General features: G+C 47.2%; 3 protein-coding genes, 2 long non-coding RNA genes and 1 pseudogene across 21 annotated transcripts; 2 read left to right on the top strand and 4 right to left on the bottom strand.

The window, feature by feature from the left end:
* Positions 1–41,353: 41,353 nt before the first annotated feature.
* On the bottom strand, positions 41,354–41,673 carry LOC112660378 (cytochrome c-like; annotated as a pseudogene).
* Positions 41,674–73,005: 31,332 nt separating this feature from the next.
* Positions 73,006–79,874, bottom strand: LOC118353924 (uncharacterized). The gene is made up of 4 exons (XR_004813608.2): positions 79,661–79,874; positions 79,182–79,389; positions 73,953–74,033; positions 73,006–73,693 (listed from the first exon to the last, which is right to left on the bottom strand). It is a non-coding gene; the product is annotated as an uncharacterized LOC118353924 (long non-coding RNA).
* Positions 79,875–81,966: 2,092 nt separating this feature from the next.
* LOC112660145 (uncharacterized) lies at positions 81,967–101,581 on the bottom strand. 4 transcript variants are annotated; one of them, XR_007404622.1, is made up of 5 exons: positions 101,441–101,581; positions 100,837–100,970; positions 100,332–100,544; positions 89,892–89,993; positions 81,967–89,807 (listed from the first exon to the last, which is right to left on the bottom strand). It is a non-coding gene; the product is annotated as an uncharacterized LOC112660145 (long non-coding RNA). The 4 variants fall into 4 exon arrangements; XR_003136725.3 differs by lacking the exon at positions 89,892–89,993; XR_004813606.2 differs by lacking the exon at positions 89,892–89,993 and having other exon boundaries at positions 100,837–100,920; positions 101,441–101,577.
* On the top strand, positions 101,361–135,461 carry GRHL3 (grainyhead like transcription factor 3). 4 transcript variants are annotated; one of them, XM_035713090.2, is made up of 17 exons: positions 104,092–104,301; positions 104,412–104,642; positions 113,314–113,500; positions 116,086–116,147; positions 117,583–117,922; positions 118,177–118,250; positions 118,718–118,871; positions 119,045–119,156; positions 120,587–120,681; positions 122,750–122,908; positions 123,868–123,946; positions 124,069–124,202; positions 125,747–125,781; positions 126,945–127,033; positions 127,897–127,982; positions 130,432–130,496; positions 134,520–135,461. In XM_035713090.2, exons 2-17 carry the CDS (start codon positions 104,608–104,610, stop codon positions 134,632–134,634), a joined length of 1,821 nt encoding a protein of 606 aa, XP_035568983.1. In that variant the 5' UTR covers positions 104,092–104,301; positions 104,412–104,607; the 3' UTR covers positions 134,635–135,461. The 4 variants fall into 4 exon arrangements, with proteins under 4 accessions (XP_025303329.1, XP_035568983.1, XP_025303327.1 ...); XM_025447542.3 differs by having other exon boundaries at positions 104,092–104,310; XM_025447544.3 differs by lacking the exons at positions 104,092–104,301; positions 104,412–104,642 and adding an exon at positions 101,361–101,616.
* A 2,409-nt stretch (positions 135,462–137,870) lies between these two features.
* Positions 137,871–188,863, bottom strand: STPG1 (sperm tail PG-rich repeat containing 1). Of its 9 annotated transcripts, XM_025447668.3 has the most exons (11): positions 188,602–188,860; positions 188,364–188,507; positions 185,232–185,337; positions 183,034–183,174; positions 174,671–174,789; positions 164,186–164,287; positions 159,686–159,856; positions 155,259–155,367; positions 150,805–150,970; positions 142,520–142,710; positions 137,871–140,370 (listed from the first exon to the last, which is right to left on the bottom strand). In XM_025447668.3, exons 4-11 carry the CDS (start codon positions 183,104–183,106, stop codon positions 140,294–140,296), a joined length of 1,008 nt encoding a protein of 335 aa, XP_025303453.1. In that variant the 5' UTR covers positions 183,107–183,174; positions 185,232–185,337; positions 188,364–188,507; positions 188,602–188,860; the 3' UTR covers positions 137,871–140,293. The 9 variants fall into 9 exon arrangements, with proteins under 9 accessions (XP_025303453.1, XP_025303459.1, XP_025303450.1 ...); XM_025447674.3 differs by lacking the exon at positions 183,034–183,174 and having other exon boundaries at positions 188,602–188,863; XM_025447665.3 differs by lacking the exons at positions 188,364–188,507; positions 188,602–188,860 and adding an exon at positions 187,693–187,757.
* A 277-nt stretch (positions 188,864–189,140) lies between these two features.
* NIPAL3 (NIPA like domain containing 3) lies at positions 189,141–243,020 on the top strand. Of its 3 annotated transcripts, none has more exons than XM_025447148.3 (13): positions 189,141–189,300; positions 192,769–193,097; positions 214,586–214,654; positions 216,328–216,499; positions 219,394–219,453; positions 221,751–221,896; positions 225,523–225,619; positions 228,049–228,184; positions 230,046–230,134; positions 232,231–232,294; positions 234,232–234,326; positions 237,936–238,010; positions 238,831–238,968. In XM_025447148.3, exons 2-12 carry the CDS (start codon positions 193,005–193,007, stop codon positions 237,959–237,961), a joined length of 1,047 nt encoding a protein of 348 aa, XP_025302933.1. In that variant the 5' UTR covers positions 189,141–189,300; positions 192,769–193,004; the 3' UTR covers positions 237,962–238,010; positions 238,831–238,968. The 3 variants fall into 3 exon arrangements, with proteins under 3 accessions (XP_025302933.1, XP_025302934.1, XP_025302931.1); XM_025447149.3 differs by lacking the exon at positions 237,936–238,010 and adding an exon at positions 235,499–235,530; XM_025447146.3 differs by lacking the exon at positions 237,936–238,010 and having other exon boundaries at positions 238,831–243,020.
* Positions 243,021–256,935: the final 13,915 nt, after the last annotated feature.

Genomic DNA, 256,935 nt, shown 5'->3' with positions numbered 1-256,935 from the left:
TCATCTTGCTTGTGGGCCAGAAAATCTCAGCCAGTGACCACAACCTAGTGGGACACAGGTCTTCAATGTGCGGCTTCAGTTTCTTTTCACTCTCTCAAATACTGATAATAAGGCCATTTGGGAATAAAATGGGTCTACTTCTACTGAGATCTCTTTATCTAAAACAGCATTCACTAGCATTAACACTTATTTGAATCCTTGTAACTCAGCAGGTACTACAGTTTACATATATTGTAGTATTTGATCCTCACCACAACCCCACGAGGGGAGTGTGTTAGTATCTCTTTTAACAGATGAAACTCTGGGAGGTTACACTGCTTACCCAAGGTCACACAGCCAGTTAGTGACATGGCTGGGATTTGGACCTTGGTCTGGCTGTCCTCAGAGCCTGTGGGTTTGAACTTCTGCTATTGCTCCTCTAGATGGTTAAGGGTAGACAAAAATAAAATTCTGCAATCTTGATCATTTCCTGATTTGCAAAGATCACAGCACTAGACTCTCACAAGCGCTGGCATGTCAGCTTCCTCCTTGTATTAGATTATTGGGTAGAAGCAGTGGTGGGAAGGTAGAGCTTGGGAAATTTTTAACAACTGGGTCTTGGTGGGTGGGAGGAAGCCCTGCTTGGTAGCACTTGTGGAGGTGTGAATGCCTCCACGGCCCGGCCTCAATTTCATTATGAGGTCACTGAGCACAGAATTGTGAGGAAATGCACCCAATGGTTCTTCTGTGTCTACGTAAGCCTGCCTTTCCACAGGGTGGGAGAACTATTACCGAGCTGCTCCGGGTTTAGAACAAAGCACATCCAGGGATGCCTGGGTGGCTCAGTGGTTGAGTGTCTGCCTTCAGCTCAGGTCATGATCCCAGGGTCCTGGGATCAAGTCCCACATTGGGCTCCCTGCAGGAAGCCTGCTTCTCCCTCTGCCTGTGTCTCTGCCTCTCTTTGTGTCTCTCATGAATAAATAAATAAAATCTTAAAAAAAAAACAAACAGAAAAGAACAGAACAGAGCACATCCCAAACCCTAAGTGGCATATGGGGCTTATCACAGCATGAGGCTCAAGAGCTATTACACATGGTCAAGGTTCACAAGGTAGCCTCCACCTCTCCTTTGAGCCTCTCCTCCAGTTCTCCAGGCCCCAGCCTCACACACAGTCTTACTGGTTTCTCCCTTTCTCTCTCCCTCCCTCTCTCCCTCCCTCCCTCTCTCCTTCCTTCTTTCCCTTCCTCCCTCCTTCTCTCCCTTCCTCCCTCTCTCTCCTTCCTTCCTTATCTTCCTCCCTCCCTTCCTCCTTCTCTCCTTCCTTCCTTCTCTCCCTCCCTACCTTCCTCTCTTCCTCCCTCCCTCTCCCTCTCTGTCTCTCCCTTTCCCTTCCTCCCTCCCTCTCCCTCTCCCCCATCCCTCTCTCTTTCCAGCCCTTTGTCTTCCTGCATTTTTCTTCCCCGTCTTCTAGTCAACTTCTCTTCCTGCTTCCATCTCAGCTCCTACGTCACTCTCTCAGGGTGCTGTCCCCACCTCCTGACTTTGTTCCCAATCCCCATATGTGTCTCCTTCAGAGACTTCATCGTCATTTCATAGAAATCATTCTTGTGCCTGTAATAATCCCTCTGTCCCTGAATCCTCAGCCCCAGGGCCTGGCACATGATAGTAAAAGCAACAGACTTTCAACATGTGAAACTGTTGTTTCAACAGTGAAACAGTTCTGTAGGCCCCAGACAACCCAGCCTCCCTCCTGGCTCTTAGCTGGCACTGCTAGGCACTAAGTGTTTACTAAGCTGAACTTGACTCATACTTAAAAGACCTCAGGATCTCTTCTGAAAGTATGACTTCACAGTCGTGCCTCCCTCCACAGGTGAGATTTTATAATCTCGCCTCTTCCACTGACCTGGAGAGCACCGTGTAGAAGACCACACTGTAGGAGGATTCACAGTCTCTCCCTCTCCTGCCTCATCCAGCACGACTGGATCGATAAATGCTGGAGAAGGCAGGAGAGGAGGGAAAAAGTTAAGAACCTACTGGAGCTTAGACATTTGGAGAAGAAAGGAGCAAGTTTAAGAGCCAGCTGCTGCAAACATGAGACGTATGAAACTTTGGAGTGGTGGAGAAAATGGATTTTGGAATTTTTTGCTCTGTGTTAGGACTGGAATCTCTTGCGGCATTTTTTCCTCCAAAAGAATAAATATTTTAAATGTCTTTAAACTACTGGGGTTTTTGCTGTTGTTGTTGTTTGTTTGTCTTAAAGTAATTACCACCCCCAACAGAGTGTTGGAGGGGAGCTTGAACTCAGGCCCTGGAATCAAAAGTTGCATGCTTTACCCAATGGAGCCAGCCAGGTGTCCCCTATTGTTTTGAGTGTTGCTTTTCTTATTGTTGTTTTCATGCAATGCTGGGGGGAGGCAGGCTCCAACACTGGAGGGTTCATTTTATGTTTTATATTTTATTTTATTTTAAGACTCCTATCAGTGTCAAGGACAGAAATCTGAAATCGGCTTATGCAAAAAAAAAAGCAATTCTACGAGCTCATCAGACTGGAAAATTCAAGGATGAGGGTGGCTATGGGATGGCTCTAGCAGGAAAAGAGTCTGATTGGCCTGACTTGGATCACATGCCATTCCCAGAACAATCAGTGTGGCCAGGAAGGATGGGACACTCTAGTTGGCCAGTCTGGGTAGTATGCCCTCCCTTGGGGTGGTAAGCGTGAGTAGAGCACCCCAATTGACAGCTCCTCCCACCAAGTGCCACCGAGGAAGGGTGGCTCTCTAAAAGTGATACAGCAGGGACAAAGAGAGAGTCTACTACAGCGGGTTAGATGTGAGGAGACCTTAGCAATCAGCATGCCAACTTCCTGCTCTTACTATCCTTTGGAGCTACGAATGCTATTCCTGAGCAATTTCAGTTAGGAACATCTCCCTTCCATTGACCTGCTTCCTTGTAATTTCCTCCAATCATCCAGCTCTTCATTTTGGGGCCACGCAGAATAATACAAAACCTTCCTCTCCATGTCAACCTTCCAGATGTTAAGTTTTCTGGATTCTTCTGACCAGGTGGTATGAGACTCAGTCTCATACCGATCACCAGTTTCCTGGAGATAAAAACACCAGCCTTGAAATCAGGAGGCCTGGGCTCCAGCCCTCACTCAGCCTTTAATGCAGAATAGTGGCCGCCCTGGGAGGAATTGAACACTGTTCCCATTTTGCAGATAAGGATACTGTAGCCCCCCAAATTCATGTATTGAAACTCTAACCCTCCAAACAATAGTATTCTGAGGTAGAGCCTTTGGGTGGGAATAAGGTCATGAGAGTAGGGCCCACATGAATGGGATTAGTGCCCTTATAAGAAGAAACAGAAGAGATTCTTTTTTTTTTTTCCCCCTCCGACCTGTAGGGATACAAGAAGAAGACATCCGCCACCTTTAAACTAGGAAGACTGCTCTCAGCAGGAACAGAATCAGCTGACACCTTGATCTTGGCCTTCCCAACTTCCAGAACTGTGAGAAATAAATGTTTAGGCAGCTCAGTCTATGGTAGTCTATCATAGCAGCCCAAACTAAGACAGATACTGAAGTCAAGAGAGGTTAAGAGCCATGCCCAAGGTCACACAACTGGAAACGAGGAAGGTGGAATTTGCATCCAGGAGGACATCATTCCAAAGCTTCCATTCTTTATCACTTACTTTATGGCCTCAAGCAAGTTACCTCATTTCTTTGTGTCCCAGTTTTCTCCTTCACAATTTGGGAACTTTGGTGTGTATTAGAATCACCACAGATCACTAGGGCTCATCCCCTGTGTACTTGGATGCAGTGTTTTTGGGGTGGGATCTGAGGCTTTGCATTTTAACAACTTCCCAGGCGCTGCTGGTCTGGGTCTTACACTTTGAGAACCACTGTAGTAATGGATTCCAGCTCTAACATACCATGATGGGGCGGGGGGGGGGGGGGGATTTTACCTTTCCATTTAATTGAGTTGAGGTTCCTATTAAATGGGGTGTGCGTGTATGAAAGAGACAGAGCACTTGCGTGTGAGTAAGCAGACAGCAGACATTGTGCTTCACAATCATGTTAATTCAAGGAAATTTCAAGAAGTAGGTAAAATAAGTGGGGATGATGAAGAGTAGATGCCTAGTTAGATTAGAAGGGAAGCAGAAGGAACAGGCTCAGAATCCTACAAGTTTTATAATTATAATAATTCCACTTATTGAACACCTTCTATGTGCTAACTGCTTTCCATACATTATCTCATCCAATTCTTATGGCCAGTCTGTAAGGTAAGTATCAACACTGAAGCTTTGCCAGTGAGAAACTAGGTTCAGAGAAGTTAGGAAATGGGAACGATGGGAATGTAATAGGGTACAGCTGCTGCAGGAAAGGTTGAGGCTTCTCAAAAAGTTTAAACCTCGAGTTACCGTACGAATCAGCGATGCCACTGCTAGGTATAGCCTCAAGAGAATGGAAAACATTCCACTTAAAAACTGTGCATGAATGTTCATAACAGCATTATTCGTAATAGCCTCCAAAGTGGAAGTGACCCCACTGTCTGTCAACTCAGGAGAGGATAAAGAAAATGTGGCATGATGCTAAGTGAAAGAAGCCACACAAAAGGCCACCTATTGCATCATTGGGAAGTCCAGAATGTGCAGCTCCACAGAGACATGGAAACAGAGTCCTGGTTGCCAGGCGCTGGGGGAAGTGGGGGTGCTTGGGGGAGTGACTGTTGGTATGGGCTTTCCTTTCCTTGGGATGAGAATGTTCTGGGACTAGATGGTGGCGATGGTGGCATGACTTGACGACTACATTAAACACTGTACACTCCAAAAGGGTGAAATCTGTGCTAGGTGGGGTATAGCTCAATTAAAGAGAGGGGGCTGCAGGGGGACCTGGGTGGCACAGTGGTTGTGTCTGCTTTCAGCTCAGGTCGTGATCCCGGGGTCCTAGGATCCAGTCCGCATGGGGCTCCCCGCAGGGAGCTTGCTTCTCCCTCTGCCTCTCTCTCTGTGTCTCTCATGAATAAATAAAATCTTTTTTTTTTTCTTTTTAAAGAGAAGGGTTTGCTAAGCTATAGACAGAGGGGTGCAGCTGGGAGCTGAACCTAGGGGCACGTGGCCTATGATTACCGCCTTGGCACCCCCTCACCTGGGCAAGGCCCCTCCCTCCTCCGCGTGGGCTCGGCCCCCCCCTGCGGCTCCCTGGGGCCTGATGGGGGCAGGACCCGGTGGGGCGCGGGGAGGCGGCAGGCCGGGGCTGGGGTGCGGGCCAGAACCCCTTCTCCCTTTCCCGTAAGAGCAGCGGGGCCCTTTCCAAACCTGCCCAGTCTGCTCCTTCCAGGCCTGGGAAGGCCCCCGGGCGCTTGACAGCGGCTCCCAGGTGTGCTGACCGCCGGGCGTGCACCGACGGCACCTGCCCGGACCCAGCCTGCGCCCCAGGGCCCGCCTGCTCCTTCTGGGAAAGCGGGGGCGGCTGCGAGGAAGCCTGCCCCCCCCCCCCAGCTACGCACCTCTGCTCCCGGAGCCACAACTCTCCTGTCTCAGTGGGGTCTCCTTCCTGCCACTGACCTTGAGGGCGGGGTGGGGGGGTGGGGGGGTGTCCTGCCTCCCTTCCTTCCCTCCCTCCTTTGGGTCTTTCTCTTCTGTTTCTTTTTATCATTTTTTAATTTATTTTTTAATTTTTTTTCTGTTTCTTTTTAATAATGAATTTTTGACAGCACAAGCAATAGATGAATACACCTTCCTCTTCACACGTTAAAGGAGCACAGGTTCACTATTTCCCCATCTCCCCCCCCCCCACCCCCCGCTAAGTCACGCCCAAACCCTAGGTCACTGGTCTGATCAGTATGGGGGGGATCTGCCAAGTGTTATTCTTGGGACCCATTGAAAACAGATGACAGGGATCCCTGGGTGGCTCAGCGGTTTGGCACCTGTCTTCGGCCCAGGGCGTGATCCTGGAGACCTGGGATCGAGTCCCACTCAGGCTCCCTGCATGGGGCCTGCTTCTCCCTCTGCCTATGTCTTCTGCCTTTCTCTCTCTCTATGTCTATCATGAATAAATAAATAAATAAATAAATAAAAAGAAAACAGATGATACTGTGGGGTTTTATATACATTGTTTCATACTCTATCATCCTGCAACTTGCTTCTGGCATTGTTCCCTCCACAAAACTCCGTGGAGAACTTTCCACATTGTACTCATTGTACATGGAGACTCTTCCCCCGCTCCTCCACTCAAACTATTCCACAGGTCAGATGTGTCATATTTTATTTAATGCTTCTCCAGTTGATAGATATTCAGAATGTTTTTGACTTTTCAAGATGACAAAACGCCTCAATGCTCACCAGTGTGAACCACTCAGTCTACACTCAGGGGTAGATAATCCTGAGGTGTGGATCTGCTAGGTCATAGGATGCATTTAAAAATTTAACAAGTACTCAAGTTGCTCTGTACAGTGGCTAACCCCATCAAACTCCTACCAGGAGCATACACGAACATATACTTTACCCAACGTCCTTATCAACCTTTCCATCTTATCAGACTTAAAATTTGTTGCCAGTTAGTGTTTTCTCAATGCTAATTTGCATTTCTGTGGGAGTTTCCTGAAAGTTCCAGCTTCCTGGTGCATGGAAAGAACTCAGGGATTGGGGGTTGACGGTCTGAACAACAGACACACCCATCTGCTCTGTGACCGTGGGCATTATCTAGTCACTTCTCTGGTCCTGGGCACACTCATATATGTGATCTCTCTGCAGCTTATATTCCTCTCTGCCTGAGAACCTTGGTCATCAACTTTTTCTTGGCTACTCTCTGAGATCTAAGTTTTCTTGGTTCCCAGGGAATCCTTTTTGTCCCTTCCATCACCACCCCTCCCTCACTAGGACTCTGACATGCTTGAGTAAGGCACTATCTCCAGAAGCTTCCCACTGGAATGCACATGTTCCCAGCAGTGGACAAATCTTCAGCTTGCCCATTGCTCACTGAATAGTGTTCTGGAGGGAACATTCTGACAAGCTCTTAGCAGGCAACAGAGTCAGGACACCAGGTGGAAAGGGCTTTATTTATGTATTTTTTTCCTTTATAAGATTTTACTTTAGAAAAGCGAAATGTGTGTGCAGAAAATTCAAAAAGCATAAAGAAAGTTAAAAGGGGCTCAGTAGGTTAAACATCTGCCTTTGGCTGAGGTCCTGATCTCAGGGTTCTGGGATTGAGCCCCACATCGTGCCCCATATCGGCAGCGAGCCTGCTTCCCCCCTCTCTCTTCCTCCTCCACAGCCTACCCCACATGTGCGTGCTGTCTCAAATAAATAAATAAAAATAAATCCTAATCCTAATCCTACTCTCCAGAGAGACTCATTGCTGCCATGTGTGTCTATCTTCAATAGATGTGTACGTGGAGAGCATTTTTATATGCATTTTTGTACTAATTTTTCATTTAGCAGTATGTAATGAGCATATCATCTAAAACCTTTTTTTAAATCTAATTTTTTTTCCTTTTTTAATAACTGCTTTCAGAAAAGCTGTAACAATTTGGGTTTCCATGAGGTGTGGATGGGTAAACTTTGGAAGGAGTAGGATGGCCCTCACCCACCTGGACACACACTTTTGCCTTTAAGTGGACGAAGACCTCTGCTGGGAGAGAACAAGGTCAGAGAGCTCCCAGGCACCTCCTTTCACCTACAAAGCCTGTCTGTCCCTCCACCCAAAGTCTTTCTTAGATAATCAACTGCATTTCCTAAGAATGAACCCCAGGGGGCACCACACACCAAAGAAAAGTGATCAAAACTGAGCCTTTGCATTGGACCGAGACACTTCTGCGGCTAGTCCAAGGCAGAGAGAGACCATCTCTCTTGGGCTCCATGAAATCCTCCCTACCTGACCTCCTGCAACCACTGGGTAGTGTGTGTGTGTGTGTGTGTGTGTGTGTGTGTATGTGTGTAAAAACTCTCAGATGTGCCCATAGGAAACTCTGGGAGTTAGAGGAGTCAAGGAGCATATAACATCAGGGTAAGGGCTGGATTGCAGCTTCCCTGGTGTGCGTCTTTAGGCCAATTACATCACTGTTCTGGGCCTCAATGTTTCTCATCTGTCAAATGGGAGTGAGAATTTCCTGCCCTTTTTTACTGTGTGTGTAACATATGCAAAGGCATTTTGAAAATCAACACTCTGCCCAAATCTAAGGACTCTGCTGGCAGTGTGGAGACCAAATGCAGAGGGTAAGGACACATGTAGCAAGGCTGGGTAGGTGTCAGTCCAGGGTAGATCATAGCGGTGGCAGCTGTGAAGGTGATGAGCAGTAGCTGGATTCTGGACATATTTTGACGGTAGAATCAATGAGATTTGTTGGAACATTTGATGTGGGATATGGAGGTAAGAGGGTCCAGGATGATACTGAGGCTTCTGAGTGAGCGAGTTAAGACATAGGTTAGAGGACTGGGCCTCGATCCCTTTCTTGGGGAACCATAAAACTCACACTAGCCAGTAGGTTGAACTAGTTCAGAGACAAAGACATGCCTGATGCACACGCCCCCACATCCCTGCTGGCGCCCCCGGGGGACGTCATTAATGCATCGTGGCACCAAGAATCCTTCTCCACAGGGGTCGAGGCAGCCACTACCAAGTCAGTGGATGTGACAGAAAGATGAAAGACCTCCATCATCCTGGGACTTGACAGGAGGCCCAGGAAGACAGTGAAAACCACGGGCTTTTGTGTCAGAGAGACCTGGGCTGGAAAGCTAACCTTGCTACAAACTAATCTGAGACCTCCGAAAAGACAATGTATCCTTCCTGCTTTGGTCTCATCATCTGACAAATGGGGTTAATAATGGTTCCTATCCTATGGGGTCATTGGGGAGATTAAATGGGATAATCCAGGAAAATTACTTAGTACTGTGTCTGGGGCACAGGAAGCTCTTAAGAAAAGCAGCAGCACTTCTCCCTCTGCCTGTGTCTCTGCCTCTCTCTGTGATTCTCATGAATAAATAAATCTTAAAAAAAATAAATAAAAGCAGCAGCAGCAGCAGCAGTAATAGCTGTTGAATGGTGTTATTCCAGCTTGAACATTCCAGAACACAGCTAGCTCCCTTACTTGCGGTTTCTGACGTGCAGCACAGAGGTGCTGTAATGCAGGGGCTTTCCAGCAGGAGGCACTGTTGACGTTTACACCTCTATTACAGAGATTCAGGGACTGGGGAGCAATTTTGGCCAGAGTAGCGACCTCCAGGGTCTGTCCTGGAGGCTGCCTAGACCCTTTTTTCTCGTGGTACAATAAACGGAGCTCCTGGCTGCCCCCAAACTGCAGTGTCTGAGCTTCCTTCACTGGGCCTGGCCCCATCTTCCCGGACACTGTTCTTGGCCTCCACCTGCAAACCCAAGCGCAGCCACTGACCCTGGCCTTCCAGGCGCCAGGCCTCCCCCTGTCCAGCCTTCCAGCTGCTACGGATGTCCCCGGAGTGACCAGGCCTGTGAGTGCCTTCCGGGCACTTTGCATGTTGTGCCCATTTGGAGTTTGGGTCTTGCATCCACCCTCCCCGTTCCGCTCTGTAAGACCCTTGTCCCGAGTCCTCGTCTTCAGAACAGGAGGGAGACGGCGGTGGGTTCTGCTAACTCCGTGATGCCGAAGGTGCATGTTCCAGAACACACCCCAGCTCAGGTCACGGGCAAGCTAAAGGGGAAACCAGAACCTGGGTGTCCCCAGCCTCAGGCAGGGGTGAGTCACTCGCCACCCAGACCGCATTCATTGTCAGACTCAGGCATTCATTTGGCATGTGTTGAGCACCTGTGATTTGCCAGGCACCGTGCCAGGGCCGGGCCAGACCGAAGTGGAGGAAGGCCCTGCGGTGGCCCCCGGAGGGCGAGGCGGCGCTCAGATGGGGCATAACAGTGCCCAGCGAAGGTGCCCTGATGGGGGGAGAGGTGCTGGTCGGGGGGGGGGGTAGTCTCTCCATGCCTGTGGTAACCCTCGAAACCACAGCCTCACTGAAGCAGGTCCCTTTCTTGAAGGGTCCACCTTGGGTCCATCTTTCCCCATGCCCAGTGGCCAACAGGGACTCCGCCTCAGCCTCCACATCGCTCTCTTGGCTAAATATCACCTCTTGCCTGCCTCCCCTGCGCCCCCTACACAAACACAAACACACACACACACACACACACACACACACACACACACACGACTCTACACACGAGAGAGCATGCACCCACATACATGCACTTGGATACACACACAACTGCTCAGAATGAGGTGACGTCACGTGAAAGCCCTGGAAGAGGGCCAGGCAGCTGAGAAGCAGCCTCTGAACAACCTCTTTTCCTTCCTCATCCGGCTGTACCCCCTTCCACCCCCTCCCCCACTTCATGCCCCTTCTTGGTCTGGCATCAGAGGCCTAGAGAACATCTGTCCCCAGCCTTTATCACTTTCCACTGCTTTGTACACAGGAGATGCCAGGACTTATCACTTGATAAACTATGGTGTGCCTTGGCCACCCTCCCTCCCTCTGTCCTGGATAAGAAATCTGCGATCTTTGGCACGTATTTGTTCCACAGAAAGCTACCAGTAGGTCATCAGCCGTCACGGTGAACAAATGAGAAAAGAAAACAAAACTCAGGCTGCTTCTTGGGGCTCTGGTGCCCCAAACCACAATGACACACCTGGTGGTTTTCAGGGGAAGGCAGTTTGGGGTGAGCCCACACACTGGCCGGGGAATGTCACATGAGTCAGGTGAGGTGGGTAGTGTTTATTATATAGGTTGATAAAAATAACCTTTTTTCCTGCACCCCAAAAAACAATACACATTAGCTGTACAAAAAAATTAGGAACTAGAAATGTTAGCTATAACAAAGAAAAGGCAAATGTGTACCTGTCACCCCACCACCTAGAGGTACTGGGAATGACCTGGGAAGTTGCCCATAGGCCACACACCTTTCTTTTTTTCTTTTATAGAATGAGTTCATACTGTATATATGCATATGTGTGTCTATATATAACATATATAAATGTATATAGATGTGTGTATGTATATAGAACCTGTCCATTTTTTAAAAAGATTTTATTTATTCATGAGAGACATAGAGAGAGGCAGAGACATAGGCAGAGGGAGAAGCAGGCTTTCTGCGGGCTGCCTGATGCGGGACTTGATCCCAGAACCCTGGGATCACGACCTGAGCCAGAGGCAGATGCTCAACCACTGAGCCACCTAACTGTCCCCCTTTCCCACCCCAGAGCCACCTCCTCCGGGGCCTGGCTTCATCCTTCTGAGGCGGGCAGTAGTCGCCAACGCTCGCAGGGCTGCATGCCAGGCTGTTCCAAGCAGTTCACCCAACAAGGGAGGGGCTATTGCCATCTCTCTTTCTGGGTGAGGACACCGAGGCGCAGAGCGCTAAAGTCACTTGTCTGATGTCACTCCATCGGTCGGGGGCAGAGTCGTCATGCAAACCCTGACTCTTTCAGCCCAGAGTCTGTGTCCTGTAGTTTCTGGGGCTTCCTGACCCCTGGCAAGAAGTCTGCTTCAAATCCTGACTCAATAAACACGCAGGTGTCAATATTTAACCAGGATCAGAGTTACACCAGCCAAAGACATACCTGTGCTCTATGACATAGTCTCTAATATGATTTCTTCTAGCTGATTTTGGAAAATTTCTGGCTGCAGCTACTACATCGCTTTCGAGACTCGTAATAGCTTATGACCTGCAGTTGGATGATCATTGTGGCTGTCGTTTCTTCCCTGCCCCAGGGAAGCCCTTTCTAAGGTGTGCACAGTGTCTCCGTTGAATCCTAGGAAGTAGCCAGCACAGGCGCTGCGACCCCATTGCAGAGGGGAGAAAACTGAAGACCAGGGGGTGAGGGCTGGGGCAGGTCCTGCGGGGGTCCCCCAGAGAGCCCTGGGATTTCCCATCTAGAGACGGGCTGAGGACAGACCCAGGTACAACTGGCCTTGTGTGGAAGAAGCTCCAGGCTACAAGGTGCTTTTACTGAGCACCACTCTTTGTGGGCTGTCCCATGCCTCACAGCATACAAGTTTAGGTCAGACTTCACAGGCAGTAGGGAGTTAGGAGCCCTCTTGTTGTAGATAAGGCAGCTGAGGCTCAGAGAGGTCGGGTGACTTGGCCAGGGCCCCCCAGCCTCTAAGAAGCCCTGTCTGGTTTGGGTCTGCATTGTGTTCCCAGAACCAAGCTCAGAGCCTGAAACATAACAGGGGCTCAGTACACGCGTGGGCCTGGCGGACCCCAAAGCCCTCTCCCTCTGCCGTTGCTCTGTGATTTCCTCATTCGCCCCCTCCCTGGGAAGCACGGTCCTGGGGCTGGGCAGGCTCCAGGGTAGTTTGGGGCTTGCTCGGGTTCTGCCTCGGCAAGGGTCCCTGGGGTGGGTACTCTGCTGAGTTTCGGTTCCAGGTCCCTGCACGCTAGCTGGGCCCTGCCCTGTCAGCTGAGAGGGAGGGAGGGAGGGATCTAGACCGCTCCCCTGGGCTGGGGTGGAGGAGCCTGGCCGGCGCCTATGCTCACAGGGCCTCTCCCACCCCTTGCCACTCCTGGCTCGGGCCTCTGGTGGGGCCCGAGATCTCCGGTCCTACCTCCAGCCTGAGTCGAGTTCTCACTCCTGGGGCTCCCTCCACCCAGGGAGCAGGCACCTGCTGGAGAAGCGGTGGGGGGCCGGCGGGGTGGGGGGAGAGGGCTGAGCCTCAGGGCTGAGATCACACTTCCCCTGGTGGAAAAGAACAGACTCAGAGCCTTACACCCTCGGTTCTTTTTGGAATGTGCATTGCCCCAGAGAAAGGAGGTGAGGTCCCTGGAGTCTTAATACTAACCCTTCCTTCCTTGAGCAGAAAAGGATCTGACCCCCAGCAGGAAGCCCAAAGCTGACTCAGGAGATGGTTCTGGACCTGGGAGGGGAGGAGGGGAAGGATGAAGGGCTAGAAGCCAGGGCAGAGAGCCAACAGCTGGCTTTGACAAGGCACCGCATGGTTTGGAAAGTGCCAAGTGTCCCAGGGGTGTGGCATTTTCACCTCCACCCTCCTCCCTGCCCATCTGGGCCCCACCCCTCCTAAAGAGCTGCTGACTCAACACTCCCTTCCTCCAGGAAGCCTTCCTGGATTGATTTTATCCTGCATTGCCTGGCATCACTTTGCATCCTCTGTGAGGGAAGGAGGTAAGAGACTGAGACCCAGCTTGGTGTAAACTCACACTCCAGTCATGAGCCTCCACATCACGGAAGTGAGCTTGCACATTGCAGGAGGCCCCAGCTGTCGCTTGTTTTCTATCTCATGCTCAGATGTTGGGTCCCTCTTTGGAAATGGCCGTCAGCAGGAATTTGCAGATGAAACACACACACACACACACACACACACACACACACACACACACACAACTACTTGATCATTTTATCTTGTTTTTTGCCAGGAACAGTAAACGTTTCTAAAGTGAATTCTGGTGGATGCCTAATAATGTTAACCCACCCACCCAACTCTCCCACCAGAACAAGGGAGTCCTGTGGTCAAATAGATCTGGGACTGTGGGGACAGGGGGTGCCAATTTCTGTTGGGCAAGCCTTCTCAGATCTTTAACAGTCTGTGCACATTATGAATCCCTGAGCACCCAAGGTTTTCCAAATTTACTTGACCTCCCAACTTTTTTTTACAGTGAGACATCTCATGGGCCTAGACTGCTACTGAGTACCCTTTAGGAAATGCTGGGACACAGAATATTCTAGAAAGGGCAGACCCAGCGTAGCAATCACTTGTAGCAATAGCACAGTGTACTTCCATGGTCTGAGGGCTAAAGGTCTGTGCTAGACCTTTCTGTGGATCTCAGCACATTCTCAAAACAATTGGTGATTGTATGATTCTGGAAGGAAGGAGGGAAGAGTATCTAGGTCATTTGGTGTGTTAATTCGTGATAACCTCCCAAGCCATGGGCTTATATTACCTGGAGTGATGTTCAAAATATTTATCAGCCCCTCAACCCACGTGGCGCAGGCATTGACCAATATGCAGGCATACCTTGCTTTATAGCCCTTTACTTTATTGCACCTTGTAGATACTGCATTTTTTTCTTCTTTTCTTTTCTTTTTTCTTCTCTTTTCCAAATTGAAGGTTTGTGGCAACCGTGCATCAAGCAAGTCTATTTATCGTTGCTATTTTCCTGACAGCTTTTGCTCACTTTGTGCCTCTGTGTCATATTTTGGTGATTCTCACAATATTGCAAACTTTTTCATTGTTATTTGTTATGGTAATACATGCTCAGTCATTTCAACTCTTTGAGCATCAGATGATGATTAACATTGTTTAGCAATAAGATATTTTTAAAATATTTATTTATTTATTTATGATAGACAGAGAGAGAGAGAGAGAGAGAGAGACACAGGAGGAGGGAGAAGCAGGCTCCATGCAGGAAGCCCAACGTGGGACTCAATCCCAGGACTCCAGGATCGCACCCTGGGCCAAAGGCAGGTGCTAAACCGCTGAGCCACCCAGGGATCCCCGCAATAAGATATTTTTAAAAGACATGTACATTGTTGTTATAGATATAATACTATTGCACACCTAGTAGACTACAGTATAGTATAAACATAATTTTTTAATTTTTAATTTATTTATGATAGTCACACAGAGAGAGAGAGAGAGGCAGAGGGAGAAGCAGGCTCCATGCACCGGGAGCCCGATGTGGGATTCGATCCCGGATCTCCAGGATCGCGTCCTGGGCCAAAGGCAGGCGCTAAACCGCTGCGCCACCCAGGGATCCCATAACCATAATTTTTATATGCACTTGGGAAGCCCCGAATTCCCTCGACTTGCTTTCTTGTGGTGGCTGGAACAGGACCCGCAGTATCGCTGAGGGGTGCCTGTGTTGGAGATCAAGATGTAGTGAGATATGCAAAAAAAAAAAAAAAAAAAAAAAAAAAAAAAAAGATGTAGTGAGATGCCCTGGTGAACTGTGCATGAGTCCTTTACTCAGTGAACCGTGGGGAGACCTAGAAGACTGGAGGGTAGGAGACAAGATCTCTTGGGTGTTGAGGTGAGAGGCTTCTGGGGGGCTTAGGACAGCAGCTTGCTTACCAACCAGACTGGAAATGTCCCGCTATTTTGACAGCTTTGTGGATTTGCTCGCGCTGAGTGTAGGCCCTGACTGGACCACAGTAAACACCCTTCCTGTTTACCGGGAAGAAGCAGAACGCTGGTCACTGCCCAGGATCACATTGTGGTTTTATTTGCAAATTGAGAAACAGACCCGGGTAAAGATCAGATCACGGACTTTGAAGTCAGGCAGTTCTGAGTGTGAATCCCAACTCAGGCTCTTCCTTGCCGCCTGTCTTTTGCTCTCTTGAAATCTCAGTTTCTTCATCTGTAAAATGGGCATAACCATGCAGTTCGCCTCATAGGGATGTTATGAGGATCAGATGAGAAAATGCCTGTCAAGCACAGCCCCTGGCCTCTGTATGGGAAGCGCCCCACAAATGGAAGCCCCCATCAATCAGAGCAGTGGGGTTTATTATCAGCAAGACTATGGGATATTTTAGCCTTCTTTTGAGGAAGACAATACAGGTTTAGGGCTTCCTATGCTCAAAATCCATCTTTTTTTTTCTGGACATTGTTGGATATTAATTAGAAGAGTGAAACTGGGAACATATCATGGGAAATATAAACGGGAATAGTTTCAAGTTGCCCACCGATGGATTTCTGCAACGTGTCCCTCTGAGCAGGTGTCTCAGGACTCGTACCGGGAGAGCCCTGGAAGTACAGTCAGGCAATCAGAATTGAGCAACACGTTGTTCCCGGACAGGTCATCCAATCTAACTCAGCCGAGCTCTACCTATCAACCAATCAGAACTCAGTAATTACCCATTCCCTAGCGGCTCTTGATCAGATCAGTATCCAGATCTTCAGCGTCACCCAGTGAGGACCCAGAAATGCCCTGATCCCGGGTGGATTGTTCAGTAAGAACGTGGATCTGTCTCGGGCTGGCCAGTCGCACCTACAGGCTGTTGGTCTGATCTCCACAGAGCTGAGTTACTATGGTGAATTAAGAGAGCTCTGTAAAAACTTAGAGGTCTTATAAAATGGTAAATCATAATCAAACTTAAAATTGATACTAAAATTATTTATGTTGTTTATAACAAATACTGTTTCTTTTATTATTTTGTTAATAAAAACGTTTTAAATGGCTACGCTCGCTGTTGGAAGGCCTCTGGGAAGGACATGCAAGGAATAATAAATTGGAAACATGATTTCAAATGACAAAAGCAGGCAATGCTCCTCATGGATGACTTAGCCGAGGCCCTCACCAGCCAGGAGCTGCTTCTGTCGCCTGGGTGGCTTTGGCCAGTACCTTCTCAGTGAGAATGGCCTTGGTCACTGCTGAGCGAGCTGGCTGCCCACTGCCCACCAGTCAGTGCAGGTGAGGCCTGCGTCTCCAATTCAGAACAGCACCGCCTCAAAGCCAATCACCTGGAAATGGGGGCTGGGCTGCCCAGAGTTGCCCCCAGTTGTCCGAGCAAGCGGTTGGGGGTGATTCCCAGAGGAGTGGTATGCACAGCATGCTCCTGGCTGATGGACCCAGCATGCTTATCACTGCCCAGATAAGGCCTGGTTAGTTACTGACCAGAGAATGAAGGTGACTGATTCCTTGGCATGAACTGCTGCCTCTCAACAGTCCAGGGGTCCTTGCAGTCTGGAGGCCAGTTCCTTGGCCCACCCCACAAAGAGAGCATCCACCACTACAGCAAAAGGGAGTTGTTCAGACCTTGGGATGGAAACTCTGGGGCGGCCCCCAGCACCTGCCCATCTCAGTTGGCTTGAGGGGTGATCCAGCTGCAGAGGCAGAGAGTTGAGGGCTTGGGCAGTGAACAGGGGCATCAAGTATGCCCGAGCCCTTGGCTGTGCTTGCAAGGCTCCCTGGGCAACTCTCTCTCCCTCTTTGACCTTGGTCAGATGAAGGTGCTAGAAGATGTGATTGCCAAGGTCCCTCAGACTGCTTCTCAGCCCTGTCCTCACTGTCTGGCACTGCCCGGGTCCTTCCTCTGCCCCTCTCCCAACAGTCTCTCCCTCAACCAGACAGATGTCTGCCCTGACTCCTGAACACAGCAGGTGCAAGTTCCCATCTCAGCTCCATCTGTTTTTGCTAGGACGTGTGCAGTAGTCTCTCAACTGTCTTCCTGCATTCACCCTGCTACTCTCCGATTTTTCTTCTTATGATAGCCAGAGGTGCCTTTTCAAAATATAAATCTCATTATCATATTACCCCCCACCTCCCCCTCAAAACCCCTTTGGGGTCACACTGCCCTCAGGATAGAGACAAAATCCTTCCCACGCTCTACAGGGCCCTGCAGGATCTGGCCTCTGTCTACCCTGCCTGCTGCTTCTGTGCATGTTCTGTCCTCAATCTCTGCAGCCACATCAATTCTCTTTGGGTCCCCTGCATTCCCTGTGTTCTTTCTCACCACAGGACTTTTGCGCAAACTGTATCCTCTCCCTGGAATGCCCTTTCCAGCCCTCATTCCACCCCTTCACCTAGTTGACTCCTGCGTATTCTTCATCTCTCAACTCAAATGATACTTCCTCAGGGAAGCCCTCCCTGATCCACCTCCTGACTAGGCTCTCAGAGGATGTCACTTATGTGATTATCCTTCTCCTTGGGGGCAAGGGCCACTCCCCCTGGCATCCCCCAGACCCCAGCACGATGTCTGGCTCTCAGACACTCAGTAAAGGTTTGTTGAATTTTTGTATTTAACACATACTTGTTCATAAAACGTTGGCCCATATAATGTGTTCTCATTTAACCTCCCTATGACCTTGCAAAGTAAGCAGGGTGTGGAGTATCACAATCTTTTTATAGAGGAGGGCACTGAAGCTTTGAGGAACAGGCTGCTTTGTCTAAGATTACTGAGCAAGGAAATGGCCAGGGTGTAGGATTGGAACCCAGCTCTCCCACCGACACTTCTCACACCTGGCCTCGTTCTCCTGGGACCCCAACCCTTCCTTTATTACCTGCAGAACATTACATTTTTATCATTTGTTCTTTTGCATCCACTGCTAAATCTTCCATCTGGCCTTTTATGGTTCTGGAAATAAGGGTCATGGGCAAGGTGAGAGGTAGACAGGGCCTTGCAGGTGCGGGTCAGGTGCCTCGTTTACACAGGCAAGAACCAGGGTACAGAGCGCTGCCCCACAAAGCATCCTCATTCACCGAGTGAACACCATGCCCTGAGCACCGGCCATGTGTCAGCCACTGTTCTCAGTGCTGATGGAATAAGACAGACTCGGTCCTCCTTGATCTCCAGTTTCCAACATTCTAGAGGAGAAAGAATAAATAAATACGAAAATTTCAGAATATGGTATGTTTTATAAAGAAAAAGAATTTTTGGGATGCCTGGGTGGCTCAGTGGTTGAGCGTCTGCCTTTGACTTGGGTCATGATCCTGGGGTTCTGGGATTGAGTCCCACATCAGGCTCCCCACAGGGAGCCTGCTTCTCCCTCTGCCTGTGTCTCTGCTTCTTTCTGTGTCTCTCATGAATAAATAAATAAAATCTTAAAAAGAAAAGAAAAGAAAAAGAATGTTTAAGGGAGAAGGCATAAGGAGTGATTGTCCGTGGTGGTCATAGAGGGCCTCTCTGAGGAGATGACATCTGAACAGAGACCTGATGGGAAGGAGAGAGTAACAGGAGGTTCTGGGTGAGGAGAACATTCCAGAAAGAAGAGACCGTTAATGCAGAAGGCCCAGAGGGCAGGCCCAAGCGCCTAGTGCCCAGAGAGCAAGTGTGATGGTGCAGAAGGAGAGGTGAGCCGGGACCAGCCACATGGGATCTTGAGGTCATGGTGAGAGTGGTGACTTTTAGTTCTCGTGCGATGGGAAGCCAGCGGGAAGATCTGAGCAGGGGAGTCCTGGAATCTGATGCACATTTGTAAAATGCCACTCTGTCCACCGGGTGCAGAGGGACTGTGGGAGGGTGGACAGGATGACCGGCTAGAAGTGACTGGTCATGTGGGTCAGGCTGTGGGGCGGTGAGAAGTGACCAGATGGGGTGGATCTTCACAGCAGACCCCCAGGCGGTGCGGATGAATAGGATGTGGGGCATGAGGGACAGAGGAAGCCAGGGTGACTCCTGGAGCAAGATTCGTTCATTCATTGAGGAGAGAGAGAGAAAGAGAGAGAGTGCCAGTGTGCACAAGGTCGCGGGAGGGGGAGCAGAGGAAGAGGGAGAGAGAATCTTTTTTTTTTTTTAAGATTTTATTTATTTATTTCAGACAGAGAGAGAGAGAGCACACATGAGCGGGGGCTAGGATGGTGGGGAAGGGACAGACGGAGACACAGACTCCCCACTCAGTGGGGAGCCCAATATGGGACTCGATCCCAGGACCCTGAGATCATGACCTGAACTGAAGGCAGGTACTTAACTGACTGAGCCACCCAGGCGCCTCTGGAGAGAGAGAATCTTAAGCAGGCTCCATGTCCCTACGGGGCTCCATGTGGGGCTCGATCTCACAACCCTGAGATCATGACCTGAGCCCAAATCAAGGGTCCGACACTGAACCCCTTGAGCCACCCAGGTGCCCTGGATTTGAGCAACTTTTATTAGGCTGGGGAGCCTGGGAGGGAGAGAGTTGGGGGGGGGTGATGATCAGAGTTAAGTATGGGGACATACTACGGTTTGAGATGTCGAGAGGCCCCAGTGGCCCAATGGAGTGGGCAGGTGCGTTTGTGAAGCCTGGGGTCGGGGGTCATGAGCATAGGATGGGACCAGGGAGGCCACCTGCCTCCTGACTCCAGTGCTCTTTCCGCCATCTGTCTGTCTGTCCCGCCCTCTCTGGCTGCCGGGGCTCTCCCGTGGGAGCAGGCCGCAGAGGCGGGCCTCTGGGGTGACGCACAGCCCTGCCCTCCGTGGTCCCCCCTGCCCTGGCCCCGTTCCCTCGGCAAACAGCCCCAGGCCTCCTAGGCCGCTGTATTTCAGAAAAGCGTTCCAGTTTGGCAAAGCAAATAGAGCCGAGGAGAAAGGCAACACCTTGCATAATAGCACCAGGCCCCCAAAGGAGATTTTCTTGGCCCTGCCTTTAACTTTCCCAACTGGCCGCAAGCCAAGAATGTGTCCCATAGTTTCTTCCTTGGTCCCTCCCCACCGCCCACCCCATCCCCGGTGTCTGCAGTTCCCAGAGTCCTAATCTCCCATCGCAGGGGTGGGAGACCTCAGAGATGGCCCGGGGGTGCACAGCTGGCCTGGGCCATCCTCCTCCCTCCCGCCCAGCCCTGGGCTTCGGGCGGAATGGTGGGAAAGAGTGCGCCATCTGGAGCAGAACCGCAGGCATGAGAGTCCTAGCTTGGCAGCTGTGTGACCTCAGGCAAGTTCCGTCCCTCTCTGTGCCTGAGTCTCCCAGGATGATGACAGTATACCGGCAGGTCTGGGGTGAGGAGTGAATGAGCGGTTAATATGTGTAAGGCTTGGAAGGGTGCCTGGACATAGTACGTGCTCAGTAAGTGATGCTGATTATTATGATCAGCTGATTCCTGGGCTTGGTCAAGATAAAGAACACAGGCCCCAGAGTTCAGGTACCAGCTCCATGACTTGTCACTTAACCCCTGGGTGCCTCACCTCTCTGTAGCAGAACCGTGCTCACAACTTGTCAGGCTCCTGGAGGCGCTGTGGGTGCAGCCCTCACCAGCGCCTGGCACAGGGGCCTGCGTGCCCGGTGGATGCTGACTGGTGGGAAAGCAGTGCGCTTCCTTCCCTGGGCTTCCAGAGCTCGGCCCAGGCCTCTGACCTCCACGGGCCAGGCTGCGATTCACTCGCTGGCAGACATCCCGACGATGCTTGAAGTTCCGCCACGAAGGCCTTGCTTTCTGGAGGTGACACTTTGCCATCGTTAGAGCACAGCTCGCGCAGGAAGGGGTCACAGTTTGGTCTCCTGTCATGTGAAGACCTCAGTGTGAAGATGTTTGTGAGCTGTTTTCCTGAGAGGGTTACGGGAAGGGAAAGCATGCTCTCCATCACGCCTCTCCTCTGGGCTCAGACCCACAGGCCCTCCTGTCATCTGCTGGCCCGGCCCAAGCCACCTCTCACCGCACCTGTCCTGCACGACCCTAGGCCCACCAGGACGTCTTGGGCTTTCTGACCCCAGTGCCTTTGCTCATTCTAGTCCCATCACCGAAATCACATCCTGTTCCCTGTCCCTGTTCACACTGCTCCTCGCCTCTCTCAGATGGTCTCTATCAGGGTTTCTGAGCCTCGGCACCTCTGACATGGGGGTACAGATGGTTCTCTGTCGTGGAGATTGCCCTGCACGTTATAGGATAAACATCCTACATCAGCCTCCCTGGCTTCTGCTCACTAGAAGCTGGTTGCATCTCTCCAGCTGTGACAGCCAAAAATGCCTCTAGACATTGCCAACTGTCCCCCAGGGTGCGGTGGGGTTGAGAACCACTGGTGTACAATATAAGCAAGGAGTTTGGGGTTGGCTGGGCCTTGGCTTCCTACCCTGGCTCTGTTCCTGCTAACTGTGGGAGTGGGCGAGAGCTGCGTGAGCCTCGGAGTGCTCAGCTGCAAAGTGGGCGCGAGGAAGCCTGTCCTGCAGATGACATTTTATTTTATTTTATTTATTTTATTTTATATTTTATTTTATTTTATTTTATTTTATTTTATTTTATTTATTTTTTATTTTTTTTGCAGATGACATTTTAAAACAATCCCATAATAGGTGTCTGGAAAATTGAAGCTAAAATCCAAGTGGCTACCATGCCATTTGACTTGGGCTCCATTCCTTCTCCCAGCCTCCTCATTTCAGGGAACGGCGCCCCTGTCCCTCTACCCAGTTCAGTCGGGCCCCAAACTCTGGAGTCATCTTTGATCTTGACACCCCACATTGCCCATCGGCAGATGCTGTCAGTACCTCCCAAACCGCCCTAGTGTACCCTTCTCTCCACGTCCACTCGTGTGCCCCCTGTAGCAGCCTCCCCCCTGGCCTCCCCGTCTCACCCCTCCTGGTCTAATTTGTGGTCCACACAGCAGCCCTAGGGGTCTCCTTACAACAAACTCAGTCAACCTGGAGTCAGTCACCGACTGACCTCTGACCTCTACATCGGCTGACCTCTACAGCCCTGCCACCCTGGCCCTGCCTGGCCGCCCCCCGCCTGCCCAGCAGGTACTGTCCACACTGGCCTCTTCCTCAGCTGGAACTGTGACCACGCTGACATGGGCAGAGGCCCTGCCCGGCCCCCCGGGGCCTCCACGCTCACCCGGCTGGTGTCCCCACACTAGTCACATGCCTGCTTCCGTGCGGTCCTGGGGGGGCTGACCTGACCCCTCCCCTGCCACGGCCTCCCCCCCCACCCCGGTTACTCTCTTGATCCCTTTATCCCACTTTATTCTCTTCGTGGCCTTTATCATGATCGAAACTCTGCTCTTTATTTATTTACAATCTTGCCTCTTCACTATCTTCCCCAACCAGAATGGTCAGCTTCTGGGGAGAGGGGACCTGTCCTGCAGGCCACTGCATCCTCAGGACCACCGACAGGCATCCAGTAAATGCTCTGTGATGACAGGTATCCAGCCGCAAAGCATCATCCATCCTTAAAACACAGTTCACGCATCATCTTGCCCCCCCACCCCCGCCCCTAATGGAAGCTCTACTTCCTTCCTCTGGGCCTCCAGAGCTTCTGTATCTCTCTCCAGGGAACAGGGCCCATCTTCCTAGCTCAGCAGTGAGCTCCCCGAGAGCAGGGACCAAGTGCTTATTCCTGCACCCTGCGCAGAGCTTGGCACAGACAAGCTTCTGTATAGATACAGATAAGGACGGTGGGTGCCTAAGGTGGGCTGGGAAGGACTCTGTGGTTTGCTGATGGGTTCAGAAGCCTGGCAGACAAGTTGCATGTCTTGCAGTTGCAAGACAAGTTGCAAGTTGCAGACAAGCTGCTACAGCAGCTTAGGGATGCTGCAAATTCCTTGACGTTCCTCTTGCAGAGAGAGAGGGTCTAAGGCCCCTTGAACTTGGTGGGCTCATGACTGCTTTGACCAACAGAATATAGCAGAAGTCTGGGTCGGGCCTGGAGAGACTGTAGCTTCTACTTGCTGTCCCGTGGAGTCTCGAGCTGCCATGGGGGCAGCTCTTACGACCTTGGCTGGTGAATTCTGGTGCGCAGGCCCCAAGACTGCGTGGAGAGGGAACACCACCCAGCCGAGCCCAGCCTCACCGCCGCCCCCACGGAACCGCCAGGAATGTGGGTGAAGCTTCAAAGGAACCCAACTGCTCCTGAACCAAACAACCTCAGTCATGCCATCTAGAGCCAAATTGTTGCCCTGCTGACCCCTGCCTGAATGCCTAGCCCACAGAAGCATGAGATATAATGAAATGTTTGTTTTAAGTCACCAACTTTGTAATAGGTTATCAGGACATATGTCAACTCAGTTGGAGGCAGCTGCACAGGCAAGAGTGAAGCTGTGACTGGTGGGGAAAAAGGTTCTGTGATCCATTAGTGATGTCTGCCGTGAGTATAGGAGGGAAGATGGGGCGCTACCTGTGGCCGCACTTTTCATATTCCCGGTGGATTGTGCCAAATACAGTAGGACATGATTTTATTTCATCCTCGAAGGTAGAGCTTATCATCTCCATTTTACAAGTGAGGAAACTGAGGATCAGAGAGATTTATAAAGCTTGCTCAAGGTTACTCAGCTCACAGGGGGAAGAGTAGGTAAGTTCTGTGGCTCCAAAATCTGCACTTTTCCCACTAAATGAGGCAAGAACACAAAATTCTCCTCGGACACAGGTTTTCAAACCTCCCCCTGTCCTGATTGATTGCTGACCCCTTGCCTTGCCTTCTGTTGTTTTTGCCAGCCCTCAGACCCCACAGCCAGCCTTTACTCCAGGGCTGGAGACAGCTGGCGCTGAGCCAGCCTCACCAGGGCCCAGAACTGCTGGGTTTCCCCTCCTGTCATGGGAGGCTGGCGCTTAGGTATCTCTCAAGGGTGGAACCAGGCAGGTTTATAAAGGGCTTAACAAAATACCCGTTTCACAGCTCCAGGAGCCGGGCAAAGCCGAGTGCTCCATGCAAGGTTCTTCGAGAGCAATCGGGCCAAACTTTCTTGGGGGGGAGTTGGAAGCCCTGGTTGGGGAGGGGGAGGAGGCCCCACTCAACCCCTTCCTGGAGGTGTGATCTTGAACAAGTGACTTAGTTTTTTTTCGTCTGTCAAGTGAGGAGTGTTCGACCTCCCTTGCATGGTAACTTTGAAAATGAAAGGATTTAATGTTAGCGAATTTCTAGAACAATGGTTAGCACACATGGGTGTTTATTAAATATTTCTTGATGAATTAACGAAATGTCGGATAACTCTTCACTACGTTGAGGTCCATACCCCGGTCTGGACGCCTGGGTCTCTACTCAGTGTGCCTGGCCGGAAGTAGGTGCCTAACATGTATTTACTGAACAAATTCTTCTGAGTCCAACCTAAGGTAGTCATTTCCAGGCACCATAAAAAATGATATAATACATTCCAGAGCAGACAAAATTTATTCAGGTGACGATAGCACTTCTGCTCTTCAGACCCCATATCAGGCAGCCTAATCTGTGAACCAGGAAGCAAGGAAAATAAAAAAAGACCTCTGGACATGCAGAACAGGCAATGTAAAGTTCATGCACCAATACCTATGACTTTTCTCCTGGAGGTACCCTCTGATTCTCATGCTTAACCCAGTTTGCTCTCGATTTACAAATAAATCCAACAAGCATCACACGGTGGCTTTAAAGCCCGCCCCAAACTAGAAGAAGCTGGAGATAAAGAAGCCCCCAGAGATGGAGAAGTGCTCAGGCAGGAGTGATTCCAGTGGGAAATCGGGCTTCACATCCGTAAAAGAGGAATGATAACAAAATTCAGTAAAACTCCATGGTCATGCAAAGTCTAGTAAACCAGGATTGGCAATTGGGTCCTGGTGCCCTAGGAGTTATGACCAGAGCTCTGCAGGCTGCTCTAACTTCACAGCACACAATCTTGCGTTATACGTGATTGGAATTTTGGGGCTCCACCCCCACGGTCGTGGCAGGTTTTCATGCCGCAACAGTGCTCACTTACTGAGGACTTCAGGTATGCCAGGTGTTTTCTGTGCACTTCCTCACTTGAGAGATGGGTGTGATCATCCCCTTATTAGACAGCAGGGCTTCTCAACTTGGGTACTGTTGACATTTGGGGACAGATATTTTTTCTTTCTTGTGCATTGTAGGATGTGAACAATATCCCCGGCCCCTAACCGCTAGATGCCTGGAACAATCCGCCCCCCCCCCCTCCGCCCCAGTTGTGATGACCAAAAATGTCTCCAGACAATGCCAAATGCCCCTGGGGCTGAATCACCCCCGGTTGAGAACCTCTGTTAGAGACATAGAAACCGAGGCTCAGAGACAGTGAAGGTTGCCCAAGGTCACACAACTTGGGGATGCTAAGCTGGGATTTGCACCAAAGTCCACAAGGCACCATAGCATAAGCTCTGAGCTCCTAAGATGATGTCCAAGTTACCCCACAGAGACTGTTGTGAGGCTCAGATGGGAATATATTCTGGAATAAAGATTACAACTTGCTGTTCTTTTTTTTTTTTAAAGATTTTATTATTTATTCATGAGAATACACAGAGAGGAGACAGAGAGAGAGGCAGGGGCACAGGCGGAGGGAGAAGCAGGCTCCATGCAGAGAGCCCGACGTGGGACGGACTCGATCCAGGGTCTCCAGGGTCACGCCCTGGGATGAAGGCAGGTGCTAAACCGTTGAGCCACCCGGGCTGCCCACAACTTGCTGTTCTTAAGCCATTAGTGACCAAGCTGGACCCCTTGGGGATGACTTTTGTTCTTGGGAACAAATTCTCCTGAACTGTACCCTGACCCTTTCCCCTCTGCCCTTCCTTGAGGATTTCTCCTCAATTTCCTCTCCACAAGATGGAGTTAGCAAGGAAAGGCCATATCTGGGACGTTGTACTTCATTTTTGATAGGCTCTTGGTTTCTTTAAAGAGTCATTTCCTAGGAAGACATAATGCTGCCCCTCCTCGCCCCCCCGTCTGGGTTGATAGGGTTATTACCTGAGCTGGTTGCCTTGTTGAGGGCACAGGTCAAGGATGGCGGTAAGGTTGGATGGAACCCAACAGCCCAAGTGAATTTGGTGGGGCACTGTGTTGAGAAGGATTCTGAGATCATATCTGGGCTTAGTGGGGAAGGGGATTGTGCTGGTTAGTGGGCAAAAAGGAGTAGGGGTGTACCGAGCCATTTCTGTCTCTGCCTTAGGGTTAGAGGGAGCTGATTCTCCCAGGAATGTCCTGGGAGACAGGTCATTGGGAAGACAGGCTATAGAAGGCCGGCCTTCAACAAAGGGATGGAGCATCTGTATCCTGGGCCTCATTCCCTGTATCCGGCTGTGCTTGAGTCTGGACATTGCAGATGGAAGGTTCTCTTTGGGGGGTAGAGAGAGCACCTCATGCACACAGAGGTAGGTAGACAGGGAGCTGGGTATTTATCTATCTTATGATAGACAGGGATATATCCAGGGAGCTCACTGGATCCAGCGCTGAGAGTGTCTGTGTGCACCACACAGAACCTAGCTGCATGACACCGTCTGTGCTTCTTTCCCTTGTATCCTTCCTGGCCTTAATAGCATCTTGTTTAAAGGGTCTCAGCTTTGCAGTGGGGAATGAAGGTAAAAACCAAGGCCACACTTGAAGTGGACTACCAAAGGGTGCACTGTGCCCCTCTTCCCAGGACAGCAGGGATCAGTGAGAGGCCCCCCCAAAAGAAGGTGTATCTTGAAGGACAGGGTTTGGAGCTGACCCACTCTGCTGCCCACCTTGGAAGCTGTGGCTTTGGGTGACAGATTCCTTATAAAACACTGCCTGCCCTCCCCAAGCTGAGGGGCCGGTTCAGATCTTGAGTTGGAGGGATCTGGGAAGAATCTGAAACCATTCCACCAGTATCCAAAAGGATGGCTGCATACAGAGTGTCACAACCTGTAGGCGAACACATAACTGCTCATGGGTACAGGGATCACAGGCCCTGGCTTTTCACAGCGGCTGCTTTCAAATAGTCAGATCTTTTTTTTTTTTTTTTCTTTTTTAAATTTTTATTTATTTATGATAGTTACAGAGAGAGAAAGAGAGAGGCAGAGACATAGGCAGAGGGAGAAGCAGGCTCCATGCACCGGAAGCCCGATGTGGGATTCGATCCCGGGTCTCCAGGATTGCGCCCTGGGCCAAAGGCAGGCGCCAAACCGCTGCGCCACCCAGGGATCCCAATAGTCAGATCTTTTATTCCAAACTATGACATGATAAATGTTTCAAAACAGTGGAAAGCATGAACCTTTCTGGATGTGAATCAATTCATTCAATAAATAGTTATTGAGCACATCTGTGTGACTGGTACAGTATTAGAACAGACGCAAATCCCCGCCCTTGTGTAGGTAACACTCTGGTGAGAGGGACAGACAATGAGGAGCAAGAACGTAAAGTGGAAGACATGTTGCACAGATTAGTGTTACGGAGGAAAAGTGAAGAAGAAAAGGTGAAGGGGGAAGTCAAATTTTAAATAGGATGGCCTGTGGAGATGAGAAGGTGATTGTTGAGTACAATACTGAAGGAGCCGAGGCTGCCAGCCCTAGACTATGAGGGAAGAGCATTTCAGGCCAAGAAAACAGCAGATGCAAAGGCCCTGAGGTGGGGTGTGCCCATCTATCATGAGGACTATGTAGCACCCGGAGCAGTGTCAGTGAGGGGAGAGTGGGAGGAGGGGGACACCCAGAGGTGACAGGCCCAAGCCATGCAGGGTCTACAGGACATGGTATTGAATTCAGATTTTCCTCTCACTACAGAGGCCATGTCACACAATGTTAATGACAGTTTTCTTGGGGAGTAGAATTTTGAGTAATTTGTCTTTACTTTTTGTTATACGTTCGTGTGTTTGTTAATAGCACAAATACATATTGTTTTAGAATAAGAAAAAGGGGGCGCATCTGCCTTTGGCTTGGATTGTGATCCTGGAGTCCCAGGATCAAGTCCTGCATCAGGCTCCCTCCCTGAATGGAGCCTGCTTCTCCCTCGGCCTATGTCTCTGCTTCTCTATTGTGTGTCTCTCATAAATGAATAAATAAGTAAAAATCTTAAAAAAAATAGAATAAGAAAAAGGCCATGAATCTTTTTAGTTTTAAAAATGTATGTGTTTTTGCTGAGTTTTGCACCTCTCCTCCCTCTTACATTTTCAGGCAATTCGTAAGCACTTTGCAAAATTGGGTTTGTCTTTTGGAAGATTTTTTTCCTAGAACTAAAAAGTGCCTGAAATCTTTTATGGGATGAAATGGGTCAAACAAATCATTGTATTGAAAACACAAAGTAGAATACATTTATAAAGTGGAGAATATGTTTGTTTTCTTCCACCCCAGTCATCGTAGACATCGCGAGTGCAAGGAACACCGAACAGGGTGCAGGGTGCTGGCGACAGCACGGTGCAGCATGAAGGGCACTGCTGGAAGCCGACTGCCAGGTGCCATTGCCCCTGCCCACTCTGTCCCTCTGCAAGGTCTCTTAACCACCTGGGCTCTGTTTTCTCATCTATAAAGGGGAAGGGGAACCTGGGTGCCTCAGTCGGTTAAGGGTCTGCCTTCGGCTCAAGTTATGGTCTCAGGGTCCTGGGATAGAGCCCTGCATAGGGCTTTCTGCTCAGTGAGGAGCCTGCTTCTCCCTTTTCTGTTCCCCCTGCTTGTGCTTTCTCTCTTTCTGGCAAATAAATAAACAAAACCTTCAAAAAATAAATAAAAAGGGAAGAGTAATTATGCCAGTGTTGGGTGCAAGAAACAAGCCACTCAAGGTATGTTAAACAAGAGAGATTTAACACAGGAAATTAGAAGCTTACAGAATTGCTAGAAGGTAAGAAGCTCTAGGCTGGGCCTCTGGGAACCTTATCCAGAAGTGACGCACCAGGGAGCTACTATGACTCTGAGGTCATGCTCAAGACATCCCTACCTGCCCATCATGGCTCAGGAAGGCAGATTCAGAAGCCACTGCAACTGCCTCTTGGCACCTGTTTAAAGGACACCAGAATCCGCTGCAGAAAAATGTCATATGTCCCCACCTTTGCTGGTCAGCAGAACGACTAGAAAGGAGAAGAGAGTTCTATCTCTCCTCCACCTGCAGACATCTCACTGGAGCATCTAATTGGTCGAATGACTCATAGCCAGAACCCTAGGTGCAAGGGGGTCTGGGAAATGTAGTTTTTCACTTCCTAACCTTCTCACCTAGTTGGTCTGGGTCCTCTGGGAGCGGATGCTGGGACAGAGCTACACACGCAGAGACCTCGCTAGGGGAACTGCCTGAGTGAGAGAAAGTGGGCAGGGAGCCAGGCAAGACTGGGAGGTTGCAAAGCTAGGCTGACTCCAGGTGAATGGGAGGTGGAGAGGAGGTTGGTGGAGCATCTAAGGAAGTTTTGGCAAAGCCCCCCTAGAAGCAGAGTTGATCGACAAAGGACTCCTTGTCTCCCAAGGATAGAGTCTGTGTTGGTGTCCCAATCCTTCCTGGAGCCATCCCCTGAAGGTGGATTTCAAAGCTCTGCTGTGGGGACCCTTGGGCAATAATACCCCTTGTCGTAGGAAGCTTGCTTTCTCCTTTTCTTTTCTTTTTTTTCTTTTTTTCTTTTCTTTTCTTCTTTTTTTTCTTTTCTTTCTTTCTTTTTCAGATTTTATTTATTTATTTGAGAGAGAGGAAGCACAAACAGGAAAGGGGGCAGGGAAGGACAGAGGGAGAAGCAGACTCCCTGCTCAATCCCAGGACCCTGAGATCACGACCTGAGCTGAAGGCAGATGCTTAACCACCTGAGCCACCCAGGTGCCCTCGTAGGAAATATTCTCACGCCTGCCTCAGGAGGGTGGAATGGAGGTGCAGTGAATCAGTCCACGGAACCTACCCTGATAACAATATCTGCTTCCTAGGATCATTTGAGGGTTGTATGAGAGGATATAAGCAGAGCACTTAAAATAGAACATTACCTCTGTAGTGCAAGTGCTCAGCAAGCGCTGGAGATCCACAAACAGGGAGGCCCCTTCTGGCCCTCAAGGGCCCCTCTGCCCTCTGAGGGAGACTGCACTGATTGTCCTGGAAGTGAATAATTTCAGGAGGGTGTGCTGCAAGCCTAGAGGGGGCATGCTGGCTGGGTGTCCTCCTCAACAGGGAACCGCATCGCGACACAGGGCCCAGGCTCTATCCTGGCAGTGCTGATCCGGCTGGTGGAAGGTGGGAACTGGGCATCATACATAGGATTTAACAAGAGGCCTGTGTTTCTAAGATCACAGCTGTAGGTGTCCAGGGCAGGAGCGCTTAGGCTGGGTAGAGGGAGGGGAAGAAAGAGTTTGAGGAAGAGATGGAGCCGGAATGGGGTCTTGAAGAACCAATACAGGTTCAAAGTGAAGGAGTGGGTCAGGCCGGGTGGCTCAGTGGTTTAGCGCCGCCTTCAGTGCAGGGCGTGATCCTGGAGACCCGGGATCGAGTCCCATGTCAGGCTCCCTGCATGGAGCCTGCTTCTCCCTCTGCCTGTGTCTCTGCCTGTGTCTCTGCCTCTCTCTCTCTGTCTCTCATGAATAAATAAATAAAATCTTTAAAAAGCAAAACAAAACAAAAAAACAAAGTGAAGGAGCAGAGGACATGCCAGGTGGAGGGAGCAACGCATAAACAAACGCCGAGCAGCTTCTGGAAGAATCTTGGTGTGGTCAGGTCAAGGATTTTTTTTTTCTTTTCTTTTATCAAACATGTCCTAACGGCCAGGCTCGGTGCTAAGGGTTTAGCATGCTTTACATCACTGAGCCCTCACAGCAACCTATGAGGTCAGTACTATCGCCACTCCCATTTTGTAGAGGGGGTGACTGAGGCTCAGAGAGGCTGAGTGACTTCCCCCAAGGAAACCAAGGTTGGAATCCATTTGTGTCCAGAGCCCTTGCTGTTGATGCTCCTGGGAGAAGAGGCAGAAGGAACAGGTAGGGATCTTTAAGGGACGTGTGTGCACATAGAGCATTGCATCGAGGAACACAGACTTCGGTGTCGTCAGAAGTGGGTTCAAATCCACTGCTGCTGGCTGTGTGGCTTTGGGCAAGTTAGTTAGCTGCTCTGTGCCTTGTTTCCTTCATCTGTAAAGTGAGCTTCCCTTCTGGATGCTTTGGGGCAGGTGCGAATCCTGGAGGCACCTGACTTTGTGGTCATTCTTGAAGGATCACCACGTGGCGACCCCTCCCCCCCCACCATCTGGTCCACAAACAGCAACTTAAGTAACTCAGGAGAGGCCTCCTGAGCTGAGGAGAGGGACAAAGCCATCTCACAGAGCCCGCTGATACAGGCTGGGGCCACAACTTTATAGCTGCTCAGTCCCACAATGTTAGGACCAACACTGAAATGTGGTGTGTACTTATTCCTTGGGTGGTGGAATAATTGGGGGATCTTTCTCACTCCTTGTGTTTTTGCACGCTTTCCACCCTATGTGCTGATTTCTACTTTTTGAAAAAAAATAAAATAAATGCTACTTAAAAGGGAAAACGTAGCTCCCTCCTCGTGGGGGTGTTAACTCACATCTCAGCGAGGGGGCTGCGCATCGCTGCCCTCACTCTGTGGGAAGAGGCCTTCAAGACCGACTTGGGCAGGCCCCGCCTCTGTCCTTATCAGCAAGCCCGTGATGGCTTGTGTGTCACTAGGGCCGCGGTTCTCAAACTTCTTAGGCTCCAGACCACTGGACATTCTTAAGTACTATTGAGAGTTTTTGTAGGTTACATCTGTTGCTAATTTTCACGTTAGAAATGACACCTGAGAAATTTTAGTAATAATTCATTTAATAATTCATGCAAAGGGGGAGTTCTCAGTCGGGGGCAATTTTGCCTTCCAGGGGACACTTGGCAATGTCTGGAGACATTTTTGTTCAACACAGCTCGGGGTTAGGGAGTGCTGCTGGCGACTAGCGAGCAGAGGCCCCGGTGCTGCCAGTGTCCTTCATGCACAGAACCGCCCCCACAACAGAAATACCAGGACCAAAATGGCAATAGCGCCAGGGCTGAGAAACCCTGATTTAAAGTAAGGATAATAGGGGTACCCGTGTGGCTCAGTCGGCTAAGCATCTGCCTTCAGCTCAGGTCATGATCCCGGGGTCCTGGGATTGAGCCCCATATGGGCTCCCATCTCAGCAGGGAGTCTGGTTTTCCCTCTCCACACCCCCTGTCTCCCTCCTGCTCGTGCTCTCTCTCAAATTAATAAATAAAATCCTGAAAAAAATTAAAATAAATAAAATGTATAAAAAATAAAAATAAAGTAAGGATAATAAACTCATTTGATGCTGACATGAAAACATATTTTTATAAGAAATCATATTTTCCAGGGGTGCCTGAGTGGCTCAGGGGGTTGAGCGGCCGACTCTTGGTTTGGACTCAGGTCATGATCTCAGGGTCATGAGATCAAGTCCTGCTTCAGGCTCTGCACTCCGCGGGGAGTCAGCTGGAGATCCTCTCCCTCCACTCCTCCTCCCTCTCGTTCTCTCTCTCTGTGTCTCCCTCACTCTCTCTATAATATAATAAATAAAATTAAAATCTTTTTTTAATGAAAGAAATAGTGTTTCCCAAATTAAAAAAAAAAATGTAATGAGAAGAGTGGCGTTGTTTTCAGATTTTTGCAGACCAGTGTCTGTTTTCTTGTGTCCACTCCTGCGTCCCAACTGTTGCAACATCACATGTCCTGTACCTTCAGGAAAGCTCCAGAGAGTGAGTTTTGTCAGAAAATGAGAATGAAAAAGACAAAGAACGTCTCAATATTATCAGGAAAAGTGTTTTGACCTGTGGACCCCACAAAGTGTCTCTGGGACCCCAGGGAATCCACCTTTGGAGGACGGCTGCTGTAGGAAGACCCTCCCAGACTATTTCCAGAAACAACCGCTGTGAACACATCCGGCCCACCGTCCCTGTGGGAGGGCAGTTGGGAGTGGGGATTTTGGAGGGGGGAACTGGTGAGAAGCCAAATGTGTGCGGTGCCGAGCACAGCCCCCTCCCCTCACTGCTTCTGTCAGCCCCCAGACAAACATGATGATTTCTAAGGACAGTTCTCACGTTTCACCTCCCGTGAGAAAACAACAGGCCAGACAAGTGGGAATAAAAGGAATGAGGAGGAAGGGTGCGGGAGGTGGGCTCCGCTGGCTGTTCTGAGAGTGCCGAAGGGGTGCCCTGGTGGCCCTGGGGTCCCAGGCCCTGGGTGTGTGTGCCCGGCCTACGCCTTGGCCGTGCCCGTGAGCCGCAAGCAAGGTGGCCTGCCTGGCCTCTGAGTCACCCACCTGAGTTTCACAGGGCGAGATAGGCTAATTTCTGGCAAGGAGACAGGGAGCCCCAGCCTTTGAGGCCCAGGAGGGGTGAGCCAGGGTGTCACCTCTTCTCTCGGAAGGAGCAGAATCCAGGTCAGGAAGCCAGCCACTCAGGAGGCCTGGCTCCCTGGTCCCCCTCTGGGCGAGCCCTTCATTGTTCCCACACCCCAGAGGAGCCCGTGGAGGGTTCCAGCCGCCACTCCATGGGGCCTGAGGAACAGGAGCATTTATGGAGCACCTGCTGTGTGCAGCAGGCTCTGAGCTAATCCCTTGCAGTGCATTTTGCATTTAACCCTGGCCACAACCTGTGCTGTGGAGATTGTTATGAACCCCCCCACCCTTTATCCGTGAGGACAACAAGGCCCGAGGAGGAAATCACTTATCCGTGGTCCAGGGAGTCTAGAACTGGGGTTCGATCTCGGTTTGTGGGGATCCACAGCCCAGACTCATAAGCTTTCTCCTATAAATGGTTTTGCTAAGAGTCAGGCATTTACTAATGTACCAGATACAGGGGCCCACTCTGAGCGCTGTGTTAGATGCCCGAGATAGAGACCATAAAACCCGCTCCCTGCCTTCCTCCCTGCTCTCTGTGTGGTGGGAAGGTTTGGGGCGGGGGTCAGGGGAATTGGGGGTCGGGGTGCAGGAGGTCAAGCTGCTCTCAGAAATGGATAGTCGCACGCTGAGTATGGTTTAATGCTGGGCATGAACCTTGGAGCTGCACATAAAGTGCCTTGCTGGAATTTTACAATCCTGTGAACCTCGGGATGAATCCTTTCACTAAAGACCTTGCACAATTCCACACCCACACGTTACAAGACCAGTCCTGACAAAGGGGTCTCGTGTTTTCCTTTACCTGCCAAAGCCCACCGCCGTGTGGCTGCAGCGTGCAGAAGTTACCATTCACTTGCTTGGCCTTCCTGAAATGACATGCGTTTGGATGACTATTTCACTGGGGTGGGGGGTGGTGGTGGTGGTGGTGTATGTTCTTTCTTATTAATATGTCTATCACATAAGATAGAAAGATTTTTTTAAAGATTTTATTTGTTTATTCATGAGACACACACACACACACAGAGAGAGAAGCAGAGACACAGGCAGAGGGAGAAAGAGGCTCCAGGAGGGGAGCCTGATATGGGACTCGATCCCAGGACCCTAGGATCACGACCTGAGCCAAAGGCAGATGGTCAACCACTGAGCCACCCAGGTGGCCCTGTCACAGAACCTCTTATTGGCCCTGAGCAGTGAAAGCACCAGCTTGGGTTAAGAATTGGAGCTCAGACAGCCTGGCGCCCAAACTCCCAGATCCTCACCAGGCTTCTCTGATGCCAGGAAAATCCCTGAATCTGGGAAGGCCCCCTCCCCCCTTCAGCCTGTCTGAGCCTGGCCTAGTCTAACCCTTACATGGCTGGCTCTTTCAACCTTTTCTCTCCCCCATCCTTCCCCCCCCCCCCCCCGGGGGAGCGCAGGGAAGGAGAGAGAGTAAAGTGTCCAGAGTGTGTGTTTAAGATTTTCCCAAGTGACTCAGGGGCTGGGCCCCAAAAGAAAGTCAGCCCGGCTGGCCGGCATGCCTGGGCAAGCCCCTTGCCCTGGTTCCCCTCTTTCCCCAAACAAGGGGATGAGTGTGGGGCCACTTGGGCAGAGAGGGGCTGGAAGGGGGTGAGAGGGTGCCAATTACAGGAGTAGAATAAAAAAATCTTTTTTTTTAATTAAAAAATTTTATTTATTTACTCATGAGTGACACAGAGAGGCAGAGATACAGGCAGAGGGAGAAGCAGGCTCCCTGTGGGGAGCCCCATGTGGGACTCGATTCCAGGACCCTGGGATCATGCCCTGAGCCAAAGGCAGAAGCTCAACCACTGAGCCATCCAGGTGCCCAGAATAAAAAGATCTTAAAACCAATCACCAGGAGGGAAATGATTTCTTGCTTCAAAATAACTTCAAATAGGTGGGACGCCTGGGTGGCTCAGCGGTTGGGTGCCTGCCTTCGGCCCAGGTTGTGATCCTGGAGTCCCGGGACCGAGTCCCGCATCGGGCTCCCTGTATGGGGCCTGCTTCTCTCTATGTCTCTGCCTCTCTCTCTGTGTCTCTCATGAATAAATAAATAAAATCTTAAAAAAAAAAAAAAAAGCTTCAAATAGGAACTCCTGATAAAGCCAAAGAAGAGAGTGTAAAATCCACAATCCCATCACTCAGGCATAAACACTGTTCATATTTTGGGTGTGGTTCCCTCCAGGGCTTTGTGTATGCACCCCTCTATATACATATTTATATTTATAATAATAAATGTATTCATAACAACATTTTATTATTGCCAAAATAATGTGTCTTCACTGTAGAACATTTAGAGAGTAGAAATGAAGAAGGTAAAAACTGATGATCTAAAAAAAAAAAAAAAAACTGATGATCTTAGTTAATATGACTTTCTAGGTTTTTCTGTTTTCTTGTGAATTATCTTTTAACGAATATACTAATACAAATCAGCATGCCGCTCCTGCCTGCTAGAGTTTTCAGCATGAGGCACACTCACTGAAATCTTTTCTCCAAAGAAACAGAACTTAAAGTCAATGGATTTTAATCATTTTTACATAGCAGACCCTCTTGAGAATCTGGTAAGAGCTATGGATACACAAAAATAGACACACACAAAAATGCACATGTAAATGTTTTCCTAAAAAGTTGGGGTGGGGGGCGTCCACAGACTACCTGTAGCCTGTACATAGGATCCATGGGCCCCCCAGTCTCAAACCTCCCCCACCCCCCGACCCCTGTTCCTGAATCAGCAAGTGAAGAAGGGCTCTGATTCCAGAACCCAGAAGTCACACCCAGCTCCCCCCACCTCCTTGTGTTTTTCGCCTGAGTATTTTTATGGGGGGTCGTTCAGTGTAGTTGGCAGTTTAGGAGGGGGGTTCCGCTGGTTTAGTATTTCATTCCTTGAAAAAGACTTCAATGTTCTTTTTTTCTTTTTTCTAGATTTTATTTTTTTATTCATGAGCGACACACAGAGAGAGGCAGAGACATAGGCAGAGGGAGAAGCAGGTTCCATGCAGGGAGCCCCATGTGGGACTTGATCCCAGGACCTCAGGATCATGCTCTGGGCCAAAGACAGACGCTCAACCACTGAGCCATCCAGGTGCCCCAACACTTCAATGTTCTTATTTCAGTCTGTTTCTAAATACTTAAGTTTATTTTGTAATTTCTAACATACAGAAAAGTTAGTGAGGATAATACAAGGAACTATTATACACTCTTTTGTTTTATTACAAAAATAATGCATGCCAATGGTAACACGTCAAATGAAACTGAAATGTGCGGAAAAAAAAGTTAATAGACTTCCATTTCCTCTCCCAACACAGAACATAAGCCTTCTCTAAGCCCCTGGGAACATATATATGTACATACGTATGTATGTATTTACATGAATACATTCCTTCTGCTTAAAAAAGGAACCCTTGTTTTATATATACTGAATAGTTTCTATGTCTGGGATTTATGTTTTCTGTTAATTAGAACTAAATACAGGAGCTCCTGTAGGTAGGTAGGCTGTGGGTAGAGCATGTGACTCTTGATCTTGGGGTTGTGGGTTTGAGCTGCATGTTGCATATAGAGATTATTTAAAAAAAAAAAAAAGACATTAAATACAGCTTTTCGGGGCTGGCTTACTGACTTCCAGCCATCAATAGGGAAAATGTTCAGAAAAACATGAGGGAAAATGAAAATAGAAGCAAAAACTCAAGGGGATGATTGAGCAGCTTCCAAGGAGTGTGTGTGGGGACCTCGTGGTCATCTGAAGCACAGCCTTCCACAATTCGCTCCCTTCATTTAAAATTCTTTCTGACATCCTCTAGGTCGGCTTCATTCTTGTTAAAACTCCATACTTTTTCATTACATTGTTTGGCAGTACTTTCTTCACCCCTTGCTCTGTAAAAAAAACTAGGTTTCTGACTTGCTGCAGCGGACAATCATCCTGATATGACAGTCATCCTTACACTACTGGGCTGTGTCTAGACCATATAAAACTTCTACTGGGCTATGTCTAGACCATATAAAACTTCCATGCAAATCAGCAAAAGGTGCCCCTCCAGGAGACATGGGCCTGTAACAAGGCACTCACTTCACTTGGCAAGTAGAGTGTGTGCTGGATTCCAGCTCCACATAACCCTCAGCCTCATGTCCTTGTGGTGTGAACAACCTGCACCTCTACTTACAGTAGTCTCACTTTACACGCTATTTTTTTCCCTCGTATGGGATGGATCTCTGAAAGTAAGACTCCTCGGACAAAGGGCACGTGTGCGTTTTAAAAAAAAATTTATTTATTTATTCATGAAAGACAGAGAGAAAGAGAGAGAGAGAGAGCAGAGACACAGACAGAGGGAGAAGTAGACTCCATACAGGGGACCCGATGTGGGACTCCATCCCGGGACCCCAGGATCACGCCCTGGGCCTAAAGCAGGAGCTAAACCACTAAGCCACCCAGGGACTCCCCACATGTGCATTTTCAACTGTAAAAGATTCTGCTAGATTCACGTATATGTGCACGTGCATATGTGCTTACAAAATGGGTATCATATTATATTTATTATATCATATTTACATGAACTGTATAACATAGTTCAGGCCTAACATACTTTGCCTTTTCTATCAATACCAATTCTATATTTGCACCCTGATTTCTTAAACACCTTTTGAGGTATAACTGACATACAATAAACTATACCTCTTCTTTTTTTGGCAGTAGAAAAGGTTTTATTAGAAAATTCTCACCCTGGGGTGCCTGGGTGGCTCAGTCGATTGGGTGTCCGACTCTTGGTTTCAACTCAGGTCATATGCATGGTAGTGGGAGTTGGGCTCTGCACTCCGTGGGGAGTCTGCTTGGAGATTTGGGGATCCTCGTCTCCCTCTGCCCTTTCCCCCACTCCTGCACACGTTCTCTCTCTCTCTTTCCCTCTAAAATAAATAAATAAATCTTAAAAATAGAAAATTCTTACCCTGAACCGGTGAAGCATAAATTATACCTATTTAAAATGTACAGTTTCTTACAAATATCGCTTCTTTATGCTATATAACTGAAACTAATACATTACAGGTCAATTATATCTCATAAAAAAACAGATAAACCCATAAATAGACCAATAAGAAAAGTAAAGCTTCATCAGTTTGACATATGAATACACTGTTGAAACCGTAACCAAAATCAAGACAATGAACATATCCATCACCCCCAAAAGCCCCTTTGAAATCTCTCCCTCCCGCCCGTTTTGGCACACTCCCCAATCCCCAGGCAACCACTGCTTTGCATTCTTCACTATAGATTAGTTTATATTTCCCACAATTGTAAAAAAATTGAATTACACAGTGTGTATTCTCTTTTGTCTAACTTCTTTAACTCAGCAAAATTATTTTGGGATTCATCCATGTTGTCGCATATATCAATAGCTCATTTTTTTTGTGTGGCTAAGTGGGTGTTCCATTTCATGGATGTATCACACTGAATAGTTTATCCACTCACCTGTTAATGGACATTTGGATTGTTTCACATATGGGGCTATGACAAATAATACTGGTGTGATAATTCATGCACAAATCTTAGTACGGATATAGGTTTTCATTTTTCTTGGGAAAAAAACCTAAGAGAAGAATGGCTAGATTATTGGGCTGGTGTATGTTCAACTTTTAAAGGAAATGCCAAATCATTTTTTTCTTTATTTTTTCTTTTTTTTAAAGATTATTTATTATTTATTTATTCATGAGAGACAGAGAGAGGCAGAAACATAGGCAGAGGGAGAAGCAGGCTCCCTGCAGGGAACCTGATGTGCGACTTGATCCCAGGACCCCGGGATCACGCCCTGAGCCAAAGGCAGATGCTCAACCACTGAGCCATCCAAGTGCCTGCCAAACTGTTTTCTAAAGCTATTGTACTATTTCACACTCCTACCAACAGGAATTCCAGTTATTCCATGTGCTCATCAACACAATATAGCTGGTCTTTTGAATTTTTACAATTTTATATGGGACATTTTTTTGTGCTTACTTTCCATCTGTGCACCTTATTTGGTGAAGTGTCTGTTCAAATCTTTTGCCCATTTGCAGACTGGGTTGGCTATTTTCTTATTATCGAGTTTTGAGAGTTTATAAATTCTGGACAAAGAGCTCTTTATCAGATGCCTGATGTGCAAAACATTTTATTGCTTGCATTTAATTTTTTAAATATTTTATGATTTTTGTTTTTATTGACTTTGATTATGTTTCATTTATTTTATTATTTTTAATGCTCTAAATTTGCTGTTATTTGCAAACACTTTATTTTGTTGCTTGTCTTTTCATTCTCTTAGTGGTGGTTTTTGGAGAGCAAGTCTTTAATATTAATGAAAGCCAATTAATCAATTTTTTCCTTTATGGTTTGGGGTTTTTTATCTAAAAAAACCTTTTTTTTAAAAAGATTTTATTTTTATTATTTTTATTTATTCATTAGAGACACAGAGAGAGATAGAGAAGCAGAGACACAGGCAGAGGGAGAAGCAGCTTCCATGCAGGGAGCCTGATGTGGGACTCGATCCCGGGTCTCCAGGATCAGGCCCTGGGCTGCAGGCGGCGCTAAACCGCTGAGCCACCTGGGCTGCCCTATAAAAACCTTTCACTGATCTAAGACCACAGAAGTTTTTTCCTAATGTTATCTTCAAGAATTCTTATAGTTTTGGTGTGCCTGGGTGGCTCAGTAGGTTAAGCATCTTGATTTTGTCTCAGGTCATAATCTTGGAGTCAGGAGATTGAGTCCCGAGTTGGCCTTCATGCTCAGAATGAAATCTGCTTGGGATTCTCTCTTTCCTTCTCCTTCTGCCCTTCCTTTCCTCAGATAAATAAATAAATCTTAAAATAAAAAAGAAGTCTTACAGTTTTAAGTTTTATATTTGGATCTCTGATCCAGTATGAGTTAATTTTTATTTTGATGTATGATTTTATTTTTAATTATCTTAAGCCTTATGACATAATTTACAAATTTATGCTGATAAATCTCCTCTAATCCTCTAACCAGTTGCCAGAAGCACCATTACCAATCATATATATAGGTAATTCTACAGTTGTAGTTTCGAATAGCTGTTCAGAAGACAATCCTGAATTATAAATTAGTCTTAGTAAAGAATTCACAAGCCAAGTTTACTACCATATCTTGCCACGTTGAATTTATATTATTTTACTTTTTAAAAGATTTTATTTATTTATTTATTTATTTATTTATTTATTTATTTATTTATTTATTTATTTATTTATTTATGAGAGACACACAGAGAGAGGCAGAGACACAGGCAGAGGGAGAAGCAGGCTCCCTGCAGGGAGCCCAATGCGGGACTTGATCCCAGGACCCTGGGACCATGACCCGAGCCAAAGGCAGATGCTTAACCATGAGCCACCCAGGTGCCCCTCACGTTGAATTTTAAAAGCATCTGAACTTATAGATCATCTACAAAATGTGGAAAGTGCTAAATATTCTTTATTTAATACTATACACAAACCACATTAGAGTGACTTTCATGAAGCAAAAAGCAATATTTTAGATGCAGGGAACGTTCATTAAATTGGCATAATTAAGACTATGAAGAGAAAGTGGATATTGCCAACTTATGGTCAGCCCTTGGCGTTAACAGGCAAATGAACATAACGTGTGAAACACAGCTGAGTCTTGCTGTTCTCTGCCACGCTGAAGGGATTTCCTCAGTTGAAATATAGCAATATAACCAGTTATATAAATCTAAATATAAAATCAATCTCCTACAGGTTTAGAGATGGCGTTTACCATCTCTGGGAAAAGCTGAACGTTACTAATCAATTCCAATCATATCTTCAGAAAAGGAAAACAGTGAGAACACTTGCTGAACCAGAATAATTCCTAGCAAAGCTCAGAAAGCTGATCACCTGCATTTAGCCACAAGCCAATCTCATTTAAATCAGGACTGTCCGAAAGAAATATTCTATCAGCCATTCATGATCTGAATTCTGGTGTAGAGATCAATTTAAATACGGTACATACTTAAAGTCATGAGACATTTTTGTTTTGTAATAAGTAAGGCCGTGGCCAACTATTGCTCCTTGGTTGCCTTTTTGAGATAAGCTATCAAGTCTGCCCTGTCCCCTGTCTTCTTAGTGCCAGCAAAGATCACTTTTGTTCCAGGGATGCACTTCTTGGGATTCTCCAAATACCCCACCAGTGTCTCCTCTCTCCAGTGATGCCTTTGTTCTTGTTGGGATCCGTGTAAGAAAATCCAGCTGCCTGCCCTGTCTTTCGCCCAAATAGACCATGGAGATTGGGCCCAGTCTTGGGCTCACCAACCTTTGCCATGGTATGGCACTGGGCGGACTTCTGAACAAAAACCATCTTGCCCTTCTCAGCATCACTCATTTTTTTAAAAAAAAATTAAGGATTTTATTTATTTATTCATGAGAGACAGAGAGAGAGGCAGAAACATAGGCAGAGGGAGAAGCAGGCTCCCTGTAGGGAGCCTGACGCAGGACGTGATCCCAGGACCCTGGGACCACGACCTGAGCCAAAGGCAGATGCTCAACCACTGAGCCACCCAGGTGCCCCTACACCACTCATTTTTAAATTGCTCTTCCATTGAGTGTGAAACAAAGGTGGCAGCTCACAAGGAAGACGTGCCCTCTCTCCAATAGGAGTTAATTTTTATTCACATGGTATGAGGTATGGATGGAAGGTTTTGGGTTTTCTTTGTTTTTATTACCTCTGGATATCCACTTGCACATAGATTTTAATAAAAAATAACCACTTCCCAGCAAATTTCTTTCCCCCTTCCTGAAGACATGTTGTACCGTAGATGTTTCAGTTCCTGCAGTGCTGTCTCCACTGTGGGCACTTTGAGTGTTTGTTGAATGACTAAATGAGTCTCTCCTACCTCAAGGAATCTTAGAATGTCAGAGCTGGGACTGATCCCAGATTATCTGGTCAGACAAGTCTCCTTACCCCCATTTTATGGGGAGGGATACTCAGCTTAGGGACAAGGAGTATCTGCCCAAAGCAAATAGGTGAGAGAACTGAAGCTTAAATGCAGGGCTCCTAATTCTTCATCCAGAGCACTTTCTATAACACCGTGCTGGCTCCTGTCCTCAAGACTGTTTACCAGCCAAAGGCCTAGATCTGTGACAACATTTTGTGAAAGCCCTGGCTGGGTGAGTGCATTATCCTTAGGAGGGGCCACCATGTGCTGAGTGCCTGCTGTATGCAGGCATTTGCATGTGCATCTCATTTAATGCTCACAATAGCATATGAGTTCATTATGGTCGCCACACTTTAGATCGGGAAACGGAGGCCCAGAGACCTTAAGCAACACAGGCTCAGGAGGCAGGGGGGCTCTAGTTTCATATTGTCAAACTCCAAAGCTTCCTTTTCCATCACATATTCCTCTGGCCCTGCTCTTATCCAGGGGTCTCTGCAGAGGCATGATGGCAGGTCAGTTCAGAACCAGAACCAAACTGGAGCTGGACAGCCTGGCCTCAACCCCCACCTTGGACAAGTCAGCTCTCCTTTATGTGCTTCAGTCTCCTTCTGTCTAAAATGGGAATCGTGCTATTAACCATAGCTGGCAGACAGAGCTGTGATATTAAAAGAGTTGACATGCGGACCAACCCTCAGAACAGTGGCTCCTCAAGGAGTCTCGGTGGTCATCCCCCTGGGGAAAAGCAACCAAGACAAGAGGCCAGGAGGCTGCCCTCCTGGCCCCGGCTCCACAAAGAAGGACGATGCCCTGGCCTGACCCCTTGGACCCTCTGCAGGACCTTCAAAAGGTGTGGAAAAATTACACATGAACCATCATGAAACTGTAGCTTCAGGTTTACAAGGGATCTCAGAGGCTATTGTCCACTCTTTCTCACTCCCTTCCCTCTTCTCCATTCAGGGGAGGCCAGACCAAACTATATGTAAACACAGGCTTCAGAGCCCATGGTCATGGGTTGGGATCTGGCCTCTTCTGGCAGTTTTGCAGATGAATCATGTTTTCTCTCACTCACCTCTGGGCCTTTGCACATACTGTTCTCTCTGCCTAAGCCCTCTTTCTCAACCTTTTGTCAGACCAATGCCTCCTCCTTTCTTGGGACTTAGCTTAGAAATCACTTCTTCTGGGGAGTTTTTTCTGATCAGTGCCTACCTTATTTTGCCCTGAGCTAAAGACTTTTAAAATCTTTTTTGGGTTTTATCCAGCACACATATGTCATGTTGTCTTCAAATAATCCGGTTGTTTTTGGTCTGTCTCCCCCATTAGCCTGGGAGCTACTCAAGTGCAGAGATCATGGCTTCTTTGTTATGTAGTTTTAGACAATTTATTTAACTTCTCCAAGCCTCAGTTTCTTTACTGGTTTGTTGTGAGATTAAATCAGATAACCAAACAAAATTCATATAGAGTCCCTTATTTAATACTTGGTACACAGTAGGTGTTCAAGAGATGCTTTAGATGATGATCATGATGACAACTGCATTTGTCAAGACTTGCTACAATCAATAAACTCTAGAAATTTCAGAGGTTTAAAATGATAAGTTATTCTTCTTCTGGGAATATACCCAAAAGAATCAAAAGCAGGAACTCTAACAGGTATTTGTACACCAGTGTTTATAGCAGTGTTATTGACAATAGCCAAAAAGTAGAAACAACTCAAATGTCCGCTGACAGATGAATAAACAACATGTGGTTTATACATATGATGGGATATTATTCCGTCTTAAAAAGGAAGGAAATTCTGATACCAGCTACAACTTGAATGAACTTGAAAGCATTGTGCTAAGCGAAATAACCCAGATACTAAACCACAAATATCGTATGATTCCATTTATGTGAAGTACCTAGAGCGGTCAAATTCATAGAGTCAGAAAGTAGAATGGTGGTGCTAGGGGCTGGGGGAGTGGGAATGACCAGTTCTTATTTAAGGGGAATAGAGTTTTAGTTTCACAAGATGAAAAGAGTTCTGGAGATGGATGGTGGTTGCACAGCAGCGTGAATATACTTAATGCCACTAAATTGTATACTTAAGGGACGTCTCGGGGGCTCAGTGGTTGAGTGTCTGCCTTTGGCTCAGGGCGTGATCCTGGGATCTGGGATCAAGTCCCACAATTGGCTCCTCGTGAAGAGACTGCTTCTCCCTATGTCTCTGCCTCTCCCTTTCTCTGTGTCTTTCATGAATAAATAAATAAAGTCTTAAAAAAATAAATTGCGTACTTAAAAATAGTTAAGGGGCACCTGGATGGCTATTGGTCGATTGTCTGACTCTTAGCTTTGGCTCAGGTCATGATCTCAGGGTTGTAAGATCGAGCCCCACATCAGGCTCCACGCTCAGTGGGGAATTTGCTTGAGATTCTCTCTCTTCCTCTCCCTCTGCTCCTCCCCCTACTCACACATTCAAATAAATAAATACATATTTTTAAAAATAGTTAAAATGTAAGTTATGTGCTGTGCTTATTTTACCTTAATAATTAAAAAAAGAATGTTAAAAAAAATAAATATTTTCTCTTCATTTCTGTTATGGTCAATGAGGATGCTCCTATTTGGGGTTTCTCCTCCAAATGTAGTGATTTGGGGATCTGGGCTCTTTCCATCTTGTGCCTCCATCGTCTTCAGCATGTGGATCCCAGTGTCACCCTAAAATAGAGGTTGAAAACTATACCCCGTGAACCAAATCCAGTTGGCAGTATGTTTTATATAGCCTTAAACCTAAGAATTGATTTCCATTTCCAAAGCATTGTGAAAAAGGGGAGGGAGGAAGAGGGGGAGAAGGGGGTAGAAGACAGTATGCAACAGAGATTGTATATGTTCTATAAAGCCTAAAATATTTATTTGGCCCTTTCCCATAAAAACTTCCCAACCTTTGCCTTAGAAACATTTCCTATTCCAGACAACGTGGTACACATCACTTCTGCCCATATTCTATTGGCTAGAACTGTGACATGGCCATACCTGACTGCAAGGGAGTCTGGGAAATGTAGTCCAGCTGTGTGGTCAGAAAGAAAAGGAAATGAACTTGGTGGTCATCCCACAATCCCTGCTACAGTGATGATGATAGTGATGATGATAGTGATGATGGTGATGAAGAGCATTGAGGATGTCTCTCCAACTGTTCCATTCTTCCCCAAGAGCAGCAATCATACGGTCAGGGAAGTCTGCCTCAACCTAGTTTAGTCCAAGACATTCTTGGTGATCCCATCTCTGGTGTCTAGTTCAGAAATCCAGGCTTAAGCCAAGTACAGAATGGCATTCCTCTGGCAACACTTATTGGTTCAGGGATGGGGAAGGGATCCAAGTGAGGCCGAAAGGAAGAACTTTTGTTTGATGGTTGGTAAGAGGATCTCTCTCCTCCTCTAGCTGTGGCCAGAGGAAGTACGACATCCAGAAGGCAGTCATCCTTCAATAACTACAAGAAGAGCCTTAGGTGGAGTCAGCTTTGTACATCACAGAGCAGGGACGAACAGGACCCAGAAGACATCGTGGGCTGCTAAAGAACCAGCCTGATGATTGGTTATGAGGCCCATAAAAATCCCTCCTTGTTCAAGCCACTTGGAGGCATGGTTTCTGTTGCTTCCAGCCTAAAGCACCTTAGCTGAGCAGCTGGCTTCTAGAACAATCCTGCCAAATAGGCAGCCATAGTCTACAGGAGGCCCCCATCCTGGAGTCCCCCCTATGGATTGCTGCTGAGCTCTTCCATATGTGAAGCCCGAATTTACCTTGCTGCAACTTCCACCTGTTATCCAAGAGCCTCAGGATTAAAGGAGCCAGGAGTCTCCATTTAGGGAAAAACTTTTGATTTTAGTATTCACAGAGCTTCACTTGGGAGATTTCCCCTACAATCTGTACTTTAATGTACCGAACATTTTTCTCTAAGTTGGATGTTAAACAATTCACTTAAAAAACATATTGTTATTCTTAGCAATAGTATCCATGAACTTTTGGGTGGAGATTGCTCTTTATGATTTTTTTTTCTGAAACATCTTAAAATAAATGCATATGTATGCAATTTTTAACATAGAAAATACGAATCTGCATGCTAATTAAAAGCATTTTCTAAATCCCACTTTGGGAAACTCATCTCTCACGGATCTGAGTGGGTATGTTTTATGTCTCCAATAGGACTGGGACCCCTTGAGGGCAGGAGGCATGACTTCTATAATTCACTTATGCCTCAGAACAATTCTCCCCACTTACAGATGCAGAAACTGAGGCCTCAGAATGATGAAGGAACTTGCCTAAGTCCGCATGGAGAGATCCAGGGGTGAGTTTGCATTTTGAAAGAGAGTGATTCTTTGAGCAAGCCCTTAGGGACCTTGCTCAGTGCCCCTCCCTTTCCTTCCTCAGGAAACTGAGACCCAGACAGGAGAACTGACTTGTCCAAGGTACCAGGGAACCAAGCCTAGAGGTGATGGTCTAAGGCTGTGTCCGTGATGCCACACTGCTCATCGCAGACCCTCTTGGTTGGTCCAGAAGACAGCTGTGATCACATCACCTGATGTGTCATCTGAGGATCTCAAAGCACCAACTAACTAGTACTATAGCCCAGGGTGACTGAAATGGTCACAGGGCCTTGCATCTCTGTGACTGGCAAGTTCCTGCAGTTCAGCTCTCTGATTTGCTAAAGACAAGTGGAGTTATATGAACCCGATGGCCCTTTGGAAGCACCAAGGTGATCTTTCTGGTGTGGGCATAGAATATAGACTGGGGTAGCAGCGTAATGCTAAATGTTTAACAACCAGCTGTCCAGGGAGAACAGAGAAAAGCTCTAATTTCTAACATTTGCTGATTTCTCTGTTGCAAAGCCCCCCTTGGTTTCAAGCTGCCGATCTGACATCACAAAATGCAGAGTTGGGACGAGATGTGCACACTGGCTCTTGAGAGCTGGTACAAGCTGGCTTGAACACACCACTGGATCAGATGAACACGGTGGTCAAGCACATTCACTGCACACTCACTGACGAGCCTGGTGGGTCTGGGTAGGCACCAGGGCAGGGCCACCTTTGCCTCAGCCCATGCATGTCTCCTGATGCCCAGCATCAGGGATCTAAAGGGAGACTGGATAGTGATGTTGTATGTCGGTCACTGTCGACAGCGATGAATCAGAAATGGAGCTAGCCCTTGAGGAGCACAAAGGAAAATGGCAGAGATGATTACTTTGGGGTTAGTATTGAGATAAAGGCAACCACAAAATGTAGAGCAAGGCCCAAAACCATCTCCTCGCTGGGGCTTTAAAACATATCTCTTATTAGGGCACCTGGGTAGCTCAGTCCATTAAGTGTTCCACCCTTGATCTCAGCCCAGGTCTTATCCTGGGTATGGAGCCTACTTTCTATCAATCAATCAATCAATCAATCAATCAATCAATCTTTTACTGATGAGAATATGGTGACAAACAACAACCAGAAGGTGAGTGCCAACCAGTGATGAAATTTGATCCTAAATTGTGGAAGGGCTAGAGGCCTCCCCTGCTCCTAAATTGTCTGAGGGAGAATGGGGGGAGGAAGGAGTTAAGAAACATGAAGAATTAAGGACTGGAAACATTTACATGTCCCTCGATACTGACCCCCTCTTAATGATAGGCCATAGAGGGCAGGGGTCAGCCTCTCTCTTCCTCAATCACTGAAACAGCTCACCTCTTCTGGTGAAAGGTCAGCTCCAGATCAAGGCCTGCAAGAAGGTCAGGGCACATTCAGCAACAGCATCATAAACCTGACAGATGTCAGGGTGAGAAGGGAAACTGGCTTCAGGGATTCCCCTGAGCCTTCTCTGTGTCACCTAAGACCACCAGTGAGCAGTTGGGTATGAGGTTGAGTAAATGCCCATGTACATACAGTCTGCTTCATCATCTCTCCTATCATGTGAGCATCGTAGGCCACTGGGGAATGGGATGATGTCTGGGAAAGTGAAGAGTCTATAGTTCCAGTCCTGATGTTGTGGCTGCTTTAGTTTGTGCTGTGTTGATTTGTTGAGCATGGAATTATCCACTGGAAAATTAATAGTAACCATTCTCATTCAAACCTTACAACCCCAGGAGGTAGGTGGGGGAAGGCCACAGAGTTAGGAAACTAAAGAACAGAATTTGAGACCAAGTGGATTGACTCTAAGTGCTTACTCCCCTGCTTCCTGCTCAGAAAGAGAAAGAGAGAGAGAGAGATTGTCCCCAACACTTAGTGGTGGCCAGAATGGCATTACCCTATGGAGCCATCTGCTGCTTCCTTCTTGCTCCAGAGTTCCAATGCTACTCCATAAAGCCTTCCCAGAGCACCAGAGCACCCTGTCTTCATCTCTCTTGAGGCATAGATCCTTTCCACTTTGTATTATATTTCTACAAATGTCTCTTTCTCTCTCCAAAGAAGCAGATGCTCTTTGTAGACACGGGCCTCATCAGCATCATCTTGATGTTCCTCCTGGTGTTTAAGCCATGGTGTCCACCAATATAGTCCTGTCTAGGCTTCTAATTTATGAGCAAAGGAAGTCATTCCAGGCTCAGAGCCATAAAGTGGCTGGCTCAAAATCATGATAGACCTTGAGTATCAGAACCCAGTTTTGAACCCAGCTCTGTATCCAAGATATTTTTTTAAAGTTTGTTTATTTATTCATATTTTAGTAATCCCTACACTCGATCTGGGGCTCCAACTCAGACCCTGAGACCAAGAGTTGAATGCTCCTCGGATTGAGCCAGCCAGGCACCCTTGATTCCAAGATCTTAATATTTAGAGTTCAAAGTAAAAGTTAGCTTCTGATTAGAGTCTTGTGTTGTTGGATATTTGGCAGGTGCTTGCCTTGGCTCCTCACAAACCTGGAAGTGTAGGAAGGGCATAATGCTATGTGCTGAAGGGTTAGCATGGTGCTGTGTGCACAGTAGGTCATAAATATGTGCTGGTTTGGTGAGAGCATTCTCTCTTGACTCTGCTTCACTGCCTAGTGTCACGATTAGGTCACCCAGGAGACACCACTACTCTTGTACAAATCCATCAATTCCTCAAAAGGAATGAGGAACAATGAATGACTGGTCAACCTACTGTGTCATTGGCAGGTATGTGGCGAATTTCCCATACTAAAGTATGGAAAAAGCTGGCAGCATGGTGTAGCCCAAGGAGGAGAGCACAGGCTGAGGTCAGACTGGCACAGGTAGCTAAGCAACAATAAATCAGCGGGACTGCATCCAACTGAAGAGCTTCTGCACATCCATGGACACAGTCAACAAAATGAAAAGGCAACCTACAGATTGGGAGAAAGTATTTGCAAATCATAACTCTGATAGGGGTTAGTATAAAAACTACATAAAGAATGCATACAGGGCAGCCCGGGTGGCTCAGCAATTTAGCGCTGCCTTCGGCCCAGGGCCTGATCCTGGAGACTTGGGATCGAGTCCCACATAGGGCTCCCTGCATGGAGCTTGCCTCTCCCTCTGCCTGTGTCTCTGCCTCATTCTCTCTCTCTCTCTGTGTGTCTCCCATGAATAAATAAATAAAATCTTAAAAAATGCATACAAAAAATGCATACAAACAAAATAAATAAACACAGATATCAAATGGGAAAAGGCTCTAAGTACACATTATAAAAAGAAGACATACAAATGGCTAAAAGGTAAACAAAAAAGATACTGAACATCACTAATCATTGGAGAAAAGCTAATTAAAACTATAATGAGTTTTGGTAAGGATGGCTATTATCAAAAAGACAAAAATAAGTTTGTGAGAATGTAGAGAAAAGGGAAACTTTGTACCCAATTTTGGTGGGAATGTTAATAGCTACAACCATTAGGAATAATATGGAGGTTCCTCAAAAAATTAAAAGTGGATGAGGCACCTGGCTGGCTCATTTGGTTAAATGTCCAACTCTTGGTTTCAGCTCAGGTCATGATCTCATGGGTTGTGGGATCAAGCCCTACATCAGGCTCCTCACTCAGCAGGGAGTATGACTGAAAGATTCTTTCTCTCTGCCCCTCCTCCTGCTCATGCTCTCAATAAATAAATAAATAAATAAATAAATAAATAAATAAATAAATCTAAAAAAAAAATTAAAAGTGGAGGTGCACCTGGGTGGCTTAGTCACTTGAGTGTTGGACTCTTGGTTTTGGCTCAGGTCATGATCTCAGGGTCCTTGTATCAAGCCCTGCTTTGGGCTCTGTGCTCAGTGGGCAGTCTGTTTGTCTGTCTCCCTTCCTTTTTGTTCCTCCCCTCGTGTTCTCTCTCTTTCTCTCAAATAAATAAATAAAATCTTTAAAAAAATTTTTTAATTTAAAAAATTTAAATTTAAATAAAAAATTAAATTAAAAATTTTTAATTAAAAATGTAAAAAAGATTTTATTTATTTATTTATGAGATATATATATATATATATATATATATATAGAGAGAGAGAGAGAGAGAGAGAGAGAGAGAGGTAGAGGCATAGGCAGAAGGAGAAGCAGACTCCCTGTGGGAAACCCAATGTGGGACTCGATCCCAGGACCCCGGGATCACACCCTGAGCTGAAGGCAAATGCTCAACCACTGAGCCACCCAGGTGTCCCAATCTTTAAAAAATTTCACAAAAAAATTTCGAAGTGGAACTACCATATGATGCAGCGATGCCTCTTCTGATTATATATCCAAAGGAGGTGAAATCAGTACCGTGAAGAGTTATCTGCATTCCCATGTTCGTTGCAGCGTGATTTACGATAGGCAAGATATGGAAATAATCTAAGTGTGGGTTGACAGACAAAGGGATAAAGTGATTGTTATATATATATATATATATATGAAAATTAACCAGCCTTCTGGTTAATTTTCTTTTCTTTTTTAGAAAAGAAGGAGGTCTGCCATTTATAACAACATGGATAAACATGGAGGAGGTTATGCTAAGTGAAATAAGCCAAACACATAAAGAAAAGTACTGCACCATCTCACTTATATATGGAATCTAAAAAAGTTGAATTCACAAAAGCAGAGAATAGAATAGTACTTGTCGGGAGTGGAGAGGTGAAGTGAATGGAGAGTTGCAGTTAAGTAAGACAAGTTCTAGAGATCTAATGTGATTATGGTTAATAATACTGTACTGTATAGTGGAAATTTGCTGAGACTAGATCTTAAGTGCTCTCACCACACACACCAAAAATACTCTCTATGTAAAGAGATGGATATGCTAATTAGCTTGACTGTGGTAATCACATCACTGTGTATATAAAAACACCGTATTGTACTACTTATATAGACACAATTCTTATTGAAAAAATAAAATCAGACCCAAGACAATCAGACCAAGTTTCAGATCTTGGGCCTGTAATTTTCTATCTATAAGACCATGTCTGGTTTCAGTTTCTTCCACCATGTGTGGTAATTATCCACCTGACGTGTGCACAACACATCAACACATTAGTTTCCAAATGCTTTTTGTTTGTTTGTTTGCTTGCTAATACGTAAGCATTAGAGAAACTGATCCAAAAGGAGCTTCATTCCTAGGTTTCCAGACTCTGGATATAATCCTTTTTCTCCAAATAAATCCATCTCTCCTGTTTTCATTCTCTCTCTTTCTCTGTGTCTCTGTCTCTGTCACACACACACACACACACACACACACACACACACACACACATTCTCTGACATTCTCTCTGTTAGTAAGCCAGACCTGGGTTCAAACTTTGCCTCTGCAACTATTTTGTTGCCTGATCTTGGACAAAGATGAAATGAAATAACTGTATGTTATATGCAGTCATCATTACAGCATAGCTCTGTACCTTTCTGCCTCTACTACCGCGTGTATAATCCTTGAAGACAAAATTTTTTTGTTACTCATCCTATTTACATCTCCTCCACCCCCAGTAGCACAGGCACTGGCCACACACAGGTACATGTACGAAGAACCTGCTATGTGCCAGGCACTGTGCCGAAGCCCTCCTGTGATCACCTCTCTGCTTCTCACAGAAATCCTGTGAGTGGGTCATGGTAGCGCCATTTTACAGCTGACACATTGACAACTGTGAATCAGAAGGTTGAAGTGATTCAATGATTGTTACTCAATGAAGAAGCAGCACCAGTTTCCAACTGGCACCCATGGTGGCTGACCCTTGTGCCACCCAGCACCACTGAGAAGTCGTCCAGGAACCATGTTGAATGGGTAGGGAGTTGTGCAGCGGAGCCAGTCAGCCGCCAATGTAGCATGTGACTTGTCATGTGTGCTCACTTACGTCCAGGGGTATCAGAAAGAAGCCTTCCTCTAGTGAGACTCTCCTTAGGGCCCCGCAGTCAGGTGGCCTTCGCTGGGCCAAGACCCACGTCTACTAGCTTGACCTGGGCCCCCAGGGGTGGTGGGGACTAGGCACTGTGCTGAGCACATGACCTTGTCAGTGGATGGATAGACGGATTGGGTGACACAGAGAGTCCATGACACTCAGCCCTTGTTGTGAAACTGCTCTTGATTCCAGAGCAGGGAAGATTCCTTCCTGCCCACCTCCGGAGGGCTGGGCCGCCTGAGGGCCAACCACCCTCATAGGAGTTGAGGAGGTTATGGGACAGAGGCAGGCGTGGTAGGTGATCATGAAATATTCCAGTCCCTTCCCCTCTCCTGGTCCTGTGACCATCTTCACGACCAGCCTGCCACATACTAGGCGTTGGAGTTCCCAGCACGCCTTCCAGTACCCGAGTCCATGCTTGAGCTTCTTGGCCATGCCTTGCAGGCAGGTGTGGACAGAAGGCAGCTTGGCTTGCTGGTAGAACCTAGGTTGTAAAGTCATCAGACCTGGATCAGATCCCAGCTCTACCACTTGCTAAACTAGGACTTCAGGAGTCGTAGCAAACCTCTCTGAATCTGGGCCTCCTGTGTCCATAAAATGGAAGTAAGAGTAGTCCCTTCATCCTAGGTTGTTATGGAAATGAGATGACTTATGTCACATTTGGAAGAACTCAGACACTGACGTTTCAAAAACTACGTATTCCCTACCTAATTATTCTATAGGTGGTTGCCCATTGGATACCTGACTTACCCAAGGCCGCATGGCTCTCAAGTGGCAGAGCTGGGACTCACACTCGGGGGACAGTTCCAGTAGCTGCTTATTATATATTCCAGCCAGCCCGAATAGGACTGTGAGAGGGATTCAGGATGTCCTTCACTTCCCCGTGTTCTTATCACACTTCTCTGGGATAGGAGTGGGCACCCAGCTGGGGAGCAGCTGTGCTCAGTGGCAGCAGTGTTGGGAGTGTGGCTGGATGGAAGGATATAGGGGGACCCTGTGATGAGCACTAGGTCCTTGCCAGCCCCCATCTAAGCCCTCCTCCCTGCCTGTCCCCTGCCTATTGCTGTAACTTTCCAGGCTCTTGGTGATTTCCTAAGATGAATGCACCACACCTCAAATAAGCTGTTTGCCTAAATGATAGGATGCTCTTGGTTCATCCAATGAATGAATATTTATGAAGTCTCCACAAGGCAGACAACCCTGTAATCAGGGCTGGAGGGCGGAGGTGCTGGACAAAAGGATCTGGGCCCCAAGGAGCTTCCGACACAGCAGCGGACCGAGGAAGCAGTACTGGGTGGATGTATTTCTGTCCCCTCCACCTACTTCCTGGTTCACACACACCAACGTCCAGTTTAAATCGGTGTCAGTCCCTGCAACTCTGCACGCAGTGGGTGGGGTTCGGCTTCTTTTACTCCCCAAGGGCTGTCTGGCTGGGTGGGTTTAGAGAGCCAAGAGCAGACAGCTATTTAACATTCTCTGCAAGAGGGACGAATGAATCACGGTTGTCTTGGGCGGTGAGTGCCAACTGGCTCTGTGTCTAATCAGTACCTGGAGTGGGAGACTCTTGCAGGACAGGGTGGCCTCCGTGTCCCTGCCCTCAGGCCCTACCCTGAAGGCAGCTGGCTTCCTGGGAGGGCGAGCGGTGGAAGTCCCTTCTTGAGCCTAGGGTCCCCTTTGCCCTAGGTTATCAGCTCTGTTGGATGTGATGATTTTGAGAATGTGCTACCTCCCAGGCTTCTTGGACCCTCTTCCTTTTTCTGCTCCCCTTAAAGAGAAATAAATCGTATTTTATTATTAGAAAGGTAATTAATGCATGTCTAAGAATTTGGAACAAGGGAGATGTAGAATTTTCAAACCATATTTAGACCCACCACCCAAAGACGACCACAAATTTTGGTTTGTTTTATTTAAGCCCTTTTAAAAATATCTTTATTTCTAAGATTTTATTTATTTATTTGAGAGAGAGAGAGTGGGTGTGTGCACACAAGCTGGGGGGAGGCGCAGAGGGGAGAGGAAGAAGCAGATTCTCCACTGAGCAGGGAGCCTGATGCAGGACTCGATCCCAGGACCCTGAGACCATAACCTGAGCCAAAGGCAGATATATAACCAACTGAGCCACCCAGGTGCTCTAAAATATCTTTTTTTTTAAAAAAATTTATTATTTTTTAATTAAAGTCAGCTGAGGGCAACCTGGGAGGCTCAATGGTTTAGCGCCCGCCTTCAGCCCAGGGTGTGATCCTAGAGACCCGGGATCGGGGCCCCGCATCGAGCTCCCTGCATGGAGCCTGCTTCTCCCTCTGCCTGTATCTCTGCTTCTCTCTCTATCTCTCATGAATAAATAAATAAAATATTTTTTAAAAATTTACACCAGCAGATACACCATGTTACATTAGTTTCAGGTGTACAACACAGTCACTCGGCAGGTCTATACGTTATGCTGGGCTCCCCCCACGTACAGCTACCACCTGTCACCATACAGCACCACTCCAGTACCACTGACTATATCCTCTATGGTGTACCTTTCGCCCCCGTGACTTATTCATTCCGTAACTGGAAGCCTGTGCCTCCCACCACCCCCTTCTCCTCTGGCGACCATCAGTTTGTTCTCTGTATTTACAGTTCTGCTTTTTGTTTATTTATTCATTTGTTTGTTTTTTAGATTCCACATATAAGTAAAATCATAGGGTATATGTCTTCCCGTCTGACTTATTTCACTTGGCGCAGTACCCTCTAGGCGTATCCATGTTGTTGCAAAGGGCAAGATGTCATTCTTTTTTCCAGCTGAGGAATATGCATCCTCTATCTTCTTCATCCATTCATCTATCCATGGACACTTAGGTTGCTCCTGTATCTCGACTCTAGTAAATAATGCTGCAATCAACATGGGGTACATGTATTTTCTTGAATTAGTGTCTTGTTTTCCTTGGGTAAATACCCAGTAATGGAATCACTGAATTCCATGGTATTTCTATTTTTAATTTTTTGAGGAACCTCCATTCTGTTTTCTGCAGTGGCTACACCGATTTACATTCCCACTACAGTATATCATTTTTAAAATACTTTGGCATTATCCTAAATAAGATAAGTCAATCACAAAAAAGCAAATACCCCATGATTTCATTTATATGGGGTATCTAACATAATCAAACTCATAGAAACAGAAAGTGGAACGGTGGATGCCAGGGGCTGGAGGGAGGGGAAACGGGGAGTTGTTCAATGGGTATGGAGTTTCAGTTGTGCAAGATGCAAAAGTCTAGAGATCTGTTGTCCAACAATGGGCATACGGTTAATCATTCTGTTCTGCACACTTAAAAATTGTTAAGGGGCATAAATTGTTAAATTTATGTTACATGGATTTTTTTTGCCACAATAAAAAAATACTTTTATATGTGGCTACTCTGCTGTACATGCAGTTTTGCATCTTGCCATATTCACTTAACAATGTAAACTATTAAACTAAATCTAAATTCTTTATTACCCTTAGCTTCAGTGGCTACAGAATATTTACTAGGTAGAGATACCATAATTTAACATTCTCCTTTTGGACATTTACGTTGTTACTTTACTGAATGGACAAAGATGCAGTTGAGTTCCTCATATATAAAGATTTTCTTTATTTAGATTCCCTGGGCTAGCCTCCCTGAAGAGAAGGCGCAAGATCAAAGGATGTAAACACACCAAGGCTTTTGACAGTCATTGCTAAATTGTTTTCCAGAAGGGTTGTATTAATTTCCACTCCTACTAGCGATGAATGAGAGTGCCTGTTTCACCACACCCTCGGCAACACTGAGCATTATCATCCTCTCCAATCTGGGCTGATTTGGTAGGCAAACATTTGCATCTTGTTTTAATTTTCATTCCTTTGATGGCTAATGAGAAGGAACATCCTCCCGTGTGTTTGTGAATTGTGTGTCCCTCTGTCTAGCTATTTCTTTTTTTTCATCCCTTTAGCTTTTGGAGCCTTCCTGGTTTGTCTCAGTAAGTTGCATAAGATCTCTTGGGCTTGGGGCACCTGGGTGGCTCAGTGTGCCTACCTTTGGCTCAGGTCGTGATCCCAGGGTCCTGGGATTGAATTCTACATCGGGCTCCTTGCATGGAGCCTGCTTCTCCCTCTGCCTGTGTCTCTGCCTCTCTCTGTGTGTCTCTCATTAATAAATAAATAAAATCTTAAAAAAAAAAAAGATCTCTTGGGCTTGTGCTTTGGGTACATCCTGTAACCATGTCCCAGGTTGGGATCCTATGTGCTCGTCCCCTTCCCCAGCTCTGTGCCCCCTGGAGTGGATTCTCCACCTCCTGCACATTCTTCAAGGCCCTGGTAAGACTCCACTTTCAAAAGCTTACCCTGCTAGCTCCAGTCTCTCTCTCCCTTTCCACTGTATTTGGCACCACCGGGTATTTCGCAATGTGGTTATGTTTATGTTTGCAGAGCCGTTCAGGGTGGGTCTCGAATGTCTCCCTGCATCTTGCCTCCCCAGGGAGCATGGGTCTCCCCTGCACCGGCATGGGAGACACAATGAAGACGTGCAAATAAAGGCACATCGAATGGGCTTACCAGAGACCCGCCAGCTCTACAACTCCCAGACTCCCTCTGGCCTCTGCCTGTGTCCCAACAGACCCATGCTTCCACTTTGGGGAAAAGCATGGTGGTTTGGTGGCTCGTGGGCTTCATTTCAAATCCCAGCTCCTCCACTGGCTTACTGACTTGCTTGCACTGGCTGGGTCTCTGTTTTCTCAGCTGGCAAATGGGATAGTGGTTCTTATCTGGCTGTGTGAGGATTATATGAGATCATTTGAAACAAGAGACATAAACATGGCTTGGTACAAAATAAACATTAAAAAAAAAAACAGGCGCTATTATTAGGTCATCACCATCAGTTCATGTCTCTTCCCTCCTTCAGAAACTTGATTTTTCTAAGATGCTATGCGAATTAATTTCCTTTTGCAGCTATGACGAATTATTATAAACTTAGCATCTTAAAACAGCACACACGAATCCTCTTGCAGTTCTGGTGGTTAGAAGTCCAAGACGGGTTTCCCTGGGTCTAACTCAAGATGTCAACACAGCTCCCGCCTGCGCTCTAGGAGAGAATCTGGTTCCTTCTGTTTTTCTGTTTCTAGAGCCTTCTGCTTTCCTGACATGTGGCCTGGTCTTCCACTTCTAAAGTCACCACTGCAACCTCTGCTCTGTCCTCACATATCTTCATGCGTCTCTGACCTTCCTGCCTGTCTCGTATGAACCCTCAGGAACACACGGTGCCCACTCAGATCATCTTCCCATCTCAAGACCCTTGGGTTAATCACATCTGCGAGTGCCTTTTACCACATCAGGCAATATATTCACAAGCTCTGGGGAATCGAAGTGGACATTTTGGAGGGCAACTTTCAGCCTACCATACCATCTGTGCCCATTGATTTGGCCTGCCACACCTCTATGTATTTGGCTGGTTTGCATTCCTCTAAGAAGGGACTAGAAGGAAAAAACGAATGATAACAGTAGGTCCCCTGATTCACCTGGAGATTTAGATATAGAAATAGATATATAGATATAGATAATATAGATAATATAGATAATATAGATAATATAGATATAGATATAGATATAGATATAGATATAGATATAGATAGATATAGATATAGGTATAGATATAGATATAGATATAAATAAAGATCTGGGCATACATTTGGATATGGATCTCTGTCCATAAAGAAATCAAGTCCCCCCCCCCCCCAAAAAAAGAAATCAAGGCCCAGAGAGGCTCAGAGTCTGCCCAAGGTCACACAGCGACACCAGGCAGAGCTGGCGTTAGAGCTCACCAGGGCCACCTGACTCCAGAGCCCAGGCTCCTTTCACCACCTGACATTGCCTTTTATTTGAAGTCGTTCTATATTAATTTACATTCTGTTCAACAAGCAAATCTTGAGCACCTGTCTGGAGCTAGGCACCACATAATACATAACATAGTTTCTGTAATTTTATGTAAAAGTAGTTATCTGACCTTAGGCAAGTCATTTGATTTTTTTTCCAACGTTAGTTTCCTTCTATGCAGAAGGAGGAGGGGGTCACAGAAAAAATGAGAGCTATGAGCAAGCACTTTACAGAGGAGGAAACCCAAGTGGGCAAGAAATGTGTGAAAAAAGGTTCCACTTCATTAATAATCAAGGAAATGCAAATTAAAACACCAGTGACAATGTCTGCTGTTCTCTTTGCCTCTCCAAGCAGAGTGTGACCTTTGAGATGGTGCGGGCGCCAGGCTTTCCTCTCTTGGTTGGCCCTACGTACTGTGAACCGGATGTGTGTTCCACAAACTCTGTGGAAGGCAGAGGCAAAGGCAGAGGCTCAACCGCTGAGCCACCCAGGTGTCCCCGAGCTCTCCACTTCTTATAGGATGCAATCCAAACTCCTCAGAATTAAGGTCTTTTGTGATCTGACCCCAGCCTTACCTGTCTCAGACTTTGGGTCCCAACACTGCTGGGCTGACCCCAGCACTGCCACTCACTACATGTGGCCTGGGGCCAGACCCTGCTCCTCTCAGGGCCTCCGCCCAGGCATCTGCAAGATGATGGGTTTGGACTAAAAGGATCTTCAAGTTTTGTAAATGGTATCATTCCAAGATTACTCTTTAAATACACTGTTCCTGGGCACCTGGGTGGCTCAGTGGTTGAGTATCTGACTTTGACTCAGGTCATGATTCCGGGGTCCTGGGATTAAGTCCCACATCAGGCTCCACTCCTGGAGCCTGCTTCTCCCTCTGCCTGTGTCTCTGCCTCTCTCTCTCTCTGTGTGTGTCTCTCATGAATAAATAAAATCTTTCAACCAATCAATCATCAATCAAACAATCAATACACTGTTCTTTTCCCTGCCTTGCACTGTGACCCAAGCTCTCTGGATGGGATGCCCACAATTACCACCTGCAATTCCTATGTGATGATGTTCTAGATTGGGGCTCAAACCCACTCTCATCAAGAAATCCATCGAAATTCTCTGTTTCTGGAATAATATGCTTGGACCTTAATAAGAATACTTATTACCTTCTACCATGGGCAGTTGTGTGTAGACACTGAAGCCTGGTGTTTGAGTGTGGGCTCCAAAGTAAGGTTAACCAGGGTTCAAATCCCGGCTTTGCCACTTAGTAGGAGTGAAAACGTGAGCAAGCATTTGGCTCTCTAGGCCTGAGTTCCCTCATCTCTGAAATGCGGGATGACCAAAACTTTCTTCCAGTCTTGTATGGACTAAATGTGAAAATCAACAACAAGCATTTCACAGCATCTGGCAAATGGTACGGGCTAAACACACGGTCATTCTCCCCAACCACAGAACTCCATTTGCAGGGAAATGAAACAACCAATGATTGCACGGCTACTACATGCCAGCGTTGTACTACATACGCATATTTCCTTAATCCTCACAACAACTGGGGACGCCTGGGGTTCTCAGTTGCTTGAGTGTCCAAGTCTTGGTTTCAGCTCAGGTCATGATCTCAGGGTCCTGGGATCGAGCCCCATGTTGGACTCCATGAGATTCTCTTGCTGCCTTCCCTCGCCCCCCAACTCACCACATACACTCTCTCTCTAAAATAAAATAAATACATCTTTAAAAAATCCTCATGATGACTGATTGGAGTAGGTATTATAATTACCCCTATTTTACAGATGAGAGGATGGAGGCTCAGAGAAGTGAAGTGACTTAGCCAAGGTTGTGCAGTAATAACGGGCAGACCTGGATCTGAGCCCAGACTCTGTGCCTTCAGAGGCTACACTGACTCTGAGTAATTCAACCACAGTTGTTCAGCACAGCTTACTAGGCCCCCTAGAAACTACTGTCCCAGAGTGTGGCTATTGTCACTTTACTTCTGTTTCACTTAGGAGACTGTAAGTTCCCAACAGCAGGGGCTGCATCCTACTCCTCTTTGTATCTGATACTCCTAATGTGTGCCTTAGAAATGGACATTTGCTGGATGGATGAGCCGATGAGTGGATGGACGAGCAGATAGATGGACCAATGGGTAGACAGATGGACAGGCAGATGCACCAATGAGTGGATAACCAGAAGAGTCCCCAACGAAGGGCTCGCACCCCAAATACCTCTCTTTACCTTCCCCAGGGACAGCCAAGCTCAGAGTAGAAGACTCTGGGAGGCCAGTGGGGAAGAAAATACACCCCACGTGACCACAGAGCCTCTCTCAAAGTGTCGTCACGGTGGATACAAGGGATTCCAGCCTCAATAGTCATGCCAGCCTCTTGGATGCCACCATGGTGAGGCAGGCTTCCCAGGTACCCATTAAGCATGGACTAGAGCCTGATTCATGCATCAGGCTTTCCTCCCTCTTTCTCTCCCCTGGCACCCACTGCCCCACCCCAATTCTTGACCATAAGCAGAGAGGCCACAGATGAGACTCTGTTGCCAGAGCCACCAAACCCCCAGAGAGGGAGAGGCCCTGAGGCTCGCTTTGGCCCAGGGTGTGGGTCAAAAGCCACTGCCTCATTATCAAAATAGAAGCAAAGGCCCGAGATGCATAATCACCACACTGAGCCGATAGCATCTCTGCAGCCCAGAGATGGATATCCCGGGAGGAAGGGAGGGAACGAGGGTGGCATGAATATCTCCAGCCCACGCTCACCGGGGAGGGATAGAGGAGATGATGCTCTCAGAGCACTTCACAAGGACCTGGCCCGTAGTAAACGCTCAATAAATGGAAGCTGCAATTATTCATGTGACCAATTATCACTAAAGATAACGAACTGCTGATGAGGGAGCGCTTCACTCTGGCTACATCTAGAAAGGCTGTGAAAGCCCCTGGTTTTAAACCCATATCCACAGCACACCCCAGAATGGTGAAAATAAAGATAAAAAGGAAAGACTGGGTTGGGTGCCAAGGAACGCATCAAGTAGAGCTCCCGGCAGCTGGTAAAACCACCTGTGAGGGGCTCCTGGGTGGCTAAGTAGGTTGAGCGTCTGCCTTCGGCTCAGGTCATGATCTCAGGGTCCTTGGATGGAGGCCCACGTTGGGCTGTGGGGAGCCTGCTTCTCCTTCTCCCTCTGCAGCTCCCCTGCCTCTCCTCCTGCCTGTTTTCTCTCTCTCTCTCAAATTAAAAAAAAAAAAAAAAATCTTAAAAAAAAATCATGAAAACAAAACAATACAAACAAAAAAACCCTCAAAAAACCACGTGGCACAGTATTTCTTGCTGGCATTGTCACGGCAGCACTCGTGTTCCAGTGTGAAGTCAGGAGAACCTGCGAGCTTCTTCAAGCCACTTATACTTCCAGGGCCTCAGTTTCCCAAATATAAAATGTCCTGCCCATGGACTTGCTGGATGATTAAATGAGTGCTGGTGCCCCCTAAGTGTGGCGTCGACTGAGAATCCCAGGAATAAGGACACAAATCCCTATACTTCCAGCAAGCAATTCAAGCTGGCTAATGACCTGTTTTGGGGGAACAATGGAAGGAAGGTTTGTAAACAAGCTTAGCACAGTTCTTGGCAGTAGTAAGTGCTCAGTAAAGAACTTGCTGTTACCAGCGGCCTCTGAGCTGTCCCTGAGCTCCCCGAACCCCACCTCTTATATCTGTTGACTTACTTCAAAATTAAATCTGAATCCCTCCAGCGCTCAGCCATGTCTACTGCTACAGCACCCATGCATGCCACCTGGATTTCTGCAACTGGGTTCCCGTCTTCTGCACTTGGACCCCCATAGTCTGGTCCCCACCAAGCAGCCACACTGATCTTGTTTCTCCTAACAGCTAAGTCAGATCGTGACACTTAGAGCAAAATGCAAACTGCTCCCTATGATTTGTAAGATCTGGCTCCTGCCTGTCTCTCCAAATATATCTTGATCTTTCGCTCTGCACCAGCCACACTAGCCTCTTTGCTATTCCTAAAACAGACTAAACTTGTTCTCACCCCAGGACCTTTGCACTTGCTGTTTCCTCTACCTGGATCCAGTCCAAGGCTGGCCCATTCTCATTATTCAGGCCTCAGTTCAAGTGTTCCCTCCTCAAAGAAAGCTTTTATGACCCCCCCCAACATATTGCATTGTTTTTTTCATAGCACTGTCAGAAATGAACATTTTATTTTTATTTCTAGTGATTTATGGCCTGATAACTCCAGGGAGAGGGAGACCTTGTCTCTTTTGTTCGTTTCTATTATTTTTAGTGCCTAGAGAAAGTGTCTAGAAAATATTTGTGGATATCATACATATTTTGCTGAAACAACGATGTTATTATTACTATTCTGTTAGCATATTAAAATGTCTGCGGTAGGCTAAGGCAAAAGAGTGGCTTTCAAACCAGTAGGTCATGATTCTCCCTTTCTAAACTTTTGGTTCTAGACACACACAGGCACACACACATGCACACACACATGGTCATGGACACACATTATACATACTCAAATGCATACATACGTGTCTATAAGGGGTATATCAAGTGGGTTTTTTTAAAAGTTTATTTATATATTTTTAAGTGTTCTCTACATCCAACACAGGGCTCAAACTTGTGACCCTGAGATAAGAGTCATACGATCTTCTGATGGATGTAGCCAGGTGCCCCCTGGGATACAACAAAATGTTGAGTTTTTTGTTTACAGTCAAGATGCAACTTATTTTAAAATCAGAAATAATCTATAAAACAAATTCTATCCTAAAAAAAACTATTCTAAAAACTTTTCTTTAAACAAGAAAGCGATGTGGGTGGGACATAGGAGTGTGGGTTTAGGGGACAGAATGCCTAGGGCTTGAACCCTGACTCTAGCACTTTTAGCTGTATAGCGGCTTACTTAACAGCTCTGAGCCTCAGTTTCCCCATCTGGGAAATGGGAGGATTCATACCTATCCCTTATGGGGGCTGTGGAGATGAACGGGATCATCAGTGTGAACAAGCCAGTCCCAAGGCCCAGCTATACTGAGAAGGCATGTGATACAGTCCAGTTCTTCTCCAAGGCCCAGCTCAGCCATCATTTCTTTATTTGGCTTCCTCTTCCATAAACCAGGGAATAATCATAGTCCCTACTCCATCCAGTCATCCTAGCGACTTAAGACAATAATGTATGCACAGTGCTCAGCATGGTACCTGGTATATCCTCGGGACTTAGTAAATGTGAGGAATCATCGTCATCATCACTGTGGTAGGTAAGAGTGTGGGCTCTCCAGGGTCACCTCATCTGGATTCCAGGGCAAGTTACTCCACCTTTCTAAACCTTAATCTCCTTATCTGAGAAATGGGATAATAATAGTACCAAATGCGACAGGTATGTAATGCCTTGGCACCCTGCCTTGCCCTTAGTGCTACACTCTCTAACGCAAGTCTACCGGGTGCCCGCTTGGTCCTAGGCACCCATCCCTCTGGGGCAGGAGCTGGGCTGCTTCTCCACCTGAGGGTCTCTGGCTGCCAACATGGCACAAGAGAATGAGCGACTGTGCCCAGGAAAGCCAACCGGGCCCTGGCTGACGGGGCAGGTGGAAGAGCATCTGTCTTGAAGCTCAGGATTGAGCATATCTTGATGATCCTGTGCTTGGCAGACTGCTTCAGAAAGCTGGGGCCCACCTTCAGGGCAGGGCCTGGCCTGCGGCCCAGAGGAAGCCCTTGGTCTTGCCGGCACCCTGAGCGTGCACCGCTCTGTGCCTGAACAGAGCCTTCTTTGTGCGGTGACAGGGCAGCTAACTGCTTCTGGGCGGCACCTTACTCACCAAAGGGCAGCCACCAACTCAACAGCTGGAGTGGTTGCCGGGCTGAGCCAGCTGCTGCCCAGGGGGACCCCAGGGCCTCATAGCCCGGGACACCTCCAGCCTGCGGTGTCCAGTCCTCACGATGCCAGCACGCAGGCCCAAAAAACCTGAGGAGAGATGAGCCAGAGCCATAATGGGGTTGGGAAATCCAAATCTCCTGAGGTCTTCAAGCTAAAAGAGCCTCATGTCTGCCAGGCTCCACTTTGTAGATCAGGAAACTGGCTCAGAGAAGTTGCAGTTGAGAGGCCCAAAGGGTACCCAGCCAAGCCTGAGGCCCTTCTTGCTGCCCAGAGTGAGCCCCCGGTGCTGTGGACTGAAGGGGGAGGGTAATAGTGCTGAAGCCACCATTTGTCTCACGGAACATTTAGTGAGCACTTACTATGTGATGGGTGCAGGCCAGGCAATGTGTTGGCGTAGCCTCACTCGATCCCAACCTCACTCCCTCTGAGGTGGGCGTATTACTATGCCTCTTAACAGATGAGAAGACTGAGACCCATGAGGATGATTTTGTCCCAGAGCACACAGCTAATAAGTGGCAGGATCAGAATTTGGACCCAAATTTCTCTATCCCCCAAACAAGGATCTTTCCTTTCCATTTTATAAGCACTTCCATGTGGCATAGACCCTGGGAGAATGAGTTTCAGAGTCAGAGATGGTGGCTGTACTGACTGAAGACAGGGAGAGAGGGGTCCTGGGGACAGGGGAAGAATCAAGGCCAGAGGAAACAGGATAAAGGGGGGAATTATTACCATATGGTAATAATTAGGTTGGTTTTAATTAGATTAAAGCAGGTTGGTAACATTGCAAGTCTTTTTTTTTTTTTTTTTAAGACTTTATTTATTTATTTGAGGGAGAGAGCTGGGGAAGGAGCAAGGAGAGGGAAAGGGACAAGCAGACTCTGTACTGAGTGCGGAGCCTGACGACGTGCGGCTCGATCCCAGGAACTTGAGATCATGACCTGAGCAGAAATCAAGAATCTGACACTTGTAACCACCTGAGCCACACAGGTGCCCACATTGCAAGTCTTTTTAAAATTCATTTAGTTGGGATGCCTGGTTGACTCAGGGGTTGAGGGTCTGCCTTTGGCTCAGGGTGTGATCCTGGAGTCCCGGGATTGAGTCCCACATCGGGCTCCCTGCTGAGAGAGAGCCTGCCTCTCCCTCTGCCTGTGTCTCTGCCTCTCATGAATAAATAGATAAAACCTTTAAAAAAAATAAAGAATAAAAATTTCATTTTGTTTAAGTGTAATATATATATATATTTAAAGAGTAATAGACATTACAGAAAAGTATACCAATCATGAATTTTCACAAATTGAGCACTCCAATCAGCACTTAGATGAGGAAGCAGAACCTTTCCAGCGACCCCCCTCATGCCCTCTGCCCTGACCACTATCCTGACTTCTAACCTCATCAGTGGATCATGTCTGTTTTGTTTTGAAGGAAATTACACATGACACATTCCTTTCTATCCGGCTTCTTCCATGCAACATCATGCTTGTGTGTAGCAAGTGTGTTTTTCAACATTTTATTTGGAACCTTTTCAAACATATGGCAAAGCTGAGAGAATTTTACAGCGGACTCCCACCCAGATCCTCCTATGAACATTTTACTACACTTGCTTTTCTTTCATATAAAACCTCCTCTCTATCCATTCATTACTATGTCTGTTTTATTATGCATCTCAGGGCAGATTGCAGACACCCATGCACTTCCCCTAAATACTTCAGCAAGCGTGTTATTAAAGAGTTTAATATTTGTTCACGATTTTTGTCCTTTCGGTGTAAAATTTATATAGGATGAAGTGTACAAATCTGAAGTGCACAATTTTGATAAATGCATACACATGTGTCACCCCAAACCCTGTCAAGATAATAGAACATTCCTATCACCCCAAAAATTTCCCTCATGCACCTTCCCAGTTAGTACTCCCTCTCCCCAAGGCCCTAGGCAACTATCATTCTGATATTTTTCTATGATATATTAGCTTTGCCCATTCTAGAACTTCATATAAATATCATATAATATATACCCTGTGTGTAAGGCTTCTTTCACTCAGTGTAATGTTTTTTTTTTTTTTTTTTTTTTTTTAATCTTTTTTTTTTTAATTTTTATTTATTTATGATAGTCACAGAGAGAGAGAGAGGCAGAGACATAGGCAGAGGGAGAAGCAGGCTCCATGCACCGGGAGCCTGATGTGGGATTCGATCCCGGGTCTCCAGGATCGCGCCCTGGGCCAAAGGCAGGCGCCAAACCGCTGCGCCACCCAGGGATCCCCAGTGTAATGTTTTTGAGATTTATCTGTGCTGTTATTCATATCAGTAATTTGCTCTTTTTATCGAGTAGTGTTCTATTGTAGGAACATACCACAGTTTCTTTATCCATTCTCCTAGTGATGGACTCTGAGGCTGTTTTTTTCTGGAAAAGGTGCTATGAGCACTCTTATACAAGCCTTTTTGTGAAAATATGCTTTTATTACCCTTGAGTAAATACTAAGGTGTGTAAGTCCTAAGTATTGGGTCACAGGGAAGGTATATGTTTTGTTTTATAGAAAATGGACAGATTCTTTGCCAGAGTGGGTTTTATCAATTTATATTACCACCAGCAATGAATGAGAGATCCAGCTGCTTCACAGCCTTGGTGTTGCCAGTCTCTACTATTCCTAGCAGGTACGCAGTTATGTAGTAGTATCCTATTGTAATTTTAGTTTGCATTTCCATGAAAAGGCACCACTTCCTTTAGGCGGATACAGCTCCTTGCCCAGGCTCAAAGCCTAGCAAGCCGAGTACATGCTTTTTTTTGTGCAGACCACAACCTGCCCAACTGTACAAGGTAGCCCTGCTTCACGTCTTCCTATCTAATAAGCACAATGAATAAGAGCCGACCTTTGAAGTACCATCTTTATTTCAAAGAAAAATAGCATGTATAGTGGTTGGGACTGGCCTCTGCTGTCAGACTGCCTGGACTCAGACCTTGACCTCACCACATACCAGGTGGGTGATGATGGGCAAATTACTTAACATTTGTAACTCATTCTCTCTAACCTACTCATATCATAGGTTTGCTATGAAGATGAATGAGATAATCCACACAATATGCTTAGCACAGTGCCTGACACACAGTAAACACTGGGAAACGTTAGTTGTTTTATTATTGTTATGTTTGATTAGGAAAGTTTTATATGCATTTATTGCAGAAAGAAGGTAAATAAAAGTAGAAAGAAGTTTAAAGTCAACATAACCCTGCCACCGAAAGATAACTGCATTAATGCTTGGTGCATTTTTTTCTTGTACTTCTCCTATATAATTTTTTTCAAAACACAGTTGGCATCATGCTCTATCTGCAATTTCATATCCTCTTTCCTATAACTAACCCTACGTCACAAATGTCTTCCCATGTCCTTGCGTATTTGAATATTCTACTCCGAAAGGCTGTGTAATGTCCCAGCAGCAGTTGCAACCACATCTGGAATATGTCATCCATACATAAGATGATAAAATGGTGGGTTCAAGGGCAACAACCCTAGACACAGGCTTCTATGGTAACTACATGTGATATTTCCTTACGATGGTTTAAAGCCATTGGTAAAGACAGCCAGATTGGAACGCGTTAAAAACATCTTTTCACTTATCCCCAAACATAAAAGTATGAGACAATAGAAAATGTTGTAAAGAAAAAAACGAGTCAATGCATGAATGTGAAAATATAGAAAGTAAAAGCTCCCCCTGCCCCCCCAACAGAATGTTCTCCTTTAATACCACTAGTAAGGAATACCTTGGTGCACGTGCTTCCAGACCTTTCTTCCACCTATACAACCACAGAGAGAGGTATACTGATGCAAGGGTCGGAGGGGGCTCCGGAGCCTGCCCAATCCCAATGTCCAGAACTGACTCTGCCACACGTGACTGCATGTGACCTTGGGCAAGTTACCTCGTCTCGCCATGTGCCCTATTTCAAAAGGTCTCGCCATGTGCCCTATTTCAAAAGGTCTCAGGCACTTGTTTCTGGAGCAACTTTTTGAATGTCTCCAGCACTGCCCTCACCCCCCACCCCCCAATCCCTGAACGGATACGGGAGAATAGGTGAGAGCCCATTCCTGAAGCTGGGTGGTGGTGGTCACTTTTCCCTTTGGACCAGACATTCCTGCTAAGCCGCTTCCCCAAGGCCCTTGGACCCCAGGCAAAGTTGGGGCCCCATGGTTTGCAGCAGGTTAGACATGGATTCGCCTGGACAAATGGGGGATTGCACAAGTTCCCTACACAGATGCATGCCTCACGCCTGCTTACTCAATGCTCCCCTCGGTGGGTGTGGCGTCGTGGGGACAGGTGGGGCCTCGGCCTCACTTACCACTCGGAGGCCCCTGTCATGGTCATCCTGTGCCTGTCAGGGAGCACAGAGAATGCCATTTAAAGCTTTCTCCGAAATGACATCACCTTCTCCAGCGCAGGACGTCAGGCTGTGGCTGTTCACCATGGGACAAGACGGCATCTCAAGGGACTTTTAAACAAACGTGAGGCGAGCCCCAGTGGTGACCCTTGCCTCCCTGAGGCCTTCACCGGCATTGCCGAGAGCACCTCCTGTTTACTGCCCCTGCTGTGTGTATCACCTCTTCGAGCTGACCTCATTCAGTAGCACAAGGAAAAATCAACTGTGATTCATGAAAATCCCAAGACACCCTCGGCTTCACCTGGAAACTCGGCAGAGCGACTTCCTCCAGGAGCAGGGAATTGGGCCACATGTTTAGTTTATTGACTTACCTACACACATCTGGCCTACTTTGCATTATGATTCATCCCGGGAGGTGGATCAGATGGGACAGCACCCAAGGAGGAACCAAGCTGCGAACGGATGCTCGGATCCCGGAACTGTCTTCCTGATAACCTCGGAAGCCGGCTTGCCTTTCCCCCCTCACACTCTCCTCCCTGATGAGGCTCCTCCCCAGAAACCCTGAGCCTTTTGGAACACTTTCCACAGGTCAATGGGACTGGGTTTTTGTTTTGAAGATTTTATTTATTTATTCACGAGAGACGCCTAGACAGGCAGAGGGAGGCAGAGGGAGAAGCGGGCTCCCTGCAGGGAGCCCGATGTGGGACTCGATCCCGAGACTCCAGGATCACCCCCTGGGCTGAAGGCAGACGTTCAACTGCTGAGCCACCCAGGCGTCCCAATGGGCCTGGTCTTTTGGAGGGATGGGTGACCCAGGTCAAGTCCCCAGGAAAACACCATAGGCTCAGAGCACAGCTGTGGGGCTCCAGCAGGTTACAGAACCTCCTCAAGGCTCAATTTTCTCATCTGCAAACAAGATGTTTCCTCTAGAGGGGTTGGTGGTTGTCAGTGTGAGTGAAAGAACGTGGGCAAGCTTGCTTCTGTACCTTTGCACGTGCTGTTCCCTCTTCTGGAGACACAGTTCTCCTCAACACCTGTCTTGCAGCCTGGGCGCCTCCAACTGACTGACATCAAGGATCCTTCTGGCTGTAGCCTACCTGTTATCCTGTCGCCCCCAGTCTAGCCCACACCCCACAGAAGTACCCACGGCCTTCTGTGCTTTCCCGCCTCGGCTATGTGACAGCTGACATTGAAGTAACTCTTGCTCTTTGATGCTCCTCAGCCCAGGCCAGGAGCTTGGCAGGGGAAGGCTGGGTCTGCCTGGCTGGACGCTCCATCCCCAGCTCCTCACACGGGCCTGACCCATAGCCGGCCCTCAGGAAACATCAACGTCCCTTTCAGAGTCAGGAGGTGGCCAGTGGGTCGACAGCCTCGACAGCCTCCTGCACCTACGTGGGAGGCCCTGAGACTTGGCACTTTGCGGGATAGAGACTGGGCCGGGGCCCAGAAGCCCAGCAGCAGCCTGGAAGTTCAGGCTGGGGTGCCTTGCTGCTCCAGGCCTGCCGTGGAGCTCCCCCTAAAACTTGGGGTTCAGTCAGTTCCCTGATCCTGTGGTCAGATTAGAGGTGGACAGGCCCGGGCAGGCCTGTTCTGAAGCACAGGCCGCTGGGAAGGGCAAAGCCAGGGCCTCACCCACGCTGCCCCTGCCCCGTACCCTGAGCGCACGCAGGCTGCTACATGCCCGGCGAGGCCCGGGCCGCTTCCCCTCGGTGCAGTTACAGCCTGTCTCCATTTTCAGAGAAAGAGCAGCCTCCGAGGTACAGTGTGGCCGCAGCGTCCCTCGCACCGAAGAGGAACTGGGTGACACTCATGCTAACAAACGCACGCACACCTGTGCACACACTCTCTGCTCCAAGAAAAGTTGGGGGCAAGGCCCAGCCCTCTGCCGTGGCTTCTCAGGGGCCTGATTATTTCTCTTTCTCAGTGTGCAAGCCGAGGAGGGTGGTGATCCTGATAAGGGTGGCCCGGTGCCACAGGAAGCCGCTTGCCTGTGTGCCCTGGGGAGTCACGCCGAGTGTTAGAATAATGCCACCAGTAGCCGCCACCACCGAAGTCGCCCTTTTGTCAGACTTGCTATGTGCCAGGCACTGCATGAGGGCCCCGGGGAACAGCGAGGAGCAAGAGGTAAGAGGCTCTGCCCCTGTGCAGCCTATGGCTGGAGAAGACAGATGATAAATAAGTAACTTAGAGCAGGCGAGGAGGTGACAGGTGCTGGGGTGGAAAATATAATAGGAAGTGTGGGGCTGGGTGGGGGGACACTGGGATTCTATGCAGCATGATCAGAAAAGGCCTCCCCAGAAGCCGACCTGGCCTCATCTCCTGTAACCTGCTTAACAAACTCTGGAAGCTATTACTGTTGTCATGTGCACCCTATGATGAGGGAACTGAGGCTCAGAAGACCTCTCTGATATCCCAGTGCTAACCTGCCATGAGACCCTGTCCCCTTGCATGGTGGCCCCAGTGCTGTGCCCCTGGGAGTGCGGACTTGCAGGACCCCCGGGCTGTGCTCAAAATCCCACTTGCTGGGTTACCTGAAGAGGGCAGCTGCTGGGTCTCCCTGGGGCCTGGCATTCCGGCTGGACATGTGTCTCCAAGTCAGACCTGTTTGGGCTGGACAGCCCAGCCCCTGAAAAAGTTCTTTTGTGCTTTCTCAAAGGGCCCCACAGAGGGTTAAACGCCCTCACATTAGTGCTAATTTGGGGCTGACTTTCCTATTCAGCCAGTGACAAAGCCGGGTGTTTGCACAAGGGCCTGAGGAATGGGACCACACGCACTGCCAGGGAGCGAGGCTCTGTGGGCTCCACCTCCCTGCCCTCCCAGGCACCTGTTCCTCCCACAGCAAGTAGCTGGAGCCCTGTTTCTGGCTCTGCCCCACCTCTGCACCAGCCTTCAGCCGGTCTCCCCCAGCGGAGGACCTCTGGAAAGGAGTGGAAACCCCATCTGCAAAATGGCCCAGTAGACCTTGATTTGGTTACAAATGCCCATTGTCATGAAAAAAAAATGTTTGTAATAACGAAAAATGGAAACAACTTAAGTGACCATCTAAGGGGGAAATGAGAGAAGACATCACACAGATATTTAAAAAGAGTGAGGCAGGTCTGTAGGTACCAAACACAGGAAGTGCCACACAGCTTGTCATGTGAGAGAAGGAAACTGCAAAATTATTTAGACAGAAGCATCCCACTTGGGGTCATTGAAACACACCTCAAATACGTATGTCCTTGGATAGGATTGTAAATGTATGAGTCTGATTTAGAAGATTTAGAAAGCATTGCACTTTGGTCAGAAAAATTATAGATACAGCTTTAAAAAAAGATTTTATTTATTTATTTGACAGAGAGGGAGAGAGAGCATAAGGAGAGAGTGGGAAAAGGAGAGGGAGAAGCAGAGTCCCCACTGAGCAAGGAGTCTGACATGGGGCTCGATCCAAGGACCCTGAGATTATGACCTGAGCCGAAGGCAGACACCCAACCGACTGAGCCACCCAGGCGCCCCAGATTCTAAATGTTTTCTTTTTTTTAAGAGTCTGAAAACAAACAACAAAAAGCTATTAATGGGGAAAGACGGATTAGCTAGGGGTCTGAATGGGGAAATAAAGGTGGACTTTCAATGTTTTGTTGTATTTTCTTCTGAATTGTTAAAACATTTTTTGTAAAGATTTTATTTATTTATTCATGAAAGACACAGAGAGAGAGAGGCAGAGACACAGGCAGAGGGAGAAGCAGGCTCCTGCAGGGAGCCCGATGTGGGACTTGATTCCAGATCCCAGGATCATGCCCTGGGCCGAAGGCAGACCCTCAACCGCTAAGACACTCAAGTGCCACTGGTTAAAACATTTTTAAAGAAAGAGAATATAGGTACACATACGTATTTATGTATGCACGTACCTTTGTGCAGGGGGAGACAGAAGCACTCTTAACGAAGCACTCCCATTTTGTCATCCACAGAGGAGCCTCATCATGTGCGGTAGTTCTGTAAAGTCACCACACACACACGTCTCCCAGGGGACATAGAGGTGCACGTGCCTGCAAGCCTCTGATCACAAGATTTTCTTCGACCGATCAAACTGTAACCTTGCTTTATGTGTTTCTCTGTAAATGTTTCTTATTTAATATAAATTGTTGATTTTCACACTGTCCTCGCAGCCAACAGCACTGTAACTCAGGATGAAATAAGGTTCTAACACACATATTTTGTCTGTAAAGCACATCGGAGCCTTGTGGCTCTTAGGAACACTGGACGGTGTTCCTTGATCCCTGGGTGGCTCAGTGGTTTAGTGCCTGCCTTCGGCCCAGGGCGTGATCCTGGGGTCCCAGGATCCAGTCCCACATCGGGCTCCCTGCATGGACCCTGCTTCTCCCTCTGCCTGTGTCTCTGCCTCTCTCTTTCTCTGTGTCTCTCATGAATAAATAAATACAATCTAAAAAAAAAAAAAAGAGGAACATTGGTCAGCACTTTGGCACTATGCTCAGGAGCCATTTTAAACAGAGAAATTACCAAGAAAAAGCAGAAAAATGTGAAAAGGGTAGCACTAAACCGACCTCGAGAAAGACCCTTATTTATAGTATGAAAACTGAAACAAGAGGCAGAGCGTCACGTTGTTGGTCCTCAGCTGGGATTGTGCATGTTGAGCAACTCCTATTTCCCCCCACGTCATGCGTGTGCCAAAAATGACCACAAAGGTGCCTCAAGGTATTGATTTGGGGATTGCAAGGAAATTTTAGCGAGTTGGCAAATTCTCAAATACAGAATCTGGGAATCATGTATATACTTCAACCTTCTTCCTATTCCCAGGATAATTCTCATCTCATGCCTTTAAGGCTCAGTGCGGCATTCTGCGAGCTCCTTGTGCGTGTGCCAGGCCACCGGGGCGCTGTGTGATCTCGGCGGGGCTCAGTGTTCTCTCCCTGCCTGGCACAGTGCCTGACAACACAGCAGGTAGTCGAAACCCAGCCGTCCCCCTCATCCTATGGTCCTGCATCTGTGCACTGGGCAGAGGGTTCACCCAAAGTTTGGAGAAGTCCGTCTACACCAGAGCGCCAGGCTGGCATCCTTTTCACACACTCTTTGGCCTGTCCTTCCTCTCCCCGGCTGTACCTATAAAGCCAGACAACAATCTGATTGTTGAAAATTGTAGTCAATAAAATGACTTCATGACACCAGAACAGATAGGAAGGTTCCCCTTGATGTGATGCCTTCTCCTCGCCTCCCCCTCCCTTCCCCCCTCCCCTCCCATGTGGCCCTGGGGCTGTGCTCGCTTCTTGGGATTCCCATAAGACTGCTCAGCACAGATCCCACTGGCTGATGCTGGTTAACGGTCAAGATACTCAGACTCGGGGCCAGAATAGCAACTCACCCTGGTCAGGGCCGCGATACTCATTACTGCTCCCCGGGCTCAGCACAGGGCCCAGCATGGCTGATCGGTGCCCTATAAAAGCTGAGTTGAAGAAATAGGGACCGGGAGTGAACGAAGCTTCCTACCACAGACCTACCCCAACGCAAGTAGAAGTCCATGGACCCATGGAGAGTAGTCAATGCAGCATTGGTCATCGCTCTGGGCTTCATAAGTGGTATCCAATGCTATGGACATTTTCCACTTAATTGAGTGTGCCTAAAGTCCAAAGTGGCCGCAGATATCTTTTTCACTCTAATAAAACTATGAAACTATAGCCTGGGAGAATAATGGGAACTTAAACTTCTAATTTTAAAAAACTTTTAATATTGAAGAGAATAAGCCCAGTAATGGGGGTGGGGAGGAGAAGGAAGCAATGAGGAGAGTTAGCACTCGTTATGGATTTGTGAAAAGGGACAGGGAAAGAGGAAGGAGAATGCCTGATGACCGAACAACCACCAATCAAGTGAACCAACAGGTGAATGAGATGGAGGCGCGTAGCTCTCCGCCTCTGACCACGGCTGGAAAGGGCCAGCAATGAAATGAGCCAGGGGCTATAGAACAGGTACTAGCATTAACAGGTGCAAATGCTGTGCCACCGGTTCTCTGCTGTGCCTGCTGAATGTATGAACTAATTTAAGCCCCACATCAGTCCTAGGAGATTACAGATTACTGGCCCCATCTTACAGATGAGCACACTGAGGCGCCGAAGAAGCAGAGTAAATTGCCCAAGGTCAGAGGGCCGGTTAGCAGGTAGCTGAACTTGAACCTACACAGCTGGTTCTGGAAGCTGCCCTCCTAGCCACTATGAGATACTGTCCCTCTGGGCTGTGATGGCTCTTGTCCCTCAGAGCCATCAGGTGGTGGACATCCCATAGGGTGTAACGATCACATAAGGGTGGGGTTATGTCATGTTCGGTACCCATGCCCAGATTCCACTGCCCGAACCGCTAGGTCCGGACTCCCTCGCTTGCCAATTTTCCATTTCTCTGCAGCCTGTTCCAATAGACCTTTCCCGTTTTATCTCCTTCCTCTTCTTTCCCACAGCAGGTCTGTTCTGGTGCTCAGCCCAGCCCAGATGTTCCCTGTTCCCTGTCACACCCTCCACATTCCTGTCTCCAGGCCTCTCCTGCTGCTTTCCCCTCCTTGGCTCAGAACGTGTTCTCCCCTCCCTGCCCACCGTGATCCTCCCCACATCCCAAGTCAAACTTGGATGCCCCCTTGCTCAGGAAGCCCTCCCTGGCCGTCCCTGTTGGAATCCACCGCACCTTGCCAGCCTCTGGGCCTCAAGAGCTAACTTTCAACCAGCCCCAACACTGCCCTTCACCCCCACATCCCACCCTAAGAAATTCTCACTAACCAGCAGCCTGGCAGCACGCTCACAGCCCTTCCCACCGCAGATCTTGGGATGCTGGAGAGCTGGATGCCGCAGGGAGCTCTGTGTAGTTCCTGTCTTTGCCCCCACAGCCTAACCCAGTACTTGGCACAGTAAACAAAAATACTTCTGACCCTGCAGATATGATGAATATCTTGACAGTAAAAGTCAGTGACAGGTCCATGAGTCCATAATTCCATGAATTATCTGCTCCACTGGGCTCCTAATAGCATGATAGTGTCCCCAGATCTTCAATTCCAGGGCTCCTTAGGGCTCCCTCAATATACACCATTTCTCATCACGCCTCTGTGCCTTTGCCATGCTGTTCCCTCTGTCTGGAATGCTCTTCCCCACCAGCATTGCCCAGAGAATCCAATCCTTGCAAATTTGGTTCACTGCCCCCTCCTCAGAGAAGCCTTCCCTGATCACTCAGCACCCTCTTTTATCCCAGAACTAACCACTTCTTATGAGTTGCCTACACACTTGACACTTACCTGGGTAGTTGTTAAGCTTGCTGCTGTACCACACTAGATTTGTCTGAGTGTCCGTCCCCTGGTGGCTTTTTGAGGCCAGGGACATGTCATACCATCTCTGTGTTCTCGGGATCAAACATGGTAATTTTCAAGCATTTTAGGGGTGGATCTCTTTCTCCAAAAGAAAATCTATGAGTGGGATCCCTGGGTGGCGCAGCGGTTTAGCGCCTGCCTTTGGCTCAGGGTGTGATCCTGGAGACCCGGGATCGAATCCCACGTCGGGCTCCCGGTGCGTGGAGCCTGCTTCTCCCTCTGCCTGTGTCTCTGCCTCTCTCTCTCTCTCTCTGTGTGTGTGACTATCGTAAATAAATAAAAATTTGAAAAAAAAAAGAAAATCTATGAGCATCTTGATATAAAACAGAAATAAGGGAAACAGTTCTTGAAGGGGGTGATGGATATGTAGGTCCTGTGTGGTCACGTCAGAACGTGCCTGGGACCCTCCCTGGAGCTCCTGAGTCTCTACAAAGGTCTGAAAGCCCCTGACTCAGCACAATGCTGGAAACAAGGTCACTGCTCAACAAATATCTTTTAAATGATTTGAAGACCAAACCATTACGACCCAAAGAATCTTTAGGGTAGAATTTCAGATATCTTGACTGTAGGGCTTTGGGGCAGGAGTCAGGGGTTCAAGTCTGACTGCCATTGCTCTCTGGCTGGGCAGAGACCTCACCTCTCTGGACCTCATTGTCTCATCCATAAAATGAGAATTATAGGACGCCTGGGTGGTTCAGCGCCTGGGTGCCTGCCTTCGGCCCAGGGCGTGATCCTGGGTCCGGGGATCGAGTCCCACATTGGGCTCCTGCATGGAGCCTGCTTCTCCCACTGCCTGTGTCTCTGCCTCTCTCTGTGTGTCTCTCATGAATAAATAAATAAAATCCTAAAAAATAATGAGAATGATAGCACCTCAACAGGGCTCCAGGTTTGTGATTATTCCCAGGGGTGGGACTATCCACACCCCTGTCCCCCCACCCTTCACATCATCCATGTCCACTGAAAGAAGACCAACTGCAGTCAGGACACAGACCAGTTTGGTATAAACAGTTGAGCCTTGGCCCAGGGCATGATCCCAGGGTCCTGGGATCAAGTCCCACATTGGGCTCCCCACAGGGAGCCTGCTTCTCCCTCTGCCTGTGTCTCTGCCTCTCTCTGTGTGTCTCATGAATAAATAGATAAAATCTAAAAAAAAAAAAAAAAAAAAAAAAGTTGAGCTTTGGTACCAGATCCTGGTTCTGACATCGACTAGCACACTGAGCCTCAGTTTGCTCATCTGCCAAATGGGGATGATACTAGTAGCTTCTAGGGTGTCAGTAAGTATGTGGCCAGGTCCAGAATGCTCTACTTTGAGGGCTGGCTCCCTCACTTTCCAGCCTGTGACCTTGAGCAGGTTAGGTCACTTAACCTGTTTGAACCTCAGTTTCCCCATCTGTACAAAGGAGGTAATTATAGTACTCACTTCATAGGATTGGATAAATTAGTTAACACGAGATACTTAGAACAGTGCCTGGCACATAGTAACCGTTGTGTACACGTGAGCAATGGATACCACCCCCGTGGCGCTGTTGTGAGGATTAAGTTGATTCATACTTAAAATGTGCCTAGCCCAGGAACCTGGTATATGGTAAAAGCTCACTTGATAGGAGCTGATGTTTAATATGAAATCAGCTCAAACTCAGCATGTTGCATATGAGTTTGGGTGGAAAAATGTAAAAAAAACAAAAAGCAAAAGATGGGCAGAAACTGCAGGGCTTGGGATGTCACTCTGCAGCCTCCTGCGGAAGGGGCAGTGGCAGCGGCTCTGTCTGGGTGGGTGCCCCACGGGGCGGCTGCGGGCGTGTCCTGCCACCTGACTCAGAGAAGAGCGGCCCCCCCACCTGTTCCCCACCCGCCTCCCAAGGCACCTTGTGTCTGCCCACCCGTGCGGTGATCGGCCCTGACCCTGGGGAGCTGCAAAGATCCCATCACTGCCCCGGGGCCGGGGGTGGCAGGAGGGGTTATAATTACGGGTTTCATCGAAATCGTGGCTATGATGAGCTCCGCTTTCCACGGCTCCTCCTCGAATAGCTCTGCCTGGGCCCTCCCCAACCCCTCCCACCTGGGTGCTGCCAGAAGCGGGCACTCCCAGCCCGGGGAGCTAAGCACTTTATTTGAGGTATCTCACTTAATCCTCACAAACGGTGTGACTTCCCCCATTTTACAGGTGAGGAAACTGAGGCTCAAGGAGGCAAAGTGACTCACCCCGAAGTAAGTAGCCAAGACCCGCTCCAAGGTCTTTCTGGCTCGTGTCCCGCAATCTTCACCTCCACGCAGCTCGTACCCCAAATGGCATCAAAATCTGGTTGTCGTCACAGAAATGGGAAAGTGGGTTCTAGAACTCAGTAGCCCTGGGTTTGATTCTAGGCTCTGATGCTGTGTGATCCTGGGCAGCCACACCACCTCTCTGATCCTGGATCCCCCCTACCCCCAGCGCCCATAACCCCTGGCTTTGTTGGGACGACTGTGTGAGAAAATATACAGATACGTATCTGTAAGTGCCTGGGACAGAGAGGGTCCACTGAGGGTCAGATGACACACAAGTGTCAGAAATCACTGTCTATATAGATACAGTCATCAGGGCGTGAGGAAACCTCTTGGTATTGGACGTGCCACATGTGACATTTCTAATTTTCTCCAGATTCTGACTCATGAAAGTGTGGACTGAGTCACGGGGTTTCCATTTTGCCTATATTAAGCCATCAGGTTGTGGGATCACTCACTAGCAAGCAACAGAATCTTTAGTGGAAGCAAATGAAACAGATTCCCCAGTTTGCTGTGCAAGTGGATTCCGGTCAATGAACCTCTCTGTTCCATGAGTTTCTCTCTAGCAGAACGCGTTGATCTCTTGCCAGGAGGTAGTGATCGCAGGGTAGGGCCTGGAGCTCTGGGAGGCAAAGGGGTTTTAGAAACCCTACCTAGTCCTGTCCTGTTTCCTGTTTCCTGTCCCTTGTTTCTCGTGATAAATGACTGGGAGGGGAAGATGTGCAATAGGGAGGGGGAAGGGGTGGGGAATGTCATTTACTGCTCTGGGAGCACGTCTGGAAGACAAAGCCTGGAGTTCCCTCTGTGGCCCAGAGCAAGTATCACTCCGATGTGCTGTGACTGGGCTCTGATCACCTCTCTCAGACTTACTCACCCCTCCCGAGGAGGCAGGAAGGGAAACATGGTGCCTGGCATGAGGCAATCCCAAGGACAGGCACGATTCCATTAACCCCGGAAACGAACCCTGGGTTCCCACCTGCCAGGTCCCACCTGTGACGAGGCTGAGGCTTCATCCTCCTTTATGAGCTTCTCCACTTTGCCTGTTATTATGTCCCTCGTATTCATGAGCAGGCTTCGGGCATTCAGGATTTCCTTAATTAGAGTTTCTTCCTTCCTGAGCATTTTGTCTTAGGATTTTTATAGATCATTTACGGCCTTGTCAGATTGGACATTGTCCCAGGCAACTTTGGTTTCTTCCCTGGGAAGGACAAGGGACAGGTTGAGGAACAGAAATGGCTTTCTCATTCCAGGGGGGGCAGGTGGGAACTACTTCAGCTCAGGTCAGGGTGGCTATCCATCCCCAAGGGCCACAGGCTCACTATTTCCTGTCCCCAGGGGACAAACACAACACATACAGCTAGCACGGAACTGAGGAGATTTTGTACATACATTCTTTCAAAATTCACAGGGCTAGAAACTGGTCCCCAGAGACAGTGTGGACTACTCTTTTGACCTTTCACCCGACGCACCTTTCCTTGGCCTCAAGCTCTCTTGGGCTCAGATGGGCAGGGAAGGGCCAGAGTGAGGAGACACAGTTCCAGTCAACAAAAACACCTTTCTTTTCATTCTGCGGTGTTTGACACACGGGCACGCTTAATAAAACAGGTGTCAGGCACGGTGAGCCCAAAGTGCTGAATCAGCCGTGTCCCTTTGCTTTCATCTTGGGCCGGGAGTGTTTAACAGCCACGCTGAACAAGAAGAAATGGAATTTATCTCCTTAATAAGCCACCCTGAAGTTGCTGTGCTTAATCATGTTCATCTCCCAGGAGGCGGGGGGGGGGGGGGTTGTGGATAATTTCTGGTTATATTAAGAATTTTCCTGGTGTGCCTAAAAAGTATTGATATGATCCTTAAAAAAAAAACCACACATACACACACACAAAGAAAAACCGTTGCTATGGTTCTTTTGAAAAAAGTGAGTTTAGGGATGCCTGGGTGGCTGAGGGCATGCTGCTTCTCCCTCTGCCTATGTCTCTGCTTCTCTCTGTGTGTCTCTCATGAATAAATAAAATCCTTAAAAAAAAAAAAAAAAGCAAGTTTAGAAAACAGCACCTGACATACAATTCCAGTTTTGTGGGAAAGAGTCCTTCCCTTCCCATTATTTTCCCTTCTGGATGGGAAAATAGTGTGGAAGTTTTAAAATATGAGCATTGAATGACAGGGCAATGTGGTTTTCAAATTTTTAGTTCTTCATTGCCTTTGGAGATTTTGATACATCCCTCCCACAAACATATATTACATTCGAGATTCAAGAAAAAGAGTAAGCCCCAAGATATCCCTGGTAAATCCAGCTCAAACTTGGCTCAAACTGTCTTCCTGACTCAGACAAAAAATCTAGATGTCATAGCTAATTTCTGCTTTTATAGCCCTTCCTCAATTTAAGCCCACCTCTGCACAGGCCCCCAAGGTGAAGCTACTGAGAAATGATCCTTCGTCATTTGCGCTGGACTCCGTAGCCCATTTCCCCCCCAGCCTGGGTTCTTCCCATAGTGAGAGCTGTCACCCAAGTACGCGGGGGCGGGAGCGGCTGTCTTCCCATAGGCCTCTGTTTGGCTTCTCCTAGCTTCTGCTTTACCCTGAAGGCCAGGGCTTCTGTACGCTTCTCCAAGGAGGGAGATGCTTATAGAAATTTGCTGGTCCAACCTGGGTTGGGGCGGCCGGGGTCTCAGGGTGTGGAACCAGCTTCTCTCTCAGCCTTTTGTGGGGGTTGCGGGGGGCAGTGTTCTCAAGCAGAAGCCAGGAGTAGCAAGGCCTCGGAGAGAGGCTTCTGGTACTGACTCCCTTCAGCTTCCTCAAAAACAGCCTGATTCCCTCCCCACCTGCGGTTAAGCCTGGAAAGTCTTGACATTCCCCCTACGTGGAGGAAGGAGAGGGGTTTACAAAAATGATTTGGAAGATGACAGCAGACCATTTGGGAGTTAAAACAACATTTTGGGCTGATGAAGCCTGGAAACTGACTTTGAACACCCAGGTGGTAGTTTCCCAGGGGATGGGGAGAAGTCCCGACACCCCCCCACCCCACCCCCACCCCACCCCTGGGCCTGTGTCTCTCTCCTGCAAGGCAAAGTTGCACTCAGGACGTGAACAAATCCCGTAAGGCAGTGGCTAAGAATGTAGACTTTGGAGCCCAATGGATCTGGGTTCACCTTCCAGCATGGCTGTCAAGAGCTGTGTGGCCTTGAGCAGAGGAGACCCAGTGCCCACTGCACAGTGTGTTGGAGGGGATTAGGTCAGAGAGCTCCCCTGCAGTGCAGAGCAGGGCCCTAGGGGACAGGGGCGTGAAAGAGCTGTTTTGTATCTTGACTGTAGTGGAGGACACACGACATTATGTGTTTGTTGAAATCCACAGAACTATATGCTACAGAATGAACTGTATGTTGTGTAAATTTTTAAAACTTAGCTATCTTGAGGATTTCTCCTGGTTTTGACATGCTACAGGTTTCCTCAGAGGGAGAGGGAGAAGCAGACTCCCCGCTGAGCAGAGTTCCATGCGGGGCTCAATCCTAGGACCCTGAGATCATGACCGGAGCCTAAGGCAGATGCTCAACCACTGAGCCACTGGGGGGGCCCTAATTAATTTCTATTTAGATTTGGAAACTGAATCAGTGTAAAATATTTTCCTACTAAGGATAACTTAATTGTTTTGGTAGGACTACATTATATTTTTAATATATTTTTATCATTAACTTTTTATTGAGATGTAACTCAATACCACTAAATTCGCCATTTTATTTTATTTATTTAATTTAAAGATTTTATTTATTTATTTGACAGAGCAAGCAAGAGAGCACAAGCAGGGGGAGCAGGAGAGGGAGGAGCAGACTCCCCACTGAGCAGGAAGCCCCATGACTGACTCAGTCCCAGGATCCTGGGATCACGACCTGAGCTGAAGGCAGATGCTTAACCAACTGAGCCACCCAGGTGCCCCTAAATTTGCCATTTTAAAGTATACAACTCAGTGGCTATTAGTATATTCACAAGGTTATGCAACCATCACCACTAATTCCAGAACACTTTGTCACCCCAAAAAGAAAACTCATACCTATTAGCAATCACTCATGCCCGCCCCCCCTGCACCCAGCTCCTGGCAACCATAATCTACTTTCTTTCTCTGTGAATTTGCCTATTCTAGACAGTTCACATAAATGGATTCATTTAGTATATGCTCTTTTGTGTCTGGCTTCTTTCACTGAGCATATTTTTTTTAAGGTTTCCTCCATGTTGCATTTATTTCTTTTTTATTGCTGAATATGTAATGTTCCTCCAATTGAATATAACACCTTTTGTTTATCTAAATATCTGGATATTTGGGTCGTTTCCACTTTTGGGCTACTAGCTCTTGAAAACATAGCATCCAAACTGAGATGTGTTGTAAGTATAAAATATATTCCAGGGATGCCTGGGTGGCTCAGCAGTTGAGCGTCTGCCTTTGGCTTAGGGCATGATCCTGGAGTCCTGGGATTGAGTCCCACATCAGACTCCCTGCGTGGAGCCTGCTTCTCTCTCTGCCTGTGTCTCTCCCTCTCTCTGTGTGTGTCTCTCATGAATAAATAAATAAAATCTTAAAAATATATAAAAAAATAAAATAAAGTAGGGACACCTGAGTGGCTCAGCAGTTGAGCGCCTGCATTTGGCTTAGGGCATGATCCTGGGGTCCTGGGATTGAGTCCCTCATTGGGCTCTTTGCATGGAGCCTGCTTCTCCTCCCTCTGCCTGTGTCTCTGCCTCTCTTTCTGTGTCTTTCATAAACAAATAAAATCTTTATAAAAAATAAATAAAATAAAATATATTCTAGATTTTAAAGACTTGTGAAAAAAAGAATATAAAATACCTTGTTAATACTCTATTAAATTGACTGTATGTTGAAACATATTTTTTATATGTTAGGTTAAATAAAATATATCCTTAAAAAAAAAATTAGGCTGTAAACAAAGCAGGGAAGGCATGAGCTGCTGAGGAGGAGGGCAGGGGCCCTTGCTGGCAGCTTCTCCTCCTTAGGTCACCCAGCGCAGTGGAGACCTCAAGTGAGGAGCAAAGTGAGCAGCCACTTTTGGTCACCCTGCCTTGGCACCGAGGGCAGCTGCAGAGAGGGCAAGTCCAGGCAGGAGACATTAGATTATTCCTCCACAGGAGGGGACCCAGACCTAGAATTATGGACAAAAGTAGTAATTGCAGTGGCCAATGACAACAATGGCTTCTCCTGGCACCTGGCCTGCTTTGGGCTGCAGAGTTGCTCATGTTCCCACAAGCTCCAGGGCTCTGCTCACTAGTCCAGGAACAAAGGCAGCAACAGGAGAGGCTTCCCTACCCCTGGCACCAGGCACCTGGCTCCTGAGTGGCCATCGGGAGGCTGGAGCCCCGGCCCTGTGCTGTCACTACCCTACTATGTGTCCTTGGACAGGTCCCTTCCACCCTGAGCCTTGTCAGGTGAGGGAATTGGATTAAATGATCTGGGGTGTTATCCAGCTTTAATTTTGAATATAATTTTGATAATTGTTAATATTTAAATAAACATTAATATTTCATATTCTAAATGAAAAAGTCGTGAGTCAAACAGATGTGAAGAGGCCTGAGTCAGATAGACGTGAGATCAGTCTTGGCTTTTATCTTACCATTTGTGTAACTTCTCTGCTCCATGTTCCTCCATCTTTAAAACGGAGTCAATGATAAGTAGTTCTCTTACAGCGTTACTGTGAGGTTTAAATCAGATAATGGTTGCTGGCACTTAGTGCTTACTGGGCACCAAGTAGTGTCCTAAGTGCTTTGCACAGATGAGCGTATTTAATCTCCCCACCAAACCATCCACAGCAGGTCTTATTAGTTCCATTGCCAAGTGCATACAGGTGACAGTGTTTCAGGGCGAGGGTTTCGAACCCAGGCTGTCCAGAGTTCCTTCTGTGTCATGCTAGCCCGCCCCCAGCACAGATAGGAGGCATAATAAATCCTCAGTAGATGTTAGAAGGGCGAGGGAGACAGCATCCCATGATTGTTGATATACCTCAGTGGAAACACTATTCAGCTCCCCACTAAATAGATACGGACACCAAGCCCAAAAGGATAAAGTGACGTGTCCTGGGCCACCGCCAAAATGGTGACAGTGCGAAACCCAGGTATCCTGGCTCAGAGCTCCCCTAAGTATTTGAAACTGGAGTGGATCTCAAGTTACACATGCAAATCTGTTGGCAGATCAGTGGCCCCAACCCAGGCTGATCTCAGAACTTATCACTTGGCTGATTAACATCTGAATATCAGGGCTGTGCTTCTGGAAATGCCTTTGTCTTCCTCTGTGTCTAGTCCCTGAATTTCATCTAGGTAGAATCCTTGGTTGTTAGGTCTTGCACTTAATAAGAATTGCCTGCCCAGGGCACTTAAAAAATCACTCTTGGCTTCTGAGACTCAGTTCAAATACTTCTTGATGTTTACCTTGGATAGAACTTGTACTAGGTACAGGAGCTACCCAGAGATGAAGGAGCTACCTCCCTGCCCTGCCCTCCGGGAGTTCCCAGTTGAATCAGACAGATAAAAGAAATTCCCTTGCTCAAGAATAATTGCTTAAAGATGGACAAAAATGATAAAAGCTGGTGTTGGTGATGTTGCAGCGAAATAGTCACTCTTATTCTCGGCTGGTGGGAAAGGAACTTGGTATGGTCTTTCTGGAGGGCAGTTTGGCAACAGGTTATCAAAAGTCCTAAAACTGTGGCTGCCCTTAAAATCCTGCAATTCTATTTCTTGAACTTGGCTCCAAGGAAATAACTGTGGCTGGGTGCAAAGATTTAGCTGCAGTTATGTTAATGCAGCTTTGATTATAGTAATGAAATACTGGATGTAACCTGAATGTCCATCAGTGGGTGACCGGTAAATGAGGCCTGGTCTTCCAAAGGTCTTCATAGAATAGTTAATGCTGGAAAGAGACTCACATTGTTGTCTAATGGGAGAAAGAAAGGCAGGTAGCAAACAGTATCTGTGGAGTGATGTCATTTTTCTCATAAGAATATATATTTGCTATGATAAGAGCTAACACTTGTTGAGTCACGGACATTATTTCAATCCTATAACATAGATCATTTCTTTAGAAAAAAATTTTAAATGAACTTTTTAGTATCCTAGATGCTGTTTTTAATTTCATTTTACAGTTGAGGAAATGAGGTTCAGATGGCATAGAGACTAGCCCACATGTGTCTAGCGAGGATTAGAGTCCAGCTCAGCCAGCCTGTACATTTAATCCTGGGGCCACAGCCTTCCTGTGAGCAGAGGGAAAGGTAGGAAAGAACAACTGTGGTTCTCTTCGGATGAAAAATAATCAGTTATTTGTTTATTAAATTTATTATTATTTTATTCTTCATTATTTTTATCTGCATTTTCTTTTTTTTTTTCTTTCCTCTCTATGAGCATGGATTATTACTTTATTTCAAGGAACACTGGCCTATTGACTCCACAAATCAAAAAAGACCAAAGACTTGAACTGTCAAGAGTTTTTGCCCTGCCTCGCCCTCCACATGCCAGGGGGTTGTTTCAGGCAAAGAGGCGGGAAACCCTAAGGTCTAGTCTTCAGAACTACAATGAGGGGAACCTCGTCCCCTGCCAGTCCCTCTCATACAAGATCCCAAAGGGCAAGCTTCCAGCCAAAGGGGTCCAGTCTTCCCACCAGCCCCCTGACCTCCAAGGCCCGGACCTCATGTGAAATTCAAAGGTGGGCACTCTGCTCCCAGTGTCTCATTCCTCATGTTGTAAGGCTTCCAACTACCTCATTTCAGAATGAAGGAGGCAAGGAGAAGCCCAAAGCAGGTGGCAAGGATTCTTAAAAAAACAAGGATTCATGTTTTTTACCCCAAATCAGCTAGGGATCCCCTAGTTACCACCCACCAGCTGACTCTTTCTACTCCCTGAGCTGACTGGCAGTTGTGGCAATTGTCCCTGATTCAAACTATTTGTCACAACTACCAAATCCTAGGCTTCTACCCTCTGAAGAAGGGAAGAGGCTGGGTGCAGGACAAAGAATTGTTTGGAGGGGGCAAAGGGGGAGAGCAGGGAGTTATAATCCTACAGAAAACAGCAAAATGATAATAAACTCAATAAACATTTACTGAGAATGAGAGCTTAGACGTGTTGAGAGGTTTACGTGCATTACCTCATTGAATCCTTCCTCAAAACGCCAGAAGATGGGCACTGTCACTACACCCATGTGAAGGTGGGAGAACCCAGGCTGAGTGGTATCAAATAACTTGCCCCAGGTCATGTCATGCAGCTGATAAATGGGGCAGTTAGGATTCTAAACCCAAGTCCTCCTTGCTATAGCCCCTTCCTGGAGCTATGGGAGCCCTACAGTGCCTTTACACCTCTCTGTACACACACACACACACACACACACACACACACATACACTTTCAACTTCAAGGAAACTGTTTTCAAGTCTCTTGGCCAGAAAGATCTCACGACATTTCTTCTGGATTTATGTGGTGCCACTTTGGAAACAGTCTGGCTCAACGCCTCTGAGATCAAGCACCCTGGGTTTGCCTCCTGGTCCTACATGTTTCTGGGAAGTCGAATCTCATGATCTCCATATAAAATGGAGACTGATAGTAATACACACAGACACATATGCACACAATCACACACTGACTATAAAGTCAGAAATACACTATCATTTTGCCTGTATTATAATGTAATATAGCTAAACCATTTGTATTTATTATTAGTCTGTTTTCAAACTTATTTTTTAAAGATTAATTTATTTACCTTTTCATGAGAGACACACAGAGAGAGGCAGAGACACAGGCAGAGGGAGAAGCAAGCTCCATGCAGGGAGCCCGACGTGGGACTTGATCCTGGGACCCCAGGATCACGCCCTGAGCCAGAGGCAGAGACGCTCAACCACTGAGCCACCCAGGCGTCCCATTAGCTTAGTTTAGAGCTTAGAAAGACTTCAACCACTGCTCATTCCACCCTCCCAGCACCTACTTTGGAGGGTGGAAGAATGGGATTGGTAAACAATCCTTCTTGCTAGAAACTCATGTTTCTTAAATTTTTTAAAAGATTTTATTTATTTATTCACGAGAGACACAGAGAGAGAGGCAGAGACACAGGCAGACACAGGCAGAGAGACTCCATGCAGGGAGCCTGATGTGGGACTTGATCATGGGACCCCGGGGCCCCAGGACCACGCCCTGAACCAAAGGCAGATGCTCATCAGCTGAACAACCCAGGTGTCCCTGTTTTCAAACTTAATGGCTACTTTGTATTTATCTTGTGGGGAATATATATATAAATCATGTATAAATAATGAAATGAAAAAATATATATGTATACATACACATGTATATATAATGAAATGTGTGAGGAACTTTGTATACAGCCTGACACATCACAGGTACTTAATACATGATAACTACTGTTGTTTTGTTTTATATTTATGGATCTGGCCTCAACTCAATCTCACCAATGCTAGTTCATTGCTTGCTATGTGAGGGTTCTAGAGGGAAGCTCACACGCAGTGGGGGGAGCAGACATAAAGAATTCCCCTGGTAGGCAGTTGTGTTACAGTGATGTGCTGCCTGTATAGAAAAAGTGTTTTGAGAAAATAATGGACAAGAGAGTGAATTCTTGCCTGGGAGACCTAAGTGGTAAGGTTTTTACTTTTAGATAAATTGTATAATACAGATAAGAGCACAGATCTTAAATGTACAATCTGGTGAATTTTGACAAAAGTATACACCCGAGTAACCACCATCGGAATCAAGATAGAGAAGATTTCTATTGCCCCAAAAGCCCTTTTGAATGCAACCACAGGACGCCTGCGTGGCTCAGTGGTTGAGCATCTGCCTTTGGCTCAGGTCTGATCCTGGAGTCCTGGGATGGAGTTGCACATCGGGCTCCCTGCAGGATGTTATAATATTCTCCCTCTGCCCATGTCTCTGCCTCTCTGTGTCTTTCATGAATAAATTTTTTAAAAAAATGCAACCACAGCTCTGTTTTTTCCATAGTAGAGTAGCTTTATCTGCTCTTGACCTTCACATAAATGGAATCATTCATGGCGTCCTCTTTTTACATCTGGCTTTGTCCATTGAACATGGGTGGCAGTTTCTAAACCGGGGACCAGTTACTTGATCATTCGTTCATTCATTCATTCCTGCGTGCATGCAGACATTCATTCACAGTCTCCCAACCCTCTAACTGGTCAGAAAGTCTGTTTACTCATTCACTCAAAAACAATTTATCTGTGATGGAGGTCTGGTTTAATAATTCTCCATTACATTCCACATCTGGCTTTGGTTCCTCTGACTAGGAAACAAGTAAAAATTTGGTAAACCGTATCTGCTGTTGTTTAAAATTCTACTCCCTCTCTTTCCACATTCTGGAAAATCTGTGATCTATTCTGGGCATCATCATCCTCAAGTCTTAAGAAAATCTTCATCCCCATCAAGTATATGTTTCTGGAACACCCTCCTGGGCAGGCATCACCTCATATTATTTTATAAGATTATCTTCAAGAAATAGGAAAGGCTTAAATCAATGAAAGCAAGATTAACTGCAAAGTTTGGTGGAAGGCTGGGGGTAGAATTTCCCAAAATGTGTTCCACAGTGGATCACTGGTTCTACTGTTACAGGTATATGGTAGAGACAGGGAGGATGATTACATGGCCATCTCACAAACCCTGGGTTGAAAAAGCAAACAAAACGGGTTTCTTGATTACTGGACTTTTCAGAGACTTGACTGTGCATTGTTAATTTTTAAGAAGAGGGTCTGGTGTGCAGCTTTGCCCAGACAATTTTGATCCCAGAAACTTTGCTGCCTAGAACATCTGGGGCATTCTTGTGTTGTCTAGGGTGCATCTGTGGGATTTCCTGACATGACTTTAGAGAATTCATAAGCAATTTGGGTCCAGGAGAGGTAATGGAGCAAACTGCCCAGGAAGGTTGAACCAGAGGAGGGTAGAGCCAGGGGCTGTGAAGAAGAGGGAGCTACTTCCTGAGAAGATAGGAGAAGAAGCAAGGAGGGAGTGGGCTTGAGGTGAGCCTAAGAGTTTCAGGGAAGTGAGGAGGAGAAAGGAACTTGCCAGCTAGAAGAGGAACAGGCTCAGGCTGGACTGGGGCCTGGAGAGGATATCCATGTTGCAGAATTCCCATGGAATGTTCTTTTCACTATGGGCTGCCTCTGGATGCTGCATTTGCTGGACAGAGGACAAGGAGGAAAGTATTCGTTGTTCCTGGCCCTTGGACATGACAGTGACTGGGAAACCAAGTCTGTACCACAATCTCTACTGCTAGAGCTGGCGTCTTTCCCACAGACAGGAGTGAGAGGCCGCCCTCTGTGCCTTCCTGGACCAGTTCAGACAAGACACATGCACTCACGGCACTGCCACTGTCCCCGCTGCCGGAGGACTGGAAGTCGACCAGGTGGGCCTTCCGGAGAAGAGTCTGAGATTTCACAAAAGATGGGCAGATCCGGGTCTCCATCACCATGGAGGCAGAGCTTCACCCGAACAAGGCTTCCAGAGAGTTTGTCTAGGAAGCTGTAGCTGCCAGGTGTTCTGGAGTAATTCCGGCCCGGGGTTCAAGTGGCAGCTCCGTCGCTCACCTTGGGCAAATCGCCTTGCTTCTCTGGGACTGTTCGCCCACCTGAAACATGAAAATTGTCATATGTTTTTCCCCACGGTGAAACTAATATTTTTTTTAAATAATAAGACAACAGGTATAAAATACCTGGCATATATGTCGGGCACGAAGGCCTTTTTCGTAAAAAGGGCCGGTGCTTGTTACCACCAATAAATTCCTCCACCTGGCAAGGTCTCTGGGAGAGGAAATCTGTTACATTAAAATGGTTAAGTGATGTTTTACTGTAGGGGGGTAAGAACTGGTAGGACTAGTTGAAACCTATTGTTTTTTATTCTCAGGTAAATCCCACCAATCTCATCCCCCTGGGGCCAAACAGGGCATAAGAATAACTCAGTGGGACTCTGCACTAACGGACACTCCTGTGGGGAAGATGCCAGACGCCTCCTCTCTCCCCGGCACTTGTCCCCTGCTGGGGGACTCAGACTGCTCCATAGGCCAGGAGGGGGGCAGTGTCAGAGGTCACAACACACACACACACACACACCCAAAAAAGAAAAGAACGAGAAAATGTACCACTTCTCTGGTGGGGTCTGTTTTATAACAGATCACTCCATCCCCAGGCTCCAGGGGAAATATCCCTCCCTGGCCATAAACTCATCCATTCCGAGGAAGTGACCAGTGACTCCTGCCTGAGGCACCGAGGGTAATACTCTGGGGTGTGATGTTTGAGGTTGGCCGGTTAATTGTGATGTAGGCTCCGCTTTCCAGCTACCATCCACTCCCCCCTTCCCTGGGGTCTCACTGAAGAAAGCCTCTTGGGGTCCTGCAAACAGTTCCTGGGGTTGAGAAGATTCGAGTCCAGGCTGCTGGATGTGGGGGTAGGGTGGGGATGGGGGAATGGACTTTTGAAGATGGTGCCAAGTCACTGGGGTTTGTGAAATGTGATCCTGCTAGATAAAGACATGGAGCACTAATTCTTTCTTCCATTCTGTTTTCTTTTGGGGAGGTACCTTCCAAGTCACAGACCACAAATCTTAGCTAAAAAGAACTTGAATGACCTTCAAAGCCAAACTTTTCATTTCACAGTGGAAGAAACTGATTCAGAGAAGGGAGTTAACTGGCCTAAGGTCAACACAGTCAATGAGCAGCGGGACTGGAACTCAAACCTTGACCTCTTAACCTGGCCCAGTGCTCTCTCACCCACTGCTTAGCAACAGTATGTGTGACAGCCATGCGCTGGGCACTGTATTAAGTGTTTCACATGCATTTAATCCCCACAACCATCTTATGGAGTAAATTACTACTACGGTTACCATTTTACAGATGAAGAAACAGACTCAGAGAAACAAGTTAAGAAGCTCAGGGTCACAGGCAAACAGAAAGCAGAGTTGGGATTCAAGCCTAGGTCTGGTTAGGGACCAGGAGCTTATAATCATTAACACTAAACTATCTGAGGCACAATAAGCCTTTAAGTCGAGGACCTTAACTTGCAACACCCCAAGCCACCTCACAGGCTTCTCGGAGCTTGGAGAGTGGACAAAAGTGAAGCAAAAGTCTCCCAAACATGTCCCCTCCAGATGGGGCTGAGTATAAGTTGTCAGTTATCCTAGGGCGACCAAATGAAATACTGCGGCCCTATATTGGGTCGTCAATCAATTTGGAGGCCACTAATAGTTTCGAAATATGGCCTAACAGCCAAAGCCACTGGCTAGAGAGTCAGGTCCCTGTCATCTGCCTACTGAGAGCAAGACTCTTCCTCCTGGAGGTATCCCCAGGGCCCATTAATGGGTAATCCTGGGGGTGTCTGCTCATGACTGAGGAGGGTGTGAATGACAGAGCTGACTGTGAAAGGGGAGGGGGCAGAGGCTGGAGCATCTCTTCAGGGGCAGCTGTCAAGGCATGACTCAAATTTCGAAAGAGCCTGGGCAGAGAGAACACTCATGCTCACATCCCCTCTGAGTCTGAGGAGCCTGGTGACTAACATCCATCACCAGGAGCATCTGCCCTGGGCTGAGTGTTGTGGAGGCCAGAGCAGAAGGAGAGACAAGACTGGGAACTCACTGTTTCCCTGGGAGGCAAGATAAGCCTTCGTAATGACAGCAACAACAGCTGACATTACCAGGACTTAGTGCACGGAGCGGTGCGAAATGCTTTGCATGTGTTAAATCATTTAAATCCTCACCAGGTAGGAGTTATGCTTACGTTAAAGATGAAGAAACTGAGGCTCAGAGAGATCAAAGAAACTTGCCCAAGGTCACACAACTAGTAAATAGTAGAGCCAAGATTTGAACTCAAGTAGTTTGGCTTCAGAATCCAAGGTCTCAACTAGATGTGCCCTACCGTGCGTGCACACTTATGCACGTGCATGTGCTTGGTGCAGATGCTCTGCAGTACAGATTCTCATCACCTAGAGGGGAGATTGGAGAACTCTCACGGAGTCCTCCAACACGTGAGAATCTGTTCTTTCCATAAGGAAACTGATTTTGCAGAAGTCCAGTTGTAGAGAGAGAAGGGAGGAAAGGTTTCCAGAATAAAGGGGTTTGATGAAGGTTTCCCCACCAGGCTTCCTTGTGGGCAGGAATATGCCTTATTTGCTCTTTTTCCCTGCCCGTGGCACAACTGCATGGCCAGAGTAAGTCCTCACTAACCTTACTGAATAACTGCTTGCTGAGGCAACATAAACTGGTAGTACAGGACTTGGGCTTTAGAGCCAAACGTCCCAGGTTCAAATCCCAGCACGGTCACTCTAGGGCTGTAGGACCCCATCAACTTCCCTGGCCTCTTCATGACTCAAGTTCCACATCTATAAATAGAGCTGGTGATTGAATCTAAATCATTGGGCAGTTGTAAGGATTGAGTGAAACAGAACAGGGAAAGTGTTTATTATCCTAGTTGGTATATACTTAAGTGCTCAAAAAATAAAAGCTCCCATTATAATTTTTAATGATTAAATATATCTTCATACTCGTTCAGTGAACACTGCACACATATAGATAGATGGCAGCTTCTGAGGTGGAGGAGATTCCAGAGCAATTGGAAAATGGAAGGTGGGGTTGACAGAACCAAATACAATGAACCTTGTCTGGGAAGGAAAGCTGACTGCAGTGTGACATGGGTCCAGGCAGGATGGGCAGCCTGACTTGAGCACAGGCTGAAATGAGGAGCAGGGGCAAGTGGGAGTGGTGAATGCTGGAGACTTCTGAGTAGCTGCCTTGCTGAGGGAGGGCTGGAGTGGCCTGATCTTGGTATAAGACCTGGTTCTTGGGTACCCCAGGCCACAGTAGCTCTTCCCCTTCTTACTCCTCACTATTTGAATACCTGCCACCACAGTGAGGGCCTTAAAAATCCTCCAGGCAGATCAGTCATGGATTCAGAAAAACCCAAACCTGAATGTCTGGGGTCCGAGGTCAAGCACTTAACCTGTGACCACATGGCCTCTGCCTTCCTGAGAAGGTGCAGGGCCCAGGAGACCCTAGCATGTCCCTCCCTGCCCCCTTCTCCATTGAGAGCAGATCTAAACACCAGGGACAGGCACTGAAGGAAAACTGTAAAGAACTAGCAACAATGAACCTCGTGGGTTGGTTAATCGTGCCTGCCTGAACCTAAGCCTGGAGCAGGCCCCGCCTCACACCACCCCTCCCCACTCTAACCTAGGGACACATCACTGATCCTAGATACTCCTGTTCAGCACTGACACACCAGGACTCTCTGTGTCCATGCCAAGCTTTGGACATTTTCCTTGTAGTTCCTCAAGAAAACCCTCATCTGAACCCTCCAAGCCCCCAGTTTGACCCCTGCAAATAAATGAGAGGGGAAAATACATTTTTAGCATTGTTGGCCGTGATGGTGGTGGGGATTAACCAGCGTTTCTCAGCAAAGCTCTTTTTATTTAGAAGTGGGCAGTATCTTGTTTAATGGCCCTTGTAAGATGCAGGCTGGTGATGGTCTGCAAATGAGGGTAGGTCCAGGTCCCTGCAAAGAGTGGGCCTCCAGGACTGGGACAGCTGGGTTCTGTTCTTTCCATTGGGCCCTCTCCTCCTAGGATGGAGGCTGCTTTTCCTGGCTGCCTTCTGCTCTCACCAGGTCCTGGCAACAAAGTCTCCAGATAGTATTCTGGATGCTTCTTCCTTCCAGGCTCAGGACAAGCCTTCTTTGATTTGTTACCTTTTAATAAGTGTAGCTTTTCTTTTCTTTTTCTTTCTTTTCTTTTCTTTTCCTTTTCTTTTCTTTTCTTCTTTTCTTTTCCTTTCCTTTCCTTTCCTTTTCTTTTTTCTTTTCTTTTTCTTTTCTTTTCTTTTCTTTCTTTTCTTTCTTTCCTTCCTTTCTTTTTCTCTTTCTTTCTTCTTTCTTTTATTAATAGGAGAAATAATGGCCACAGTAAGCCAAAAGAATATAATATAAATGACCCTGATCCCATTATATATGATACTCTCTGGTATGTAGCTTCCCTAATCGCTTTCTATTCACATATATAGGTTTTAAAAACAGGAATGGATTAGGGGCACCTGGGTGGCTCTGTCAGTTTAGTGTCCGATTCTTGATCTCAGCTCAGGTCTCAATTTCAGGGTTGTGAGTTCAAGCCCTGAGTTGGGCTCCATGTAGGGTGTGGAGTATACATTTAAAAAAAAGAAAAGAGACGCCTGGGTGGCTCAGCGGTTAAGCGTTTGCCTTCGGCTCAGGGTGTGATCCTGGAGTCCAAGATCAAGTCCCACGTTGGGCTCCCTGCGTGTAGCCTGCTTTTCCCTCTGCCTGTGTCTCTGCCTCTCTCTCTCTCTCTGTGTGTGCATCTCTCATGAATAAATAAAAATCTTTTTTAAAAAGTGAAAAAAAAATTAAAAAAAGAATGGACTAATTTACTAAAAGTAGTTTGAGACTCAAAATTCCAAAGTAGGACATCAGACCCAGTTTCAAGACCCAGAGGCTTCCTGGAATGACTCTGGGTTAAGTTGCTTCATGGATGGGCCTCCCTTTTCTCATTTGTAAAAGTATAACAGTAGTTACTTCATAGGGTTGGTGTGAGGATTAAATGAGATTAAACACTGAGCCCAGGGCCCTGCATAAAGGATGGGCTCATAAATGCTAACAACTGTGCTGTAAACTCAGTGAATAACCTCCAGGGCACTAAGGGGCCTTCTGCAGCACCTTGCAAACTGTGGCTCAGTATGCAACTACATCTGGGTATCTTATTTCACTGAGCTTTTATTGAAGAGTATTTATATTAAGTTTTCAGGATTATAAACAATGTTCTGATGCATATCCTTGCAGATAATTCTTTGTACAAACAGATTGCTTGCTTAGTCTAAATTCCTATGAATGAAATTGCTAGATCAAAGATGAGCTAAAATCTAAAGCCCACATTTGGACTGATTCACACTCCCTCCAGCAAGGAGGGAGCCTGTTTTCCATCACCCTTGCCAACACCGGGGTTTGGCATTTTCTTTCATTTTTATCAACTTGATAAGTGTGTGTGTGGTGGGGGGGGGGGAGCGGGGGGGCGGGGGGGGGGGGAAGACAAAAAAAACAAAACAAAACAACAACCCTTGTTTGTTTTCCAGGTATTTGGAGATTTTCTCATTTTTTAAGGGATGCTTTGAGGACAACTTTAGACTCCATAATGATTCTTCCTGTCCAAAGCACTTCTAGGGAAGGAATGTAGGTGGTGTTAATGGCAGAATTGTGACAAAAATCTCAAGTTCAGTATGTAAAAGGGTCTGGATGCTGCCCACCTCAACCTTCCACAACCACAACTTCCAGGTCCTTCCATGCTTCCAAATTAGGGCTATATTCTCTGTGTAGGGTGTGTGGCCTACCCCTCCACTTAAGTCTACTGATGGGGTAGAGAGGAATATTACACTGGAATGTTTACAGAGCTGTAGGTCCATGCCCAGGATAGCTCTTTTGGCACCCATTAGGATCCACAATGTTATCTAGGGTGATGCTTTATCCAAAATCTGAGGTGCCAATCCCAACTCCTTTGCATGAATAGAGACACTTTCTCTAAACATCGCATTCAAATGAGGCCCCAAATATATTACCCCCTGACTACCATCATCCACTACAGCTCATCAGAAGAGATAAAGCATGGGAAAACATGTCCTAAACTGAAAAGAGCTTTACTATCAAACAGGCTGTTAAGAGAAGTTGAGTGTCAAGTGCTATAAACTAACCTGTGAATTGGGGCTGGAAATAGGTGGTGGCTGAGGACCCTTTTCTAAGCTGGGTGCTCACCTATAACCCTGGCTATCTTTTATTAGGTACCTATGGTTTATTTGCTATTGGCTTTCTACTGAGATCTTCATTTAATTCTCAAGTCAACCCCACTGAGGGATGATGGGGAAACTGAAACTTCCAGAAGTGAGTCACAGAAGTAGTCCAAAGGTATATGCTAATAAGCGGGAGCACAGCAATTCAAACTTTGGAAGTCTTCTCTGGGGGTTGGGGGTGGAAGGCAACAGTTGATTTGGTCAGAATGTCAATTATCCAAGTAAAAAGTCAATTGTCGTATGTCAATTATACATGTTATCATCCACTTTTCATTTATTCAGCAAATATTTATTGAACACTTATGTTGAGACATGGGACAGGTGCCATTTAAAATTTAGTTTTCCTGGTAATGGTTTCTGCAGTCCAGCTTATAAATCCTTCCTACCTTACAAATCCTATCAATCACCTTATCTACTTTCCTTCCTTTCTTCCCTCCTCTTTCCCTTTTTCCTTCCACCCATCCATCCACCCATCCAAGGCTTTGTTCCAAAAAGGCACTCAGGAGGCTGACAGAGTGGTTTCCACAGCTTTAAGGTCAGGTGGACCTTGGTCTGATTCTGTCACTAAGGAGACAGTGGGACTGCCATAGCTGAGTTACTACCTCCCATCTCGGGAGCCTGTTCTCCTTCTGTAAAATGGGGAGCTCAAGAGAATGACAGGCCATGCACATGAAGCACTTCGACCTGTGTCTGGCCCATACAACCACAACAGCACAGGCTAAGGACCTTATCTCCTTCAATCCTTACAGCAATCACTTCAGTGAGGAAGAAAGTGGCTTGTCCAAGGTCTTGGGCAGTTGACAGCAGAGTTGATATCCTTTGGTAACTTGGCGATTCTCCAGGAATCGAGTCCCTCTGAGGTGTGTTGGGTGAACCCATTTGATGGCGGGAATGGGATAAAGCATCTTAAGCAAGTATCATGGGGTGAGTGCTTGATAAATGATAATAATTTGAAATAAGTGAAGATTGGAGCTGATTCCTGAGCTCCCTGCTGAGAGTCTAGGAGTTGGGCTGTCCCCCATTCTCCACTCACGTACTTCACAGGAAAGCTCTGAGCAAGGACTCCAAGGCTTTTCTAGCTCTACCTCCACCTTGGCTCCAGGAAGAATGGGGACATGAGGATCATTAAATGAGCGTTAAAACTTAAGTTTTGTAGGGATGCCTGTTGGGCTCAGTCAGTAGGTGTGTGACCCTTGATCTCAGGGTCGTGAGTTCAAGCCCCACGCTGGACATAGAGATTACTTAAAAAAATCATAATAATAGGGCAGCCCAGGTGTCTCAGTGGTTTAGCGCTGCCTTTGGCCCAGGGTGTGATCCTTGGGACCTGGGATTGAGTCCCACGTCTGGCTCCCTGCATGGAGCCTGCTTCTCTCTCTGCCTCTGTGTCTCTGCCTCTCTCTCTCTCTCATGAATAAATAAAATCTTAAAAAAATCATAATAATAAAATACCAAAAACAAAACAAAATGGGTTTTCTATAGCATTTCTAATTATAAAGCAATGCCATATCAATGCAGAAACTTGGGAGGGGGGAGAGAGCAGAGGGAAAAAATTAAAATTCTGTCATTTCAGCATCTACAGAGAGGTACTGTTGACATTTGGGAGCTTGCCTTTTCAATATTTTTTTAAGATTTTATTTATTTATTTATTCATGAGAGACACAGAGAGAGGGAGGGAAAGGCAGAGACACAGGCAGAAGGAGAAGCAGGCTCCATGCAGGGAGTCTGATGTGGAACTCGATCCCAGGTCTCCAGGATCACGCCCTGGGCTGAAGGCAGTGCTGAACCGCTGAGCTGCCTGGACTGCCCCCCTTTCAATATTTTTATGTAGGTTGACAGATTTTCCTTAAGTTTTAGATAACCCTGAAGTCTTAATGTGTTAGGGGAGAAAAAGGACTGTTAGCAGTGCCATGGTGCCCCACAGCACAAGTCTATACTGCAAAATGGCACCCTGATCATGCAGTACACAACCTCTGCAGACAAACAACATGGCCCTTGCCCTTAGCACGTTCTTAACTCAGTGGTCCTAACCTTTACTCCTCCCTCACATGCCAAGAGTGTCACACTAGAAAGGAGAAGGAGGGATGAAGGACCATGCCATCTTCCAGAAGGGGCAGATCATGTGTCTAGAAGAGATCATGTATCTAGATTTCAGAAGTAATCTAGAAAAGGAAACCTTATGTGATCTGATAGGCAGCTCCCCCCTTACAGTGATTCATTAGTCTTGTCTCAGAGGAGGGAAACTGAGGTCCCGAGAGAAATTTACCCAATCATACAGCTAGGAAGTGGCCAGTGGCCAGGCCGAACTTGAACCCAGGACAATCCCTGACTTTATCTAGCTCTACGAGAATGGAGGCACAAAGATGTGGGTTCAGATCTCACCTCTTTTACTTATTAGCTTTTCTCTTCTGAGAAGTCACTTAACCCTCTGAATCAAGTTTCTTCATCTGTAAAATGAGGGAACAGCTTCCTCATGGAGTTTACATAAGAATTAAATGAGAAAAAAAGGTTTTTCCTAACAATGACGGAGTGCTATGTGCCAGGCACTGCTCAGTGCACTTCACATGTGTCCTCTCATTTCACCTTCACATGACCCTCATTCTACAGCTGAGGAAACTGAGGCTCAGAAAGTTTAGGTCATTTGCCTAGCATGATACGATGGGGCCAGATCTGGCAATCTAGAGCTCACATAGGTAACTTTTAGCATCGTGCTTCCCACATACCAAGGGCAAAATGGCAGCCACCATTATTTACTGTTGCTATCATGAATATAATTATTTTGTCACATGTGATCAGATGGTCTCTGTTTTCAATTTCCTCAGCCAAGAAACCAAGAATGGGCTGCTCCAAAGAGAAGAGGTGCCAGCCAAGCCTAGCCCTGGGCCATGCCCATGCTATAAAGGAGAGGGGTGGGACAAAGCCGGGGTAGTGTTCCTCTCAAACTCTGGCATCTCTGGTTCATTTATTGAAGGGCTGGAACAGCTCATGCCTCACGACTAGGAGGCATAGCTCCCCTGAGCGCCCTGGCAAACTTGTAAACTAGCCTGCAGTGCCCCTGCCTACCTATCCTAGACCACTAGTCCCTCTGTCCTATCCAGGGTGCCTTCCCATGTTTGGGGACACAGGACCCCTCTGCCCTACAATTTGGGCCTCTGCTGATCTCTGCAGATGGGTGCGGGTGACGAAAGAGGCAAAATTCAGAAGTAGAGAGAGAGGACCCATTTAAAAACGTCCAGCGAGCACAGACATGCCGCCTGGAATCCCAGCCTCCATCTGAGCCCAGCCAACATGAGTCACCTCCACAGCCCTTTACCTGTGAGTTGCAACACAGCTGACAGAAACTCCCAGCCTTCCAGGAGGCGGGCAGACAAGTGTGCCATCCTTTGGGCTGCAGTGAGCTTTGCAGTTACAGTTGGCACCCAGTGGCTCTCCTGCCACCAATAACATCTGTGAAGTGGTTGGATACCAGGCCCTGCTCTTGGATCAAATCCCAGCTCTAGCGCTACCACTTCTAAGCTCTGTGGCTTGACTAACTCACTTAATCACTTTGTTCCTCAGTTTCCTCAGCTCTAAAACAAGGATAATCAAAGTGCCTCACAGGGTCGTTGGAAGGATTCAATGAGACAATTGCGTAGCACAATGCCTGACGCGGTGTACTGAGCACCGACTACCTGCCAGACGCTGTAGGAGGCACTGGAGATTCAACACGGAGCAGGACAGACATGGTCTTTACTCTTACGGAGTTCACATTCCAAAAGAAGGGGAGACAGACAATGAACAATTATAAAAACATCAAAAAGTTGTAAGAGCTTTGCAGAGAACCCAATAAAGTGGTATGATACAGTGACTGAATGTCTACTTTAACAAGAGCAGCTGCAAAGGCCTGCTCTGAGCTGGTGGCTTTATTAGCAATTACTATTACTATTTACTGTTACTTATCAGGGGTCCCCTTGGCTACCACAAACAGCCTCCTGACAGTTCTCAAACTTGGTACCCTTTCTCTATCAGCCTGACCTCACCCCAAGAGGGTTCTCCTTTGGATTCTGCTTTACCCTAAAAACCTCCATCATGTTGGCAGGAGTAGCTGAAACCCCACCCTTCCCTGGGAGAGAAAGGAGTGGGCCAAGGTGAGGCTCCCAGGAAGACAGAGCAAAGAGATAATTTGCTAAAAGGGAAGAGGGGGTGGGCAAAGAACAGAGAGAAGGAAAAAAACAGATACCAAGATCTCTGGCTTAGATTTAATTTCAAATTAATCCTGGTGGAAGCTCTAAAAACAATTCTCTGGCATTCTTCTACTTTTGTCTGTGGATCTTTTAGGTTTACCAACCTTGTTCTTTACGGAGGCAGCTCACAGCAATTATTCCACAATTTCTTAGTCTAACAGGCATCTGATTCTTCTGTGTTTCCAATGAAGAAGAAAGCACTTATTAGACTACATGAAATGACCAGCTGGCTAAGGCATTGGCGGTGGTCAACTTCAACCTCTCCATCTCTTCTGTGCTGGCCAAAGGCATGTGGGTTGTTCATATCATATTCAGATCTGTACCACACCAAATAAAAGGCCACCTCTCAACCTACTGCTGGCTGCCCCCCCCCCCAACACACACACACACACTCCAGACTGTAGACTCCTCCCGAACAGTGACCCCTGTCTCTGAGTAAGGCCTGGGACACAAAGAGGTGCTCAATAAAATGTCTGCCGAATTGAGGCCACTGACCTCAGTTCAAAGGGACAGCCAGACTTGGAGATGACGGAAGATTCAGATCTAGACATTCACTAGGTTTGCCCTGGGTGAGTCAATTTATCTCTCCAGCCTCCCATTTTTCCTCACCTGTGAAGTGTGTTGGAAGGAAGGTGTGCAGGAATATCTACCACAGTGGGTTACTGTGAGAATCAAAATAACTCACTTGAATAACTGTAAAACATTGTTCAGAAAGAAGCTATTATCTTCTTAAGGGAAAAGCTCTGAAAAAAAGAAAGGGAGCTTACACAGAGACAGCCCCCCTACCCCAGGGTGAGGGTCCAGCTGGGGGAGGGAGGGGATATGCTCTCTCCTTTGAGAATTCCCCGGTTGGCTGTGAAGTATTTGATACTGGGTAGAAGGGGCAACAGAATTGGGGGCCATGGGGATGTTCCTAAGTATCCAGGATACTAAGTAGAAACAGAAATTGAGATTTTCTTTAGCCAAGTATCTGTCTCTGTATTTTTCCTCTATCTTCTCTCTAGCATTTTCTTCCGCCCTTCCTCCTCCCTCATCTCCACCTCCCTCCCCCTCACCTAGGAAGGAATTGGCCAGCTCCACCCAGCCAGCTCCCCTTGGCTCCACCCCCAACGCGGCAGGCCAAGAGTTAACAGCTTGCACCTGTTGAGGCATACCTGCTGTCGCCGGCACCTGTACCCATAGCCAATCAGCACCAGTGCTGCCGGGAACCTACCTGTCAGCAAAATCCCGACACTCAAACCTCAACATAAATCAAACACTTCCCTGGGCAGGGAATGTCTGTGTCAGGCAAGAATTAGAGACAAGCGGTCAGCAGAGCCTCGGTGTTGGTGCCCGTCTTCATCTTGGAGCCTGGGAGCCTGGGAGCAAGAAGATGTCGAATGAACTTGAGTGAGTAAACATTGGTGGATGCCTGGCGCTCTCTGAGCGTGGAGGCTCGATGGGGTTTCCAGAAGGGGGAAGCGCAGGGAGGCCGGCGCCAGGATTCACAGAGCAATTTGTAAGGGTAAATGAATGGGCTGACGATTTCACTTTGGCGTGTTGAGGCAAGCCCTATCTCAAGCTAGAGTTGAATGTTTCCCTGGGAAAATAGTTTTTTTTTTTTTTTTTTTTTTTTTTCCTCTGTCTGCTGAGCAGTTTCGAGCCAGGTAGGGAAACACAGGACTGAAACTGTGAAGGCTTTCGGCACCTCTTTCTGATACTCTGAAGGGACTTGGAAATCAGAGACAGCCCCAATCCCATCTAGGCTTTCTATCTTCTTGCCAAAAGGAACTTCTTTGAGGTTGTTCTAAGAGCTGTCTTAGGCAGAGAGTTGGGTTTCTCTAAAGGGACTTGTTTGTTGGGTTGGAACAGCCCCAAGTGGGAAGGTTACAGAGTGGTGTTTAAACATATGCCCTCTGTAGTCAGCCTGACCTAGGTTTATATCCAAACTGTTCCTTATGGGGCATGTGATCTTGGACAAGTCACTTAACTTACTGGATCCTCGTTTTCCTCATCCAGAAAATGGGTACAAGAATGCTTTGTAGGATTCCTGAGTGAGTTAAGTGTGATAAAAGCTGTAAAATGCTAAAGCACAGAGCAAAGGTGTGAAGATGCATTAATAAAATTTTATTCAGGGGCAGTTCTAAGGCTGAAGAAGCTGAGATGTGGTTTTCAGTGAGGTCATCTCTATTACCTGGCAGGATGCAGGTGCCTTCCTGCCCATATCTGGGATTTAGACTGCTCACTGGCTGATGCTGACCTTCATCGTGACCACCTGTTTTGGGTCCAGACCTCAGAGAAGGTGGGATGTGGATGGGATCTGAGGCTGCTTTAGCTTGGGCTCAGGGAGCTGGCAGAGAAGCCAGGCTTCTAAAACACAGACTCTCCTCCTCTTGCCACGCTCAGAGGTGAGTGGGCAGAGACAAGGGTTGAACTATCTTTTTCTTTTTCTAGATGGTCCTCAATAGATCGTTCTAAGAACAGGAGACCAGACTGGGGAGGTGGTGGGTCCTAACTGCAAACAGTGTTCCAGAGTACCAGCTGACTCTTTGAGTTCTCCTAGGTTAGCCAACTCTGTTCATAGCACAATCACCGGGCATCGGATTTCTCTTCAACACATTCCGTGGGGTTGACAATGCACTGACAACTGGAATAGGAGCAGGGGCACTGGAGCCCACGCGTGGGTTCAAGTCCCGGCTCTGCCACTGAGCCGTGTGACCTTGGGCAAGTCACTTCACCCGAGTCTCAATTTCCTCACTGTAGCTTGTGAGCCATAGTGGTACCCACCTCATGGGGTTGTTGGGGGAATCCCACCACTTTAGAAAAGTGACCGGTTTAGAGCCCCCGTAAGGAGCAAGCTAATAACCCCCTTGTTGCTTCATTCGGAAAGAACCGGCGAGTACTTCTGCACCTCTTGCTTTCTCTATTCTTCTACACTCTGGAAACAGACAAAAATCTTAGGATGTGTCTTCATCTCACTTCGATCTCATCTGCTGATTAAAAACCTCGGAGGCTGCAGACAAGATCTATTCATTGGTGCCCCTTAGGGGTAAGCGTCCTGAAGCTGGGTCGCTCCAACAGAACGGTTTCCTGATTTTCTCCTTCTTAATGATGTGGGGTTGAAGTCGGATCCGCTGACAGTTGAGGCTTCTCCGTTTGGGGTGGGGTGAGGGGAACCTGTGCCTGCAGAGTAATTGCAGGCAGGCTCTGAAGCCACCGTTTGGGATTACAATGACAGAGCCTCAGCGCCTGAGGGCTCAGCTACCCTCGCTGATAAGTGGGGGGTGGGGGGATCAGGTGCTTGGCTTGCAGGTTTCGAGCTGCTGCTGCTGCTGCTGCTGTTGCTGTTGGCGCTGCTGTCGCCCCTGGCTTGGCTGCCCAATTCCCCCCCCCAGACAGCGCTCCTCCCAGCGTCCATCTTGAGCTCCGACGGAGGATGAAATCGCGCCGACCCTCGGTGCGGTGGGAAGAGCCGGGCTCGCACTGGGCTAACTTCCGCCACTTGGCAATCGCAGGGTCCTGGTGACTTTGTTTCTCCTCCCTGGTCCTCGGTTTCCTCCTGGGTCCAACAGGGGCCAGGGGCAGGGACAACAATGCGCTCCCGCCTGTGGGTCACCTGACCCGGGGCCCCATCCCTGGGCCTCGGGGAGGAAGGCGGCCTTTCGAAGGCCGGGTCTTGGGGTGCGCGGCGGCGCCTTCAGAACCCAGCTCGAGGCAGCTGGCGGGTGGAGCGCCTTGGCCTTTCATGTGGTCGGGCCCAGCGCCTGCCGGGTGCGTCTGCCAGCCTCCAGGCCAGCGCCGCCCGCCTCAGGTGCCGCCAGCCAGCGCCGCCAGCCGCCCGCGGCTAGGGCCGCCCGCAAGGCATCCTGGGGCGGCGGGGGGCGCCGGAAGTCGCGCCACGGCCCTCCTCTCGCGGGAAGACAGCCCGCGCCTGCGCGTTGCGGGCCGGGGCGGGGGCGACACGTGGGCGCGCCGCGGGGGTCTAGGGAGGTCTCGCTGTGGGTCTCCCCTGCCTCGCTGGAGCTACAAGTGGAGCTTGCCCTACTGTGTGCCCGGCGCACCTGCGCTCGCTCGCCCTGCCCAGGAGGCAATGAGGTCAGGAGAGTAAGTGATGAGCACACAGTAGGTCTATCGAGTGGGGGGAGAGAGACGGAAGCGAGCGAGGCGCACCAGTATCCCCCTCGACAGCCTTGCTCTTTCTGCAGAACCTGGGATCCTCTCCCTCTCCCCAAAGCTGTGGACTGAGGGTAGGAGGGGGACAAGGAACATCCCAGTGGGTGACCGCAGGCCTCGGTGGCTGCTGCTCCATCTGATCTCCCGGAGCGCCGGGCTCCAGACGGCCTGGAGCGCTGAAAGAGTTAACCAGGAACGCCTCCCCGCTGCGGTTTTGTGGTCGAAACCATGATTGCCAGGAGCAAATTTTTGTCGTGCACAAGGTGTGTTATTAAAAGTCGGAGTTACGCTGCTGGTGAATGAAAAGTTAAAAGCCCTCATTAAGCTCGGCCTGTAAAACAGGCGGACTGGGGCTGAGACTACCCTAACGGCGGCTGGCTGGGCTGCAGGACACTCCCGAGGCTGAGGCTTCTGCTCCTGCACTGGCTGCTCTGCCACAGGGAGGGCCCTGCCGGATGATGGAGCCACAGAGGACTTGCTGGGGGGTGGGCGTGAGGGTGGTCCACGCCGAAGGCCAGCGGGAGGAAGGGCCACGGGCTGGAACACAAGCAGCATATACTGGAAACTTTCCCTTTAGTTAAAAATAACAGCCAGCCAATGATGGAGCGCAGACTCCACCGACTCAGTGTCCAGTCCTTGGTAAATACATTATGTCCTTGAACCTTCCCAACGATCCAATGAAGATGGGAGTATAAGTGCAGTTTGGCCCAGGCTTGCTCAAGATCTCAAGGAAGACCTGAGATCTTAACTGGGTCTTAACCGAGGGGCTGAAAGGATGCTCCACACCAGTAAGTCACCCTGCCTCCTATCTCTACAGATACTGAAAAAAAACCAAAACAAAAACAAAAAAACACAAGGAGATATGCCAAACTGTTCACAGTGGTTATCTCTAAGTGGAGGAATGCAGGTGAATCTAGTCTCTGCTTCCAATTTTTCTCTCCGTTTTACATTTTGTATATTGTGTTTTACATACCTTATGTTACTTTTGAAATAGGGAGAGGAGAGGGAGTCATTATTTTTCAAAGAGAGAATTATTGCTTCGCCTAAAATTGGTGTTCTCGAAATGTGGTTCCTGGACCAGCATCATCATCATCTTCACCACCTGGGAACTTGTTAGAAATGCAAATTCTCAGCCTCACCCTAGACCTACTGAATCAGAAATTCTGGGGGTGGGGCTCAGCAATATGTGTTTTAACAGGCCCTCCAGGCGATTCTGATGCATGTTCAAGTTTAAGAACCACTGGCCTAGAAGACCTGGCAGAGGATTGGGAGGCAGGAGGTTCCCAGATCCTCTTCTGACCTGACACATAGTCGCTGGGTCAGCAGGCTGAGAGTTTTGCTGCGGGGGTCACACTTGTGTTCAAGCCTAGCTCTGCCACATGTGGACTGGGTGACTTTTGGATGAGCTCCTTAACCTCACTAGGTGTCAAGTTGCTGTGTTGAAATTGGTGCTAAGCAACCCCTGCTCCATCCACCCCTCCACTCCACCTCCCTGAGCAAGTATGAGAATGAAAAGGCACAGGGCCTGATGCTTTTAAATAACAGTTCCCTTCACTTCTTTCCCTGTCTTCCTTCCCCTATTGGAGTTCAGCGTTTCTAAAATGGAGCAAAATAATCCTGCTTGGCTACCTCCCTCCATTCTTTTCATCTTCTAAAAAGTCTGGGCAACTGACCTAGTGAATGTCCTGAAGGGAAATTATCTCACCGATATTTGGTGTTATTTCCCAGGTGGGTGGAGCACCCGGGCAGCAAGAATTGGAGACTCTTGAGGGCAGGGACAGCTTGGTATTTACATTTGCGTCCTAATACCCAGTACAGGGCCTATTATAGAGTAACCCTCAGTGAGTGTTTGTTGAATGAATCAGTAAGTGAATGAATGAAGGGATGTGGCACCCCGGATTGAGAGGTGGATTTCAATTTCTTTGCACATCTCAATTGAAGGAGGGAAAAAAACCCGGGAAAATTGGACAGGAAACCAAAAGAGCATAGCATGAAAGAAGAATTTCCACAGAGGGCGGGATTTTTCAAAGAGGTGAAAGCGAGTTTCTGGTATAATTAGGAAATGGTGCACAATTAATTTACATGCAACTCGAAGCGTTGGCTGGAGCCTGACCACCCTCAGCCTGCCCACCCAAAGCCAGATGGTGAAGCTGGCAACGTTTGCCCGTCTTATCTGGGAATCTCCAAGCTTCAGGTCTCCTGTTGCTGCTAGGAAGAGGTGTCCCATTTACAGATGGGAGAAGGTGAAGCTGTGAGTTATCATGCAGTTTGCTGGGGGATACTCTACAAAGTGTGTTCTAGTAAGAATAATAATAACAATAATAATTCACATTATTATGTGCTAGCACTCTGCTGATGACCTGCATTATCTCATTGCATTTTCCAACAGTAACACCTCACAGAATTGTAAAGATAAGTAAAACAATGACTAGGAATTGTTGGGCCAGCACCTGGTGCTTGGTAAGCCCTCAAGTCAATAGTAGCTATCCTCATCATTCTGTGAGGTTAGTCCCTCCCATCTTTCCCTCTGACGGGTAAGAAAAATGAGGCACAGAGAGGTCAGTTGGCATAAAGTCACACAGCTGGTAACTAACAGCTGAAACTGGAGCCAGGTCTGTGAAGTTCTGGGGCCCATTCCGTACACATGAGCTCATGCCACCTTGTTTGCAGTAGAGTCACTACAGAGCCATGCCCTAGAATGGACTCCCCCATTTCTCCATTGAGGCCCCCAAAGAGCCCCCAGTATGTGACAAGGCACATTTCACAACCTGTGCATCCAGAAACTACATGGGCCACTGGCACACAGGAGAACCCTAGAGTGCTCCTGTCATGCCTAGGGAACACCTCGCATGGGACTGACTGGAAGATGATTCTTCCGTGAGTGGTTGTGGCAGGGCCTCCCAGTAGGTAATTAGTGAGTGTGATTGATTACTGCCAAGGAGGCTGGGTGGCACAGGACAGGGTTTGGCAAGTTATTGGGTGTATCTGGGTGTCAACACCCAGCTCAGGTCGCCCCTGAAACTCTTCCTTCTCAGGCTGAAGGGAAGTGGGACCCAGTTCACTGGATCTATCTTGTGCCAGGCACCTCCTTTGGTGGGGCTTGAGGCCACCAGCCTTGGTGAGTTTCTTCTTCCTTCTCCAAATTGAGTAATAGTCCTTCCTCTTATGTCTCTGAATTATTGACATGCTTTTAGGATAGAGCAGTGATTTAATTTAGTACCAGATAGGAAGCTAAAAGACTCAGATCTCAATCCTGCTCTATGCTGAGTGTCCTTAGGCAAAGTCACACCTTCTCTGAGAAACTAGAGTTTGAAAGTCCCTTTGCACCCTAAATTGAATCCAAAAGTCCTCAACTAATGGCTGAGACTCACTTACTTAGTCACATTGGGAGTTTCAAATGGCTCTCAGCCAGAAAGCAGCGGGCACTGAGAGCCCAAAAGGACTTGGGATGAAACCCACTTCACCACCCTGGTTCCTCCATCCTGGTGCCCAGAATGATGCATGGTAGAGTCAGGAGGCCAAGAGTCTGGCTGGGTGTGGAACAGCTGGTACCACACCCCTCCCATGCTGTGGGCCCAGAGTGAGCTGCTGGGGAAAGGCCCCACCCACACGAGAGCCCCTGCATGGACAGTTTGTGCACCCGTACAGGCTAGAGACAGGGGCCTCAGGAAGTGAGGCTTATCAGGTAGATGCCTGAGCTCCTCTCTCTTGATTTTGTATTCAGCTCTCTCCCAAACGGAGGGAAAGCTGGGTGGGAGAGGCTCTGAGGAGGCAGCCTTGTGAAGGTTCTTGATGCTAGAAACCAGAGACCTCTGTTCAAAGCTTGCTGTCATGAGATCCTAGCTAGGTGGCCTTAGGCACCCCTTAGGCAAGCCAGGGGCCCTCTCTGTGGCTCGACTTTTCCTGCTATCACACAGGGGATAGTCATACGTCCACTCCCTACTTTACAGGGGCGTTGCAGGATCAGAGGTGATGACAAACGTATGAGAAGCATGTTGAAAAATCCAACATGCCATGCAAATGTGAGGTATTATCAAATCTCGGACTTGAATTTCCTCCTCAGGGGGCTGGCCTTCCTCGGAACAAGGCAACATATATGCAAAAAAAACTGGCACACAGTAGGTGGGCAGGCTCTAGGAGCTGTCCCAGGCTTATGCCTTTGATCCTGCATCTCCTCCCCTCTGGAAGATCCAAAGTCTTCCCTACCTATCTCTCTACTGCCTTTCCCCCTCCAGCTCTCTTCTTGACAACATCCAGTCACTCCCCAAAGTTCAGGCAGGTCAGGCTCCTGCTTCCTTTCCTTCATAGCTTTCTTGGCCTATCTGACATGAGTTGTTTGTTTTTGTGGTCAGGTCTGTCTTGCTGCCACTAAAATGCAACCTGCATGACATCGGGGATGACCTTCTTGTCTTGTTTGCCCAGGACAAGGCCTGGCACGTAGTAGTTCCTTGACAAATATTGGTTAAAATGAGGGATGGATGCCACCCCTATTTATCGGGTTTTTCCTCTCTTCTGTGTCCCTTTTTGGAAACTAATGGTTGATGGCAAAGGGACTAGTTGTGGAGTTAGATCCCAGGAGGCCTGGCTTTGTAACTCACTTGGCCAGTCCCCTGAAACAGGTCCCCGGACATCTCTGTTGCCTATTTCCTGGTCTGTAAAGTAGAGATAATAACACATGATGTATGTTGGGAGGCCCCATGAGATAATGAGTGTGAAAGTCAAGGCAAGGGGTTATTACACTGTCTCTTTTTTTGGTTTTTGACATAGAACCTGTTCACAGACTGGAGGCTTAGGAAGGATGTTAATTTAAGGACCTCAGGCAGAGTCTCCCCTCTACTGTCATTTGGGGGTTCTGAGATGATGGTGGTCATGATGATGGTGATGATGATGGCTGTTATTTACTGAGTGATTATTCTGGCAGGCTCGAGGCTAAGCACATTTCTTACATTAATGCATTTAATTCTCCTAACAGCCCGTGAGATTAGCCCCTCTCTAAAGTAGCCAACCCTGGTGACTCCATCACATGACTGTGTTCTAATTTTCTTCACAGTGCTTATCACTGACTAAAATTAACTCATTTATCTCTTTGTTTATGGTCTGTCTTACCCAATTAAACTGCAAGTTCCATGGGAGCAGAGCCTTATCTGTCTTGTTCTTGGCTGATTCCCCAGGGCCTAGGAGACTCCCTGACTGGGCACATGGAAGACACTAGATTGACCCATTTGACAGATGAGGAAATAGGCTCAGAGGGGCGAATGCCTTACCCAAGGACACACAGCTGACTTGAGTCTGTCAGGTTATGACCCTGGTGCTATTTCTTCTCAAGATACTACAGGTTCTTCTGTGCTGTGCCTGGTGGAGATCTGACATCAAGAAGGCAACTCAGGGCTGTCTTCTTGCCATCCCCCTCCCCCATTCCCCTTCCACTTCCTAGTAGCTCAGGAGTTCTGCCTTAGGGGCATCAACAGCAAGTTTGTGGAGCCCCTTGGGAAGGTGACTGAACAGGCTGAGGGTCGCTTAGTCTCCCCCTCCTTATTCTGGCTCTGTCACCCATAAGTAGAGCTCAGTCCTTGGAACTCTTCATGTCTCTCACCCCCTGGGCCCTCAATCCTCAATTTCGGTGTTAAGAGAACAGGTACCAGAAGTTCTTGGATTTCAGGCTTTGGAACATAAGTCAATGCTAATCTCATCTATAATCAAGACTTTCTGGAAGCCAAATGCTTAGTCTTGGGTCACGAAGTTGATTGGTAGCATGAGCAGGCATGAGACCAGGCCACTAGGGCTCCCAGCTCCTGGCCAGAAACTTCCAGGCATCTCACTTTCTTACTCATTCCCTCCTGCCTGGTGTGGGTGGAAAATCCCTGACTCTCTGTCAGTGGACCATTGGTTCAGTGTATTCCAGAGGAAGGGAATTTCCAGAATAAGAAAGACACCCTGAAAGGAAACTAGTGTGGGGTAAAAAACATCTTAGAGTCCAGCAGGTAGGTCCAGGTTCAGGTTGAGCTTCCAACACCTACGAGCTGAATGATGGTGAGTAGGTAATATCACCTGTTTGAGTCTCAATTTCCCCAATACCTGTCTCTCAGGGCTATGGCCCAGAATTGATGGCATAGTGCAGAAGAACAATTGGCAGGTGTCTGCCTATGGTAAACACGGAAGGTACCACAGCCGCTGTGTAGCAAGGACTCACGCTGAGGGATCCCGACAGGATGGATCCGAGACCCATGTAGGCGAGAAAAGCCTCCTGGATGAACAACAAACACTGGCCTTTTCTTCCTGATGGGACCTTATCATTGTCTTCTAAACTTTAATTTTTGAGTGGGGTAAGATATAACTAATAACTCATCAAAGCTGATAATGGTCATTCCACCAGAGTCAGCAAATTGGAGCTCTAGGCCCAGATCTGCCACGGACTTGCAGGGTGACCATGTCTTAAGCCACTTTGCAGCCCCTCAGTGTCTGGCTCCAGGCTGGGTCCAGCGCCCAAAAATGGCTCTCATGTATTAAGCACCTGTTACATGCCAGGGTCGGCTGTAATCATTTTTTGTGTGGCAGTGCTCTCAATCCTCATAATCCTACATGGATCCTAATAAAAAATTCATTTTACAAATGAGGAACAGTGCAAAGCACTGGGGATCCCAACTGACATGGAGGGAGGAGGTCCACCAGGCCTTTCCCGGCTTCTCCCATGACCCCTTGGTTGGGGAGTTTCTTTTCGCCTGGAGCTGGCAGGGGCTGGGGCCAGCTACCCTGGGCCTGCTCTGTAAGTTCTTCTAACCCCAGGCCCAGAAGGCAGCTAGGAGGGGCCTACTTCTCACTTTTCTGTCTTTAATGTCTTTGATTTATTGCAGCAGAAACTCGGGGAGTGCCTCCCTTTCCGCACCCCTAGAGCAGGAAGGTTTCTGTCATTTCTCTTTGCTGTGTGACAGCTCTCTCTCTCCCTCCCTCCCAGAGCCAATGTCCCGCACCCTGGGACCCAGGGAGGTGGGAGGCACTGTGCCCCAGATGAAGCCCCTGGGAGAGCTGCTGCCCACTGCCTGCCTGGGTGTGGTCTGGCTGCTGTTCCCACTCTGTCTGGAAAGGTAGGCCTGAGCTGCAGGGCAGCAGGGGGGCCACTTCCTTGCCCACCCACTAGTCTGCCACAGTGCCTGAATTGCCACCCCTGAACTGTTTGCTGCTGGGGTAAGGATCTCCCTCTTGCATTACGGTGAAGCAGTGCAGCTCAGTGGAAGGCACACAACTTTGGTACCAGACAAGCCTGGGTTTAAATCCTGGTTGTGTCATGGACTAGCTGGGTGGTCCTGGGCATGTTCTTACCCTCTCCAAGTCTCAGGCTTCCTCATCTGTAAACTGAAACCAATGATCCTTACCTCATAGTGTTCTTCTAAGGAGCAGAGCTTAGGGATGGAAAGCGTTCAGACATATTATGGTAAATGGCAGCTGGCCTTGGTCCTGTGTCCCTAATGTGAGAGAGTAGGAGGTTCACTTAGGATGGGGCAGGGGGTTGCATCGGGCACCAGGAGACCAGTCAGTGCTCACTTCATCACTGGGGTTCTCTTCTCCCAGTCCAGCAGCTCCCAACTTCTCACCAACCATTCTCCTTCACACCCTCTTTGCTCTAAAATGAACACACTGAAACTTTCCCACCTCTGTGCCTTTGCTCACCATCAAGATCATGTTTTACACCAGTGATTCTCAAAGCGGGGGTGGGAGGTGTCCCCAGACAGCCAGCATCAACAATACCAGGGAACTTGTTAGAAGTGTAAATTCCCAGCTACCCCAGACTTACTGAATCAGAAATGCCAAGGGTACAGCCCAGAAATCTGTGTTTAAAAAACAAGCCTTCCAGGTCATTCTGATGCTGCTCAAGTTTGAGAACACCAGCCTGTAATACACCATCTTCCTGCTGGAGCTAGATTGCCCTCGGGGCCACTCACTAACCAGGAGCTTGAGCGATTCCCATAACCTCTCCGAGCTTCAGCTTCCTTGTCTCTAGAATAGGGACAATAATAGTACCTGCCTTACTTGGTTGTTGTGAGCATTAAGTGAGAGAATGCATGGAAGGTGCTTATTATCTCAGCACCTAAAACACGGCCGATGCTCAGTAAAGATCAGATATTACTTTTAATCAGCATCAGTCTTATTCTGGGTCGTGTCCCTATCCTGGTGGCCCCCCTTCACATTTCTGCATGATATAACAATCCCCAGTGCTGAGTGCCCCCAGCTAAATGTCTGCTTCCTCCAAGGAGCCGCTCGGGATCTCTTTCCTTTGAGCCCATGCGGCTTGTCTCTTGGGCCACATGCCTTGCATTTGTCTGAGTTCTCAGCACGGGGCCCGGTCCTGCCTCCTCTGTGTGCCCTGCAGCATCCTCCTCGCCTTCCAAGTTCCTGGCATCTGAGCAGCTGCTTGGGCCATCCACAGTCCATGTTGGTCAGAAAGGCCACTTCCCAAGATGGGGCTCTGCCCATAGGCTTCCTGGCCACACTCCCTAACTTGCAAGCATCGCTGCCGGCCTTCTGTGTCTCTCACAGTCTGCAGGGGAACTTCTCATGCTGGGTTATCTGGAAATTTTGTTTGTCATGATTTCCTATCCTTCTTTTTTTTTTTTTTTTTTTTTTTTGATTTCCTATCCTTCTTATGCTAAGTTCCTTTGAATGAGTATCTACCGTGGAAGCATTTTACTGAATCCTCTCTGAAGCCTTGCGGGGTTGGGATTAGGGTCTTAGAGTCGTGGGTGAGGGAAGTGAGGCCCCAGGTAGAGACTGAAAGCATCTAGCTCCCAAGTTTGGGTACATTCTACTGTCCCATGCTGCCCAAAGGTGGTAGAAGAAGTGGTTTCAACTTTTCAAGCTGATAACTCTGAATTCCTGGCCACTGGCCTGAGGCTGACCATTCATGGACCTGCCTCTTGACCTTCCCTACTTATCTTCCAGCTTCAGGTCTGTGCGATTGCTGAAGAATGACCCAGTCAACTTCCAGAAGTTCCCCTACACTAGCGAGGACGAGGCCTGGAAGACCTACCTGGAAAACCCCTTGACAGCTGCCACGAAGGCCATGATGAGGGTCAACGGGGACGATGACAGTGTTGCCGCCCTGAGCTTCCTCTATGACTACTACATGGTACATTTGCCCCCTCTGGGAGTGTCCCCCTCTGACTGAATGGTCGCCTTCGTGCTCAGTCCTCATGACCCAGCAGCCCATCCCCAGCCCAGTACCATGTTTCTTCTCTCCTCTGGGTCTTCACACATGCCATTCCCTCTGCCTGGCCCCCCCACCCCTCGCCCCTTGGCTAAGTTCCCCCCCTCAGCTCTGGGTCTCGGCTTCAAGGTTACCCCATTCATTCTGCTTTCTTGGGTCTCTCATTCTGTGCCCCCAGGTACCCTCAGAACTACCATCATTATCCTTGACCCTGTCTTTAGAAACTTGCTTGCTGTGCATTTATTTCTTCATCTCCTGCATGACTGAGCTCTTGGAGGGCAGGAACCACGTGGTGGTCATCACTCAGTCCTCAGCTCCCCATCCTGCTTGCCACATACTCAGTGCTTAGTGATTAAAGGATCAGTGCCTTGGCCACACATACTCCTCATCACAGGAGCACCCCCAACCTGCCATCTTTTTTCTGCCCCATCCCTTAGGTCATCCCAGTTGCCCTGTCATCCCCACCCACCTATCCCAACCCCACCACCTAGAACATGCCTTCTGCTCTTGAATCATTTTCTTTTCTTCTCAAGGCCACTTTCACTTGGAAGCTCTCCTGCCACATCACCTCTCCCTCTCTGGAGTGTCTGACTATCCTTCCTACCCTTGCTGCCATTCTATGTAACCTAACACCTCCTGACAGACAGTCTCTATTGTTCTGTAATTGTTTCCAGGGCCTTGGCCTTGACTCTGGGGGACTATCAGCACCTGAGAACAGAAATTAGTCCCTCCCCTATCTGGTTGCCAGTGGGCAACCACAAGTACCTAACACAGTGACAGAGCCACCGACCCCTTCCCATGCCTGTGCCAGACATTGCTCATGGATTACAGGCTGCTCACCGGGGTGCAGGAGGCTGAAGAATCTTTTTCCACTGCACTCCAGGCAGCCCCTACCCATCTGTCTGAACTGTCACATGACAGTACACTTTCTTGTTTTCCCTGGGCTGGGTGATTGCTCCAAGAGACTTTCCCAGATTTGAGAATGGGAAACATAAACAGCCAATTATTGAGATAACTGGCTTTGAACCTGAAGATTTAAAGCCACTTTGTAAATAAGCCCTCAATATTTACCCAAGAAATATTTTATCTACCTTACCCTAAGGGAGAAGGCACTGCCTGTGTAAACTCACATGCCAAGGATGGGAAGTGTGGTCCCAGATACGAAAAGACCCCAAATTTTCTTTCTGGCTTTGGTTTTCACCTTGGAGTGGTGCAGTTACCCTACCTTATTTCCTCCCCAGCAGGCTGATAGTGTGCTGGTAGCGTTTGGCCCAGGCTGATGGAAAAGAAATTTAAATTGACTGCCTCAGGTTGGAGACATGGTGGGAGCCAGAATCCTAGGCCTGGATTTAACCCCCAGCCTGGGATTTACAGCTTGGTTGGAGCATAATGTAAAATCTGGCACCATCTTCCTAGGCAAAGGGCCACTCCCAGGGCCAAGACGATGGGAACAGTTTCTGGAGGTGACACTTGTAGTGGTTTTAGTGAAATACAGCATCCTGGGGAGACATATCTGTCCCAACCCCTCACCCTTCATTTCAGAGCATTGTGGGTTCAGAGCAGCCCGGTGGGTAGTAAGGCAGAGAGCAGGAGTTGGGAGTTTGAGAACTGATCTGGCCAGATAGTGTTCTCCATGTGCTAGGTGCTGGTCTAAGCACTCACGACAATCTCTGGAATTAGTGTTACTATTATTATCCTTGCTGTACAGATGAGGACAACGAGGTACAGAGAGGTTAGGGGACTTGCTCCAGGTCACACACCAGTATGTGGTCCCACACCATATCTGGGAATTAAAGCTAAGAAATCTGGATCCAGAGTCCATGCTCATAACCACTGAGACAACAGAGCCTCTCTGGGCCTCAATTTCCTCATCCATATGATGGAGATAACATTAGTAGCAATCGCAGAGTGGTATAGAGATTAAATTGGAGATTTAAGGGTGTGCCTGAGATTTGAGGGGTGCCCGGTGGCTCAATTGGTTAAGCATCCGACTCTTGAAATTGGCTCGGGTCATGATCTCAGGGTCGTGGGATTGAGCTCCACATCAGGTTCTACACTCATTAGGAAGTCTGCTGGAGATTTTCTCTCTCTCAAATAAATAAATCTTTTAAAAAAATAAAAAAATAAAAACCAGGGAGCATTATTTTTACCAATAAATCTTCACAATACTCTTGACATAGGTATTCTAATCCCCCACTTGCCATACGAAGACAATGAATCTCAGAAAGGTACAGTCATTGATTCAGAGTCACACAGCACTCTTAAGTGGTGAAGTTAGATCTTAGGGCAGATCTGCCCGACTTCAAATTCTCTGATGCCTAAGTGCTCATCTTGGGGTACTTCTTTCCACTCTCTAACTTGGGACTTAGACTAAATGCTGGTCTGCCAATTGGCAGGACCAGAAGGTTTTCTCCCAGGGACCAAGGTAGCTCCTCTGTCTGGCCAAGTCTGCTGGAGGGGGCTGATCTGTCCATAAATGCATAAATCCTGCTTTCCTCTCCACTCAGGGCCCCAAGGAGAAGCGGATCCTGTCCTCCTGCACTGGGGGCCGGAATGACCAAGGAAAGAGGTGAGGCTCGCCCTACCACCATCTCGGCCCCTTCCCTCATCCTCACTTTCACCTCTGGGCTCTGACCATCGGGCATAGAAGGCTCAGTGCCCAGGGCCCACGACTCTTAGGGGCCTGTGAAAGTGTTAGAATTTATCTTAAAATCATAAGAAAACAATGAATATGATCCAACATGGATTACATCTATTTTTACACCAATGCAACTGTAAAAGGTGTTTTAAACTATTTTTTTTATGAAGGAAGGAGCCTGTGAAGGCAAGAGACTAGGGCCCACCAAGTCACAATGAGACCCTGCTACACTTGAATGGGTGCGCACACAGCACACCAATGAGGCCTGCAGGCCATGTGGGTTAGAATTTACTGAAAACAAACTTCAAAGCCATGGTCCAGGAAAAACCCCAAAGGCAGCTTTTCTGTCCAGACTCCAAAACCCTCCTCCCTGCAGCCTCAAGGGGAGGGAGACCTGGCCTGGGGGAGGGGACAGACACCTGGCTTCCCATACTTCTTCCTCTGGCTCTCTGGGCCTCTGCCGGGCATTGGTGCCTTGAGGCACTAATGTTCCCCTCCTCCTAGCAGGCACCACAGGCCATGCTCAGGGCCAGATGCGCACTAGAGGGACCCTGCCCTTTCTCTGTTCTTCCCTCCCTGCCCCTCCCCACCTGCCAACCCTGTAGGGCCTCTCCTGGGAAACCTCCTGGGCTTATCTCTGCCTTCCAGAAAATCCAGACTGCTAAGGCAGGCATTCTGGCTCTTGCAGCCGGCCCAGGGCCCCTCCATGCTAGAAACAGTAGGGCTGTGCGTGGGGCTCTTCTGAAAACTAATTTTTTAAAATGTTAAGCTTTTCTGATTACAAAAGTAATACCTGTTTGTTATATAATACTCAAACTCTATAGAAATGTAGAAAGTAGAAAGTAAAACTTCCCTGTAGCTACTTCCCTGCCTGCTCCACCTTAACAGTTGGAGTGTATCCTTCTAGACCTTTTTCTCGACATATATTAATGTACTGTTCACTATAATAACCATTAACCACCCCCAGACACACACACACACACACACACACACACACACACACACACAGTGGACGACTCAGTACAGTTGTTTTAGGATGGGGACCTTTGACTCTGGATAAGAAATAAATAAACTTTTAGTTTTTGAAATTACCAAGTGCTATAAAAGATAAAGCATTTGTTTTTCCCCTCAACCTTGAGCCTATACCTTATTCCATTCTTGACATCCTCTCCGTGCCCATCCCCGAGACAAACTGGCCTGTTAATAGTAACATGTCTTGCTTCATGCATGTTGGGAAGATCTAACATTTACATTGGATTAAAGGAGGTCAGTGTGTCAGCGTGATGGTCACCCTCCAATCCCACCAAGGACCTCCTTGCCCCTCAGAGAGAAGAGGTGCACTCACTCAGCCCTCCTCTCTCCCCAGGTACTACCATGGCATGGACTATGAGATGGACCTCGCTCCCCTTGAAAGCCCCACGCATCTTATGAAATTCCTGACAGAGAATGTGTCTGGAACCCCAGAGTACCCAGAGGGTCTCAAGAAGAATAACCTGATGAGTTTGGAGGGGACCATGCCCACTCCGGGCAAGGCAGCTCCCCTTGGCCCCAGCAAGCTGGAAGCTGGCTCTGTGGACAGCTACCTGCTGCCCACCAGTGATATGTACGATAACAGCTCCCTCAACTCCTTGTTTGAGAGCATTCATGGGGTGCCACCCACACAGCGCTGGCAGCCTGACAGCACCTTCAAAGATGACCCACAGGAGGTGAGGGCCTGTGCCCATACCCCTCACAGCCTCCCTGGATATGTGCATGCATGTGCAGAAGGAGAGAAGACAGTGAGGAGGTCAGAGGTTTGGAATCCATGGGATGAAATGTCCTAGAGCAGAGGCAGGTCTGCCATGTACTGTTGCCTTAGTTGTGTACTGCATAACCTACACCACTGTATGTGACAGCCATGGAATGAGGCCCCAGCAGCCTGAATGTGGCCATTTATTCTCTGAATTGTGTTTCTCTGCAGTCGCTGCTCTTCCCAGACATCCTGAAAACGTCCCCAGAGCCCCCGTGTCCAGAGGACTATCCCAGCCCCAAGAGGTAACTCAGGCCTTCTGGAACCTTGGCCACTTAGATGGTAGACAGAGGCTACAGACAGAGCCTCACAGTGTCCCCAGAGCAGGCATCATCAACAAATGAAAAGACAGGAGTGAAGGCATGTGAAAGGAGAGAGACTAATTTCTACTTTTTTTTTCTTGGGCTGTGACAGGGAGCTCAGAGCCCATTAAAAAGCTGAGGTTCTGTGGCCCTCCTTCTCCCCTATGGCTTTGTCACCCCTCAGGGTCTCTCTGGTTTCCATGATTTGTCATTCAGCAGGATTGTGGCTCAAGGAAACCATCAAATAGAAACTCCAAAAATGTGGAAATGGAGGCCCAGGGAGGTAGAATGATTTCCTGGAGTCACAGAGTGACTGCACAGCACAGCCTCAGGCTTCCTGCCCCGCTGCCCTCTGGGACCCCCCTGCCTGGGAGCACAGCCTCACTGTCCTCCCCTTCTCCTCCCTGCAGTGACTTTGAGTACACCCTGGGCTCCCCCAAAGCCATCCACATCAAGTCTGGGGAGTCGCCTATGGCCTATCTCAACAAGGGCCAGTTCTATCCCATCACTCTGCGGACCCCTGCAGGTGGCAAAGGCCTCGCCTTGTCCTCCAACAAGGTCAAGGTATGTTGTGCCTGGAGCAGCCTGGGATGGGGGTATAGTGGTGGGGCTGGCCCTGCCTGATGGAGACCCTAGGGAGTAGGGGGGCAGAGGCCCTGGACTAGGGCTCTGGGAAGCGACGGGGACTGCCTGGGCCTCTCCTGAGGCCGGGGTCATGGTGGCTGCTGTGCTTGCAGAGTGTGGTGATGGTTGTGTTTGACAATGAGAAAGTCCCGGCGGAGCAGCTGCGCTTTTGGAAGCACTGGCATTCCCGGCAACCCACCGCCAAGCAGCGTGTCATCGACGTGGGTAAGAGCCCCACCAGGCCCCAGCCCAGTCTCCATGTGTCTCCCTGTCTCTTTCTTGTCTCTCTCTGTCTCTGTCTCTGTCTCTGTCTCTGTCTCTGTCTCTCTCTCTCTCTCTCACACACACACACACACACTCACACATGCCCCAATCAGGTCTTTTTGTCCCAGTCCTCTGTGGTCTCTGTAGGATTTAGTTCTGACCCCAGCCACCCGCCTGGCCCCTGTCTCCAGGCCATACACTGTAGGCTTTGCAGGGATTTGCATCTGTTGGCTGGAAGCGGTGACCTCTTTTCTATGTTGCTTTGGGGTAAACAGTGCTCTAGAGACCTCAGCAGTATCCGATAAAAAGACCCCTGGGATGCTGGCCTGCTTATCCCCATGGGGAGCTTAGCCAATTGAGACACAAATGCAAAAGACAACAGAGTGGCCCCAGTGACTTAGCAGGTTTGAAGGACAGCAGTTCTGCTTTGGAGCTGGAACCCAGGGCTCTGTCAGCAGGTAGGGGACACAGGGAAGGGGCACGGGTGCCATCTTATCCCTGTCCCAGGCCCTGGGATGTGTAGGAGTCACAGCCCACCCTTGGGCCTCCAGGTTCTGGCTCCATCACTCTTTTTCTGACAGTGTGACCTGTGTCACTGCCCCTTTCTGAGCCTCAGTTTCTTTGGCTGTCAAATGGAATGAGGCCAGCTGCCCTGCCTGCTTACAGGGCTGTTTCTTCAGTCTCAGAGTCACACATACTGGACAGCATGCTCTGAATCAGGGCGATCCGATGGCTTGTCTGAGAGGCCACATAGCAAGTGGGTAGGAGCCTGTGTTCAGAGGCCAAAGCTGAGCTCCAGTCCATGCTGTACCTTTTTTTTTTTTTAAAGCTGTGTGACCCCTGTCCAAGTGACCAGACCTCTCTGAGCTTCATTTTTTTTTTTTCATTTTGTAAACTGAACAGTCAGTCATAGGGTCATTGTGAGGATTAACTGGGGGCTCACCATCGTGAAGTTCAGTAAGTGGTGGCAGCTGTGCTGTTTGCTCGCTAGCCGTCTGATAGCTCAGTCCTGGCATCACTGCCCTTGCTACTACCGTTACTACCACCACCACTGCTCTTACTCCTTCTACTAGTGGGAGATCTCCTCAGTCACAATCCCGATGAAGACTCTAATCTTCACCCGAAACTGATGAGGGCCCTGGCCTACTTGTCAAAGTTAGGGATTCTCTGTGGGGTTTGGGCAAATCTGTTTCCCAGGCTGGATCTTAGTTTTCCCATTTGTAACCCAGGGCATAACAATCAGTTCCCCCTCCCAGATTGAAGCATGGTTCTTGGGGGAGAGGGCCCGAATCCCTGCGGAGAACCAGGCCTGGTTCCTGAATGCCTCCTCCCCAGCGTGTCCCCAAATCCCTCTCCTCCTGACTCTCCATCTGGTCTCCTGTGCTTCCCAGCTGACTGCAAAGAAAACTTCAACACTGTGCAGCACATTGAGGAGGTGGCCTATAACGCGCTGTCCTTTGTGTGGAATGTCAACGAGGAGGCCAAGGTGAGTGCGTAGCTGTGATGGAGCTGGGTCCCTTGGATTTCCCCTGGGGGGGGATCTGGGATTGTGGCAGCTCCCCTGATAAGAGCACCCATGGAGGAGGCAGGATAAGGAGTAGGGAAGAAGCACAGGCTTCCAGAAAGGCTAGGCCTATGTCCAGCCCTGTGACCTTGGACCAGTGCCTTGGCTGTAAAATTGGGTGCAATTATAGCGCCGACTGAGAGGTTCACCTGAGGATCATGTGAGTTAAGTAAAAGGTAGAGCACAGCCTGGCATAGCAGTAGTGGCTATTGTTATTAATCAGATCCACCCATTCACCAGATGGGAAAACCAAGCCTCATGCAAGGTCACACAGCCAGCCACCGATGACACCAGGTTTCCTGGCTTGCAGGCCAGTCAGTGTTGCAGGAGGAGTATTTGGAGTCTGGTAGAGGAGGCCGAAATCTCAGTCATATCACTTCCTGCGTCCAAAAGAAGGAAACAATAGTCTGTCTCCTGGGGTTGTGGTAAAGATTCCATGGGCTCATGTATGTCTCAGACATGGGCACAGTGCCAGACCCGTCCAAGAGGCCTGAAAGTGGAGCCTCTGGTGACTTGTTTTCATACCAGCCGCTTAGTGCCTAAGGCCAACTTGCCATGTGCTTCTGGACCTCTCCGTGCCTTGGTTTTCTGTTTGGAGAGCTGGTGTTGTGAAGGGGCACTAGTCTGAGAGCCCCGGGCTGGGTGACCTTGGGCCTGTCCTTTGCCTCCTTGGGCCAGGCCTACCCTTTCAGACCAGGATTGGGCCCAGCTCCTGGCAAGGGCATTTCTGGCCTGGACAAGCTGGGGAGCTAGACTCTGTCTGTCTCCCGGCTTGCCTCATGGAGCCGGAGCCATCTAGGCTGCCTGGAGAAAATAGAGCCGAAGGGGCTCTGAAAACACAAAGGGAGGCACAAAAGTGAGGGATTATTATTATTCAAACAGATGCCAGGGGCTGGAGGAGGAGCTGGGGCCCCCAGTGCAGGGAGGCGGGGAGAGAGTTTCGTAGGAAGGGAGAGGTGGGTTTCGGTTGGGATTTTCTCACAGCCCCTTAAGCCCCCGAGGCGTGGGTCTTTCTCAGGTGTGAGCAGGGTGGGAGCTGCATTAGGGCTGAGTTGGCTGAGGGGGAGGTATGTCTGGCATGCGCCTGGGGGCCTGGCCCCCACAGCCCAGGAAGGAAGGGGGTCTGCTCAGGCACCGCACCCCACCCCTACCTGTGCAGGTCAGGGTCATTTCCAAGGGAAATGTCCCAAAGAACGGTGGCCAGTCGGGAGTGGGGTCTGGCCCTGGCACCCTGTGGAGGAGCCAGTCAGGTAGATGCTCACCAGGTGAGCTTGCCAGGGAATCCCAGCTGAGACTCTGCCCAGACTGCCATCAGCTGGGCCTGGGCTTTGGGGTGAGACTCCAGCTGTCCCATCCCCACAGCAGGTCACTGCGTGCCAAGCCCACTAGGTGCTCCACGCACCCTCACAGCCACATGGGGTAGGTTTCATCATCCCTGTTTTGCAGATCAGGAAACAGAGGCTCCGTGAGGCTAAAGCGCTGGTCTAAAGCCACGTGACTTCCCATCCCGAGTCTGGGGGGCCCCATGTCCGGGCCCACTCTGCACTGCCACCCTGCCTGCCTCCCTGTGGAGACCTCAGCAGGTCACACCTGCTTAGCGCCCCTGTTTCCTTGGCTGTAAAATGGGGGTGACAGGTCCAGTGATGGCTGGAGCTGGGGGTCGAGGGTGCTGAGGTCCAGGGTCTCACCCTTGTGGCTCGTGGCCAGCAGGAAGGCGGTCTTCCGGGCTCTGGCTCTCTGCCTCCTCACTCTGAGTGGCAAAGGAGGCTCCGGACTTGCATCAAAGCCACGGAAGGACCATCTCCCTGCCGGGCCTTGAGCCTTTGGGCTGCCCTCGGCAACCTCGCGGGGGCCCGCTCCAGAGCCTGGGCTCCAGCCTGCGAGGTGGCGATATAGGTGGGGCCGGGTGCCTTGGGGCCCTGGCGGGGGGTCGCAGGGCCGCAGGGCACCCCCGGGCCCGCTGTTCATCCAGCTCCGCTGCCGTCCCCAGGTGTTTATTGGTGTCAACTGCCTCAGCACAGACTTCTCCTCGCAGAAGGGGGTGAAGGGCGTCCCCCTGAACCTGCAGATCGACACCTATGACTGTGGCTCGGGCGCTGAGCGCCTGGTGCACCGGGCTGTCTGTCAGATCAAGATCTTCTGTGACAAGGTAGCTGGGGAGGGGGGGGGACAGACCCTCAGCTGGGCCCCGGGAGGGAGCAGGACAGCCCCCCCCCCACCCCCCCACCCCCCGCCTGTGGGGCCTCCCCACCATGCAGGGCCTGTCCGTTGCTCTCTCTCACTCTCCCTCTCCTCTCTCTCTCTCTCTCTCTTGCTCTCTCGAGCGCTCTCTCGCACTCTTGCTCTCACTCTCACTCTCTCATTCTCGCTCTCTCTCGCTCTCTTACTCTCTCTCTCTCTCTCTGGCAAGCTCACTCTCTCGCTCTCACTCTCTTGCTCTCTCTCGTTCTCTTGCTCTCACTCTTGCTCTCCCTCTCTTGCTCTCTCTTTCGCTCTTGCTCTGTCTTGAGCACTCTCTTTCTCTCTCTCTCGCTCTCCCTCTTCCTCTCTCTCTCTCCCCTTCTCTTCCTCTTTCTCTCCCTCTCGCTCTCTCCCCCTCCTCTCCCCCCTCTTCCTCTTTCTCTTTCCCTCTCGCGCTCTCTCTCTCTCTCTCTCTCTCGCTCTCGCTCTCGCTCTCGCTCTCTCGCTCTCCAAGCGTCTTGCTCCCGTGAGCTGGTCATTGTGCGTCTGGGCCTCCAGGCGTATCCTCCTCCATCTCGGCACTGCCATCTCCTCTCTGCCACCTTCGGAAGATCTACTTCTAGATCTCTCTGAATCTCTCTCCACCGTCTTTGTGTGTCTGCCTCGTGTTTCTCTTCTTCTCGTCCCTCTTCCCTGTGTCTCTGCCTGTGCCCCTCTCTCCACGTCTGTCTCTCTCTCATGGCCCATCTGACCTCAGACAGGGCCTGGGCGGGCTGGGCGCTGCTACTCCCTGTTTCCTGGTCTCAGGCTGGCGGGGAAGCAGCTCTAGAAGGCTGGCAGCCCCGGAAGGCTGGCCCATATTTAAGACATGAGGCAGCCAGCCCCTGCCAAGACCCGTGATGACCCCCTTCCCCCTCTTCCCCACAGGGAGCTGAAAGGAAAATGCGGGATGATGAGCGGAAGCAGTTCCGGAGGAAGGTCAAATGCCCAGACTCCAGCAGCAGTGGTCAGTGGAGACAGGCCAGGGGCTGGGCTGGCCTGGGACAACAGGGTGGAAGGAGATGACAGGGCGGAGGTTAGGGGCATGAACGGAGGGCCCCAGACGCAGTGCCTTCCTCCTCCCATCAGGCATCAAGGGCTGCCTGCTGTCGGGCTTCCGGGGCAATGAGACCACGTATCTGCGGCCTGAGGCTGACCTGGAGACGCCACCGGTGCTGTTCATCCCCCACGTGCACTTCTCCGGCCTGCAGCGTCCTGGAGGGGTGAGGGCCTTGGGCCGAGGAGGGTCTCGGGCCCCGGGTGGGGGCTGCTCCACGTGGGCTGGCCCGGAGCACCTGCCGCTCAGCTGCTACAGGCCGACAGAGCGTGTATAGGGCCCGACGTTTTTTTTACATCAACATGAAAATGCTCTTATCGAATCCCATGGGATTAAAAAACGTACACATGTTCAGACAATGTTAGTGACCTTTTCTACTGTGAAGAGAAGGTGGTCATGAAGAAACATTCATGCCTGGAGCGCACGTGGAGGTTTCTGATGTCCGAGCCCCAAGTTAGATGGCGGCTGAATCAAAGCTGGTGGGCCGTGGTGGTCCCGGGAGCAATTGTGAGCGCCCACTTTGCGCCAGGCACTGTTCTCGATGCTTCCCGTGCACCACCTGCTCTCACCCTCCCTACCTCCCCACGAGGTGGAAACTCTCATTCCCCCGGATTTCTGAGGGGGGACATTGTAGCACAGAGACCAAACCACCCAGTAGGCGGCAGAGCTGGGGTTTGGACCCAGGCACCTTGGCTTCAGAAGCCGACCGAGCTCCTCAACCATAGCTACACCACCTCTCAGGCTGGGAGCCATCCTTTGAGATGGACTCTGCTGGCCCTCCACGTTCCAGATAAGGCCTCACAATAAGTCAGTGGGGGAATCAGGGTTCCAGAGCTTGTGTGGTCATTTGCTTCCACATTAAACAATTTAGTAGATTTTCCTTCCGATGAGGTCCTCCCCCGGGCCCCCGTGTAGGTAGGAATGTTTGCAGAAATAGCTCCTGCTGTCCAGGATGTGCCCAGTGCAGTGACTTCAAACAGTAAGAGATTACGGAATGGACAGAGCAGCCAGTGCTGAGGTGGCCTGTGTCGGCCATCCTCCCCGAAGTGCTGCTGTGGCCTCATGGTCAGTGGCTGCCTACCCCGGTGTCTCTCCCTGCCAGAGATGACTGCCCTCTTGGGATTAAGGGCCCTGTGCCCAGTCTGACAGCTGCTCTGTGGGGAAGAAGAGGGAGGCACATGAGGGTTTGCCCCTGGGAGCCTGGTTGGGGGATGGGGTCTGAATCCTGCCTTGGCCTCCCTGCCATGGTGTGCTGGTGCGGAGGGAGGGGGCCTCTTGGGCAGGCCTGGTGGCCTCCGCTCATGAGACTGGTAATGACTGCACCAGGCGCAGAGTGCCGGGTGCACAGGAGGGTGCCAGAGAGGGCCCTGTCCCGTCCTCCGCTTCTCCCCGGGTGCGCAGGCTCCCAGGGCTGCAGGACGGTGTGCGGTCCTGGCCCTTCTGGGCGAGCTGGGGCTCCTGGAGTTTGCCGCATTTCCTCAGCCCCATCTGTGTTCCCTGAGGCCCTGACTCCTTCTACCTGGGCTGGATGCTGCCTTTTGGCTCAATCTTTCAGCTCACTTAAGAGGACTTAATGGGCTGGAAAGGCCCTGCAGCTGCATCTCCCTGCCGTAAAGATTGTGCCCCCTCCCCCAAGAGAGCCTCCAGCAGCAGGGGGGCCCCCCTCATCTTCCTGCACATGATGGACAATGTCTTTCCTTTTTATTGCAGGCTGTGCCCTCGGCGGGTCAGAGCAGCTCCAGCAGGTACAGAGAGAAGCAGCTAAGGGCCTCCTCACCCTCCACCCCCGCCCGGCCCCCTACAGCTTGTGCTGCCCCCCAAGCCAGGAACTGGGCAACTGGGTGCCGGGGAAGCAGCCATGAGACTCTGCCCCTAACCCCCCAGCTAGATTCCCGCTCCTTTCCCACTGAAACTGCCTGCGATTTTATGAGTTGGTTTTATGTGAAAAGTTGGCGAATCTCTGGCGGGACACATGCTTGTAAAAAGAGAAAGAAGCAGCCTTGGAGATGGTAGTGCAGATTTGGAGGACGTCTGGGGACGGTGTGCTGCAGGGCTGGACAGGGGGTCAGCACACAGCCCCTCGGGGCTGCCTCCCAGACTCCAGGGGCCGGGCGAGGGGCCTGGTGCCTCTCTGCTCAAGTCCTTCTCTCCCTCAGCCTAGAGATCTGTGTGAGGGGAGCATATCCCAGGGGGAGTGTGGCCTGAGGCAGTGATGAAAGGGAAAGCACTTAAGAAAGTTCGTTTGTTGTTGATCTCAGTGCCTTCCCCTGTAAACCAGGGGTACTTTTCCTGAGGTGCTTTCACACCAAATGGGGTCACTTATCCCCTCACCACAGCCCCCAGTGGGGTCAGGCAAGTAGGGGTTATTGCTCTACCTGAGGGACCAGGACCAGAGGCTCAGAGACGTGAAGTGACTTGACCAAGCTCACACAGGGCTTATGTAGCGTCGGCAGGCCGGAACCTGAGTCTGCCCTACTCTGAACCCCACATCCCTGCCCCCTTTCCCCACCTCACATCCAAGTGGATTCTTTCTAAAAAGAATCGTGTTGATGGTGAAACAATAGTCTGCATTCACCAAAGCCCACTGTGCGCCACGTGCGGCTCTAAAAGCAGTTTGCATGATCTCCTGCAGCCTCACCAGCTTTATGAAGTATTGTCATCATTACCTTACTGTCACCCCGTGTTATAGATGGGGACACTGAGGGACTAAGAGACTCACCCCAAGTCGCCTGGCTAGCGAGTGGGGTTTGAACCCAGGCAGTCCCAACTCCAGAACCTGCTGCTTCCCCCGCCATCCCGCTGCTTTGGGCCTGCCCTCATGGGACCTTCTGCACCTCTGGGGCCCCTTTGGACTCTGGGATCCCCCCGGGTTCCTTATGAGCCTCTCCCTGTCGCCCACCACCCCCAGGCTGCCTCTGAAGCGCACCTGCTCACCCTTCGCTGAGGAGTTTGAGCCTCTGCCCTCCAAAAAGGCCAAGGAAGACGATCTTCAAAGAGGTACCCTCCCTCCCAGCTCATCCGCTCCCTGAGCCCACCACGTAGCCCCCAGCTCCCCGTGAGGCCTGCCCCAAAGCCTCAAACACCCATCCTGGCCCACGCAGCCAGGGCAGCACCCGTCCCAACAGAGGGCACAAGGGGCTGCTCCTCAGAGCGGGAGTGGGTCCAAGGCTGGAGGGTGGGGTGGGGGTCCGCAGGGCACCCGGGGTGCTTGGAGAGATGTCCATGGAGCCGGTGGGCTTATGCCTCCTCTGGCAGAGGCAACGGGTTCATTATTTTGGGCAAGCCCCCCCCCCCCCCCATTCTCTACAGCAGGTGGGAACAGAGTTGGGTTTCCATTCCTGGCTTTCTGGCTTTAACAGCCTAAATCTGTGACTTCCTGGGGGAGGGGGACATGCCCAAACCTCGGAGGGCTGCAGCTGATTATCAAGAAGAAACCAAGAGCTAAGATCAAAAGCTTCCAGCAACCTTGACCTGAGCCTTGTACCACACTTGGTGTTTAAGACATCCTGTCCCTAGTTCCCCCACAACTCTGAAACAGAGGGTGGGGCCACCTCCATTTCCCATTTGGATAAAGTGAGGCTCAGTGATGGAAAACTACCTTCAAGGTCGCCTAGCTGGCAGGCAATAGAGCAGGGATTCCATCCTGCCCGAATGGGCACAGTCCGAGCAGGCCCGAGTGGGACCCGCAGAGCTGGGTGGTAGTTCCCATCTGGGCACAGACCCTCAGCAAGGATTTGCCCTTTCTGCAGAAATTGATTTTCTGTTAAACATAATATTTTTGAAGCCTCCCCCACCCCCTGGATGTTCCCGGGCTCCTTTGTCCTCCCCTTGCCGCTAAAAGCCACTCCTCTGCCTCTCAGTTCTCTTGTACGTGCGAAGGGAGACCGAGGAGGTGTTTGATGCCCTCATGTTGAAGACACCGGACCTCAAGGGGCTGAGGAATGCGGTAAGAGGCTCTGTGGCCCACGCCCCCCACCCCGGCCAGACCCTGCTCTGCGCTCCTGTCCCCTACTCCTCACCACACAGTTTTGACTTCCCGCAGGAAGGCACTGAGGAGGAATATGCCGGAACCCTGGCTTTCCAATGGCCCACCTGTCCCACCCCATTGTGGGGGGGCACCCCCAGGCCTGGCTGGTGGGGGCGTGCCTCTGTGATGTTATCTCCCAGCCAGAGCCCTGGCTCCACCCTGGGAGTCACACACACCATAAATCCTCCTTAATCTGATGGCTGCTGTCTGACAGGCCAGAGCTTTTTGTTGGCTTTGCAAACCTGTTTCTGTTTTAATGGGAATGAAACCCAAAAAGGCCAGGCCCCAGAGACACTCTTTTTTTCTTTTCCGGGGGGCCTCATTCCTCCAGCTCGTGGTTGGCTGGGGGGCACTGGTGGGGGTGGCACAAAGTGGTGTTCGGGCAAGGAGACCTTCCCCAACCCCCCAAACTGCCAGAGAGTGGGTGAAACGACTCTGAATGCAACCCACAGCAGCTTTGTGGCTCAGCTAGAAACTGAGCAAACACAAGCCTCCGCCAGGGCCAGGGGGGCTTAAAGGTTGAACCAACGGGACAGCCAGAAGGTTCCAAGATGGTGGGCTGGGGAAGAGAAAATGAACCCCGTAGTAACTCCAGCTACCTTTTACTAAAGACCCACTACAGGCCAGGCATTTTGTCAGGCGCGCTGCATTTGCTAGCTCTCCATATTCTCTGAACAACCCCGAAAAGTGGTTACGATTATTATCTGTTCATTTCCATGAGAAAACAGCCTTCTCGCCATCAGGCAACCTGCCACAGCGGCTAAGGTAACAGAGCTGCAGTCCAGCCCAAGCTCTCTCCACTCTGCTGTGCCCTTCTGGTCCCTCATGGATCATCTGCTCTGATTGATTGACACCAGCCATTAATGTCACTCGAACATGGACTCGGAATCCTTGGGTTGGATAGACCTAAAAGGGTCCCCATCTGGTATTTGAGCTCTCTCCCCAGCAGCTCTTCCAAAGGGGTACCCACTCTTGACTTGCCTACTTCCAGGGATGGAGAGCTCACCACCACACGGGGCAGCCCATGCTGTCTTCGTACAACTTATGTTTAGAAAGTTCCTAAGTCCTTCTTTAGGTTGAATTGAGATCTTCCTCCTGGTAGCTTCCAGCCATGTCGCCATCCAAGTAGAATAAGGACTTTCCTGCCTTGGAGGGATCTCTGTCAGGACCGAGAATAACCAAGCAGCTGAGCCTGATCCTCTTCCTAAAAGGCCTGAGAGGACCACCTCAGCCTGAAGCCTTCGGTCTAAGGCTCGCTGCTGCTTCTAGGCGGCCAGTCACGCCAGACGGCACCCTCTGACTGAGCCTCTCACCAGGGCACAGACACAGGCTGGGCCTTCGCTTCATCTTCTCAGCTCCTGGGCTGAACCACGCTGCGTGGACATCTTATGCTTGCTCCTGTTTTACAAATGGGGACGCTGAGGCTCAGCGAAGTCAAGTGACTTGCTCAGAGTCTGCACTCCTGGTGGTGGAACTGGGACCAGACTGAGTCTGTCTGCCCTAGAGGAAACTTCTGGCTGCCTGGGGAGAAGTGAGCTGGCTCTGGCTGTGCGAGCTCAGGCAGGCCACTCACGGACCTCCAAGCTGGGGGTTCCTTGTCCGCAGAACGAACACCAGTGTTCTGGGATGTGACGGGGCAGGAAACCCGGGATCTGGCTGGGCCCTGGGTGCACGGTTTATATTCGTGGAGCTGGGCACCCTCAACCACCCAATGGGGTTAGTAATTCTTGCCTCTAAGGGGACAATATCTGGGTGATCCCCCTCACCGCAGGGCAGGAGCATCCAGTGCCCCCCTTCTAAGAGAACAGCACTGACTCTCTGTGGAGGTCTGCAGGCCAGGAACTGCCCCAAATGCTTTTTATGGGCCAGTTTAGTCACTTCCAGTAGCCCTACGGGTAGGGGCGATGCCCATCTCTGCCTCTGGTTTGCCCATAGTCGGCAGCTGGTGAGTGGGGCACCCTCAGCACTGGAACGATGTTGGGTCTGACTTGAGGCAGGGGTTGGAGGACCTGGTGGATACTCTTTGGGATATTTTACACCCACTAAACGTGCAGTCCGTCAAGAGTTTGTCGTGATGCGGGAAGGCTTATAACATGCAACATGAAGTAAAAAAAAAAGTTATATAAAGCTATGTATGGGGAATACAAAAAATCTGCACCCATGGCCAAAAGATGGGAAAGAGGGCACCCAGATGTTTACCTCTTGGAAACAGGATTATGGACAATTGTATTATTTTTTTCTTTGTATTTCTCCACAGTATGGACATATGTTACTTTTATAATCAGGAAATAAAAAGATTACAGTAGAAGAGGCTGGAATAGGTCCAGTTTGGGCAGCAGACAACAAATCCCCTACTGTTCTCTTCCAGATCTCTGAGAAGTATGGGTTCCCCGAAGAGAACATTTACAAAGTCTACAAGAAATGTAAGCGGGGGTAAGTGCTCAGTACAGCTCTTCCTCCCATCCCCCCTCGTTGCCCCATTCCCTCTAAAATCTTGGCTCAGGGAGCTCCCAGCGAGCTTGCTCTGCCCCCCATGGTGCCGAGCAGCATCTGTCCTTGGCTTTGTGGAGAGGGCGAGGGCTGTGGAATTGGCAAGGCCACCTGCCAACTGGGAAGGAAAGGAGTAGAAGACAGATGGAAGGGTCTTTAGAGATGGCAGGTGGAAGGCCAGTGCAGGCCCAAAGATCAGAAGACCCAGGTCCAAGCCCCGGCCCACTGGATGGCCAAGTCATTTGATTACAATGATGGTGATTGTGACTACCATTCACTCATCCGTCTACCATGTGTCAGATGTTGGGCTACACGTCTTCCACTTAACTCTCACAGCCACACTATGAGGTAGACACCATTACCCACACTTCACAGAGAGGGAAACTGAGGCTCAGAGGGGCTAAGCAATATTCAGGGGCAGGAGCAGCAGAGTAAAGGCAGGGAGGCAGAAGGGCCCAGCAATGCTGCTGCTACTGGCCGAGTCAGGGCCCAAGGAGGGAGTGGCTGGCAATGAGTCTGGAAAGGGTGCGGTGACTGGGTGTGGTTTTGAGGGAACCCAGCTGAGATGCTGCATAGGCCTTCACCGGTGGATCTGCATGAGGCAGGAGGGGCTGAAGCTTTACCTTCCCGAGGGCTGGGCAGTGTGGCACCTACTGTGGGCTGCTGGGGATTAGTGTTCAACACCACAGCGCCCTTTGCTACCTGCCCAGGAGAGCCTGGGCAAGGGGGGTACAGGGGGCCACATGGTGACTGCCCCCACACTCAGTCCCCCCCAGCTCAGAGACAATGAGCTGGGCATTCACAGAAGTCCCTGCCCAGCCTAGTGTAAGGAATTGTCAGCACTATTCCCTGCCTGGAGGCCCCACTCCCAGCCCCCCGGCCTCCTAGCCCCCCACTGCAGCTCAGAGCCTGTCCTCCTGCTCTGGACAATGTAACTCCAGCTACATTTACTCGTGGGCCCTGGAAGGTGATCAGACATCACCTCGTGGCTACTGTCTGTGGGCTTTCCCTTCTTTAGAAGGCTCTGCAACGCCAGGCAGGTTTTGTACCCAGGCTGAGGCCCCATCCAGTCAGGCCCAGGGGCTGGCCTCCCACCCTCCCTCCTCTTTGGTTCCCACCCAACCTCCCACAGAAGGGCCAGGGGAGGGGGAAGCTGTACAGTCCTGTAGACCCTGGGAAAGGACTCGTTTGGTTTTGATTGTATGAGTGTCTAGGTTTTTGTGTGTGTGTTTTTTTTCTTCCAAGTTTCGGTTTTAAACTGGGGCTCACAAGCTCTCTGGAGCAGAATCCACCTCATGGCAGAGGGCAGGCTCTGCTTTGCCCAGACAGGCCCAGCCCCAGTTCCCCTGCGGACTAGTGCCCGTGCCCCCCCTGGCTGCAGCCCAGTCTGTGGCCAGCCTCCCTGACAGATCCCACCACAGGCTGGGCTGAGGGGCTGGGAGATTGTGTGTGTGTGTGTGTGTGTGTGTGAGTGTGTGTGTGTGTGTGAGAGCGAGAGAGAGAGAGAGATTGAGATTTGGAGGGGAGTGCATACAAGGATGCCCCAGCCCCACTGGCAAAGTTGCAGAGCTTTCCCTTAAGCCCCTACGGCTCTTTAAATCCTAATTAAAAAAAAAAAAAAATCCTAATTTTAATAGCTCTCATGTGTGGAGCACTCACTATGTACCAGGTGCTGGACTAAATAAATGACTTCCAGGCATCATCTCATTGACCTTTGAGTTTGGTATGATTATCTGTATTTCTGTAGATGAGGAAACTGGCATTCAGAGTTGGTCCCAGGGTCACAGCTAGTAACTAGCAGAAGGAATCCCAGCCTGCCTAAAGCCTGTGCATGCACCCACTATTTTATCTTGCCTCCTGCTTCTTCCTCTAACTGCTAAGCAATGTGCAAATAAAGGCCTTTTATTTGCCTAGCCCCATGGCCCAGGCCATCACTCAGTAGCCCTTCAGAGGCACCCTATAGCTCATACACAGCCTATACCATGAAGACCTCGGGCCTAGAATCAATCTGAGGTACTTAAATGAGAAGAGTCTGCAAAAAAACCTTTTGGGAGAGGAGAGGCGAGGCTCATTTGCCATGTCCCTCCGTGTCTGACTCCTCTGCTGAGGAACAGAGAATTCTAATCATGGCCTAGTTTATTTTCACAGAACCCTCCTGAAAGTCCTCTGGACAAAGGTAGATAGAATCAGCTTTACAAGCACCATTGAGTGCTTGAAAGATGAACAAATACACTGTTTTGCTGGCAGCTGGACAAGGGTTTGGGGCAAACCAGGACAGAAGACAGCTAGAAGCTGGCAAGTGACAAGAGGCCCACATTCTGGGACACTGGTTCCCCACCAGCTCTGCCTCTCTGGCCCAGTTGTCACTGAATTCTGCGGGGGGAAGGGGTCTATGGGCTTGTCTGAGATACCTTGTGTGGAGGTGTGCACCCTGGCCCACTGGGAGCCCCGCTGGGGAGTGGGGGGGAGGCAGCCGTCAAGTTCCTGCATGCAAGGCACACACTGCCTGGCACCTAGAGACGCCCCGTAACTACTACTGTCGGAAACAAATGGAAACCTGGCCACTGACAGAGCACTCACCCCTCTGGCCCAGCCCTGATCTCCTCGGATCTGTTCCCAGCCTGCAGCCCCCAGACAAAGATCCCTTTGTGAGATGAAGGAACCGCTGATGGGACCCGAGGAAGTGGGAGCCTGTAATTAGACCCTGGCTGTCAGCACCCCGGCCTGGGAGCCTGAGCCCAGACCTCCTTCCACAAAGCAGCAGCATCTGGAAGCTGCTGTACAGATGGCTGGACATAGGCCGTAGGCTTAGGCTCCCTGCTTCTGCAAGGTCTCCGTCCTCTGGACCTGGGGGATGGCAGGGACAAGCCTACTGCCTCCCCAGGGGTCCCCCTGGAAAGCAGATGGCTGCCTGCTGGGAGCGGTAGCCTGAGATCTGCAGCCCCCCATTCCTGCCCTACTTGAAACAATCTCGCCCCCATCCAAACTCTCCCCCAGACCTGGCTTTTGCCTTTCTCATATAGGCCACTTCCTAACTCATATTTATAGGGAGTTTTTGTTTTTCTTTCTAAAAAACGGTACAGTGGAAAGAGACAAAAGTCTAGACTCAAGTCCCAGCTCTGCCATCTATAAACTGTGTGACCTCAGGCAAATGACTCTGCTTCTCTGAAGCTCAGCTTTTCCATCTACCAACTGGAGTAACAGGGTTCTAAAGATTTCTTTTCCCAGGCCCTACTAGATTACGGACTCATGGAAGGCATGTAGGGCATCCTCTCTGTGTGGAGCAAGACCCTGCACACAGAGAGGCCTCAGTAAACGCTAGTGGGGTGGATGGATGAGGACCGCCAACTCCGTTACAAAGGGACAGCTGGTGTGGTCGGGCCAGGGAGGCCCTCACAGTGATAGGACGCTCTGCGGAGGGCTGCAGCATGGAGGCCCTGTCCGTCTCAGGTTGGCCCAGGTCCTAGCCTGAAGGGTGTAGGGGGGAGAGAGCCGAGCCCCTCATGTGTCTTGTGCTATCCGTGAGGTTTCCACTTCGTGGGGGTGCACGAGAGCAGAGACTCAGGTGGCACCTGCCTCTGGCTCAGGCAGGCACACCTGAGTGACACATCGCAGCCTCCTACTGAACCCAGGCCACACTGGTCCACCCACCGTGCCTCTTGCACTTGAACTCTCACGTTGTGTCCGAGTCCCATCTGGCCTAGGGGCCGAGGAGTACTGCGTCCCTCCCAGTCAGTCTGCTGCAGTAGAGAGGCCGTGGTTGGAGGAGTGGCTCAGCCCCTTGGTGGCCACTCCCTCCACCGTAAGTGGGACAGTGAATACCCACCTCTGCTGTTAGGACGGTCAGGAGAAAGTCCGAGAGGTGCCTGCCATGTTGTGCGCACCCGATAGGTAGGAACCAGTACTATCATCCTTGTCACCCAGAGGCCTGGCCACGTTCTAGACATATCTCCTCTTCTCTTCCAGGATCTTGGTCAACATGGACAACAACATCATTCAACACTACAGCAACCATGTCGCCTTCCTGCTGGACATGGGGGAGCTTGACGGCAAGATCCAGATCATCCTTAAGGAGCTGTGAGGCCCGGGCATCCATGCCCTCAGACCCCCTGGGGCCGGCCCAGGCAAGGAGCCCTCTGGGAAGTGGCCCCATGCCATACCACACACAACGTCTCCTCATGCCTCAGTGCTGTTACTTGAATGTCCTCCCTGAGGGAGGAGGCCCTCATATTGCAAACCCACAGATGCTACGGTCAGGGAGGGACCTGGGAAGTGTCCCGATCTGAACCCCAACTCATGCTTGAATCTACACTGGATTTCCTGCCGGTGCCTGCCCAGCTAGTGAGAGTGTCATGTTGGTTCACGTCCCCATGGCCTATCTCCTTCTCGGAAGACCCCATTCTTTCTGCACATCTCCCGGTTGGCTCTTCACCCTCTTTCCCAAAGCTGCCTTGAATCTTGTTCAGCTTCCATTCTTGATTCTTCTATCAACTTCAGACTGAGGATTCCTTATATTGTTGCTCAATTAACTTTGATTTTCAGTGCAAACAATTTTTAAATGTCACCATAGTGGAAACACTCTCATGGATTTTGTCAATACAAGGTGTAAATAATAATGCTCATTGATTGGAACAAAGTGGCTGCTGTATAAAACAACTGTGCCTGTTTGCTGATGTACACATTTCTTATTTACAATTTCCATTTATGTTATATATATATAAGTATATATTGTATATACATGCAACATTTTATATTTTTCATGGATACATTTTTATCATTTCAAAAAAAACGTGTATTTCACATGCTTGGACTGTTATTTTTTTTTTTTTAGCTGTTATTCAATTATGCATTTTGTATACTCACATGGTATTTAGTAATAAAATTCTACCTATGTATTGCTTCAAATACTACACTTGTTCCTTTTGTGAAAGTCTTCCCAGAAGAGAGGGTGAAAGCAGACGAAGCCTGCTTCCTTCTGTCTTGTAGGTGGTTAACCCTGGACCCGAAGGCTGGTGGTGCGTACCGGGCACCCGAGAAGCAGCGGTGCCCCCTGGAAGGCAGTGGAATCCTGACGCTAAGATCTCGGTCTTGCACTGTCCCACGGGCCGAATGTTATGACCTTAGGGTCATTGACTAGAGAGACAGAGAAGTCCTGGAAAAGGTCCAGGATGGCCTTGCCAAGGACCTCACAGCTGGGGCCAGTAGGCAGAGCCCAAGGCTGGGAGCCACGTGACCTGGGTTCTTGGGCCAACTCTGCCCCCACGTGCTGGGCCAAGTCAGTTGCCCTGCCGCTGACTCAGCAGCTCCCAGAAGTGGGTGCTCCCATCTCTTTCCAGCTCGGCATTCAGTGACATCATGGGGGAGTAGTTACACCCCAGAAATTAACGGCTACTACAGACCCGGGCCTTTATTTCTTCTAGGGAGCAAATCAGAGCATCTGTCCACCCTTCCTTCCTTCCTTCCTTCCTTCCTTCCTTCCTTCCTTCCTTCCTTCCTTCCTTCCTTCCTTCCTTCCTTTCTTCCTTCCTTCCATCTGTCTGTCCTTCCTTCCATCCTTCCCCTCTCCTTCCCTTCCTTTGCCCCCCTCCTAGCACACCACCACCTCTAGGCCTGTTTCTTCAGCTGTGAATGAGGGGCATGGATCCTCACAGGTCTCTGTACTGACCATCCTTAGAGCACCAGAGCTGATGGGTGGGTGTCAAAGGCCGCCTGGACCTGGGGGAAGGGACAGCTGCAGCCCCTGGGAGACCCTCCCACCTTCAGTCATTAGGCAGATCTGCTTTTCCCCTTTTACCCATTAGGGTTTCCCATAAGCTTTCATTTGAACAAAATTTTTAAAACGTCTGGAAACCACAGATGCCTCCAAAGGCCTCTCAGCTCTCACAGTCAAGAGCCAGTGGTCCCAATTCCCGCCAATGGCCTGGAGTCAGGGCCAGGGCTAGGGTCAGGCCACTGAAGCCCTAGCCTCAGGCACAAACATTAGGAGGCATCAAAGAGCTTAGTAATCAAGAGAAATTGATGCAGTGTGTGTGTGTGTTTGTGTGTGTGTGTTTTAAATAAAGCCCCCCCCCCCAAAAAAAAAAAAGTCCACGATGAACAAAATACTAAAATTTGAAGCCAGGATCAGTAGTGCTGACGTTCCTTCGGCCTCAGACGCCAAGAGGGCTTGCGTGACAGGGCCCCAGGGACCCTACAGGCATCCAGGGCGGCTGCGTCTGTTCCACCCTCACTACGGCTGTGACATCGCCCAGGATGCCAGAGCAGGGTGATGTGTGAGGGTGGAATGGCAGCGTGTGCAGAGTGTCAGCACACGCCAGGCACGCCAGAGGTGCTCAGCTTCTGTTCATTTCCTTCCTTCTTGAGCTTCCCGCCAGCTCCCCTCCCAGAAGCGGCTGGGAAGCAGGCAGGTGGTGCTTCTCCACCCTGGTTTGCACCTTGGAATCACCTGAGCAGCTTTTACCCCTTTCTCTACTGCCCAAACCCCACCCCTGGAGCATTTATTGATTTTTTAAATTTTTATTTATTTTTAAGGAAGCTCTACACCCGATGTGGGGCTCGAACTCATGACCCTGAGACCAAGCATCACATGCTCTGCCCCCTGAGCCAGCCAGGCACCCCCACCCTAGAGCATTTAAGTCAGAATTTCTGGAGGTGGACCCAGACAGACCTCAGAACTTTTTAAAGCACCACCCCCACCTCCCGTGATTACAGTGTGAGGTCAAGGTCGAGAACCACTGCTCTAGAGAGGCCATAATTACACAGGCCTTGAAGCCTGTGTCACCTGTTCGTGTCTGGCTGGGTTGCTGCACACAAGGAATCAGTATCCACGCAAATCCTGCTGCGGAGTTCGGGAAGGGAGCCGGGCAGCTCCACACCCGCCGCACATTCAGCAGCTGCAGTAAGGGCACCAGGGCTCAGCTCTGCTCAGCAAAGCACCATGTGAGGGGACCAGGGCTGTCAATGCCTACAAAGGCCATTTGGGCCTCAAGGAGAGCTCCACCCTCAGAGAAGTCAAGGGGCAAGGGTACCCCCTCAGCCTGACAGCTGCCATGCTAGGACCATCTTTCACTCCCAAGAGTCAAAGGGGAGAGGAGTGAAGGTAAGTCCTTTCCAAACAGGAGTCACTTTGGAAAGGTGGCTGTCAGCGGGTGGCGAGGGCACCCCCTGCCTGGTGGCTCTTCCCTAGAAGACAAGTAGCCAGTGGGGGAGGGAGGGATGAAGGAGGAAAGCAGGTGTGAGGGATGAGTGAGGGAATCAGGAGGAGGGAGGAGGGCATATAGGCAAACAGCAGATGAGCGAACAAACGGAAGGCCAGAGTTGAGCAGTTAACTGTATTTATTAGACCCTCGCTACCCTAAGTGTGGTCTGTGGACCAGCAGCATCGGGATCGCCTGGGAGCTTGTTAGAAATGCTTACACCTAAAACTAATACACTGTTATATGTCAATTATATCTCAATTTTTTAAGAAAAGAAAATTAAATGCAGATCCTCAGGTCTCGCCCCAGACCTATAGGATCTACCTTCTATAACCAGATATCTAAGTGATTTGCATGCACATTAGAATTTGACAAATACTTTATTAAGCTATCAGGGTACCCTAACCCTAACTAGACACCTTATCATCATGCTGAGAACTTTAATACGGACACTAATGCCCAGACCCTACCTCACTTCAATTAAATCGGGACTCTGAGGTTTGGGGCCTGGGCAGGCTATCTCTATAACAGCCCCCAAGGTGATCCCTATATACGGCCAGGGTCGGACAGAGCTGTAAGCAGCTCATGACACCTTAAGAGAGGCTAGACGTGGTCAAGACAGACCCTCTGAGCTCAGGGCCTCAGCTCTAGTCATGTCTTTGACAGAACGTGGATTCAGACTGGCCACGGGCAACCCTGCCATTCTTATCCCAGAGCCCCCCCTCTTTCTTGACTGCAGCTGGGGGGGCTCCTCTAGAGAGAGATGATCTTTACCTGCTGGTGCTCAGCCCAGCTACCCGAGGGGAGAGGAGAGGCCTGTCTTGTTTTCCGATACATTTCTCAGCCTCTGCCCACAGACACTCCAGGGATGGCAGCTTCTAGCCCAATGGTCCCCTAAAGGTCCCCCACGGCCAGAGGGACAGAGAAACCAAGGCGTTGGGGTCTGGCCCCATTGTCAAGAGTCTGGGGTCAAAGAAAGGTACAGCTTCAAGTGCCAACCTCGAAAGGGTCTTCCAGAATGTCTACAACCCAACTGGACAATGGATGGCCAGCACAAGTTTCCATTAGCCCCAACGAAAGATTTCAAGTTGCAAGATGGTTGTCAACGTCTCAAACCAATAGATTGCACATTTTAAAGACTTCCAGGATTCTGTTGAAACTCTGCAGATCTGGCGACAGCTGGCTGCAGCTTGTTGGATGCCCGTTAGCCGAGCAGCTGCAGCTCCCACACCCCACCCCTGCCTGACCTCCCTACCCAGCTCCTGGAAGAGTTGCCCTTGGGCCCTGGAATTTGAATCTGACTCTTTTCCTTCGAAGAGAAGCTGCTGACCTAACAGGATGGGAGCGCGCAGTGTCCTGCCTCAAGGTTCAGCCTTGCATCGCTCTCACCAGGTGCTCCAGGCCGCCTCCCACTCACCCCCAGCAGCAGGTACTCCCAGGGATCTGAGGGTCACTAAAAGGCCAGCTTTTTCACAATGCAAGAATTGTTTTTTTTTTTTTTTGCAAGAATTGTTTAATTGGATATGATATTCTATTCTTCTCTCTCCCTCTTCCTCACCCATCCATCCCCAAAGGGAGGGCCAGCCAGCGGCCTTCTGATGGGAAGGCCCTTAGCCCCCCTGGTTCTTTGTGAATCTCTTCCTCTTGCCAGGAGGAAACTGATTTGGCAGGCCAGAAAAGATCCACTAAAGACTGTGTCACACTGGAGCAGGAGGTCTGGGAGGAGACAGAGGCCAGGCCTGGGGACAGGGGCGTCCCCATGAAAGAAAGAACATGCAAGTGCCAAGCAGTGCGTGGCCTCCCTGCCCCTCAGAATCACTGATCCAGGACCCGGGCTCCAGCAGACTCCTGCCCACCTGTGCTGTGGAATACCGAGCCACAGAACGGACGTGGTGGCCTCTCTCGAAGGTGGGAAATGAACACACGTGACCACGGTGACTACCTGCCATGCTCTTCCCAAATGTGAGATCTGAAGGCTTAGCTGGGAGCAAGGGCCCAGGTGGCCCCTTCGTGTCTGTCACAGGCACTTCTGGGCCTTCCCAGCTCCTGAACTCCAGGGGAAGTCTGGAAGTCAAGGCCGAAGGACCAGAACATGCTTGGGCTGCAGGCCCATGTGGTCCATCCTGCAGGTGCTTTCTGGACCCCATGGCTCAGTACCAGGCTTCTAGATGGGGGATCTGCCATTGGCCAACATCTCCGTGGAGTCTGAGCTTCAGAAGCCCCTCACATCTGTGGGGAGGCCTGTGGAAGCCAGCAGGGACAGGTGCGTGGTGAGGTAACCAAGGGAGGCTCTGTCCGCTTCTCAGTTCTGCTCAGGAAACTGCTGGAAGCAGTAGAAATGGAGGTCCAGTCTCTAGGAGGCAGCTCAAGACAAGGACAAATGCAGGAGCCCAGCTCTACACCAGCTGGGGGCAGGGGCAGGGGGCAGAGCGGCCCGGGGGAGCCATCTGTCACGTACAAAATGGGCATCTCTGAATGAACGTCCTGGGAAGCCTGGGTAGGGCGGCTGGTGGCCAGGGCTCTCCTTGAGCTTGTGTGAGGTCCCTACAACACTGGGATCCATTTCTTGTCCTCATTGTAGAGAAAGGACTGCTTTCCGGGGAATTCTGGCCTGTAGGTGGCTGTGGAGAGAGAGACAGAGACAGTATTAAGAGTGAAAAGGCCAGTTGCTCAAGCCCCTGGCATTCTAGATCAGAGCTGGGAATGCCAGGGGCACTCCTGTCCCAGCCCCTATATCTTACAAGTAGGGAGGAAGAGAGGGACTGGCCTGGCCAAGGCAGGTCTCTGGTTTCCAACCTTCTTTAACTCCCTGTAACTTCTTTAACAGAAGAAAATTTACAGAAGAGCTTCCTATCAGATTTGAAAAAAATATTGAGTAAAGCGATACTTTTAATGAAGCAAGGTGTCAGTTTGGTGGGTTGTGTTTTCATTGAGTTCAGAAATTTCCAGAAGGGGTGCCTGGCTGGCTCAGCTGATAGAGCCTTGAGCTCTTGATCTCTGGGTGATGAGTTCAAGCCCCACATTGGACATGGAGCCTACTTAAAAAAAGCTGGAGGGTGGTGGTGGCGGCAAATTTCCAGAAAAGTGAAAGCCATGATGACTGCAGGCACATTCTCTAGGACACCAGCTGCCAGGACCATATAGGGGTGAGTGGAAACACTCAGGCTGATACTGACTTGGTTAATGAAGGTCCAGGCTGATGGGAGCTCTTGGCAGTCCAGGAGGATGTGTACTCACTGGAAGCCAAGAAGGCAGATGTTTGCATGTGGCTTATCCCCAGGCCACCCCTTAGGGAAGCCCACCTTGGTGCAGGTGACCGCGGCAGCAAGAAGTGGCCTGCCCCTGTGTGCAGCACGGAGAGGACACTCAGGAAAAGCTCCTTGGGGCCTGGGCCCAACAGGGTCAGACAAGGATGCTCACTGGTCGCCCGGCCTCCTGGAGCCCACCACTTAAATGGAACCTTAGCACATTTGCCCAACCAAGCCTGACCAGGCGACCCCAGGCCTCTGCAGCCCTCTTGACCTAATGACCATTTATACATTTCCAAGGCCGAAGCTGTCACAATGACTTTCTCTGGCCTGTCCACCTTACATTTTATTCACCTGTATGTTTGGAGCAGAAGGTATCTCCCCTGCCAGACGGACACCTCGGTGGGTAGGCACCAAGCTAAGTCACCTTTGTCTCTCCAGGGTGGGAGCATCAAGTGCTCCCTGAAAGATGGAATTAAACAGACCCGGCAGCCAGCTCGGCTCAGCCTTCCTCCTCCTCCTCCACGGCCTGCCTGCAAGCACACCTGTCAGTCCCCAGCGCCACCAGCCAATGTCACAGGGGGTGGCAAATAGCTAAGGGGCTCTGAGAGAGCTCCAGAGAGGTCGGGAACACAGAGAGGACCCACTGCAGTAGGTCCTCGTGCTATCAGCTTTCGGGGAGGTCCTAGAGGTGACAGGGTCCCACCTTGGGGGATGGCCTTTACAGATGACCTTAGCCATCTGTAAAAAGGCTGTGGAAGGGATCCCTGGGTGGCGCAGCGGTTTGGCGCCTGCCTTTGGCCCAGGGCGCGATCCTGGAGACCCGGGATCGAATCCCACGTCGGGCTCCCGGTGCATGGAGTCTGCTTCTCCCTCTGCCTGTGTCTCTGCCTCTCTTTCTCTCTGTGTGTGTGTGACTATCATAAAAAAAAAAAAAAAAAAAAAAAAGGCTGTGGAACTAGAAGGCTCACAGGGGCTGCTCTAGTGAACCGGCCCTGGCGTGTTTCATGACAACGGGGCACGGAGGGGAAACGGCCTGGTGCTTTGCTCTGCTGCTGCTCCCACCGCCGCTCAGTGCGCATCCTGTTCTCCAGGCCCTCCCCAGCTGTGAAGTGATTTGGCCAGATCAGGCCAGTGATTTAAACATTTCTAAGAACGTGGAATTGTTGGACAATCTGACAAAAGCTATGGCCTCTTTCTCCCAAAATTAGTATCTTCGTGCTCCAAGTCTGCAGGCAATTTCAGGGCCACAGCCTCCCTCTGGAGCTTGGACAGCCACGATTATTAGCCACGAATCCCTGGCCTGGATTAACTCTAAGAGCCCTTCCACCTTAAAAAAAAACAAAAAACAAAAAAACCCCTTTCATACCCTGAAAGTGCAAGCTTAAATGTCTTCCAGATGGACTCTAACCTCTGTACCCTGTTTGGCAAACAGCCCATAAATCAGTGACATTTGATGGCCCGGGAATGACAAACAATTCCAAATTTGGTTTTTACGATCATTTAAAAACAATCCTCTGACCTGGGCCCGGCAGGCCTGCCTGGGACGGGGCTGCCGTCCACCGGCCGGTGTTGGACACGAAGGACGCACTGGAGATGAAGTGCCTGGGCGGCCCCTCGTAGTCCACGATCTCGTACTGACCAGGTCCTGGGAGCGGTGGCTTCGGGGGCAGGGGCAGAGGCTGCGCAGAGAAGGTCAGGATGGGGTTTTTCCTTCAGAGAAAGACAAAATGTGAAGTTAGCACTACAGCAGTCCATGGGGGAGATGGTGGTTTTGAGACCAAGCCAAGACCTGCCCTGCCCCGAGCTGTCTGCCCAAGGACGGGACAGGGCACCGGGAGACGTGGGCAGAGCCCTGGCTCCACTGCTAGTGAGTCGGGGGGCCCTGGCCCTCACTTTTCTCTTCTGCACAAAGTTGCTTTTAAAAGTACTTACCTCACAGGCTCACTGTCAGGGTTCAGTGAGATGATGCCCCTAAAGCAGTGGTCAGGGCAGGGCCCCGCACAGTGAGGACACGGTACGCGCTGCTGTGGAGGATGGTGCTGAGCTGATCAGAAACGGCAGACGTGTGCCAGCTCCGACCACGGGGTAGGGCCTGGCTGGAGCTCCATGTAAAGGACTCCGGCCTCACGTGGGCTCTATGGGAAGAGCCATATGGGTGATCCGCTTGTGACGTCTGCCATAGCCAGGAAATGGGACGAGGCACCCCAAATTCCAGAGATTTGTCATCCCAAGACCAGTGGATCTCCAAAGATCTCCAAAGACCATGCCAGCATTGACATTTCAGAATCCCACTACATATCTTCCTGGCAAGGTAGGATGTGGGAGGGGAAAGATTTTGGTTGGAAATCAAGAGCCCTCTCCCCTATCGCTTCTGTTGCAATTGTTCCTTTTTAGGCTTATCTCTGCCCATCAGGAAAGGGAGTCTTTTACATCCCAGATTGAGAGGATAAATGAAAGATAAATGGAATCCGTAGTGGAGCTATAGCTCCATTGCTAATTCACTCTGGGCCTCAGTCTCCCCATCTGCAAAATGAGGAGATTGGACACGATATTGTCTAGGGTCCCTTCCAGCTGTGACCATCCACCAGGCCATGGATAAAGAGGTCCACTGGTGGGGGCTCCTGGGTGGCTCAGTCACTTAAGCATCTGCCTTTGGCTCAGGTCATGATCCTGGGGTCCTGGGATCAAGTCCCACATCAGGCTCCCTGCTCAGTGGGGAGTCTGTTTCTCCCTCTGCCCCTCCCTCTCCCTTTCTCTCTCTCTCAAATAAATAAAGAAAATCATGAAAAAAAAAAAAAAAAAGAGGTCCCCTGTTTGCCCAGGGAATTCTGGGATTGTTATGGGAATCACACTCCTCTCTGGCCATGCAATAAAAGGGCTGCTCACTCCCACCTCACACCTGAAGCTCCTTGGTCTTTCACCAAAGGAAAGGGAAAGTTCTCGGAGCACTGAATAGCCACAAATGGCTCACCCCAGTTTGAAGCCAACACAGAAGAGGGGACTGGGATTCCTGGCTGCTGGTACTCTGCGGCCCTTTGGCCGATACCTTTGGAAGCAAAGGCATTTTTAAACTCAGAGAGCTAAAGGGGACCTAGAGATGTCTTATCCAACCTCCTTATTGTGCTAAAGCACTTAGTGCCCAGAGACAGAAAGCCAGTCACCCAACGTCACCGAGCAAAGGAGTGGTAATGCCAGCACCAGAACTCGAGTCTCAAGGGCCTGGCAATTTGGGGAAGGCACCATGGCAGAGGGGAGTTTTTGAGATTTCGAGTCATACAGACCTGCACCTGAATTCCAGTCATCCCACTTGCCGGCTGCGAGACCTCAGGCAGGTCCCCCTCTTTGTAAGGGAGTCGCTGAATGGAGCAAAGAAGACACCTAGTGCCGCGCCAGCCCACATTAAATGCTCAATAAAAGTAGCTGTTGTTAACATGATGGTCGTGCCAGGCACTGCCTGCTGCGTGGCCCCAGAGGCTAGGGGGCCCCCTCACACAGTCACCCCGAGGCTGGCTGGCCACTCCCACTGCCAGAGGAGGCCGTTGAAAGTCCTCGTAAATCTGCTTGAGCCTCACATCTTCTGATGGGAGGAACAGCTGGCCTGGTTGCTTATAGCTTATATTTAGAACAAAGGTGCCCACAGGAGACGGAGAACCAACCTTACCTCTTTCCTCCCCTCCAGCTGACATGGAAGAACTGGTTAGAGTGTGTGACCAACCACCTCTCCCCTTAGAAATAAAGCTGGCTTCTCCTTGTTCTGGCTTGTGTCACCCCTTCAAAGCACCCCCAGAAATTTGATGAGTGTGGAACTGGCATCACTGAGAGACAGGCTTGAGTCCTTGAAGCTGGAGCTGGAATGAGCCAACCACCGCATGACCTCACCCCATCAGTCTGGGTCACCCCCTTGCTCCGTTCTCTGAGGCGGCCATGATGTGTCCCTGTTCCTCACCAGGGACAGCCTGCAGGAGGCCGGGCCACTGTCTCATCAGGATCCTCGGCGAGAGGGCCTAGAGGATCCTTGCCCAGGAGAGCCTCAGCACCAGCAGCTCAGCCCTCTGGATCTTTACAGAGCAACCATGTGCCAGGCACCCTGGGAGGTCCACACTGTTCTGTGATAAGACACAGACCCTGAATGCTCCCAAGGCTAGTGACAGCGATGGCTGGTGACAGCTTAAGGAAGTACAGGCTTTGTACCCGGACAAACTCGGGTTGGACTCAGCACTGCCCCCCTCTCTGTGTGACCTCAGTGAAGTCTCAGCCTCCCTACGGCTCAGATCCTTCATCTGTGAAATGGGGGTATAGTACCTTCCACCCAGGATTGCTATGAAGGTTAACTGGTGCTTGTATTATTCTTTTTAAGCCTGAAATATTAGAATAGAGGCAAAAACACTGTTCTGAGAGGTGGGGGTGGGAGTGGGGTGGGGAATTCCAAATTAAGTGAATCCAGAAATCTACCCTAGAAGAGATAACATTTGCCCTGAAAAGTAAGCAGGAATTCTTCAGGTGGATAAGGGGCATTTCTCGCAGAGGAATCAGCAGGTGCCAAAGCACAGCTGAGGCATGAGCTATAGCTGCGTGCGGCAGGAATGGGGACAAGGAGGCAGCGGCCGAGCCTCCTAGACCGCCTTCAGCCCTTCAGTGTGCCCATGACTTATAGGTGGTTCACCTGTTTCTGACCATCGGCCCTCGCAGACCCCAATGAGAAGCTAAATGCTCGCATTTATGGCCTCTCAATCCAACCTAACCCCCTACACCCCTTGCTCCCGTGTGACCTTCCAGAAGCCCCCAGCACAACACTCTTCCACCACTCCATGCCTTTGCCTGCGCTGTTCCTTCTGCCAGGATCACCTACATTCCCTGCAAACTCTGGTCATTCTTCACTTCTCACATCCTTCAGGGCAACTTCTTTGGCCTCCACCACCACCACCACCAACGCCCCCCGCCTGCCCTTCCTGTGGCTTCCACAGAGCAGCATGGGTTCCAGAGTCAGCTGGACCTGCATGCCACTCCTTGTTCTACACCTTCATCTGTGCTCCATGTAACAGTGCCGCCCTGCAGGGCCGCTGGGAGCAGGACGCCAGGTGACATCCATGAAAGCTCTCAGCTCAGCGTGGCTGGGCCCTCGAAACTTCAAGCCATTCTTCTTTTCTCTGCATAGAACATGCTAGGTTTTCAAACATTCTATATGTGCCTAGTTCTTTAAACCAAGGGACTGCATCTGATTCATTTTTGAGGTCCCATCACCATTACCCAGGACATTTGCTGAACTGCAGAGAAAAACAGAGGGGTTGCGGCAAGTAGGGGAGCCCAGACCTCTGAACCCCACCTGATAGTTTTATCACCATCTAGGGCTGCTCCCTCCATGGTGAGGTGGGGCTGGGCAGATCACAAAGGTCTGGCTGGATCAAACCCGGGGCAGCCCTCAGTGCATTGTGACCGGGGCTTTTATGAGCCTCATTGCTCAGTTATAAAAGCCAACCTGGTCCTGCCCCATAGAAAGAAAACATCTATCAAAGGCTCTGAGTTGGCCACAACTGGATTAAGTATGTTTGCAGCTCCCAATGTGAGCTGTTTGCAAATCGCCCAAGAATAATGAATGTCTCAGAGGACTCAGCAGGTCACTCGGGGAAGGCATCCGAGACCCTCGGGACACTCCCAGGCACCGATTCACTCTGCCTCAGGGATTCCCAGGGTCGGGAGGGATAAAGGGGCAATTTTTTCTCATCATTAAAGGGCAGCCAGTTGCCTCTGGGGTGGAATGCAGCATCTGTTTAACAGAGTAGAGGGTGACAGATTACAGCCGCTTGGGAAGAAGCATCCCATATCTAATTGAAAATCCCAGGGGAACTTTAGGTGGGTCATGATAATTACCCAAATTGGAGCGGGGCCAACAAGGTTTGATTCTTTAGCTCTGGCTGTGGCAGGACAGCGTGTCTGTGCAAAACCAGTGGCTTAGAAACTCCAGGAAGTAGATCAAGGGTTAGAAAGATGTCAGTGGGCGGTTCCCCTCGCTACTGGTGAGTGTGCGTGGAAGGCAGCACCCGGGAGGGACCAGTTTGATCTCCAAAAGTCCTTATCCTGACTCACCCTGATTCACTGAGTCATCACTGTGACAGTATGAAGCTGACACTTCACTTCTCTCCTAAAGCCCCCCTGATAAATGCTCTTAGCTTTGAGTAGGCAAGCTGGCCACAGCCAAGGGACACCTGTGCCCTGTTCTTAGGCTAGGGAGCCCAGAAGTGGTCATCCCAACACCCTGCCAGCCCTTAGCACAGCATCTGCCCTCCGGAGGCCACTCGAGAAGCAGCAGGTGAGTACAAAGGACCCAATCACATACCTCAATAAAAAGACAAGTTCCATGTATCGAAAGCTTACCGGGTACCAGACCTGATGAGTTTTGTGGGTTTTCTTATTTTATCCTTGCAAGCACATTACCAAGCATTCATTTCACAATTTACAGGGTTGAATTTGAATTCCTGGGTTCCCAGGCTCCCAGAGCTGGTGAGTGAGGAAGGTGGGAGGTTTAACCCTGGCCCGACTTGGAACCTGTGCTTATACACGTCCACTAGGCCCCATGGCCTCCACAGCCTGTTCTCAGCTCTGGGGCCAGCGACAAGAGTAGAGACTAGACAAGCCCATGCCTGGCCCCCTGCTAGCCTCCCGAGCACTCCCAGACATCACCCAGCCCTCAACTCCCTGGGCTTCACTTTTGTTGGTGGGTAACATGAGACTAACAATTCTAGGGGACAATTCATATCTCCTGATTCTTCCTGCATCCTTAAGAAAGCAGAGCCGAAAGATTACCTTTGCAAGCTGGGACCCTCCCCAAAAGTAAGGAGCCAAGCATTTGCCATTCAAGACAAATAAGGACAGGCCTCACATCATGTCACATGGGCACGACACCTGGGTTGCTTGCGCTTGCCAAAAGGAAACCCCGTGAGGACTCTCAGATTCTCCACCACTGCCCTGTGCAGCCCTGGAGAGTTAAACGTGCTCTGGTTTGGTATGGATAGAGTCTTGACAAGTTACATGGAGATAGGGGGTAAACAATGTGGACCTTCTCAGGGGCCTGATGATCCCAGCAGGTGGGCCCCCAGCTACTCCTCTCCTCTCTTCCTTCTGGGCCATAGGAGAGGACACAGAACTCCAATTTGAGAGACTGGAGTCTGGACATGCCCTCAATACTACAATATTCAGCTGTATCTTTATATTAACTCATTTCTTCATCATTGCACATAAACAGATGGATACTTTAGACTAACTCAGACACACTGGAGTTTTATCTTTTTGCTTTTTAAGTACAGTTACAGATTTCTTAGCTGTAGCCTTTCCATGTCAATTAAAAATATAGGTATTTTGGGCCTCCTTTGTGAGTCTAGGCTGGCTCCATGTTCACTGCCCTCAGTAAGTATTCCTAAATGACATGGTGAGCAATCCTGGGGGTGATGGAGTGTCAGAAATGGAAAGACCTCCCCTCCTTTCACATGTAAAGAAATAAGGTCCATGCAGGTGCTGAGAGCAGCCCCAGATTGTGGGGGAAGTTAATGCAAATGTCCTACCAGGGCACCACGCACTTCCCGGGGAGAACCCAAGTGGGGGTCTATGTACTCACCAGGGGAACCCAAGTGGAGGCCTATCTACTCACCAGCATGAACCCAAGTTTAAAAGACACTGGGTTTAATAGGTTTCTGTACTTTGGGACATTTCAGAGCCATGTACACCGTGATATTCCCAGGGGCAGAGGGTTCATATACAGTGCTTCCTAGACTTATTAACCAAAGATCTGTCATTCACAAAGCTTCACAGAGAGCCAGTGATCCCCAGACACCCCCAGACACACCAGCACCACTGCCCTGCACCCAGCTGGAAATACTGCCCTCAGGGATGTATGTGGCCACACAGCCTTGGGGCCACATGATTCAGCATTTTGTTGCATGTGCCTCTGCTCTGCTCTGGAGTTGTTCCCAGGCGAGCCTAGCTGAAGGTATGTATGGTGCCCTGTTCACCTGAGTACCCCCACAGCCTCCAACACAGACCCAGAAACCTACAGAGCCTATTGACTTGACAGATGCAAATGCCATAAAATGGGAATTATTTCAAACTGTTCTTCAAACTTCAGCAAAGGCCAAATGCTGAAAATTCTGAATGAATTCAAATTCCTCACTTCTCTGGGGGAAGCAGCTCAACACTGAGTGTTCTCCACTCTCCTTTTCACTGCTTGCTCGAAGAAGCTTCCAGATTTAAGTGAGGGGCCTGAGTGGCCATGCCAAAGAGCAGTTGTACCCTGTATGCTCACATGCCTATTGGATATAGAATAGCAGCAGCTATCATGACTAAATTCTCATCTAACCCTCACAGAACCCATAGGAGATAAGACTCTTATCTCCACTTAATAACATGGAAACTGAGGCTCAGAGAGGAGAAGCCTCTGCAGAGAACAGAGCTGTGACTCACACCCAGTTCTGCTAGCTCCAAAGCCTGTCCTATTACCCACTCTGGTCACTGGCACAGCAGGGGAAAGGTGGTGTGCGTGTGCCCTAAGCCAGCCCAGAGGTGGGAAGTCCCTGCCTTTCAGAGAGACCCTATTCCTGGAGACCATCCTGCCCCGGTTTTGAGCCCTGGAGCCTGTGAGGGGTCAACCTGCAGACCCCAGGAACCGAAGGGCAGAAGGGACTTACCCAGTGGATTCCATCTGAGGTCCGAGTCCTTGGTCCAGCATGAACTTGGCAGGCTCATGTCTCGCTCCTCTCCCCCACCCCATCTCCTTATCCTGTGCTGATGGTCAGAGCATGCCCAATGTTGCCAGCCTCTCCTGGATGCCTGGACTTCTGATTCGCTGTAGGTATGAGCCTGGCCACCTGCCTGACCTCTCTGGAGGGGCTGCCCTGCTGGTCAGCCCCCCACAGTGGCCAATTGTGCCTGGAGAGGACTATAACAGGGTGAGGTCTTGGATGGCAACAGACGGACTGATCTTACAGTTAGTTCTAGAAGTTCTAGATCCATCTGAGGAATAAATAAGACCTGCAAGTTCTTGAACCTGTTTGGTGAAAGTAATATTCAATGCATAGGATATTAAACATATTAACACAAATCCCCATCTTCACTTTTTAAATTTGTGTTAATATTATTACCATTTGTACCTACTACATGCCAAACATATATAATAAAATCTGAAAGCAGCACTATGAGGCATGAATTATCCCTACTTTACTTCACAGAGGAGAGCATGGAGACTCAGAGACTTAGAACAGTGCCCAAGGTCACACAGCATGAAAACAGCATAGCTCAAATTCACATCCAGTGGGTCCAACCAACTCCAATGTCTAGACTTTCAACCTATCGGTACAAAACTTTGACACCCCCATGCTGCTGTATATCCTACCACCCCAGTAAAGATTTTATGTTATAAAAATAGAATAATGTCAGTGCCAGGATAGCACAACATCATGGGGGATGTGGAAAGATCCAGACAGTCCTGAGCCTGATTCCCAGTGGCATTTCAAGTTAGCTGTGTGCACACAGGCAAACCCTCAGCCTCACTTCTAGTCTATGAAGTAAGAATAATAATACTTACAATAGAGTCATTATGATGGTTGAGTAAGATCTTAAGTTCCTGGCACATAGTAGTTGCTCAATAAACATTATGCATTCAGTAAGTATTTATTGAGCACCTACTATGTCGATGAGGGTGGAGAGTAACCTGGAACTCTGTCCTGCCAACCAGTGACACCCCTTCCTCTTCTGCTTATGTTGGGTCCTTCCCCAGAGCCACCTTTCAAAAGAATGGTCAGAATAATCAGGACTCACAGGATAAGAGTCTTTTTCAGAATTTTGGTGTGATCATTGGGGTTGTAATAACCAGGTCCTGGGCCTGTTGATGTCAGTTGTGATCCACGTTCAGTTTTTGATTTAAAACAAGACATTAATACCTTTGGCGACTGCTTCACAAGGGATTCATTGATATTGTAATGCCCTAAGAAGAAAGACATTTTAAAACAGAATAAGGAACTCTTCTCAGGTAAATGAAAAGCAGTATCTCATGCCTAAGAATACATTTAGCATCTACAAAGTGATATCACCCCACAATAGTCTGATAGAAAGGGCTAAAAACCACATTCTCCCTTTAGGGAACATAAGCCATGTGCATCATATACTTAGCTCACGTAATGCTCACAGCAGCCCAGCTAGATGGGTAGTTGGCACCTCCATTCTAAAGAGGAGGAAATGGGGCAGCCCGGGTGGCTCAGCAGTTTAGTGCTGCCTTTAGCCCAGAGTGTGATCCTGGAGACCTGGGATCGAGCCCCACGTCAGGCTCCCGGCATGGAGCCTGCTTTTCCCTCTGCCTGTGTCTCTGCCTCTCTCTCTCTCTCTCTCTCTCTCTCTCTCTCTCTCTCTCTCGGTGTTTCTCATGAATAAATAAATAAAATCTTTAAAAAAAAAAGAGGAGGGAATGGAGACTCGGAGATACTGGATGATTTGCCAAGAAGATTTCATCTAACTGGGAACTAAATTCAGCTTCCTCCTCTATAAGGTAAGAATAATTTTACCAACAACAGGGTGGTTAGGATAGTCGACTAATAATTAAGTTCCTGGCACATAGTAGTTGTTTAGTTACTACTCTGCAATCAACGAATATTTGTGGAGCACCTACTATGTGGACCCAGGGCTTCCCGTCTTCAAAGCCCATGCTTTCCCACCATGCCCTGTTTCATGAAACTGTGAGAGAATATCATTAATTTAGCTGTGCATAAGGCTTCAAGGAGGAAGAGAATGGCCCTGGCTGGGGAAGAGGAGGCGATCTCACCTCTAAATTGCCGGGAGCCCTGTCAGTGGGTGTAGGCGTTTTGGAGCGCAAAGAGCAGTACTGAGCAAAAGCCTTGAGGATTTCTAGACCCTTTGACCCAGCCAGCCTTCCCATTACTCAGAAACTAAGGAAATTATTCAACATTCAGGAAAAGCTCTAAGCATAGAGATGCACACAACAGCAGCAGCTGCAGTGTGAGAAGGGGTAAGTGGCCTGAAGGTCCAAGACCAGGGGCACTGCAATGGGAACAGTAGCCCAGTCTAGGGGAACATCAGCCCTGGCCATGATAAATATGAAGACCATAAAGCCACATGGCAATGTTTTTGAAAATAAAGGTGAGTGAAAATAATGCCTAAAAGTTCCTATCTACTATGATGACCTCTACATACCAATGGGTACTTCTAAATAAGAATGGGTGGGAACCCAGAAAACTGGTAGCATTATGTATGAGGAAAATATTTCAAGTTTTCTAAACATTGTATGATTGGTTTTGTTCTAAATAAAACTTACTTTTCTATTGCAAAAGCACTGAAAACAACAATACGGGGTGTTAGTAAGAAACATATTTGCAAGATTCTATTTAAATGTTACACCCAGTGGTGGCAAAGGTGAAGAGAAACAGGTGCCTCACAGAAGCAGGAGGATAAATTACCTCTCTGCTGAAGAGCAATTTGGTCACCAATATGGAAAAAATTTTTTTAAAAAATATTTTACATACTTTTGACTTACCAATTTCACTTTAAGCAATTAATATAAGGACATATTCTTGATTGTACACAAGCTGTGAGCTACAAGGATGTTTGCTGCCTCTTTATCTATATTAGTGACCAGTTTAAAACAACTTACATTTCCAATAAGAGGCCATTTGTTGGGACGCCTGGGTGGCTCAGGGGTTGAACGCCTGCCTTTGGCTCAGGGCGTGATCCTGGAGTCCCAGAATCAAGTCCCACATCAGGCTTCCTACAGGAACCCTGCTCTCCTTCTGCCTGTATCTCTGCCTCTCTCTCTCTCTGTGTCCCATGAATAAAAAAATAAAATCTTAAAAAAAAAAAAAGAAGCCATCTGTTCCTTAACGTCTGGTACCATCACGCAATGGAATACCATACATCTGTTTCAAAAATTATATTCTTAGGAAGTTTTTAATAACATGAAAAGAGGTTTCCAATGTATGCTTAAGTTTAAAAAAAGGTAATGTCCAGTTAGCAGCTTTTGTAATATTGGTATACATCTCTTTTATTATGTTTCTTTTTCTCTCATGAATGAATGTGTGTGTGTACATATATATATACACATATATACACACATATATACACATATATACACACACATATATATACACATATATATCTCATTCGCAGTGTGTGTGTGTGTGTGTGTGTGTATACACACACACACACACACACACACACATTCATTCATGAAAGAAACCTTCCACAGGAAGGTTAAAGCAATGCTTATCAAATGCTGAAAAGCAGAAGCAAGGTAAAAAAAAAAAAAAAGGCACTCATGCTCCTATGACCCAAGAACCAAAGGTAAGCTCTGGTGTATTTCCTTCTCGTCTTTTCCTGAGTGTGGCTGGAAGACGACATGGTGTTGAGCTCATACTGCAATTCCCCTTCTATAACCCATATTTAACAGAGGCTCTTCCCCTTATTCTAATAGCCTTTTTTTATTTTAAGGAAAAATAGAGAGGAGGACATTCGTGATGTGCTTGGCAAATGTAAACTTTAGAAAATCCCACCAGCAAATGTGTGAAGCTGAGCCTTGTGCTCAGAGTTGAACATAGGTCAGTCTTGGCCCTCAGCCCCTGAGCAGGGGCCCTCAGAGCAGCTGGGACAGGGACCCAGCAGGGATGCCCATCACAGTTCCACATCTGTTTTCCACCAGCAGGAGAAGAAACAACCAGAGTTATTTCAGAGAGGTCAAAGCTGATTGTTTATCGGAGAGAGGCAGGTTCCCCAGGCAAGTTTTGGGTGGGCGTTTGGGAGGGTCCTGGATGCAAATCCACCCATGGGACCCTGGGCCAGTTACCTGCATCGTAAGTGTCACTTTAGCCTGTAAAATGGGGACCAATAATAGTAGTAGCTCACCCTGAGCACATGATGGCGGGCTGGCCAATCACTCCACAGGGTTTGGAGATCATTTGATGAGAACTGTAAAGCTCCTGGCACACAGTAGGAGTTTAACTGAATTGGGTACCGGCCACCTCTCCCCTCCTGCTCTGTTACAAGGGACTAGCGGCTCCTGAGGAGCCTCTGGGAAGGAGTGGGCACCTGTGGCTGGCTGGGAAGGTGCCCACGTCCCGGGGCTCCCTGACAGGGCCTCAGGCCAAACTCCAGGGATGTGGGCTTTGTTCTGTATAAACAAACAAGGTGGGGCTTTGCCTATGATGATGCAAGGCAGGGGAGCTTTAGCCAGGGCTTAGCCTCCTAATTAGGGCTGGTTTTGTTATTCAGCTTCAGACTGATCTTCTCAACTTTAATCTGGATTTGGTGAAATCCAACATGCACTGCAATTTTATCCACACCCGCCTCCAAGAGGTGTGATTGTACCTGCAAACCCTCCCTGCTCCTCCCCTCAGCTCCGGCTCAAGACTCCCTGGGGGGAGGGAGAGGGGACCCATTGGGAAGGTCTGCTCTGATGAGGGCTCCCAGAGTGCCAGGTCGCAGCATTGCCTGGCCCTCTGGAAACCTTTCAGTGAGGCTGGAAGTGGGGAGCAGGTCTGAGAGAAGAGGACAGAGCAATACTTCTCCCAGCCCGGGGAGGGAGACACTTGCTGGCCAGCTCTTGGGGCAGTTTCAGAAGTTGCTGTGGACTGACAGGGGCAACAGTGGCCTCAGTCAGACACCTCTAGGCCTAGGCCTGCCATCTGTTCGCTGTGTGATGCTGAGCAGGCCACTTCCACTCCCTGAGCCCCCTCTCCTCACCTGAAACACAGGACTAAGCGTACAGACCAAGGAAGACAGATGTGTGGGGACTACAGGGAATATGCTTAGCTCGGAGTAGGCACTCAGTAAATGGAGCCATCTTCCCCTGTTGGGTGACTAGTTGGTGAAGTCACCTCCAGGCTAAGGAGAAAAGGAAGGATTTGGACACTCAGTAGTGCATTGAGCGCCCCCGGTGGCCTGTGACAACACCTGGGGCGTGCGAATGTGCACACTTGGGGTGAGAAGCTGCTTCCCCATCTGGTGGCCCAGAGTGGGTATGTCTGGTCATGAAAGAGGAGGCCAACAGGCTGCTTTGGGGGCCATCTCTAGAGCAGCCCTCCTTCTTCTTAAGAGGGAGACCAGGTCTTCTCCTCAGCTTTCTCCTTTTTGTTCAACACCTGGCCAATGTCCCCTTTCCCCACAAAGCATAACTCCTTCCAAAGAGACTCCCAATGAAGCAATGGTGCCCCGCAGAGCAGCTCTGGTACATTAACCTTAGGTCAAGGCCAGTGTGCAGGGTGGCTGCTTACCTGGGGCAGGTCCTGTTTCAGGGATAGTGAAAAATCCTCTCTGGGTTTTGGACACAAACCCGGCTCGGGCAGAGACGTTGTTTCTCTGCTTGCAGCAAGAGACAGAGGCCTGGGAAGAGGAAGAGGGAGAGTTCAAGCATGGTGTGTCCGACACCTTCCCTTTCTTTGTCATCAGGTCTGGACAGGTGGCACATTGGGGTAAAATATCACATTTAAACCTGTCCTCAGAACATGAACAGACACGAGTGGAAAAGCCACCCACCCTCCCCGCATCCTGACCGTGCCTTCACCATCACCCCAGCCAGAGTAGCCCAGGAGTTTGTGATCGCCAGCAGAGGTCTGGTCACCCCACATGGCACAGAGGACGGTGCTGGGAAGAGAGCCCGGAAGAGCTGGTTGCCAGGCTTGTGTCTGCCGCACACAGGGCGTGATCCTGTACAAGTTGTTCAATTTCTCTGAACTTGGGGTTTCTCACCCGTGAAACACATCAGGTAACCCCAGCAGTCAACAGACATCACCTATAGGACAGTGTCTTTTTTTCAAGTCCATAACACTGACTGTGCACATTGTTTTCCTTATTTTTTCTATGACTTTTATTCCTTTCAGGACACTTAGTCCTACATATCCCCACCCTGATTCCTTACTGTTCAAACAGCCCTCCGACAAATGCAAGATTTGGGGCTCACAAGGACATCATGTAATTTAAGATTATGATCAGATCTGTAACACTCCCTCGTCTCGACTTTTCTGGACTGACCAGAAATTAAGAATTTTGACTGATCCATGCAATATACAGCATGTTTGGCACTCTAAAAACAATAGGAGAGAGAGAGGAAGGAAAAAAAAGAGAAAAAGAACCCTGAGATCATTCTTCTGCTATATGTGAATCATAAATGTTTTAAATACCAATTTGCAGTCAGTCCCTTGTATTCATTAGATAAAGATGCAATAAAAATCGTGAATGCAGTGACCAAGAATATTTACTGAATGAGTGAAACTATTTGCTGGGGCCAGGATGGTTTGATTTTTCTGAGATACTCCTTTGTCAAAAAAAATGTTTCTCAAGAAATGCAGATGGCATTTTGATTTTGTGTTTACAAACGCGGAGGAATTTAGCTTTTTCCCAGGGTCCTAATGGCTAGAATGCGTGCAGGGAGGGCAAACAAAAACATCAGATGGAGGAGGCTAATTACTGGACAGAGGGACAGGAGCCAGGTTGCCGGAGAGGAAGTAATAACACAGTATGGGGAAAAAGGATTCAAATAGAGAGGTGGGGGATCGAGGTAAGCAAAGGCAAAAGAAAGGCCCTGATTGACCTCGCCTGCAGTGTGGCTAACAGGATTATCACATTTCTGCTTCTTGCCAGTTGACTCAACCATTGTTCTCTAGGTCTGAAAAAAGCCTCTTGTAGACAAAACACGATTTCAGCCTTATTCCTCATCCAGACAGAAAAACAACTGAAGGAGGGAGCATTTGTGTATACTTCGAGTGCATGTCACTGGAAGATTTCACCATTAGACGAGGAAAACAGTCAGCTAGCTCCACTGGCAGGTTGAAAAAAAAAATGAAGCAGGTTTACTGTATCATGATGGGAAAAAAAAATCCAAGATATAGTTGAGTAGAAAATGCACATATACTGCAGATAGTGTAATCCTAATGCTGAAGGTAGGGATGGGGGGAAGAAGAGACTGAAAGAAACTGCACCTGTTTTTGATGGTGGGTTGCTTTAGAGGGCAGAATTATAAGAGAATTCTATTTTTCTGGTTCATCAGCCTCTAAAATGCGTGGATATATTTTATGAAGAGCATGAATTATTTTCACAGTCACATGAAAACAATAACCCACAAAAACCATGCACTTAAAATGGATGCATTGGCAGAAGGTCTGAGCTCTGACTTGGGAAATGGTCTTTTCTAGTTTAACAACCACATACCTCGGGGGATAGTTCCTTCAATGTCATAAGCATTTATTGCCAGGATCTGTGTGGGACACTGGAGATACATACGATGCCAGGTGGAGACACCCAGAGGAGGTTGGGGAAGCAGATGCATGAAACACTAACTACCTCTCTCAGGAATAGCAAGGGTGCAGCGGCCAAGGACCATCATTATCAGTTTCTTGGACCAGGCCTTGACCTTTCTCCTGTTAGCATAACAGCTTCCGAACTAGTTTTTCAAAAGCTACTCTACCCACACTGTGGTCCATTCTGCTTATGACTGCTGGAGAGGGCTTGTTGAAAAAGTACATCAGATGATGTCATCCTTCTCAAAGGCTTCCCAGAGAGAACCAAATTAAAGATCCCTCCCAGGGCTTTTAGGGTCCTGAATGAACTGCCCCCTGCCTACCCATCTGGTTTCCCCTTATCCCCTTTCCTCCTAGCTAATGCTACTCCAGCTACCTCCTTGTAGTTCCCCAGGGCTCAAGCTGCTTGCTGTCCCAGGACCTTTGCACCTGCTATTCCCTCAACTCTGGCTCTTCCTTCAATTCTTGGGTCTCAGCCTCAGAGCCTTCTCTGACCACCCAATCTAAAGTACACAATGCTGTCAACCCCCACATATTCTATCTCTCAGGCTCCAACTATTTGTCTGCCTCAAAGCTGGCCATAGTTTGTAATGATTTTGCTTGCCTGTTTACCAGTTTTGTCTTGAGTTCCCTACCAGAATCTAAGCTATATCACTGGTCTAGGACAGAGTAACCACAGGATCCACGAAGGGAGATCCAGCAGGGCTGGAACATGATGAGTGATCACTTTCCAGCTGTCTATCTCAGCCATCCACCTGTGCTCACTGATATGCAAATAGTCCCTTTGAGTGGGGTAAATTAGGGCAAATCCCTTCCCTTCCCTGAGCTCAGCTTCCTCTTCTGTGAATTGAAAAAAAAGATAACCCACTTCCGTGGACTCTTGTGAATATTAAATACAGTATTGAATACATAATGCTTAGAAAAGCACAGAGGCCTTGAAAACTACTTATCATCATCATCATCATCATCATCACCATCATCACCATCATCATTATTTTCAGACGCTGGTTATCCCAGGCATAGACTATCTAGAGCTGTGCTCTCTAATATAGCAGCCATTGACTATCAAGCACTGGAAACACGGCTGGTCCAAATCAGGATGTGCTGAAAGTATAAAATACACACTGGATTGTAAAGATAGATGGAAAGAATGTAAAACATTAATTTATTTGTATACTGATTAGATATTGAAATAATATTTTGAATATATTGGGTTAAGTAGAATATATTCTTAAAATTGATTTTATCTGTTCCTTTTTACTTTCAAACGTGGCTACTGGGAAAATTTATTCATTTATTTATTTTATTTATTTATTAAAAATATTCCTACTGGGAAAATTTTAATGATGTATGTGCTCCAATATATTTCTGTTGGACTGTGCTGGCCTAGCAGGTAGGTATATCGCTTTGAGCACATTATAATTGATTGGATCAATCTCAGGCAGGGTCTTTATAGTCAGAAAAACAACTATTACTTATAAGTATTATAAAAGAAAAAGGAAATTAAAAATGATGTACTCTAAGACCAAAATATTGTCATATGTCATAATAATATAAATACCTTCCATACAATTCATTTCTTATGTATTTTAGAGTATTTCCACATTTGTTGCCTCATTTGCTTTTTATAATAACCCTAGAGGGCGAGTATAATTGATTCCATTTTACAATTGAGGCTCAAGAGGTAACGTGATTTCCCCAAAGACATTTGGTGTCTCCACTGATGGCGGAATCCTTGTGCGTCAGGGGCTGGGCTAAGAACTCAGCTTGGATGACTTAATTTAACATCTGCATTAATACTATGAAGTGGACACGTTTCCCCATTTTGCAGATCAATAACCTGAGTCCTGAAAGCTAAAGGGACTTGCCCAGAGCCACGCAGTTACAAAGAGGCAGAGTCAACATTTCAATCCAACTCCATCTCTCAACCATTAATCATACTGTTCTCCCTCCATGACTACAGAGTGATTGTAACTGGCGGAGCATTATGTTAAAAAAACAATTTCCAATATGGAAATATGGAAATTTACTTTCCCTATAAGACCTAAAAGTAAATGGATGGTGACTGTAAATAAAGTGGGAAATAATATACTTATTATGGATAAGAAAACTGTCCCAGAAAAGTCTTGTGATAGGAGTGATTATAGTGAGGATTTTCCAGGGTGTGGTCTTCCCACTGCTTCCCACTGACCTCCGTGTTGCTCACATTTTTCTCTGGGTTCTGCAAATTCTCCATAAAGCCATGCACAGCCTCATGTACCCACTAGGCAGTCAACCAGTGTTAACTGGTTTATCAGTTGAATTAAAATGCTATTTCCCAAAGCATTCCCCCCAACCCCACCTTCATTTATTTTAGTAAAGCATTTATTCAATATGTATTTGAGAAGCATATGCAACATTCTTACATTGTAATGGTTTGGTGCAGGAGTTTCAAATTTGAGGACTTTTGCAAAGCTTGGCAACTGGAACATGCTGGAACAGGAATTACTGAAGTCTTTCTTCGAGACAAAACGTGATGGGATAGTGTATGTGTTCGCTGCAGGGGATTTAGAAATGATGGTGTCCAGTCGGGCACACTGCAAGGACAAAGCCAAAGGAATCAATGCTCTCCCATAGTCCCTTGGCTCTACAGGACAGATGTCAAAGGGATAGTGTCCAGCCCCAGGTCTAAAAGGCATTTTGCAAAAGCTGAAACTCTAGCAGGTAACAATGATAAACTGACCTCAGGCTTTGAGGATTTGCTCTTTGAGAATGCAAGTTCTGACCCTGTTTTAACTTCTGTAAACTAACTCAAATTATTCATCTTACATTTGGGACTTGGCAAAAATAATTTTGCCATAAATGCATTGCCACCCAATCCCGTTTAAGGCCACTTACACTTGACTCATCAGCTGTTGGGTAATTTATACGATGGGAAGCTTTAGACTTTCTTCCTGCAGCCAAGGCTTTCCTTCTGAGTAAAACCTCATGTCTTGTTTCTAAGATTAAGTAATCTGAATTGCTTAAATAATAGGTTTGCTTCTAATGTCTTAAAGGCACAAGGGTCGATGGGACTTGCCGTCCACACATGCCTCCTACCTTCCACCTAATTGCTCATTTCTTTTTTTTTTTAAGATTTATTTGAGAGAGAAAGCATAAGCAGGGGGAGGGGCAGAGGAAGAGGAAGAGGCAGACCCCCCCACTGAGCAGGGGCTCGATTGCAGGACCCTAAGATCATAACCTAAACTGAAGGCAGATGCTTAACTGACTGAGTCACCAGGTGCCCCCTAATTGCTGATTTCACAGAACCCTACAGTATTTTTGTTTCAGTAAAACCAATCTTACTCCTTCCAGGAAGCCATAATAAATTATTTTCAGGTTAAAAAAAAAAAAAAACACAACACCAGAATCAATGTTTGCCAAATGAAAATGGGCAAAAGCCATAGAAACTAAGTGATAACATCACTTTACACTAGGACAGTATGGCAAGTATTGGAGTCTGATAAAGCAAACAAACAAAAAATTCTTATTATTTTATGGTTAAAAGCTTGAGAACATCGTCCCAGGTGTCCTCAGCTGGATAGGGGTCAATTGCTAAACAAGCACAGAAAGTGGGCGAGGCTATGGGAAGGCATTAGCTCTCACCCCCACCAGCTCCTCACCCTGCACTCGGTGGCAGTGGTTCTCACTATTTGGACCACGGATGGCATACGGGTGGATGTGCTCCCAGGGGCCAAAGTGTTCTCATCCAGAGTCTCAGCTGTTCAGAGTCTAACCCAGGATCAAGTTCCAAGTCGGCCTTCTCCCAGTTGTCAGGATTCACTGATGTTCCCAGAAGTAAGGTCACCCCTGCCCTGTATGTTCTTTGCCTTTGCATTTGGGGCAATAGTTAACTGAGTCCTTTCCATGGATTGTGGCACTTAATCCTCATAAAAAACCTGGGGAGTGGATATGATGATTATCCCCACTTTCTGGATGAGGACACTGGACCTTGTCTGCTAGTTGAGGGTGGAACCAACATTATTATCCAGGCAGTCTGCCCCCACTATATGATATAAATTAGATATCCATTTTAAAGAGGAAAAGTCAAAAGGAATAAACATGTTTTCATTTACAAGATGAGCAGCTGATAAATGACTCTGGGATGTTCTAGTTCAAGGAGAATCACTACCCTCTCTCTCTCTCTGCTGTCCAATGGGATAGGCACATCTTTCCTTTTCACTTCCATAGAAGGAGGCTGGTAAGGTGAAACCATCCCTGGTGGTACCATTTGTAGCATGTCTATCTTGACTCACCCAACAGATGAGGCAAGCACGTTTTTCTAAAGCACTATATCCCAAAGTGTTTCTTGGCATACCAGTTCTATAAACTAGTGTTGGTGGTGGCAGAAGCAGGGAGAGAGTTCCAAAGCCAAATAAACTTGAGAAGCCTCATAGCGTGTTCCCACTTTGAAGATTCATAATACACACCATCATATTAAGTACCCTGAGAAATCCTACAATAAACAAGCCTAACTTGACATAACCAGACTTTTCTGAAACTTACTAAATCATAGAATCTCTTTGGCCTAGAATACCTAATAACACACTTTTGGGGGAAAAAACCTGCTTTAATTGTTCATTGGAGGCAAAGTTTCATAAAGCATTGTAATAGAATTTGTCTCAGAATACTGATGAACAAAAAAACACTCACTCATGCAACCTTCCCCACCCCTTGACTTTCTTTTAATTGCCGGGCCTGTAGGCTCCAATCTGGCCGCAATGCTGGCATTCGTGAACCTCTTTCCAGCACCTACTAATTTTTCCAGAACCACTCCTGCCACCATGCAAATAGAGAAAGGCCATGAAAGTCTCCTCCCACTTGCCTCATTTAACCTCCTGTCAGCCTCATGAATAATCCTGGAGCAAAGATTTAGAATACATTAATGAAGCTCTTTAAATTATTTGGACTTAGCAAGATGACAGATCCACTACAAAGGTTGGGTGTAGTGGTGACAACAGTCATCAGGAAGTTTCTAGAATTTATAGATCCACAGAGTTTTCTGGTCAGCCTCATCTACAATCACACTCCTCCTGGCTATACCAGTGTCAGGCAGATCTTTCTCTGATGAGGGTTACTTTTCATACACTCAGAGTCCTCAGATCCAGAAATGGAGGAAGTGCCACATGTGAAAGTCACCAAGGGTTGGGGGGGGGGGGGGGAAAGGCATGAAATTCACATCGGTGTGGAAAAGAAGTAGGGAAGATGTGGGGTCTCCTAACTGATCTCCTTTGGCCACCGCAGGCTGGTTATAAGAACCTAAGTGTCTGTAAATATAAATTCCATCCATCAAAGCAGGGAGGGGAAGTCTGCACAACTTAATGTCTGCTTTCTTTTGGGTTTGGTCTGAATTTTTTTTAAAGACCTGACAGGCTTGATTAGATTCTGTAATACTCGGACCTTCCCTTGGGCCTCTTCTCCTCCAGACGGCCCAGCCTCGTCGTTTGGAAAGTTACTGCCCGCAAAGCCTAGTAGGGAGTTGATTGTGTGATCTAATTTTGTCCCTTCTTTGGCACCAAGCAGGAATGGGCAGTGCCACTCACTGTATGGCAGAGAATTTCTCAGAGAGAGAACCTAGGAGTTGCAGGAGGTCTTGTTTGTGACTCAGGTGGTAACACTCATAATATTTAACATGTTTACAATACTCTGCAGTTTCAAAGGGCATTTCACTCATTGCCCAGAGCCTCCAGGGAGTCTCCACTTTTATGAGGTAGCTGGGACACAGAAGGGTGACGTGCTTGAGGTCACATCAAGAATCCTCAGCTGAGTCAGGCTCAGGTCTTAAGTCTTGTCTCCTGTGCCAAGACTTGTGAGATGGCACTTCTGTTGCTGATTGCTTTCAGGTCTCTTTATGTGCAGGGCTTGGGGCAGAAAAAGAGGCAGAGGCATGGTTGTTCTGTGAGCTCACTAAGGGCATGTGTGACGTCCACGTCTCTGCTGAGACTAGAGCTAGCTCCAAAGTCAGCTCTGCCAAAGTCAAATTCCAGTAAGCGGCTGCATTCAGTGTGTCTTAAATGGGCCCTTTGTGTGGCGTTTTGTTTTGTTTTGAAATCAGTTCCAATGTCAGGCATTATAGTACATCTTTGCAAGAGATTATTATAATTTTTATAATTTTTAAAGAGACAGATGGCATATGTGTTTTGTTGCTGCTAGTTTGTGTTTGCTTTCTTTTTCACTTTCCTACCTCAGCTAGTTTTACCCCAGTTTGATCCCTTTCCCCTTTCTGTATCTCTTCTTCTGGTCAATTTATAAATACTCAAATTAAGAACAAGAACAACAACAACAAATCCTTGCCCAAGTCTGGCCAGGGACATTGGCATTTCTTTTTTTTTTTTTTTTTTTTTTTTTTTTTTTTTTTGACATTGGCATTTCATATAGCTCCTTGATTCTTAGAGCCATTCACAAAGATAAAGACCAATCTCTTACAAGAATGGAAGTAGAGAGGGGAGGAAGATCACTACATTTCAGCCTGTTGCCTGCTCTCATTTTGCTCCCAGCAGATTTCTCAATAATTTGAATAACCCAATTTAGACCAAGCAGTATAAAACATCATATTAAGGCGAGATCTTTTTCCTAGTGCCTCAAAATCTCAGGAAAACATCTGCTTAGCCCACTTCATGATGACAAAATTGACAAGGATGATCAGGTCCTATATATTCCTTCCCCCCCTCTTCCCACACTGGTGGAGGTAGCAGTGGTGGGGGAGGGGCATGACTTAAAAGACCCAGGCTCTAATTTACCTGCATGACACCTGAGGCAGTAGTTATTCTCCTAATTAGAACCATGGCCTTTGGAGAGAAGGGACCAGATGTCCAATGCATGTTTATGCAACGAACAAAGGAAATTACTGATCCGCTAGTGGCCTTACTCAAGGAAGGGGTTCTCACCATAGAGGGAAAAGTGCATGTCCCTTTCTTAGACAATGAGACATTGTTGAACACTGGAGATTGGTGAATGACGTCATAGAACCCGGGACCTGGGATACCATCCTGGAAGGAAGAGAACAGGGTGTCATTTCCACTGTGCTTTTTGGCAAGTCTTATATCCATTAACACTAAGCCTCACTGTAATCCTCTGGGATAGGCACCACCACCACTTCACGGGTGATAGCCTGGCTCCACCATTTCCTAACCTGCCCACTCACTGTCTCAGTTACCAAGTGCTAGGGTTGGAATTCCAGCCTGGGTCTGGGTCCCCCAAAGCCCTGGCTCTCTCCACCAGGCCGCCCTGCATTCGAGAAGAATGCTGTTGTTTTTTTCATGCCATTAGAGAAACAAGCATAAGATGGGATCCTCGGTGTGGTTGATATGCAAGTCAGTGTGTGCTGAATGGGGAAGCCAAACCCAAGGGGAGGGAATGATGACCGATTTCACGTTAGCCGCACCCACCTGACTCAGCTTCCTCCTCAACCTCTCAGAAGAGAAATCAGGGAGTGTTTCTGTTTATAAAGCAAAATGAAACAAAAACAATCTTCATCCCAAACAAGACCATTTCTAATTCTCAAACAAAGAGAGGCAGGCTCGTGAGGCTCACATGCTAAATGATGCAGGTATGATAGAGAGGAATAAACAGAAGCTTGGTTTCTAAGCCCATTTCTGCTTTTGCAGTTAATTGAGCTTTCATCTCATTTCCCAGGCTAGCTACCAGGGGGAGAGTATATGTTGACAGATGTTGGCCAAGCAAGTGGCATGAAATGATAAGGATGTTCTACTGTCTGGAGAGTACTGGTTGCCTACTTGATGCCAGGAGCTTTTCAAAGGTTGCTTCATTTTGGGGGCACCTGGTGGCTCAGTCAGTCAAGCCTCTACCTTCAGCTCAGGTCATGATCCCAGAGTCCTGGGATGGAGTCCCACATTGGGCTACCTCCTCAGTGGGGAGCCTGCTTCTCTCACTCCTCTCCACTTGTGCTCTCTCACTATCTCTCTCTCTCTAATAAATACATATAATCTAAAAAAATTAAAAATTAAAAATTAAAAAAAATTTAAAAATACATATAATCTCAAAAAAAAAAGATTGCTTCATTTAATCCTTCAACAAAAAAGGAGTTATAATTCCCATTTTACAGATGGAGACACAGAGGCAAGTGGAGATGAATTTGCCCAATATCCCACTGCTACAAGTGGCAGTCCCTGAATTCAGTGCTAAGGACATGATGAACACAAACTCTTTGCAGTGGGAGGTGTTATCAAGTCCATTTTAAGGAAAGTAAGGCCCAGAAACATTTGGTCCACATGTAGTAAATGGCAGAGGCTAGATTTTAATCCAGGCAGCCCGATTGCAGAGCTTGCTGTCTCAACCTCTGCCACCCAGGCTCATCCTGGCTCCACCATCCCTACCACCTTCCTTAAGGTAGAAAGAAAGCTTAAGGTGCTACCAGGGCCTTCCAGGACTTTCCAGTCTGGCCTGAGCAGTGTGTGATTATGGTTTAATGTATAAGAATGGGCCATCAGTGAGATTAACAGGTTCTTCTGTGCTGAATTTTATTTTATTTTAAAGATTTTATTTACTCACAACAGACACATACAGAGAGGCAGAGACACAGGCGGAGGGAGAAGCAGGCTCTTTGCAGGGAGCCGGATATGGTACTCGATCCCCAGGACCCCAGGATCATGCCCTGAGCCAAAGGCAGATGCTTAACCACTGAACCACCCAGGTGTCCCTGTGCTGAATTTTAAATGCAGTGTAATCCTTTAAGCATTGCTCGAAGCAGGTAGATACAGGGACGCTGATTCCCACTTTGTAGGTGGTGATGATTTGGGGTGCGCAGAGTGCGGGGGCTGATCACCAGGGAGAGTGGGGCAGGCCATGAGACATGCAATAGAAGCAGGTGCACCAGCACCCTAGGCCAAGTTCAGAAGAAATCTGGCACGAGGGAGCAGATTCAAGGAGCTACAGAAAAACAAGGAAGAGATTTTTCTAGGCGGCTGTTTGTGGGCTTAGCATTTATTTATTGAGTAGCTGCTCACTGTGTGCCAGGCACTGTTCTGAGTACTTTACATGCAGTAACTCATTTAGTCCCCATTTTATTTTAAAGATTTTATTTATTTATTTATTTGAGAGAGAGCAGAGCGAGTGAGAGAGAGAGCACTAGTGGGGGTGAGGGACAGAGGGAGAGGGAGAAGCAGACACCCCACAGAGCAGAGAGCCTGATGCAGGATTTGATCCTAGGACCCTGAAATCGTGCCCTGAGCCGAAGGCAGACACCTGACAGCTGAGCCACCCAGGCATCCCTAATCTCCATTTTAAAGATGGGAAGAGATAAGTCCCAAGGTCACATGGCTAGAAACTATCAGAGCCAGAATTTGAACCCAGGTGGTCTTAGTACAAAATCTACTTTTTTTTTTAATCGAGGTGCGATGGACACATAACATTATATTAGTTTTGTGTATATGGCATAACGGTTCAATATTTGTACACACTGGAAAGTGATTGCCACAGTCAGTCCAGTTAGCATCTATCACCATACACAGTTACAGAATTTTTGTCTTGTGATGAGAACTTTTAAGATCTAGCCTAGTTCTTTTAAGAACTTTTAAGATCTCTCTTAGCAACTCCCAAAATGCAATACAGTATTGCTAACTGTAGTCACCATGCTGTACGTTACATCCCCATGACATTTATAACTAGACGTTTGTACCTTTTGACTCCCTTCACCCATTTTGCCCACCCCAATACACGTACAGAGTCTACTCTTACCTACTAAACCAAACTGATTTTCAAATGAGAATGTATAGGATAAAAGAAAAAAAATCCCACTGAGTTTTGAATCAGAAAATTTTAGTCTTAATGCTGCTAAGAGCTAAATGACTTTGAGCAAGTTACATGGCTGGGCCTCAGTTTCCTCATTTGTAAATCAAAGCGGATTCAATGACTTTGGGTGTCTCTTAGCTTCAAGAGCCCCTAAGTCAAAGAGCTGAAGCAGGACATGTAACTCTTCCAGGTTTAAATAGTGAAAAAGGAAGACACGCACCTCCAGCTTCCAGTTTACGCCACACTCAATACTTGCCATCATCAGTTCACACAAACTTTCCCAGCACCTACCTGTGTCTGAGGAGCTAGAAATGCCTGATAAAATACAAGACGTGCAAGGCTGGTCCCTCCTACTCTGCCAGTTAAATTTGAACTTCAGATAAACAGCGAAAAGCTATTTTAGTGTAAGTATATCCCATGCAATATTTGGGATATACTTATACTAAAATAGTTGATATTTATCTGAAATTCTACATTAACTAGAAATCTTGTGTTTTTATTTGCTAACTCTGGCAACCCCACCGGACCTTGATCATGTTTTACTTCTGCTATGTTGCAAACTGGTTCGAGTCCAGGCCAAATATGAAGAGAGCTGTCGCCTCTTAGGCTGGAGGGAGAGAGGACTGTCTGTTCGCTCTTAAGGATATTTCTGAAAAGAGGCAGCACTATGCTGGAGTCGGCCCATGGCAGCTTGAGAGGGTGACTGTTAGAATGTCAGAGATTTTGCTGGTGGTAGATTGAAAGCAAGGTGGGAGTATTTACACCACAGAAATTGGCAAATGCTGTAAATCAGAACTTTCCTTTGTGGAGAGGAGAGCTGGTTTACCAGCGCGCCACTGCCTTCCCATGACACGCAGGTAGGTTTTTAAGCTCTTCAGAGGGAGACTTCCAACTGCAGAGCCTTCAGGCTTTCTCCTGCAACTGGTGAATGGCTGGCTGGGAGGGCAATAAAAATCCAGAACTTTCACTTCTGGGTAACAGTTCATACGACTTTTTGTGACTTGGGTGAGTTTAGACCTCTCAGGGTGGATCCCAGGAGTAAGAATTCAAGTGATTGCAACTGGAGTGAACTTAGCTGCAAAATCAAGTTTTCTTAGGCAAGACCACCCCAGAAGGCAAAAACGAAATAAACAGACAAAGCAAAAATGGGTGTAGTGAGGGAGAAGGGAAGAGAACTATTTAACTGAGGTCTGCTGACTGCCTGCCCAGTGCCAAGAGGACCATGTGGATCCCATACTGTTGTCTCCCAGGCCTTCCCACAGTGTGAGGATTGAGTGGGTTTGATTCACGATTCCTGCAGAAGGGTGAGAGCAGCGCCGGTGTGTGGCCACTACTCTTGGCATTGCCCACGACAGCTGCGATGGAGCCAAACCTTCCCATGGGGGTAAAAGACCTTGAGAGAGTGGGAGTGACCATGGGAGGACGAGTTGATGTGCTCCCACCCCTTGACCCAACACATATCTAGGTGACATTTGGTTGAAATGCACTTTGAGAGCCCTTTGGAAGGATTAGAGTCCCAAGTGGCAGCCTCTGCAGGTACCACGGGTGGGACAAAGATCTATGTTCACTCGACCTTGGGATAGGTTAGACAGGCAATGAGGCAGTGGCAACAGGGAGCAGGGCATGTACCTCCTCACCCCAGATATGTCCATAGGTTATAGGAAGTGTTACCCATATACTCCAGGTTACTCTGGGAAGTAACCTGGAGCCATTTATAGAGCCTGAAGGTTCTAGCCCTGATTTCAGAAATTCTGTTCAATTAATACTTTCAAATCAGTGGTTTGTTGATCCATTTCTTGGCTTGGGAAACGTAGTCTCTGTTGGATCATTGGCCAAAGACCACACTAGAGCTGCCTTTTGACTCTTCAAAGATATTTCAACTTGCTTCGGTCTATTTTGGGGCTGGCAAGTTGGCTTTGCTCGGGAGCACACAGAATGAATGAAAATCAGGGGTCTGCTGAAGGGCTTAGAAGTATCTAACAGGAAGAGGACGTGCCTGAGGTGGAAGCAGACCCTTGTGCTATGGCTAACCCACTGGTTTTACCACACAGGGATTTAGGGCTCTTGAGGGAACGATTTCTTTTGTACAAATGCCTCTAGTTTTAGGGGCTTGGGACAATGAGTCCATCCATCTTGTTGACTTCGTTGAAACCAGAAAGCTTTCCCTCAGGTTGACGTGGCCAAAGTGATGAGGACAGCACTGACTGCACGGTGGGAGAGCTGGCATCTGTCCCCAGGGCACATCCCCTTACTGGATCTCCTGCCCCTCATCTGTGAACCTGCAAGGAGGTGTGTGGGGTGGCTGTCAGGATCTGTGGTTTTCAGACCTCATCTCAGGCATCCACCAGGGAGCCAGGGAGAGGGGGCCGGAGTTGGCAGCACTGTTGAGCACCAGTGTTGCCTCTACCTGGCCTAGCAGTGGGCTTCACTGTGAGACACCATCACAGAAAGGGTCCTTCTGCTGACTCTGGGGATGCAGGGCCACTGAGGCCCTTCTGGTTCAAACTATCTCAGACTCAGATTTGTTCCTTGTAAGACGCCCTTCCCCCTCCCTGCTTTCTCTCCCCACCTACCTCACCCCACATATATTTCTGTCTGGCCTCAAAGTTCCCACACCTCTGATCACAGCTGAAAAGGGAGGGAGCATCCTTCATGCAGGGAAACACCACATTTTTGTTCAGAATGGGGGAGGACATCAGAAAGGAAAGTTCTCTGGGAGCCCTAAGGAACAAGCAGGAGAATGGGATGCAGTCTCTTGAGGAGATTGTTTCTGAGTCACTCAGGTAAGTGTGAGGAAGCCAGCGCAGTGAGGACACTGGTCGCCAGCCAGATTAGAATGGGCCCAAGGTCTTTGGCCACAGCTGACCTGGCAGGCTGGGTTACAAACATAGACAAGAGAAGTCAAGCCCTCGTTTTTGAAGCACCGGTTATTGAGGGTATTGCCCCCGAGAGCACCCCTGCTCCTCTTTTTTAAGACCCCTCCTCTTGCTCAAATCTGGTGTCAGCTTATTAGCAGCCCCTTGAAATCCCCCAACTGGAATATTGGCAAAAACTCAACAAACACATATGGCAAGCTCCTGCGGACCAGAGCCTGTGCTAAGGTGTGAAGACACAGCACAACCTGTTAGCTCACACGTTCTAGGAGTGGGATGGACGTGCACGACGGATGGGGTGTGTTACGTGACTCAATGAATGTTCAGACTAGAGTGGGGCTCATTTGCTCTGTGCACTTTTGAGGGGTGCTAGGGTGAGGAAAGCACACCAATGACCCCAGGACTTCCCAACGTACACACCTACTACCATCAGGCCAAGCAGAAGGTGGCCAGGGGCACAGGAGCAGCTGTCAGAGCACAGAGGAGGTGTCATTGCTTCCGTCCCTAGGAGACACAGGGAACAGTGTCTGGGAACCAGGAGCCCATCCTTGCTCTTGCCTGACCCTGGCTGTGCAAGTTACTCAATCCTCTTTGTGTCTCAGGGTCATTATGTAGAAATCAGGGATAATGATAAGACTCACTTCACAGGGTTATTATGGGGATTAAATGAGTTAATAAATGCAAAAGTCTTCGAGGGGTGCCTGGCATGTGGTCAGTGCCAGCCAAGAGTTTGTTATTTCTAGGAACATATACTACAGTCTCCTTAGGGAGGTGTGCCAGTGATGATATGGAGAAATCAGGCTTCCAGGGCAGAAAGGTCAGGCAGGGCCCTACTATGGTTCAAACATGCAGCTGAGTGTACACTTGGGGTAATTATCCCCTTGAACATGGCAGTCCCTGCAGACTGAACTTCCTTTCACTTAAATATCCTGGACATGTAAAATATCCCTGGTCCAGTGCCTTGCCAAGTTAATAAGTGAAATATTATTAACTTTATACAAGTTCACCACAAATTAAACACAGGCCTATATACCATGTGGGAGGGTGGACTTACTGTTGGGCCCGACATATAAATGTCACATGTGTTTTTAAATTGCACCCATCTAGAAGATACAGTGCCCACACGCTACCAGCATTCATTCATATAAGTCTGGAAGGGATAAGTCAGGTTTAGAATCACGGAACAGTCATCCCCAGCAAGGGCCTACCTGTTATAACATCCTTGCTCTTAAAATGATGCGAAGATATTGTTAGCATTACACAGCTTGGAAAGCAGTGGCCACCGTCCAGAGGGAGATGGGAAAGAGGGAGGGGGAGGAAGAAAATGTCCATCGGGCTCCTGGGCTACATTCTGTCCCGGATTAGGCATGTCTCCTCATGCACACAGAGTCACCCACACATCTGGAAATAATCATAAAATGTGCAGGGAAGCAGACTTCATTTCTAGCAGCACCAACTGCCAGTCCTGACACCAAGTTCTACGAAGGATTCCCTGTACCCAGGACTCAGATCCATACAGGGCATGCGAGCTGGGCAATGTTTCCCCACAAGGTTGGACTGATAAGGTAAGCGCACATTGCACAAGACACCGATGCTCTGTGTTAAAGATGTGCTAAATGGGTCACAGAACTATTGTGCGGATACAACCAAGTTATGAGATCAGGCTCAGGGTGTGGATGATTAATGTTCTAAGAAGGGTGGTGAAACACCAGAGTTTTAAAATCTGTTTTTAATTTGCATTGCCTCACTAAATTATTGGGTGATGTTAAACAAGATCTTTAACTTCTCCGTGTCCGTTTCCTTCAAGAAAAATGAGAATAATGAGCACGGGACAAGAAAGTTTTCCCTCTCTCTCTCTCTCTTTTCATAGCTTGACGAACCTAAAAAATGATACAGCCCAAATTTTTCTGATGTTTCAGATGAGGAAGCTGAAGTTCTGAAAAGCCAAGAGACAAGGGATCCCTGAGTGGCTCAGCGGTTTAGTGCTGCCTTCAGCCCAGGGCCTGATCCTGGAGTCCTGGGATCGAGTCCCACATCGGGCTCCCTGCATGGAGCCTGCTTCTCCCTCTGCCTGTGTCTCTGCCTCTCTCTGTGTCTCTCATGAATAAATAAATAAAATCTTAAAAAAAAAAAAAGCCAAGGGACTAGTCTAAGGATGCACAGCTCTTCAACAGGGCAGAGCACAGGGACCTGATTTACAGATCCCATGCTCTTGCCACAAAATTCCATCCTTCTTTACAGAAGACTTTCAAATGCTTAGTTGAAAGTTTCCACGTTGTTAAACCAACGCTGACTACATGTGGAAAGTGCGAATCGAACTTCTGAATGATTTCTTTTCTGTATTTGATGCTGCCTGTAGCTTTGGCTGTCTGCCACCTTGGTTCCTTCAGCAGAAACTTTTCTGAAGAGCAATAATAGCTAGAACACTAACTCGAAATGATGTCCTCTTCGGTTTCAGGATTTCAGTCTTCAGAATTAGATCACGTAGAATGGCGCCTACGCACATTGCTTGACATCTTTCCCTCTCTTGAGCTTGGGCTGTTTTGCTAAGGCCTATTCAGAAACGTACCTGCTGACTTTCAGAAATCAAATGTAGGGCTTCGCAGGCCACAAAAGGGGGTGTGGTTGTGTGTGGAAAGAACATGAAGCTTTGGAGTGAGCTAGACTTGGGTTTGAGGTCTAATTCTTTCCACGTTGATTCAGCAAATATTTATGTCGGGCCTCTTATGCGCCAAGCCCTGTGCTATATGACCTTGGGTGGGTCATTTAACTTTCCTAAGCCTCAATTTCCTCTCCTGTTAAATTAAGATAATAAACCCTTCCTTTTTAGCATTGTTCTGAGGATTAGAGATGTGGTCTAAAAGTGACTGCACACAGAGAAGGCATCAGTAAATTGTGGCTGCTATTACTTTTATTGGAGGTTGGACTGCAAGTGTTCTAGAGATGGACACTGGCTTGACAAACGTGACACCAAACCCAAGAGACAGAGGGACAGTTAAAACAGACCCAGAAACTAGAGGAAGAAGAGAGAAAGCTCCTGAGCAAATATCTTATTTATCATCTTTGGGGAAAACCTTCAAGTAATTAAAAATGTGTGTGTGTGCATGCATGCATCTACACACACACTATATTCTTTATTATTTGCTTTCTCAGAATCCTAAAATGTCAGAAGTGAAAGGAACTTAAACATTCTCTCATTCAGCACTCTTGTTTACAAAGCAGGAACAGGCCGAGGGGCAAAGGGGCTTGCTGAGCAACAGCCCTCCCCCCCAAGTCCTGTCTGACTCACTTGCCTTCAGCACCTACATCTCCTCCTTCCCTCTCCACCATCTTGGTAGGTTATGGGATCAAAACCACTTTCAGAATACAGACAAAGATAGCCGAGATGATGACTCCTTCAAAAGGATGTTATTCTAAAGATCTTGGTTAAATGAATAAAGGAAGGAAGATGTTAAAAGACTCTAAGGATGACTGTGAGGTGCTTCAGCCCCCTGCTGGTGAGAGAGAGGAGGTCAGACCCTTGGGCCTTCAGCCAGTAAAAGGCCAAGCTGCTTGAGGATCAGGAGCCAAGCAGAATTTTCCAGATCAAAGAGGAAAAGGGACGCAGAAATATGTGGGGAAGAGGGTAAGGGCGGAGGAAAAACAAGATCAGTAATAAGAAAGGAAGTTAAAGGAACTTTTTTAAAAAGAGGAGGGGGGCCTTCATCACATAGGTCATTTAGAATTTATTTGACTCTTTTTGTTTTTTCCTAGTGTGTTATTTGAAGAAAACCTTATATCTCTTCTCCTGTCAAGAGAAGTGAAACTGGTGGTGGTGGGGGGGGGGGGGGTTGAAAAGGATTTTTACTTTTTACTTCATATACCAGCAATTTTTGAATTTTATATTTTTATAATAAATTTTAAAATACATTTCTTCTTAAAAATAGTTTTTTTGCATTCAAAGTGGCACCCTAAGTCCAGACGCTGTTCTCCCTGGATCTAATACCCTCCCCAACTCACTCTCAGGATTCAGAGCACCCAAGTGGGGAAGAGGCTGTGGCTCCTTGGGTGACACTGTCCTCTACTGGTCCCAGTGATAACTGCACCAGCCCGACTTGTGAGCCTGTCTCCCCGGGGCTCAAAGCCAGACTAAAAGAGCCACTGTGGAAAACTGTGTGGAGGTTCCTCAAACAGTTAAAAATAGACCTGCCCTACGACCCAGCAATTGCACTGTTGGGGATTTACCCCAAAGATACAAATGCAATGAAACGCCGGGACACCTGCACCCCGATGTTTATAGCAGCAATGGCCACGAGAGCCAAACTGTGGAAGGAGCCTCGGTGTCCAACGAAAGATGAATGGATAAAGAAGATGTGGTTTATGTATACAATGGAATATTACTTAGCTATTAGAAATGACAAATACCCACCATTTGCTTCAACGTGGATGGAACTGGAGGGTATTATGCTGAGTGAAGTAAGTCAGTCGGAGAAGGACAAACATTATATGTTCTCATTCATTTGGGGAATATAAATAATAGTGAAAGGGAATATAAGGGAAGGGAGAAGAAATGTGTGGGAAATATCAGAAAGGGAGACAGAACGTAAAGACTGCTAACTCTGGGAAACGAACTAGGGGTGGTGGAAGGGGAGAAGGGCGGGGGGTGGGAGTGAGTGGGTGACGGGCACTGGGGGTTATTCTGTATGTTAGTAAATTGAACACCAATAAAAAATAAATTTAAAAAAAAGAGTCTCTATTCGATGTCATTACCTTTTTATAATAAAATCTCTTGGCTTGACTGTTGAATCCCTTTTTTTCTGATTCTAGAATTGTTGAAGTCTGGCTTTTAAAAGGAATGGAGGATTGTGTTGGATATGCGGCAGTAAAACCTAAACGATAGAAACAAAATAAAAATTAGCATGGAGAATTGACAAATCCAGAAAACAAAGAGCATTTTAAAGTTTTATTTTATTTTGTTTTGTTATTTTTTTCAAGATTTTATTTTTAGGTAATCTCCACACCCAACGCGGGGCTTGAACTCACAACTGCGAGATCAAGAGTCTCAAGCTCCACCAACTGAGCTAGCCAGGAGCCCCTTAAAGTTTTATTTTAAATGGAAAAGAAGAGAAAGTTGTCTTTTGACAGGAGATAAACATGAAACTTACTTTTTAAAAAATATTCTCTTTACTTTCTTTCCCTCTTGGTAATTTATTGGGTATCCCCCCGCCCCCCGTCACTCCCACCTCAACCCTTAAACTAGTGAGACTTGGTCACATCACTGAAGCATATTGTCCCAGGGAAGAGGAGGGATCTGACAGGGAAGACAGTCTTGCCATGCAAAAGGGGACACAAAACCATTCTAGAGCAGCCAGGAAGAGGAGATGGGTGTTCATCCTCAGCCCAGACTCACACCTCAGCAAAGCGCCATAAAATCCAAAGAGGTTAGGGAAATCCCAAACGGGCTTGCTGTCCTGGCACTGTGCAAGACGAGTGTAAATTTACATTTTTGCTTTGTGCAAACCCGGGGTAAAAAGCATAAGGGGATCAGGTAGCAAATCAACTTAAAATTGTAGATGTCTGGGTTGTGATGTATCAATGATATATAAATTCCCTGCTTTCCTCCTCCCCCTCCCTGCATCTGAGAGAAGGCCTCACATGTTGGGATAATTCTTAAGTCTCCACAGGTAGCAACTCTCTGCACAGCAGATGAATCACAAACTCCCACCTGAGAGTGTAATAGAATCTGACTCCATGTCTTGATGTTGGATGCTGACAGCTCTAAAGTCTTAGTCTTTCCTCTTCCCCTCCTGCCCCACATTGGGTAAACAGATGAGAAGCCCTGGAGGCTCTTCTCTTTGGTACCAGAAGATCAAACCATACAATCCTTTTTCCTCACTCCAACCCCACCTCCTAACCACAATAAAACCCCAAGTGTGTCTCCCTTCCCCTCTCTCCAGCCATTCTGGGGCCAGATTAGGAAGCCTCCCCTGCTCCCCCCAGAAAGCCTTATTATGTGAGTAATAAACCTTCTCATATCCTCTTGTTGAGTATGTGGCATCACTGGTCTTGACATTCAAGCCAAATTTTGGGTAGGGGTCCATCCTGCCTCTGCAGGATGTGCACAACATGGAGCCATATCATCTCAACACCCAAGTGGGAACCCTCAAAGAGAAAATGTGTGCAAAAGTTGAAAAAAGAGAGATAAGGGAAAGAAAGGTGGCAGGATATGGGGGTGACATTGCATAGAAACTATCTTTAAGGCCCATTTCTTAGTCTCTGAATTTTTGGAAACACAAAACTGCTTTTCAGACAGGGAAACCCTATGCCAACAGGGACCCCCTCAGGAGGTGCTATTATGAACCAGCTTTACAGACGAGGAAACTGAGGCTTAGTTACTCATCTAAACCACACAGCCCTGAAGTGAAACAGCCAGGGTTTGAACACAGCTGGTCTAATGAGCCCCAGCCCTTAAGCTCCAAGCTGTGCTACTTCTTCCTGAGTCTGACCCAGAGTAGGACCTCCCCAACACAGACCAATGCATGAAATAATGGGGAGGTGGCAATCTTGCCCAATTTGCTCAGATTGAAGATGAAGTCAAAGAAGCAGAATAAATGTTGGGCTAGAAAACATATGAGAGATAAACATATGGTATATTCACTCCTTTCCTCCCTTCTCTTCCCACCCTCATTTAGTAGGTGGATGGCTCTGTATTTTTTCTTTAAGGGGAATGAGAGAGAGCAAATCAGAAAGCATCACATGCAAGTCTTCTTGGCTTTTGTTTCTAAAAATCCATGGAGAAACTGGAAGAGATTGCAGAAAAAACAGCAAAGAAAGGGGGCCTCTGTTTTTGTTTTGTTTTGTTTTGTTTTTTAAGGTAAAAGGAAAGGCATCTCCTTGGGGAAGGAGAAAAGTTTCCTGACTCAAAAGAAGATCAAATACTTTGGCTTCTGGCTGTGGTAGAACAATATGCATGAAAGCAACCCTCTTGAGGAAGACAACCAGAAAAATAAGATTAAAAACAAAACAAAACACAACACAACAACCACTCTGGATAACTGAATTTCCATTTCCAACCAAAGTGGGACTGGATTTGCCCTCCTACCTGTGGAAACAGAAGTTAGACAGGGGCAAAATATATGAAAATATATGAAACTAATGGTTTTCCAGATACTGGACATCAAGCAACAAAAGATGGATCCCTGAGAAATGGGAAGCAAATGGGTCAGCAATAAGATTGCCCCCAGCTTGCTGCCTGGAGAAGTTTCCAAGCCACAGCACAGGAAGGAGGAGACCAGGGGGAGCCTGGCAGTCTTCTTGAGTTGAGGAAATGAATCTGGAAGCCCAGAAAAACCAGGTTTCTAAAGTTCACAAAGCAGAGAACCAGAGAAGAGAGCTACACAGAGAAAGAGCTCTGGAAACTGCACTGGTTTCCTGAGTATTGATCAGTACATGCATGTGACAAAACTACCCAAGGCTGGGCAAAAAAATCAACTGAAAGAAATAAGTTGAACAAAAACACCTGAATATCAGTATAGGCATAACTCCTATTGCCACTCATCAGACAAGAAAGCTTTATAATTCCTAGAACATAGAGTATGCAGAGAGTTTCACCTCACAGACAGCAAAATGCTAGGCTAAATGCTGCCCTGCTTCCAGCTAACAACACTTAACAGCAAGACTTGAAAAAATCCAACTATTTCCAAGTAATTTAACTCCCAGAACAAAGCACAGGACTTTGCAGGACTACAAAAGGACTCTGCACCCAACAAATAAAATGCAAAATATATGGTATCCAATTAAGGATTAATAGGCATGTGAAGAAGAAAAAATGCAATTCATAAAGAGAAGACAAACAATCAAAACCAAAATTAAATTTGTAAAAACCGGCAGCAGGTCTGATTCAGCCAAAGGTCAAAGCAGCCACTCAGAAAACACTACAAAAAAGTTATTCTAAAACACTGCAAAAAGTTACTCCTTCCTTCAAAAAATTTATTTTATTTTTTAATTTATTTTTTACTGGTGTTCAATTTGCCAACATATAGAATAACACCCAGTGTTCATCCCATCAAGTGCCCCCCTCAGTGCCCATCCCCCAGTCACCCCCACCCTCCACCCACCTCCCCCACAAAAAATTTTAGAGTAATCTCTATACCCAATATGAACACACTACCCTGAGATCAAGTGTTGCATGCTCCACCAACTGAGCAAGTCAGGTCCCCCAAGAGTTATTCCTAATAAGTCAACAAACGGAATAAAACAGAAACAAACAAACAAAAATACTCAATGCAAAATATGGCAGAAAAAGTAAATAAGGAACAGATAGGACAAATAGTAAGTAAATCCCAAGATGGTAAACTTAAACCTATGCACCAATATTCATATTAAATTTCAATGTTCAATAAACATCCCAATCAAAAGACAGAGATGGTCAAAATAGTTAAGAGAAAAAGACCTAATTATATGCCTCAAGAAATATACTTTAGGAGTGCCTGGGTTGCTCAGTTGGTTAAGCAGCCAACTCTTGATTTTGGCTCAGGTCATGATATCAGGGTCCTGGGATCGAGCCCTGCATCAGGCTTTGTGCTCAGTGTGCTTGTCCCTCTCCCTCTGCTTGTCCCTCTCCCTCTGTTCCTCCCCCCCATTCGCATTCTCTCTCTCTCTCTAAAATAAATAAAATCTTAAAAATATATATGTATACACTTTAGATATAACTCCAGAAATAGGTTAAAAATAAAAGAATGGGAAAAGATATACTATGTTAACACTACACAGAAGAAACCTAGATATTAATATCGGGCAAAGCAGATTTCAGAGTAAGAAATATTACCTGCAATAAAGAGAGTCATTTTGTAATCATAAAGGGGTCAATTCCTCAAGAGAATATACCAGGCCTAAATGCTTATACACCTAATAACAAGGAACTAAAGATACATGAAGTAAAAACTGATAGTACTACAAGAAGAAATAGAATACTCCACAACTATAATCAGATTTAAAAGTTCTTCCTTCAATAATTTAAATAAGTAGATAGAAGATCAGTAAAAATATATAAGACTTGGGAGCACCTGGCTAGGTCAGTGGGTAAGAGCATGCAACACTTGATCTTGGGGCTGTGAGTTTAAGCCCCAAGTTGGGTGTAGAGATTACTTAAAAATAAAATAAAAAAAAATACATGACTTGAGCAATGCTATTACCTAACTTGACCTAGTTGACATTTATAGAACACTCCACCTATTAATTTTTTATCATCTATCCCAGAAGATTGAAGAGGATAAGACATTACCCAATCCATTCCAGAAGGCCAGCATCACCCTGATACTGAAATCAAAGTCATGGTGGGGGTGGGAGGAACCACTGCAGATCAATAACCCTCATAAAGGCACATGCAGAAATTCTTAGAAAAATTTTAGTAAATTAAATCCAACAATACATAAAGGTAATAAATCATGACCAAGTGGAGTTTATCTCAGTATTGCAAAGCTAGATTAATGTTTGAAAGTCAATGTCATTCACTATATTGACCAACTAAAAAAAAAAAAAAAAAAACCATATGATCATCTCAGTAGATGCAGAATGGAATCATGTAGTATGTATTCATTTTTGTCTGGCTTCTTTCAGCATAATTATTTTGAGATTCATCATGTTGTTGAAGTGTCAATGCTTCACTATATTTTATTTCCATTATATAGAAATGTGACATTGCTGATGGAAATTTGAGTTGTTTCCAGTTTGGGGGTATTGCAAATAAAAGCTGTTATCTACATTCCACTACAAGTCTTCTGAGTCGACATATGTTTTCATTTCTGTTGGGTAAATAGTCAGGAGAGGAATGGCTGGATCAAATGTCTAACTTTGAGAGAAATTGCCAAATTCTTCCCCAAAGTCGTTGTGCCTCTGTCTTCACTATGAGAGTTCCTGGTCCTGCATGTCGTCATCAATAGGGGGCAGTCTTTTTCATTTCAGCCATCCCATGGGCTGTGTAGTGGTATTTCATTGTGGTTTTCATTTGCATTTTGCTAATGACTAATGATGCTGAGCATCTCTTCATATGCTATTTCCCATCTGCATATCTTTTTTTTTTTTTTTTGGTGAAGTATCTGTTGAGTAGATAGAAAAAGTATTTCATAAAATCTAATGTCCTTTTAGGATTAAACAAAAAAAAAAAAAAAAACCCTAGCCAATTAGGAATAGAAACAAATTTCCTTAATCTGATAAAAGCTATCCATGACAAAAGTCCATAGCAAACATGATACTGGATAATGAAATATTAAAAGCTTTCTCCTAAGAGAGATAAACCAGGAGACTGTTGTCACTTTTCTTTAAATTGTCCTGAAGGACTTTAACCAATACAAGAGTCAAGAAAAATAAATGAAAATGTATGGATCAGAAAGGAAGAAATAAAGCTGTCATTATCTCAAATGATAAGATTACACATTGAAAAAGTTAAGAATCTATAGATGACCTATGAGGGGGATTAGCTGAATTTAGTAAGGTCATTAGAATCAAGATCAATATACAAAAGTCAATTCATTTTATTTCTATACCAGAATACAATTAGAAAAGGAAATTAAAATATTACCACTTATAACAGCATAAAAATCAAATACCTAGACAGACATAAAGAAGATACACATGAGCTCTACATAGAGACCTGTAAAACATTCTTGAGAAAAATTTAAGAATATTTAAATAAAAGAGATGCACATGCATGGGAGAACTCAATATTATAGAGATGTAAATTATCCCTAAATTGATTACTGGAATCAATGCAATCTAAATCAAAATGACAGCAAGGATTTTTTTATTTTTAGCACATTAATAAGTTGATTCTAAGAAAAAAGAAAAGACTGAATAAAGTATAGTATAGTATCGCATAGTATAGTATAGTATTTGAGCTGAATAAAGAATCCAGAAGCAGCCCTGCAAATACACAGACACTTGATTTATGACAAAGGCAGAACACCAGAGTAGTAGAAAAAGAATGGCCTTTCAATCAATGGTACTGGGTCACTTGGTTACAGATACTGAAAACACCAAACTTGTGCATTTACCTCATACCATACACAGAAACAATTTCAACTGAATTATAGGTCTAGACACAAAAGGTAAAATAATGCAATTTCTAGAAGAAATTAAATGGGCTAGGTAAATATTTCTCAAATAGGATAGACATACAGAGTAACTAAAATAGAAAGGATTGACAAATTGGTTATAGTAAGACCTTCTGTTGATTAGCACATCATTAAGAGCAGAAAGAAAAGTCACAGACTGAAAGAAGGTATTCACTCTCTCTGTAGCCAACAAACTGACTCATTTCTAGAATGGCTTAAAGAACTCTTAAAAATAAGAAAAATCCAATTTAATAAAACAGGCAAAAAACTTGAACAATCACTCCTCCTAAGAGAATATTCTAAAGGTCAACCAACATGTGAAAAATTGCTCAATCTCATTGATCAAAGAGTAATACAAATTAAAACTCTTTTGTGCAAAAGACATTGTTGTAGGATTCTCATATCCTGCTTTTAACCAAGTAAAACTGGCAAAAACCACTTTGGAAAAATGGCAGTATCAACCAAGCTGATCATTAACACATCCTAGGACCCAGAAATTCTTCTCTGAAGTAGAGATGACATACATACATATATGTCCCCAAAACTGTTCGAGCCTAGTTTGAAAAGCTTTTTTATTCAGAGTAGCGGCAGACTAGAAACGACCCAAAAGTCCTTCAACAGGAGAATGGATAAATAAGTGGCAGTATATTCTGACAAAGAAAAACTTGGTAGGGACAAAAATGAAACATTAACTGATACATGAAACTTGGAGTTAAAACTCTCAAACATGAGTGGAAAAGGCTGAGAGAATAAAGTTCATATTGTATGATTCCGATCGATATGAAGTTCAAAAACAAACAAGGGGTGCCTGGGTGGCTCAGTGGATTTAGCATCTGACTCTTGATTTAGGCTCAGATCAGGATCTTAGGGTTCTGAAATAAAGCCCACCTCCACTCCCCCATGGGCTCAGTGGGGAGTCTGCTTGGGATTCTCGCTCCCTCTGTCCCACCCTTCCCAGCACACAGATGTGCACACTCTGTCTCGCTAAAATAAATAAATAAATAAATCTTTTTTTTTTTTTAAGTTCAATAACAGGCTAAAGTAATTAATGATATTAGAAGTCAGGATAGCTGTCGTGTTTACTTGCACGGAGAAGGGAAGTGACAAGACAGGGCTTTAGGGATCTTGCTGCGATTCTATTTTCTTAGACTGAGAGAGTGATTCTATAGCTTGTATTTTCATTGTGAATATTCAGAAAGCTTTCTAATTATGATTTGTGTACTTTTTCTGAATAAGTATTATGCTTCGATTTTAAAAAGTACTAAAGAAAAGGTGAGAGTACAAAATCAAAGGATGGGAGGAAGGAAGAAAGTTCTGGGTCTAGGTTGGAGATCAGCAGGGACTCTAGAAGTGACACCAGGGAGGTAGAAATACCCCAAAAGAAAGAAAAAGCAGTGGAGTAAGGATCTTGGAATGAGGTTTCCAGCCCTAGCAATGATTCCTAAACCCCAGATGTGGTCTAGAATTAGCGCATACTCACACAACTGAGGAGAGCCTGTGGGCTGGGACAATGGAGCTCTCATCTCATGAGTGCTCCGCCCCCCAGCCCCCCCCCCCCCCCCCAGCCAGCACATCACTTCTTTCTACTGAAAAAGTTCCAAACCTTGAAACAAGGAGAACATAGGATTTGTGCCCATAATGGCCAGAATTAAACTTGCCAACAGAGCATGTGTCGGGGGCTGGCTTGCATTAATTTTAGGAATAGAGAAAGTAAGATCTCTTCACACATCTAAGTGTGAGGACTGAGATTCTCACCAGATACATGGAAATACCAAGTGTGATGAACAGATTTCCTCCTCCTTCCCTCCTCGTGCTTTCTTTTCATAGTTTCTTCCCAGTCATCACTCTAGAAGCAGTGAGGAGCCACCAAAGCAATCTATCTGATATGTCTTAAGGATGGCCTTGTGGGTATGACCCGGGATTTGCTATATTCCTCTAAACTGTGTTCTTATGTGCCAAAAAGAACACACGTCAAGAGCTCTCTCCTCCCCTCAAAGATATCTGTTAATAAATTCACAAGACCTCTCTGTAATTTGTTGGCATGGCTGGATTTTTTTTTGCCACGGTGTTGGGCTTCATGTGTCGAATTGTCCATCTTAGCAAAGTTCTGCGGTATGTTCCATTTGTTTGATGAAAAATTCTATTACATGTTCTTTTAAGCACCTGAAACAACAAGATACAGCATTTGTAGGGATCATCTCACATTCCTGTTACTATGTTGATTGGGTTCTGTTCTATCTGCAGAATATAGGCTGAGCAATCTTGCGGGTAGAACCTGAGATTTACCCAGATCTGTGACCCAGCTCCCAAGGACATTGCACTGCCTGGAACAGGAATTCTGGTTAGTATTCATTCATTGTTGATGCTGCTTACAGAGCTGATGAAGACCTGAATTTTATAAATTTATCCTTATCGAGATAATTGACATACAATGCAATTTGTTAGTCCTAAGTACACAATTTCACGTTTTTGGCAGATGCTTACAATTGTGTCAAATACCATCTCAATTAAGACAGAAATATATCCATCATCCCAAAGAGTTTCCTGTGTTTCTCTCCCGTCGATACCCTCCCAACCCTGACATCTAGCAATCACTGCTTTGTTTTCTGTCACCACAGTTGCCTTTTCCAGAACATATGTATATGCAATCATATAGTATATACCCTTCTCTGTCTTTTCTCACAGAACACAAAGCTTTGCAGATCTTCCACGTTGCTGCCTATAGCAGTACATTGTTCCAACTACTACACATCCTGACCAACACTTGTTCATTTTAGGCATTCTAGTGGTTGTCTAGTAGCATCTCCCTGTCACGGTCATTCATTGCCAATCAGTCAAACACTTGAGGAGAACCTTATTCCTATTTCTGAACTTTATCTGTGCAAGTCCGTCCTCTGCAGCATCCTATCCTATAAATTCCAACCTCTCTGGGCTCCCTGAACTCTGATTTCTATCTCCCCAACCCAGAAAGCTGGGCTTTGTTTGCTGCCACTCCCCCCTGAACCCTGGCCTGGAAACTGCCCCCAGCACTAAAGTTCCAGCACTTGCAGAGCTCTCCCTTGTTTTCCTTCTCTCAGGAACTGCCAAACTGAGCTGCCTTGTGTCTAAAACCAGTTGCTCCATGTGAGTGTGGGGTTAAATGGTTAACAAGAGGAGCATGATTCAGTGTCCATAGCAGTTAACCTTTCGTGGACAGGCAAGTTCTGTTTCACACATCTTTCCTTCCTCAAGAACTCCCGCCATTTACTAACAAAGGAAGGACTGAATGAATGATGGCACGCTCCAACCAATCCTTTTCACCTGCACTATCTGTTCCTCACTTGACTTTCCCACAGTGGCAATGCTCAATCTCTGCTTGACGATCTATCACTGAAATTTTAACATTTACGAGAGATATTGGCAACACACTCCAAGAAATTAAGAGATGCAAAGCACCAGAAATCAATAACGTTCACAGCAACACCACTATTCTAGTATAAAAGTGTTATAAGATTCTATTTTCTCTTAAGATCTATAAAGGTGGCCAGCAGGGTACCTGGGTGGCTCAGCTGGTTAAGCATCTGCCTTCAGCTCAGGTCAAGATCCCAGTGTCCTGGGATGGAGCCCCTCATTGGACTTCCTGCTCAGTGGGGAGCCTCCTCCTCCCTCTCCCTCTGCCTGCCACTCCCCCTGCTTGTGTATGTGTGCTCACTCTCTCTCTGTCAAATAAATAAATACAATTTTAAAAATAAATAAATAAATAAATAAATAAATGCAGCCATCATTCACTTACCACCCTACAGTGCTGTGTCATTGTCCTAGTACTTCTATTAAGTACTTAGAACCTCTTCTGCCATCTATTTCCTCGCTACAATAAAGCTCTTATTTTAAAAATGCACTAATGGGCTGAGCACAGCATGATGTTCAAACCTGTTGAATCACTGTGTTGGACTCCTGAAACTGATGTGACACTGTGTATCAACCACACTCAAATACAAAGATTTTTTTTTACAAAGATTAATAAATAAATAAATAAATAATAAAATATTAAAATGCAAGAATGTGTTAGAACTACAAGTTATTAGAACACATTTAAGTTTCCTGTGACAGTGGTAATATGGGCACCTTATCAAATTTCTGAAAAATATAAGAAACTTAAAAAGACATTCTAAAACAATCTATAACCCTACCACCTAAAGACCGCACTATTAATAATGCTGTCCAGCCTTGGTAGTGCATACCTGTGAGGCCACGATGAGAGCGGTTGCAGCCCAGGTGTGAACAGAGCACTGCCCAGATGTGCCCTACTGCTCCAGTTCCTTGTGTTCATGACAGGATGTCATAGGCCTAGAATCTCAAAAAAGAGTAATGAAGATATACCATCTTCCTTATCAATGACATATGTCCAAGCAGCTCCCAGGTGAGCGCCTGTACAGTAATCAAGAGTATCCTCGGATTCAAGGTTATGCTCTGCCATTTACCAGTTCTGAGTCTAGATGAGTCACTTAATCTTTTGAGCCCACTGCCCCCTCTATCAACTGATAACGGTACTTTCTTTTCAAGGTACTTATGGATTCAAAACAATGATCCCTATGATAAAGTAGATGCTGCTGCCTGGTCCATGGTAGGCTTTCATTAATATTTGGTGCTAACACATGCACAGGGATGATGTAGTAATGGCTTAAAAATAGCCATCATTTATTGAACACTTACAGTCTTAAATACCTTGTATAGAACACTTTATGCTGTCCTTACAACAATCCAGTCAGGTATTATCCTCATTTTACAGATAAGAAACTTAAGTTTAGAGGGAGGAGTTAGATGACTTGCTCAAGGTCACACCAGAAGTAAGAGGTGGAATCAGGCTTTGAACCCAGAAAGTCTGACTTTTGCTCATTCTTAACCACTATAATAACTTCTAGGCAGCATACACTAAATGTTACCATGCTAAAATTTGACATTTGGCGGTCTTGAGTGCATATGATTGGTTTTTAAAAATTAGGATATCGCATATAGTTTCCAAAATATAGAGCAAATATTTGAGGCTGTCAAACTTTCACAGAGTGCTGGGCTCCCCAGAACTCAGTATGAAAATTCCTGAGGCAGTCCACTGGTAGTCCCAATTACTAGAAAGTTCTTGTCTGTATCAAAGTTGATTCATTTCTTTTCCCCCTTCATTCATCCTAATTCCACCCCTCGGAATCAGCCTGGAGTAAATCTCACTCCTCTTCCACATTGGTGATGCTCAAAATTCGGGTCACAGCCTGCAGTCTTTTGTCAAGTTTTTGTTTGTCATGTGTATGTGCTGGATCACAATATAAAATGCATTTCTTATCATGGGTCACAGTCAAAACATTTGGAAGCCACTGTTCTATATGACTATTCTTCAAGTATTTGAAGGCAGCTGTCATGTCCCACCACCTAAAGACACGGAACCTTTCCAGCTTTTGCAATAACTCCTTGTAGCATGTGGATTCTTCTCTTCCCTATGCTGGGTATCATCTTCCAGCCTTGTCACCAAATTCATCTGGGTCTCTCCTCAATCTGCCTTAGGAATGTCTTCCTTAACTACTCTCTCTTAAGGAGCACCACCCTCTCTCTCTCGGCCCCTGACCCTGCCTTATGTTTCTCAATGAACTTTTCACTAACCGACATCCTATTTTATATGTTTCTTGATTTATGGTCTTCCCCAACAGAAAGTTCATCACTGAACTCCCAGTCTGTTTCCTGGCACATACTGGTTGCTCAAGTTGTTCAATAGTATTTGTAGAATGAATGAATATGAGGGATAGACATATTCTAGCCATAGTGCATATAGATGTGTTCACAATACAACTCTCTCCTTTAGGAGCTACAGTCTATAAGGATTTAACTCACCTGACTATAAATACAAGTATGTTTTCACTCTACTACATGTTTAAAAAAACTTCATCATTTATGTTAGAATATTACCACATATTTTATATATTTATACACATATTCATGGGAAGTGTATGTCAATAATACTAAATCATGTATACTGTTATTTTACGTGGAACTTTGGGGTATTTGCTTGAGTAGTTTTGAGGACATGAGATTTTTATTGATTCAGTTATATATAACACTATGGTGCATCTTGAAAGTATTTTACATTTTTCAAAGCGCACTCAGGGAAATAAGCCACTTTGTACTTTTCATGAGAAACTGAGAAAGCATGTCAAAGAACTGGAAGGAGCTTTAGCAGCCTTCTAGTGACCACTAAATTCCAATCTCACCCTTTCATTTTACAGATGGATAAACTGAGGCCCAGAGCAGGGAAGCTTTTGGTGAGGGACCCCCAAGGAGCTGGAGTGGATTTGGGATTAGAACTCAGCTCTTTCTCGTCCACCCACTGCCTGGCACTGGAGCCCCCAACCGTTTGTACCCTCGCAGAGGCAGGGGAGTCAGAAGCCCATGCCCCTGGTAGGAGCTCGGTGGGGAGGGCACTCGGTGATTATCATCATCACCACTTTAAGTGGGGGCTTTGAGCGCACACCATCAGGGAGGAGGGCCTCAGATACTGTGGCTTCTTCCTGCACTGGGGCACCAACTACCTCGGCAGAGGAATTCCACACGTATCCACCAGGCCAGGGGGCTCAGTGGGTGTCTCAAGAGCTGCTCCAGGTCCTCTCCTCCCTCTCCGCGACCCCCGCGACCCATCCCAGAGCAGAAACGGCCTCCTACCTCGTCTGGTCCCCCTGGGCTGAACCTGACCTGCCCAGCCTCCCTGTCGCTATGGCAACCACAGGCCTAACATTCTAGAGTCCTCCTGCAGACCGCCTCCTGAGTACTCACATCAGCCAATGGTTTCCTGTGTTTCTTTAGCGTGAAAAGTTGTTGGCCAATTATCAGAGGCGTTTCAAAAGAAAAAAAAACCCTCGGGGAAACTGCCAGAATTTTAGGGTTCTGGTTAACTATGTCTGGATTAGTGGCAGAAACCTAATAAGGGTTTATCTAAGTAACCCCTCAAATATCCTGCGATAGACCAAGAGCCTTAGAATTTTGCCTACCTGGAAACCCTAGTTAAAAGAAGACAACCACCCTTCATCCAAGCCCTGTGTATAATAGTAAAAGAAAAAAAGATTGATAGGGGCAACGATACAAGGACAGACATACAGTGTTCCTTGAGCCCCTCTTTGCAGGCTTCAGAGCAGTCACAGGGATCTTGTCACTCTCCTGCTCAGAACCCACAATGCCCTCCCCCCCCCCCCCCCCCCATTAAATTAGGACAAACCCAAACGTCTTCTTAAGCTGTCTCTGGTCGGGTCCTCTGATGGCAGCTGCTACCACCCACACCCCAGAAAAACCTTGCACCAGCCACGCTGTCCTTTGGGCAGTTCCTACTTAATGCCAACCTCGTTCTGCTCTCAGGTGTTCCCTCTGAGCTCTCTGTGCCTCCAGATCTGAACCAAAAGTGGCTCTTTCTCCTCCTTTGGGGTGCCGGCCCAAATGCCATTTCTTCTGTAAAATGGGCATGAATGGGCTCAAAGTCTCAGGATCTGAAAAGACATGCGTGTAAGTGGAGAAGTGTAAGCGTGTAAGCCCCACGCACGTGTTGATTACACCTATTGCCTACTGCGTACAGGTGCGCACCCATCAAGTGCTCTAGGCTCCCTGGAGGACCCCGGGCATTTGCGGAGCTGCCGACGCGCTGGGAGGGCTGGTACCGAGCGCGGCCAACAGGTGTTAGGGGAGGGCCCCGCAAGGGATGTAATGTGGATATGGGCCCGAATACTCGAGAAGGCTCTGGGGGGAGCCGGGTCTTGAGGTACGCGACGGCTTCGAACGCGGGGTGAGAGTATCAGGTGGAGGAACAGCAGGAGCAAATCCTGGGGGTGGGGGAGCCCCGAGAATCGGAAGGTAGGGCTGCGCCCCTGCCGGGCAGCGGAGGCGAGCCGTCGCCGGGACAGGCGGAGGGGACGAGGGGAGTCGGTTCCCACGCCCCGGGCGCGGCCGCCAGCGGGGACCCCCTCCAGGTGAGCGCCGGGCTCCGGAGGGGCGCCGCCTCCCCGAGCCGCTCCCCCTACGCTGCAAGCAAGCTTGGCGGCGCAGCCAATGGCCGGGGGCTGCCCCGCCCACCGCGCCCTCGCAGCCACTCGCCGGCGCGAAGCCCCCTGAGCGGCAGGCGGCCTGGCAAATCAACGCGCGGCCTTTGAAAGCAAAACACTGCCGCAGCCAGGCCGCCCTGGAGTCGGGGAAGGAATTACGGAGGCTGCGCCCCGGGCTGCGCGGAGGGTCCAAGTCCTTTCTCAGAAACCTGTCATAGGTGGGCCTTGGAGGAGACGCCGCCCGGTGAGTAGTGATTAAGCCTGAGACGGGGCGGGGAGGGGGGGGCACTTGAAATTAGCCCTCATTTTTTCAGGAAAGGTAATGCACTTGGACTCCCCTAACGCCCCCTGGTACAAACACCCTCCCTTCTTGCTGTCACCAGCCTTGCCGGCCTGGGTCTCGCTGCCTCGGAGTGGTATTTTTCCCCCATTTTTGCAAAGGGGGTGGGGGACCGCGGGATGGCCCTAATGTAGGGGATGATGGCAGGCTTTAGCAAATCAGGAAGTGAGATGCAGTAACTTTGCCAAAATCATTCCTCTAACGCGCCGGCTCTGGCTTCCTGGCAATAGCAGATGGTGGAGTTAGCAGGTGGGATACGGGGAGGCACTCTGGATCTGCACCGGCTGCTGGAAGTTGTGGTTTCCAGCTCCATGGGAGGGCACCGAAGAGTGTAACCCTGTAGTGAGCCAAAGCCCAGGAAAGGGGAAGGGCTTGGAGTAACTGGCACTCACCACCAGCCAGAACCTGAATCTTCAGGTGGTGGGAAAGTGTGTGTTTTACTGATTTTTTTTTTTCCCAGATAGAGCTAAATTCTAATACAAACCCTGCTCCTAGCAGCCATGAGCTGAGGTCCTTTCATCTGTCCAACCTGCTCTGTGGGTTGGTGAAATAATTCATTGAGATAAGGTCAGGGGATGGAATGGAAGCAAGCACCTAGAATTATCTTTCCTTTTTTTTTTTTTTTTTTTTTTTAAAGATTTTATTTATTTATTCATGATAGTCACAGAGAGAGAGAGAGAGAGAGAGAGAGAGAGAGAGAGAGAGAGAGAGAGGCAGAGGGAGAAGCAGGCTCCATGCACCGGGAGCCCGACGTGGGATCCGATCCCGGGTCTCCAGGATCGCGCCCTGGGCCAAAGGCAGGCACCAAACCGCTGCGCCACCCAGGGATCCCTATCTTTCCTTTTTTTGAGTTAATGACCCTGTGCTCAGTGCTGGCTGTGAGGGCCTCAGAATTAAGGGGTCGCTGGGAACACAGCGTTGGCTGCTTGCCTCATGGGCATATGGTAGCGCTAGAAAAGTGCCTGGAAGGCGGAAAAAGAGTCACTAGGCAAGAAAGTGCACCTTACGAGGGAGGACAAGTTGCAAAGAATTCCTCCAAAGCTTTTCATCCAAACTCCTGTCTAGCTGAGGGACAGCCTCCTGTCTTTGCTGGTGATGCCTCGGAGGCCTGGGGATTCCTGAGGCACAGAGGGAAGCTGCTTTTTAAAAGGGAATTAAATGACAGCAACAGAAGCAAAAACAGAAACCCACCTGAATAAAGCAACTGATCCAAAGAAGGTTAGGAGGCCTGGGTTTCTATCACCCCCTTGGCATGTCCCGGAGGCCTGTTTGCTTTCTCTGACATCCTGTGGGCGGGGCTGGCTACAGCTGTTGTATCTCTGGAGTTGTGGCCGATTAGGCCTGAGTGAGCCATTCCATTCTTTCCTGCGTGCTGCCCCAGGTGCTCCACAGGCCTGCCTTTAGCCAGTCAGTAGGTATTGTATGGAGGTCACCATGCCAAGCTCTGGGCCGGATCTTGGCAAGCTGCAACTGAACAGGGGATTCAGCAGATACTTTCCCAGCTTAGGCTCCGGTGTCCCTTCTGCTCCAGTCCAGGTTGAAAGCTTCCAAGGGTCTCACAGAGGTCCCTCTCTGGGCCACTCTCCCTTTCTAAGGCTACTATATCCAAAACACTAAAATACATAAATTTAACGCAGTCATGCTTTTCACCCACACATAAAAGCATAGTGAAGAATAATTATGCTTTTCACAAGATTCCAAATATTTATAGGTCTTTACAGTGAGGGAGGTCTGATTATGGGATGTGAGTTATAAAGTTGTCTGATGAGTGTACCTTGTGTGTATATATATATATATATATATATATATATATATACACATACACACACCATATGTATATGGGTATATGTATAATTAACATTGAATATGTACTGCATGTACCACCTCATCTGGAGGCAGCAGCAATAATTTAATTTTGAGGCCCTTCAATAAAGTGAGACAAAGTGAGCCAGATGGTCTTTGTGGCTGCCCCTGTGCTAAGCCTTGCATCCAGTGTCTGCTAGACATTGGACACTGATATATGACTGTGCTGTTCACACCAGGAACCAGCATTCCTGGGGGTAGGGCTAGATAACAGAAGGAACTGGAAGTTATAGGACAAGCAAAAGCCAACTTACTGAAGACTTGGGGCATAGCAGAGGCTGTGTCCATTTGGCACATAGCCCTCCATAAATATTTGTTGCATGAATGCATGAAAGAGATATTTGTGGGCAAATTAAATAATTAAGCTGATAAAAATAAAATTAATACTAATAATAGCTGCCATTCATTGACCATTTACTGTGCATGCATTTTACACGCATTATTTCATCAAATTCTCACAACAACTCTGTAGGGGTAGGAACGCTATTATCTGTATTTTACAGCAGAGAAAACTACCTGCAAAGTTAAATGACTTGGCCAGGGAAAATAGGTAGCATATGACAAATCAAAAGCTAATTAAAACATTTTTATATTAAAATAGCATAGAGGGGTGTCTGGGCGGTTCAGTCGGTTAAGCATCTGGCTCTTGATCTCAGCTCAGGTATTGGTCTCACGGTTGTGAGTTTAAGTCCCCACATTGAAAAATAAATAAATAAACAAACTAATTAATTCATTAATTCATTAATTCTACTACTTTGTAGTAGAATCCAAATTTGTATGGATCCCCCCTGCCCAGGAAGACCTCAGAGAAACCCTTAGCACTGTGGTAAGGGGTTTTACCCATGCCTTTCAGAACCCTGGGAGCATATATGTCATCTTTCTTCTCTATTTAGTAGAAAAGCTTGACATGTGCTGAAAATACCAGTCCAATAAAGCTAATGGAAATTACTGTCATTGCTCATTTTACTTGAGGCCACATTAATACCCCCACTTTACAGATGAGGTACCTGAGTCCCCCAGAGCTGATGTGATCTGGTCAGACAGTTCTTCTCCTAGGGCCCAGTGTTACCTCACTTGTGCTCAGCTGACCCTTGTAGCATCCCAGTTCTTCCACCATCCACAGAGGTAGCTTTTCTTTCCATTCTTTCTTCCCTAAGTCAGAACACAGATGGTTCCTTTTTTTTTTATGGCAGGATATTTTTTTGGAGGCCTGGAGAGGTAGGCAAGGGCAATGTTCTACTTCTGTGGAAGCCTATAGAAAAGGCAGGATTTAGGATGTAATGAGAGGAAGAGAAAAGGTGATTCTTAAGGGCCAGAGGGAACAGTTCTGAGGTAAATGAGCCATGTCTTTATTAAGGGGGCCAAAGGCATGATACATTTTTTTTTTAATGGCTTCACTTCTCATGGCAGCTTATGTTTTGTCCTCATAGTATTCTCTCCTCATGTAACAAAGCTGGGCTCAATGCTTCATGGTACATGCATTTTTAATGTTCCTCCCCACCACCCTAGAGCACCTCCGGCATAGGGAATCGCACCCTTGTCTGTCTGCTTGGGAGAGAGAACTTGGCACTTCCCTGAGTGGAGGAGAGAAAGAGGCTGTAAATCATCCAGAAGAGCCTTCAAGTCCTCCGATGGCTGGCGAGAGGAGGTGAACGACGCCAGGATGGTCTCCAGTCTGGGCCCCGCGTAGCAGCAGCCGCTCCAGCTCCCAGGCCAGGCCCAGGGAATGTGCCACTTAGAGCACCATGGACCGAGCCCCCAGCGCGGCCCTGCAGCTGCGCCAGCTCCCACCCACGAGCAGCGCCCACCCGGTCGGCGAGGTTTCCTTCTCCTACAAGGCAAGAGCTTTTGTGGTTTGGAAATTTTGTGTTTTTCTAACAAGGGGGTAGCACAGTACAGCGTTGGCTCACAGACACGTCCCGAGTCTGCGTGCCTGTCATTGGCAGAAACAGGCACAACATGTGTGGGAGAACGTGTAATCCAGAGGAAAGAAATGTTCACTAAAATACGTAGAAATAGGGGGTTAGAGAAAGACATAAAAATAGAATGTTTTTAAAGTAACACACTCCTAGTTAGATTTGTTTGTTTTTAAATCACCTACTCTATTACTCGGGAGACAAGCTTTATTCATATTTCAGGATATTTCCTTCCTGTCTTTTTTCAGTGTTGCACATTTGGGATCAGGTTGTACAGAAAGTTTTGTATCTTGGTTGTTTCACTTAAGCCTATGTGTGGGTTTCTCCCCCATGTCATTGAGTAGTGCTTTAACATGTCCTTTTTGGATGATTGAGTTGTCATATCAAAATTTTCTGGATAGGTTCTCTATTGTTGGCTATTCAGGGTTGTTTCTAATCTAGGGTGACTGTAATAGACTTTTTTTTTTTTAAGATTTTATTTATTTATTCATGAGAGACACAGAATGAGAGAGAGAGGCAGAGACACAGGCAGAGGCAGAAGCAGGCACCATGCAGGGAGCCCGATGTCGGACTCGATCCCTGGACTCCAAGATTGCACCCTGGGCGGAAGGCAGGTGCTAAACTGCTGAGCCACCCAGGGATCCCATCTAAGGTGACTGTAAACAGTGCTGCAGGGCATGCTTTTTTCCTATCTCTAAGAATTGGCTAGCCCCGGGAGAAATGGTCTGGTGCTTGATGAGCTAGGCCACAAATGCCAGAGCATCAAGTACACAGAACATAAGAAAATGCAGTATCAGTAGGTTCCGTGATGAATGGATGCCAAATAGACAAATACAAAAATACTAAGAAGACACAGAACACTCCCCCTAGTGAAATTTCTTTTTTCTTTTTTTTTTTTTTTTTTTTTTTTAATTTTATTTATTTATGATAGTCACAGAGAGAGAGAGAGAGAGGCAGAGACACAGGCAGAGGGAGAAGCAGGCTCCATGCACCGGGAGCCTGACGTGGGATTCGATCCCGGGTCTCCAGGATCGCGCCCTGGGCCAAAGGCAGGCGCCAAACCGCTGCGCCACCCAGGGATCCCCCCCTAGTGAAATTTCTAATAAGTTTCCGTTTTAATTACAAATTAATATTTAGTTACTTATTACAGAAATACCTTCCTGCTAGAGCAGAGATAAATCAATCATGGTGACTCTACCAACAAGCTTAAGAATTGAGGGAGGAGGGGGCACCTGGGTGGCTCAGTCCATTAAGCTTAAGGCTCTTGGTTTTGGCTCAGGTTGTGATCTCAGGGTTGTGAGATTGAGCCTGGGGTTGTTGGGCTCTGTACTCAGCATGGAGTCTGCTTCAGACTCTCTCTCCCTCTCCCCCTCCCTGCTGTGCATGCCTGCTCTCTCTAAAATAAATAAATTTTTAAAATAAAAAAATGAATCGAGATGGGAGACAGGCACACTCGCCAAGTTACAAGCAAACTGAAGTTCTAGGTGGGATAAAAGGAAGAAGACCTGGGTTCGAATCCCTATTCTGCTCCTTCCTAGCTAAGTGCTGTTGGACACACGGCTTAGCCTCTCAGAGCTTCTGTCATAGGTAGAATGGTGGTAGTAACACCTCCCTCCATCCCTCATCCCTCCAATCATGTGGATCAATGGAAAAGCACCTAGCCCTTGCATGAAGCATGCAGGGGGGGTGCTTGGCTCAGAAGCTTCTGTCCTTATAAAAAGGAACAGAGGAAGGTATGTAAAGCAAAGGGAGGTGTAGTTAATTCTGCCTGGGGAAGTTGTTTCCCTCCTCCTTTATTTTGTTAAGGCTGTTGGTTGCAAGGAATAAAAACTCATTTCAGAGGCGATGAGCTGAAAGAGAAAACTATCATAAGGCTACAGGGTAGCTCCTGGAACCAGAGGTAGGAAGGGCAGTGGAGATTGCAACTACTGGGAAGATCTGATTGGCCAGCTTGTGTCAGGTGTCTACCATGGTCCAATCTGCGGTGGGGTTACACAGCAAACAGGTTTCTGGGGCTCCCTCTGGGATGGCTCTCAGTGGAAGGTGGTTATATGGGCTGGGTGGGCTGCCCCCAACCATCTCTTATCTTTGGTGCAGGGAGAACATTAAGAGGGCCCAAGTTCAGCTTGATCAATGGGGTGAAGTCAGGAATTTGCCTTCAGTGGCAGCTGTGCTCTCTGCCCTGGTTGTTGGGGCCGGGGGTCTGCGAAAAGAGGCCAGCTGCCCAGGAGGCAGCATCGCCAGGGGTTCCTGGCACTGGAGGCTCAGTTTCGGGTCTCGGTTTCTTCTTTTCAGCAAATAGGCATTTCAGCTGAGCACCTGCTTTCGGTGCCTGTGTGGCATGGATGGGGGCTGTATAAATACCTGAGATATCTTTTCCCTGAAGGAGTGTACAGTCTAGTAAGGAGGTGAGGGAAGCTATTTCTGTCAGTATCTTACCCTCCAGGACAGAATTTGATACAAAGGTAGAGATGCAACAGGTGTTAAGAGCATGGCCTTTAGCATCAGAGAAACCTGCCTTCAAATCCCAGCTCTCTCGCTCTCTTTATCATTATAACTTGGGGGGAAGTCGTGCAGCTCTTTGCAGGTCAGTTTTAAATCCATCCTATAGGGTGATTATGAGGATGACCTGAATGTACAGGTGAAGGAAACTGAAGCTGCCTGCACCATCCCGTTTCTACCAATTGAAATCCTACCTCTCCTCCCAGCTCCAGCTCAGATATCACCTTTGGCAGTTTTCCTGGCAAGAAAATGCAGGTCCTTTATCATGCTTCCACAGCCAGTTCCAATGACCATAGTAATCACCATGATCATAATGGCAGCTAACATTTGTTGAGGATTTACTATATGACAGGGACTGTGCTAATCCTCACAAGGCCCCCTAAAGCAGGTACTCTTACAATCCCATCTTACATATTAGGAAACTAGCACAGAGAGGTTATTTCACTTACCTAAGGTCACATAGTCAATAGGTAATAAAGCTAGGATCTGAATTGAGTCTGTGCATTGCCAAGGCCCTTGCTTTTATCCACCACTCCCTGCTGCCTGCATTGTGCCAGACACTCTGCGAGGCCCCTTCTCTCCCTGACATTGATTATTAAGTTTTGAAATGGCAATCCTGGGGAAGATAATGCCTCCCCTGCTAGAGAAGGTAAGCGTCAGGGAGGTGGCCTGAAGCGAGGTTACAGGTTAGCAGAACCTGCTTAGCCAGACAGATGCATCTTTTGTATTTGAATCTGAGTGACCCTCAGAGCAAGCCCAAATACGGTCTATACTTAACTATGGGCATTTTTAAGCCTAAGGGATTGTGGGAGGTCAGTTTAAATAGCAGGTGATGACTGGTCTTATCACCGCGGTGTTTAAATAGAGGCTCTTGTTGGCAGATGAAAAGCAGGTGTTGGAACAGGTGATCGGAGCTGAGATTTCACTCGGACACCACTACCCAAGGAAGGTTTTCTGCGTCTGTGACCTTTGGCTGCTTTTCTGGAAACAGTTTTTTTTTCCCAGAGTTGTAGCTGGGAGAAGATCAGTTCTTGGAACCAGAAGGGCCCACCCTTAGAGCTGTTGCTAATAATAGTGATAGTAAAAATGAAAATGGTAAAGATAATAGTAACAAGCCAGGTCTGTGTTAGTATTTTTCATGTGCCAGGTGATCTTTCCACTCGTGCCTTATTTCATGTGACGTGGCAATCCTGTGAGAGTTTACAGTCACTCCATTTTTCAGAGGGGAGGCTGAGGCTCAGAGAGTTAAGCTGATCCCCCCAAAGTCACACAGGACCCCAGCCTAGGACTGTTGGTCTTTGTCGTCCACACAGGGAACCTGAAACAGAGAGAGAAGTGACTTTGGTCTTGCTGCCCTGCCCTTGATACTGAGGTCTCTTGAGGCCACACTGAGAAAGCCACTGAGTCTGACACCTTGCTGTCTGCTCGTCGTGTGTTGCCCTCATCCTACTCCCCTCGCCGGTGGCAAGTCTCCCATCCAGAGACTGTGCTATGAGTATAGTGACCAGAAGTCCTGGCTTGTGCCTCATGTCTGTGTATATTAATAGAGCCCCCTCTATTCTCCTGATGTCCCAGTTGGGTCTACCTGTGTCCTAATTATAAGCTTCCTGATAGTTGGGAGGCCTCACTACTTCCTCATCTGTAATATGTTGGAGAGCACAGTGTTGGGGGGACCTCTTCAGGCCTGGCCCTGCCACTTGGTCGCTCTGTGACTCTGGCCAAGTCTTGGTCATTCTCAGGTAGCTGAGATCCTTGTACTTACCTTCAAGATGAGGATGGCCCCTGCCCCCTTCCTCCCTCTTTCCCACCTCAGTGGACTGTGCCCAGTGAAGTCAAGAGCCAGTTGGGAGCTAGGATTAACTGTTGCCTCAGAAACATCCTCCGTATCTGACATTGCAGGTGAAGGAAGTCAAGAACCAGAGACTTTGCAGGTGAAGACGCTGGCCTGAGGCCAGCACCAGGCGTTTCTCACAGCCTGCCCCTCTGTGGGAAACTGTTGTTTCAGTCTAGGACAGACTCTTGCAGTCCAGGGCCGAGTCCCTGTTCTGGATTAGCTGTCCACGTTTATTTGTTGAACACTTACACTTTAGGTAACTTCTGTGAACACACCTGGAATAGTTCCTCTGCAGAAGGGGAGCACAGGGGCTTGTCCAGAGGCAGAACCCACCCAGGCATCACCCCTCACCTCCCTCCCTGCCGGCATCCCCAGGCACACCCATTGACAGTTTTCAAGCTCTGAGGTCTGGAAGAGGAGCTTACTCTCAGGAGTTCTGCTCACCTCAACTCTTAGGCCAGACACCTGAGGGCTGCTATTAGGTGTATGTTCAAACTGTGTAACCCCTGGGCCAGTGGCATTGCCTTTGCTTGACTTTAAATGCTCATAAAGTTGAACTAAACACCACTTCCCAAGGGCTGGGGGCATAATTAACATCGGTGAAGCCCTTTGAAATGCCTGGATGAAAGGATATTTAATTATATTGCGCTGTTACTAAGCACATCTGTCCATAGCCAGTTATTATGCATGGAGATTAATATGTTTGTGGAAATGGCCTATAAAAGAAACCTCAGCTGCCCACATCACGAGTGGGAATGTAGCACTTATGAGGCGGAGTTTTTTTTTTTTCCTAATTTCTTTTATCACTTATGAAGGACACCCCAGAGCACGCAGTGGGAGACGGTCCAGGGGAGTAGTTACCACCAGGAGACTGGAAATCATGCCTCGAGCCACACAAACCCTTTTGTCCCCACCTTGGGCATGTTCTTGTACTTCTCTGGGCCACCCTTTGTTCAGAGTAAAGTCCTTTGAGCTTGTATGCAGGGATGAGGACTCCTAATAGTCCCCACTTTGTTGGTTGTGGTTGTGGTTGTGGCCCAAAGACAATGCATGGAGAGGGCCTCGCACCACACCTAATCTGCATGTATGAAAATACTCCAGGAAGACCGGCCTTTATTAACCTTTTAACCTTGTTTTAACCTTGTTTTTAACCTTGTTTTTTCTGCTGCTCAGACTGGTTATCCTTGTGAGTTTTATAATTTTTATTTTTTAGATTTCGGCCCTCACCATTCTCCTCCCCAAAATAGTGTTGACTTGTTGTGCAGTGGCAGCAGCTGGTTTTCCTTCTTTTTTTTTTTTTTTTTTTTTTGAAGATTTTATTTATTTATTTATGTGACACAGAGAAAGAGAACAGAAGCAGGGGCAGTGGCAGGCAAAGGGAGAGGGAGAAGCAGACTCCTCGCTGAGCAGGGAATGGGCACAGGGCTCCATCTGAGGACCCTGGGATCCTGACCTGAGCTGAAGAACCACCCAGGTGCCCCCCAGGTTTCCTTCTTGATCTCTTTACTTTCCCATGGAGGGTTGTTAACAACACAGTCTCAGGCAGCCTTGTGGATTTTGTCCTCATCTCGTCAGAGGACAGCTTGGTCTCTTGGGGTAAAAATAAGCTAGCGGCTAGCAGTTATAGGTTGAACTATATGAAACTGCCATTTTGTGTAGATCAGAATGGCCTGAACAGTGGCAATTTCATAAAATTCACCCTAATTCTAAGTTCCCAAGGTAAGTGCTTTCTTCCCATGATCTCAGGAAGGCCACACACCAGCTCTGAGAAAGCAGCACTGTCATCCCAGCTAGCCAAGGAGGTGAAACAAATTTCCCAGCCCACCTGCCTTTGAACCTGTCTGTAGCCCTGTGACCCCTGCTTGTCCTCTGAACAGCACTCACTCTGGTCTTAGCTTTCTGTACAACCCCTGGAGCCTATTTCCAGTTCGCCTTTGTCCCCATAAAGGAAATAAGGCAGCTGTGAGGTGTTGTTGGAGCCAGAATCAGTCCTTTTGTCTCCTACCTGCCCGAGGCAATTGCTGTAGAATGACTGCCAGTTAATACCTTCAGCCATTAATCATTAGTGTAGGTAAACTGAGTTTCTGGGCTGATTGCCAGACAGGCAATCGGCCCCAATCTCTACCTCCATGAGGCTAAGGTCCTTGCTCTGTATCCTCTGTACCACACTTAGGAAAGGGCTTCCTTTGGGGTGTTCAGACTTGACCCTCTAAAGAAACACCGTGTATTTCCTCATTCATATCTTTGGTTGACATCTAAAACTTAAAACTTGTGTTACAAGTTATGTTGTAAAGTATGTCATTTCTGGCACATTTTAATACTAGTATTTTTTTTTATAGCCCCTAGAATATAAAGCTCCCCCACCCCCGCCATCAGCTTTGTGAAAAAGCTCTTATTTAGCAGTTGGAAATTTTACATCATTCCTTTTTCTCCTTAATTTTGTATTTCCCTTACGTTTCCCCAACAGAATTTTGTCCACAAACAGGGTCTATCTTTTAACATTTAAAAATGGTATGAATAGGGATCCTGGGTGGTGCAGCAGTTTAGCGCCTGCCTTTGGCCCAGGGCGCGATCCTGGAGAGTCGGGATCGAATCCCACGTCGGGTTCCCGGTGCATGGAGCCTGCTTCTCCCTCTGCCTATGTCTCTGCTTCTCCCTCTGCCTATGTCTCTGCCTCTCTCTCTCTCTCTCTCTCTGTGTGACTATCATAAATAAATAAAAAATTTAAAAAAATGGTATGAATACTTATAATACTTCTCTACAAGAAAAAATGTAAAATATGCAAATTTCACTTTTTAATATTTTCTTTGATAGAAGGTGTGAAACAACAAAAATTCAACCAAATGAATTTTGAAGATCTGATTGGCTTTATTAATTGATTCCTGAATCAGGCAGCATCACACCTAGCAAGTGGAGGGGAGCTCCAAAGGCCTCTAGAAAGGGAAGAGGGTTGTTGTGGGTTTTTTTTTTTTTTTTTTTTAAGATTTATTTGAGAGAGAGAGAGAGAAAGAGAGAGAGAGAATGCATGTGTATGAGAGGAGGGGAGTAAGCAGAGGGAGAAACATTCAAGCTGACTCCCTGCTGAGTACAGAGCCAGACTTGGGGCTCAGTCTCATGACCCTGAGAATGTGACCTCAACCCACCATCAAGAGTTGGCACTTAACTGACTGAGCCACCCAGGTACCATGAAAGGGAAGAGTTTTTAAATGCAAGACAAAGTTATAAACAGAAAAAAAAAAGAATTATTTCAGGTGAGTTGACCTACATCTGGGGACAGAAGGGTCTTATTAGCTGGATTACCTCATCTTCCTTTGGGGTACAGAGAGGGCCCATGTGACAGATTACCTAATTGATGCCAATCAGAAGATTCCTGGTCTTCCTGACCAGTTTAAGATTACATTTCTGGAGGAGGCTAGGACTTCATCTGGGTTAGGTGTGAAGCCCCAGTTTGGTGACTTGGTGTAAGTGATGCCATTTTGGGACTCTGGTTTTCTTTTTAACAGGTTCTGACTCAGTTCAGAAGTTCTTTATTGATATAATTGAATAAAAGCAATTGATGAATGTAATATAAAGTTTTATAATTATTAAGCATAAAGTAACATTGTATTAGGAATGAATATCTCAGTGAGAAGAATGGGACTTTTCCCCCTAATATTCAAGAAAAATATTACTGATTGCTAGAATGAGACATTTTTTAGCATCAGTTCTGTTGCAGGTTTTGGGTTTTAAAGGTAGAAGTGCTGAGAACTCATTCATAAGTACATAAGTACCTGGAATGGAAAGAATGTTACTATAGCAGCATCCCTAAATTCTTTCAACTCCTTTCATGTTATAAAGATCACATAGTGATAGGGGTACCTGGGTCGCTTAGTCCATTAAGGTTCCATCCCTTGGGATGCCTGGGTGGCTCAGTGGTTGAGCATCTGTCTTTGGCTCAAGGCATGATCCTTGGATCCGGGATCAAATCCCACATCAGACTCCTGGGAATCCTGCTTCTACCTCTGTCTATGTCTCTGGCTCTCTCTCTCTCTGTCTCTCATGAATAAATAAGTAAAATCTTTTAAAAACAAAAAAAGTTTCCAACTCCTGATCTCAGCTCAGGTCTTGATCTCAGGGTCATGAGTTCAAGCCCCACATTGGGCATCATACTGGGTGTGGAACCTACTTAAAAAAAATCCACGTATGATAAACTATTTTTATTGACTTATTAGTTAACAGTATGAAGAGAGCTTCCTTTATTTTTCTTCAAAATAAAGTACTATATACAGTTAATTTACAGTAGGATTTGTTTTGTTTTCACAATGTAGGTTCCCTTCCCTTCTAGGTTTTTTTTGGCTGGTCTAATAATTAAATCAGCATAAGACAGATTCATAGGAGAAAAATTTAGCTTCATACATATGGGAGCCCCAAATATGCTGAAAGGAGTAATCAAAGCAGGCAGCTTTTATACCTTTTAGACAACGAAACAGTAAATTTGCGCTTGAGGTAGTAAATTAATGAGGTAGTGCCAAGGTTTGCTTATACAGCCTTCATGGCCCTAAATTTCCTATCTCTGGTGGTAAGGATGTCTCTCTTCCTCCTGGTTTATATCGGGAGGGTACTTTCACATGGGAGATTTTATTTCCTGCTGTCAAGGGGACAAAAGGAGATTCAGAGTACCCTTCCTTTACTGGCTATTTCTTAAGTAACTTTAATTCAAAATAATCAGTTTGCCAAAAAGACATATTTTGGGGTGATATGTACTCCTCAACAATTTCTGTTAGGTTTACCAAAAAGGCATTGTCAATTATAATTTTTCACTTAGAGGCACATTGGATTAACCTACCTAGAAAGGGTTGGGGAAATTAACATCTTATTAATTTTACTACACCGCTGTCTATACTATATTTCAATACATATATTTTATTTAAAAAAATGTTTAAGTAAGCTCCACACACAATGTGGGGTTTGAACTCACAACCCTGAGATCAAGAGTCACATCTGACTGAGCCAGACAGACATCTCAATACATGTATTTTAATTATATACTATAATATTTTTTATACTGTAATATTTTTAAGATTTTATTTATTCATAAGAGACACAGAGAGACAGACACAGACAGAGGGAGAAGCAGACTCCTCATAGGGAGCCCGATGTGGGACTCCATCCCTGGCTCAGGGATCACGCCCTGAGCTGAAGGCAGACACAACCACTGAGTCACCCAGGCATCCCTGTACTATAATATTTTTTCAGTATAGTATTTGTACATATAAATTTAATTATAAATTCTTTATTACATGCTTGAATATAGTCATTATAATCCCCAACACAATCACTAAGAAAATAAATAGTGAAGGAAATGATAAGGGAATTAAAATGGTACACTAGAGGGGCACCTGAGTGACTTGGTTGAGTGTCTGACTCTTGGTTTCAGCTCAGGTCATGATCTCATGAGTCAAGAGATTGAGTCCAGCACTGGGCTCTGTGCTCAGCAGGGAGTCTGCTTGAAGATTCTCTCCCTTTGCCTCTCTCCTGGCTCATGTGTATGCTCTCTTTCAAATAAATAAGTAGAACCTTTTTTTTATGGTATACTAGAAAATATATCTATTTAACACAAAATTAAGCAGTAATGGAGAAACTGAGGAACAAAAAAAAGACATGACATGTAGAAAACAAAATAGCAGAAATCCTTCCTTATCAGTAATTACATTAAATGTAAATGACTTAAACTCTCTAATTAAAGGGAAGAGATTGACAGAATAGATTTTTTTAAAGAAACATAATACAAAAAAAAAAGAAACATAATACAAGTATATGCTATTTATAAGACATTCACTTTAGATTCAAAGATAAAAATGAAAAAAAAGAAAAAGATAAAAATGAGGGAGATGCCTGAACAGCTCAGTTGGGTAAGCATCCAATTCTTGATCGCAGCTCATGTCTTGATTTCAGGGTCGTGGGTTCAAGCCCCAATTGGAGACTACTTAAAAAAAAAAAAAAAAAAAGACAAAAATGAAGTTGAAAGTAAAAGGATGGGAAAAGATATCCTATGCAAGCAGTAACCAAAAGAGTTGGACTGGCTATACTAACATTAGACAAAATAGAATTTAAGATGAAAATTGTTCTGAGTGACAAAGAAGGACATTATGTAATGGTAAAGGAGTCAATTGTATCAAGAAGATATAACAATAATAAAATATATATGCACCAAAATACATGAAGCAAAAATTGACAGAATGGAAAGAAGAAATAGGCAGTTCAGCAGTTCTCATTGGAGACTTCAGTACCATACTAGCAGAAGATTGGCAAAGGAATAAAACAATGTATAGGAATAAAACCTGAGTGGCTCAGTCAGTTAAGCAGCTGACTCTTGGCTTCAGCTCAGGTCATGGTCTTGGGGTCCTGGGATCAAGCCCCACATTGGGCTCCATGCCCAGCAAGGAATCTGCTTGAGATTCTTGCCCCCTCCCTCTGATCCTTCCCCTACTCGTGCATACTCTTTCTCTCTCTTAAGTTAAATAAATAAATCTTTACAGAAAATAAATAAAAATACAAATACTTTAAATGCTCATCATTATCTGAGCTTCAGCACCAGCTTCACGGTCTTTTTGCTGGTGAAGTGTCTTGTCTCCATGTTGATAGCTGCTGACTGATCAGGATGATGAATGCCAAAGATTGAAATGGCTGTGGCAATTTCTTAAAATAGGACAATAATGAAGTTTGCTACACTGACTCTTCCTTTCACAAACAATTTCTCTGTAGTGTGTGATGCTGTTTGAAAGCATTTTACCCACAGAACTTCTTTCAAAATTGGAGTCAATCCTCTCAAACCCTGCTACTGCTTTAGCAACCAAGTTTATGTAATAATCCAAGTCATTTGCTTCATTTCAACAATCTTCACAGCATCTTCTCCAGGAGTAGATTACATCCATCACTTTCTTTGCTTGTCTATAAGAAGCACCTCTCAGGGCGTCTGGGTGTTCAGTTGGTTGAGCAGCCAACTCTTGATTTCAGCTTGGGTCATGATCTCAGGGTCATAGGATTGAGCCATGCATTAGGCTCTGTACTCAGCGTGAGATCTGTTTCAGATTCTCCTTCTGCAAACCACACCCCACCCTGGCCCCTGCTCACATTCATGGTCTCTTACTCTCTTTCTGAAATAAATAAACAAAATCTTTTAAAAAATACTAAGAAGCACCTTTTATCTGTTCAAGTTTCATCCTGAGATTGCAGCAAATGCAGTACCATCTTCAGGCTGCACTTCTCACTCTAGTTCCCTTGCTGTTAACAAATCTGCAGCTACTTCCCCCATTGAAGTCTTGAACCGCTCACAGTCATCCATGAGGGTTGGAATCAACTTTTTCTAAACTCCTGTGAATGTTAATATTTTGACCACTTCCCATGAATCACAAATGTTCTTCCTGGTGTCTAGAATGGTGAATCCAATCCTGAAGGTTTTCAATTTACTTTGCTCATATCCATAGAGAAATCACCCTCTATGATAGCTATAGCCTTAAGATACGGATTTCTTTTTTTAAGATTTTATTTATTTTAGAGAGCAGGGAGCAGAGCAGAAGATGGACAAGCAGACTCCATGCTAAGTGCAGAGCCCCATGTGGGGCTCCATCTCACAACCTTGAGATCATGACCTGAGCTGAAATCAAGAGTTGGATGCCCAACCTACTGAGCCACCCAGGCACCCCAAGAAATGTATTTCTTAAATAATGAGATTTGAAAGTTGAAATCACTTCTTGATCCATGGGATGTAGAATGGATGATGTGTTAGCAGGCAGGAAGACAACATTAATCTTGATGTACATCTCCATCGGAGCTCTTGGGTGACAAGGCGCATTGTCAATGAGCAGTAATGTTTCAAAAGAAACCTTTTTTTCTGGGCAGTAAGTTTCAACAGTGGGCTTAAAATATTTTGTAAACCATGTTGTCAACAGATGTGCTCTCATCCAGGCTCTGTTGCTATATTTATATAACATAGGCAGAATAGATTTAGCATAGTTCTTAAGGGCCCTAGGATATTTGGAATGGCAAATGAACATTGGCATCAGCTTAAAGTCACCAGCTGCATTGACCCCTAATAAGACAGTCAACCTGTGCTTTTTTTTTTTTTTTTTAAGTAGGCTCTATGCCCAGTGTGGAGCACAATGTGGGGCCTAAACCCACAACCCTGAGATGGAGACCTGACCCAAGATTAAGAGTCAGATACTGAGCCACCCAGGTGCCCCTGTCATTTGGCATGGACTTCTCCTCTCCAGCTATAAAACTTCTCGATGGCATCTTCCAATAGAAGGCAGTTTGGTCTACATTGAAAATCTGTTGTTTAATTAGCCACCTTTGTCAATTATCTTAGCTAGATTTTCTGGATAACTTGCTACAGCTTCTACATTAGCACTTCTTTACCTCACCCTTTTATTTTATGGAGATGGCTTCTTTCCTTAAACCTCATGAGCCATCCTCTGCTAGCTTTAGACTTCTTCTGCAGCATCTTCCCCTCACTCAGACTCCATAGAATTGAAGAGAATGAGGGCCTTGCTGTGAATTAGGCTCTGGCTTAAGGAATGCTGTGGCTGGTTTGATCTCCTATCCAGACCACTCAAACTTTCTCTGTATCAGCAATGAGGCCGTTTTGCTTTATTATCATTTGTGCATTCACTGAACACACACTTAAAAAAATTTTTTTTTTATTTATTCATGAGAGACACAGAGAAAGGGGGGCAGAGGCATAGGCAGAGGGAGAAGCAAGCTCCATGCAAGGAGGCCGATGTGGGACTTGATCCTGGGACTCCAGAATCCTGCCCTGGGCCAAAGGCAGGCGCTCAACTGCTGAGCCACCCAGGCGTCCCTGAATACACACTTTTAATTTCCTTCAAGAACTTTTATTTTCCATTTACAACTTGGCTAACTGTTTGGCACAGGGAGTCTAACTTTCAGCCCATCTAGCTTTTGAATATGCCTTCCTCACTGAGCTTAATCATTTCTAGTTTTTGTTTTTTAATATTAAAAAAAATTTAAGTAATCTCTTACACCCTGCAATGTGGGGCTTGAACCTACAGCCCTGAGATCATGAGTTGCATGATTTGCCAGCTGAACCAGCCAGGTGCTTTAATCATTTCTAACTTTTGACTTAAAGTGAGAGACATTTGGCTCTTCCTTTTGCTTGAACACTTAGAGGCCTTTATTGGCCTAATTTCACTATTGTGTCTCAGGACATAGGGAGGCCCCAGAACAGGAAGGGAGACAGGCAATAGCCTATTGGCAAAGCGACCAGAACACACAAAGCACTTATTGATTAAAGCCACTGTCTTATATGGGCATGATTTATGGCACTCCAGAACAATTACAGTCGTAACATCAAAGATCACTGTTTACAGATTACCATACCAAATATAATAATAGTGAAAATACTTGAAGTATTGGAAGAATTACAAAATATGACACAGAGGGGTACCTGGGTGGCTCAGTCAGTGAAGCATCTGCATTTGGCTCAGGTCGTGATCCTGGAATAGAGCCCCATGTCTAGCTCCTTGTTCAGTGGGGGGGAGGGGGGCTGCTTCGCCTTCTCCTTCTGCCACTCCCCCTGCTTGTGCTTTCTTTCTCTCTCCCCCTCTCTCTCTCTCAAATTTTTTTCCTCTCAAATTTTTTAAGTATTTATTCATGAGAGACACAAAGAGAGAGGTGGAGACACAGGCAGAGAGGAGAAGCAGGCTCCCCGCAGGGAGCCCGATGCAGGACTCCATTCTGGATCCCAGGATCACGCTCTGAGCCGAAGGCAGACACTCAACCACTGAACCACCCAGGTGTCCCTCTCTCTCAAATTAATAAAATCTTTAAAAACAACAACAAAATATGTCACAGACACAAAGTAAGCAAATGCTGTTGGAAAAATAACGCTGATGGACTTTGAAGCAAAATTAACACAAACCTTCAATTTATAAAACACACAATATCTGCAAAGTGCAGTAAAGAAAAGCACAATGAAACAAGGTATGCCTGTATAAACGTTTGAGAACTTAGATTAGGCAACAGTTTTCTTTTCCTTTTTTTTTATTTAGAAAAAACTGGCTTGTGACACCAAAAGCATAGCAACAAAAGAAAAAATAGATAAACTTTATCAATATTAAAATTTATGTACGTCAAAGCACTTTATCTGGAATAAAAATATGACCCACAGAATAAAAGAAAATACTTGCCAATCATATCTGGCAAAAGTTTGGTATCCAAATATGTAAAGAACTCTTACAACTCAAAATTTTTTGAATGTGCAGAAGATTGTACAACATTGTGAGTGTACTAAATGCCCCTGATTTGTACTCTTTAAGATGGCTAATGGTCAGTTTTTATTACATGTGAATCTTCCCTTAATTTTTAAAAATAGACAAAAATTTTGAATAAATATTTCTCCAAAGAAGAAAAATGGGTAGTAAGCCCATGGAAAGATGCTCAGCATCATTGGACATTAGGGAACTGCATTATCAAAGCCATAATTAGATATTTCTTCATACCCACTAGAGTAGCTGTCATTAATTTTTTAAATCTTTTTTTTTAAGATTTTATATTTATTTATGATAGAGACACACACACACACACACACAGAGAGACATAGAGACACAGGCAGAAGGAGAAGCAGGCTCCATGCAGGGAGCCCAACGTGGGACTCGATCCCAGGGCTCCAGGATCATGCCCTGAGCTGAAGGCAGTGCTAAACTGCTGAGCCACCCTATCATTAATTTTTTAAAAAGGAAAATAATGGGGCACCTGGGTGCCACAGTCAGTTGAGCATCTGACTCTTGGTTTCTGCTCAGGTCGTGATCTCAGGGTTGTGAGATGGAGCCCCGTGTCAAGCTCTGCATTCAGCAAGGAGTCTGCTTGAGATTCTCTCTCTCCCTCTGTCCCTCTTCCCCTCATGTGCACCCTCTATCTCTCTCTAAAATAAACACATCTTTAAAACGTAAAAAATAAATGAAAAGGAAAATAACAAGTGTTGGCAAAGATGTGAAGAAATTGGAATCCTCCATAGGTGGGACAGTAAACAGGTACAGCCACTATGGAAAACAGTTTGACAATTCCACCCAAAAAGTTAGACACTAAAGATACCCAAGAGAATCAAAAATAATATATTTGTATGAAAACTTGTGTAAGCATGTTAACATTATTTATGATAGAAAGTGGAGATCACTCAAATGTACCTGGTGAATGGATAAATGAAATGTGTTATATCTATTTACTGGAGTATTATTTGGCCATAAAAAGGAATGAAGTACATATTATAACGTATGAACCTTAAAAATGTTATGCTTGGTAATAAAAAAAAAAAAAACAGACACAAAGACCACATATTGTAGGATTCCATTTATATGAACTGTCCAGAACAAGCAAATCCAAAGAGACAGGAAGCAGATTAGTGTTTGTCATGGGCCAGGGTGATGGGGAGTGGAGAGGGACTGCTAATGGGTTTGGAGTTTCTTTTTTGGGATAGAGGAAATGCTCCGGATTTGGAGAATGGTGTGTACAACACTGATGAAAACTGGTCATTTTAAATATGTTGCAACTGTAGAAAACAGATCTGCACCCCATTTGTTGTTGTTGCTTGTTGTGGTTTGTTAGTGTTTCTTGTTTTGTGATTTTTCTAAACTCTTTTTGTAAAGTCTGTGTCCTCTGTTGTATGCAGACTGATGAAATCTGTTCCTGTTAGGTGATCAGCTTGTGTTTTGACAGTTTCCTTAACTACCTAGGGCCAAAAAAAGAAAAAAATCCTCCCCAGATTCTCCAAGTCTTTGCAGATTGGCTGTGTGTTGGGGCCTTCCAATGCTTAGCCAAGCCATTTACCACTCACTCTGCCTTAGCCTTTGCTCCCTGCTTGCACCCAGCCTGAAGGCCAGCCACAGATGAAGCCTAGTGTTTTTGAGGCACGCATCTGACCCTGCTATATGCCTGGCCTTTTCAATTCCTCAGTATGTGTGGAGACTTAAGAAAGCTCTTATCCTCTATGTATCTCCTTTCCCAGACTCTTCCTGACCCAGCTTTTCCTTCTGTCTATTGCTCATTCTGAGTACTGTCCCTTGCCCCAAACTATTACACAGCCAATACTTGTACCTTTAAAGGTGTTGACCATAAACAGCTTGGGAAGCTGACCCCAGCCCTGGTATCCCTCCACGTCAAACAAAACAAAGACGAGCCCTGTGCCAATCCATCAGGGGTCACCAGACAGGTCAGAACTGTAAACACAGATTTTAAAAAATACGTTTCATGTATTGCTCTCTCTGTGTCCTTGCGGCTGCCAGAATTCTGGGGTGTAAGGGATGGGAGACAGGCAATTTAAAATGCCGCAGTGCTTTCATACCATAAAGCAACAGCTTCTTTCTTCACCTTGCCTTCCTCTGATTGTTATACATTTTTGGCTAGATTCCAGAGTTATATAAAAATGTGATTCTGATGGGTTTTGCCAGTTTATTAGTTGTTTTTCTGAAGGGATGGGTTCCTAAAATTCTCTATTCCACCACTTTTTCAATGACATCCCTCATAACATTGTGAATATACCAAAAAACACTGAATGGAATACTTTAAGGAGGTCAAAATGGTAAATTTTATGATTTGTGAATTTTTACCTCAATAAAAAAAGTGTAATGATGGATTAAATAAAGGTATGTTAGGTTTATAGAATGGCATTAAAGTACATTTAGAGAGGCAGGCATTAAAATGGGAAGACATTAAAATACCTTAGCTGGGCAAAGAAAGGGGTTGGCGGAATCAAGTAGTAGAATCATACATACTTGAATCAGATGGAAGATGAAGGTCACCTATTAGTGAATATCTGGGATAGAATCAGGTCTTGAGTCCCAGTCAAAATTTGCTGGATCATTAAGCAACCCTGGTTTATTAAGGAAATATATCAGTTTGCTATTGCTGTGTAACAATTGCTGTGTAACAAACCACCTGAAGACCTAAATTTAAAAACAGAAACCATATTACTGCTCATAATTTGACAGGTCAAGACTCTGGACAGGATCCAAAAGAATTGAAATCAGGATCTAAAAAAGATAACAGCACTTCACTATTGATTGCAGTACTATTCACAATAGTCAAGAGATAGAAATAACCTAAATGTCCATTGATAGATGAATGATAAAAGGATAGGTTGACATATACATACAGTGGAATATTATGAATCCTTGTAAAAGAAAGACATCTGGCAATATGTGACAACATGGATGAACCTTGAAGACATAATGCTAAGTAAAGTAAGTGCTATGAGCTAAATGTTTGTCAGCATCACCCCCCATTTATATGTTAAAGCCCTAATCCCCAACATGACGTTTTGGAAGTAGGGCCTTTGGGAGATCATTAGGTCATGAAGGGGTCACACTAGCCCTCCTGACTGAGATCAGTGCCCTTGTAAGAAGGGATACAAGACGGGGATAATCTCTGTCTGACATGTGAGGATACACTGAAAAGTGTCCATCTGTAAACCAGGAAAAAACTCTAAGCAGGAACAGAATCAGGCAAAACCTTGATCTTGGACTTCCCACCCTCTAGAACTGTGAGAAATAAATGTTTACTGTTTAAGCCACCCAGTCTGTGGTATTTGTTAGATCAGCCCAAACTGACTAAGACAGTAAGCCAGTCACAGACAGACAAACATTGCATGATTCCACTTCTGTGAGCTTCTGGAAGTCACAGGCACCAGGATGGTTCCAAAGGCCTGACTTGCCTAGGCCTGGCCTTGGACAGCAATGACCCCAGACTTCTTTCAGCCTTCATAGTTCTCTATTCAAGATTGAGACCTCAGAGGGGCACCTGGGTGGCTCAGTTGGTGAAGCATCGGACTCTTAATTTCAGCTCAGGTCATAATCTCAGGATAGTGAGCTCAAGCCTCATATTTGGCTCCATGCTGAGCACTGAGTGTGGAGCCTCCTTAAGATTCTCTCTGTCTCCCTGTCCTTCTGCTCCTGCCTGCCTCAATTCACACACTCTCTCTCTTTAAAAAATAAAAAAATAAAAAAAAAAAAAGATTTGAGAGAGAGTTTCTGACCTGCTTGGCTTGGGTCAAGTTTGGGTCATAGGCCCATCATGGTCCAGGAGAGGATGGAACACTCAGAAAAACAGTCCCAACAAGACTGTACAAGGGGGAATTAGGGGCAAGGAGGCGTGCTCCACAGCAAAATCAGGATGCTTTTACCAGAAGAAAAGGAACATGATGGGGTGAGCATCACAGATGCCTGCAGACTAAGAGTTCTAGAGCCACGTAGGTTTGGGACACCTGGGGTGGCCAAGAGGGACCAGCCTGTGAAAGCCCCTAACTTGTCAGTGCATTATGGGCCTCCAAGCAGTGGACTGAGGATCCAGTGTTTCCCAAACTTATTTAACTACCCTTTCAGCTCTGAGATCCTGTGAGCCTACGGGAAGGACATGGTTTCTGCTTAATTCAGTCTGAGAAGAGACACAACAAAAACACATAAAGAGATGGAGAAGGACCAAGGAAGTGCAGCTCAGGCTATGAGAGCCATCTTGGGAAGAAGTAGAAGCCAGTTTCCTTGGGTCCCTCGGATGCCCCCAGTGTTGAATTGTTTTTATATAGTGAAATGAACAAAAGTCAGTTTCCTGTCTGGCCTGGTCCTTTAGTTGGCTTCTATTGGCAGTCTGGCTCTAACCAGGGGCTTCAGTGGGGGCTGGCGGGTCCCTTGGAGGTAACGTGGGCCAGCATTTACATTTTCCAGACAAGGACACACACGCCTGATGAGGGGAAGAAACTCATGACCTTGGGGTCATGCAGTGACGAAGCAGCAGAGCTGGAATTAGAACCCGGCTCAACGTCCTTCCTTTATTCTGCAACACTGCACCTTGCTGGGGCAAAGTCAAGGACAGCCATGGTGGTTTCCATCAGCAGACACCCACCCCCTCCCTCCTCCTACCCTCACCCACACAGCCCACTACCTTCTTAGCTGTCTAGGCCCTCAACATTCCAGGGGAGAGGGAAGAGGGGACAGAGGGTTGGCTTCCTGCCTTACTGTGTGCTAATGACCTGTCTTCTGGGTGGACTGCAAGACCATGTTTGTCTTGTTCACTCTTGATCTAGCACCCAGCCCAGGCCTTGAAGAACTGACAGCTTTCACAGAGAGGGTGGCTGGGTGGGAGGAAGCTCTTTTTTTTTTTTTTTTTTTTTTTTTTTTATGATAGTCACAGAGAGAGAGAGAGAGAGGCAGAGACACAGGCAGAGGGAGAAGCAGGCTCCATGCACCCAGAGCCTGATGTGGGATTCGATCCCGGGTCTCTAGGATCGCGCCCTGGGCCAAAGGCAGGCGCTAAACCGCTGCGCCACCCAGAGATCCCTTTTTTTTTTTTTTAAGATTTTATTTATTCATGAGTGACACAGAGAGAGAGGCAGAGACACAGGCAGAGGGAGAAGCAGGCTCCACTTGGGGAGCCCCATACAGGACTCGATCCCGGGTCTCTAGGATCATGCCCTGGGCTGAAGGCGGCTAAACCGCTAAGCCACCGGGGCTGCCCATTGAATAAAGCAGGAGTTGTAAAAGGCCCATCCTGGGCAGGGAAGATTCATATTTGGCTAAGATAGAACATTCTTTGGTGTTTCACGGTGAAGTAACGCTGGAGGGTGTGTGTGTGTTGGGGGGGGGGGACATAGTATAATGTGGTTTAAATGCTGAGGCAAGTGCTCTTTGACCCAGAAGTCCTCCTTCTAAGAATTTATCCCAAGGGAATAATCCTCATAAATGCACAAAAATGCATGTACTTGAATATTCGATCACAACGGTGTTTAATAAAAAAGAAACAGCCTGATTATCCAATAATGGAGAAGCAATGATATAAAACATGGCACATCCAAATGAGGAGTTATTTGGTATTTATTAAAAATGATGGATTGGGGCGCTGGGTGGCTCAGCCAGTTAAGGGTCTGACTTCAACTCAGGTCCTGATCTCAGGGTCCTGGGATCAAGTCTCCAGTTAAGCTCCCTGCTCCCATCCCCTGCAACTCATGCTTTCTTGCTCTCGCTCTCTCTCAAATAAAATCTTTTTAAAAAATGAATTAAATATGCCTGATGGGGGAATGTGTTTATAGTTTCTTAAGTAAAAGAACAGATTATAAAACAGATTATAATCTCTCTTTTATAAAATAAACACATTGTCATTCATATCTGAATTTATGGACAGAAATTTGTTTTGCAAGAACAAGAGAAAAATTTATAGGACCAAAATGTTTGTAGTAGCTAGCTCTGAGTTTTAGAATTACAGGTGGCTTTTCTATCTTGTGGTGCCTGTTATCCTTTCTGTCATTTCTTTATATTTCCTAATTATTGTACAATGAATATATGTTTGAGAATTGTCTTTTAAAGTTAAAAGAATGGGATCCCTGGGTGGCGCAGCGGTTTGGCGCCTGCCTTTGGCCCAGGGCGCGATCCTGGAGACCCGGGATCGAATCCCACGTCGGGCTCCCAGTGCATGGAGCCTGCTTCTCCCTCTGCCTGTGTCTCTGCCTCTTTCTCTTTCTCTCTCTCTCTCTGTGTGTGACTATCATAAATAAATAAAAATTAAAAAAAAAAAGAAGATGCCATGCTAAAGAATCTGAATCTTATCTTTAAGGTGATGGAAATTAAATGTTTATTAAGTGAAATAATTAAAAATAGCCTAAGCAAATTAGCCAGTTTAAAGAGTCTCATTGACCCCTTCCCTTCATAGGAACATGAAGACTCCATTGATTAAAATAGCCAATAGTATCCCCACCTGCGTTTTCTTTTGTAAATTCTGATTTCTGCATGTTGCTTGACTGTACAGGGCTGCAGTGAGTCTGTGCAGTAAGGTAGAGCAGGGCAGGTTTGGGCCTCATCATGTGACTAGTGGACAAAGGACAGTGCCTTCTGGAAGTGTCCAGCTCAGGGCAGTGTTTTGTAAACTAGCATTGACCTTGGGTAGTAAAACTCCAAGAGGAGGTCTGGGGTGTGCTTTGTGGTGGATGTTTCTCTAGTTTTGTTTTGGGACAATGAACTGTGGGGCTTCATCTGTGCCTCCAGGGCCCTTTAGCTTAGACTCAGCTCACATCTGCTCCTCTGAACTTTCTTTACAGGAAAACTTGATCGGCGCCCTTTTGGCAATTTTTGGGCACCTTGTGGTCAGCATTGCACTTAACCTGCAGGTAAGTCTTAGTTGCTAGCACTGTCCATCTGGGGGCTTGGTGGCCAGCGCCGTCCACCTGCGGGCACGGTGGCCAGTGCTGTCCGTCTGGGAGCAGAGACGCAGCCAATCGGCCGGGAGTCTGGTGCAGGCCCCAGCTGTCCCTTTCTGTGGGATGTTGCTTCCTCCACTCCTGGGCTGCGCCCTAGGACAGTACCTTGTGAGATGTTCGAGAATCTTTCTTGATTCTTTACCCCCACGTCATCCCCCCATCACCTGTCAAGTCCGATGACAGCACTCTCCGTCTCTTAGAAGTCCCTGGGGTGCCCTGGAGCAGCTGAGCCCACTGGCTTGTCTGAGCTGGCAAGCAGCTGTGGTTTGGAGCAAGCTGATAGACTGAGGAGCTCCTCGGGGCACCCCGGGAACTGCCTCACCTGGTATACAGGTGTAACTGGAAAGCTCTGGGTGTGAATTGGGTGGCAGCCCTCGTGATTAAAGCCCCTGGGGCAGCTTTCAGTCAGAGGGGGAGGGGAGCCAATGGATAAATTCCCTAGGCTTCCAGCCTCTGGTAACTTGGTTCTGAGATGAGTTCAGGGGTTTCCCAGAGGGTCCCCAGTGGGATGAGCCCCATTGCCCAGGGCACTGACTCCCTGACTAGTGCACCCTCCCTTTTCTGGCTCACTTTCCCACCCCCTTACTGTGCCTCCTGGAATCACCTCCCAAATCAACTGCCTCCTCCCAAGTCCTGTCTCAGGGACCACTCTGGGACACCCAAACAGAGACTTGACACCTGCAGACAGGATAAGTCCTCCAGCACCCTGGCCACCTCCTCTCTACTGGCACTATTCCGTTTCTAGTTGTGGTGAAGTGCTCTCCCTCCCTGGATCAGGACGTGAACATACATGGGTACCTGGTACATCTCGGCTCCCTCGCACGCACATGTGCCAGAGTGGTCCTGTGTGTTTCTGAGGCCACGTGGTCTCTTGGCCACTTGTCTGGTTCATGCTCTTCTTTCTACGACTGGTGTCTCTGCTTCTGTTTCTGCTTCCCTGCATCCTTCATCATGTTCCCTCCCAAATGGCAGCTATGGTTCTCTAAGCCAACGTGACCGCCTTGCTCTCCTTGGTCACCACCCCATTTTTTGTGTCCCAAGGGCACATTTCCAGAACAAAATCTATTGGCCATACTTGGGCCGAGTATCCACCTGAGGGAGGACAGGGTCCACTAATACCCTGGGCAGCCCAGCAGAGCTCCCATCTCCCCCAACATGGGGTCTCGGGGGCATTGCAGTTAGAGAGAGACATTTAACCTGAAGCTGGTGAACATGGGCATCCTAGACCCTGGCTCCCACTCCAGACTGCACGCTGCTGTGCTTTGCACTAGAAATGCATATCTCCAGGCCTCTCCCACACCTCCCCTGAAGTGGAGATGTGTATTTTTTTCACAGCTTCCTGGGGAGTTTCTGAGGCTTTCCAGCACCAGTTTGAGAACTGCTGTCCTTAGAGTGACAACCCAGTATTGAGATGGCAACTGCTTGCCTCTCCTCTGAACCAGGACCCCAGAAGAAAACCTGACAAGTCTTCCCAAATAGAAGTGTATTTGGGGGGAGGGGGAGGGCGTAGATTTAGGATGCATACGTCATAGCATCTTTTACCCAAATATCTGGTCAAATTGCTTTCTTTCTCGGATTTCTAGAAGTACTGCCACATTCGCCTGGCAGGCTCCAAGGATCCCCGGGCCTATTTCAAGACCAAAACATGGTGGCTGGGCCTGTTCCTGATGCTGCTGGGGGAGCTGGGTGTGTTTGCCTCCTATGCCTTCGCCCCGCTGTCGCTGATTGTGCCCCTCAGCGCCGTCTCCGTGATAGGTAAGACCGGGCGCCCTGCCATCACTCCTTGGGACCCTCCTGCCTTGCCAGCCCCATACTAGTTCGACAAAGCAGCTTTTGCTTAGTAATGTCATTAATACCTCCAAAGGGTCCATATACCCGGTCCCTCTGCTCAACACTTTGCAGATATTAATTCTTCTCATCCTCATTTTTGAGGGTGATACTATCATTATCCCCATTTTACAGATGAGGAAACAGGGGCACAGCGGGGCAGGGCTGAGGCACAGGATGGTCTGGCTCCCTAATCTGTTTAAGATTCAGAGAGTCTATCAGAATTGCTTTCTATTTCTCCTGAGGAAGGAAGATAATAAACTTGCACCTTTCATCTGAACAATGTCAAGATAACCCAAGTTTCACAGGGTTCAGACATCTCATAGCTCTAACAGATACCCATTCAGCTAATTCTCTGATCTTTTTACATCACCTGATTCCATCTCCAAAGCATTGTTCACATTCTCACCTGCCATTTCTCAGTGATTTCTGCAATCCCAGAACCAGAGTCTTAGAACTTTTGAACCAATGAAAAGTCAAAGGAGCTTTGATGTCCGTGTTCCACATATCAAGTAGAATTAGGGGAAAAAAAATTCTTCTATTCTTAAATAAAAAATGTTAGTAGATTAGTGAACATAGGAGCGGGGACAGTGAACTTGAGTTGAAATGTTTCCTTCCATTTGCTGGCAGGCCCCACACTCTCTTGAACTCTTCCCTGCTTTTAAAGGGGAAAGTGGTATTTTGAGTAGTTTTTTTTTCTCTTGGAGTTCAGAGAACCTCTTCTATGGCACGGATGTGTACAGCAACCACACGCCCCTTCCGGGCCCATGGAAGACATCATCAAACAGAGTGTCCCTGAGTGAGAATTCTCAGAGATTCAAGCAGTCTCACCACTTACTAGGACTTGGCAAAGAACCGGAAACCTATTTGCTTTTTCCAATCCCATAAAGAGTCCGTCTTTTTCTTGACCAGGGTTTGTACCCTGGCAGCCCACAAAGATGAGTGAGGTCCTCAGACACACCGTGTTGTTTTCCACATGGTGTTGTTTTAAAAGCTGATCTGATCAGAGAGATGAGGGTCCAGGGGAAAGAGGTAACTGGGTGACAGGCATGAAGGAGGGCACGTGACGGGATGAACACTGGGTGTTATATGCAACTGATGAGTCACTAAATTCTGCCTCTGAAACTAACAACACAGTATGTATTAGCTAAATGAATTTAAATGAAGAATTTTTTTAAAAATTAAAAAAAGGGCAGCCCGGGTGGCTCAGTGTTTAGCACTGCCTTCAGCCCAGGGTGTGATCCTGGAGACCCAGGATCGAGTCCCTCATCAGGCTCCCTGCATGGAGCCTGCTTCTCCCTCTGCCTGTGTCTCTGCCTCTCTCTCTCTCTCTCTCTCTCTCTCTGTGTGTGTGTGTGTGTGTGTGTCTCATGAATAAATAAATAAAATCTTTAAAAAATAGATAGATAGATAGATAGATAGATAGATAGATAGATAGATAGAAAGAAAGAAAGAAGAAATACAACATAATCTGAATGCCTTTAGTTGAGGCAGGTAGCCATCCCCAGTCCCGGCCTTCACTTGCTGACTTGCTGTCCTCTCTGGCCTGCTTTATTGTTGTATTAGTGTATTAGTGAGAAAGGATCAAGGTTCACTGACCTTGGAAAAGTCACCAGAATCTCCCCTTACAATGATAAATAGGTGACCGAGGGACTAAGTGCTTTAAATATTTGCCTCTGAATTGTAATAATTTAGTAATTCAAATAATCAAATTCTTAAAAATAAGAGACTGGAGTTGAATGATGGGTTCTCAGGTATCAGCCACTAGAAATTAAGGGGCCCTCAGAGCTTTTTCAGTCACCCAGGAAAAAAAGAATATTAAAAATAAATAATTATTCAAGTAATAACCACCATTTGTTAGGTACCTATTACTTATCAGTCACTATTCCAGGTACTTTCATGATAATAATGGCTCAGTTATGGAGCAGTTACTGTGTGACACATGATTGACGTGCATTATCTCATTTAATTGCCCTTATAACCCAGAGAAGGAGGTGTTTTCAGTGGTGTGCTGATGAATCAACATTCAGAGAGCAGGAGAAAAATGGGAGAAGAAAAAGAAGAGGATGAGGTGGCGGGAGAAGGGAGGGAGCGGGAAAAGAAGAAAGGGGCAGAAAAGTAGGAAAGGATAAAAGGAAGACCTCATTTGTAGTGTTTCTGATTTATATGGCGTAAAGACCATAAAGACTGCCACCGTGGCCACTCATGCCACAGCGGTTTCCTGACTATTTAACTAGCAGCAAGCAGGCCTGAGCTGGATCCAGACTGAGACTCACATGTAGTGACACCCGAGGACAAACAGCCGGAAGACGCAGAGCTGAAATAGGTCTCCAGGTTGGTCCACAGTGACTGCCAGCCCCATCCAGGGCAGTGACCAGGAAGTTTGAGAGGGAGACAGAAGAGCCAGGGCAAAGTGTCAGATAGTCATGGCAGTGGAAGAAGCTAGAGCCCTGGCCTCTGGCAGTCCTTACCAGCTGCATGGTCCCAAGCAGATCCTTCACCTCTCCTAGCCCCAATGTCCCGTTTCTCAAATGGGAATAATAACGGCATCCACCTAAATGGGTAGATGTGCCAGAAATAGCTGTCACACTGCAAGCACTTGACACCAGTGCTCCTGGACTTGTCAGAAATCCTCGGGAAGGCTCAGAGAGGAGCCTAGAACTGAGTTTTGGGGAGTAGGAGGGAGAGGTTAGGAAGTACTTAGGTATAAAGCAAATGAGTTAGCCCTCGGGCCTGAGTAAAGGGACTCCATTGAACTGGTAACAGCCTCACTTTTCTTTTCCTTGTGCTTTTTCTTTTCTTTTTTTTTTTTCTTTTTATAGCTAGCGCCATCATAGGAATCATATTCATCAAAGAAAAATGGAAACCTAAAGACTTTCTGAGTAAGTTCACCAATTTTAGCCCCTGTTCTTAATTCTGTGCTTGTGCTGTTCGTTCATTACAAAACGAGCTTACCCCAATTTAGGGGTGCCTGGGTGGCTCAGTGCTTGAGTGTCTGCCTTCAGCTCAGGTTGTGTTCCCAGGGTCCTGGGATCGAGTCCCACATTGGGCTCCCCACAGGGAGCCTACTTCTCCCTCTGCCTATGTCTCTGCTTCTCTCTGTATGTCTCTCAAGAATAAATAAATAAAATCTTAAAAAAAAACCCAGCTCACCCCGATATAGAGATCCTCTGTCTCCTGCTCCCCTCTGTGTTCTATATTCCACCCTCATCAGGCTTCTGAGAGCTGGGTTTTTAAATCAGTATTTCCCAAACCTGGTTACACAATAGAATCATCTGTGAGACTTCTGAAAAAGGGAATTTATTTCATTCCATTCCATCAATATTTATTACGCATCTATTGTTGGGATTTTACGAGACCTGATAAAAGGCACTTTCTTTACCTAAAATGAGTTCTAAAGCAAATGGGAAACAAAAACATGGAGGTCAGAAGTTATCATTATTACTTATACAACCTAGATTAGAACATGCAACTTAGGCATGCAGCCAGATGAACTGGCTCACACAGTCAGGTTTGGGAACCACTGTTCTGATCATTGGTATAGGATAAGAGCAAGACGGGGCCAGGAGGCTAAAAGAGAAAAGAATCTTACACTGAAAAAAGCAGACCTACTGCTCAGCAAATATATGATGCCAAGACCAAAAGACTCAGAGTGATTTGCAGTAGTCCTGATGGCAGAGGGTGGAGTACAGGGGTAGCTAGGCTTGGGGCTTCGGCCCCACAAATAGTCTCTGACAGGTCTATGGAATACAATATTAATAGTATTTAGACTGGTCCCTTGGGGCTAGGTTAACTAGCAGATGGGAAATGATAAGGTCATTTTTATAAGGTACATGGTAGGCTCTGAAGGTTTACTTGTGAGGTTTCATTATATTTGTTTTTTTTATATTGCCCAGACAGTAACTCTTTTTTTTTTTTTATGATTTTGTTTATTTATTTGAAAGACAGAAAGAGATAGCAAGAGAGAGCACAAGTGGACAGGAAAGGGAGAAGCAGGCTCCCCACTGAGCAGGGAGCCCGTTGCAGGGCTTGATCCCAGGACCCTGAGATCATAACCTGAGCCTAAGGCAGATACTTAACTGACTGAGCCACCCAGGTGCCCCGCCCATAAAGTGATTCTGACTTTCAAACCTTCCCCATAAAATGTACTCAAACCACAGTGCAGTAGCAGAATGGCTACCATGAAGGAGAAGAAAAAGGCAGTCTTAACTCTGATACGCTCCCAGTGGGAGTGGAAATTGGTGCAACCAGCTTGTAAAACCATTTGATAGTAACTACTAAGCTGAACGTCCATGTATCCCCTGACCCAGGAATTCCTGCTCCAAGTTTTATACCCAACAGAAATTCAAACAGTATGTTTTCCAAATGACATGCACAAGGATGCTCATAGCAACGTTACTTGATATAATCCCGGGAGTATTTAAACACCCATCAGCATCAGAATGGATAAATTGTGTCACACACCATACAGGCATGAGACACCTACCCTCCACGCCAGGATTCAGATGAATCTCACAAACTCACAAACATAGGTGAACACAGACGCAAGAAACCATACAGTACGAGTCCACTTAGAGAAAGTACAAAACCAGGCAAACTGTCAGGGCTGGTAGAAGTCAGGGTCATACCCCGGTGCTGCGGCCTAGTGACTGGAAGGGGGCACAAGTGAGGATGTTGGGATCCTGCTAACGTTCCCTTTCTTGATCTGGGTGCTGGTTACATGGATATGTTCACTTTGTGAGAATTCATTGAGCACTTTTTAGTATACATGCCACATCTCACTAAAATTTTTTAATATTAAATGTTATTTTTTTAAATAACAATAAGTGAGGTGACCTGCTATTTGGGGTGTTTCTTCACTTTAAAAATTAGATTATCATGTGTTGCCCTAAAAACACATCCAGGGGATCAGGGGGTGCCTCCTGAGTGGCTCAGTTGGTTGGGCATCTGCCTTTGGCTCAGGTCATGATCTCAGGGATGGAGCCCTGCATTGGGCTCCCTGCTCAGTGGGGAGCCTGCTTCTCCCTCTCCTTCTGCTACTCCCCCTGCTTGTGCTCTCTTTCTCTCTGTCAACTATATAAATAAAGTCTTTAAAAAAAAAGAAAGAAAAAAGAAACACATACGGGCCTGAAGCCTACTTCTGCAGTGAGCCTGTGATAGCCTCCCTCCTTCCCCACAGGGCGCTACGTCTTGTCCTTCGTTGGCTGCGGTTTGGCCATTGTGGGCACCTACTTGCTGGTGACATTCGCACCTAACAGTCACGAGAAGATGACGGGCGAGAACATCACCAAGCACCTCGTGAGCTGGCCTTTTCTCTTGTACATGGTAAGAGAAGCCACTGGTCCTGCCCGAGATAGCAGGAAGGAGTATCAAGTCGTAGGCTTGGGGAACCTGAGTGTCCAGCAGTAGGGAATTTGAGAGAATTGGGGCATATTTCACAGCACTAAAGACCGTGCTTTGTGGGAAGTATTCGTTCATGGGGAAGTGCTTTTTTTCACTTATGTTCTGAGTAATGTCTAAATCTGCATAAATAATATAATTATAGTTTTTAGAGATACTGCAGGCATGTAGATATGATGTAACACTGAAGGACTGGATGAAAACATAGAAATCCCATCCATAGTTGTCTCTGGGAGCTGGAATTATGATTGAGTTTTCATTCCACCTTTGTCTTTATGCATCATCTGAAATTTCTACAGTGAGCATGTAAGACTTCTATGGTAAGAAAAACAGTTAAAATTTTAAAAAGTCGTAGATGTGTTATTTATTTTTTCCGGGTATCACACAGCTGATAGAAGCTGATAGAAACACAGGAGACACTGGAAACAGTCTCCTAGACTTTCAGCCCCAGTTCTGTTCCATGTTAGGTCTACAGATAAACTGGTTGAGGAAGCACGTAAAGTATTTGATCCAGCTACTGCTATATATTCTTGTTCCGTGCCAGGCACTGTGCAAGACACTTTCTTACATATCGTCCCAGATTCTCCCAACCACTCTATAAGGTAAATGTTTTTCTCCCTGTTTTATGGATGAGGCAACTGAAGCTCACAGAGGTTGGCTGACTGCCCAGAGTCCCCAGGAGAGCAGAGCTGGATTCAAAGCTGGCTTCAGGGCCCACCATCCTTCACCATGGTCTGGTGATGAAGGTGATCACTCTTGTTGCTCTGACTTAAGCAGTCTGGCACCACTCTAAAGACTGAGAAGGTCCTGTTTTCTTAGTTGGCTCACAAGGCAGGAGATAGATTTCCCCAGGATTGAAACTGCATCATCTCCTGACCCCTTGACAGCCCCCGCGAGCCCCTGGTGGGCATGGAGACATGGCTATAGGACAGAACCAGAGAGCCTCCTTCTTTGGAAAAAGCTTAATCCCAGAAAACAGACTTTCCTCTCAGGGAGGCCTGGGCTACAGTCTGTTGTGTGCTGTGTGGCCTTGGCCACGTCACCTAGTTGGAAGCTCTGCCTCCTTCTTGATGAGCTGGTGCGAATCACTGGACCAGGACTGGCACCTGGTAGATGCGAGGCTATGTAGAAATCAGCCAGCACTTGGCAGATGCCCAGTGACCAACTCAATTTGTCTTCCTTCCTCGTGTCTGGCTGTACCTGGACTTGGCGGGGTGGGAGGAGGGGGGCGGGTAGGCGGGGATCACTGTTAAATTGAATACAACCTGAGGCAGTGTCGAATTCAAAGTCCTTTTATTACTTGTCACCAGTAAGGAGACAGGCAGATAGCTGTCAGAGCACTGTCAGCACCTCTTGGGGTTAGGGCAGGAAGCTTTTATGCAATGTCCTGGGGGCAGCAGCAGCAGCTTGATACACTAAGGAACTTAGACATTTTCTGTTACTTAGGCCCTTTGGTTCAACTGCGCATGCTTAGCTGGTGCATACATCACCGCATGTTCAAAAAATGGCAGAAAACCCCTCCCATAGGCTAAAGGTAACTTGAGGGCAACTCAGGAGGCTGCTGTGCAGGCACTGATTTCCAGTGTGGCTCCCGCAAAGGGGTATCCAGTGGAAGCCCTGGCCAAACCTCTCCCTGGGGGGAGCTGTTTGTTCACATTGTTTCCCTGCCTCTGTCCCTTCCCCTGCTCCCTCCCCCTGATGGCTCTCAGCCCTCTGATTGAGCAACTTCTGTTGTACCCCAATGCTGCCAGCTGGAGAGATTTGGCCAAATCAAATTCAGTAAATATTTACTATCTGCTAGGTGCCAAATACTGCGTATATCAGACGGACGGTAGGTACGCTTGTGAGCATAGCATCACAGAGAGTGGGGAGAGTTGTCCAGTCACGGGGTTGTACACCTGAAACTAATGTGACATTGCATGTCAGCTATACTTCAAGAAAGAAAGACAGGAAGGAAGGAGGGAGGGATGGAAGGAGGGAAGGGGAGGAAGGAGAGTAGGAGGGAGAGAGGAGGAAAGGAAAGACAGAGGGAAGGAGGGAGGAGAGAAAGAGAGGAAGGGAGGGAGGGAGGGAGGGAGGGAGGGAGGGAGGAGACACGCTCCCAGAACTCGAGGATGCATACACAGCCATCCTGCAGTAGAAGGCCCGGCGCTATTCCAGCACCACATTTAAGCATCATGAGGAATGGTTGGAAAACCAGGCCTCCTTAGCGCACGCTCGATGGTTAAGAATGTTGATGAGCAACTCATCTACTCCATCGTGTGTTCTGCAGCAATTAAAGATAATTATGACACCGTCATAAAATACGAGAATTGTTTTTGGTGACTTAAAACAGCCCAGTACAAAACTGTGCATCGACTATGATGATGAATAGATAAAACACGTTCACTGCAACAAAGATGGGAAGGAACAGGAAAATGAAAACAGCTGGTGTCTTTAATGGTATCTAATTATGAGGAATTTAAAAACTTTTTAGAATGCCCATTGATGTTTCTGCATTGGTTTTCATGATAAAGAAACTCCGGTGGGAGGTTGGGGTAGGCACTTGGAGCTGAGCCCCATCAAGGTTTCCTGCTGTCTCCTGCTGGGTGCTGGCGCTGGCCTGACTTCGAGCCCTTAAGGGGTAGCGAGGAGGGTCTTTAAGGCAAGGAGGAAACACTCTCTTCACAGTTGCAGTGATTCTACTGACTGAGCCCCTTCTAATCCCCGTTTCCTAGGCCTCCTGCCTTTAGGCTTTGTCGCCTGGTGGGAAAGCGTACAGGCCCAGGAGCCACACCATCCAGGTTCAGATCCAGCTCTGCCCTTTTATTGGCTAAGAATTGTGATAGTGCCTGCTTCGTAGAATTGTTCTGCTGATTGAATGAGCCCTAGTACGGAGGGCTCTGTATTTAAAAGTATTAGCTGGGATCATGGCCCTGAAAAGTAAGAATCCTTATCTGTCTTTCACGGAGGAGGTAACTGAGGTTTGAGCAGTTAAGCGACTTACCCAAGGTCGCACAACCATTTTAGAAGCAGATCCAGTATCCAACTTGGGCCTCCCTGACTCCAAATGCCCTTGTCTTTCTACCCTACCGAGCCACACATGTTGGAGGCTTGGTTAGGGGATGAGGGCGTGTATACCTGTCCACTTAGACCAGGGAGCTCCTCTGCTCAGTGAACAAGTGTCTCCCTCTTTGACCTTCAGTTTTAATGGGGTTACCACAGAGCAGCAAAAGCAGGAAGAAACCTTCTCAGCCCAATGGATCCTGGCCATCTAAGATGAGATGGAGGGGGTGCGTGTGAGGCCAGCATATCACCCCCAAAGCTCCAAGGTGAACTCCTTGTTGGTGTTACCCAGGGAAGGGGTAGAGTTTCCCTCTGAGTGCATTCAGAGTTCCCTCCTTTTCCCCTCGGGTGTCGATCAGTAGTTTGGGAAATGCTGGATGTATCAGCAGCCTTTCAAGCCTGACTCTCAGCATAAACTCCCGCACAGCCCACCAGCATCTCCCGGTCTTGCCCAGGTCCTCGGTCCCCTCCCCGCTGACCACCCCTCTTGCTGCTTTCGTCCACAGCTCGTGGAGATCGTCCTGTTCTGCCTGCTGCTGTACTTCTACAAGGAGAAGAACGCCAACAACATCATCGTGATTCTTCTCCTGGTGGCCTTACTCGGTAAGTGGGGGTCTGAGGGATCCAGGTTTGCCACCATCAGGGGGCGCCACGAGGTCCCCGCTGACCGGAGGGCCTTCCATCAGTTCCATCAGTTCTGTAAGGCCGCTGACTGCGTTCAGTGTCTTTTGCTCAAATCCCGAGAGGCCCCTAAGTGCCAGGGACGGTGCTGGAAACTGGGCACGGCGTTGAACGAGCCAGAAGGCCCCCCGGCCTTGGGGATGGGGGCTCCGGTCTGAAGGGAGGATTGGCCGGCAGGCAAGTAGACAGATGCAGAGGTGCTAGGTGAGTCGGGGCAGTGAGGATGCCGGTGAAGAGGAGGGAAGCAGAGTAAGGGTGGGGTGGGGCAGGAGTCCTTCCAGAGAAGACAGAGGCAGGGCAGGCCCCAGCAACCCAGCCTTTGGGGCTCCAGTGAACCTGTTAGGCTGGGAACGAGTTCTGGAGTCAAAAGCAGGAACTGCTTGTGCTCCCTCACTTTTTTGCCTCTCCTTCCAGAAGGATGAGTTCAGTGTGGCAGATGGCTCCTCCATCAGACTGAGGCGAGGCCTGGCCCCCCATGGGGTTTGATACGCTAACTAGAGCTATGAGAGGTGCTCGTGCCTCCCAGCGAAGAGGTGGGGGGAACCCCACTGCTGCCTCCTGGGGACTCTGTGGCCTCAGGCTGGTGACTCCTTCCCGTGTAAGCCGCACTATCCTCTAAAAATAGGCACAGGAGAACACCCAAATCTCAGGGGGGAGAGCAGGCTTTAGTGAGAGGGGCACGAGTGCCCGAGACATGTGGCGGGTCTTCTGTCCTTCCTATACCGAGCCCCCACTCCAGTGACAGGCCCTCAGCCACTCCAGTGACAGACAGGGGCCATTGTAGGACAAGATTCCATTATTTAGATTTATTTTTTAAGATATTTTATTTATTTATTTATTCATGAGAGACACAGAGATGGAGGCAGAGGGAGAAGCAGGTTCCCTGCAAGGAGCCTGATGTGGAACTCGATCCCAGGACCCTGGGATCACAACCTGAGCTGAAGACAGATAGATGCTCAACCACTGAGCCACCCAACTCCCAGATTTTTTTTTTAAACTGCTCTATTGAGATATAATTTACATACCATAAAATTTACCTCTTTAAAGTATACAGTATAAACAGAACCCTATAATACGTGGCTTTTTTGTGACTGGCATCTTTCACCGAGCATAATGCTTTAGTGGTTTGTCCCTTGAGTAGCTTATATCGGGGGTCCATTCCTTGGTGATTTTTCAAGAAGATTGGAAGGTCACGGTCCCCAAATGTCCTCCCTGGTGAGTAGGAAGGCCAGAAGGCTCTAAGGGCACCCTCCTTCTGTCCCCTTCTCACTAACAGAGACACCCTCATGAAAGTGTCTGTTGTAACTACTGATGTTTGGAAGCTGTCATCTATGTCCCTGGGCGGTCCAGAAGCCACTGTGTGTGGTGGGCTGTTGGCAAGAGGGAAAACCAATAGAAACCGAGAAAAATAGGAAAGCACAACATTTCAGCCAGAATGAGGGGCTTCGTTTGTACCTGTACTTGGGGGTGGTTTCTCTTAACTCCTGCTTTGGCAGGGGGTTCTGACGATTTAGTTAATCATTTCTGCACCACTGAGTAAAGCAGTGGCCCCCACAGTGAGGTGAGCAGTGATATTTCCTGCATATTTTTATAATGTGCAAATCATACAAGCACAGTATTATATGAGTAGCCCTTTAAGATGCACAGACACGAATATTTTGAAAAGTATGTGCATGCATGTGCATAGGGGTAGGATTCAAAAACATTCAGAGACCTCTGTCTCATGAAATATTTTTAAAAATACAAGTGAGTGAGCATTAAAAACATTTTTTTTAAGATTTCATTTATTCATGAGAGACACAGAAAGAGCCAGAGACCTGGGCAGAGGGAGAAGCAGGTTCCCTATGGGGAGCCCGATGCGGGACTCAATCCCAGGACCTCAATCATGCCCTGAGCCAAAGACAGATGCTCAACCACTGAGATACCTAGGTGCCCCCCAATTTTTTTTTAAATAGAGAGAGAGAGAGAGCGCTCTTTACACACCACATGTTTTTTTCCCTGTGATTGCCAGGAGAATGATACTCAAAGGAAGTTCATTTATCCATTTAATGATTCTTTTGACATTCCAGGCAAAGCGCCATCCCTCTGCTATTCAGAAACTTAGACTCAATGCCTTTTCTTGCTGGAGTTCAGAGGTGACATTTGGAAGCATCTGTTGGTATTTTGCTTGCCTCTCTTCTTAGATGTAGCACAGAGCAGGCAACTCATGGAAGGAGCATGAGATCTGATGCAGATGGCATCTTTGTCATCACCAGGGTGGCCCCCTCCATTTTTTTCACCAAGTCCTTAGGAGTCATAAACTGACTTCCAGGGTGTAACTCCCTCCCTTCGTCCTCGTTCACCTTCTGCAGGCTCAATGACGGTGGTGACAGTGAAGGCCGTGGCTGGGATGCTCGTCCTGTCCATACAGGGGAACCTGCAGCTCGATTACCCCATCTTCTACGTGATGTTCGTGTGCATGGTGGCCACTGCTGTCTATCAGGCTGCGTGAGTGGCAAGTTCTTTTCCTGCTGGGCCTCTCCTCATGGGTCTCTGCCCTTTCTTGGGCCTGATTTCATGTGTTTTTGAAGCTGTAGGGAAAGCAAAACATATAGACACAGCCTGACACCAAAGTTCAGCGTCTACTGTAGAGAGAGGGGCCGCTGAGTTGTCACATGGAGGGACTCTGTGCAGCTTGAAAGACAAAGCCTGGAGTGGATGTGTTTTTCTCTCTGCCTCAAACTGTGAGAAGTGCGAGATCAGAGGTGGCCTCACTTCCCCTCTTCTCCAAGGCAGGCATCTGTTTCAGGGACTCTAGAAGAAGCTGTGCAGTCCCCATGAGGCACCTATTTGTCTGCTAGGTGGGAAACAGCAAGTTGTCATTTCTTATCCTCAAGAAGTCTTCCCCAAGAGTGAGATGATCATTTCTGTCTCAGAACTGGTAGTCCTGAGGGTAGACCTGGGCCTTGTCCCCATCTGAGACCCAGTGCCCAACAGAGTGTCTGAGAGGGCCTGGATGGCCCTGCTGCACAGGGCTCAGTGTGGCACACGAGGCTGATTGATCCTGGGCAGGGCAGGCCCCAGGCTCTGGTGGCCTGGGCTCACCGTCCTCCAGCAGTGGCCTCGAGCAGTTGTTGGAGTGACCGCTGCTGTGGGGGTACCAGTGGAAGCTGCTCACACACCCCACTTTCACATGAACTTAAATTCATTTGACTCCCACAAAACCCCTTTGAAGCAGATGATACCATCCTCATTTTGCGTTTGAGAAACCAAAGGGGCAGGGCAGAGGTGTGAACCCAGGCATCAGGCTCCCCAACCCACGCCCTACACCCCTCCACTCCAGGCCTCTGCCTCAGCTTCTCTAGGATCAGATTCCTTGTCCACAAGTGAGAATAACAACAGCCCCTTCCTAAAAGAAGCATGAAGCTCTCAGAGCTGTTCCCAGGATAACCTCCCAAAAATCCCAGCCTCTTTTATGATTATATAACTATTATTATATTGATTATTACTGTCCTGAGTCCTATACAGAGATTCTGGTCATCACTCCTGAGCCCACCCAGCACCGGGCTCTGTGCTGAGCACTCCAGGGTTACAGAGGTGAATCCAACGTCTCGCCTGCCTCCTGGGGAGCATCTCACTCACCCTGTCAGCACACATCCACACATCCACCGAGGGCCTCCTGTTGCCAGGCCCATGGGCTTCCCGCACACAGAGGCAGGACCAATAGTCACCATCCTTGGGGCTCTCCTAGTCCTGTAAACAGACAAGTACAATGGAGTGGGAAATATGTCACTGTAAGGCAACTAGTAGTAATACCTAAAATGCTACACAGAGGATGAACAAAGAATGTATTCTGAAATGAGGGATTGTGTATCCTAGATGGAGAGAGTGGGAATGATTCTAATTTTCTTTCTCCCTTTTTCCTGCATTTATTGTAGTGAGCACATGATTCTTTCAGGAAGAAGAGTATTTGTTTTAAAAAAAAATAATAACAAAAAAAAATAATGACAGTGACAGGCAAAATGTGATAAGTGCTGTATGAGTTTTTTGGACTGTTTGTGAGAACAGGATGGCCCTTCGTAGGGGGTTGGGGACACAGGGGACACTGATGTGAGGACAAAGGCATTTCAGGTGACAAGAACCACGTGGTCAGAGGTGTGAGGCCGGCAGGACATGGCCGCTGTGTGGGGAACAGGCTGTGTGTCCAGGGGAAAATGGGAGTGAAGTGTGGACCCAGGACCCAGAGATGCAGTGGGGTGGCATCCTTCTTTCATGTGCTGTCTTCATATTTCAAGCTAAGCCTACTGTCACCAGCTCTCACTTCAGCCTTTCTGACATGCCCACTGACCAGAGTGTTCTTGTATTGAAGGTTTTTAAGTCAAGCCTCACAGATGTACGACTCCTCTTTGATTGCCAGCGTGGGCTACATTCTGTCCACTACCATTGCCATCACAGCAGGTAAGGGTGGTGACTACTAGATTTCCATCTCCTACCCTAGCAGCAGGGACGTTACCCCAATGTGGAGGGATGAGGCCCTGTCAAAAGGCCAGTTCTGCTGACATGTTTTACCTGTCAGAGTTGTATGTGTCTTCAGAAGAAAGTACAGAATTTTGACCCAGAGAGACCTGGGTTTGCACCCCAGCACAGACATACAGCTGTGTGGCTCTAGGAAAATCACTTAACCTCCTTGAGCCTTGGTTCCATGTTCACGAAATAGGAGTAATAAAACTCACCTCCCAGAATTGAAATATGTGCAATATGTACCTAGTACAGCTTGTACAAGATTTCTTTTTTTTTTTTTTAAGATTTCATTTATTTATTCATGAGAGACAGGGACATAGGCAGAGGGAGAAGCAGGCTTCCTGCAAGGAGCCCAATGCAGGACTCGATCCTGGATCCCAGGATCAGGACCCAAGCCAAAGGCAGACGCTCAACCGCTGAGCCATCCAGGCATCCCTGTACAGGGTTTCTTTAACGATTTTTTTGCCACCGTCTACTAGCTCCACTGTCTAAGCGACCACAGATTTCTTCTCTACAATTTCTAGAGGTCATGACATATGAAGCATCTGCAGTGTAATAGGTGCTGGGTAACCTGTCATCATTTTTATATTCCCCCTTTCTTCTACTCCACCACTACTTTTTAGATGGGTAGAGTAGCTTCAGAGGCTGCAAGCCTATCAGAATGTATTGGTTTTTAAAGGTAATGAAGACTAAAATCTTTAAAGTGAAAAGACCAGTAAGAGCCAGTGTGCCTCCCTTTGAGGAAAGCCTGGCCCTAAAGCCATATGTTTTGCACTATGCTTTAGACAATCGTGCCCAAATCCTGCTCACAGAGGCAAGAACAAGATAGGCAGGCACATGGCCTTCCAGGGCCTGTGCTGTGAGCAGTACTGTGGATCCAGTGGGGCATTGACCCAGAGCAGCCAGAAAGTGGACCCAATGTGAAGATTTAGGTCATGGTCAAGACCCTGAGTCCAGTCAAGGTTGAAAGGAATAGCCAATAGCACAATGGAGGCAGAAGCTGGGTGGGAATCAGGAGCTGAGGATACAGCACGAAGCCCCTAGAGGTGAAATGAGTCCAGATAGACACTGGCTACAGGGCACTTGAGGGTCGCAAGCGCTTGTCACTCTAACGTCATAGGAGTGGGCCTGCAGGCCTGCCATCTGCTGACCATGCAAGGTTAGAAGGCTCTGATAGCTTAACACGAAGCCTTGCTTTTCCATCTTAAGAAAAATGGGAGAGGGATGCCTGGGTGGCTCTAGGGTTGAGCATCTGCCTTTGGCACAGGGCGTGATCCTGGAGTTCCAGGATCGAGTCCCACATCAGGCTCCCTGCTTGGAGCCTGCTTCTGCCTCTGCCAATGTCTCTGCCTCTCTCTCTCTCTCTCATGAATAAATAAATAAAATCTTAAAAAAAAAAAAAAAGAAAGACTAGAGAGTGGGGTCTGGGTCACTCAGTTGGTTGAGCATCAGACTCTTGATTTTGGCTCAGATCCTACTCTCAGGGTCCTGGGATTGAGCCCCCTCATCGGGCTTCCTGCTCAGCACCCAGTCTTCTTAACAGGTTCTCTCTCTCTTCTGCTTGCCCTTCCCTACCCCATTCACTCACGCACACACGTGCACCCTCTCTCTCTCTCTCTTTCCCTCTCTCAAATACATAAATAAATCTAAAAATAAAAACAAAAACCATGGGCGAAGGTGTGTGTAAAACCTGGTAAATAAGGTCTGCAGTTTAATTCCTACAATGTTTCATTAGGGGAGGCTGGGTGCACGGTCCATGCAAACTCCCTATTTTTGTGAGTCTAATATTATCTCAAAATAAAAAGTTAAGAAAAAAAAGATGAAGGTAAGAAGGGTATAGAAGGAAAAAGAGAAGATAATATGTCCCCCTAAATGGCTTTTATTCCATTCTTCTAATGTGGACCCTGCTGGTCACCATGTTTCTGAGCACTTTGGTTTCCTGCAGGGAAGAGAGCTTACCGAATCCTAGACAGACTCGCAAGGAGGTGATTTGAAAATAGCTCACCTGTATTTTCTATTATCTGCTGCTCCAGGTGCAGTATTTTACCTGGACTTCATTGGGGAGGATGCACTGCACATCTGCATGTTTGCACTGGGGTGAGTTCCTGTTCTCTGGCCACATGAGGTGGTTTGCACTGTGGTGGTTGCCTCTCTGTCCTCACTACTGCTTCCGCCTCTCAGGCGACCCTCTAGAGCCAGGGGAGCAGCCAGGACTCAGAGCTTTGTCCCCCAGAGATAAATGAGCATTTTACTCCCCAAAGGGCTTTATCTCCTTCCCCATTCTTTTCTTTGGGCTTTAATCTCTTTGTCATTTCTAAAATATCCCATTTTGACACATGAAAAGACTCTCAGCCTCACCCCAGATCACAGAAATACATTTTGAAGCCACATGAGATGCCATCATTTTGCAAAAACTAACAAGATTGATAATATCTGTGTTGGCAAGAAGACAAGGAGACCAGCTCACTGCCACACTGAGCAGATCTTTAATACCAGAGGACAATTTGACAATGTCAATAAAAATTGTAAATGAGCAATGTTTGATGCAACCTTCCAAATGGGACACAAAGACACATGGATGAAGCTGTTTATTAATTTAAAAATTAATTGTGTAAATAAATAATTAGAAGTAGCCTAAATGCCCAGCAGTAGGATACAGTTAAATAAATTATGGATGTTCATATAATAAAGTCCCATGCTGTCATTTTGAAAAATCGAGGCCAGTCTATAGATACTGACATCAAACCATGTCTAGGATACATTAAATGGAAAAAATTAGATTTTTTTAAATGTATAGTCTACCCTATGATCTAGAAGTAATGCATCTAGATATATATCCAAAAGAAATGTATACATACATATATTGACAAAATGACTTCTACCTGAATATTTATAACAGCTTTATTCATCATATACTCAAATTGGTTACAACCCAGATGTCTATCAACAGGAGAGATGATATAGCCTATTCAGACAATGGATTCAATATAACAATTAAAAATAATGAACTACTAATACATACAATAAAGTGAATGAACCTTAAAAACATTTACAAGTGAAAGAAACCAGGGTACACACTGTATGATTTAACTTACAAGAAGTTCAAGAACAGGATGGGGTACCTGGGTAGCGCAGTTAAGTGCTCAACTATTGGTTTCAGCTCAGGTCATGAGATTGAGCCCTGGGTCAGGCTTTGCACTCACTGGGCAATCTGCTTGAGATTTTCTCCCTCTCCCTCTGCCCCACCCATCTCTCTCTCTCTCTCTCTCTCTCTCTCTCTCTCTCTCTCTCCCAAATAAATAGATAGATCTTTTAAAATATAAAATAAAGAAGTTCAAGAATAGGCAAATCAAGTATTGGGTGATAGAGGTCAGAATAGTGGCTTCCTCTGGGTTAGCATGGATTAGGAAGGGCACCCCTCTGGGGTGGAGGGGATGGAAATGTCTTCTCTGTTGACCTAGGTGGTAATCACAAAAGTATACACACAGGTACGATTAATCAAGCACTACATTTAGGGTTTATGCATGTAAACAACACCTCAGTTTTTAGAAAGTGTTCCTATTTAAGTTCTAGGAGAAAGGGGGGAAAATGACTCTAGAGAAATATACACCTACCTGGGGGAGTGGGACCAGGGGGAGTTCAGGGACTTTCTAACTTTTTCTTACTCTCCTCCTGTATTGATTGCATAAAGAACTTTTTTTATTTTTAAAAAAAATGTTTTTTTTAAGGCAAGGTTCTAAGATACAGGCTAAATGGAAGTGAAGAGCCATGGGAGTTTTGCCTGGGAGAGTCTAATTCATCCTGATCAATGCAGTGCAGCATGAAAGGCGTATGAAGCTGTTATTTATCTTGCATCTGCTCCCTGCCCATCTCAGGCAGGCAGCCTCCCCAGTCTGCTCAGCAGCAAGCCCCTCTCTGCAGCCTGCAGCCTGCAGCCCTTTTTTCCCCTGTTGCCTGTTACCTGGGTTGTAAAGTGAGCCCTCTCACCCTCACTCTGGCCTTTCTTCTCTCTCTCCCTCCTCTCTGTTCCTCAGGTGCCTCATTGCCTTCTTGGGCGTCTTCTTAATCACACGTAACAGGAAGAAGGCCATTCCATTTGAGCCCTATATTTCCATGGATGCCATGCCAGGTAACGTTAAAATCCTATGTGCCCAGCTAGCCAGCCCATCCATATAGAATGACTGCTACCTCCTATTTAAAAAGAGACAACTAGCTGCTGGGTTTGGTACAGGGCAGGTGTGCTGTGCTGTCATGGTGTGACTGTCTCTCTCTCCCTCTCTTTTTCTTAAATCTCGCTGTGCCAAATAGGAGGCAATGGTTGAGGCACCTCAGTTGGTTTTGAGCCCATCTTGCCAGTTCCCACGTCTATTTTGGGCTCTCTTAAAGACAGTCCTGATTCACACTGGATATAATTATGACCTGTATATCAGGCTTCATGTCTGTGAAAGGAAAAGAATCCATTCACCTAGTTGGAAAGGAATGGCCAGAGATAGGAAAGAAGATTGGATGAGTAACATTCAGATACTATCACCTCACTTCTTAGATGCCACAAGAGAGTGGATTGTTCTGGAAAGCTTAATTTCCCAAGTTGCTGGGAGCTCACACGGAGAAGCACAAGCTCAAATGCCTGTAGTCCGTGACAGTAACAGAGGTGTGAATCTGCAGAGTATTGTGCAGAAGGGAGTGGCTGAGTCTATGGAGAACTAGAGGGTGCCCGCCCCCAGCCCAAAGGGACCCAGATTAGGAAAGTTAACCCAGGTTTGCTGACCTAAATTCTGTAGGTTAGCAGTGACCACTGGCTTTCGCTCTTTAAGTCAAAATTGATTTTTATTTTAGATACAAAGATGGAACTCTCTAGAAAATAACGCCCACCTTTCATTAAGACACCCTAATGGGCAAACTATAACCCCACTGCTGGCATACGGTACTGCTTAACAAAGTACTCTTGGATACAGGTGTGTTCTCAGGGCCAACTGAGGTGCCCCTCCTCTAAATGGCCCCAAGGTTTATGTGCCTACTTCTATATTATTTCCTCATCCCTTGCTATCAAACTGTGGTCTGTCATTCATGCTATTACTAGCTCACCTGTGTATAGCAGTTCCAGGTCAAACCTCTCACTTTGACCCCACTTGTTGGAATTGTGTATAAAATTAGAATAAACAAGCTCTGAGTTGGGGCCTTAAGCTTTCTCCTAGTAGTTAAATGCATGAGCTTTAGTGCATGGACTTTTAAAACCTCTAATCTGGCTGCTCAGATGCCTTTTTTGCTTACTTCCTTGTTTCTCGGCTGTGTCCCGGATAGATGAGGGCGCTGGATAGCTGAATTCCAGATAGGTGAGGTGTCAACTCTGTGTGTGTGCAAGTATGTGTATGTATATGTGTGTTTGTATGTTTACAAACTGTATGTGTATATATCTCTATAAGTATTTGTATATGCATATATACAGATCTGCTAGTGGAAAATAGAAGGTAACCTAAGGTAACCTTACATATCAATATTCCGTGGTCTGTTTGTGGATGTGGCTCCCGGCTTCCTCTTTGTACCTCGCGACCGGTAGAAGTCAGATCTTCACAAAAGGAGACCCTGACCCATTGCTGTGGCATGTCAGGACACTTCCAAGTAGACGTGTTCTGTACAATGCAAAGCATGGGCTTGAAGTTTAGGTGGCCTGGATTCAAATCCCAGCTCTATTACCCACCCACTGTGTGACCTTGGGCATGCCCTTGGACCTCCCAAGGCCTCTGACCTTCACTTGTAAATTGGGATTCCTTCTTTAAGGGAAGTGGGATAATATGTTAAAGGCCCCTTGCACAGTGTTTGGGACTTGGTAGATGCCTGGTTAAATTTGGGTTCACGTCCCTTTTGCTTTAAAAAAAAACTTCAGAAATTCCAAACACTTGTTTGATCTGATGGCAGGTAGAACATGAAAAATGAAACTGCTTTAAAAAAAAAAAAAAAGTTAAAAAAAAAAAAGAAAGGGCAGCCGGGGTGGCTCAGCGGTTTAGCACCATCACACCCAGGGTGTGATCCTGGAGTTCCGAGATCGAGTTCCACATCAGGCTCCCTGCATGGAGCCTGCTTCTCCCTCTCTCTGCCTGGGTCTCTGCCTCTTTCTCTTTCTCCCTCTCTTGTCTCTCATGAATAAATAAATAAAATATTTAAAAAAAATAAAAATGAAGGGTGCGCCTGACTAGCTCAGTTGGAAGAGCACGTGACTCGATATCAGGGTCATGAGTTCGAGCCCCACATTAGGTATAGAGATTACTTACATAATTTTTTTTAAACGTTAGAAATAAATTAATTAAAATTAAAAAATAAAACTGCTTAAGCAGAGTGTCTTTCTTAGCTACTTGGTTTCCCAAAGTCAGACCTTGCTTTTGGTCTATCTAGATTGGTATCTGCACAACAGACCAGTAGCTACAGTTCAAGAGGCATTCTATTTCCAAAAACATATACTACATGTCACAATTTAGAGAGGGTTTAAATAATTCTAGCACCTGAAAAAAAAGTGAAAAAAAATGAATGAGAGAAGAAAAAATGGAAATGAAATGAAAAAAGAAAAAGCAGTCCTGATAGCTGGAGCTGGCCTGACACTCACAGCTGGACCTTGGTGTTCCCTAACTGAAAATAAACAATTTCACAGCACATCAGCCTCAGGCAGGGCCACCCCAACCATGACAGATCAAGACACAAATAGGATCACTCCATTGTCACACAGGAACACGGGCAAAACTTGACCATTGGGCACTTGGGTGGCTCAGTGGTTGAGCATCTGCCTTTGGCTCAGGTCGTGATCCTAGGGTCCTGGGATTGAGTTCCACATCGGGCTCCCTGTGGGGAGCCCGCTTCTCCCTCTGCCTATGTCTCTGCCTCTCTCTGTATGTCTCTCATGAATAAATAAATAAAATTTAAAAAAAAACAACTTTGACTGAACCACGGAGGACTGACCATCCCCCCAACATGAGTGACCACAGCCTTTTTACCAGTTACAGCTTTAGCCTCAACACAGCCTTCCCCAATTACAAAATTAGCCCCACTTCCCAACAGCATCTAATCCAAAGCAAAGCCCTGCTTCCTTAAACTGTCCCCAAAATTGTCTACAAATCCAAATCCTGTCTCTTCTCACACCCTGTTACTGAGACATCCCACAGTCCCTTGGGGTGGACATCTCCCTCATTGCAGTGCATCAATAAACCCACATCTGTTAGGCTATAGGCGTAGTCCTGCCACTGTTTGGCTGAGAAACAATGAAAAAATCCAAAAGCTAAATCATGCCTGGCAAGCCAACCCTTTTTCCTAAGGAACGGGCATCCCCTTAACTTCCCCCAAGCCTCCTCCCCACCCCCCCCACTCCAAAATCCAAACCGCACATCCTTAAACTGTACCCTTCAAATGACCATCAGCTAAGGCTTGTGCTACCTACATGAAAACTCAGTCTTCGCAGGCCATTCACATAGTGGACAAGGGGATGGGCTTTGGTGTCAGGGCCCAGCTGTGTGACTTTGAGCAAGTAATTTTATCTTTTAAAATCTGTGTTCTTATCCAGATGCTGAGGATAGGATTTGTGGGGAAGGTGGAGGTTCAGCGAAGTACACAGGGAGGCCCTATAGCATTCCAGTTAAGAGTGTGGGCCTCCGCATTCAAACCCCCGGAGCTTAAATCCCAGCACTGCCAGATTGCTGGCTTTGTGACCTCAAGCAAGTTACCTAACCTCTAACTGCCTCATTTTTCTTATCAGTTACTTGTGAGGATCAGATGAGATAAAACTTCTCAACTGTTTAGAACAGGGGTCTGCCATCAGCTCAACACTCAGGTACCTGTTAGCTATTCTCATGCTTTCTGTTGTTACTGTCGAGATCTAAAGCCCTCAGCCCAGGGCCTGGGCGTAGTAAGTAGTCCGGCACCTGCTGTTATCTTCATAGTCTAAGAGAGGACGCTTTGCATTCAGTCTCTTAGGGCAGCCTGGGGGTAAGAGAATTTGAAGTCTTCCTTCCCTGCCAGGGAGAGAGCTGGCCTCCAAGACCAGGAATTGTAGAGTAAGGCTAACAGAATTAATGATTAAAGTCTTCTCTCTCAACTTTAAGTAGAAATCCAACATCAACATGTGCCCAGAAGCAACAGAGAGAATCGCACCTACCCTCTGTGCGGATCAGGGATGTTAACTGTTAAAGGCCAGAGCATCTCCCTGTGAATGTCCTGCTGCATCTGCCACCCCCACGTGTCCATGACACGAAAGTTACCCTCTTAGGGGATAAGGAAGTGTTCTGGATCCTGGTTGCATTCGGTAGAGAAGTATTGGCATCTACCACGTTCAAAGCACAGTGCTGGTTCTGCTCCCTCTGGCCCCTCCACCCACATTCCCACCTCATTCTAGGCCAACCCATGGTTATCTTGACAGTGGCTGGCCTGTGTGCATATTTCCTGAAGATTCATCCCTCGTTGCTTAGCAACCATAATATTGCTAGCATATACTTAAGGGTGTTGTTTTTCCAATCTAAAGCATTCAGGAACTTGGCAAGGCACGTGACTGGTGCCTGAGCACTGTAATGAGTCTGTGGTGGGGAGGGGGATGGTGCAGTCTCCTTTGGCCCCCTTACCACCTAATGATTTGGAGAAAATGGATTTCATTTCAGGTATGCAAAACATGCATGACAAGGGAATGACAGTTCAGCCTGACCTCAAAGCTTCTTTTTCCTATGGGGCCCTGGAAAACAATGACAACGTTTCTGAGATCTACGCTCCTGCCACGCTGCCGGTTATGCAAGAGGAACACAGCTCTGGGGGTGCCTCTGGGGTTCCCTACCGAGTCCTGGAACACACCAAGAAGGAATGAGCCCACCTCGAAGGAGACTGTCCTTCCCTCCATGTATAACTGCTCTCAAGCCGTCAGTGGTTCAACCCTGAATCCTAAACTTTGCCTTTCACATCTTAATCTCTTAAACCGAGAACTCTCTAGAAGGGGAACTCGAAGAGCCATTGTCTCTAGCAAAGAACACATGATCTTGGTCTCGGAGATTTCAGGTGACCAGGGTGGGGTGAGGGGGACGAAAGCAGTATTCCCCGGGGGAAGTGCGGAGTTCAGACTCCGCCTGGTACTGCCCAGCCAGCTCCGGGAAAGCATTCCCGAGGCTGATAACTGAGCTTCCTCCGTCAGTGACCAAAGGTTGCCACATTCCTTGGAGCTGAAGCAAGGCAGAGATTCCGTTCTCACTTTCCACATCCAGTGAAAGGCTGGAGACCTCTGAATCTAATCTTCCCTTGCCTGATCCTCCCTGTTTCACGATTCCCGTACTTCCAGTAGCATTTGTGTAGTCATCACAAGGCATAGTAGGCCAGCCCTGGGAACATTCTATCATCCACCTGTAAGAAATGCACTTCTGCCTTCCAATTCTCCCTGCCCTTCTAGTGAAAACATGCTTGATGTGCTTATATTAGATCTGCTCTGAAACCTAATTTGGTTTTGGTTCTGTGAACTATGTAATTGCTTTTTCTCCCCACCAAAGGAACCGAGAAGTTAAGAGTAGGAGGAAAGTAAGGACAGGAGCAGGGGTAATGATACGTTAGCCCATAAACATGAAGGAAGAAAAATACCTTTTCATCTTATAAGAAGTGATTGCACCACTTAGAAAAAGATAGGCAGAAAATCTGGCTGTTTTATGTGTATGTTCTTGCACAGCAAGGCCCTCTGGGAAGCTAGGGCACTTACCTCAGAGACAGTCTCCATCAAACAAAGCTTGAATTATCAGTTAATTTCCTTGGAGTTGACCGAGACTTTGGGTCCTCGTTCCCAGGCACACATGTCTGGGAAAGCGGGCATTCTTGGTAAGGGGTCACTGCTTCCTTTCAGGCTACATCCACGATTGTCCCTCCCTAGACTGACTGTATACTTCTGAGAATGGCAAGTAAGGGTTTGCAAACTTTAGCATAAGGACCCCCTAGGGAGTGTGCAGATTCCTACACCCCAAGGACAGACACTCTGTTTAAGTGGGAATGATGGGGAGGAGCGAGAGTCTGTGTTCTTATCTGACCGCACAGGTTGTTCTGATGCAGGCAGTCCAGGGATCACACACCTCAGAAGCCTACTGATCGAGAGAGAGGGTCTGCTAAAACCTCCAGGGGCCAACACACCCCTGCTGGAGAGCTGGAATTACCAGTCCTTGTTTCCTGTCCGGGGTTTATTTGGCAGGTCAAATAATTCCCATAGGATCGGTGGCATTTATCCATCCAGCGATTACTACTTAGTAGAACTACATGTAAGGTTTCCCTGGGTACTCTTTAGCTAATAGGGGAGATCACAGTGTTAATAGACCAGTGTTGATAGATCATTAACCTTTATGGATTGTGCTTAATACCGATTTACTACCTTGACTTCAAACACTGGCATCTGCTGCTTGTGATAACCACTTAGGTATTGTGTCTTAACCTCTTCCGTATTGTTGGCTTACTTGCCTAAGAAGGCAACAGACAATGACCTGTTTTCTTCAGGATAGGTATCCACTCAATTCAACGTTTGAGAGGCATTTGCTGTGTGTTAATAAGCATTTGGATGAGGGCGCCTGGGTGGCTCAGTTGGTTAAGTGTCTGCCTTCCGCTCAGATCATGATCTCAGGGTTCTGGGATCGAGCCCCACATTGGACTCCCTGCTCAGCGGGGAGTGTGCTTCTCCCTCTCCCCCTGCCCCTCCCCACCCCTGTTCCTACTTGCTCTTATGCTCTCGCTCCCCCCCATGGGAAAAAAATCTTAAAAACAAACAAACAAAACATTTGAATGGTGAAGGCTACAAAGAACAGCAATGATCCCTGCGCTGCAGACACACACCCAGGAAACCATGAGAGGTGCACATTGCAATAGTGCGCAGAAAAAGGACAGTTACGGGGGCCCTTCTAAAGGTCAGACTGCAAGCCCACAACAGGGTATTCAGAATTGAAGGTGATTTTGAGACACCTGGCCAGTTCAATTGGTAGGACATATGACTCTTGATCTCAGGGTCATGAGTTTGAGCCCCATGTGTGGCATAGAGTCCATTTAAAATAAAATTTAAAAATTAATTTTAAATTAATTAAAAAATAAAAAGAATCGGAGATGATTTGGGCTTCACTCATGGATGGGGGCAAACCTTGCTAAGATTTGAGCAAAGCATAGAAAGCAGGGCGACCACCCCTCCAGGCAGAGGGGCAAGGGGCCAGCATTTGCAAAGGCACAGAAATAGGGAGTGGATGTTGGCAAAGAAAGGAGAGGTAGAGAGAGTGGTGGGAGCTGAGCCTGGAAAGAGACCAAATCATGGAGGCCTTGAATGCCTGCTGAAGATCAAGGGGTATCGCAGAGAGCATGGGAGCCATTGATGATTCATAAGGAAGAGAATGGCAGGGTCAGCACTGATTGGAAAGGAGGCTTGATGCAGAGTATAGAGAGACAATCTGAAGGGATGATAAAAGTCACTTTTCAAGGTCAAGCCGTCAGCCCACTGGAACAAAACACAAAAGGGGAATTAACATCTGGTTTTGCGGTTATTCAGATTTTCTAGGTGGTTTTTCTAAGGTGAGCTGGGATAAGGGATGAGGGCAGAGTGGATAAATGGAAGGTGGGCAGGGAATCCATTGAAGTGTGTCAGGCCCTGGTGATCATTTGGGGGTTTTATGTGCTCCCAATCTCAGTCCACCTCTTCCCTTTTCAAACCATGAGCCCTTTAGTCTCAAGCCAGGCAAGAATGAGACGAGTGGATGAAAGTGCATCATAGTTTCAAGTTGGCCAACTGGTGGTTTCAATGCCACTCAGCCACTGCTGCTGGGACCTGGACCTCCAGTGCCCCAGCACTGCTGGGGGCAGTGGCATTATCCTATGAAGGGGCCACAGGATGGCTGAGCAGAGGGTGCGTGGCAGTTTCCTGAGTGGAAGCCAGCAGTAGGCATCCGAGTGTTTGAGAAGACCAGACAACATAGAACCTCCGTCTCCAGAGTTCTGAATCTGTCCTGGGTTATCTTCTCCCAACCTTGGTCTCCAAGTATAAATGGACTGTTTGCTGGTGGCACTTACTGTTGGCACAGGGGGAGAGGACATCAACTTTCTACTCACAGCCCTGGTTCTTTTTTTTTTTTTTTTTCTCTTGGCTCTGACATTCCTCAAGCCCTCTGGAATGCTCTAAGCAATATTAAGTATCACACGTCTTTCTCCTTCCTACCAGCCTATACCTATGGCAAGGTCACCAAACTTGGGTTTAAACCTTCACTTGTTGTCTGATCTTTCTTCTGCTCTTCACTCTGTCCCCACCTTCTAAAGACTGGGACCCTGGGTTCTCTAATCAGACATTAGAACCAGGGCAAAGACTGGTACCTGTGGGCTTTGGTGAGAGCTCAGCCCTCCCCCGGACCCCTCTTGAAGCCACAGGGCTTATGATGCCATCACATTAAAGCTTTAGGTCACATGGGGTTCTTATAGTGTGCAATTGACTGCTGGGTAGGGATGGAAGATCTGACATTTCCACTGCTTTTCTGGTGGAAACCAGCCAGCTTGCTGGTACTGTGTGTATACAAGACATCCATCAGGATAGTGTTGGAGACCCTCCGCCCTGCACTCTTTTGAATTCCGAATCTGGCCCAACAGTGGCTGATAGGCAAAAAAAAAAAAAAAAAAGAAAGAAAAAGAAATGACTCCATGTTTCTCTGAGAAGCTGTGTAAATGAAGTCACCCTAGAATATATTCTGTGTGGATACTTCTATTTCGTTAACTCCATGGCTGATATGGCATGTCTTATTTTTTAAAAAAAAATGTGTGTTAGGTGTAAATAACATCATGAAATGATATTTAATTAAAAAAATCCATGTGATACCTGTTTAGTTTGAGTCTTCTGTTTGGCTAATACTTTCTAAAGTTGTCTAGAATAAGTGCTGTCCAATAGAACTTTCATCAGTGATCAAATTGTTCTGTATGCTGCCAAGTACAGCAGCCACTAACCAGATGTAGCTATTGAGAATCTTAAATGTGGCCAAGTGCAACCTAGGAACTAGATTTTTAATTTTATTTCAATTAAACTCAAATACTCACACAGAGCTGGTGGTGGCTGTAGTAACAGTACAGTTCTAGAGATGCCCATGAGTGTAGTGAAGGCTGAATTAAGCACTTTTTTTCCCCTGCAGTGGTTAAGAGTACAGACTCTGTAACCAACTGCTTAGATTTGATTCCTAACTCCATCACGTATTAGCTGTGTGGCATTGGCAAGTTACTTAAATTCTCTGAGCCTCATCTGTGAAACAGGGATAGTAACAGTATCTACCTAAAGGTGGTTATGAGGATCAGATCAATGAATAGATGTAAAGTCTTGCAACTATGTCCAGCATCCCATCAGGATGTTATGTCACATTGAAGCAATGTGGGAGTCCCAAGCACCAGAGCTTCTGTCCCCAAGGAGTTGAGATCATTCAACTTCCCTTTGTGGATGTCTTCACCTACCTCCCTATACTATTGGCAGTTTATGGAGGCTGAGCAATGAGTAACTTGGTTTCCAGCCCTTCTCCCCTCTCCAGGGGTTGAGAACTCCCATCTTCTAATCATGATTTGGTTTCCTGGTGACCAGCACTCCGCAGGAGCCATCCAAGAGCCCACCCGGCATCGCCTCATTAGAACGAAAGCTGCTTCTAGTGCTCGTATCACTCACAAATTTACAAAAGTTTAGGAGCCCAGAACCAGGAACAGGATCAAAGACAAAACATTAGGACAAGAGATGCTCTGAGTGTTCTTACCACTCAGGAAATTACAAGGGCTTTAGGAGCTCTGTGCCGGGGACAGGGTGCAGAGACCAATATGCGTATTTTCTATTATCTCATAGTGCCCTTATAAAAAGCTCCCTCGCCCCTTCCATCAGGTGAGAGGACTATGAACTAGTGAGTGGGTTCTCACTAGACTGAATCTGCCGGCACCTTGATCTTGGAATGTCCAGCCTCCAGCACTGTGAGAAATAAATGCTTGTTTGTTTAAGCTACCCGGTGTATGGATGTTTTTGTTAAAACAGCCTGAGTGGACTGAGAAACCAGTATAATGAGATGATTCTCATCACAGGGAAAAGATTGCCTGCTGACTTCTGTTGACACTGAAATGTGAATCTTCAACATTGCACCCTAGAAACATTTGTGTGCTTACTTCTCAAGATTATAAGTTAAAAAAAAAAAAAAAAAACGAATCCACAAAGCCCATCTGTAACTCTCCAAAAGCCTGTTTGTCATAAAAACAACAGGCCCAGAAATCTATCCTTGCAGACATCCCTCACACTCATGTGCATCGCATCCCAGAGTGATTCAGGCAACTAGAGAGCTGTCTTAACACTTTTACCAAAATGTCCAAAGATGTTCAAGTCACAGACATTTCTCTTCACATGAATAATACTAGATATCTTTGTGTGTTTTTATACACTACATTTGTGTTTCTTCTCTGTGAACTGTCCACAGCCTTTGCCCACATTCTATGGCTTTGTAGGTCTCTTCTTGACTTGAACATGCTACTTATATTTCACATTGACTAACCCCTTCTTTGTGATGTGAATACTTGCAAGTATTCCCCGAAGATTATTTGCTTTTTGATTTGCTTAGTATTTTTTTGCTCTGAGAAAATCTTTTGGTTTTATGTATTTTGTTTTACATATAATTCAATTATTTCTATGAAATATGTTCTTTTGGGGGCACCTGAGTGGTACAGCCGGTTAAGAGTCCGACTCTTGGTTTTAGCTCAGGTTGTGATCTCTCTTTTTTTGTTTTAATTCATGAGAGACACAGAGAGAGATCCAGAGACACAGGCAGAGGGAGAAGCAGGCTCCCCACAGGGAGCCCAATGTGGGACTTGATCCCAGGACCCCAGGATCACGACCTGAGCCAAAGGCAGATGCTCAACCACTGAGCCACCCAGGTGTCCCCCTCTCTGTATATTTTAAATCCAGTCTTTGATACATCAATATACAAGAAGTCTTTTACTTCTAAACACTATTTATTTTTTAGCATAGAATGTAACTTTCTCTGAGTCTGGAGTAGCATGAGAGCATTAGCTTGTCCATCTTCACCGTTGCCTGAGATACGCCGCCTTCCTGTGATGTACGGAGTACCTGATGTCTCAGGCAGCTATTGAATCAATCAGGGTCCAGGCAGGAGACAGAAACCACACCAGTTACTGGAACAGAAAATTTAATATAAAGAATTGGTAACTAGGTAACTGAAAGTGTAATGGGGAGAATGCTAAGGTGTCATAGAAGTGGTAACTGTGAGAAGCAGCTCCCCCCCTCCCCCCACACACACACCACCAGGGCTGGGAGAAGACAAGGAAGAAGTTGGAATTATTAAAATTTAGACATTATATCCAAAAGGAGGAGCCCTGTGGAGCCAAAACTCAGAGGTGCTGAAACAAAGGCTGGTGCTGTGTCTCTGGGCTGGAGGAGAAGTTCAAGGGAATTGGGACCTGACCCATGAGGCCTTTGTGTAAGCCCTGGAGGCCAGAGAAGAAGAAGACACACTCCCTGAACTTAAGTGGGAAAGGGAAAAAAATTATTTAATCCTGCCCAAGATATATGTTAGAAGTTGCTGCCCAGTATGGAGCCTAAGCAGCTGCATTCACCTCCTCCGGGTCCCGGAGCTGCTCTGGGCTTAGGCAGCAGGTGCCACGAATGAGGGTGCTGTGGGTGACTGTCAGAGGGATTCCTCAGAAGACTCTAACAGGCTCTACAGACACAGAGCAGTATTTGCCCCACATGGAGCCCTAAGAATTACTCCAAACGGTGGAAGATCTGGCTGTGGGGGGCCCAGCGGCAAGGATACTGGGGCAGGGAGGGAGGCAGGATAGAGCGCAAGAAACGTGGCTCTCCACTTGACCAGGAGGGAAAATAAGGAAAGGCAGCCCTGCCGGGTGTGGGAAACACTGAAGCACTCTGTCTCTCTCTCTCTGTGTCTCTGTCTCTGTCTCTCTCCTGTCAAGTCCTGCCTGCCTGATTTTTCCTACCTCCCCAGGTGGCCTGCTGGCCCCTCACTCACACACCTTGGAAGGCCCCAGCTCACTTCCTCAGAGATAACAAGAATCACCCCTCACATTCAGGGGACAGTAGGCCTTTGTTCTGGTCAATACACCCACACAACTGCAAAGGAAATCCACACCCGCTCTCCTAGTAAGCAACAGAGTTCCTTCTTCCTAACTGGGAGCTGTCTACCGAGAATCACAAGGCATTTGGGGAAATCCATCAGCACGAAAGGGAAAGACAAATGAACTGAGAGGGATCAGAAAACGCAGGATAATGTAGACAAAGAGGGCCACGGTCCACAAGGGTTGTTTAAATTATTGTCTCTATTTTTACAGATGCTTGAAATTTTCATAATAAAAAGAGGAAAAAAACAAATTTTTAAGCAGAAAAAGTGTTTCTTGAGCATTTATTGTGTGCTAGGTACATACGTACAGCAAGCGAACAAAAGAGAGACTCTGTGCTAAGCACACAGTAGAAGATGGGAGGATGTTACTATAGAGGGAGTCATGAGATGAAAGGCCACAGGATCAGGACAAAGGAGGAGGTGAGAGAACCAGGGAAGGCAGTAGAAGCACGGAGGATGGCCTCAGAGCCTGGGCCTAGCCTGACCCGGTGCCCAGGGTGGGCCACAAGGAAAGAAAAGAGTTCAGGAGAAGGCGGAGACCAAGATTTTTGAATCCAGAGAAGACCAAGGTTTTTGAATCCAGACCAAAAGACCTGCAGGGCCAGCTCCCCAGTCTCCAGGACCCAGCAAAAAGTGAAAATGCAGGGACCCCTTGCTCAAAGAGCAGGAAAATTATCATCAGAGGGACAACTTCTTACCATTCATTTTTATTTCATGCCATACCCATCTTAAATGCAAATAGAAGAGCACTTCAGTCATATAGGAATCACTGATACGATACAATTCGTATTTCATAGCTTATACACAAATACATATTTTTTCTTCCTACCAGGACAGCAGAAACCCTGCGCAAAGCTAACCCAGCTGTTGATATTTTCATTTATTGATATGCACACATTCTACACCTTCCTGCATGGGATTAGTGCCCTCCCAAGAAGAGGCCAGAGAGCTGGCTCGCTTCTCCCCACCATGTGAGCATACAGAGAATAGCCATAACCAGAACGGGGCCCTCACTGGAACCTGACCATGCTGGTGCCATGATCTCGGGCTTCCAGCCTCCAGAACTGAGAAATCAGTGTGTCTTGTTGATAAGTCCCTCAGTTTATGGGATTTTATTATAGCAACCAGAATAGATTAAGACAGCAAGTCATTAAGCTATTTTCACTCAGCTCCAAACCTGCGCATCTAGGGGATGGCGTTGGGATGCTGGGGCTGGAACTCTGCAAGCTACCCGTCTGCTGTGCTACTGCTCCCTGGCTGCCTGTGAGGGGGACCGTGAGGCTATAGGAGGAAGGGGCTCACCGCTTCCTGTCTCTTTCCTGTCCCTGTGTACATCTCCCAGGGATACTTCCTTGCCTCACAGAGCAGCAATAAAGTCTAGTTTTGTGGTTCTTTTCAACTTTTTCACAACTAGCTTTGAGGCCCCAGTCCTCAGAGATATCAGCACACTCTCCTCAAGGTTGGGGGCCCAATTCCATGGGGCCCTTCTTCTTACTTCCTTAAAAACGGCTTTAGTGACATAATTCACACACCATACAATGCACTCTTTTTTTTTCTTTAAGATTTTATTTCTTTGAGACAGAGGGAGAGAGTATGAGCAGAGAGAGGGAGAAGCAGACTCCTTGCTGGTCGGGGAGCCCGATGCAGGGCTCAATCCCAGGACCCTGAGATCATGATCTGAACCAAAGGCAGACTCTTAACCAACTGAGCCACCCAGGCACTCCACAATGCACTCTATAAATTATATAATTCAGTGGTGTTTAGTATGTCCACAAATATGTGTAACTATCACCACAGTCCATTTGAGAACATTTTCATCTCCTCGAAAGGAAACACTGTCAAGAAATGATCATGTATCAGCAAGGATGTGGGGAAATGGGGACACTCGAGCACTGGCAGTGGGAATGCAAAATGGTGCAGCCACTATGGCAAACAGTATGGTGATTTCTCATAAAATTAAAAATAGATTACCATATGATCCAGAAATGCCTCTTCTGGGCATATGCACAAAAGAAATGCAGGGACTCAGATATGTATACACCATGTTCAGAACAGCCTTCTTCATGACAGCCAAGAGATGGAAGCAACTCAAGCCATCCATCAAAGGATGAATGGATCAGCAAACTGGTGTATACAACCGGTCACTTATTCAGCCTTAGAAAGAAGGACATACTGACATGTGCTAGCACATGGCCGAACCTTGAGGACATCTTGGTTGTCCACCTTGAGGCAAGAGGACAAATACTGCGAGTCCACTTATATGAGGAGCCACTAATCCACTTTCTATCTCGATAGATCTCCTTCTTCTGGACTTCCACATGAATAGACTTCCACATGAATGGGCTTTCACAGGAATGGAATCATACAATGTATGGACTTAACATGACCAGCTTCTTCCACTCAGCATGTTTTCATGGTTCATTCAAGTTGTGGCATGTGTCAGTACTTCATTCTTTTTTGTGCCTGAACATTTTCTTATCTTGTAAGTTTTAACAAATACAACCTCTTCCCTTGGTTCCTTTCGTCCTAGGAACGGTAGCTGCTTCCTGCAGTTGCTGATGCCATGATTGCTTTGAGTTTCTTTTACCTGTTGGGTGACTTGCTCATAACCTTCTATCTAGATAACCATTCTTTCTATGAAATTTTTTCTGTTCAAATCGCTGTTGTGATTTCTGTTCCCTGATCAAACTCTTGACTGATCGTCAAGAAAAATTAAAATAATCTGAATTCCTTGTCCATTCATGCAGCTGTCCATTTCTAATATTCCATTTTTTTCTTTGCTCTGTGTGCATCCCACCACTACTTCCTTCCTTATTATGATCATCTAGCTTTTATTCTCTTCAACCTATCTGCAGCTCAAGTCAATCAGGAAATGGTATCTCCATCTAACAAATTCAAGGGTGGAAACATTTAAAGAGCAGCTCCCTTTTTTTTTTTTTTTTGTATATATTTTTATTGGAGTTCGATTGCAGTGTGGCGTGGCACCACAGCTCTTGAGCTGATTTGCAGTTCATTCAGGAGCCTCTGGGTCTGCAAGCAGATGGAACTGAGTCTTTGTAATTCAGAGCAACACAGCAAGATGAAACCCGATGCAGCAACCAGGCTTCAGAACACACATATTTCTATAACAAATCCTCAAAATTATTCGCACTTTTTAAAAGACATATTTCTCTTTATGAAAATGTAATAGTTATCGATTGTCTCCATTTTTATTAAGATTTTATCATTTTCCAGGAGCTTTCAATAGATAGTTCATTTGAGCCTCAAAACCATCTTAGGAGGGACGTGCCATTGTTCTTTCCACGTATTTGAAGAGGGAAGCACGTGAGCCTGCAGTTTTTTTAAGACTTTTAAGTAAAATGCCTGTAGCCCCGAGATTGGCTCTCTCTCGTATACTGCTGCAGTTTGAGGGTTGTGGGAAGAGGGAGACAGGAAGGAGGCAGGATAAATTGGTAAACCTTTTCTGAAAAGTATTTGAAAATATCCATACCCTGACATTCCCTTCCAGATAATAAAATTACAATGATCAGAACAGTTTCTATTAACAGTTAGGTCAGTGAAATGGAAGGAATAACCAGTAATTTATATGTACTGTGTTTTTTATATATACTTAATTATATATATACAAAGTAGTGGGTTAAATGGATTCTTTAATAATTAAAGTTAGAATCATTAAAAAAAGAATTTAAGGGGTGCCTGGCTGTTTCAGTAGGTAGAGCATGTGACTCTTGATCTTGGGGTTGTGAGTTCAAGTCCCCGTTGGGTGTAGAGATTAATAGATTTTTTTTTAATCTATTAAAAAAGGAATTTTTTTTAAAAAGATTTTATATATTTATTCATAAGAAACGCAGAGAGAGAAGCAGAGACATAGGCAGAGGGAAAAGCAGGCTCCCTCCAGGGAGCCTGATGCGGGACTCAATCCTAGGACCCTGGGACCAAGACCTGAGCCAAAGGCAGATGCTCAAACACTGAGCCATCCAGGTGCCCCCCCAGAAAAGAATTTAAGTTAGAGTCTTACCTCATATTTTTATACTAAAATAAAGTTCAATTGAACTAAAGCAGCAAATATAAAAAATAGAAATCATCCCCAAAATGAAGGTCACTATTAATTGATGTCTGCAAGAGGGGAAGCAAGGAAAGAAATTGTGAGGGTAAAATATAGATACATTTACCTTCAAACAAAAATTTTGAAATGTCAGTATACCAAAAAGAAAAAGGAGGAGGAGGAGGGGGAAAGAAGCAGCAGCAGCAGCAGCAGCAGCAGCAGCAGCAGGGGAGCAGGAGGAAAGAGAAAGAAAAAATTCAAAAGGGAAAACACAAACTAAGAAAAAGGCCAGCAGGGGTCCTGGGTGGCACAGGAAGTTTAGCATTTGACTCTTGCTTCGGCTCAGGTTGAGATCTCAGGGTCGTGACATAGACCCCCGTGTCAGGATCCCCACTCAGCGCACAGGCTGCTTGAGACTCTCCCTCTGCCCCCTCCCCCCACCTTCACTCTCAAATGAACAAATGTTTAAAAAGAAAAAAAAAGGGATCCCTGGGTGGCGCAACAGTTTAGCGCCTGCCTTTGGCCCTGGGCGTGATCCTGGAGACCCGGGATCGAATCCCACATCGGGCTCCTGGTGCGTGGAGCCTGCTTCTCCCTCTGCCTATGTCTCTGCCTCTCTCTCTCTCTGTGTGTGTGACTATCATAAATAAATAAAAATTAAAAAAAAATTAAAAAAAAACGAAAAATGTCAACAAAGCATGATAACCACAGGGTTACTGTCTACAGTACATAAGGTGTTCTTACAATCAAGCATACCATGTTGCTAGCTCATAATTACACATGAAAAAAGTGTTCATCCTCTCCAGTAATCAAGATGTCATGGGGTTGTTCTGCTGACCAAACAGGAAAGGCTTTTAAGATCAAGTATAATACCTAATACTCTTGAGGATGTGGTAAGATGTACATTGAGGATGTGGGAATGTATGATTTGTATAATTTTCTGAAATGCATTTTGTCAATTTCCAAGAAGAGTTTTAAAAATGTTCATGCCTCTTTGCCTGGTAAACTCTTCTGGGAATCTATGCTAAGAAAACAATCATAAATGTGACAATATATTTCTATGCAAAGGTGTTTGTTGGGGCCCTGGGTGGCTCAGTTGGTCAAGGGGCCAACTCTTAATTTCAGCTCAGGTCATGATCTCAGGGTGCTGGGATCAAGGCCTGTCGGGCTCTGCATTCAGTAGGGTGTCTGCTTGTGTTTGTCTCTCTCCCTTCCCTTCTGCCCCTCCTCACCTCACGCATGCGCACATGTGTGTGCGCTCTCTCTCTCTCTCTCAAACAAATAAATCTTTTAAAAAGGTATTTGGGGATGCCTGGGTGGCTCAGTGGTTGAGTGTTTGCCTTTGGCTCTGGGATCTAGTCCCACATTGGGCTCCTTGCAGGGGCCCTGCTTCTCTCCCTCTGCCTGTGTCTCTGTCTCTCTCTGTCTCTCTCTCTCTCTCTCTCTGTGCCTCTCATGAATAAATAAATAAAATCTTAAAAATAAAAAAAAGTATTTGTTGTTTAGTTAATTATAGAAGAGAACATTCTAAAGAAATCTTGATTCCAACAATGAACGTTTAGATAAATAATGGAATACACACAATGCAATCTTAGGTAGCCATCAAAAAACACATTTCAAAATAGTATTTGAAAACACAAGGAAATGCTTGCAATATTATGTGAAGCAAAATAAATGGGAGATCCAAATTGAATGATTCCAATGATATTCCTAATCTTACTAAAAAGACTGGAAGGAAATACACCAAAATATCGAATAGTGGCTATCTCTAGACCATGAGATTGTAAGTGATTTTAATTTTCTTATTTATCCCTTGTTTTCAAATTATCTATACAGGGAAAGACTAATTTTTATACTGGGAAAATCAAAAATATCAAAATCTACATGACGCATCTCCCAGCCAATGTTGAATATGGGGCTGGTGAGAGGGTCCTCTTCTCCAGTGAGCTACTGGATCATGTTGCAACTCTCTTGTTGGGGCATGACTGATTTTTCAGGAATGGGAGACGGATGAGGATGTTATGAGGGAAGCCGGTTAATTTAAGGCTCTTCAGAAGAATGTACCATCTGTGAGACGAATATCATAGGAGATCTAGAGTGTGAAGCAGATTAGGAATTTAAATATCGAGTAAACTCAAATGCACATTAATGAGCCTGAGAGGTGGGAGGGAGAGGAGACAGAGCTTAATTGGCAGGCAGGCTTCTATCTTCAGCCCTCTTCCTTTCTCATTACACTCTCAAAATCAGAAGCAGCTCTTTTTCCTCCCTCCCTTCCTCCCTTCCACATTTATTGAGAACTTATTATGTATTAGAACCAGATGTTGCCATAGGATCTGAGGATATGTCAGTGACCAGACTAGATTGTGGGATGACTTACCAGGTATATCAGTGGGGATTAGGTTTGGCTGCAGTAGACACCTAATAATAAAATAATATTTCCCTGCCAAGTAAAGGCAGTCTAGATATAGGCAACCCAGGCCTAGCTAGCATGGTGGCTTCAGTATCACAGGGGGTTCAGGATCCTCCTCTTTTCAATCCACCATCCCAGCATTCAATCTTCAGGGTTACCTCCTGATCCCAAATGGCTGCTGGAGCTCCAGCCATCACATTCACATTGCAGCCTAGAAGAAAGAGAAACAGTAGAAAGGCAAGAGGGTACCCCTACCAGCTAAGTCAGCTGCTTTTTGCTCATATCTCATTTGCCAAAATTAAGCCTTATATCTCATTGGCCAAACTTACATGGCTATAAGAGAGGCGAAATATTGCTGCTTTGAATAAAATTTATTTATAAACTGATTATAAACCAACTAGTGTGTACTGAGTATCTGTAATGTGTCTGGAACTTTATAAAACAACCTTGCAAAGCAGGTATCATAGATGCCAGTTAACCCATGAGAAAAATCAGTAGGTTTAATGAGCTTGCTCAATGGTCACACGACTAGTTAGTGGTGGAGCTGACCCCCTAAAACCCAGGCTCTTCCTACTGTATTTTGCTGCCTTCCCATCAGCAATTAAGCAAGTGAGAAGAAAGTCCCTCAGGCTTGTCATTATCCATAAAGACAGGCCACTTTTTTTTTTTTTCCATTTAAAATGCATTGATGCCATGCAGCCAATGAAAAGAGTTGAGGTCGATCTGTATAAAAGCAGGGCCTTGGTCTGTTCTGTCCACTGCTATATCCTCAATGCCCTGAACAGTGCTTGGCAAATAGCAGACATTCAATAAAGATGTGTTGAAAGTATAATGTGGAAAGAACATCCCCATTAGCCCCGAATGTGCTCGTGTGTCCCTTTCCACTCAATCCCACCCTCAGAGGTAGTCACTATTCTGATAGTATCACCAGAGATTAGTTTTACCTCCTCTTGAACTTCATATGAGTGGAATCACATCTACGACTCTTTGGTGTCCAGTTTCTTTTGCTCGACATTTTTTTTTTGAGATGTTTGTTGTATGTGTATCAGTAGTTCATTCCTTTTTATGACTGTGCACTAGTCCCTTGTTTGAATATGCCATAGCTTCTGCATTCTTCTTTTGACAGATATTTGGAATATTTCCAGTTTGAGGATATTATGGATAAAGATATTAAGATCAGCGTGTGTGTGTACCTCTGCTGACATTTCTCTCGAGTGTATAACTGGGAGTGGAATTTCTGGATCATGGGGTAGGTGTGCATTTAGATTGATAAACTGGCAGACAATTTCCAAAAATGGCTGTATCCTTTTTTCCACCAGCAATGCAGGAGTGTAAGAAAGAGATATTTTACTACTTCTACTACTTCCATCATAGTATTTTTTGAAAGTACTGAATTGTATTTATTTTTAAGGATTGCATTTATTTATTCATAAGAGACACAGAGAGAGAGAGGCAGAGATGTAGGCAGAAGGAAAAGCAGGCTCCTCGCTAGGAGCCTACCCGATGCATGACTCGATCCCTGGACCCCAGGATCATGACCTGAGCCAAAGGCAGGTGTTCAACCACTGAGCCACCTGGCCACCCTTAAAGTATTGACTTTTTTTTTTAATTTTTATTTATTTATGATAGTCACACAGAGAGAGAGAGAGAGAGGCAGAGACACAGGCAGAGGGAGAAGCAGGCTCCACGCACCGGGAGCCCGACGTGGGATTCGATCCCGGGTCTCCAGGATCGTGCTCTGGGCCAAAGGCAGGCGCCAAACCACTGCACCACCCAGGGATCCCAAAGTATTGACTTTTTAATCTAATCAAATAAGAACCACAAAATCTGCAATGAAGATTGCCTGTCTGGAAATTCTCCTAGAAGTCAGGAGATAAGCTTCTGAGGATCTATAGCATCCTCTGATAGGTTCTCCTGAAGTTTTCCAGGACAGCAAAATGCTTATCAACCTTGGCACAGCTTTCAATGGATCGAGCCACAAGGGATCAGTTTCTCTTTCTCTTTTTTTCTCTGCCCATAACTCAAACCTCAGGAGAAGGAGGGAGAGTTAGAAATGTGAAACTGTGTAAAGTTCATTCATAAGAACCATTTATTATACAGGTGTGCCCAGCATCTTGCTGGACACAATGGTAAAGAGGAAAGATGGGGAAGGTTCCATTCTTGTTCTCAAGTTGCTCACAGCCTAACTGATGTTTACGAGGAGGCAACCCTTCTTCTGCCCACCATGTAAAGACCTGACGTTGTTCTGGTTTCTTCCCTTTGCTCTTTCTTTGCTCTATTCCCCTTGGTCTCTCTGGGTCATCTCATCTGAGACCATGACTTCAACTACCCATCACACCTCCTCTCCAGTCACCGCACCTGGTCTGAGCTCACCACGGGCCCCAGACCTAGGTCTTCCAACTGCTTCCATCCTCAACTCCTCTCTAATGTTCATATGTACATACAATTCATCAGCAAATTTTGTTAACTTTGCCTTTAGAATACAGTTAAGATCACACTATTTTTCATCACATGCTTCCCTATAACTGAAGACACTATCATCCGTGGTCTGCATTACTGCCATAGCTCTACCAAACCAGTACGGCTATCATCTTGCCGGTGTCTGGTCTGTACTGATTTCCCTTTCTTTTGGTAATAGAAATTTGAATTACCTTTGGTGAATGTAACCATCAGGGTTCCAGGAAAAGGTTAATCTGAGGTGCATTTGGTAAAGGTTATTCACAAGTGTGTGGGCAGGGTTGAGGGAAACAAGAAGGAATGGAGGAGGTATGGCACCCTGAGGCTGCCAGCAGAGGGAGGCCATGACCACCTCTAGGCCAAGAGAAGGAGAATCTTATCGTAATTAGAGGAGAGATCTGTAGGACACTGGACAGAAGCCTCAGTAGATGTAAGCAGCCAACCCTCAGGAACCTGGGAGGGAAGGGCCCTATGGAATAACACCCTTACTTCATCTTCCTCTAACCCCTCTGATGACCCCTACTAATGTCTTCCCTAAAAACTCAATTTTTTTTTTTTACCAAAAATTCAACTGGAAGCCAGAGAGAAGGGACCCACTGAAGCAATCTATGTGGGTCAGCTTCCTGAGATATAAGTTAGGAAGGAAAAGGGAGGAGAGTCAATCAACTAAAGGGACCCACAGCAAATGCCCTCACACAGGAAGCCACCTCTCCTCAAATCTTAGCCTGTGAGACTTGAGGGTTGCCCAGCCCACCCCACCACAGCTCCAGAGGTGAGCATGTGCCCCAGGCTTGGGCAGTTGGAATATCCCAGGCCCCTTCTCAAGAGAGTGATTTACCAATGCCCCAGCAGCCCAAGTCTGAACAAGAGGCAGTCCCAGGACTTTTGTTGACAGCTGCAAGGAAAAGAAACTCTTTCTTTTGGTGAGGATGTGATTTGAAGTTGTAAGCAGCCATTCCACCATCTCATGGAGAAAGGCAGCCTGAGAATGAAAAATCAACACAAAGGAAAATAGGAAGTGATGAATAAAGACTGAATCCTGGGGTGCCCGGTTGGCTCAGTCAGTGGAGCATGAGACTCTTGATCTTGGGGTTGTGAGTTCCAGCCTCACATTGGCTGTAGAGATTACTTAAAAAGGAAATCTTTTAAAAAGGCGGGGAGGACCTAAGTCCTGATGTCATAGTTACAAGCCCCCAGATCCCGTTGGCCTGGAGCCCATACCTTTTGTTACCTGAAGCAATGAATTCCCTTTGTTGCTTAGCCCAGCTGGGTGTACTATGTGCAACAAAACAAAACAAAAAGCCTTCTTGAATACTTAATACTGACCCCCAAAGATCAACACAAAGGTATACTTATATGTCTCTAAATACACTGTTGTTACTATGAAATGCCCTTTCCCATATTCTCCACCTAGAAAACTCCTACTCAAATACTGTCTTATCTGCAAATCTTTCCCTCCATCTTCCCAGGAGAATTGCTCACTTCTTGCTCTGTTTTGTCAGCACTTTGCAAATGTTCTATTAGTGCTTATCTGTCTCCCCTACCAGTGAGCTCCTGAAGGGGGAGATTTGTGTGGACACTACCCCTAGCAGCCCAGGGCCCAGCCTAATACCTCAAGGAGAACTCACGGTTACACAGAGCTACATGGTCTTTTTACATTAGGGCTTCTCAGAACCATTTCAGTGTTAACAGGCATCATGGATCCTTACTTAGC

This window comes from Canis lupus, chromosome 2 (genome assembly GCF_003254725.2).
Source record: "Canis lupus dingo isolate Sandy chromosome 2, ASM325472v2, whole genome shotgun sequence".
Taxonomy (NCBI): Eukaryota; Metazoa; Chordata; class Mammalia; order Carnivora; family Canidae; genus Canis; species Canis lupus.
Note: the sequence above shows the minus strand (reverse complement) of the source record. Positions and strands in the feature narration are given on the sequence as shown.

Bases quoted from the DNA above. Each gene is read 5' to 3' on its own strand.
- GRHL3 (XM_035713090.2), top strand. From the start codon at position 104,608: ATGATTGCCAGGAGCAAATTTTTGTCGTGCACAAG. The intron at 113,501-116,085 runs GTACATTTGCCC...CTCTCCACTCAG, and splicing joins TCCTCTATGACTACTACATG to GGCCCCAAGGAGAAGCGGAT. The intron at 116,148-117,582 runs GTGAGGCTCGCC...CTCTCTCCCCAG, and splicing joins CGGAATGACCAAGGAAAGAG to GTACTACCATGGCATGGACT.
- STPG1 (XM_025447668.3), bottom strand. From the start codon at position 183,106: ATGGACAATTCGACACATGAAGCCCAACACCGTGGCAAAAAAAAATCC. The intron at 174,790-183,033 runs GTCTTGTGAATT...TCTATCGTTTAG, and splicing joins TGCCAACAAATTACAGAGAG to GTTTTACTGCCGCATATCCA. The intron at 159,857-164,185 runs GTGAGAACCCCT...TTGTCCTTGCAG, and splicing joins CATGCACTTTTCCCTCTATG to TGTGCCCGACTGGACACCAT.
- NIPAL3 (XM_025447146.3), top strand. From the start codon at position 193,005: ATGGACCGAGCCCCCAGCGCGGCCCTGCAGCTGCGCCAGCTCCCACCC. The intron at 225,620-228,048 runs GTAAGTGGGGGT...CACCTTCTGCAG, and splicing joins TCTCCTGGTGGCCTTACTCG to GCTCAATGACGGTGGTGACA. The intron at 232,295-234,231 runs GTGAGTTCCTGT...TCTGTTCCTCAG, and splicing joins ATCTGCATGTTTGCACTGGG to GTGCCTCATTGCCTTCTTGG.